The sequence below is a fragment of the Vipera berus genome (assembly GCF_964194415.1).
Source record: "Vipera berus genome assembly, chromosome: 9".
Taxonomy (NCBI): Eukaryota; Metazoa; Chordata; class Lepidosauria; order Squamata; family Viperidae; genus Vipera; species Vipera berus.
The window spans coordinates 16,548,672-16,837,029 of NC_138212.1; the positions used below are offsets into that span (position 1 = coordinate 16,548,672).

At 42.6% G+C, this 288,358-nt stretch overlaps 5 protein-coding genes across 12 annotated transcripts; 4 read left to right on the forward strand and 1 right to left on the reverse strand.

Moving 5' to 3' along the window:
- Window positions 1-14,718: 14,718 nt before the first annotated feature.
- CLSPN (claspin) lies at window positions 14,719-54,160 on the reverse strand (the record flags this gene model as incomplete). The annotated part of the gene is made up of 25 exons (XM_081334378.1): window positions 14,719-15,453; window positions 17,967-18,128; window positions 19,184-19,266; window positions 20,891-20,993; window positions 23,521-23,651; window positions 25,162-25,283; window positions 25,400-25,564; window positions 26,030-26,154; window positions 27,762-27,849; window positions 29,988-30,096; window positions 32,580-32,794; window positions 33,469-33,623; window positions 34,767-34,972; window positions 36,750-36,814; window positions 37,211-37,410; window positions 38,323-38,519; window positions 42,212-42,403; window positions 44,163-44,704; window positions 46,361-46,469; window positions 48,123-48,195; window positions 48,391-48,468; window positions 48,767-48,931; window positions 49,775-50,136; window positions 51,111-51,240; window positions 54,122-54,160. 25 exons carry the CDS (start codon window positions 54,158-54,160, stop codon window positions 15,343-15,345), a joined length of 3,927 nt encoding a protein of 1,308 aa, XP_081190504.1. The 3' UTR covers window positions 14,719-15,342.
- A 9,291-nt stretch (window positions 54,161-63,451) lies between these two features.
- Window positions 63,452-90,757, forward strand: AGO4 (argonaute RISC component 4). Of its 2 annotated transcripts, XM_081334657.1 has the most exons (18): window positions 63,452-63,892; window positions 68,829-68,994; window positions 69,241-69,361; window positions 70,152-70,333; window positions 72,053-72,189; window positions 72,285-72,419; window positions 73,300-73,387; window positions 74,644-74,791; window positions 74,870-74,989; window positions 75,346-75,474; window positions 75,691-75,824; window positions 76,698-76,882; window positions 77,105-77,264; window positions 78,051-78,366; window positions 79,687-79,821; window positions 80,671-80,772; window positions 85,184-85,383; window positions 86,376-90,757. In XM_081334657.1, the coding sequence occupies exons 1-18, from the start codon at window positions 63,874-63,876 to the stop codon at window positions 86,482-86,484; spliced, it is 2,586 nt and encodes an 861-aa protein (XP_081190783.1). In that variant the 5' UTR covers window positions 63,452-63,873; the 3' UTR covers window positions 86,485-90,757. The 2 variants fall into 2 exon arrangements, with proteins under 2 accessions (XP_081190783.1, XP_081190784.1); XM_081334658.1 differs by lacking the exons at window positions 63,452-63,892; window positions 68,829-68,994; window positions 69,241-69,361 and having other exon boundaries at window positions 70,253-70,333; window positions 72,021-72,189.
- Window positions 90,758-95,491: 4,734 nt separating this feature from the next.
- Window positions 95,492-158,668, forward strand: AGO1 (argonaute RISC component 1). 2 transcript variants are annotated; one of them, XM_081334652.1, is made up of 20 exons: window positions 95,492-95,621; window positions 130,774-130,963; window positions 133,079-133,199; window positions 134,167-134,348; window positions 134,776-134,912; window positions 136,355-136,489; window positions 137,889-138,029; window positions 140,031-140,118; window positions 140,570-140,717; window positions 142,344-142,463; window positions 144,230-144,352; window positions 145,242-145,375; window positions 146,627-146,811; window positions 147,689-147,848; window positions 148,132-148,222; window positions 148,674-148,868; window positions 151,268-151,402; window positions 152,472-152,573; window positions 154,407-154,606; window positions 156,091-158,668. In XM_081334652.1, the coding sequence occupies exons 1-20, from the start codon at window positions 95,597-95,599 to the stop codon at window positions 156,197-156,199; spliced, it is 2,721 nt and encodes a 906-aa protein (XP_081190778.1). In that variant the 5' UTR covers window positions 95,492-95,596; the 3' UTR covers window positions 156,200-158,668. The 2 variants fall into 2 exon arrangements, with proteins under 2 accessions (XP_081190778.1, XP_081190779.1); XM_081334653.1 differs by lacking the exon at window positions 137,889-138,029 and having other exon boundaries at window positions 156,091-158,667.
- Window positions 158,669-167,900: 9,232 nt separating this feature from the next.
- LOC308672068 (protein argonaute-3) lies at window positions 167,901-221,787 on the forward strand. Of its 3 annotated transcripts, XM_081334656.1 has the most exons (21): window positions 167,901-168,239; window positions 179,862-180,033; window positions 188,091-188,211; window positions 190,409-190,617; window positions 193,032-193,168; window positions 195,141-195,275; window positions 198,081-198,168; window positions 198,695-198,842; window positions 199,595-199,714; window positions 199,917-200,039; window positions 200,579-200,712; window positions 203,418-203,602; window positions 204,734-204,893; window positions 205,846-205,936; window positions 206,741-206,935; window positions 207,782-207,916; window positions 208,518-208,619; window positions 209,543-209,742; window positions 210,822-210,917; window positions 219,395-220,185; window positions 220,329-221,787. In XM_081334656.1, exons 1-20 carry the CDS (start codon window positions 168,221-168,223, stop codon window positions 219,510-219,512), a joined length of 2,688 nt encoding a protein of 895 aa, XP_081190782.1. In that variant the 5' UTR covers window positions 167,901-168,220; the 3' UTR covers window positions 219,513-220,185; window positions 220,329-221,787. The 3 variants fall into 3 exon arrangements, with proteins under 3 accessions (XP_081190782.1, XP_081190780.1, XP_081190781.1); XM_081334654.1 differs by lacking the exons at window positions 219,395-220,185; window positions 220,329-221,787 and having other exon boundaries at window positions 203,400-203,602; window positions 210,822-212,478; XM_081334655.1 differs by lacking the exons at window positions 219,395-220,185; window positions 220,329-221,787 and having other exon boundaries at window positions 210,822-212,478.
- TRAPPC3 (trafficking protein particle complex subunit 3) lies at window positions 215,409-229,952 on the forward strand. 4 transcript variants are annotated; one of them, XM_081334662.1, is made up of 6 exons: window positions 215,409-216,058; window positions 216,564-216,670; window positions 227,685-227,782; window positions 228,003-228,102; window positions 228,697-228,879; window positions 229,670-229,952. In XM_081334662.1, coding segments are annotated over exons 3-6 (405 nt in total). In that variant the 5' UTR covers window positions 215,409-216,058; window positions 216,564-216,670; window positions 227,685-227,780; the 3' UTR covers window positions 229,790-229,952. The 4 variants fall into 4 exon arrangements, with proteins under 4 accessions (XP_081190788.1, XP_081190787.1, XP_081190786.1 ...); XM_081334659.1 differs by lacking the exons at window positions 215,409-216,058; window positions 216,564-216,670 and adding exons at window positions 223,845-224,011; window positions 226,668-226,715; XM_081334661.1 differs by having other exon boundaries at window positions 215,409-216,670.
- Window positions 229,953-288,358: the final 58,406 nt, after the last annotated feature.

A 288,358-nucleotide genomic window follows, 5' to 3' on the forward strand; every position in this document is an offset into this window, starting at 1 on the left:
TAAGACTGCATAGACGGAGCTTTTCATGATTACCTGTCTTTAACCTGGCCCTTCAGGTCTTCAAGAGTGTCCCCATTGCCAGTATAACGGAACCCTCCACCTTGCTACTGACCATCCTCTTCTTTTCTTTTTCCACCTTTCCCTGCATCAGAGCTTTCTCCAGAGAGCTGGGTCTTCACATAATACGTCCAAAGAAGGATAATGTGATCCTAGCTAGAAGAGATAAGAATGCCTTCTTAAATGAACAGTGCAAAGAAATAGAAGAAAACAATAGAATAGGGAGGACCAGAGATCTTTACAAGAAAATTGGAGAGATGAAGGGAAAGTTTCATGCAAAAATGGGCATGATAAAGGACCAAAATGGCAGGGACCTAACAGAGGCAGAAGAGATTAAGAAGAGGTGGCAAAATTACAGAGAAGAACTATACAAGAATGAGCTTAATGTCCCTGATAATCACAATGAGGTGGTCACTGACCTCGAGCCAGACATCCTAGAATGTGAAGTGAAGTGGGCCTTAGAAAAGCTGAGCAACAACAAAGCTAGTGGAGGTGACAGTATTCCAGCTGAGCTATTCAAAATCTTAAAAGACGATGCAGTAAAAGTGCTACACTCATTTTGCCAACAAATTTGGAAAACTCAACAGTGGCCACAGGATTGGAAAAGATCAGTTTACATTCCAATTCCAAAGAAAGGCAGTGCCAAAGAATGTTCAAACTATTGCACCATTACACTCATTTCGCATGCTAGTAAAGTTATGCTTAAAATCCTACAAGCTAGACTTCAGCAGTATGTGGATCGAGAACTACCAGAAGTACAGGCAGGATTTCGAAGAGGCAGAGGAACTAGAGATCAAATTGCCAACATACACTGGATCATGGAGAAAGCTAGAGAAAAACATCTGCTGCTTCACTGACTATGCTAAAGCCTTTGATTGTGTGGATCATAACAAACTGTGGCAAGTCCTTAAAGAGATGGGTGTACCAGACCATCTTATTTGTCTCTTGAGAAACCTATATGTGGGCCAAGAAGCAACAGTGAGAACTGGACACGGAACCACTGATTGGTTCAAAATTGGGAAAGGAGTCCGGCAAGGCTGTATACTGTCGCCTTGCCTATTTAACCTATATGCAGAACACATCATGAGAAAGGCAGGGCTAGATGAATCAAAAGTTGGAATTAAGATTGCCGGAAGAAACATCAACAACCTAAGATATGCAGATGATACCACTCTAATGGCAGAAAGTGAAGAAGAACTAAAGAGCCTCTTGTTGCAAGTGAAGAAGGAGAGTGCAAAAGTTGGGTTGAAACTAAACATTAAGAAAACCAAGATCATGGCATCCAGCCCTCTCAATTCCTGGCAAATAGATGGGGAAGAAATGGAGGTAGTGACAGATTTTATTTTCCTGGGCTCCAAGATCACTGCAGATGGGGACTCCAGCCAAGAAATTAAAAGATGCTTGCTCCTGGGGAGGAAAGCCATGGCAAATCTAGACAACACACTAAAAAGCAGAGACATCACCCTGTCATCAAAAGTGCGTATAGTCAAGGTTATGGTCTTCCCAGTTGCAATGTATGACAGTGAAAGTTGGACCATAAAAAAGGCTGAGCGCCAAAGAATTGAGGACTTTGAACTATGGTGCTGGAGAAGACTCCTGCGAGTCCCTTGGACTGCAAGGTGATCAAACCGGTCAGTCCTAGAGGAGATCAACCCTGACTGCTCTTTAGAAGGCCAGATCCTGAAGCTAAAACTCAAATACTTTGGCCACCTAATGAGAAGGAAGGACTCACTGGAGAAGAGCCTAATGCTGGGAAAGATTGAGGGCAATAGAAGAAGGGGACGACAGAGAATGAGGTGGCTGGATGGAGTCACTGAAGCAGTAGGGGTGAGCTTAAATGGACTCCAGAAGATGGTAGAGGACAGGAAGGCCTGGAGGAACATTGTCCATAGGGTCGCGATGGGTCAGACATGACTTCGCAACTAACAACAACAATAGTCTATGTACGGTATCTGTACTAAAAGTAAGCACTCATCTGCCTTTCAGATCTTTTAGACCAGGAGTGTCAAACTGGCGGCCCATAGGCCGGATGCGTCACGTGCAGGCCATACCCACCCTGGCTCCGCTAAGGCAAAATATGTGTGATATGTCACGATACGTCACATGACGCGACCAAGATTGACACCTGTGTTTTAGACTATATTTTCTTCACCATTGTCCATTCTGACCGGGGTACTGAAGTCAGAATATATAGGCCCTGTTTTTTGACATGGAGAATTTAACATGGAGGGTTTCTATAACCTTTTCTGCTAATGCTCGTTGACGGTTCCTTTTGCTCCATAAATTTATCCAATTACTTAATGGCACAGATAGCACTGTAGCCTTGATTGAAAGCAAATGTGGCTTTTCCTCAACTCAAGCCAGATGAGATACTTCAACCACCTTGCCAAGACAGTTAACCCAAGTTCCGCTTTTGTTTTCAGGAAAAGAAACTGACAAAGGAAACCAGGTAGATCTTAGGAGGGCCTCCTGGATTGGTGAAGAAGTCCGGTTCTCGCCGTCTCCTCAAATCAGGCTTAAAAAGGCAGAGCCCCCTCAAAGTCAAACTCAATCCATGTCAAACTCAACAATATGGAAGTGATTTGTCATTATTATCTTCCAGGACATTTTTTTAACTTCTCAGCCCAGTCCATAGCTCTGGGATTTTGTGGTGGGCTCTTATTCAAGTACTAAACAGGCCTGACTCTTTAGTTTTTGTTTTTTTAGATCAGCCAAGGTTAGCTAGATGCTGCCACCTAGCTGGGCCAAATGAAGCTACAAAGAAAAATAACATGCAACTCGTTTTTGGGGAATCTGTGCACTTCATTGCTGCTCTCACCCTGAGAATGTTGCACCAGATGTTCCGGATAAGGTTTGGTGATTCCTTTTAATTAATCACAACTGTTCTCATTTGTGTTTGGTGTTCTGACTGCTGCATTTGCTGGCGGTGGAAGTGCATGGACCATGGCACCACTTCCCTAAACCAGGTGGCAAAATTCTGTCTTGGACTCTCTAATTCTTTCTACACAACCAAAAAGTCTGAACTTTATTTTGTGTATACATTTCAGCTGAAGACACCCCTCTGAACAAGTTCCAGACTCCTTAGCTACAGTATAGACTTTTAAACCATCCGTCTTTTTTCTTCTTTTCTTGGAAGCTGCATTATAGCAATATTAAAGTTGGTTCTCAAAGCTAGGAAGAGTGCCAGAAATTAACGCAAGATCTTGAATGAATTATGGCATGTGAATTGACAGCTCTCTATCTCTACTTATTTCTACCTTACAATTTTGTGGTGAACAAGTGTAGGTTTCTCATTGTGTATTAGTCACAAACGGATAAACACCAAGAAATCCAGATATTTGCTCAGCTCTAGTTTGTGGTTGGGAGTAATCAAAATGAACTAATTCAAATTTTTTAAAAAGGAGTGTTGATTCCTACCTTCTTGTCCGTTGCTGCTTGAGCTGAAATCCTCAAATGAAATAAGAGTTGGTAATGCAAATGCTATGTTCGTGCAATGCTTTCTCAGCCTGTCCTTAATGGTCTCCCTCTGGGCCAGAAATGTCTAGCAAACATGGACTCTTCCCTACCTCTAGTACAATTTCAGAGTCCAGGTTGTCTCAGACTTGCAATTATTCCTTTAACGACCATTCAAAATTACAACAGAACTGGGGAAAAAAGACTTACAACCGGTCCTCACATTTATGACTGTCACAGCTTCCCTACAATCCTGTGGTGAAAATTTGAGTGCTTGGCAATGGGTGTGTATTTATGACAGTTGCAATGTCTTGGGGTCATTTGATCATCATTTGCAATCTTCTCAGCCAGCTCCCAACAAAGTCAATGGGGGAAGCCAGATTTGCTTAACAACTGCATGGTTCATTTAAACAATTGCACTGATTTGCTTAACAACCATGGCAAAAGTCGTAATATTGGGTGTGGCTCACTTAACAACCACCTTAGAACATAAATTCTGGCCCCAATGGCGGTCGTAAGTTGAGAATTTCCTGTACTAGGTACACCTTTTACTTACCTGTTCCTCAAGGCTGCAAACTATGGATGAAACTTCCTTCTTGTTCTACTCCCCATCTTTCCTTGCTTACCTCCTCCTTCCCCACAACCTGCTCCTTTTCTCAGCTGTTATCAGGTATTCAGCTAAGGAGACAAAACAAGCAAGCAAAGAGGAACAATAATTATTTTCCATTGCTAGCGTATGTGTACCCATGTTCCCCTCCCTAATAACAAGTCCTAGCAGTCAGATTAATGCAAGATATATTTGCATTTTTGTCAAGGGTCCAGGCACACTTGCAGCCCACAAGCATCTTTCTAAAGCGCATCTGGTTCCTAAGCTTGGGTTGCTGTATGCCAGCTCTGAAGGTTGGTGGTGATATAATGCTGCTATCTAGTGGCTAAAGAGGGGAATCTCCATCTGGCCCCCATGGGAAAAGAGAGGTGTTAGTCTAGGGTAGCCCAAAACATCTGCTTGCCCTCTTTCAGTCTAACCAATGTTTTACTTTAAGGCGCAACTAGTTCATGAAAGTTTACACCTTAAAGTCCAACTTGGTTAGTCTTGGTTAACAAATTCTTGATTGTCATCTGACATTGTTTAGCAGTTGTTGCCAGGATGTGGGGCAGTCTCTGCAGGCCTTCTAACCTATTTCCACTTTCCCAAGGCTGGATCTGTGATGAATGTCCTGTTACTAATCTTAGTTCTTTTTATATGTAAATTTATTATGCTACTCTAACAAAATACATGCAACACTGCTGATGAAAGAATACAACTTCAGGAGGAGGAGGATCTGGAAAATTAATTTATAAACAGAAGCTTTATTTTTTAAGATATCTCACCTTTTATTCAGAAGCTCAAGCTCAAGGATCAGGACCGTAGATTAAGTTATAGCACAGAAGATTTATTCAAGAATCTAGTCAACTAACAGTCAGCACTAAATTAGTCCTAGATAAGGATCAATAGACTTGGATCATTTGTGGCAACGTAAGGACTCTTAAGTTGATGACATATTTAACACCACCCCCTTTTAAAAAATATCTTCTGGGTCGCTTTTAATTAATCATCTTTCTCAGATTTGTGTGTTAGCTAATGGCAGCTGGTTTTACTCCAAGGGGAAGCCATCACTGTGGCTGTTCTACAGGTAATCCTTGATTTATAAAGCCCCAAATTTCCATTGCTAGTTGTTAAGATACTTCTACTATCTTTCTGGCCACAGTTGTTAAGTGAATCACTGCAGTTCTTAAAATTAGTAACACGGTTGATAAGTGAATCTGGCTTCCCCATTGACTTTGGTTGTCAGAAGGCCATAAATGTTGACCACATGACCCTGGGACATTGCAGCTATCATAAATACATGTCAGTTGCCAAGCATCCGAATTTTGAACACGTGACATGGGGATGTTGCAACGGTCATAAGTGTGAAAGTGTCAGTGGCTTTTTAACTCCGAACAGTCACTAAACGAATGGTTGTAAGTTGAGTTGTATTCTTTCTCCAACTTAATGGACTCCTATCTATAGCTTAGAATCAACCTCTGTGCCATTAGATGAACTGTAGTCTACCAGAAGCTTATGATATAATATCTTTTTAACCTTTCAGGTGCACCAACACTTATTTTTCCAAGGCTGACTCTAATGACAGCTAGCCAAATGCTAGGTCTGCTGCCAGCTTCAGGCGAGAGTGCAGAGAAAGACATCAGCCTGTTCAATTTCAATTTGCCCTTTTAACTCCAGGCCATTTATTAAAACGCATGCACATACTGGGAGTCACAAAGGGCCCCCTTTTGACACTGCGTTAACTTTATCAAGGCTGCAGTACAGGGCAGTGATAAATTGAGCTGCCCTTCGGTCTGTCAGGGGGAGATTAATACGAAGAGCTAAATGGACTTTACATGGCTAGGAGGCCAGGCGTTCTGTAGTCATTGGAAGACTGGGATGGAGGAAGCGGTACCCTGAAGCATGGAGTTCTTCTTTGACACACAATCTTTTCCCCTGTCCCTCCAAAAGACAACTTCTGGGGCCCACCTTTCTGTGTATATTTAATGCAGTCTGGAGATGGCAAAAAAACCCAACCCTTTACTTGACTAGAAGAATAATGTATAATCACGCTCTCCTATAAATTAACCAGACATGGCTCAGGAAAGATCCAATAACGGGAGAGGCGGTACATTTTCAGATGAATCCAGTGGGGATTTTCAGAGACTTTGGGATCCAGTGAGGCAGGTCCATGTTTGAAACTCAAGAACTTTTTATTATCGAAGTAACAGGATTGCATCTAGGCCAGAGATGTCCAACCTTGGAAACTAAGACAGGTGAATTTCAACTTCCAGACGTTCCCAGCCATCCATGTTGGCTGAAGAATTCTAGGAGTCAAAAGTCCACAAGTCACAAAGTTGCCAAGGCTGGACACCCCTGATCTAGGCTCAAGAGTCTGGGAACCACAACTAATTCTAGAGGTATCACATACTCTCTCTCTCTCTCTCTCTGTGTGGATAGATAGATAGATAGATAGATAGATAGATAGATAGATAGATAGATAGATAGATAGATAGATAGATAGATAGATAGATAGATAGATATAGATAGATAGAAATAGATTAGATATAGATTGATATAGATAGATATAGATTGATAGATAGATAAGATAGATAAGATAGATTAGATAGATAGATAGATAGATAGATAGATAGATAGATAGATAGATAGATAGATAGATAGACAGATAGATATAGATATAGATATAACTGGTTTTTTGAACATTCTATTTTTTCTTGGACTTCCACTTTTCCAATCCTACCGTTTTCCTATTAGATCACTAGGTTCTGGAATTTAGAGATGAAATAGACTTTAGGCATTGTTTGCTCCTTGGAGAAAATCAGGAAATAGCCATCTGATATGATTGATTGTTACTTATATTTGTAATTTGTAATCACTGATTTACCTTCAGTGATCAGATTCACACATTATACTATCCCATGATGTTGCTTGCTTTTGGACTAGCCTGTTCGGTGAACCTAGTCCTGGTGGTTTGCAAGCAGTGATGTATGGTTTAACATGAGTAAATCTATGGCTTATTCAATTCATGGGTTTTTCGCTTATTCAGTTGTGGTTTATTCCAATCCATAGGGTGATTAATCGTGAGAATTCAGCCATGTGGGTGAGAAAAGGCAAAAACTCCTGCTAGCTAGGCATAAGACAGAAAGACTGCAGACTTATAAGGCTGCACAAATATCCAGCTCAGAGAGTCAATGGTGATTCAGTCCAGTCTTCAAAGCAGATTCCCAAGTTAGCAGAATGCAAATTAACTTGACAATCCCAGCTAAACTAATAATTTGGATCAATGTTGACCAGACATCCTCAATGGAGGTTGCTAAGGTATCTCCTGATGGGGCAAGAAGTGTGAGGGAAAGGAGCAGAGCCCCATCAGTGAGGAGCAAATGTTGCTGACACCTTAGAAAGAAGACAGCAAGGGATGGTGGATAGAAAACCATTAAAGGAGAAGCATTATTCAACAGGAAGTTGATGAAAATCAACTACTTTTCCTATTACTTGCATATTTTATCCATCACTAATTTCTGAAGAGAAAGCCTGACAAACATGACAAAAAACAGGGATTGATTTTTGTCAATGAGGGGATCAGGTTATCAGGTGCTCCATTCTGTAATTTTAAGAGTAGATATATTGAAGAATATCTTTGAACAATGGATCCAGAAGTTAATTTTAAGAGCGTCTGTCCAGTCTGATAGATTAAAGTTGTTATGGAAGAGGAACAAATTTTACCTGACAAGATTGGGACTAATCTGAATTTAAAAATGAAAGGCTACAAGAATAATGTGGAAAAAGATGCTACATTGCAGATATAAAATAAACCAGCAGTCTATACAATTAAAATGGATATACAAATAAAGCAAGAGAGTGATCTGGATAATTTTCCTATATTGGATTTACAAAAGAGGCTTGTTAAAGCTTTGAAGAATTTTGTGAGAGCACAAAGAACAAATCAAAATAAATCAAGTACTAGGACATTATTTAAAGGGACTAATGTACAACAAGATTGTTAAAAATAAGACGAAGGAGTATAAAGTTGTTCTTTTTTATCAAAGTTACAATAAATATAGGTAGTCCTCAACTTACTATGGTTCATTTAGTGACTCAAGTGATTCACTTAACAACCGTGACAGGAAAGGCAAAATAGGGCAAGGCTAACTTAACAACTGTCTCCCTTAGCATCAGAAATTTTGGGTTCAGTCAAAGACTACCTGTATTTGTTATCTCTGGTAACTTTTAATGACACCAGGATTGAAATGACTAAGTTATATGGAAGAGATGGGACTGGGAAGAAATCATTGGCTGCATTTTAAGAGCAGGCAATAAATTACTGAAATTGTTTATACTTGTTGCAATGAAGCGGGAAACTATTTATTTTTTCTTTATAATATTCTCATTTTTTTCTTTTGTTTCTATTTCCCCCCCCCGTTTGCATTAGTTTTTATCTTTTAAACCGTCACGCTTAACAAAATTACTGTATTAAAAAAATAACTAAGAGGTAATGAAAAGAGCTGGCATAGAGGGGAGCAAGCGAGCTTACTACTCCGAGAGCACGGCCAGCCCGCTTCCTCTTCTCCTCCACTCTGGAGCCATTTTTCACACTCGGAAAAGAGAGATCGCTTTTAGCCTGGGTCCATCTGGTTTCTCAAATAGCCTGTCTCTTTGATAAATAACATAAATTAAATTAGACAAGACAAATAAATAGGGTTTTTACCCCCTTTTGCTTCCCCCCTCCTCCCCTTTCCCAGCATCTACCTTCCACTCTCCCTGGATGGAAAACAAAAAGCAAATAGAATTCAGCAAATGCCTCCAGCCCGCCCCCCCCCCCCGAAAGGCCATCTCACCATTGCAAAATTTGAGGGTGGGATGATTGCAAACGTGTCTGAAATGTTAACCACTTAACACAGACCGCAGGACACCCACATACCTTTTAAGCTCTTTTTAAGTGCTGCTGACAAGGCCAACGAGTTAGCAGAAACCCAACTTTCTAGCGTTTCCAGTTCCTTACCCTGCAAGGTTGGTTTTTTTCCCCCAGCAATTCTCCATACTTGGTCATCATCTCGCTTGCTTGCTATCTCTCTGCTGTTGTAGCAAAGGTTCACTGAGAAAGGCTATATCCCAGCACAAGGAGACTGGGCCAGTCTTCCTAGGTTCCAACCCACTTAACTAACCAGCAGCTCTATGTTTAAGAGCAGTCTACCCCAAGGATTAGTTCAACACAGTGCAACTTAAATCCCGCAATGTCCCAAAGGTGCTTTTTCCAAAAGGCAACTGGACTTTGTGTGTTTTTTTTCTTTAAAAAAGTTTTTACTTCTCATCCAAGAAGCTTCTTCAATGAAAAGCAAAATCTTTTCAACGGAAACAGTAATCAAGAAAGTCCAGTTGCCTTTTGGAAAAAGCGCCTTTGGGACAACCGTGACCTGGATGATTGAAAATCTCCATAGACATTGAGTCCCACAAGCTATATCCATCCTCCAACAGTTTTGGGTACACCCTCCATAATCCTTTCCCAAGTTGATCCAAATGTATAATCAATAGTATAAGAAAACATTACTAAATGCCTGGAGAGTCATCTTCAATATTTATACCGGAATACCTTGGGGAGCACCTGCGGCCGGCGTCAACTTCCCTCCGCCCAGTACGCTCCCACAGAGAGGGCCTCCTCAGGGTGCCACCGGTCAAAGAATGTCGACTGGTGGCCCCCAGGGGGAGGGCGTTCTCTGTGGGCGCGCCTGATCTGTGGAACCATCTTCCGGTCGAGCTCCGGATGGCGCCTGACCTCCGCTCCTTCCGGCGCGATCTCAAAACCTACCTTTTCGAACAAGCTGGCCTGGCCTGATGGGATGGGGTTGGGTTTTATTAATCTGTTTTAATCTATTTTAATGTGTTTTAACTTATTCGTGGGCATTTGTTTAATCGTTTTTAATTTTTGTATCTTGTTTTTTTAATATGTATTGCCCTGTTCACCGCCCTGAGTCCTTCGGGAGAAGGGCGGTATACAAATAAAATTAATAATAATAATAATACCATTTATCTTCAATGAACTAAAACTGGACTTGGCCCTGCCTGCTTTTTCATCTTGGCATACCATTCAAAGACCAACGCACCATTTCAATCAATCAGAATAGAGCTGGAAGGGACCTTGGAGGTCTTCTAGTCCAACCCCCTGCTCAAAGCAGGAGACTATACATTTATTGGACGGCTTGCCCAGAAAGTGTCCTCTAAGGGACTACAGATTCAGCCACCTTGCCTGCACACTTCCCAAAGGCAGAAAGTTATCCTTGAGTGATCCACCAGGATTCTTGACCATTATTGCAAAGCTTAGGGATAGAGCTCCTAATATACAAGACAGTCAATAGTTAATAATGGTCATTTATTGGCATCTAAGGCCTGGGCGGCTGAGGAATTCTGGGAGTTGAAGACCACAAGTCTTAAAATTGCCAAATTTAGAGCCCTGATCCAAGGCATGCATTTATGGGTTTCTCAAACTTGGCAACTTTAAGACTAATTTAAATCTACACATTTGAAAGTTTCCAAGTTTGAAAAACACTTGATTTATATTATATACAGGGGACGCGGTGGCTCAGTGGGTTAGGACGCTGAGCTTGTCGATCAGAAAGTCAGCAGTTTGGCGGGTCGAATCCCAAGTGCTGCATAACAGAGTGAGCACCTGTTACTCGTCCCAGCTTCTGCCAACCTAGCAGTTTGAAAGCACGTAAAAATGCAAGTAGAAAAATAGGGACCACTCCGGTGTGAAGGTAACAGCGTTCCGTGCGCCTTTGGCGTCTAGTCATGCCGGCCACATGACCACAGAAACGTCCTTGGACAAGCGCTGGCTCTTCGGCTTTGAAACGGAGATGAGATGAGCACCGGCCCCTAGAGTCGGAAATGACTAGCACGCATGTGCGAGTGAACCTTTACCTTATATTATATACAATTTAGCTTGCATAAAATGTTACTTTGTTTTGGTTCAGTATCTTACCTGAGCTAGCCTTGGGGCTACATAAGCCATGTTTTCCCAGTGTGTGAATCCCACTACTAAATTGTTTAATTCTGTTTGAAGTAATTTGGTAGCTGGATTCACACATAACACACCACCACAGTGCCTTTAGGAGCTGGCTTAAATCTGTTGCCTCATTCCAGTCATATTGCTTATTCAACAAAGGTTGCTGAAGAAACCGTGGTTCTTTCATTGTATTAACCCAGTCATTATCTCTTTAGTGATCGCTTGAGATGTATAACACATTAGATAATTAAATCAGGATTCACCAAGATTGTAACACATTTCAAAGCAGTAAGTGGCACATGGGGACCGAGACCATGCATGTTAAGCCTTTTGGATGGCTCTGTTTCATAAAGACAGGTCAATTTGTGACCCTATTATTGTCTGTTGTTTCTATTGCTTAGGATGGTTTATATATGCTTATGATTGGCTGGAATTTTATCTGTCCATGCTGCGTAGGGTTGCAGCTAATAAAATGATGACACGATTACATGAACAAATGAGACTGACACCTGGAACAGACTTACTTTATCTGCAATCATTAATGCTTTTTGTCAGGAAGTCTTACCAGAGATCAAACGATGAGAGCCAATGGGCACGTGAGAGACATGCATTTCATTTTTAAGACAAGGGGGGGAAAAATGCCAAAGCACAGACTTGCATGCGAGGACCTGTCACCAACTCTGGAAGCAGCAGAGTCCAGTGAAAGCCTGCAGATGCTGTCCTGCTGTGTGAAGGCACTCTGTGTAACGTTTTATTCAACTAAACATCAGACATGTTCTTTAACATCAAGGAATGAGGGGTCCCAAGACCTCCGATTGCTTTCCTGCTACATGGGTGTCCACAGGGACAGGATCACACGAGCAACGATGGGTGTCAGATTCTCACCACCCAAATCAGCAACTTGCATGCAAGTAGCCTTCGATCACAACTGAGGCCAAAATTTCTGCTGCTAAGCAAGACAGCTGTCAAGTGAGCTTTTTTTTCCATTTTACAACCTTTCTTGCCACTTATTAAGTGAATCACTGCAGTTGTATAGTAACATGGTTGTTAAGTGAATCTGGCTTCCCCACTTACTTTGCCTGTCAGAGGGTTGCAAAAGGTGACCATGTGACACTGAGACTCTGCAGACGTCATATATATGAGTCAGTTGCCAAGCATACAAATTGTGAGCACGTGACCATCGGGAGGCTGCAATGGTTCCAAGTGTGAAAAATGGTCATAAGTCACTTTTTCCAGTGCTGCTGTGTGTTTGAACAGTCACTAAATGAACGGTTATAAGTTTGCAATAGTGGCAAATATCTGCTTATGGTTATAAGTCAAGGACCACCTGTACTTGCCTAAGATGTCATCAGTGCTTCTCAATCTCAGCAACCTTAAGACGTCTGGACTTCATCTTCCAAAATTCCCCAGGCATCGCTTGCTGTGGTTGAGAAACACTGATTTGCACAACTGTGCCCTTTTGGGCAATGACCGCACATCACAGGGGTCACTGTTTTGAGCTCCCCATGGCTTTTTATGGACACTGAGAAGGCTTCTAGTGCAAAGCTTTGCACATTACAAATATTCGGGACAAAGCGGTACAGCAGAGAGTTATTTTACGTTAGCGCACTCATTGAAATAAAATGGCATCTAATATCTGCTTTTAATTCCTTGGCCCAGATAAGGGCGCTCCTGTTTCTCAACTGCTCCTTCTGACACCTGAAAATGAAACAAAGGGAGAGAAGGGGAAGGACTGAGCACCATCCACGGCAATCCGCTTTTGTTTTAAGATTGCCACCAGCAGTGGGATCCTTGTGTAAATTATCCTAACTCTTTCCACTGCTGGCATGACAAGTCAAACAAAAGCTATTCATTTGCAGGGGAAGGGATGAGCAACTGTGTCCTCAGCTCCAGTTCAGGGCAAGAAAACAAAGAGGTGGGTGGACACCTGGTGTTTCTCAGAATAATCAGGATGCCAGGCTGAAGTTAGAAGCAATAGGTATTTCATTGGAATGAAAAGAGAAGAGTTATTTTATTTTTTATTTTATTTTTATTTTAATTCCATTTATATCCCGCCCTTCTCCGAAGACTCAGGGCGGCTTACAAGCTTAGCAGTAGCCTTCATTCTACGTATATGCCTGCTTATTAGGGCTTTCCCCCCCCAGCGGCATTATTACAAAGTCAGCTTAATTGCCCCCAACAATCTGGGTCCTCATTTTACCTACCTCGGAAGGATGGAAGGCTGAGTCAACCTTGAGCCTGGTGGGACTCGAACCTGCACTAATTGCAGGCAGCTGGTGTTACTTATGGAGGCATTAGCCCACTGCTCCACCAAGGCTCTTTATCCGAAGAAGCAGCAGATTGATGGCTAACATATGCAAGGAGAAATTCAGCTACTCCCCAGGACCCCTTCCATATTGGGCTCCTCTTCCAGGAACATCAATAGGACGGCATGCCATCTTTTCTGAAAACTCACTTCTGTAGCAAGGAATGCATCTAAATCCTTTAGTCCTCTCTTCATTTCCTCTCATGCCCCCACAAGAGAGGCAGATGTCTTTCTCGTAGGAACACACTTAAAATATATATTTTCCTCCCAACAATTTGAGGGGCCCAGAAAGTGTGGCAGTGAGGTCATAACACCAGTGGAAATGGCAGAACTTCTTTTTTGGGGATTTTTGATGATGGGGTGGAGTGTTTTAGACCAGTGTTTCTTAACCTTGAAAACTATAAGATATGTGGACTTCAACTGCCAGAATTCCCCAGCCAGCCATGCTGGCTGGGGAATTCTGGGAGTTGAAGTCCACATATCTTAAAAGTTGCTAAGGTTGAGAAACACTGTTTTAGACTATCAAAAATTTAATGTACTATTTTAACTTAACGAACAGTAGGGGGGAAAAATCACACAAAGGATTTTGCCGTGTAACCTTGGAGGATTTGTGGGTAAAAATAAGAGGGCTCAGGCAAATGCATGTTCCCCAACCCCCCCTTACCAAAATTGCAAGTGCCTGCTTTTATCCTTCGGTATGCTGATGCCGTAAAGAAATGAATTGCAGCCACAAATGGAGGGTAACATCCACCTTACTCTTAATGGGAAACAATGAATGCACTAAGGTTGGGGCATTATCCAAACTCATATTGCAGCTACCTTGTTGAAAGAAACAGATGCGGGTCTGATCAATGTCTGGATAGTTTGCTGAGGAACAAAGTTGGAGATAAACAGTACTATATCTTCAGATGATAGTTCCAAATGCATATACAGAAAAAGAATTCCATTTTCTACACATATCAAACTGCATGTATCAGCTTCCTTTGAAGTCTTTATTTCTGGCATCATTTCTTCTGCTTCTTCCCACAATTAACAAATCTGCTTATTATGAAAGCCTGACTGCAGGGCCTTGTGTGGATGTTTGTGTGTGTACAAATATGATTCATTTATTTAGTGCTTACAGAACAATTTGCAATCTGGGATCACGGCCAAGAGACTCAGGAGGAATGACCTTAGACGAATTAACACAGAGTTAAGTGACGAACCAGGCACGGTCCTGCCGAAGGAATGTCTTGGGAGGAACACCTGGAAAAAGTAGCCAGAGGTTTGCTGTATAATCCCATTTATCCTCCAGATTTCAAATGGAACATGGTTGTAAACATTTCACCCAGACTTTCTTTTCTCTCTCCATTTTTATATGCTTTAAAATGTGCATATTACATAAAGAGAATTATAATTTTAAAGAAGTGGATGCTGCTCTCCCTCTGTTTTGTTCTTGACTCAAATTCAAGATCCTTGTTTATTTATAAAAGATTAAAATGCCAGCGGGAGATGGAAGCACAGGGAACAACAACAAATATATATATACTTTCCAAAATACCGAGTGGGGAAAAAGTTATATATACATATATACACACAGCCTCCATGCTGATTTTAAAGCCCAGATAGGGAGATCGCAATGCTTCAAAGTTGGCCCCAAAATAAAACACTGTCTTAAGAACGTGACTTAGGTCGAGTAAAGTCCCAAAGAAAAAAAAAGAAATAATTAAAAAAATGAAGGCTCAATTAGTGCTGGAGTCAGTACTGTAACGAGAGAGAACAAACAAAATTATTTTTTCCTGTTTCCCAACTTATACCTGAGGTTTGGGGAGGAATAATAATGTGCCATATGTTCTACAATGTAGATATTGCTCATCCAGCATACTGTAGATTTGTGCGTTGTCTTTACAGCTCTGCAAAATCCAAAATGTGGCTGGATGAGACCATGCAAACTGGCTTTTTTTTTTACCTCTCCAAATACTGGAATATACTTCGGGTTTCTTGAACTGACGTGCTGTCAAGTCGCAGTCGTTTAGGAGAAGGCAGAGAAACAGGAGGCAGAGTTCTTCTTTTGACCTAGAAAAATGGCAAGAAGTAGTTAGTTCCAAAGATTTCTAGATCCCCAGAATCTCATTCATTCAATGAATCACTCAGTCATTGGCTACCACAAAAGAACCACCGTGTTCTTAGTTAACAGAAGGATCTTTACCTATCTTGACTCTGAGCTTTTTATTTGCCTCTAGTCAGCTGACCAACTGCTCTCTCCAGCTCTGAATAACACTACCCAAGCCTAGTCCAAAACATTAGAGAATTTCTAGAAGCCTGACAAATTAGCTATCAATTCATACATAGATACAAACAATATCTATTTACTATATAAGCGAGACAATCAACAATCCAAAAAGGGAACAAAAAGACCAAAACACCTCCCCACCAGCAATCAGCACCTGGATGAGCATAGATGAACTCCAAGATTAACATCAGAACAACCATCAAGTAAACCAGGGGTCTCCAACCCCCAGTCCGTGGACCAGTACCAGGCTGTGGCATGCCAGCAACCGGTCTGCACAAACAAGCAAAGCCCCATCTGAGAGATGCAGGCAGCACACAATACCACACACCCTCCGGTCCGCGGAAAAACCTCTCTCCACGGAACTGGTCCCCGGTGCCCAAAAGGTTGGGGACCTCTGAAGTAAACAATATTCCAATCAAGGAATTGCCAAACGAGCCAACAGGAACACCAACCCAATCAAAGAATCTCTAAGACCACCGCCACCAATTTTGTCAGAGCAAGCCACTAGAAGAGGGCTTTTCAACCTTTTCACCCATTGTACCACTTTTAGGATATGGCAACATCCGAGGACCACCAGTCGCCTAGCAAGGTGTCAAAAACTTGATGACCAAAAAGAAAAAAAAGGAAAAAAAGAGTGATGAAGTACAGGTAGTCCTCGACTTACAACAGTTCGCTTAGTGACTGTTTGAAGTTACAATGTCACTGAAAAAAGTGCCCCCCCAAGCCACAGCCGAGCAAGACACCTGCCTGCCCGCCTGGTGGCGCTCTTCCTCCTGTCCGAGGTTTTCATTGTTGTGAGCATTTCTGTTGAGGATTGGCAGCAGGGGTGGGGTGGTGTTTGGTTTTTATTCCCCCCATCTGCTGGGTGGTGTTCTGTACCAGCCTGCTACCGGCCCTGCAGAAAAGGCAGGGACAACCCCTTTACAAACGGCAAGAGGCTGGAATTACGCCTGCCAAATTTATAGCTACAAAAACAAACAAGACACGAACCAAGAAACAGGAGCTTTAAGAAACAGGAACCATCCGAGCGGTTGCCTTCAGCAAACCAGCCCTCCCAGACATTCCCCTTATATAGAGTTCAGGGCGTGGCTTCTCTCTGCCTCCTTCCGAGAAGCCCCATTGCCTTCCTCTGTTTACTCCTAATTGACTGCCTCCTGCGTTGGGCGTCCTTGAACAGGGCCAGCTGTGGGTCATCTTCATCCACGCTGTCAGGCTCACACAGCTGGGTCTCCGTGGTGACCAAGTGGGAGGGGCCTGGCTGAGGGCTCTCATCAGCAAGATCTTCAACCCCCTCAGCAAGGTCTTCAACACCCCCCTCCTCCTCCTCTGAGTCGTCCGACCCAACTGCCGAACCCACAGGCTGACCCTGAATCACAACAGGTGGTTGCAGCAAGTTTTGGTCACTTCACAACCCCGGGACACTGTGGCCGTCATAAATATGAATCAGTTGCCAAGCATCTGAATGTAAATCACAAGACCCTGGAGATGCTGCAACATTCCAGCTGATCGGCGCTTCTTCTGGGCTCAGAAGCGCCGGGATCAGCGCTGAGCTCCAGCTGGATCCTGGCACTGATCCTGACGCTTCCACTGAGCCCTGACAGCCCTGCAGCTCCACCCATCTCTCGCTCAGGCTTGTGCGATGCTACCACCAGTTCAGCTCATTCCCCTCCCCCGCTAACACTTTTCTAGGATGGTCGCGTACCACCTGCCAGGTGCCAATGTACCACAGGTGGTACCCGTACCACTGGTTGAAAAGCCCTGCACTAGAATACAAACTGAGAGAAAACCCCAGTCCTTAGTAACACTGATTATGTTACCTAGTTTGGGTAATAAAACCTCTGCAAGAAAGCCACCCAGCTCAGATAGCATCAAGAACCCCTCACTATTCAAGCCTTACAACAATGAAATAACTTTTCACTGGCTGGCTGGAGAATTCTGGAAGTTGAAGTCCACACGGGCTAAAATTGCTGAGGTTGAGAAACACTGGCCTAGAGGGAGGGAAGTGAGGAAAATGGATGGATGGATTTCACAAAGCAGGGTTAGGCAACCTTGGCTCTTTTATGACTCGTGGACTTCAGCTCCCAGAATTCCTGAGCCAGCATGGCTCAGCTTGGAAACCTCTCCCCTTTCCCCTCAGCATGGCTGGCTCAGGAATTCTGGGAGTTGAGGTCCACGAGTCATAAAAGAGCCAAGGCTGCCTACCCCTGTCATAGAGGGATGGATGGACAGATATAGAATAAATAAGAACAAAACACACGTTCAGTAACAGATTCCCTCAAATCAATCAGATTTCTACCTGGGGTTTGGCTTTCTCCATCGCGTCCTCGCTCTTAACTGGGGACAGGGTCTGGAAGACAAAGTTTCGCGAATTCCTGGGGGCATTGGGGTTGAGATCAGAGATGGCTGCCAATTTCTGCAAGACGGCTCGCGGCTGATTCAACAAGGATCCATTCTTCAGCTGTCAGGTGAAAAAAAAAAGTTATCTAGGACTTGTATTCAAGTAACACGACTGCATATCGCTTCAGCCTTCAGGAGCGTAGACAGCCCTCTTTCTCCCGTCTCACAAGCACAGTAAATAAGGAAGAGCAGCACTTCAATTAATTTCTCCCTTTCTTAATTTACGCAAGCCATAATGGAAACATGTCAGGAACACATAGGTTGTGCAGGAGTGAAAGAGGGAGCAAGTCCATTCATTCATTTAGCTTGGTTTATCTACCCCAGGGATCTCCACACTTGGCAACTTTAACACTTCTGGACTTCAACTCTCAGAATTCCTCAGCCAGCCATGCTGGCTGGGGAATTCTGGGAGTTGAAGTTCACAAGTCCTCAAATTGTCAGGTTTGGAGACCCTTGGTCTACCCTTAGGTAAAGTAAAGGTAAAGGTTCCCCCGCACATGTGTGCTAGTCATTTCCAACTCTAGGGGCCGGTGCTCATCTCTGTTTCAAAGCCGAAGAGCCAGCGTTTGTCCGAGGACGTCTCCGTGGTCATGTGGCCGGCATGACTAGACGCCAAAGGTGCACAGAACGCTGTTACCTTCCCACCGTAGTGGTCCCTATTTTTCTACTTGCATTTTTACGTGCTTTCGAACTGCTAGGTTGGCAGAAGCTGGGACGAGTAACAGGTGCTCACTCTGCTACGCGGCACTCGGGATTCGACCCGCCAAACTGCCGACCTTCTGATCGACAAGCTCAGCGTCCTAACCCACTGAGCCACTGCGTCCCTTTGGTCTACCCTACTAGCGGCAATTCTCCAAGGAGTACCTCCTAGCTGAGAGATTATGTGACTGGACAAAACAGGGTTGAACCTGGGATATTTTTCATGGGGAAGCGCAAGGCTCAGCCCCAGACAGACAAGCTTCCCCATACAATCAAGGCCATCTGTGACAGCCCAACCCCTGGAGGCAACCTGGTACCTATCAACAGAGGAAGAAAGCCCGCCTCTATTCTAAAGAAAGCTTGCTACTGGCGATATAAATTTAAACCAGGAATCGTCCATCCTCAGATAATACTAACCTGTGGTCTGCTGCCAGGCTGGAAACTTTCAAATGGATTTCTGGGTAGTGATTTAATTTCCTGAACAGTTACTGCAGAGGGTGCTAGGAGAGCAAAGGAAAGAAAAGGGAGAGAGAAAGGAAAGCTTTTCAGAAGGCAAACCAACAACAGGAAAAGTTGCATTGTCTGCTTCTTTGGCCATTCAGACAGTGTAGAAGCAGAGAGATTTCACGTGTGGGGAAGCTGCTTCCCATGTTGGCACTCACAGGTCAGTCAAGGACAACCTGGATTCGGAAACCATCCTTGACCATTTCAGACTTGCTTTGTGGACAGTATTCCATTTTTGATGGGTTTTGCCAAAACTCAGCATTTACTTACAGTTTTCAGCAAAACTGGGGCGTAGTGAACCACTGATTTTCTTTAAAACCACTGTATGTCACTTTTAAACCTCTGAATATTTTAAATGATTTAATGACTTTCGGTGGCTGTTCTTAACATTGGGGGATGGAAGCAAGGGATACAGAGAAAAGGATAATGATCTAAAATTAGTATGGATGAATCACATTTATTTGGCTGGCACACACAAAATAAGTTTTGAAATTATTTTAAAAGCTAGAAGAAAACCAACATTTCTTGTCCATCTCTCTCCCTCCCCCACCTCATGTGTGACTCAGCCTTACTAAGTTTAGATAGTTGGCCAAGAGACAGAGGAAGAGTTCAGAGTTGTTTATTCATTTTTTTAAAAAAACTACGGCACGCTTGTTAAAGTTTCCTTAATTTTGATCTGTTTCCTGGATTTCCAAGATCATCTCTTCCCCTCAATTTTTGAGCAGCCCAATGTAAAGTTCCGGTCTGTATAATTTATATTAATTTATCTATTAATAATCACCCATTTCCAAGAGATTAGGAGACAATCTCAAAATATTTTTCCCTGACAAGTGTTGATTCTGTGGAATTTCCTGACTCCAAGAATCTACTCAGCTCCTATCTTGTTATGTTTCAAGGGCACATATTGGTCTCCCCTTCAATTTTTATTTTTTTTATTAGTTATTTTATTACCACCACCACCACCACCCTTGTGTTTCAATTATTATCTTTTGTTTTGTGGTTGATGTTATAATCTGCTAGGAGTCTCTCAATTATGGCAGGTTAAAAAAAAGTCAAATCAATTGATAAAATGGCAACTGGAATATAGCAATGATATTATACAAGTGCACAACTGAAATTCGGCGATAAGGAAGATCCAGTGGCTATAAAGAGATGGATTAAGCACGTGGATTGCCCTGCCTATTTTAAAATCACAGAATATAGTCCTTCCCTGTTAAGGTGTAACTCTGTCATTCACAAGAGCCTTGGTGGAGCAGTGGGCTAATGCCTCCTTAGGTAACACCAGCTGCCTGCAATTAGTGCAGGTTCGCATCTCACCAGGCTCAAGGTTGACTCAGCCTTCCATCCTTCCGAGGTAGGTAAAATGAGGACCCAGATTGTTGGGGGCAATCAAGCTGACTTTGTAATAATGCTGCTGGGGTGTGTGTGAAAGCCCTAATAAGCAGGCATATACATAGAATGAAGGCTACTGCTAAGCTTGTAAGCCGCCCTGAGTCTTCGGAGAAGGGCGGGATATAAATAAATAAATAAATAAATAAATAAATAAATAAATAAATAAATAAATAAATAAATAAATAAATAAATAAATAAATAAATAAATAAATGAGAAAAGAAGGATACCTTTCTTTTGTAGCAACTTGTTTGTGACCTTTTTGGCCAGTCTCATGAACTGGCTATCCTCATCCACATCCTCTTCCTCTTCCTCCTCCTCTCCTTTCGTAGACTGTGAATAAGCAGAACTTTTATTAGGCAAAGTAGCAAGAAGTAAAGAAAGAGACAGAAAAAAATACTACGTTGAACAAAATGACTGTCTACTAGTCGGCACCAGTGTCTGTGGGAACAAACCCATTTTTTGGCTACCCATGAGAGAATGGCAAAACATCCCACTCTCAGACAAAACACTGTCCATCATGTTTGAATCTTATTTATGCTCTGCAGTTGTAGATTTAAACATACAGGTAGTCCTCAGCTTACAGCAGCTCATTTAGTGGCTATTCAAAGTTACAACGGCACTGAAAAAAGTGACTTATGACCATTTCTCACACTTACGACCATTGTGGTATCCCCACGGTCATGTCCTCAACATTCAGACACTCAGCAACGTACTGATGACAATTGCAGTGTCTCCAGATCGTGTGATCGCATTTGCGACCTCCTGCCGAGCAAAGTCAGTGGGGAAGACAGATTCCCTTAGCAACCTTAACAACTGCAGTGATTCACTTAACAACTGTGGCAGGAAAGGTTGTAAAATGGGGCAAAGCTGACTTAACAAATGTCTCAGAAATTTTGGGCTCAGTTGGGGTTGTAAGTCGAGGACTGCCTGTATTCACTTGTAAGACTTAAACAGCCACCCGTTTTATGTTTAATAACCTTGGGTGGCTCATTAGAACAATAACAGTGACAAAGGAACAATAAACCCAGCATCAAACAACTGTTGACACCCTCAAAATATTCCCTCATATATTAATATTCATATTTATTGGGTTCCAGTTGAGTCCCAGTGCTAGAATATATATCTCTTATATACATGGCGTCTAGTCATGCCGGCCACATGACCACGGAGACGTCCTCAGACAAGCGCTGGCTCTTCGGCTTTGAAATGGAGATGAGCACCGGCCCCTAGAGTTGGAAACGACTAGCACGCCTGTGCGGGGGAACCTTTACCTTTCACCTAAAACGGCCAGGTTGCCATTATTATTGTTTGGACAAATTATGTGAAGACTTAGTTCTATGAAGAACTCTCATTCTAGGAAAGGTGAATGTACCGTATGAGGACCAGTGATAAGTCACTGTTTTCAGGGCTACTGTATCTTTGAATGGTCGCTAAAGGAATAGTTGTAAGTTTAGGACTACTTGTAGAAGATCTAAAGACCAAGGTGAAGAGAGAGCATCCTGGACAAGGTATATCTATGTGGTTGTTATATGACTTGATGGCATATAATGAAAGAATCAACTAATCAAACAAATATTATTATTGAAATGCAGTACCTGAATACCCTTTGAATTGTATATTATCACACACACACCCCTTTTTTTGCTTTAAAAGCTATTGCTATGCAGTTGATAGATCAACTAGGCCAGTTTATTAAAGCCTTTGTGAATTCCTACAGAGATCTTACTCTACAGTGGCTGATGGAATCGTATACCTCATCAAACGTATATTTTACTAGATTATCTAGGAAATATATTAAGAAGAAGGATCTGATCATCTCACGTGGGGGCACTCTGCAGGAGAACCTTCAAACTGGCGACCATCCAGGCTAACTGGGTCTATTTTCTTAGTTCAAATCTATGTTAGTTTTCTCTCCAGACCATAAAGGAAGCTTGGCATACTACTATATCCACCAATTTACTTCCACAACAACCACCCTTGTATGGTAATTTCGCTCAGTGCCCAAATCGTTCAAAGTAACTGTAAAGTTGTTATTCTATTGTTTTATTCTATTCTATCATCTGCTAAGCTTTTGTGGCTGACTTCAGCTTGGATCTTCCCAGTTCCCAGGTCCAGCCTGAGTCTCAAAGGCTGCATTTCCCCCCTCTCTCTCAAGAACTGCATTCCTGCAGGAATAGTCAGCAAAGAGTGGGTCCCAAAAAATTTTTTAAAACAAAAATTTAGTGCCATCATTTATTTTCTCTGTTGTTGACCTCCCACTCTTGTTTCTCTCATGTGATACGACTGCTGGGGAAGAAACAGGTCCGTATGTCCCCCCCCCACACACACACTATCTTAATACTTGCTAAGAGCTTTTGGAATCAGGCTAAGAATCACATGAAATGATGCCAAGGACTATTTTGGGTTTCTAAGCCTCTGGCCTAATCTGGGGACTACAAGTAGTCCTCAGCCTATGACTACAATTGAGCCCAAAATTTATGTTTGTTTGTTTGTTTGTTTATTTATTTATTTATTTATTTATGGGATTTATATCCCGCCCTATTGTTAATTGAGTTTTGCCCCATTTTATGACCATTCCTGCCACCAGTTGTTAAATCAGTCAGAAGGTTGATAAAGTGAATCTGACTTGGCTTGTCAGAAGGTTTCAAAAAGTGATCCCATGACCTTGGGACTGTCCCAATAAATACATGCCAGTTGCCAAGCATCCAAATTTTGATGACGTAACTGTGGGGATGCTGCGAGAGTCTTAAGTGTGAAAAACGCTTTTTTTTTCAGTGCCGTTAACTTCGAAGAGTCACTAAATAAACGGCTGTAAGTTGAGGACTACCTCTGCATGAATTGTTACCATGTGCCTTACCTGTTCTCGAAACCATTGTTCCCGTTCAAAGCGCTCCTTCCTCCACTTGGCCTCTGTCTCTTCCAGGTGATTCTCATTCTCATCCCCGCTGTCAGCATCCCTGCGAAAAGCGTCTCCCTCGGGAAGGTCATCTGAGAAGAGACAGAAAAAAGGAAAATAAGGTCTTGCTCCCTAAGTCTCAATGTTCGTTTTAGGAGGAAAAAAGGGTAATTTGAGAAAAAGCATCTGGACTCAAGAGGTCCGTGACCAGGGCAAAGTGATAATTTTATTTTTTTTATTTTAATTCCATTTATATCCCGCCCTTCTCCGAAGACTCAGGGCGGCTTACAAGCTTAGCAGTAGCCTTCATTCTATGTATATGCCTGCTTATTAGGGCTTTCACACACACCCCAAACGGCATTATTACAAAGTCAGCTTATTGCCCCCAACAATCTGGGTCCTCATTTTACCTACCTCGGAAGGATGGAAGGCTGAGTCAACCTTGAGCCTGGTGGGACTCAAACCTGCACTAATTGCAGGCAGCTGGTGTTACTTAAGGAGGCATCAGCCCTCTGCTCCACCAAGGCTCATAATGGATGTAGGGTGAAAAAAGGAATACACACACAGACACACATATATAAAGAATACACACACACACACACACACACACACGTCAGGGCAGATAGGAGCTGTTAAAATGAAAATCCTTTCAAAATTTAACATTTAACTTCCTTTAGAATTTCCAGACAAAACATTAACATTATGGCAGAAGATTGAAAGCTGACCTGACTAAGGTCTGGGCATACGGAGAATATATTAAGAGTCTGACAATTGTTTAAATTATACACTTGTTCAACTTAAGAACTTTCAAAGGATAGCTGCATTAACAATGTCTTTTCCAAAACTATGTTTCAGATTTGGAAAAAAAAGGAATTAAGGAATATAAGGAATATACTAAGGAATACTACTATTCCTTAGGACAGTGTGAGAATCCAAATCAGCCATCGTAAGTTGCAGTACAGGTAGACCTCGACTTACGATCACGATGAGCCCCAAATTTCCATCGATAAGTGAGACAATTGTTAAGTGAGTTTTGCCCCAGTTTATGACCTTTCTTGCCACAACCGTTAAGTGAATCACGGCAATTGTTAAGTTAGCATGGTGAAGTGAATCTGGCTCTCCCCATTGATTTTCCTTGTCAGAAAGTCACAAAAGGTGATCATGTGACCCTGGGACACTGCAACCTTCATAAATGCAGGCCAGTTGCCAAGTGTCCGAATTTTGATCACCTGACCGTGAGGATACCGCAACAGTCATAAGTGTGAAAAACGGTCGTAAGCGACTTATTTCAGTGCTGCTGTAATTTCGAACTGTCACTAAACGAAACGTCAAGGACTCCTTTCCCTTACTCAGAAGACCTAATCAATGTGACATTAAGCTGGGCTTCTCCAAAACAGCCTTCCAGATGTGTTCAGGTCACTATTTCTAGAATTCTGGAAGCTGCAGTCCCAACACATCTGGATGGCTCTAGACTCCACGTTAAGGCTACAATTCCGTGGCCTTCTAGAGCCTTTGGGATTTCTGCAAAACCGGTGAATGCGACATGGGCATATTGGGAAGCTTCTCAAAACTTGATGAACGCCAGCACACTGCTCATCATACCTATGTTCTTCCACCGGAACTTCCTCATCCTCCCAGGACCATCGTTGTGAAGGTCCCCATCGAGAAGGTATCTCTCCTGATACAAGCGCAACTGCCGTTTATCGTCATCAAGCATCATCTTCCTGGAGAGAAAGCAGGCCAGGAAAGGGAACTTGACCTAGTTTCTATTCAGAATATCTCCACAAAAACTGAAGCCCAACCATAGATAACGTGCAGTGAGAGAGGGCCAGATACTTACCTATGGATTTTGTTTACTTGATCATGAAGTTCTCCGTCTGCTGGAAGAACCTCATCAAGAACGTCTTCTTCATACTCGTTGAGTTCCTCACCATCATATTCATCTTCACTTCCCCCTTCACTGCCTGACAGCTCAGCCTCATCCTCCATGAAATCTTGTAAATTGCTAAAGGGGTGAGGGGAGAAGAATGCAAGTTGAGTTCAAAAGGAATTAAAAGCAATATTACTACTGGGGTGAAGGAATGTAAGCAGCAAGCTGGCAAGGATTTCCAGTAGAGAATATTTTCTTTCAGTTCTGCTATTAGAAAATACTTACAAGCAACGCAAAGAGTTGCGCTGAGATTCGTAGGTGGAGAACTCATTTCTAATTCGGTAGAATATAGGAAGACAAACGGAAAGTTGGAAGCGAAGTCCAAGCTGAGATATAGTCGGGTTGCCACAATAAAGCTTTATTTGAAATATCAGTTCTGCATTCCTTCTGCATAAAGTTTAATAAGTTTCTCGGACAAGCTGTTTTTAAAAGGTTCCTTAACCTATTTTTTCCATTTAGTTTTATGCAGTTTCATTCTGCTTTAAAGAAGGATTGAAGATTAAATCGACTTTGCCAGTAAGGTTAGAAGGTGTTACTTACAATTTATTCTTCCTTCCTTCCCTTCGTTTCAGTACTTCTTCTTCATCATCATCAAATTCTAACTCATCACCCCCTTCTTCCTCCTGATCATTCTCCTCCTCCTCTTCCTCCTCGCTCTTTTCATCCTATGAATCAGAAAAAATATCAACTTCATGAATTCTTGAAGCGTGGTACCATAGTTTTTTTAATATTCTCCACTATCTCTGTTTGTTCTTTTCTTTAAGACAATTCTTTTTCCTTTGAGTTCCTCAGAGTTCCTCTAAGTTAATTTAATCATACTCCTCCTAATGGAAAACTATGATTATATTAACTGGAAGCAAAGGAAAAAAGATGTAATTTCATCACAGGTTTTGTTAGGAGGAAAAAAAAAGAGAGCAAGTGCCTGGGATTTAGCGTTACTCAGAAACACGGGAGTTATCTGTTGAAAGCTCGAAGATACCGAACAGGTAGCAGAATGTGGTAGTGGGTAGGGAAGCTTCCAATTTGCTCTTTTCCAGTACAACCAAAGGAATGATATAGTAGTAGTAGTAGTAGTAGTAGTAGTAGTAGTAGTAGTAGTAGTAATAGGCGCCTTGGGTGCAATCCCAAAACAACTGGAGCACCACTTGAACACCATTGGCATTGACAAATTCGCCATTAGTCAATTGCAAAAGGCTGCCTTACTAGGAATTGCTTGCATCCTGCGACAATATCTGTAATACCATCAAACATCCACATCTGCCTATCCCAGCTCCTTGGTAAGGACTCAATAGGTAGACAAAAATGCCAAATCATCTGAACATCTGGCTGACTGTGCGATGAATAATAATAATAATAATAATAATAATAATAATAATAATAATAATAATAATAATAATAGTTGGAAGGGACCCTTGGAGGTCATCTAGTCCCGGCCCCTGCTCAGGCAGGAAACCCTATACCATTTCAGACAAATGCCTGTTCAGTCTCTTCTTAAAAACTTCCAGTGTTGGAGCAGTCACCGCTTCTGAAGGCAGGTTGTTCCACTGGTTAATTATTCTGTCAGGAAGTTTACAGGAAGTCCTCGATTTACGATCACCATTAAATTTAATATTTCTGTGGCTTAGCAAGGCAGTTGTTAAGTGAGTTTTGCCCCATTTTACAACCTTTTTGCTACGGTTAAGCGAATCACTGCAACTGTGAAGCAAATCATGTGGTTGTTAAGGGAAACCAGCTTCCCCCATTGACTTTGCTTGTCGGAAACCAGGCCAGCCGGGAAGGTTACAAATGGGGATCGCATGACCCTGGGATAGTGCAACTGTCGTAAATACACCCCAGTTGCCAAGTGTCCAAATTCTGATCATGTGACCATGGGCGGGGGGCGGGGGAATGCTGCAATGGTTTTAAGTGTGAAAAACGGTCACAAGTCACCTTTTTTTTCCAGTGCCGTTGTACCTTTGAATGGTGGCTAAATGAATGATTGTAGGTCAAGGACTATCTCTATGCAAAATAAGAGAGAATAATGAGCATTTACTTAATATGAATTATCTTGTATTTACTGGGCATTAAAGTTGCTTAGTGCAGAATTTTACTTTGAGGATCCTGCCATTACCTTCTGTTTTGCCTGAAAATGGGTGAAAACAGGAGCATTTAAACTGACCGGCTGAACAGAATATTGTAATTGTTGCTGAATTGAGGACTGGAAACCAGGTTTGACTGGCACGCACGCTTTATGCTCCGTTTGGACGTTGCTCCAATTGTGCACAGTACTTACTTCTTCCTCACTGTCAAAAGGGTGATCGTCGGTTAAAAGCTGGAACTCCCCAAATTCCTCTTCTTCCTCTTCCTCTTCTACCTCCCTGCTTGAAAAATAGATTTTTTAAAAAAGAAAACGCAGCAGGAATGTACCTAATTGGATATGGCAGTTTAATTGCCGAATGCTTTGATTTAAGTAACCACAACAGAACATGTAGAAACAAAATTGGATGTGCTGATTTTTACTTAACATGCCCTTTAAGTTGGTATGCCACTCAATAGGAGCTCAAGGAGATATAATCTTTCATCTAAAGCATAAAAAGAGAGGGAGAAGTCCAGAATGTGGTTGCTACTACTGAAGCCCAGGTCTAATTCGGTAGAAGCCATCATGACAGACTCTCATAAGGCTGGCAGAAAATGGACAGATTCAGCAGGCAGTTCATTCTGGCCTAAAATTGTTTAGGTGTTTGTTGGTAAAACTAGCTTCTTGAAGTAGCTTTGAAATGCATAGTGTTGATTTGTTGTTGTTGTTAGTTGCGAAGTCATGTCCGACCCATTGCGACGCCACGGACAACGTTCCTCCAGGCCTTCCTGTCCTCCACCATCTTCTGGAGTCCCTTTAAGCTCACACCTACTGCTTCAGTGACTCCATCCAGCCACCTCATTCTCTGTCGTCCCCTTCTTCTCTTGCCCTCAACCTTTCCCAACATTAGGCTCTTCTCCAGCGAGTCCTTCCTTCTCATTAGGTGGCCAAAGGATTTGAGTTTCAGCTTCAGGATCTGGCCTTCTAAAGAGCAGTCAATACTGCTGATTAAAGATCCCTAATAGTCTATACCAGGGGTAAGCAACCTTGGCTCTTTTATGACTCGTGGACTTCAACTCCCAGAATTCCTGAGCCAGCATGGCTCAGCTTGGAACCTCTCCCTTTCCCCTCAGAATGTCTGGCTCAGGAATTCTGGGAGTTGAAGTCCACAAGTCATAAAGCGGCCTAGGCCAGGGGTAGGCAACCTTGGCTCTTTTATGACTCGTGGACTTCAACTCCCAGAATTCCTGAGTCAGCATGGCTCAGCTTGGAAACTCTCCCTTTCCCCTCAGCATGTCTGGCTCAGGAATTCTGGGAGTTGAAGTCCACGAGTCATAAAAGAGCCAAGGCTGCCTACCCCTGGTCTATACAATGCGTTCCCCTGACATACATTTCCCATACATAGTTCTCAAATAAAGGTAAAGATGCTTTATACCAATACAAGCAAAAATCACAGGCGACTTGAGCCAAGATCTGCCTCCCTTGAGAAGAACTGAACTGGGCAAAGGAGCTACACAATCTTGCCTACTACTCAGGGCAGAATGAGAGAGCGCATGCATACTCTGGGAGTCACAAACAAAATGACCTGTTCCAAGGCCAACATCCAGAGGTTGGCATGACAGTGATGCACAATCCTTTCATTGCTGTAAACCAGTTAAAGTGTCAGAATCCATTTATATCACATTTCATAAATGTATAGGTAGAACAATGTGCTTATTCTGGGGATTCTGCCATCTCTCCGAAAGAGGGGGGGGGGAGAGGACAGACTTTAGGCGATCTTCAAACAACAGGGAACATTTGAACTGGGGGAGGGAGGGGGAGAGACAGATCTGGATCGCATCTTCATTTACAACTAAAAAGGGAAGCAATAACCATAAAACCAAGGAGAGTTCCCTTTCCCATGGAAGGACCTGACACTTAAGCAAATGACGAGAGCCTGACCAAATGGATGAGGGGAGGGGCTGAAATGGGAATGCTTTATATAGGATTGAAATGTAACTTTGTTAGATTCCGTCTTGTATTGCCACAATCGATTCCATCCTAGTAAACATTTTCCTTTTGGACTAAACTTGCATCCAAGAGTTCTTATTTCCTAAGATGTGGATTGAGGTGGGTCCTGACATAAAGCTAATTTTCTTAATCTTCCTTCTGGTAAAAAAAAAAGATGAGCTTTAAGAAGGGGGGGGGGGGGGAAATGCTGCCCCTTGATCGTGATCTGGCCCAAGAGGAATCCAATCCTGCTAAAAAAGCTGTGATCTTCAGAGGTAAGAAAATTTCACCTGATTGGACAGATTTTTCTTCCCAATCCAAACCTGAAGCACCCGATACGTGCGTGCCTCACTAACCCGCCTCCAGTTACTTGAACTGCAGAAGCAGCTTTCATCATCCCCCTCCCGAGGACAGTTTGCAAAGCTAAATATTTTGCACGTCTCCAAGCCTTACCTCTCAGTTGGAAAGGAGCTAGGAAAGAGAGAGAGGGGTTCTGCTCCTGCTTCCTCCATCCTCCTCTTTTTCAGTTTAGCAGTGGCTGAGGACGCTTGAAGGGGAGAGTCTGAGAAATCAGAAACGAGAGGTCTAACTGCAGATCAGAACCTAGACAAACTATGCCAAATTTTGCTTCTTCACGCCATTTTAAATAGGATGGGGACAATGTTGTGCTACCCCAGAGGCAGGCAATGCCTAACCCCTGAGTAACTGTTCATGACCTCCGATTTCTCCTCTGACTATTGTATCAAACATTAGCAGCATATTTGAATGTAAGAGACCCACCAAAGATTCCGAAAAAAAAGTAAATTTCCAACTCTAGGAGATAGTGCTCTTAGCCAAGGGACCCAGTCTTCTCCAATGACTCTACCGTGGTCATGTGGCCAGTATGACTTATAAGCCAAGGTGCATGGAAGGCTGTTACCTTCCCATCAAAGTGGTACCTATTTACCTACTCGCATTTTCACGCTTGCTAGGTGGGCAGGATTTAAATAAATTTCTAAAAAAAAAAGCTAAATAGTTAAATAAGCAAAAAAAAAAAAAACACCCGTAACCCACTTTTCAGAAGAGGTAAACCCTAGCCCTCTATACATAATGTGACCCTACCCCCTTCACATTATGGTCCAATCTTCTGAAGATCTTACCCCTCCTCAAATCCCAAGGGCCTTGGCCACCAAAAAATTGCCCCCTACTAGCCTAGGTACTCTAAAAGAAACAGTTTTCACACCGAATACAGCAGAACTTTTTGAACTCAGCTCTGCGGAATCCCAGACTTCTGCAAGAATTGGATGTGGCTCCAATTGAGACTAAACTGGAATGGTGGGGAGAAGTTGGTTCAAACACAACCAGGGGTTCCAACAGCAGTATTCCGAAAGTACAAAAGAAAAGAAAGGGCTTGGGAGCTGGCATTCAGAAGCCCCACCGCCCTTCCAAGGACATTTGTGCTCATGACGACTCGCTACCTGTGTCTGAACGCCAAGTTGCAAGGTTCTCAGGTTAATGAATTTATTCAACTAACCGCTTTTGTGGGTGGGAAAACAAATGGAAAATCCTTGGCATAGGAAAAGCAAAGCAAACACTCTCAGTTCAGTCGGCTGGAAAAAAACGATGCCGACCAGTAGCCTTAAGTGCTTCCATTGTTAAGGATTCCACTTCTAAAATGGCTGATGCCCTGGAACCAGCAAAGCTTCTTGAGTACTGCATCACCCATTTGGCACCCGAGGGAAGAGCCAGTCTGACCCAAGGACCAAATATAATTTTCACACAGGGATTAGAAATGTAGAAGTCCCGTTCATTCCTTCCCTTCCCTTGCAGGTGTCCCTCCCCTGGCCTGCATTTGGGTTGACAAAAGGTGGGTGCAGGATTTAGCACCTAGCCTGGTGAAGATGAATGGAACAACTTCTTGGTTTGGAGAAGATTCTCGGAGGTTTTCTAATCCAATCCTCTGCTCAAGCAGAAGACCCTATATCAGTGATGACGGACCTTTTGGAGACCGAGTGCCCAAACTGCAACCCCAAACCCATTTATGTATGTATCATCGGGTGCCGGGTGGGAGTGGCCCATTGGGTGGGCGTGGCTGCAGTGTAATGGCAGACTGGGTGGGACTAAAAAGTTCAATCAATCAATTCCAACTTTGTGAGATCTTTTTTTTCTCCACGAGAAGTTAAAATTGATTGATTGAACCCTTTTTTTTTTCAAACAGCGGCCGAGGCCTAAAGCAAAAAGGTTTTATAAAACCCAGCTGAAGGCCTAGGACTGGGGTGATGGGGCGCGTGCCCACAGAGAGGGCTGTGTGTGCCACCTGTGGCATGCGTGGCATAGGTTCGACACCACGGCCCTATATAATTCTGGACAAATGACTGGCTAGACTGTTTTTTGAAAACCTCCAGTGATGGAGCACCCACAACTTCCCGAAGGCAAGCCGATCCGCTGATTAATTTTTCCGTTGGGAAATTTCTCCTTAGTTCTAGATTGGAGCTCTCTTTAATGACCTTCCACTCGTTACCTGCCCTGCTCTTAGCTGCTTTGGAGAATAGATTGACCCCTTTTACTCTGGAAGCCGGGGGTGTCAAACTCGCCACGTCACGTGACATGTTGCGACTTTTCCCCCCTTACTGGAGCTGGGGCGGGCGCGGCTTCTGCGAGATGCATCTGGCCTGTGGGGCCGGCAGTTTAACACCCCTGCTGTAAGCTATGTTACCCTTAAGTCTTTTTCTTTATTAGAACAAACATACTTAGTTCCTTCAATCGTTCATTGTATGGTTTAGCCTCCAGACCCCTTATCATTTTTGTTGCTCACTTTCTAGGGCAGGGGTCTCTTCAAACTTGGCCCTTTTATGATTGGTGGACTTCAACTCCCAGAATTCCTCAGCCAGCATGCCTGGCTGGGGGATTCTGGGAGTTGAAGTCCACAAGTCATAAAAGGGCCAAATTTGAAGACTCCTGTTCTAGGCTCTCAACACCTGTTTTATATTGTAGCAATCAGAATTGGATGCTTCTTAATTACAGCAACCATCCCTCCTGTGTTTTGTAGAGGAGACACCAACTCACCCTGAGATGGAAACTTTCCAGAGCACAGATTGAGCAATTCCTCCATGTCTGACTTCCTGCCACTGCCTGGGTTAGGAGAATGTTGGTTCTGCTCAGAATACAGATCAAACAATTCACCCATGTTGGCATCCATCGCATTCTCGTCCATGCTGGCCAAAGGTAGACGGCTCTTGCAGGACTGATACTTGTTCCGGTGATGGCCAACGTTCAAAAACCTGAAAGTCAAGACTGGCTTTTATAAAGACTGTTTCCCTTGAGGCTAATTCAGATAGTTTTTCCAATACAATTTGTATAAGCCACGGTTTATTAAATAGAGCACAACTGCTGGCTATACTCAAGATAAATTAGCAAACCATCAACAAATGAACACTCTAGTTTCTGAACTTGGAAATCCATATAGAAAGGTGTTTCCCAACCACAGCCATTTTAAGATGTGTGGACGTCAACTCCTAGAATTCCACAACCACCAATATTCCACAACTAGCAGTATTCTGGGAGTTGAAGTCCACACATCTTTAAACGGCCACAGCTGGGAAACACTGATATAGAATAATGTGACTCAGCGTAAGTTTCAGGGTTTTTTTAAGTCAGCCCTTTTAAGGCAGGCCAGGGGAGGAAAGTGTGCAAGGATTTCAGGAACGCTACGTCTTAATATTAAACAGGACATTAAACAGAATCTTTAAAGTCTGCCAAATTATCCCTCTGCCTTTTCTTATACTGAACAGAATCAATAGAGGATTATTTTGAGTTTATTTCTCTTTCTCAACAATTTTCTTTTAATGGTTCCTGCATAGCTTCATCATTCGCATTGGTCCATATCAGGAAGCTGGTTTCTCTGTATAATCTTGCATATTTTTTAACCTATGCTTTGTGTTGTTCTGCTACATACCCATCTGCATCAAGCAACTGACTCTGCGTGTCATCTTCTAGGGAGAACTGAAACCTCCCCGCAGTTGGAACTGGGCTTTTCTCCTCAGGTGTAACATTGTAGAGATCCTGGGAATCTTCAATGGGGAATGATGGCTCGGATGTTTTTCCTGAACTCTGTGCAGATCCAAAACAAAATAGAAATTCATGAATACAGGCCAGATCAGAAAGTAAACAGGTAAGGTGAGAGGCAGAGATCAAGAGAAGAATGGCAGAGGAAAACTGCAATTACAGGTGGTCCTCAACTTATGATCACAACTGGGACAAGAATTTCCACAGCAGCTAAGAAGGCGGTTGTTAAGTGAGCCATGCCCGATTTTACAACCTTTCTTGCTATAGCTGCTAAGTGAATCACACAGTCGTTAAATGAATCTGGCTTCCCCCACTGCCCCTACTTGTTGGAAGCTGGCTAGGAAAGTCACAAACAGCGATCACGTGACTCAAGACGCTGCAACCGTCGTGAATACATGCCAGTTGCCAAGCGCCTGAATTTTCATCACGTGACCCTCAACCGGTTGCAAGTTACTCCTTTCAGTGCCGTTTGTAATTTTGAGCAGGCATGAAATCAATGGTTGTAAGTTCAAGACTACCTGTATGTAATTAACAAAAAAAAAAGATCCATAGAATAGCAACATCTTCCCAGGTCAAAAGAATCACAGAGAACCTGTTCACAAAAATGTAGGTCTTCTTATCAAGGAAATTGCTGTGTTCAGCCCTGGACTTTTTAAATAATTTCTTAAGAGGAATGATCTCAGCTACCCTGAAAACATGGCTCTCTCAGGGCAGGGCTCAAAACGGTAAATGATGCCCAGCACTGCAGCCCAGATATCTAAATCCATTCCGTTGGGTTTATTTATTTTTGCCTGCTGACAATTGGATGATCTATGTTGTGAGGATAAGAGGAGGACACTTTTGCTGGTATTAGAGGAAGGGGTGTCAAACTGCCGGCCCATGGGCCGGATGCATCATGGAAAAACCACACCCATCCCATTGCTGGCAATGAAAAAAAAAAGTCATGATACTGTCACGACACTTCGCATGACGTTGCGGGTTTGACACCCCTGTATTAGAGGAAGGGGCAGGGAGGTGGGGGGTTCAAACCCCATCTAAAAGATGCACAACCTACTTTAGAAACTTTCTAGCACCATTTAGAACTCGCAAGGCTGCCTTGATCCTTTCGCACTGTGTGTCTTTCTACTCTTGTTAATTCCTTTAGCCCCTAACTTTAATTCTGTAAAGACTAACGCAACCATGGCTTGCCTTAGAAGCTGAGCTGATGAAGCTTGTCTTGAAGAAGCCCGGAGAAGGAGAGCGAGCCGTTCCAATGGCAGAGAAAAAGTTGCCTCCACGTCCCATTTGCTTATTACATGGCTGATAAGAGGGAATCATGGAGCCGATGAGCTCAAAGCTGCTGTTGTGGCTGTTCTCCTTTGCCAAGGTTGGCAACAAAAACGAATCTTCATCATCTAAGAGAAAGAAAGGGGCAAGGATAGAAAATACGATCAGTTTTAGAGAAATAACAGAAGTAAAGAGTTGTACTCTGCACTTTGGGGTATACTCTTTAAAGTCATTCATAAAGGAATAACCCAATCAGTGGCACCTACAGGGATTCAAAGGAAGTCTAATGAAAGAAGCACGGGTAGTCCTCAAGTTACAACCATTTGTTTAGTGACTGTCCAAAGTTACACCACCACTGAAAAAAGTGACATCTGACACTTACGACTCTCGCAGCTTGGTCATGTGAGCAAAATCTGTGCACTTGCCAACTGACATGTATTTCAGACAATAATGATCATGATGATAATGATAATGTTGGAAGGGACCTTGGAGGTCATCTAGTCCAACCCCCTGCTCAGGCAAGAAACCCTATATCATTTCAGACAAATGGCTGTCCAGTCTCTTCTTAAAAACTTCCAGTGTTGGAGCATTCACCACTTCTGGAGGCAGGTTGTTCCACTGGTTAATTGTACTAACTGTCAGGAAGTTTCTCCTTAGTTCTAGGTTGCTTCCCTCCTTGGTTAGTTTCCATCCATTGCTTCTTGTCCTGCTTTCAGGTGCTTTGGAGAATAGCTTGACTCCCTCTTCTTTGTGGCAACCCTTGAGATATTGGAAGGCTGCTATCGTGTCACCCCTCACCCTTCTCTTCATTAAACTAGACATACCCAATGTCCCAATGTCATGTGATCACCATTGTGGCCTTCCCAGCTGGCTTCCAAACAAGCAAAGTCAATGGGGGAAGCCTGATTCGCTTAACAATTGGATCAAAAATGTATAACATGGGACAAAGCTCACTTAACCACTGCCTTACTTAGCAAGGGGAATTTGAGGCTCAGCTGTGGTTGTACGTCTCGTCACATTGCCACACAAGCCCCGCCCCTTTCCCGATGGCACTGTGACATCACATTCATTCCCCAAAGGAGCAGACTTTACACAGGGACAACAGCTCTCAGCATTCTGATGAAAGAAGCAAGAGGCGACAAATTCTGCTGAACTATGGTTAATTCCCATCTTAGTGGCTTAGACGGTTGTGGGAATCCAGACTTTTTGGCTTAGTTTACCATTCAATCAGGCAAACCCATAAAACTGATTCATTCGGGTACTAGATCAATCACGTATGTGACCAGAACTATTAATGAACTAGCAGGCTAGAATTATCCAAGACAGCTTCTTAGGTTCCTAAAGTCTCCAGCACATCTCACTTGACTTATATCAACTCAGAACAGGTGAATCCTTGCAGTCACAAGCCTTTTATCTTGTGCTTTATCATGCTTCTTCGTCCTTCCATTATTTACCGGAAAACGGTTCTGTCACCAAGACCTGCCCAAGGATTAAGTCCTTCGGTTTCACAAGTGCAACTGGGTTCAGGACATGTTTTGGAGGAGGACCTTGAAGCCTGGCTGTTTAGAGAAGAGTAGCTGCTTGGTCAGATCAGCCCCTGGGTTGACTTCCCCTCTCCAAAATATAACCCCACGATTTACCCACAGTTCTACTCAAAATGACAAAAGCCCTACTAATATACTCCACACGTTATATCGTATCTTCAGGTGATTCTAAGATAGCAGTTTTATAGTTTAAGGCCCGAGGACAGGACCTTCCTCTCTTTTTTAATGGATGTGATCCACCCACCCTGAGCGACAGCTGCGAAAAGCAGAATTAAAAAGACAGTAAAGAAAAGATCTGCAATACCCGCCTTCTTCATCAGAAAAAGGGTAGAAAGAAACAACACAGGGGCAGATGTTCTACCTTGCTTCTCTGCTCTCTTGCTCAGGGCTTCATCCAGCTCAACCTTTTCACCTGCCGAGAAACATCTGCCAAAAAAAAAGCAGCCCTTTAAGGTATCAATATGATTTATCAGCATAAACATGCCATCTGCATGATTTATTTTAAACATCTCTTACTGATTAGTTTTCTCACAATTTCAACTTCTTAAAAAAAACCCGCACTGACCAATTATTCAATGCAGCAAGTTAACTTTATAAACAAAGGAAGGTGCTTAAATAAAAAGGAGTACAGAGAAAGAGTTACCCCTAGGTAACATGAGCAGCCAATAGGTTTTCTAGATAAATAAATAGGAACCCAGTTCATCGAGATGTTATGGGAAGCGCTCAACAGTTACAGAAGATATTGACAATTGGCTCTCACAAGATAGGTTTGGAGTGTACATTGAAAGCAGCTACTTTTTTTTCTGGATTTTTTCAAAGTACCCTATTTTTGAAGAATTGTCTTTAAATAGGAGCAATGTTGACTCTGTGGAGGAAGGCTTTGAAACAACACTGCAGGGCAAACCAACTCGAGCTGCTTCATCTTCATCAGCTGATTCTTTGTCCGTTTCTTTATCAGCCTCAAGACGGTGGTCCCCCAACTCTTCATGTTCCTCCTCCATCTCTCCAAGATCATCTGGGTCCTAATGGGAGACACACAGAGACAAAACTCCATAATGAGCGAAGCAGAACCACACGTAGTCCTTGACTTACAAACATCCGTTCAGTGATCGTTGGAAGTTACAGCAGTGCTGAAAAAAAGCATAACAGAATAAGATAGTTGGAAGGGACCTTGGAGGTCATCTAGTCCAAGCAGGAAGCCCTATACCATTTCAGACAAATGTCTGCCCATCAGTGGCTTATGAACCTTTTTCACACTTATGACAGTTGCAGCAACCCCATGATTCAAATTGGGATGCTTGGCAATTGGTTCGTATTTATGCCTGTTGCTGTGTCCCGTTGCTTTCTCTTTCATATGCAACCGCTGAGCAGGGCTGTGAATTGCATTGGATATAATCCTCTCATCCTCAGCTTCATCTCCTATCAACACTTACGTGAGCACTGTATAGTTGAGATACGGAACAGCCATTCTATAACTTGGCGTCCTCCAGCCACATAACCACAAATAATGGCCTGGCCAGCTTTATTAGTGGCAGAGGAGGCATTTCAGTATTGCTCAGACCAAATTTCTGTATCTTTAGATCTCTGCTTCTTGAGGGTGAATCCCTTTTTGATTAATCAGGGCATCTCTGCGTATGGACAGCAGGGATGGGTGAGGTTTCTGACTGCAAAGCTACCCAATAATTAAGCCTATAAGGCATCCCCCACACTCATTTCAGTGCTTTGCTCTGGACAGCTGAAGCCTTTAGAAGACTTCATTATTTAATTATGGCTGGAGGAGGAGGTATTTATTTCAAAGAACTTTTATCTTTGGGGCAGCAAGCCAAGAAAGAATCTCTCTTCGTCAGCATGCCAATTATCTCCGTTCCCTGGTGGATTTCTACCAACTGTGTGCAAAAACTTGCCAAAGGAGGCAAAAAGAAAAGGAAAGAGACCTCCTGATTGGCTTCTTCCTCTTCCTCCTCTTCCTCCTCCAATTCATCTGACATCTCCTCCTCCTCCTCCTCCTCCTCTTCCTCCATCACCTCCTCGTTATCCAGTTTGAACAAAGCATGCCGCTTCTGGCGTTCTTCGGTCCTGCGAAGCTTCATGGCTGCCTGCAGCTTAGCCTTCAACATCTGCAACTTTTCACCTGGGTAGTCAGGAAGACAGGTAGGTTGGATCCCCGCATTAAGGCCTGTGCAACACACCCTTTTAGTTTATGGCCCCAAGCCATCATTTCAGCAAAGCTGCACGCAACTGAGCTACAAAGCGATCATGGGAGTGCCTGAAAAGGGAAAGGCATTTCACAAACTGACTGCAACAGCCCTGAGCTTTGTTTTCCAAGGCAGTTAAATCAATCAGTCCACACCTTATGCTTCAAAGCATTCTCAGGGCAGAGTTGCTCTCCAGGCTTTAGAACAGGGGTCTTCAAACTTAGCCCTTTTATGACTTGTGGACTTCAACTCCCAGAATTCCTCAGCCAGGCACGCTGGCTGCGGAATTCTGGGAGTTGAAGCCCACAAGTCATAAAAGGGCTAAGTTTGAAGACCCCTGCTTTAGAACAAGACCCAAAGGGTTCTGTATTCTTGGGGACAAGATGACCCCTGCAATACTTACCGTATTTTCCGGCGTATAAGATGACTTTTTAACCCATGAAAATCATCTCAAAAGTTGGGGGGTCGTCTTATACGCCCAGTCGTCTTATACGCCGGAAAATCAGCGAGCCCGGGAAGGCATGCCCTCCCCTCTCACTGTGGAGGAAGCAGGGCAGGCTGGCGTCTGGCGGGAGCCGGCAGGGCAGTCCTGCGCACGCGCAGCCGGGGAGTGCGCGCGTGTGCAGGACTGCCCTGCCGACTCCTGCCCGACGCTCTTCCCTCTTGAGGCAGCATCGCTCCCCGGCTCCTAAGGAGTCCTCGGCGTATAAGACAAAAAATCTTGAAAATCATCTCAAAAGTTGGGGGGTCGTCTTATACGCCCAGTCGTCTTATACGCCGGAAAATACGATAATACTGACTAACAGAGAAAGACTTATTAAAAAACACATGTATGGCTAGTCCTTGTTTAATGACCAAACCTGGGACCAGCAATTTGGCCATTAAGTGAAGCGGTTGCTAAGTGAAACCGCAACTGTGCTTATGATCACACTTTTGGTTTTCCTTTGCTGTATGGGCCTGTGAAGGTCATAGAGGCAAGGACTGATTGTAAAATTAGTTTTTCTGAAGTTTCTATTTTTTATTAGAAATTTTCAGTATAGCAAGATGCACAAAACAAACAAGAACAAAGATAGAAAATAGGAAACGGAGGAACAAGAAAGAAATTAAAAGAAAAAAAGATGAAAAAAAATATAATTTTACCCTATGTCCTTCTTTCCATCCAGTAATGATCATCTTAAACGTTTCCCCAAAACTTTGGGTCATTTTTAATAAGGTTACTTTTTCATCACCCTCATAACAGTTGCCAAATGAGGCAGTCACTAAATAAGGACTACCTGCACTGAGACAGGCTTGAAATATTCTTTCTCTTTATTTGGAATCTGCATGTTGATGGCAAAACAGTTTTTCCTAACAGATAAATAGATTTTTAAAAAACCCTTTCTTGATGAAAGAAACAGGACTATGAAAAAACCTTTGGGTTGAAAATTTTCAAGTCAGAAAAAGATTGCGTCAAGCAGGGCTAGACTATTTCTATGGCACCGTCTATAAGCATTCAGACTCGACCAAGGCAAGTCAAGGAGACAGCCAACACTTAACAAGCCATAGCAAGGATTCTTATTCCAGTGAAGCTTTTGTAACAAGACAGAAATGATAGGGCTGACAGGCTTATTTATGTAGCCAATGCAAATGAATCAGCACCTGTTTAGACTGCATACCTGCTTCTTTGTTTATTCAAATGCCAGAATAAATCTGGCCAAGATCAGTTCAGAATTTGCTCCAGCTAAACTATTGGCTTCCTTTTATCTCACTTGGCTATTGTTATCATCTGCTCTGTGAAAAATAGCATCAAAATGAAGATCAACTCTGGCTTGCAATTTTATTTTTAAAAAAAATATATATATTGTGGGTTTTGAATTTGTGATCGTTGGTTTTACTTGCAAGCTACCGGTGACATTTGTATGAACAATTATCCCATGTTATCATTATATAAATATTGGAAGAACAGAACAGAACAGAACAGAATAGTTGGAAGGGACCTTGGAGGTCTTCTAGTCCAACCCCTTGCTCAGGCAGGAAACCCTATACCATTTCAGACAAATGGTTGTCACATCTCGATACATGATAAAAATATATATATCCAGATATCGCCATTAACATTAAAAAATGGAAATTAACAGCTTCCACAATGTCCTCATGATGCAGTTACTTGCCCCCAAATTACTAGATCACCTTTCATATGCATCGGTAAAGGACAGTCAAGTCATTAATTAAATCCATCCATATCCTTATGGTTTTTGCAATGTGTCCAACACAGCTAGAAAACACTTTTTCTGTTCAGGACAGAGAAGGGCCAAAGCTAACAAACGGTCCCTACGTACTCCAAGCAGCAGGTTGCAAAGGCTAAAAGTATAGCTCGTACCAGAATTATGAGCTGATTTCTTGATGGGATGCAGAAATGAGGTCAAGAGCGGCATGTACTTAGGCCAAGGGGCTGCAGGTGGCCGCCTCTCATAGCAGTTCATGTGATTTGATTCATCATTTGGGATTTGGCTTGTCACCTACTTAAAAATGTCCTTAAGCAGGAGTTCTAGACAATCTTATCAACATCTACCAACATTGAGATACAGCCAAAAGTAATGAATCATTCTGACGAAACAAACACATAAGACTTTGGGAAGGCTTTTTTAAAATACTGGTAGTCCTTGACTTACGACCATAATTGAGCCCCAAATTTCTGCTGCTAAGCAAGACAGTTTGGCAAGTAGGTTGTGCCCCATTTTACGACCTTGCCCCAGTTGTTAAATGAATAATTGCAGTTCCTAAGTTAGTAACACGATTGTTAAGTAACAGCCCTGGGACCCTGCAAACATCATAAACACGTGCCAGCTAACAAGCATCCACATTTTGATCACGTGAACCATGAGGATGCTGCAACGGTCATAAGTCACGTTTTTCAGCACCACTGTAAACTGGAACGGTCACTAAACAAAGGGTTGTAAATCGAGGACTACCTGTATTTTTTTTAGGATGAGATGAGCCTCCTAGAGACACTGCCCTTCTTTATGAAGGTAATTTACAATATTTGAATTCAAAGTTTAATCAAACAAAAGTCTAGTAGGCTAGTCAAAAGTGTTTCCATGTTCACCTAGGGGTCCTTCAACATTTAACTTACCAATACATATTAAATTCCTTTCTCTCAAAGGTACCCCATGTTCTAAAATAAACTGAATCTTTCTCTTTCATTTTCAATGTCAATCTATCCATTTCTGCACAATCTGATTTTTAAATTAACTCTTCCTCCGTTGGTAAATCTTCCTTTTTCCAATGTTGAGCGAATACAATTCTTGCTGCAGTTAATATATGTAAAATTAAATATATACACTCTTTCTCATAATTTCCTGCAATTATGCCTAACAAAAATAATTCTGGCTTTAGAGCATGTCCACCAAAGATGGTGCCTGGTTTTTGTATCTGACTATTCCTATGCTGGTGGCTGTGTTTGCATGACACAAATGAGTTAGACTTCACGTTTTATAACTTCCTAGACTGCACAGAGGTGAAGTCCAACTCACGCCGAAGGGAGTTTGTTTGATTCACCGATAAATGGTAGGGCTCCCTTTGTATCAAGCATCCTGGTACCAAGAGAACCAATCCTTTACATTAAACCTTGAATCTGTGCTAAGCATACCTGGTTTAGTCCGGGTTGCATCCTCTACCATCTCTGTGGCCAGCGTTACTGGTACCACGTCTGCTTTCAACTCCTCTTTGCCATCATTCGTCATTTCTTTACGAATAATATTCAAGCTCACCGTTCGTTCTGTCTTTGGTTGGGCTGTGTGAAATGCATGCTTTACAAAGCGTTCTTTCAAAGCTTCCAGTTCTACAAAATACACACACACACAAAAATATATATGCAAAAATAATTTTACTAGAATCATCTGTACGATAATTATAACTTTTTCAGTTTTTAAAAGCCAATTCAATACTGGATTTGCCCATAACTCAATTCTGCTAAGTTATCTGCTAAGTTTCTTTATATTTGTGTTGCAGATGGGTGAAAACAATTTTTTTCTCTTGAACAAATCATAAAATACCACAGATCCAACATCAAGACCCAAGATAAAAGATGCTCAAACATTTTTTTCATTTAAGAGTAATCCTGTTGTTTGAATGATACCTCAAATGTCATCCTTCACCTACTAAGGATCAAATTTATCCTAACTTCTGCAAATTAAGAACTGCCCAAGTCAATCATAATAGGAAGTGTTTGCAATAGAAAAAAATGTGGTTTTTTTTCATTTCCTTCTCGGAGTTTGTTTTAAATGTGTAAATTGGAGAAAACAGCTCTCATAACATCTTAAAATATTCTGAAATATCCTGATCATAAAATGAGTTTTGGAACTATTCCCTTGTTGGGACAATTTCTGCTGCTTGATTTTGAAAACAAACAAACAAAAACCTTCTCTTTTGCTTGACCCCAGGAAGGCAAACAACAAATGTAAGGCAGAGAAAAGAAGTAAAATCACAACTCATTGGTGGTTATTTATGAGAATTATCTCTCTGCCTTTTTAGTCGATATTTTTTCTGTTCTTGCTTTTGATTTAAATTGTATATTTAAGTTCCTCGTGTTAAAAGGAATTTATTAGAGGTAGTCCTTGAATTACAACAGCAATAGGGTCCCATAATTTCCATCACTAAACAATGCAGTCAATAAAGCAGAACCAGGCTTAGCGATGGGAATCCCCGGGCCTGGTTGCTGTCATTAAGTCAATGGCAAAGCCAGCAGGAAGTTGCAAATCCCGGATGCAGGCAGGTAAGTGGCTGTTGCTGAGGGAGGAAGTGCAACAAGGGTCAAAGAGTGTGTGTGTGTCTGTGTGCGGGGGGGGGGGGGACTTACCCCACCATCGTGTGAATTTCCCCACCAACTTGTGGCTTCCCCACTGGCTTCCTGGGGAAGCTGGCAGGGAAGAAGATCACAAATGGTGATCACATGATTGTGGGGTGCTACAACCAATCATATGTGCAAGTGGGTTGCCAAGGACCCTGACTGCAATCACTTAACCAAGGGGGCTGGGATGGCCAGAACACCAAGGACCGGCTGTAAACATTGGTTGAAATTGTTAAGGGAAGGGTCCTTGCTGCTCTCTGAGCTTGCTTATTTTCTTGCAGATGTTTCATTACCCGAACTAGAGAACAGCATCAATAGACTGAGGACGTCACCTAGTTTGGATAATGACACATCTGCAAGAAAACAACCAAGCTCAGAGTGCACCAAGGACCCCCCCTACCCCTACCCCTCTCAACCCTGAGCTACAAATATTCTCCTTTATTGGAAGTTGTAAGATGAATCAATGGTTGTCAGTCACAGACTATCTATCAGATTCTATCTATATGTGAGCTTGGTAAACTGATTCGACAAACTATGATATCATCTTTGATAAAGGATCAATTGCTGCTGCTATAATTCAGTACCAAAAAATGAAGACGCAAAGAAGAGCAGACAGTTTAGGGGGGGAAAATGCCACCCAAAATGTCTTTCCTACCTCTCAGAATAAATTGCACGGAGGGGCTTCTACACAAAGAGACTTAGCACAGCTATATACATAGCAGCAATCTAACCAGGTTCAGGGTTACCCTACCTCTGTTGGGTTCAGGTTCACCAAGGTCAATAAACGAGTCCGTGCCAGAACATAGCTTAGGCTTAATACTCAGATCCACCCCCAGCTTCCGTAGCCGATCCAATCTGGCCCTTTTTATGTTGTCACCAGGAATTTCCACCAGTGGCTCCAAGTCTTGAATGGGTTCTTGGGGTAGCACAGGCACTTCTAATGATTGCGCCTCTCTTTCTTCAACTATATCTCCTTCCAGTCTCTCCTCCAGTGGTTTGATGGACTCAGACGGGACCTCATTAAGCTCACCTTCTTTCTTAGAATTTAGATCGTCCCTAACTTCTGTTTGGAAATCATCATTCTGCTTATCTCCTTCAGAGCAATCTCCCCTCAAATGTTCCGTTTCCTCTGCAGAAGAGCTGCCGGCAGCCAAAGGATTTGCAAAACCTGAAATTGGCAGATCCAACGTTCCTGGCTGGAGAGACCGTTCTTTCCCATTGTGATGGCAGCTGACACTGGAATCCCCCGTCACGTGATCTTCTCTGAATGCGTTGGGTTGAGTTTTCATCGATCTGTTTACCAAAACAGGGATAAATCAGCAACGTCCTCCTTTCCCTTGAACTCAGTCAATTCAAAATGGGAGACAAGCAAGCCCAAGGTATACAGAGCATAAAAGAAGGGATCTATATGAAATAAATAACCATGACTTGGATTATTGCAATGTGCTTTATGGGAAGCTGACCTTGAAAACCACTCAGACGCTGCAACTGGTGCTGAATGCAGTAGCACAATTAATGTTAGTATTGTAATGAAATATGTGGATGGATCTTGTGGGAGGAGGGGAAGAGTTGCTTAACAGGGCTTAACAGTCAGACAAAGAAAGTTAGGAAGGATGCATCATAATGGATCAGAAAGTTAAAAGTGGCAAGGGGAAGTTTGTATCTTCAGATTTTCAAGGTTCTGTTCACCTAGTTTTACAATTAAGTAGATTTAGCTCGGCTAATGATGTTTCCTGTCCGGTTTACCCAGGAGGATTAACTCCATGACCTGCTCTAGTTACTTGTTCCATTCAAGGTGCTGGTTATCATTTATAAAGACCTTCATGGCATATGGAACATTTTTTTCTGAGGAACTGCTACCTCCCATAGTTTTTATCTGTCTGGCAGGGTCAGGCAGAGGTGATGCTTTCTGCAATTACATTCCCCCCACCAGACATTCATATGGTTCACATCCAAATGATATCCCAGAGATCTTTAAAAAATATAGTTGTTCTCTCAAGTTTCACGGAGGGCAATTGTGGAGCCCAATTAGTGTTTCATTTTGCGAGATATTGTTATTGAAATGCACTAGTTCCTTTTTATTGCTTTATTGTTTTAAATTGCAACTTGCTCCAGACGCATCCTCGCATCAACGCAGCCTCCAAATCCAATCCAATCTTATTAGGTTTATATTTATATTTCTGACAAAATTACACTTCATAATTTATAAAGCAGAAACACAAACTATCCACTTGTGCACAGAATTCCGAAACAAAGAAAATGTCAATCAGTTCACTGCAACACCAAATTAGTAAAACTTTCTCGCTCAGAGTAAGTAATAATTATAAATATAAGAATACTCCAAATGGGAAGATTTTCATATAAATAACACAATGATTGGGGTAACAGTTATTTTATACAGTTATTTTATATTCTGTACATAGTATGGTTTGAATAACAAACTCTTGAATTAAGGAGGAGTCAAACCCCAATAAAATATGAAAATTCAACAAGATATAAAAAATCAAGAAGAAAACATTATCACAGCACTATATAGCACATTATTTAAAAGGGACAAGGACAAACTGTGGATTCTGAATTAAAGAAATTCCTCTTCGGGTTTATCCAGTTTTGTCCAAGGAAAACAAAGAACACTGAGAAAGTTTCTCAAATTAAAAACTATCCATATTTGCTTATTTTATACAGCATTCTTGGGATGTTTTTGTTAAGCCAAAAAGCTGAGACAGGCAGCAAAACTCAATTCTTAACATTTAAAATCTTTTTCAGACATCTCTTCCATTTCTGAAATTGCAGCAAGCATATTTTCATATCCACAAAATGTAGAAATATATATATATATATATTTAGAAGCTGAATCGTGCATCCAATTGGAATGCATGCTATTCCAACAGTGTCGGCAAAGAACGGTGAAAAGTTCAAAGAATACGAATAAAAAGAAATTGGACTTACTTCAGCAAAGTCATTGCACTTCCTTGGAAAGAAGGACGAGGTTTATGCTTGAAGAATTCCTGCACACTTTTGGCCTCTGGCAGGTGATAAGGTAGTGTCATTGCAGCTTCTACCATAAAAAAAGTAGAAGAAGGAAGTCAACCCATGCAAACCATTAACTGCATTACTATCGTATCATAAGATCACTTTTAATCAAAGAAAAATGCAAGAGTACCAAAATTATGAAGCTGATTTTCAGCATAAACCAGAGAGCTCAGTAGATTACAGGCAGCCCTTGACTTACCACCTCCAGAATTTCCATTGTAAATCAGTGTGGTGATAAAGCAACTTTATGGCAGTTTTTACCACGAGCATTAAATAAATCACATGGCTGAAAACCACAAAGAGCCAAGAAAATAAATAAATGGACAAATCAATCCACATTTCAGGGAGAAATGATCGGGCTCAAATCATAGTTGGTCCTCACTCTGCAACCATTCAAAGTTTTAATGGAGCTCCAAAAAAAAACAACAACCCGGCTTTGAATGTCTGGTATCTGTTTGGCCTCAACTCCAAACGTCTGGAGGAAACCAGGCACCGCTCGTCACGTGCCCAATATCATCCCAACAGTGAATCATGGCGGGGGCAGATCATGCTGTGGGGGGACTGGGAGATGAGTCAGGGTTGAAGGAAAGCTGAATGGAGCAAAGTACAGGGATATCCTCAATGAAAACCTGTTCCACAGCACTCAGGACCTCAGCCTGGGCCCAAAGTTCACTTTCCAACATGACAACGATCCTAAGCGCACAGCCAAGACAACACAGGAGTGGCTTAGGGACAATTCTGTGAATGTCCTACCTAGAGCAAGGGTCTTCAAACCCAGAATTCCTGAACTAGCCATGCTAACTCAGGAATTCTGGGAGTTGAAGTCCACAAGTCATAAAAAAGCCAAGGTTGCCTAACCCTGGGCTAGGGAAACATTGCTTAAGCAGGGGGTCTTCAAACTTGGCCCTTTTATGACTTGTGGACTTCAACTCCCAGAATTCCTCAGATAGTGTGCCTGGCTTAGGAATTCTGGGAGTTGAAGTCCACAAGTCATAAAAGGGCCAAGTTTGAAGACCCCTGTCCTAGAGTGGACCAGCCAGAGCTGAGAGGATTTGCAAGGAAGAATTGCAGAAAATTCCCCAATCCAGGTGGGCAAAGCTCGTTGTGTCATACCCACAAAGGCTTGAGGCTGTAATTGCCGCCAAAGGTGCTTCGACAAAATACAGGGTGGAAGGTCTGAATACTTAGGCCAATGTGATATTTCAGTGTTTTCTTTTTAGTAAATTTATGACATTTCTAAAACTCTGTTTTTACTTCATCGTTAGGGGGTCCTCAGTGTAGATTAATGAGAAAAAAAAGAAAAGAATTTCAATAACGGCAGAATCAGGCTGCAGCATTAACAAAATGTACCGTATTATGTGAAGACCTAGCTGCCTTGAGAAGTCCATAACGGTGAGAAAGGCGAAAGGAAAAGAACAAACAGAATCAGTTTACAGAACTGATTCCAGCATGATGGATGCACCATTGCAAGACCAGAAGGAAGGGCCAACGTGGACATAGATTGGAGGTCTGTGGGATCGCAAAGAATCGAGTCCATCTTGATTCAATTTGATGCGTTCTCTTAGGTAACACATAGCTTGACAACGGAGAACTTTTTCGGGGCATAACTGCAGTGCTGTATGAAAATTGTCCCTGGGCTGTCTTAAAAGCATTACAGGCTCTCAGCTTTTTTATATACCTCTAACAAGTCGCTGACTCTCACTGTGTAGCTGCTTGTTTTCTTCTTTCGTCAACTTGGTTGGTTTCAGCTTCTAAACAAAGAAAGGAAAATCTTGTAATAAATAACTCTTTTAAAAGCATATTGCAAAAGACAATTAAAAATCGGACAGGCAGAAGATGGAAGATGCCTCTGCTGCCACACGACTCTCTACTGAAGTTGAACAAAAACCGGGCAGAAAATTCAGCCATGTACAAGTCAATATGGGGGGGGGGGGGAAAGTACTTACCCTTTTTCTAGATTCTTTTAAAAGCGGCCCCTCGTTTTCATCCACTACATGTTTGTAATCCTCACTCTCTAAAAATAGCTGTTTGAAACCAAAAAAGGGAATGTTAATTTTCATCTCATGCTTGAGGGACTTGATGGGATTCTATGTGAGACTATGGACAAAAAAAAAATATAAAATTACTCCAACACAGCCAATTTGCCTCTTGGTTAGAGATTCTGGGATTTTTTTTTCCTAAACAGGTTCCGCAGCCTGAAAATAATAATAATAATCGGGTCCTTGAAAAGGACTCCGGTGGATAAAAGCGCCAAATCCCCTCTAGACATCTGGCTGTGTGATGAACAACAACAACAATAATAACAACCCTGATGCAACTCACCTTCTGTTTTTTTGTTTTCACTTTCTCTGCAGGTTTTATTGACATTTCCAAATTTTCAACTTGAAAAGAAAAGTCATCCTCTTCCTCCTCCTCCATGCCATTGTCAAAGAGCTCTTTATCTGTCAGCAAACACCCACTGTCGTTAAAAGGAAAGTCTTTGGCATTCTCCTAAGAACAATGGAAATAAAATACAAGAGATTCAATTTCATAAATGCGTTTTTTTGAACCTGCCCCTGCCCTGCATAAAATGAACTGCAACACCTGTAATTCCTAGCTTCACATCTTTCAGATCTGTTAAATTAAAGTCCTCAAAGAGTTATGTTAGAACCCAGTACTAGAAAATAGGTTGGGGAAGCCAGCATGACAGAAAATACCACAAACCTTTATAAAAGGTTACACTGGCACAATGAATCATTCCACACCTCCCCATCAGATGTTTTATATAGAGCCAAACAAATTAAACAACCTGGCCACTCATGTGAGGACACCCCTAATCCATCCAAATCTCAGTCTCTTTTCAATCATTTATCACGCCCTACGTCACAGTGGATTACAAGCAGTGGGTTTTGTGAGATCAATTACATATGCTGAACTGGGAAGACTGTGTTAAAGTGACTCGTGTTTTTCATGTTTCGATGTGCAGTCTTTGCAGTTGTTACTTTTGTAAATGGGGGCGGGAACATCTGCATAAGCCATCAACCCTCTTGCAAAGAATAAAGTAGGAGGAATTTAGAACAGGGGTCTGCAACCTTGACCACTTTAAGACTTGTGGACTTCAGTTCCCAGAATTCCTCAGCCAGCTACGCTGAAGTCCACAAGTCTTAAAATGGTCAAGGTTGGAGATCCCCGATTTAGAACACAGGCAAAGCGTTTCTGTGCCATAAGCAAGACAAATTGTTAAATGGATGCTCATCCTTTGCATCAGTTCGGTCTGGTGTGCTCTGGGTCGTGTTACATGCTACGAAACGATGCTACGGTACTCGGCCATTTTCTTACTTCCCATCATACCTTTTGTTCTTGCGGCTTTTCCTTCTTTCTTGCTTGCCTTGTGGTCTTCCTCTTCTTCTCTTCCTTCCTCTTCCTTTTCCTTGAGCTGCTCTTTTCTTTAATTTCTTTCCCGTTCAAGCTCTCCTCGTCCCTCTCAGGAAGTTGAGGCAACAGGTTCTCAGCATCGCTGTCGTCACTGTTCACCCCAGCCTTGTCTTTCTTGCCCTTTACAGCCAGCCGATTATATCTTTCCTTGGGGCTTTCCACATGGCTGGGTGCAGCCTTGAGTTTCTCAGGGACACCCTCTTCTCCTTCACTATTGCTGTCAGCGAGCACCCTCCTGCATTTGACTCTCTTACGTGTGCAGATCTCTTCGTCCGAATCTGCCCCAAACACACACGACACAAGGCTCACTTATCACGCAGCGCCATCCTTTTGTTTAACCCTAGTTTGCCATTTCACACAACCCACTAAACCGTAATAAAGCTGGCATATTTATTTTATATTTCATACGTCTCAACTGCCAATCTTCCTCAGGGAGGGGCTCTGGGCACTGTACAATTTAATCAAAATAATAAAACATGACAAACTGAATAATTTAAGATTAAAGATTTTTAAAAAGGTAAAACATGATAAAATTGAAAAAGGCGGAGAATTCCAAGATGGGGAGACGAGGAGTTGTTAATACAAGTGTGTGTGTGGGGGGGAGAGGGAGATGTCATGGAGCCCAGCAGCTCCATAGTTGTGTGGACCCCTGTATCCTCCATGCAAGGTTACACAGCCAAGTTCTGACCCCTTTGCAGAAGGCCAAGGGATCAGGGGATTTCCTCACCTCCGAGGGCAAGATGTTCCACAAAGCAGGGGCAGCAGCAGAAAAGGCCCTCTTCCTAGATCCAGTCAGTCAAATTTCTTTGACTGACGGGGTCTGTAGCATACCTTCTTCACAGACTGACTACAGTTATTTTATCTAGAGGTTACAGAAGAATTAACAACTCCCATATAAAAAGAACCACTTAAACTTTGTCAGGTGGCAAAAATACATGGTGGCCTGCCCTGAGAAAAAATACGTTCTCACACACAAACAATATTATGTAACATTAGATTATCAAACTAAATTGAAACAATATTCTTGTGCAGCGGTCCCCAACCTTTGCGGCTTGGCGATTTGGCTGCAGGGGAGAGAACTGGGCTGCGTGGGTGGTGAGCCGGCGTGCAGCTTGACTCATGCAAGCGGTGGACCGGTGCGCACGCACACCGGCCCACCGCTTGCGCAAGTTGAACTCACGTCAACTGGTTGTGAATATGCCATGGCCCGGTAGTGGCCGTTCTAGTGAAATTGTACCCAAAAGATACAGACCTCCTTCGTCAACAGATGCAACTCCCTTGCTTATCTGGGACCAGAAGCTCATTTCACAGCTGCCTTGACCGCTGTCTGAATCACTGTCAGAAGTATCTTGAGTTTTCACATCCTGGGCATCCAAATGGAACTACAGTTCAGGAACATTGGTAAGTATGAAAATATAGGTAAAGGTAAAGGTAAAGGTTCCCCCGCACATGCGTGCTAGTCGTTTCCGACTCTAGGGGCCGGTGCTCATCTCCGTTTCAAAGCCGAAGAGCCAGCGCTTGTCCGAGGACATCTCCGTGGTCATGTGGCCGGCATGACTAGACGCCAAAGGCGCACGGAACGCTGTTACCTTCCCACCGGAGCGGTCCCTATTTTTCTACTTGCATTTTTACGTGCTTTCGAACTGCTAGGTTGGCAGAAGCTGGGACGAGTAACAGGCGCTCACTCTGCTACGCGGCACTCGGGATTCGACCCGCCAAACTGCCGACCTTCCGATCGACAAGCTCAGCGTCCTAACCCACTGAGCCACCGCGTCCCTAACATGAAAAGATAAGCACATGTAATATCCAGCATGCACCAGGGATTTAAAAACGAAGGCAAATACGCCATTATTCATTTCTTGTCAGACTCAAGTTCACATTATTCCATTGGGCATCACTACTCTACACTTTCCAAATGAAGCTACAAGACCCGATTACCCAAGACTAAGTTTGCTATATTATCAGATTCATTTCAGATTTCAAATTGACTCCAGAAACCTCTGCCTCAGTTATAAAACTGTACTGAAATGTGATTGCAACTCTACATTGCAAAATTCAAAGGCAAGGTTCACATACATCGTGCAGAATCTTAATGTCATTTGTTTCTGAAAACCAAATCACTGTAGCTTATTCACTAAATCATTGCTAAATGAAAGGCTTAGTAACTGTTGTAAACTTTAGCAGTTAGCATCTACAGAGCTCATGGCTCATTAACAAAAGGAGAGTCAATTAGCTTTATTCTTCATTATTTGTGAGAGGGCCATTCAAATATTTTTCACTACGATATCGTCCAAGAACAAGATTTAGAAACTTACAGTCATCTAGTGCAGAGGTCCCCAACCTTGGCAAGTTTAAGACTTGTGGACTTCAACTTCAACAATTGTTGAAGGAAAAGTCTTGATCAGTAAATTGCACTAAGTTGTTCTATGCTTAACCATGACGTTTGACTAACCTAAATTGGATTCACATACTACAGTAAACCATGAAACATGGTTTACATACCAGTGACACAGTATGCTAACAAAAATAAAATATAAAAACCCAGTCTATTGTTTGGGGACTGAACCAACATCTATAGCATTTATATTCTCTGGACATTGTTTAATGGCAGCTGTCAAACCAGTGTAAGGGTTGGATTTATTTAAAATTATATTCTATCAGTATTGGAACTTGAAACGCCCTACCTTTGCTTTGAAATATAGAAATTTGGTGCATAAAATACATCTGTGTAAAAAACAGATTAAAATGTCAACAATTCTAATTGAATTTTGTGTATGCTCCAGCACGTGTGGACCGTTCTTTTTTTAAAAAAGGAGAAAAATCAGTTCCATTCATTCATTGCATTACTGTAATCCAAAGCAACATTACAGAACCCCAAAAGAAGTTTGGCAAATTTCAGGCCCAGATCCCTACATCTTCCAAAATCTCAGTGTCACCACAAGATTCATCGCAGGCTAGGTTAAGCCAAAGCCTCAAAGAGCTTAGATTTATATAAAAGCAATTTCGAAAGTCTCCATGCTGATCACCTTCCCCCACTGATGATCCAACAGAGGAAAGATAAAAGAACGTTACCAATGTCACTATGAAATCTTTTTGGGGAAAGTGGGACATAAACGAAGCCAGCATTTCCAGTCCCTACTATCTATCAGAGGGACCATTCTCACGGATCATGCTGGCTAATACTTTCTTCAACCCTGATTCACTTACTAAGCCTTAGTTAGTCTTTGCAGCTAGGATGCCTAAACCTGCCTTCCAATTCGCCATTGCTAATTCACCCCTCCTGCTAAGCCAACGTTTTCCCGATTTTGTCCAGTATAACTTGTGAATCTGGCTCTTGAAAAATGCCTTTTTTCCCAACACGTAAACACACACACACACACACACACACACACACACCTTCATCCCCGTTTTCTCCAACCCGGCACGCAGGAGACCAGGTTTATCAAAAAGCCTAGAAATCAGGGGTCTTCCAACTTGGCCCTTTTATGACTTGTGGACTTCAACTCCCAGAATTCCTCTGGGAGTTGAAGTCCACAAGTCATAAAAGGGCCAAGTTGGAAGACCCCTGTCCTAGATGGCATGGCCGAGTTGGGGCTCTGCTGCTGAGACCAGGTTTATCAAAAAGCCTAGAAATCAGGGGTCTTCAAACTTGGCCCTTATATGACTTGTGGACTTCAACTCCCAGAATTCCTCTGGGAGTTGAAGTCCACAAGTCATAAAAGGGCCAAGTTTGAAGACCCCTGGCCTAGATGGCATGGCCGAGTTGGGGCTCTGCTGCTGAGACCAGGTTTATCAAAAAGCCTAGAAATCAGGGGTCTTCAAACTTGGCCCTTTTATGACTTGTGGACTTCAACTCCCAGAATTCCTCAGCCAGCAAAGCTGGCTGAGGAATTCTGGGAGTTGAAGTCCACAAGTCATAAAAGGGCCAAGTTTGAAGACCCCTGGCCTAGATGGCATGGCCGAGTTGGGGCTCTGCTGCCGCCTAGGGGCCGTCTGGGGGGCTGCCCTAACCGCGGGACCCATCTATGCGCAGCACGTGCAGCCCGGCGACTTTAGAAAACACCAGGATGGCCAGAATACCTAAACGGGGCGCCCTTGGCATGCCGGGATATCGAAGCGCAGGCGCAGTGCACGCCGGGAGCCGTAGTCCTGGGTCTCTGAAGAGCCTTACGAGGGAAGACGCCCGACAGCCGAGGCAGCTTCTCCTCCGACGGTTAACAGATAGCTCGTCCCAGCCCCGCGCCTGACACAGGCCAGACTCACCTCTTTCTCCTTCTCCATCGCCGCCGCCGCCGCCGCCATGATATCGGCCTCCCGCGTCGGCTAAGCTGAGCGGCAGGACCCCGGAAAGCGCCAAAAACTCCGGCTGCGTTTGAGTCTTCGCGCTCTTGCTCGGCGCTTGGCTCCGCCCCTCCACCCCCAGCCAGTCACAGCTGGCCTCCGGCCTTATGGAGCCGCCCCTTTTAGTTCCCATTGGTCGACAGCTTGAGCCGGCGATTCTCCGGACCAATGGTCAAACCGTGTTTCCTATAAGGAACCGCCCTCGTGGAGGAGTTTCTTGGATTCGTAGGACTACAGGAGTACAATGAAGGCGTCTTCGTCGTTTTTTTAAATCTTTTGAGGCATAAGAAAAACGTTTTAACTTTTTTTTTCTCCTCTTGATAAAAGAACTATATTATGTTAAGCCCGGCTACTGTGCCATCGCATCCAAGTGGAGAAGGAAAAGTAATGCAAAATCCGTATTTTTCCTCTTCGAAAGGTTATGGCAATTCTCCTATATGTTACCCCCGCACTCTAGGGTCCGGTGCTCATCTCCGTTTCAAAGCCGAAGAGCCAGGGCTTGTCCGAGGACGTCTCCGGGGTCATGTGGCCGGCATGACTAGACGCCAAAGGCACACGGAACGCTGTTCCCTTCCCACCGGAGTGGTCCCTATTTTTCTACTTGCATTTTTACGTGCTTTCGAACTGCTAGGTTGGCAGGAGCTGGGACGAGTAACAGGCGCTCGCTCTGTTGCGCAACACTCTGTATTCGACCTGTCAACTTGCTGGCCTTCTGATTGACAAGCTCAGCGTCCTAACCCACTAAGCCACTGCGTCCCTTGTAAGTCTCCTATAGGGCAGTGCTTTTCAACCTTGGAAAGTACAGGATGTGTGGACCTCAATTCCCAAAATTCCGCAGCATGCCGGAGCTGGCTGGGGAGTTCTGGGAGGTTAAATCCACATATCTTAAACTTGTCAAGATTGAAAGACGTTGCTAAAGAACATCCAAAACTGCGAAGGACTCTGAATTTGGTCTCTGTGTTCATCTACCTTCAGCAAGATGTCTCCACTAATGCTAGAATGGGTAAAATAAAAAATGGAACATAATTGCCTAGTTATATTGTAAAATGGACAGCTGTGGGCACACCCTTGCTAGCTTAATTTTCAAATACAATGTTATTGATCTTTTATGTGCCTCAAACTGGACTATTAGATCCAGCTAGTCCCATACCTTCGGTAAGTATAAATGTTTTTTCCACTTATAAAAAATCCTCTTACTATACTCCCCAGCAGCTTCATTTTTCCCCCCAGGTCCTTTGCTGGAATACAAATATTGCCCCTGCTTTTCCTATTCATTGACTAGGATATTTTACTGCACTCTCCTGCTTTGGGTTAATGCATTAGCAGAAATATGTGGTATTTCTGTGAGGGATGAGAAAGTCCTCAGCTATCAAATGTGCTTATCCCCATTGTTCTATGGCAGTGTTTTTCAATCTTTGCAATTATAAGATGTGTCACTGGGGAATTCTACAGATTGAAATCTATACATCTTAAAGTTGCCAAGGTTGAGAAACACTGTTCTAAGGGATGGGGAAGGAAGGCAAATGTATGCATATACACACACCTGCACATATACGTACATTTTAAAGATTAATTCTTTAACAGCTTATGTGTTGCAGTATACACTGTCAAAATGTACATACAAAAAGGAGACATTCTTCATGACTTTGTTAGTATATTGTGTTCAGTATACACTGTCAATACATGTCTCCTTTTTGTATGCACCTTTCCAGTGTTTCTTCTACAAGTGTGAATAATAAAAGTATTATATACCAATAATCATGTGAATAATTACAACAGATCAGAAACCACATAAAATGCCTTGTCTAACACATACTAATAACATTTTATTCTAAATAAGCATGGAAAATGGGGAGAAAGGAGTAAAAAGAATGATCATATGACATTTCCACAGATGCTCTTTGAATCCCTCCATACTTTTCTGTTCTCATCCATCTTGACAATTATCTGATTTATTTCTGGCTCAACCACAGGATATAAAAATCAACACCTTATTAATAAAAGCGTCGAGAGAAGCAGGCCAGCAAACTTTCCACAAAGGAGAAATCCATCCTTTGAATATAAAATGCTCCCTTCCAGTAGCCAACTATTTAGCTTCTAAAGATGGAAGCAACATCACGTACAGATGTCTGTAATCATCTTGATCATATACAAGTTGTCCTCAACTTACAACTATAAGACCAGGATCTCTATTGCTAAGCAAGGCGGTTAAGTGAATTCCACCCAATTTTATGACATTTTGCCACAGTTGTTAAGCAAATCACTGTTCAGTGAATCATGCAGTTTAGTTAAAACACATTTAGCTTCCCCAGTTGATTCTGCTTGTCAAAAGCCAGTTAGGAAGGTCGTAAATGGCAATCACATGACCAAAGGATGCTGCAAGTGTCGTAAGTACAGGATAATTGCCCAGTGCCCAAATTTTGATCACATGACCATGGGGATGCTGCAACTGTCATGAGAAAAACATAGCTGACTTTTTTCAGTGCTATTGTAACTTCAAGCAGTCACCATATGAATGACTATAAGTTCTTCCTTGTCTAGATCAAACCTTAAACTGCCAGAATGAAGCCACTGTCTTGGCTTTGTTGCTGACCAAAAATAAGTCATTATCGGTATGCTTTTGGTAGTAGCCAACATAGCAGCAGATGGGCTGACTCGTGTCTCTCCTCCACATTCATACAGCATGTTGTTATCTGCTAATACAGGAGTCCCCATCCTTCGGGCTGCAGCCCAATACCGGGCCGTGGCCTGGTCAAAACTGGGCAACGTGAGCAGCTGGCAGTTGCATGCGCATGCAGCTCAACTTGCGTGAGTGGCGGGACAGCACACTTTAGAACACTGGCTTACCCCTTACACAGCCTGGTTCTCCTCTCCCTTCCCCCACCAAGCTGCCAAGGTGTAAAGGCTGGGGTCTGCAGTGGTAACAGCCTCCATCTGAGCATATTGGTTTTACAATTAGGCACTCCAACCCTCAACCTATTCAGGGTCCTCTAACTAGTAAAATGGAGGTCAGATCTTTCAGCCATATCCTCCTTTAATGTTGTTCCTTGCTCGGTGGCCTCCTTCCTCCATCTTTTAATTCAGTTTTGTTCATGTGTACCATCAAGAACATTTGTTCTTGCCATAAAGCTATTCTTAGATTGGAGTTGGTGGTCTTGGGGCATACGTCTATATATGAAAGTCAATCTGAGTGTCCAGCCTAATTATTATCTCAATATGTAGAATGGAATAGGAGACAAAACAGGGAGCAAAATTTCTCCTTTTCTCTGTCTTGCTTTGAGTTTCTTTGTTGCTCATTTCCAGACTTAGTCTAGGGCAGGGGTAGGCAACCTTGGCTCTTTTATGACCTGTGGACTTCAATACCCAGAATTCCTGAACCAGTCATGCTAACTCAGGAATTCTGGGAGTTGAAGTCCTCAAGTCATTAAAAAAAGCCAAGGTTGCCTACCCCTGGGCTAAGGAAACATTGCTTAAGCCAGGGGTCTTCAAACTTGGCCCTTTATGATTTGTGGACTTCAGCTCCCAACATTCCTCACCCTGGCTGAGGAATTCTGGGAATTGAAGTCCACAAGTCATAAAAGGGCCAAGTTTGAAGACCCCTGCCTTAAGGCAAGAGAGCAAAGGGAAGTAAGCAGAGAAGTGGGGTTTGCTCCCTTCCACCATGTTCTTCATCGCATGGGTGCACATCATAAGACTAAGACTGCATGGAACCATTCCCTTGACTCTTCTAAAAGTTGCCACCAAATTATAATTTTGAACTTGATAGAAAGAAAAAATATAAAAAGATTCAGGACAATCCTGAAGTTTTATTTACTTTAAGTTAAATCTTATTTTAGCCCTGACTCTAGTCAGTGGCCCTATTTATGATTTTACAAGTTGTGTGCACTAAATCAATTACTGTTTATTCAATAAATCATGATGAAACTAACTATGGCTGAGCACAATATGCTAACAAAGTCATAAAGAATAATCCATCCAACCTCTGATTTATTTACAGACAGGACAGGCATACTAAGTTTTCCCCTAAGTCTGACTATAGATCAAAGCAACTAGGAAATGATTTTTTTTCTAAATAAAACTTTAGAATGTACACTTTCAAGTGGCTTTCTCTCGGGAGAAATGTGGAAGTTGCCAAGAGATTTTGTAGTTAAATATATAAGAGAATATACAAAAGAAAGCATTCTATAGATCCTGCTTGAAAAATACTTTATTTATTGGAATATACATGTCATATTCGGTTTGTCAGCAAAGGCAAATTAGATGTGATATTATTAAGTTTTTCTACAGAAGCCAACAACTTGTCTTTGCTTGCTTAAGAGCTGACAGCACTATTCTTCAGAAAAGGAAAGAAAAAATTTATCTGCTTAAAAGCAAATATTTGATTAGCATTCTTTGTCTGGGCACTCTTCAGATATTTTGGAACTACAACTCCCAGAATTTATAATCAGTAAATCTGCATTAGAGGAAAATAGAAAGAGAAGATAGATGATATCTATCTTGTTACATCAGATTTATTCTGCATTCTAAGGTCTTATAAGGACAGAAAATGCACATATCATGTGAAGTACTAGTACCACTTTATAAAACCCTAGTAAGACCACACTTCGAATACTGCAGCCAATTTTGGTCACCATATCACAAAAAAGATGTTGAGTGTCTGGAAAAAATTCAGAGAAGAGCAATGAAGATCATCAAAGGGCTGGAGACCAAAACGTATGAAGAACGGCTACGGAACTTGGGATTGGCCAGTCTAAAGAAAAGAAGAAATAGGGGAGACATGATAGCAGTGTTTTAGTATCTGAGGGGCTGCCACAAAGAAGAGGGGGGCAGGTTGTTCACCAGAGCACCAGAGGGAAGGACGAGAAACAATGGTTGGAAGCTGATCAAAGAGAGAAGCAACCTGGAATTAAGGAGAAAATTCCTGACAGTGAGGACAATCAACCAGTGGAACAGCTTCCCACCAGAAATCGTGGGCGCTCCATCGCTGGAAGTTTTTAAAAAGAGACTGGACAATCACCTGTCTGAGATGGTATAGGTCCTCCTGCTTGAGCAGGGGGCTGGTCTAGAACAGTGTTTCCCAACCTTAGGAACTTGAAGATGCGTGGACTTCAACTCCCAGAATTCCCCAGCCAGCTGGGGAATTCTGGGAGTTGAAGTCCACGCATCTTCAAGTTCCTAAGGTTGGGAAACGCTGGTCTAGAAGACCTCCAAGGTCCCTTTCAGCTCTATTCTTGTCAGAATCCATTAGTATTTCATTTCTAACTATCTCCTCTGAGCTAACCCCAAATCTCATCTCCCCCTGGATTCTGCCATTCCCAAGGGGGAGAGGGAACAGGCATGGGGCTTTATGGCTTTCACTTCCTCCCTTAAATGTAACCTTTGTTTATTCCGCCTGCCTGCTACCCATCACAATATAATCAATTGCATTCTCACTAGGCACTCCCTCTCATCTTACAGGAAACTAGAAAAGGGGGTGGAAAAGGGAGGAATGAAACTCTCCTGGAATCTGGTTTGTTTCTCCGAATGAAGTGTGAGGGGGGGTGGAAATGATCCTGCTGCAAACGGACTGTTATCTCTCCTCTCCCACAATGGGCTTACCACCTGGAGGTTTGCTGATCCGGAACTGACTGAATGAACTGTGGGGTGGGGTTTGCTTGGGGACACTTTAAAAATATCAATCTGTGACGGGATTCCTCAGATCCTGTCTATTATGCCTGCTATCTCCTATTTCTTAGTAAAAGTCCCTGCTTGGAAAATCTTGTCTCCAAGAGGCCTGCTTTCTTAAGATGTGGGTTGAGGTGGGTTCTGACAATTCTATTGTATTATTGTATTACACAAATGTCTTTTCTTTGTGAACTGTCTACAAATATGGTTTCTCTTGTGTTTTCTCTGATAACAGTGCCTAATCCACAGTGACAGGAATGTGGTACAAAAAACAAATTGAAGGTTTTAATTCTCTCCTGGGCAGGAAGCTCTACTGCACTGCAAGTAACAGAACACCAATATATTGTCTTTTCCAAATTATATTTTGTGGCACATATTATAGCCACTTCATATCCGCAAGAGCCTCCATGTCATGCTGAGCCAACAATAAACAATTCACATTTGTTATGTCTCATTCAAGGTGGTGTATACTGTATAGCATTTAATGCTGTTTCCCCAAAACAACTGTGAGGAAGGCTGACTTGAGAGTGTGACTGCCCCAGCTTCCTTCCATAGTGGAGGATGGACTGGAACTTCTATCTTACTGCTCCTAATTCAGCACTTCATTCCTATACCACACATTTGACTTGGCATTGTTCATACAACTATTTTTTTAGTGACTGTTCGAAATTACAACAGCACTGAAAAAAATAACCGGTTGTTGTACATATGACTGTCATAGCATCCCCAGTCATGTGATCAAAATTCAGGGGCTTGGCGACCAACATGTATTGCACCATCCCAGAGTTGCATGATCACCATTTGCGATCTTCACAGCCAGTTTCTTAATAAGCAAAGCCAATGGGGGAAGCCACATTTACTTAATGTCTATGTGGTTCGCTTAACTGCAGTGATTCACTTAAGGCAAAAAATGATGTAAAATCGGGCATGAACCACTTAATCACTTTGCTTAAGAAAGGAAATTCTGATCCTAATTGTGATCAAAAGTAGAGGACTACCTGTATATGATCGAGACTGATACGATCATTAAGTTTCAATGTATCCTATTTGTTACCAGTTTATCAAAAAAGATGAAGTATTACATATAATCCAGAGCTATTTAGAATAAATGATGATAAATAGCTCCATTCACTTTAATGGAATCCAATATCCAGAAAGCACAATTGTGGTTGGGCAAAGATCCTGGCATGAGAAAAAAGGAGAATTCCCAAGTGCCAGGAGGAATATTTTGGGACTCCTCCCTGTTTTAATTTCAGTGATTGCTCTGCTTTGTGTGTCAAAAACTTTGGCATGTAATAGCATCCACAGGATTAGTAATCATTCATCAAAAACATTCCAAAAGCTTAAAAGTTAAATATGTAATATTGTGCTAGAGTTTTGTATAATTATTGTTAGGATTGTTTTGTGTAGTTTGACATCAAAAGAAAAGAGATCTTACGTTGGACTGCATACCTTGCAAATATTAGGTGCCATTGTTTATTAAATCTCAAGCCTTATTTGATGATCCAAGGGTGAATTGTCAAGAGAGGGAAAACTATAAAACGTTTGGCGAGGGTAAGCTAGGATGGACCTTATTAGTGTAAGAATTGGACCCCCTCATGGAGATATAAAAATTAGGCAATACTCCAATCTAGAGCGGGCAAAGGTGCTCCAGCTCTGAATACAGCTAATCCTCCATTTACAACCATCCATCTAGTAACTGTTCAAAGTTACAACTGCAGTAGAAAAAGTGACTTACAACTGGTCCTCGCACTTATGACCATTGCAGGATCCTCTGGCTCAGTCAAAATTTAAGCGCTTGGCAACCAGCATATATTTACAATAGTTTGTGACCTTCCCAGCCACCTTCCAGCAAGCAAAGTCAATGGGGGAAACTGGATTTGCTTAATGACCACATGATTCACTTAAGATTTGCAGATGACTGGGGCTTTTCAAGAAAAGATTGGACAACCATTTGTCTGGGAAAGAATCCTGCCTTGGGCACGGGGTTGGACTAGAAGACCTTCTAGGTCCCTTCCAGCACTTGTTGTTGTTAGCTGCGAAGTCGTGTCCAACTCATTGCGACCCTATGGACAACGTTCCTCCAGGCCTTCCTGTCCTCCACCATCTTCTGGAGTCCCTTTAAGCTCACGCCTACTGCTTCAGTGACTCCATCCAGCCACCTCATTCTCTGTCATCCCCTTCTTCTCTTGCCCTCAATCTTTCCCAGCATGAGGCTCTTCTCCAGTGAGTCCTTCCTTCTCATTAGGTGGCCAAAGTATTTGAGTTTTAGCTTCAGGATCTGGCCTTCTAAAGAGCAGTCAGGGTTGATCTCCTCTAGGACTGACCGGTTTGATCGCCTTGCAGTCCAAGGGACTCCCAGGAGTCTTCTCCAGCACCATAGTTCAAAGTCCTCAATTCTTTGGCGCTCAGCCTTTCTTATGGTCCAGCTTTCACAGCCATACATTGCAACTGGGAAGACCATAGCCTTGACTATATGCACTTTTGTTGAACAGGGTGATGTCTCTGCTTTTTAGTGTGCTGTCTAGATTTGCCATGGCTTTCCTCCCCAGGAGCAAGCGTCTTTTAATTTCTTGGCTGCAGTCCCCATCTGCAGTGATCTTGGAGGAAAATAAAATCTGTCACTAGCTCCATTTCTTCCCCATCTATTTGCCAGGAATTGAGAGGGCCGGATGCTATGATCTTGGTTTTCTTAATGTTAAGTTTCAACCCAACTTTTGCATTCTCCTTCTTCACCCGCAACAAGAGGCTCTTTAGTTCCTCTTCACTTTCTGCCATTAGAGTGGGTTTACACTATAATGGAGTTAAAATGGCCAAACATGGGAGGCAAAGGATCAAGACCAGGGGTCTTCAGACCTGGCCCTTTTATGACTTGTGGACTTCAACTCCCAGAATTCCTCAGCCAGGCATGTTGGCTGAGGAATTCTGGGACTTGAAGTCCACAAGTCATAAAAGGGCCAAGTTTGAAGACCCTTGATCAAGACGCACAAGGGAAGGAGGTGGGGAGTTGAAGCCCTCCCCCAACAGCTGGGGAATTCTGGAAGTTGAAGTGCACCCACCTCGGCTAGGGAATTCTGGGAACCCAAATCCACCCATCTTAACATTGCCAAACACTGGCGTTAAGTCCATCCATAAACCTTTCAGTTTTAGCCTGCCGGAATGGGCGAGCGCTTCGCGGGGTCGCCGGTTTTTCTGCTCGGGAGAGGCCATCGCTTCTGTGGGTGGGAGGGAGGAAAGGAGGAATAAAAGAAGGCAGCGCGAAGGCGTCCATGAGGAAGCGCGCGCACCCCTGCACACCCCCCCCGCCCCCGAGACGAAGCGGCCGGCGCGCGCCCGCGGACCGCTCGCCCGCCTCTCCTTTTCCTCGTCACGCGGGGCCGAAGAGGAGGAGGAGGAGGAGGAGGAGGAAGGGGCGGGGCTGACGCGCGCCCGAGTTGACAGGCTTACCAGCTTTGCCTGCGTCCGGGCGCGCGCGCGCGCGCGCTGGGTGCGGGAGAGGTGGGGGGGGGGACGGTGGCGAGGTGAAGCAGGCGCAGGCGCGCGCAGGCGCAGCTGCAAGGGGGGGCCCGAGCTCGAGGCAGCCGTGGCCGGGGGTGCACCGCGCTCAGGCGACGCACGCGCGTTGGGAGTTTGGCTCCCGCTCGGCCGCCTCTTCCTCGCTCGCTCTCGGGGCTGAGGCGCGCGCGTGCAGGCGAGCGTGTGAGGCGGACGGAGGAGGAGGAGGAGGAGGAAGAGGAGCCGCCGCAGCAATCGCCGCCGACGGTCCTGTCGGAATCGAGCGAAGGAGGGCGGCCGGCCGGGCGGGCGGGCGGGCTGGTTCCGCCGCGGCCGCGAGTTGTGTGTGACGCGGGACGCTCCTCTCCGTCCCCGCTTCCCTCACAGCCGACCCTCCCCCCGAAGCCAATATTCCCGAAATCAAGAGATACGCGGCGGCGGCGGCGGCGGCTGGAGCCGCGGGGCCCGTGGCGGCGGCGGCGGCCGGAGGGGACCGCGGCGAGGCCGCCGCCGCCATGGAGGCTCTGGGGCCAGGTGAGAGGCCTGCAGGTGTGTGTGGGGGGCGGGGCAGGCTCCTCGGGCGGGAGCTCCCGAGTTGGGCCCTTTTCTTCGCCTTTTCTTTGCGGGTGAGGCTCGAGGGGCGTCGGGTATCCTTCCCGTCGAGCCCCGGAGGAGAGAAAGGCGGGTTTCCCTTCCCTCTCCTTCCAGGGAAAGGAGAAGGAAAACCCGCCAGCAGGTGCTGTGGGCTCGGGGCTCTCCGGGCGCGTTGCCTCTGCTCTCCCCGAGGCCATGTGGCCCTCCTTCACAAAGGAGTTCCCCTCGGTTTGCTGCCTTCCGGGCGGCTGAATACCGGCCAGTGTTTGTAAACACACAGCACGTGATGTCTTCAGGAGCTGCTGAAAATCTGGCTTGCCTTCTGGGAAGGTTGGAGCAGCACTTGCCCCAGCCTGCCGCCCTTTAAAAACTTCAAAACCACGACAACTATCATTTGTGGTCCAGGCCGAAGAGAGAGCCCGTAATTTAGTGTAATCCAGAGTGGGCGATGTGGTGATTCCAAGGACTGCAAGGTGCCGTGTGGATGTAGCGGACAAAGGAAACGTTTCTTCACCTATTTTGTTACTTCGTGGCTTGAGTGAAACCTGGTTTTTAAAAAAACACAGTTGCCAGGGTTTGCACAAGATGCTAAACTGGAAGTCGTGAAGTTTTATGGGACCTGCTTGCTAAGCCCAAGACAGACAAACCACTTAATAGCCTAGGACAGGGGTAGGCAACCTCGGCTCTTTTATGACTCCTGGACTTCAACTCCCAGAATTCTTGAGCCAGCCATGCTGGCTCAGGAATTCTGGGAGTTCAAGTCCAGGAGTCATAAAAGAGCCGAGGTTGCCTACCCCTGGCCTAGGATGATGTGTGAACTGGGTCTCTGCTTGGATTATTTAGAGGGGGTGGGTGGGGAATAGCATAGTGCTATGACCTGACTTTTGTAGAACAGGCTGCCTTGTGCTTTAGTGATTTTCTAATCTGCTTTTTGTTACCTTTAGGAATTTTTAATGGAACACCAAGAAAAAAGGAACATGTTTTGAGAATATAGAGGCTTACTTTATTTTGTTCAGTTATTTATGCTTTAACTTTCCCCCCTATTTTCCAAGAGATAATATTTCAAGTAGTATTGAAGGGGATATAATATCTTTGGTTATGCCCGTATTGCAATACTTGTTAAAAGAACTAAAAAGTAAAAATGACCACAAATTCCAGAAAATTCTGATTCGTGGTTAGAATAAGAAGTTGCAGAAATGTATGGTAAGAGTGCAGTAGTTTTTAAATATAACACTTGTTGTGACTCTAAGGTTAGGTACAATAAGTGCAAATATATGTGTGTATATAAATTACATCGGTGGTGATACTTGTGTACAACATGCTAATCATTAAATATAACAAATCACACTGGCTTGTGGCCACTTAGTTTGGCTTAGCCATTGTTATTTTTTAGCATGTCATAAACAGATTCTGGGTTCAGTGGTTCTAATGTCTAGGGTTATCATCTCATTCTGAGATGATTTTGCTTGAATAAATGCTCAGGTTCTGACCTTAATATCTGTAATTTTGTAAAGGCTCATTGAGAGTAAGTTATACATTTTTGTTTCTTGCTCCTGGTCAGAGCAGGAATTAGAGCTTCTGTGGTAACTGGAGAATATTTGGAGATAAGCTTATTATTATAGCTGATCCTTTTTCTTCTTTTCATTCGCACCCCATCTTCCTTGAAACTCTTGAAGCTCCCACACAATTATTCTGCTAACTAATGTGTTTGAGATCTAAATCTTAAGCAAAGACCAGAGGGTGTGGCTCTGGCAGTGAAAGGTAGGGAGTGGTGGTCTATGTGGGTTTCTTATTTGGGAGTGCCAAGATTCTTTGAGGAAGTAAGACAGCAGCTGCAAAAGCCCTTCTGGTCTTGTGCCAGACTTTGTAGCCTAGCTAGGGTTCTGCAGTTCTTTCACCTATTCCTTTTAAATGCCAGGTAGATTTCTGGTTATTATTCTCGGTTCTATCTTTCTAGAAATGGGATAGATGAAGTGAAAACTTTATTTGATATGTTTGGAATAATACCCAGCCACTTGGGAGCTGTTTCCCATTACTACATCACTGATGACAGTGGTATTTTGACCAGTCCCAAAAAACCTAAGCAGAATCAAACCTGGTTGGTATTTGGTTGAGGGGATTGCAAAGAAAATTGGGGGTTGTAGAGTGGGAAATTCTTTTAAAAAAACAAAAACCTATCAAGAAGACAGTGACAAACTGCTTTCTTATTATTAAATCGTGAAGCATCCATGTAGACCCTAGCTTGATTTGAAGATGACTTTACTTACAGGAATAAATAGCAATACACTTACTTGCCTTTACCCTTTTCCAAGAAATAGTTTTCCTTAAGTATTATATTTATATTTTGAATTGAAATTATCCCTAGGGCTAATAGTCTCCCTAGCTCACAGGTCTGCAACCCGCGGCTCCAGAGCCGCATGCAGCTCTTTCAGCCAACTCCTGCGGCTCCCAGTCCTCTGCCATGTGCAGTCCAATAAAAAAAAAAGTGGGACTAAAAAAGTTCAACCAATCAATTCAAATATGCAGAGTAGGTGCATAGTTCGCCTTGGCTCCACTCTTCAGTCAAACCCTGTTCTGTGCATGCGCGCATGTACGCACATGCGCACCCATTTTTTGCGGCTCCCAGTTTTTTCTTTTGTGAGGGAACCAGTTCCGAGTGGCTCTTTCACTGTTTCAGGTTGCTGACCCCTGGACTAGCTAGTGGTGGAAATAGTTTTGATTGTGATATTTCTGGAAAATTTCAATTTTTATGTCAAAGCTTCTCAATAGACATGGCAGTTAAACTTTTGCAGTGAATGGCAAGAGTATATGCTGCCAGCATGGTCTCCCAAAGCATCAAGGTCATGCACTGCCCAGCTAAAGCAAGCAGGCTTTTATATCAGGTAGCAGTAATAGAGACAGGTGATCACTTCAGTGGCAGTGGCAAAGGCATCGTTTTGTACTGTGTGGGAAAGAGTAATGGTAAATGGCTCCTGTATTTTACCAAGAAAACATAGAATACTTTAAAACAATTTACCGGTAGTTGTAAATACTATTTTAGTAGTTTTGGACACAAATATTGCAGCACATCATCTGCAGCCCCCATATGGGTTTTATTGCAAATGTATTTAATACGTTTGAGTTTGAAGAGGTTTCTAATAAGGTTTGTTTGACATTCAGAACTCACTGAGCAGCAAGAAAAATTACTACATATGATAGACGTATTTTTTATAAGGAAACAAAGGGAACAATCACTTGTTCAGCAACTGTTTAAACTTAAGATAGTGCTGACTTGAACAAAATGGTACTTATGACAGATTCCTCAAAGTTCTGGCCATCAGCGCATCCCCATGATCATGTGATCACAAGCCAGGCATTCAGTGACCAGCTCACAATCATGATGTTGCAGTGTCTTGCAATCACATCATCACAATTTTCAACTGTCACTGCCAGCTTCCAACAAGCAAACTCAGTAGGGACATCAGCGGGAAATCACAGTGATCCTATGATGTTGCAGTATTCAATGACAGCAACTGGAAATGCTGTCGTTAATCTGAATCCATGATGTCATGCTTTATGTGATAGAAATTTCAGTCCTAATTGCCATCATTAACTAAGAACTACCTATATTTGACAAAATTTGTTCCAGGAATGGCACCTCTATTGTGACAATCGTTACAGGATATGGATGTCAAAATATTAAGATACGTATTAAGAATAGAAAGAGTTGATAAGTGTACCTGTATGAAAATATTATGATTTGACAAAACCTGTAGCAGTGTGAGTGGGTACTAGAGCATCTGGTTTAGATGTGGTATTTCTACAAGAACGATTTTGTGTGATGTGCATTTAAAGCGAGGAATAAAACTTGGCAAAATTAGCAATTACTGATTACTAATCTTGGAAAAAATATAAATTAGGAGTAGTTAAAGCAGCGGTCTCCAACCTTTCTGGTTTTGCAGATTAGCATGGGGGGGTTATGCATTATTTTGGTTTTATATATTATTGTGAATTGCCCAGAGTTCTGGTTTTAATATGGGTGGATGTGCAAATTTTATAAGTAAATTTTGCAATTGTAAGTCTTTTCAACAAATGGAATCTTTGCAGAGATCGTAACAGACAATAGATCTCAATTTAATTTTTAAGAAGACATTGGACCACCATTTGTCTGAAATAGTATAGGGTTTCCTGCCTAAGCCAAGGGTTGGATTAGAAGACCTCCAAGGTCCCTTCCAGATTCTATTCTATAGAGAATGTTAAAAAATCAAAAAAGGGAATGTTAGAAAAATCAAAGCTGGACAAAGCTGTTGTGGCTTAAAGAGAGAACCATTAAGCTCTTAGATCTATGCAGATATTGAAGGTACAGTTTATTAAAGAAGGTGAAGGACTTGAGGAAACACCAAAAATCTTATGCTATTTCATCTGAGATACAGAAGGAAAAAGAAACAGCAAGATACCATTGCAGAAAAAAACAACAGCAGTAGAGTTTCAAAAAAAAAGCTACTAATGATATCAAAGGGTAATGTTCGGCAACCAGTGTCGTATGGGGATATTTTTATCTTGGGGAATAAAAGATGGGAGACACTAGGAATAAATAATCTCTATTTGTGAATAGAATATAATGAGTCAACAAAAAGCTAGCTGTGGGTATATCAATGGCTGTCTTGTAACCTGTAAGCTATCTGTTAACTTCATCTGTATATTAGATTTGTCTGTCTTAATATTTTCTATGTTGTAACCAACCTAATAGGATGTATTGAAGCTTCTTCCTGGGTATGTAAATGCAAACTACTTCAAAATGGGATATGACCTAAATCTGATTTAGAATTGTTCAAATGTTTGGAACACTACAATTTTAGTATAGGCTCACGTATCAAACATGCTTCTATTTTTCCAGGGCCACCAGCCACTCTTTTCCAGCCGCCGCGTCGGCCTGGCCTGGGAACAGTTGGAAAACCAATTCGCCTCTTAGCCAATCATTTCCAAGTACAGATTCCTAAAATTGATGTTTATCATTATGATGTGGATATCAAACCAGAAAAACGTCCCCGGAGAGTGAATAGGTAAGATGACTTTTATAGTTTCAAGTCTAATTTTAATGGTTCTCTGACTGCTGACAGTTGGTAGAGTTCTAAATAAAATAATACATTGGGCATACGTGGATCATTCCTCAGCAACAGAACTGATGACAATCTCATAAGGTAGAGACCATTTGTATTTGAACTAATTCATATTTTGAAAATCAAATCAAGAACCTTAAGCTCTTATACCGTTAAATTGTTTTCATTTCAATTTATGCCACTTTCCAGGGAGGTAGTAGATACTATGGTGAGACACTTCAAGATGCAAATATTTGGGGATCGACAGCCTGGCTATGATGGCAAAAGAAATATGTATACTGCGCATCCTCTGCCTATTGGAAGGGACAGGGTAAGTCATTCCAGTAATAGCCTTCAGAGTTTAACTTAGTGATTCAATGCCATCTTTCCTAAGAATGAAGTTCTTTTCAAATAATGAAGTTATCAAAATAGAAGTTTTAGATCTGAAAAAGTCATCGCTAAGCTGCAATTCCCAGCTTTTGCAGAAAGTATGTCCAATGCTAAGAGAAACTGAGAATTGTACATTTGCGACACCTGCAGGGTCAGTGATATCCTGACTGTTTTAAAGCAATGCCATGTAAAGAATAGCAATGTTCGGAAATGCCCAGCTAGGCAGAAAAGAGGACTTAAGTAGGGAATTAGCCTTGAATCATTGGTCAGCTGCAAGAGATCCATGTCTCCCCCAACTCCATAGCACTTTGTCTATCTGCTATCTATAATAAAATAGCTAGTTTGAAATATGCATGTGTGGATCTGGTTGCTTGCACCTGACAAACTGTGATAAACTGGATCCTTCGTGTTGCTTTGAACCTATTAAATAGCATTCAGTATTTTTTGCTTTTTCATGCCCGAATTGCAGTGTCCTACATTAAATGAAGCATATGGATTTGTTTTAAAGTGCATGAGAACTATCTTTGAACTATAGCTTATTTTTATTCTAGGGAGGAATGATCTGGGACTTTGATGGGTATCTGCTGTAGCCAAGTAATAATGAGATTAAACTGAATTCAGTCAAGGATCAGTGGGAAACAAGTTGAGCTCATGAAGAGTTTCAATTTCAACAGATGATCTGTACAGTTAAGAGAGATTTGCACAGTTAATCCTCACTGTTGTGTCTTCAGGTGGATATGGAGGTCACGCTCCCTGGCGAAGGGAAGGACCAGACCTTTAAAGTGTCAGTTCAGTGGGTGTCTGTAGTCAGCCTTCAGTTGCTTCTGGAAGCTTTGGCAGGACATCTGAACGAAGTCCCAGAAGACTCTGTGCAGGCACTAGATGTTATCACACGGCATCTTCCCTCTATGAGGTGAGTATCATTCATTTTTCTTGGGGTATAGTTTTCTTAGCAGATGTTGGTTGAATCTTTTGTGCATTTTGTGGCCCATTGCGACTCTTGTGGTGTTCCTCCCCTTCAGAACTGAAGTGTAATCGCAAGGAATATACAGTTTTTCTAAGGGATATATTTATTTTCTGCTCTCATTAAATGTTTTTGTTTTTCTCATCTATTTTTCACTTGGAATATAGGAAAGGTATGGAACAGCAGTCACTTTTTAAAATAACATTTGAATAAAGAGTCAAATTAACTTTCTAAATACAGTTTAAATAAATTGTAACTCTCTTTTCAATCACAGTTTAGGGTATTCTAACTCTTGCAGCAAGCAAGACAATTTATACTTTACAAACTAACTTTTTTGTTTGATGCCTTCAAGTCAGTGTTGACTCTTCAGTTTTTTTGGCAAGATTTTGGAAATGATTTGCCTTTGCTTTCTTCCTAGCACTGAGAATGATTGGCCCAAGGCTACTGATGCTTGCCTTCCATGGCAATTAATATATATTCCAAAATTTGTTGAAGGATTTCCTTAGTCTCCTTAGTGACTTTTGCTTAGATTATTTTACACACACCATAAATCCTTCTCTATCTCTGAAGTTTTAAACTAAAAGGTGGCACTTTATGTTACCATTTTCTGAATGATAGTTCTAATATCCATTCAATACACATGTGCTTTAACTTAAACTGATGAAGATGATGAAGACTATCGTCTTGCCAAAAGTGCTGTGATGGAATATCTTGGTCCAGAACAAATTGTTCTAAAAATGATCCAACCCTGAAATTGACTGTTCCATGATAGAAGTATTTGCTGGAACATTTTGTGCCTCCATAGTACTGAAATAACACTCTTTACAGGTAAAACTAGAGTTTGAATAGAGTAGAGGCAGGAAAATGCAGTTAATCCTGACCACCTTGTTTGCTAGTGATAGTTACTTTATCAATAGGCATTCACTACGACCTTAGTTTTTGAATTTATATAACCAAAACATCTACACAGAAAACTTAGTAAAAGTGGAATAACGTGCAGAGGTTTTAAGTAACAAAACGAGTGGAGAAAAATGAAATCTTATGATACGTAGGCAGAAACTATTAGCCCTGAATAATCTTAATGGGTGCACTATACCAACTGTGTGTTGGCAGGGGAGAAAAACAGGCTAAGTGAAATGGAGTGTCTTGAAAGAAGCCAACTGTTGGGCATACACCAGGGGTGTCAAACTCAATTTCATTGAGGGCCGCATCAGCATTGCGGTTGCCCTCAAGGGGCCGGGTGGGTATGGCCTACTGGGTGGGCGTGGCTAGAGCGCGTATGGCCTACTGGGTGGGTGTGGCCAGCTCTACATCGTTCGCATCAAGGGTGCCTTTGGGGGCCTGGGCAAGAGTGGGACAGATCTGAGGGTCTCTGGCAGAAGGAGGGTCTCTGGGCCAGGGCCAAGGCAGTGGGGGCCGTTCCCTCACTGTTTCCAGGATGGCTTCGCGGGCCACATGAAACCACTTTGCGGGCCGGATCTGGCCCCCGGGCCTTGTGTTTGACACGTCTGGCATACACTATCTCATAGTATTTTGTTACAGTTCCCACTTGTCTGATTTTTTAAAATATTTGTAATATTTTGTACGGAATACCTCAAATCCTCCTAATTTGTAACTTGTAAATTTGTAAATTCAGAGAAATCTGAATAGACTCTGCCATTCCACCAGGTACACTCCCGTGGGGCGTTCCTTCTTCTCTCCCCCTGAAGGATACTATCACCCGCTGGGAGGAGGTCGGGAGGTCTGGTTTGGCTTCCATCAGTCTGTCAGACCCGCCATGTGGAACATGATGCTCAATATAGATGGTATGGAAGAAATCTGTTTGCTTAAATTATCCTAAATCTCTCCTACGACTCTCTTCTCAGTATTCCGCCTCCTCTTTTTTTTTTAATTATTTTAGTATCGGCAACTGCTTTCTACCGTGCTCAGCCTATTATTGAATTCATGTGCGAGGTCCTGGATATTCAAAACATCAATGAACAAACAAAACCCCTTACGGATTCCCAGCGTGTTAAATTTACCAAAGAAATCAGAGGTAATACTTGTAAGATCGTAAGTTATCAGGTATGTCAAATTTTGGTGAACAAAAAAAACTTGGATTTCTGAAAATTTTGCAGTATGCTTCCACCCTTAGAAAATTATAAGTTGGGCTGGTTTGGATGGTGTTCAGAGCGAACATTTTTAGCAACTGCTAGAGTCTCTTCATCTCCCAATATCACACATTTAAAAATAAAAAAAGACAAGCTTGTGGTTGTACAGATGGATGTTTTGTCATTGTGTGGATATATCTCTGACATCCCCCGTTTGTCTTTTAGAAAAACAATATTTTGTTTTTCTTTGCTGCAGAAAATATGAGGGATGGCAATTATAGCTCAGAGCCAGCTCTGTACCTTTTAATTTGTTGTTTTCTAGCCTTGCCAATGTGTTCAATATTAGCAAAATAATTAACAGTATTCAACAAAATAAAACAAAAATATTCAATATTCAACAAAAAAGTAAAAAATTCAGAATATTTAACGGGCAAGTTGTTCAAACCTCACTACAATGTCAAAATCCGAATTAACTACTTCCCCCAAATTTCTGACTACAGTATTATGACACATTTCTGTAGTATTTTCACTGGACAAATTCTTTTTATTTTATTTTATGTTATGAGATTCTTTTTTCCCCCCATGAGCTTGTGGATGAATAGATTTTGGAAGGAACTGTTTAATTTGGGTTGATTTTTATTGTATCCACTCTGAGAATTTTAATTTGAACAATCCAGACATAGTGGATTTGCAACATCTAAATAGAAAATAAATGTAGTCCTGGAGAGCCCAGTAGTTTGATTTTATCTTTGATCCTTCTCAATGTATCATATTGGCGTTTGCTTATTTGTGTATGTGTGTCTTTGTGTTTCACTGGATTTATAGGTTTAAAAGTGGAAGTTACTCACTGTGGTCAGATGAAAAGAAAATACAGAGTTTGCAATGTTACTAGACGACCTGCAAGCCATCAAACGTATGTATGCCCAAGGCTTTTTTTTTTTTAAACAATCTTGAAAAGTCTTTGTTTCTACTATGAAAAAGCATTTTATAAACTGAAGGTCTCACACAACTAAATATTTCATAAGCTACATATTTCGGAATTCTACAAAAATAACAAACTCTCTCGCCATTCAGCGTAGGGCCAAAAGAGGGACTTGTGCCTTGGCAGTATGTCCGTGAAGATTCTCAGTCATCCAGGTAGAGTTGTCTAGAAGTTGAGTCCTGGCAACCGGGTTTCTTTTGTTACTGGCTTGAAACATTTCACTGCTTATCCAAGCAGACAGACTGAAAAAAAGTACTTGGATAAGCAGTGAAACATCAGACCAAAAAGAAAAGAAGTCCAGTTGCCAGGACTCAACTTCCAGATGACTTGTGCTTTCTGTTGGTGTCGCTTTGCGATGGAAATTCAGTCCCAATTACCATGGTTAAGTGACGCCTCCCTGTATTTCCATAATTATTTTTTTTTTAAATTTTAATTCCATTTATATCCCGCCCTTCTCCGAAGACTCAGGGCGGCTTACAAGCTTAGCAGTAGCCTTCATTCTATGTATATGCCTGCTTATTAGGGCTTTCACACACACACCCTGAAGCGGCATTATTACAAAGTCAGCTTATTGCCCCCAACAATCTGGGTCCTCATTTTACCTACCTCAGAAGGATGGAAGGCTGAGTCAACCTTGAGCCTGGTGGGACTCGAACCTGCACTAATTGCAGGCAGCTGGTGTTACTTAAGGAGGCATTAGCCCACTGCTCCACCAAGGCTCTTATGTACAGTGATGGAGAAAATTTGATATGTGGCAGCCATGCATGCTTCTTCAGATGAGAGAACCTACACATAAGCCTCCTGATATCACCACACAGGCATTTAGCAATGATATGGGACTACGTAGTCCTTCATCTTACATGCGTATTTCTACTATAGCCTCTTTTAATTTTAACTTTTAGTTGGACCGACATTATGCATTTTTTTTCTCATGCTGTTCCTGTGAATTGAAATTCTAAATCTGAATTTTAAAATTAGGATGCTAAGATCCCTTCAATGGGGCCTGATAACATATATTTGGAGTTCTCCCTTCCCAATCATACCACCGATGCATCTCTGATTATTTTCAATTTTTTATTAATTTCAGAATAGTTGAGAATCCAAAATAGTTGTCCATCTTCTTATATCATAGGCAAACCTCTTTCTTGTGAAATGAATATATATTTAATTTATATTTCTGCTTACAGGTTCCCTCTGCAGTTGGAAAATGGGCAAGCTATGGAGTGTACAGTAGCTCAGTATTTTAAGCAGAAGTACAGTCTGCAGCTGAAATATCCCCATCTTCCATGCCTCCAAGTAGGGCAAGAGCAGAAACATACATATCTACCCCTTGAGGTAAACACCTAGGTGGTTCTATTCCTCAGTTCAGTTCTGCTGCACAGGCTTGTTCACCCTGTATCTTTTTCATTCTAGGTATGTAATATAGTTGCAGGACAGCGTTGTATTAAGAAGCTAACAGACAATCAGACATCAACTATGATCAAAGCAACAGCACGATCTGCACCTGACAGGCAGGAGGAAATTAGCAGACTTGTGAGTAACTGCTTTAATATCATAAAAATAAGATGGAGTAAAATGGTGGCTGGAAGATGCTTATCACTATAAGATCTTTTCTTGCATGAACTTTGCAAACCTGTTTCCTGTGACCCAAGATTTATGAGGTTATGACACACCCAGAATGTGGTATAGCCAGGGCATAGAAGATGGGATAATAAACCCCACCCCTCCATCCTTTTGGAACAGTTCACATAATTCACAGATAACTACAATGAAAAATAGCAGCAACTAAGGAACAAACAGTGGACTGCCGATCGAGCTACACTTACTCAAATGAAATATTCACAAGAGCTGTTGTGTCTATATTTAAGAAATGTTCTCTGAATCTCCAGGTCAAGAGTAACAGTATGGTTGGTGGACCTGATCCATATCTGAAGGAGTTTGGTATTGTTGTCCATAATGAAATGACAGAACTGACAGGCAGAGTATTACCTGCACCCATGCTGCAGTATGGAGGTAGGGTAAGTACTTCATAATGTTCACCCAATCTAGATTACACAACAGACCTCATGTAAGGGCTAATGCGTACTTTTAATCCTGTAGACTCACTATTGGCAGCTGATTAAAATTTGAGGCTGAAAATGTAATGGACCATGGAAACAGAGTAGAAAGGGTTTGCCTGTGCATTAGTTTATACGCTTGTCAAAGAACAGCAGTTTGTGTTTGATTTTCCTTAGAACAAGACTGTTGCTACACCAAATCAGGGTGTCTGGGATATGAGAGGAAAACAGTTCTATGCTGGTATTGAAATTAAAGTGTGGGCTGTTGCCTGCTTTGCACCTCAGAAACAATGTCGGGAAGATTTGTTGAAGTAAGTAGTTTCTTTTTTTTAGAAGAAGATTATGTTTATTTGATTAAAGTGATGTTTGGAAAGCTTTGAGTGGTGCACCTTTAAAAGAGGTTAAATATTGGTATCAACAAAGCATCTACTTTTCTTCACTTTCTGCTTTCCCCAATCTGATATCTTCAAGACCTGGAATCTTTTTAATTTATTTATTTTTTATTTGATTATGTACATCCTGCCTTCATTATTTTTACAAATGACTCAAGGTGGTGAACACATCCAACACACTTTTCTCCTCTTTTCCCGACAACAACAACAACCCTGTGAGGTGAGTTGGACTCCAAGAAGATCCAATATCATCTTTGTTATAAGCATAATTCTCAGCCAACATTATTGAAGCCTAATGCAATGGAAAGTAATTAACAACATTTTAATTTGGGATTATCAATAGAACTTGCTTACCGTAATCAGAAATTTCAGAATGAGAACCTAAAAAGTGCACACATACCTGGGAAATCACAGATTGCCTTATCCAGTATTAATACTTACAGCCCAGAGTAATTGGTTGTCCTCATTTTCTGATATCCAGAGTTATATTAACAGTATTCAAGGATGTTTAGTCTAACCCTGTTTATTTCAAACCTAGCAACTTTAAAATATATGGACTTCAGTTCCCAGAATTTCACAGTCGTGCTGGCTGAGAAATTCTGGGAGTTGAAGTCCGCTCGACTTAAAGTTGCCAAGATTCAAAAATACTGAGCTAGCTTAATGATTGAGAGATCTGTTTTCTAAGAATCAATCCAATTCTTTTATAAAAATCATTTCAGGCAGATAAAAGGGATCACCTTCACAAAGTTAGGCTTGTGCCAGTACTATCTATGGCTTATTCTGTGTTTCTAGGAGTTTTACTGATCAGCTGCGCAAGATCTCTAAGGACGCGGGGATGCCAATCCAGGGCCAGCCGTGCTTCTGTAAATATGCACAAGGGGCAGACAGTGTGGAGCCCATGTTCAAACATTTGAAATTGACTTATGTGGGGCTGCAGCTAATTGTAGTGATTCTTCCAGGAAAGACACCTGTCTACGGTAAGAAAGAGACCATTTGACAAATACATAATATAATTATTGTAATGAAAGAATGCACAATTACATTCTGGTGCTTTTGTTTTGTAATAATAACTCTTTAAAATAAAAAAGGATATTTGCCTAAGTCATCAGCTCAAGATGCTGGAATGGGATGGGAGTAGGGATCGGATGGAGCATTTAAAAAGTCTTCCGGGTTCTAAAAAGCCAACTTCTTCTTTGCAGCCGAAGTTAAACGAGTTGGGGATACTCTCCTGGGCATGGCCACCCAGTGTGTTCAGGTGAAGAATGTGGTGAAAACGTCTCCCCAGACTCTGTCCAATCTTTGCCTGAAGATCAATGCAAAACTTGGTGGAATAAACAATGTCCTTGTACCACATCAAAGGTCAGCTTCACCCTTGGGTATCCTTCATAAAAAGCACATGGCTGAGTTTTATTGAGAAGCAGAATGATGAAAACGCTCAAAATGAAAATACTCACATTGAGAATTTTGTCATTTACCTAATTTAAATTGCCCTAAAGTTTTCTTTAGTTATAGAAATATAACACTAGAAATATAGTTATAGAAACATATGATGCATTTAAAACTTATCTCTAAATAGTTTTTTTTTAGTTCACATGTTTACTTCCACTATAATGCCTTGTACTAGATAAAGAGTTGTCCATATACAATGGTCTCCACATTAGAAAGTGGGGCTATATGAGAGTCCAGTGTAGGATTTCCATTTGTCCCTATAGTCCTTGAGATTTTATCTTTCTTTTCGTAATTATTGTTTTATACTAATACATTCTTCAGATTGCTTGTTGACTGGGCTGACCTGAATTTTTTTATTCAAGGCAGGGACAAACGGTCATTGAATTCTCCTTTTCACCCCAAGGCAAAGTAGGGATTAATTGAGGATTAACGTTAATTGTTTGATGCAACAGGGAGCCACACAGTGACATCGGGGTATATTTATTGTTTGCCTTCTATATGTTAACTATGAAAGAGGTAGAATATTGAATTGTGTGATATAAAAATAAGCACTAAACGTCTCGGCACTAAGGTACAACTGAAAAACATGTAGGAAAAAAAATGGATAATTAGAACAGCATAGAACAATTTTTTTAAATGATTTGGTTTTTTTTTTGCTGGTTCCTAATTAAAATGCCTTTCTTTTCAATTTCCCAGGCCCTCGGTATTCCAGCAACCCGTTATTTTTCTGGGAGCAGATGTCACTCACCCGCCTGCTGGAGATGGGAAGAAACCTTCCATTGCTGCTGTAGTCGGAAGCATGGATGGCCACCCCAGCCGCTACTGCGCTACTGTGCGAGTGCAAACATCCCGCCAAGAGACGTCCCAAGAACTGCTGTACAGTCAGGAAGTGATTCAGGACCTGACCAATATGGTGCGAGAACTGCTGATCCAGTTTTACAAGTCCACTCGCTTCAAGCCCACACGCATCATTTACTATAGAGGAGGAGTATCCGAAGGGCAAATGAAACAGGTATTGGTCTTACTCTAGTAATTCATACTCTGAACTGGGCTCCCTTAGGAAGTCCATCCCTTTTTTTAAAAAAAATCCCATTTATATCCCGCCCTTCTCCGAAGACTCAGGGCGGCTTACAATCTAAGAAGCACAAATCAATGTGCTTAGCAATAGCCTTCATTCTATGTATATGCCTGCTTATTAGGGCTTTCGCCCCCCCACCCCTAAGCGGCATTATTACAAAGTCAGCTTATTGCCCCCAACAATCTGGGTCCTCATTTTACCTACCTGGGAAGGATGGAAGGCTGAGTCAACCTTGAGCCTGGTGGGACGCGAACCTGCACTAATTGCAGGCACCTGGTGTTACTTAAGGAGGCATTAGCCCACTGCTCCACCAAGGCTCACTCCTTTGCCTGCCAGCCTGAAAAGAGGTTTATGCCAAGAATGCACTCAACACAAACATTTAATCGTCCAGTTCGAAACTCTTCTTGAGATACCTGCGTGCATCACTTATTAGCTCCATTGCTGAAGTACAGCTGCACAGAAAACTGACAAGGGTTGCAAACACTTAAGATTATCCTAATAACAATAACATGTCTAAAACCATTGAATTTTAGATGATCTGATAAACTGTTGCTGTATTAATCCTTAAAGAGTGGCTTTGGTGTGGATCCTAGTACTGCCAGTGATTGACTGCATTTGGGGTGCTCCTATTTACGGCCCTTTGCAGACTCCTGTGGAAACTTGGCCGTGCTATATGATGTTTTGGCTGAAAGACAGCATTTGCTTCCAGTTTCTGGCAAAAAAAAGCTCCCTGGTGAACAATGGGTTTGCTTAATGACTGTGGTGTTTGCTTAATAATCATGGTGTTCACCGAACAACTGCCACAAAAAAGGTAAAATTGGGCACAGTCACATGATGACTGGCTTAACGACCATCACAATTTATGGCCATAATTGTGGGCTCAGTTACAGTAAGTCAAGGACTACCTGTATGCTGGAAAAGCAGATAGGTTGTCTCTTTATCCAAACCAGCTGAATGTTATATGTCAGTGATGCATCCCAATCCTAAATTAAATTAATATCTAATCATTAGCATATAGCACTACGTACACAAGCAGTTTTCTTAAATGTACCTGTCTATTTCCTTCCTGACAAGTTTGCAAAGTCATATTTTACTTTGAAAGTTGTCATGAACTTACTTGATATATTCAGCAACCAGAACCTGGCTTGGATTCATACCTATTCTTACTTAATAGTACAGCGGCTTCAGTGGGACTTCGTGAATTGCCTTGTGCAGCCCAGATCAGCAGCTGATTTCAACTTTTAACACTTCTAGGTAGCTTGGCCTGAGCTTATTGCAATCCGGAAGGCCTGTATCAGTTTAGAAGAAGACTACAGACCAGGAATCACCTACATTGTCGTGCAGAAAAGGCATCACACAAGACTCTTTTGTGCAGACAAAACTGAACGGGTAGGTGACTACAGAGGGAAAGCCATCCTATTAAATTCTGCAGCTTTCAGGAGATGCCAGATGGATTTTCTTAGAAATGTGCCTGGTGGGGTAAGGGTGGTGCAAATGAATTTTTATATGGCTAGATACTGATGGGGCGTTTTGGTGGTGGTAGGGAATAAGTTTACACATTTTGCATCAACAAAAAAGTATAATAATTCAGCATTGATTCTAAACGGACACATGTAATACAGCTACAAGAAGCTAAAGTCTAGCTGAAAACTTGGAGGAGGCATATTTGTAGGCATCCCTCAGCACTCTAATGATTCCTAAGAGAATGAAATGTGCGGGATCCAGGTAAGTCAGGTCCATTTCATTTCATCCTGCTTATTATTGGGAGAAGTTTCAGTTCAAAGTATTTCAAGTTTGACACTCTACTTCAAGTTGCAAGAGCTGTTCCAACCGTAAGCTAATATTTCAAATTTAAATTTAAAAATATTTTGTGCATTTCCTTTTGTCGAGCCATGCATGCTTCTCCTTGCTGCCCATTTCTTTCCCTAAATACCAAATGGCTACAGGGCAATTGCACTTGGATAATGTGAAAATTTGCTCAGTTGGATGTTGCTTTAAGTTTATCTGAACCTAGCTGACTTCAGGCAAAGCTGAAGAGTTTCATTTTTAGAGGAAACTGTTCAGTTGCTCGTTGGAGTCTTGATCCTTAATCTTTAGTAGCAGGGTAGTGGTAAGGTTCAAGTGTGCTACACAGATTTATTTATTTACTCAGTCAAATAAAATATAATGATGAATTCTGCTTGTTTTGTTGACATGGATGCTGTTTATGAAGCATTATGGCTGTGTTGTCTACAATAGGTGGGGAAAAGTGGAAATGTTCCGGCAGGTACTACCGTGGATAGCACCATCACCCACCCATCTGAATTTGACTTTTACCTCTGTAGCCATGCAGGAATCCAGGTAATCATCATATACTGTAGACGGCAGTTGCTCTGTAGCATTTCGCGGTTCGTGCACGGGTGAAACCGGCTTTGTGTCAATGAAAGGTTAACCTTGATATTAAAATGTGCATAGAACAACAATTTTAATTTAATTTAATTTAATAACATTTATATACCGCCCTTCTCCCTGAGGACTCAGGGCGGTTCACAGGGCAGAATAAAATAGCGAATACAAACATTAAAATAAGATTAAACAAATTGCCCTAGTTAAAAACAATATAAATACAACACTAAAAACCCCCAGAAAAGTTAAAAAACGAAAAATAAAATAACCCCAACACTCCCCCTCAGGCTAGGCCGGCTTGTACAAACAGAAATGTCTTGAGATCGCGACGAAAGGAGCGAAGATCGGGCGCCATCCGGAGCTCAACCGGTAGCTGATTCCACAGCTCCGGAGCGCCCACAGAGAAGGATCTCCCCCTGGGGGCCACCAATCGGCATTCTCTGATCGGTGGCACCCTGAGGAGGCCCTCTCTGTGGGAACGCACAGGGCGCAGGGAGCTTGATGCCGGCAGCAGATGTTCCCTGAGGTACTCCGGCCCCATGCCATGGAGTGCTTTAAATACCGTTACCAGTACCTTGAATCTCACCCGGAAGACAACTGGCAACCAATGCAGCTCACGGAGCAGAGGCGTAACGTGGGAGTATCGGGAGGCTCCCAACACCACTCTCGCGGCTGCATTCTGTACCAGTTGGAGCTTCCGAGTAGTCCTCAAGGGCAGCCCCATGTAGAGAGCGTTGCAGTAGTCCAGACGAGAGGACACGAGCGCATGAGTGACCGTGCATAAATCGTCCCGGCTAAGATAGGGCCGCAACTGACGCACCAGGCGAACCTGTGCGAAGGCCCCCCTAGTCACGGCTCCTATATGGTCTTCCAAAGTGAGCCGTGAATCTAGGAGGACCCCCAAGTTGCGAGCCCTATCTACGGGGGGTAATAGTTCACCCCCCATAACTAGAGGTGGAATGTCCGAATAAACCCGGGACGAAGGTATGCAAAGCCACTCAGTCTTGTCGGGGTTGAGTTGGAGTCTGTTCCTCCCCATCCAGACCCGAACCGCCTCCAGGCAACGGGACATCACGTTGAGGGCATCACTGGGGTGGTTTGGGGTCGAAAAGAAAAGTTGGGTATCATCAGCGTACTGATGATACCCAACTCCAAAGCCACGAATGATCTCACCCAGCGGCTTCATGTAGATGTTGAACAGGAGAGGCGAGAGGACCGACCCCTGAGGAACTCCACAAATGAGAGACCTCGCGGTCGACCTCTGCCCCCCTGCCAACACCGACTGCGAACGTCCCAAGAGATAGGAGGAGAACCACTGTAAAACTGTGCCTCCCACTCCCAATCCCCTGAGACGCCGCAGCAAGATACCATGGTCGATGGTATCGAAAGCCGCCGAGAGGTCTAATAGGACTAGGACAGAGGAATGCCCCCTGTCCCGAGCCCTCCAGAGATCATTCACCAGCGCGACCAATGCCGTCTCCGTGCTGTACCCGGGCCTGAAACCCGATTGGTACGGGTCTAGATAATCCGCTTCATCCAGGACCAAAGGGAGCTGATGCGCCACCACACTCTCAACAACCTTCGCAAGAAAGCGAAGGTTGGAGACAGGACGAAAGTTGTTCAATACAGCCGGGTCCAGGACAGGCTTCTTGAGGAGAGGCCTCACCACCGCCTCCTTCAAGACGGCGGGGAAGATACCCTCACTCAAAGAGGCCGATATAACTGCCTGGAACCAGCTGCGTGTCCTCTCCCGGGCTGCATAAACCAGCCAGGAAGGGCACGGGTCCAGTAAACATGTGGTGGCGCTCAGCCTCCCCATGATCCTGTCCACTTCCTCCGGAGTTACAGAATCAAACTCCTCCCAGATGGTATCGACAAGACCACCCGTGTCCTGATCGTCAGACTCTGCCCAGTCAGAGTCCAAACCGGTCCGAATCCGAGCGATTTTGTCCGACAGATGTTGGTTAAACTCCTCGGCACGTCCCTGCAAGGGATCCTCCCTCACCTCCTGATTTAGGAGGGAGCGAGTCACCCTAAACAGGGCGGCCGGGCGATTATCTGCGGACGCAATAAGGGTGGCGAAGTGGTTAGACCTCGCCTCCCTAATTGCAGCGAGATAAGACCTAATATAGGCTCTTAGTCGCAATCGGTCGGGTTCAGATCGGGTGGACCTCCAACCGCTCTCTAGGCCCCGTCTCCGACGCTTCATCTCCCGGAGCTCCGCAGAAAACCATGGAGCCCGACGGGATCTGCACCGGGTCAGGGGCCGCAAGGGTACAACTCGGTCAAGGGCCTCAGTGGCCGTCCTTTCCCAGGCCTCCACTAGGGTCTCGGCCGAGCTGTGAGTGAGGGAGGCAGGTGGGGACCCCAGCGCCGCCTGGAACCTTTGGGGATCCATTAAGCGTCTGGGGCGGTACCATTTGAGTGGTTCCAAACACCCACGGCGGGGGGTGGCAAAACGGAAGACCAGCCGCAGGAGATGATGATCGGTCCATGACAGGGGCATAATAATTGGAGAGCCCCCACCAAGATCATCTAACCACCGTCCAGACAAGAAAACAAGGTCAAGGGTGTGGCCTCCTTCATGAGTCGGTCCCGTAATTACTTGCGTCAGGTCCATGGCCGCCATGGAAGCCATGAACTCCCGAGCTAACTCAGATGATCCTCCCAGCGATGGTAGGTTGAAGTCCCCCAAAACTATAAGTTTCGGGAACTCAACCACCAGCCCCGAGAGGACATCAAGCAGCTCAGGCAGGGCTGCTGCTGCGTGACTAGGCGAAAGGTACACCAGCAGCAAGCCCAACTGCGCACCAGGGCCGCATCTCAAAAAGAGAGACTCACACCCGACTGTCTGGGGAACGGTGGCCTCCCGCGGACACAAGGTCTCCCTCACAACAACAGCCACTCCCCCACCCCTACCCTGAGCCCGAGGCCGGTGCAGCACCCGGAAACCTGGTGGGCAAAGATCAACCAGAGGAACACCGCCCTCTGGGCCCAACCAGGTCTCCGAGATGCAAGCCAGGTCAGCCTGCTCACCCTCGACCAAGTCTCGAACGAGAGGAGCCTTATTAACGACCGACCTGGCATTCAAATACACCAGCCGGAGCTCAGGAGGCTGCACATCCTCACTCCCGGGACCTCGGGGCGGAACCAGAGGGTCGGAGTGCCTCACCGCTTGTAAGCAGCGGAGAGGCCTTCCCTGAGACCGATACGGCCCTCTGTTCCTACACCTGCTGCCATTCCCTATCGTCGTGGGAATAGGCAATCCCACGACTGGCCCTGGAGCCCCAGAAGCAGCCAACCCCCGCTCCTCCCCATCGCGATCAGCCTCAGCACTAGCCTGAACAACGGTAGATGGACTGCCCCCCTCGTCCAAACAACCAAGAAAAGAACCCTCCCTCCTCCCTAACCCCCAAAAAAATTTTGACAAAAAACAAATCAAAGACCTCCTGTTGGGTCTACGTCGGAGGTCCGTAACCGTGCCCGGCCATCTCTCAGGATCCCAATAAATGGGACCTTCCTCGAGATTATACTCGGCCGGAAAGGCGGGCCGCCTCCAGGAGGGGGGAGCACCCCTGAGGGCGAGCAAGTCTGTAGAGGAGTACCTCAAACAAGGCATAAAGCAGTCCAGATATAGGCAGTCCATAATCAATTGATTTAAGGAGGAACCAAACAGAGAGCAAGTAGATGTCCCGAGCCTCCACCCAGCCACTGCCACTCAGCTGGGTGTCCCCCAAGATAGGCCAACCACCGCCCTCTCACGACAGTTGGAAAGCCTATACCAGGGGGGAATAGTCCGAAATATCCATCCTGGGTACAGCATGTCCCCTAGAGCTCTCACCTCTAGGGGCAGCAGATGTAAGTTCAGGCCACCCTCTCACTGTGGCCAGTACCCAGGGAACTCTGAATCCTTTGGGGCCGATATGTGAATGGCAATAGAGAACAGTCCAAGGCAATGGCCTTAAGCAGATGTAGTTTGGCCCTGAAAAGTCAATGAGGCGTTTTATTCTGCATTAATGAACAGCCTTCACCCCCTAGGTCAGGGGTAGGCAACCTTGGCTCTTTTATGACTCATGGACTTCAACTCCCAGAATTCCTGAGGCAGCTGACTCAGGAATTCTGGGAGTAGAAGTCCATGAGTCATAAAAGAGCCGAGGTTGCCTACCCCTGCCCTAGGTTGAAGAAGCTGCTCTTTTGTTCCTCTTGCACAGAAACTCTGTAACTTGGGGGGGGGAGAAAGGAGACCTTCCTGGAGAAGAAAAAGAAGAGGCTTCTTCATTCCGAGGCTACTGCCTACCTCATGCGCGGTATGTCTTGTCTTGAAAGAATTTCAGGGGTGGATTGACTAGCCTTTATCTGATTTCAGGGAACCAGCCGTCCGTCTCACTATCAAGTCTTGTGGGATGACAACTGTTTCACCGCAGATGAATTGCAGCTACTGACATACCAGCTGTGTCACACTTACGTTCGATGCACGCGGTCTGTCTCCATCCCTGCGCCTGCATATTATGCTAGGCTAGTGGCATTTAGAGCAAGATACCACCTTGTAGACAAAGACCATGACAGGTGAGCAAACCTTGGAGAAGAACCTTCAGGGTTTAGAGTGCATCCTGGGTAAGTGGTAAATCATATCCAGGCCTGCCCTTCCTTTCTGGAGTTGATCTAAAGGCAAAGCTCCTTCCCCTGGTAACAGTTTGAATTTCAGAGGGAAGTTAAATATTTTTGGTGGCATTAGTTGCTGATTGAGGCACAGGCAGTATTTTATTGAACAACTTGCAACATTCCTGCCTTCTACAGTAATTGTGGATTCCATTTAATGTGGCAGTACGTTGGCTAGAATAATTAAGACTATCTGTCTATCAACATAATCAACTACCAAAAAAAATAAAAGACCTTGAAGTTGCAATAGCAAAGCTTGTTAGTTTTGCTAAGCCATTATGCTAAACTACTTCAAACTTCTACTCTCCCGATGTTTCGGATATTTCAGAAGAAACTATAGTTTAGAGATTAGATCCCTGCGTCACACACAAGAGGTAGGGTTTATTTTTAACCTCGTTTATACAGGTAGTCCTTGACTTGGGACCATAATGGAGTCTGCCCATCACGATCGCAAGTCGTGACAGTTGTAAAATGGTCAGTCCCGTCTCCAATTTTACAACCGTTTTTGGGGCAGTCACTAAAGGGCTTTTTTTTCCCCAAAAAGGAAGGCAAATGTTTGTTTTCAGCAAAACTAGTCAAATATGACCATGGGATGCTACAGCCGGCCATATATATGGCCTAGTTGCCCAGTACCCAAAATTCACGTGACTGGGGGCAACCATCGGAACTTCGAATCTGGGTCATAAATAGCCCCAAGATACTTCTGTTTTAACTTCAAACAGTCATCAGTCAGGGGTTACCAGTATATTGTAACATGAATAGAAACTACCTCTGCCCAGTACTTAAAAGTGGCTTTTCACACGGAAACAGTGGCAACCTGCAAAGGGTGGAGAGTGGTTGAGGAGCATCGTCTTTCTGGGTTGGGATTATGTGTTAAATCCTTCTAACTTCTTTTTCAGTGCTGAAGGCAGCCACGTGTCAGGACAAAGCAATGGCCGTGACCCTCAAGCACTAGCCAAGGCAGTGCAAATCCACCACGACACTCAGCACACTATGTATTTTGCCTGATAGGACTCTGCAGCCACGTGGCAGGAGTGGCCTAGTTGGTCAGGCCACCAACCATCCATAGTCAGGGCTCGTTTTTAATGCAGGCTGCCCTCCACCAGCAGTTTGGGACAGTTGCACTGAATTGATTCCTGCAGCTAACATCTTGTGCAGGCACAATTGAGCCATTTTTATTTTATTCCTTTCCGCAAACAGAAATTTCATAAATGGTCTTTGCATTGAACTGAATTTTTACCTCAAAACGCAAAAGGCTGATCCTCTTAAAAAACTTTTTTAAAGGACTTGGCACGAAAGGTTTTTATTGAAATATTTTGCTAATCAGTTAAATCAATTTACGTTACCACTTCATCCCATGTTAAGCTTGTCAAGAAGATTAATTCCTTCTGGGCTTTGATATACTGCTTAGTGAGTTTCCAGATACGGCAAAACAGGATTCCACTGTTTTTTTCTGTCTGGAGCCATATAGACTTGATCAATGAATTTTTGGTGTAAGACACCCTTCAAGAAACATTAATTTTCAGAGGTATGGCTGTTCTGTTTTTTAATTTTTTGCTTTGTCAAATTTTGCTAGTTCCCTTTTTGTAAATCTCTGCAGTCCTGGGCTGCAAAGCAATTGCACTATAATTCAGCTTGGTGGTACTTCTGTGAATGCGTAATGTTAGCAGAGAAAAACCCTTTTTGGCAGCTCTAATACAGTTGTTGTTGTTATTATTATTATTATTATTATGGTTACAACTGCCATCTTTTGATTCAAAATGCTGAACTACTTCCCCTTCTAAAAATAGGTAACCAGGTTCTAAACAATTAGTTGTAGTATTTTTCAAACATCACAAAAAGTGCCCATTTTATGCTGCTATGTTTGACAAATTGAAGTCATTTTTAATACTCTTTTTCATAGAAGGTTTTAACTTTGGCAATAATTTTTTTTAAATAACCTGGCAGTAGCTTTTCTAGTCAGAATCCATTCTTGGGTAGATTGACTTATCTTTGCTGAAGAAAAAATTAATTACTAAAAATGGATCAGAAGAGGCTCCCTTCATGCTTTTTACAAATGATTATTTTTAACTGTTTTATAGTCACCATTGGTCTGTCTACCCCTTTTTATAAGCTTGGAAAGTGGGTGTTGTGTATCAGAAAAAGGCTTTGCCAATTTGTACAGTTGTGTATAGTGTGACAGTAGCAATCAAAGACTTTTACCAGCAATTTAAATCCTGTTTCCTTTGATGATTTAGGTTTCTTGCATGTACAGCGACACTCAGTAGCATGTGTGAAGTGTGAAGTGTAATGTTGATCTTGAACCTTTTCTATTAGGATTCTTATTTTGCTCGATTCTCTTCCACTGAAATGTGTTAATACCAAAATTAGGATGGGAGGGGGTTGTGCAGACAATAATAGTGTTGTGTTGAGACTAGCTTGTGAGTGTTAGCACACAATGCTTTAAATTACTAGTTTTTGACTGAGTTGATATGGCCACCTCTGTGGAAGACTGGGATTTGGCCAATAACTGCACTCTGGTCTTTTAATTGAAGGGTGGTGTCACATAGTCATGTGACCTTGTGAGTTTTCAAATCCGGACTTACAAGTTGACAATATGATACACCATTTAGATCAGGGGTGTCAAACTGCCGGCCCGTGGGCCAAGATGCATCATAGCGAAACCGTGCCCACCCCATTGCCGGCAATGGCGAAAAAGCCACAATACGTCGCGGCACGTGACGTTGCGAGTTTGACACCCTTGATTTAGATTGTCCTTCAGTCAGTTGAAATAGAGCTTCTAGTAACTTGGAAAATACACATTTCCAAGAACATTATTCAGTTGTGTCAGAGTACACTGAAGTTAGTCTTCAAAAAAAAAAAGTTTTATATGCTTCTTCCAGAGCTGTCTGTGTGTGTGTGAGTGTGAGTGTGAGTGAGTGAGTGACTGCGGGAAAGGGCATATGCAGTGTTTGTCCCCATTCAGAAAAAGAAGTGAAGCAACTTAGTTCTGACATCCAGAACTGAGATACTAGATTGCTTAAATATAGGTAAGGGTTTGTTTTTTCCTTGAGAATACCTCACTTGGATAATCAATATCAGGACACACAGGGAGGGAGAGTGGCCACTTGCTTTAGTTCGTCGTCTGCTTTTCTTTTCACGTTCAGGGAGGAAATGCAAGAATTTAACTCCTGCTGACCCAAACAAACGGAGATCTGAGGCACCTTGACAAGAGTGTAAGCACCTGTTTTTTAGAGTGTAGCATTTTTTTATTGCACTAGGTAAGGACATGGTTTGAGAGAGAGAGAGAGAGAGAGAGAGAGAGAAAGAAAAAAAAAGAAAAATGGATATCTACACCACCTGGATACACCAGTAGCTGCCCTGGCATCTAGTACAGGTGGAGAAAAGGGATATATGTACCCACCTGTCTACAGGTGAGATCTCCTTTCAAATGCCCGCCAGGCAACATGAAAAAAAAAGGCTTTCCAAAAAGTTTGTATACCATCAGCAACAAAAAGCTGCTTTTGCTCCCACGTCCAGATCAAAATTGGGAAGTAGGGCTAGAGGAGGAGTTAAACCTCTTATCCTATCATTTGCCACAAAAGCAGATTTTGGGAACGAGGCGGGATTCCCCCCTCACCACCCAAATAATAACAAAAAAGAGCGATTGGATGAAAACAGGCATTTTAAAAGGCTCAGTTAATCTTAGTTGAGCCCAAACTGTGAAAACAGGAAGCTAAGTGAGTCTGGGAAGAGTTTTCTGATTGGCTTATTAGGAAATAAGGCTGTATAAGCTATATGAAATAGTTGTGTTTTTTGAAAATTTCTATCATAGGAAAAAAAAGGTTTTGATCATATTGTTCTTGTGTATTACAGCCCACAACCCACAGTGGTCTTTTGAAGTCATCTGTATTTCAGAGTCATACCTAAGCAGGATTCTTTTTTTTACTGAATTATTATCAATGAATTTTATCATCCCAAAAATGTTGTTGAGAAAACTTTCTTGCCAACCTTTGCACTTTCTTGGAATTTTTCATGATTTCCCCCCCCCTCTTCCTTCTTGTCTCTGTTGGAAAATTTTCCTGTGCAAAAAAAAAATATGTTCAGTCATCTCTTATTTGCTGAACAGTCCAGTGATGTCATTTTGGTATGTTTCAGATCTGAAAAATTCTGTCAAAGCAGATGAAAGATCTTCAAACTAATAAAGAGAAGGTCTTGTTGATCTTTGGGAGACCTTTTTGACTCATTGGGACTGCTGCTTCCCCCCTGGGATGAACTGAATGGTTATGCATGTGTCAATCAATGGGAAGATGTGCATTTTCTAGCTATAGTTAAGGTTTTAGGGTTTAGTTTGGTTGGGGTTTTTAATATTTCCTTTCAGCCAGTCTTCTCCAACTGTGTCGTCTTTGGTTGTTTTGGGCTACAACTTCTAGAATTTCAACTTGGTTGAAGACTCTTGGTTTATATTAAGCCTGCTGGCTCCCCTTTTTTTTTGGGCTGTTATGTCATGGCAGATTTTCAAATGTAGCAAATTTGAACTGTGGGCTGGAGGGGAATGGGCTAAATTGGGCTGTATTTCTTGGTGTTTATAATCAAATGTGGTTCCTTCTGTAAGTCTTCTGCCTTTTTTTTTTTTTGAGCACTTTTATTCCAAAGAGGCTCTAAAAAAGGTTTTGCTCTGTAACAGAGTCTTGCTTACTTCTGTGACTTGGGGGCATTTTAAGAAGGGCATCCAAGGAGACTTCAACATCAGATGCAGAAGATGTTCCGTGTTTCTAGGATCCCGGGAAGCCTTTTTTTTTTCCTCCCTACAGCCCTAATATCAAGAATCTGTGTGTGACGAGGTTAGGGTATGGCTCTCCTTACGACAGGCCACCTAACCTCCAATCAGTTCTTCCCACTCCCGTCAAGAAAACGACTTTTGTTGATAATGCTGTGGGTCCTTTCCCCTTTCTTGCTCGATAGCAAGGCAGTTCCTCTGTTTTCATTTTTGTAAAACAGAGTCCTGAGGGCATTGCATCAATACTGCTTCAACTGCAAGGTTTTTTTTCCCTTGTGCAAATTGAGGAAAGATCGTACGTGAATATCACTTAAGGGTTTCTTTATACCTTGCTATTGACACTTTCGTGATATTTCTATGTCTAGAGCCTGGACTTTGTACGTAAAACTTGTTGGCCTATTGTTCATTTTCGACTTCCGATGTATTTTTCTTTTTTTTTCGTTTGTTTGTTTCTATATTGTTAGACTTGTAATGTTATAAATTGTATTTTATTAAATTGGACTGGATGTATGTCTATAGCAATACGAGGTACTTTTTCTTTAAAAGAAACTCTGGGACGGGTAGGTTAACAGTACTTCCCTCCCCCATTGCGATATGCTGGCTGTGTATAATTGCAATGTGTTGTTTTTTTTTCCATTTTTTAGCCTGCAGGGATTTTGTGTTCATGTGTCCAAAAAAATAAAGGCATTTGTTGCCAAATGTTTTTTCTTCGGTGTGCAATAAAAAAAGCTTGTCTTTTATTTTTATTCTAAAACCAGTGTGCTACTGATAAGATTCATGATAGAAACAAGTGGCATGAAATGGAATTTTAAATAATATTATTTGGATGCCTTCTGGCTGTAAAATAATGATTGAGAAGTTGTAATTTAGAATATTTAAGAACCGAGGGACATATTGGGTAAGAAGCAAAGAATGTTGCTAAATATAAAGTAAACATACTTATGGCAGAAACCTTGACTTTGATGGCATTTGAATCAATGGTAAGGTAAGGGGATAATTTTTTTGTTATGGCTAACCTCAGCTATGTGACCTTGGCAGTCAAAGTAGATTCTAAGCAGAATTTACTCAGAAAAGGAATTGCAATAACCAGCATATTAATCCCTTCTCTTAGTTCATGAAGTACATGTACACAATTCTAATTGTCCCATATTCAACTGGAAAATAAATTTATTTGTATTATATTTTACATTCACATATTACATCTCTCTAGAGGAGAAAATTTACCTTAGGCAAGATAAGGCCAAGAAAAACCTTAGAATTGCAGATAAAAATGAGTAAGAATTAAAATATATAATAATATCAACAGAAATCGACAACCAGTCTGATGGGGAAGGGACGGAGTACCATGATCTTTTAAATGTGCTTTAAAAAGATTCTTTTGCCCCTCCTCCTAGTAATACCGGTGTTAAGTTTTAAACTAATCATAATGAGAAATTGCAGTAGCTTGATAGCACACAAAATGAAATCCTCCTTTACTCAATGCAAAATTATATATAGTACCACATTCTCACCCAAACCTGTTTTTTTCCAGCCAAGATTTATTTGTGACTACACCTGTTGGTGTTACTTACCCATTTTTGGCATTTACGCTATGTAAAATTAATTCAAAGATTACAAAAAGTCAGGATGGCAGCGTTGATGCATGTTCAAAGTCATGTTGTTTTTAAATGTGACTTAAAGCATATAGAACAGAGCAGGGTGTCAGTGGGCACGTGACTTTTTTTCCCCCCTACTGAAAAACCCTCTGGGCACCCAACAAGTCACGGTAACCCTCTCCCTCTGGAAGAACTTATCTCTCTTTTAAAATATGTTTTACTGATTTTTAATATTCAGCTTAATATTTAAACATTGTGTTGTCTGGGTTAGTGTTTAAAAAACTTAACAATTTCTATAATTTTATAGTCCATATAATAGCTTTACTAGATTTCCAATAATATTCTTTCTTGCCAACCTTAACATAATACAGTTTTTATTTAAATAAATGACAATTAAATATAGACATTTTTCTCATGTTTCTGCAAATAATAACCATCAATATAAAGCTTATTTCATTGATCATCTTGATTGCCTTGTCATAAATCCTGTTTTACATTCTTATTTAAATTTGTTTTCCCCACAATATTCAAAACATACTTACTGGTTAAGATTTTATCAAAATTAGTTAGACTTAAGTATTTAAGATTAGTTTAAGAGGGCTGAACCCCTCAAGTAATATAGTACACCGCCTTCTTTTGTGTTTGGGTTTTTGACATGAGAACTATAAAAATGTTGGGATGGTTTATATAAAAGAAATGTTTTCTCTGTTTTGTCTTTTTCCCCCCTCTTATTTTTCTTTGAGATATGAGAAATGTAAAAGTGTGATGGCTTGTATGAAAAAAAATGGAAGACCTTATCTCTTGAGTTGAGGTGCGTCCCAACATGATGAAGATGACCAGCCTTGTCCTGTTCAAGAGAGACTTTGTACTTTTTTTTACAGCATCTATGGGCTTAGTTGTAGGGGCTAACATCTTTGTTTCTCATATTGATTCTACAGATAGATTTTATGATTTCCTCCATGTTGCTTTCCTGATGTTGCAAGCTCCCTAGTGCATAGAGATGACCAAAAAACAAATGTTCTGTCAACAGTCTAAATCAGCTGCCTAATTAAAGCTAGCCCAGAGTCACTGAGAGGTGGGCAGCATAACATATTTGATTAACAAACAAACTTATGTGCCAGCAATGTTTCCAACGTGGAAACTCGCTCCAAGAAATGCCTGGTACTGTACAGTACAGGAGAAGCTGGGGTGACTTCCTTGTCATTCCCTCAGATCTTCATTAAGGGGTGCCAGCGATGGATTCCTTTGTTGGCAACAGGAATGGGGGGGGGCGGGGAAGAAGGAGGAAGTCCAGGGAATCTGGTTGCCTCAGTGGTGAAATAACCAGATCTCTCTTGCAGCTGTTAAGGATTCCTGCAGTGTGGGGCAAAACCACTAGTAGGACTGTAGTGGGGCCCAACAAAGCAAAAAAGGTGAAGGATTAGAGTTTGAAACTAGGTGTTTTGAAATAAGCTCACTGGATCAGAATAAAAATGGATTACCCTCCACCCTCTTGTGCTTTGAAAGGACCAAAGAACTCACTAAAATTAGAGATGTAGAAAACGGGGAAAAATGCCTTTACTACCTAGGGTTGAATGAAGCTGTAGGGGTTAACACTTCCTTTTTGATCACCTCCTGGGTCATCCTTTAAGTATTATCTGCCTACAGGTATTCTCACGACCCTTTGCTTAGTGACCATTTGAAGTTGCAACGGGTTTTAAAAAAGTGATTTATGCCCTTGGACTTTTGACTACTGCAGCATCCCCGTGGTCAGTTGATCTAAATTTGGGCTTTTGGCAACCAGCATGTATTTACAATGGTTGCAGTGTCCTGGGGTCATGCAATCAATCACCTTCTCCCTTGGCTTTCGACAAGCACAGCCATAGGGCAGGGCTCTTCAAACTTGGCCCTTTTATGAGTTGGCTGAGGAATTCTGGGAGTTGAAGTCCACAAGTCAAAAGGGCCAAGTTTGAAGAAGCCTGCCATAGGGGGAAGCCAGATTTGCTTAACAAGTATGGTTTGCATAACAATTGTAGTGATTCATTTAACATCCACGGCAAAAAATGGACATGACTCACATCAACAAGCTTAGCAAGGGAAATTCTGGTCCCAGTTGTGACTATAAGTAGAAAAATGTCTATATCCTAACTTGTATGAACACAGCACTGTATGAACCTCTACATTATTGGGATGTCCAGAGAACAATCTCTTTAGCTTCAAAACAATCTCTAGATGGCTGGTTGACTGATTATTTATTAGAAGTCAGTGTCAGCTTTTAGAATAGTGTTTCTCAAGCTTGGCAACTTTAAGATGGGTGGACTTCAGCTCATTGTGAAGTTGGTCCACATGCTGGTTGGGGAAATCTTGAAATCCAGCCATCTTAAAGTTGCCAAGTTTGAAAAACATTGGTTCGGAAGGAAGGAATTGCAAAACAAATCATGAATTGTTAAGAGCAAAAGGGTAAAGAATAAGTAAGAGGGAGCCGATGCAATCCTCAACCAGGAAGACAGGTGAGAAAATTAAAAACGAGACACAATATGGACTGAGACACAATATGGACTGACGAGAGGGGAAGCAATGTCTGCTTCGGAGAACAGAAGGGAGCAGAAAGGAAGATGGTGTAAACCCATGTTTTTCAAACCCACCCCAAAATTCCTTCCCAGAGTCAAATTTGAAGCGCTGCATAGCCCAAGAGAGCGTTTTTTTTCAACTTCGGCAACCTTAAGATGGGTAGACCATCTCCCAGAATTCCCCAATCACCTTGCGAATTCTCCAGGAATTCTGGGAGTTGAAGTGGCTGAGGTTAGAAAAAACGTTTGGGTAAGCTCATTTGGAATGGAATGGAATAGAGCTGGAAGGGACCTTGGAGGTCTTCTAGTCCAGCCTGCTCGAGCAGCAGAACCTATATCATCTCAGACAGGTGAATGTCTAGTCCAGGGGTCGGCAACCTCGGCTCTTTTATGACTCGTGGACTTCAACTCCCAGAATTCCTGAGCCAGCATAGCTGGCTCAGGAATTCTGGGAGTTGAAGTCCACGAGTCATAAAAGAGCCGAGGTTGCCTACCCCTGGTCTAGTCTCTTCTTAAAAATCTCTAGTGATGGAGCGCCCACAATTTCTGGTGGCAAGCTGTTCCACCGGTTAATTGTCCTCACTGTCGGGAAGTTTCTCCTTAATTCCAGGTTGCTTCTCTGTTTGGTCAGTTTCCAACTCTCGTTTCTCATCCTTCCATCTGGTGCTTTGGTGAACAACCTGGCCCCCTCTGCCTTATGGCAGTCCCTCAGATACTGGAACACTGCTATCATGTCTCCCCTATTTCTTCTTTTCCTTACTAACCAGACCCAAAATTTCTTCGCCTCACCATGGCTTCCGATTCCCCAATTTCTGCCCGAGGCTGCTCCCTCCCCAAAGGACAGAGGGAGGCTGGCGGCATCCGCTCCCGGTTCTGTGCACCTTGTGCACCGCATGCTTTCCTGGCGCCCTTGGGGACAGGAGCGTCCCGCTGGCCTCGGAAGTGTCGGCTCTTTCGAGACTTCCCCTCGTTTCCTACCTCTTTGCTGATCTTCTCGCCTCCTCCCCGCCCCTCCCTCCTTTCCCAGCCTGCGGCGGCGCTGGTTGGATGGGCTGCTGCGCAGGCGCAATCCCGGCATCCCGGGCTGGTCCCGAGCAGAGGCTGCGGCTGCAGCGGCGCCCGAGTCCCGGTGCGCGCTTGGACGCGGTGGTTCGCCCCTCTGCCGCGCGCCCCCTCCCCTCTCCCCGGTCCGGCGGGGCGCCGCCCGCGTGGATGGGATGGAAGCGGGTCCCTCGGGAGCAGGTACCCCGCAAGGAGCCCGGGAAGGGCCGGCCAGCGCAGAGGGGGAGCGTGCAGCGGCAGGCGGCGGCGGGGTGGGGGGGATGCAATCGCTCAGGGGCGCTACGGGAGCCCGTGCAAAGATGGGGGGCCGAGGGGGGGGCTCTCCGAAGGAGCAAGAGCAACGCCGGGATTTTGCAAAGGGCAGGGGGGGGTCTCCGGGCTTTGGAAGCCAGGAGGAGGCTGGGGGGGGGGCGCGAGGGGCGCGGGCCAGGGTTGCGGAGGGCGCCAGGTGGGTCGAAGAACAATGGAGGCGAAATCGGTGGGGTGGGGTGGGGTGAAAGAGTTTTCGGGGCTCGGGGGAGCCAGTGCAACGCTGGGGAGGGGGCTGGAGGCGAGGCGAGGCCTGAGCTGGGCGTGAGGAGGGGGCCCAGGTTTGGAGGGGGAGCCTCCTAAGTTCTGGGGGGCTGGGCGGGGGGCTTTCGGCGAGCCAAGGAGGGAAGGGGCTGGAGGGCAGGGGAGGCCTGCCAAGAGGAAGGGGAGGCCACCTGAACCTTGCAAAGGGGGCTTACAGAGTGCCGGGAGGGGGGAAGATGCTCTGGGGCCGCGGGGCTCTCTCGAAAACTCTGAACTTGAATTTGAGGGGGGAAGCCCTCTGAGGGAAAGGGGGGGGGTGTTTGAGACTGGCTGAGATTGTGGATAACAGGGGGACTCGCCGGAAGGACGATGGGCTGAATAAACAAGTGCTGTGCAGAGACAAAATTTGGGGCAGCGGGGGAAAGTGGGGAGACATTGAGATGAATCGGAAAAGATGGGGAGGGAGCAGGAATCAGAAATGTGGGTGGGGGGAGTCGTTTTAGTGGAAAGGCTGGGGGAAGTGAGAGGGGGGCTCACCTTTTGCCTTTGGGAGAAGAGACTCTTGAAACATTAGATTTGTGGGGGTGGGAAGAGTAGTACCGGGTATGCAAGGAGACAAGATTTATGGGGCCACAGCTGTTTTTTGGAAGCGGGGTGCAACTCAGGCAACCATACAGCAGACTGGGGACAAGCTTGGATGAGGAGAATAAGTCTTGGCTGGTATGTGTGTGTGAGTACACAACCCTTAAGCAGGACACCTTGTTACTCATCGGTCCTTCTGGGTAGTGGAATGAAATAGAATCCCCCCCCCCCTCGTTCTTGAGGGGGAAATCCCAAGGAGTTGTGACTCGCTTCACACATCCCACCAGAATGTGGCATCTCTTCACCACCATCTTTGCACGGGACACCACGGCCACCCCTGGCTCTGGGTGACCCTTGCCAGGTCCCTTCTTGCCTCCCATCTGCCATAGGTTATGAGGACCAGGATCCTAAGCTAAATGGACTTGGCATTCAACAGAACCCAACGGAGGCTCCAAGCTAGAATGAAATTTATTGTGGGATCCGTTAACATGGAGGATGAACCCAGCCAGCTGTAGCTCCGAACCCTGTCTTAGTTAGCAGCCTGTGCAGCGTTTTGAGTTTAGTGTGTTATAGGGATCCGCCTAATCAATGTACAGCCTCGTAAGTGAGGGCACCACTTTCACTGAAATTGACATCCCCATGGGGAATTCTCTGAAAGTTTTGGGGACCATCAGATTGGGAAGCCCTGAGAATGTTGCTTCCAGAACTTCAGCAAGCACATGGTGGACCCTAGTTTTCAAGGAGAGAACCAAAGTGGTTAAGTGAGAAGACAAGAGACTGACTCACCTTTGGAGGCTCTTTCTGGATGGAGGAAGAAATAGATGTTTGAAAGGTCAATGGAAGGAGGCACCATGGTTCCTTGCAGGCTTGCTGGAGAAATATCAAAGATGCTTCTCTGCCCAACTTGCATCAGGGCTGTGACACGGGTCTGAAAGGGGTATGCAGATGGGCAAAGGTTCCTGTTAAGACAAGAGCAGCTGAGGCGGGGGGGGGGGCTGCTTCTCCTCCTCCTCTCCCCGTCCCCCCAGTAGTAGAGCAAAGGGCTTTGCAACTCTCATTATAAGGGGAGTGTGAGTAAATCTAACAGAAAGTAATTGGGATGGAAAGCAATTGTGACTTAAAAGTGGGGAGAGGTAAAACGGGAGATACAGGACAGGAGCTGGGCGCGAGCACTGGGGTTTTTCTTTCTTCCTCTTTGTTTGCCCGAGCAGTGACTGGTGTTGTAGGAGTATTTCTTTTTATCGCCTCTGAAATAAACGGAACCAGCGTCCTTCAGATTTCCTTTAAAGAAACTCTGCCCTCAGCATTTCCAAGCTGGTGAGGAAAAGATGAGCACGTGTGCTTTCTGAAACTTTCTCAGAAGAGGATTTTTAATTGTTGTTTTAATTGTCTATGGAAATTCTCAACCATCCAGGTTAATATGGTTGCCCCAAAGGTGCTTTTCCAGAAGGCAACTGGACTTTTTTGGGGTTTTTTCCCCTTTTGAAAACGTTTCATTTCTCATCCAAGAATCTTCTTCAGTTCTTCAGAAAAGCACCTTCGGGTTAATTGTCAGTAGTTCAACCTACGGCTTTTAGGCTCTTAGTGGAATTGCTATATGGGGGTGGTGGGCGGTTTTGAGAGATTTGTGAGAAATTTGCAGAGGACTTTGTGATTGTCTTCACCAGAGGCCAATTGGGATGGTGTCTGTGGGAGTCATGCATTGCTACTTTAGGTCATAATACTAGCTGCTTGGTTCTGCCTCAGTGTGGTATGTAATGGCCACTCTGGTGGTTGTAGCCTATTGTGAGAACTTTACCAGTTTAGATTTATAAACTTATTTATGGCTTAAAGCAGAGGTCTCCAACCTTGGCAAACTTTAAGACTTGTGGACTTCAATTCCCAGAATTCCTCAATTCTGGGAATTGAAGTCCACAAGTCTTAAAGTTGCCAAGGTTGGACACCCCTGGCTTAGAGTGCTATTTGTGAGCCTTGGCCAGTGGTGCCTTAGAAAGCAAATCATGGTGAAAGTGAAGCAAAGGACGCTATCCGTTGTGGTTTCCAAATGTGGTTTTCAGCTTAGTGTAATGGGTGAACTAGGCCATTCTTAACAACTCTTGCTTTTGAAAGTTTTCAGCTGCTCAGCAAATTGTGTAAATGTGTCTTACATTTCAAGCACAAACAATAGTATTGGGGTACCTTAAGATTAATGGGGTCCATGTTTTGTACTTCTGCATTATATACGATGGTTTGGTTACACGGATTAAAGTTGTGTGTGCACTTAGCTGTTGGTACTTTACATGTTGTAAAGGTAACTGATTATGCCTCATGCAATAAACTATTCTCAAGCCAAGAATGGTTTGGAATCGGCTGTGGCCGGATGCCTTCCCCAAAGTGTTGGTTACAGTACCCAGTATTTCCTGTTGCTACTAGCCAGTCTTGCTGGGGAGGATGGGAGATGTTATGTAAGGTACATGGAAGGCAGGAGAGTTAAGAGTAACGTATGTCAGACTCTGAATCTTTACAGTATTACAACTTCCTAAATTGAATGTGTGTACCATCCCTTCAGGAGTAAAATGCCTGGCTTCATTGGGATTAGCATGGAGCAAGAAATAAATACATCACTTTTAATAATGTCATTGTAATCTCGCTATCACAAGCATTGTAAAACTTTGTGGCATTGCGGTTGTCTATTTTGGTTTGTGTAAACAATGCCTGAAGTGGGGTTGACATTGCTCCCGCTGTGCATAGCCAAATCTGGGTAGACTTTTTTTATTTTAAAGCCACGCTTCCCTCAATCTAAGTTGCTTCAGACACCCCAGCCTTGAATCACAGTTTGAGAATCCCTGGTAAATGTGGAATAGAATCACATTTCTTTCAGGTTTGTAGTGAAGCTACAACTAGGGATATGTAGAACTTTTGGGAAAAATCATGATATGTTACTTTTTGCAGACTGACTAGTCCAGTAGTTAGTCCTCATCTTACGATCACAATTGACTTCAAATTTTATGTTTGTAAGTGAGACATTTGTTAAGTTAGCTTTGCCCCATTTTATGACCTTTCTTGCCCCAGTTCTTAAGTGAATCACTGCAGTTGTTTAATAACCCTGATATTAAGTGAATCTCATTTGTCCGTAGACTTTGCTTATCAGTAAAACCCTGGAAACTCCAACCGTCAAAAATATGAGTCAGTTGCCAAGGTGGCTGGATTTTGACCACGTGACCCTGGGGATGCTGCAATAGATGCATGTGTGAAAAATGGTCACTAGTCATTTTTTCCAGTGCTGTTGTAACTTTGAACAGCCACTAAACGAACGGTTGTAAGTCAAGGACTATCCATATACTTCAAAATGTATTTTAGAGACTGGTAAGAAAAGATACTTTATTAAGATCATTCCCTGACTTCATTCAATTTGATGCTTATTTTCAGGGAAGAAGGATATAGAACAGGGGTCTTCAAACTTGGCCCTTTTATGACTTGTGGACTTCAACTCCCAGAATTCCTCATCCAGGCATGCTGGCTGAGGAATTCTGGGAGTTGAAGTCCACAAGTCATAAAAGGGTCAAGTTTGAAGACCCCTGATATAGAAGCTACCGTACGTCGACTTTCCAGAGTTTTAACTACTGGAGGTAAAGGAGCTGGTAGTCACTTGGTATACTCTAGTGCAGGGGTCTTCAAACTTGGCCCTTTTATGAGTTGTGGACTTCAACTCCCAGAATTTTGTCAAGGAGAGAAGCAACCTAGAACTAAGGAGAAACTTCCTGACAGTTAGAACAATTAACCAGTGGAACAACCTGCCTCCAGAAGTGGTGAATGCTCCAACACTGGAAGTTTTTAAGAAGAGACTGGACAGCCATTTGTCTGAAATGGTATAGGCTTTCCTGCCTGAGTAGGGGGTTGGACTAGATGACCTCCAAGGTCCCTTCCAACTTTATTATTATTAGTCATAAAGTTGCCAAGGTTGAGGACCCCTGGTCTAGTGATTAAGATGCTGGGCTTTAAGCAGAGAGTCTGCAAGTTCTAGTCCTCCCTTAGGTACTAAAGCTGGCTGGGTACGTTTGGCCCAGTCCCGCTCTCCTGACAGAAGGTGGGAGCATTGCATACACTGCCTTAGGTTGTACAATGCACTTAGAGCACATTGGCAACAACTGGAACAGAATTTCTGTTGCTAAGCATGGTGGTTGATAGGTGACTCCTGCTCAACTTTTTTTGCATGGTTGGTAAGCGAATCACTGCATGGGTTAAGTCAGACATGTCAAACTCGAGACATCATGTGACATCGCACAACGTATTGGGATGGTTTTGCCATTGCAATGCCCCCATTGCAATGGGTTGGGTACGGCTTCCGCATGACGCATCCAGCCCGTGGGCTGGCAGTTTGACACCCCTGGGCTAAGTGAATCAAATGGCCGTTAAGCGAATCCAGCTCTCCCCCCCCCCTGGTGATTTTGCTTGTCAGAAGCCAGTGGGAAAGTCCCAAATGGTGATCACCTCACCCAGGGATTCTGCAACTGTCTTAAATACATGCCAATTGCCAAACATCCAATTGTTGATATGCGACTGGGGATTCTGAGGCATTTGTAAGTATAAGGACAGGCTTATTTCACTGCCGTTGTAACTCTGAAGGGTTAGTTGGGGATGACCTGTATACTCAGGTTGTAAATCTAATAAGTAAATAAACTCTGGTTAGAACTGTTGATCCAACTGAACAATTCAGCTCAATTTAGAATCTTGGATTTGATTTTCCGGTATAGGATGGAAGTAAAATCGAGATGCCTCCAAAGTCTTTTCCAAAGGGAGGAATGGACTCAAGAGGTCTGAATGATCCCTCTGGATCAGATAGGCCAGTTGATTGCATCGAAGCTTCATGCAGCCCCAATATGTAGTTCAGGATCCTTTTCCACCTTGGCTCTTGGCAAATTTTCCAAGGCAGAAAAAAGGCATTGCATCAGCACGATGGTATTTTAGGACCAGGGGAATCTGCTTTATCTCCCACAGTGTTGCTGGAGAGGCCCATACCAGCTTCCCCTGACATGGTGCCATCTAGATCAGTGGAATTTAATTTCCATAGCTTCCCATTCTATCCTGCAAACTGTAGATAGTGGAAGTTAAAGTCCAATGAATCTGGAGGGCATCGGGCTTTTCACTACTGTCTTAAAAATGTGTTTTAAGGATTAGTATGAAGATAGATGATTTAGTAAACTTGTCTTCAGTTCACCGCACCACAAGGCTATAGTTGTTCAACCTCCCGTCTGTATGCAGATTTGTCACTGTCTCGAATGAGGCCAATCACTGTTGTATCATCTGCAAACTTCAGTACTTTAACAGGGGGATCCTTTGAGACGCAGCCGTTGGTATAGAGAGAGAAGAGAAGTGGAGAGAGCACACAGCCCTGGGGGTGCCCTGTGCGAATTGTACAGGTATCTGATGTGATTTTACCTAGTTTCACCTGCTGCTTCCTGTCTGTTAGAAAACTTACGATCCACTTACAAGGGTGGTCAGGCACGGCTGGCTGAATCAGTTTAGTTAGAAGAATATCTGGAAGGACGGTAAAGAATGCTGAGCTGAAGTCTACACAAAGGACCCTTGCGTAGGTCCTTGGAGATTCAAGATGTTGTAGGATGTAGTGCAGAGCCATATTAACAGCATCATCTGCTGATCTATTTGCTGGGTAGGCAAATTGCCAGGGGATCTAAAAGTGGTGGGTCTGTGACGGTTTTCAGGTGGGCCAGCACTAGCCTTTCCAAGGTTTTCATGACTCTGGATGTCAGAGAAACCGGTCTGTAGTCATCCAGCTCCTTGATGGAGGCTTTCTTTGGCACTGGGGTGATAGTAGATAGTAGAGTGTTTGAAGCAAGAAGTAACATTTTATGTCAGCTGGGCAAACTCTACTTTCTGACCTGATAACTGATCTATGAAAGTCATGGATGCAGGAATGACATACAATTCTTTGATTCAAAACACCAGGTGGAAAATGGGTGCAATTGCAATAAGATTAACAATGTGTAAAAACATGTAGTCCTCGACTTAAGACCACATTTCAGACCAGGATTTCTGTCGTTAAGCGCATCACTGCATTTGTGAAGTGAATCATGCGGTCATTAAGTGAATTTGGCTTCCCCCTATTGACTTTGCTTGTCAGAAGCTGCCTGGGAAAGTGATCCTGTGATCCCAGGAATGGCGATCACATGACCCCTGGACGCTGCAACCGCTGTAAATACATGCCAGTTGCCAAGCACACAAATGTGATCATATGTACGTGGAGCTGCTGCATTGGTTGTAAGTGTGAGGACTGGCCGTAAGTCCCTTTTTTCAGTGCCGTGGTCACTTTGATCGGTCACTAAATGAATGGTTGTAAGTCAAGGACAATCTCTAGATGCAAAAGTTAAAGTTTGTCTAAAAATAGAAGAAAAACAACCATGGCAACTTTAAGAAGAAAAACAAAATAAAATATCAGGCAGATCTAAAGCCTTGGTGGAGCAGTGGGCTAATGCCTCCTTAAGTAACACCAGCTGCCTGCAATTAGTGCAGGTTCGAGTCCCACCAGGCTCAAGGTTGACTCAGCCTTCCATCCTTCCGAGGTAGGTAAAATGAGGACCCAGATTGTTGGGGGCAATTAAGCTGACTTTGTAATAATGCCGCTTGGGTGTGTGTGTGTGTGTGAAAGCCCTAATAAGCAGGCATTTACATAGAATGAAGGCTACTGCTAAGCTTGTAAGCCGCCCTGAGTCTTCGGAGAAGGGCGGGATATAAATGGAATTAAAATAAATAAAAATAAATAAAGATCTCAGGGCTACTACCACTGAGAAGACCCTCCTGGGAACTGTTGCACTGTGAGATGCTGGCGTTGTGTATGCAACTCCTTGCGAGCTCCTTCCTTATCTGTGAAAAGGTCCAACAGTAGGCAATCAAAAGAAAATAAACCCTAATATTTGAAGATATCCTGCGATAAAGGTGGGAAAAGGGTCAGTGGCTGAAATTCTTGTGGCCCTATCTCTTTTGATTCAAGAGATCCTGTGATTTATTTATTGGTTCATTTAATTTGTATCCCAACTTTATTATTTTTACCTGTAACTCAAAGTGACGATTCTATCCAACACATCTTCCTCCTCCTAACTTCCCCACAACTACAACCCTGTGAGGTGGGTTGGGTTGAGAGAGAGAGAGAGAGAGAGAGTGACTGGCTCAAAGTCACCCCACTGTCTTTCATGGCTAAGGCGGGACTTGAACTCATAGTCTCCTGGTTTCTAGCCTGGTGCCTTAACCGCTGGACCAAAGCTTTCAGTTTTAGGGTCAAACCAAAGAGCTGTAGCACTGGTTGCTTTGTGAAGGTGCTGATGATAGTTTACAATCCCTTAGTGGCTTCTGACTACGTACCTAAAAGATGATATCTCCCAACATTTTCCAACCTGGTGAGACCCAGCTTGTGGCTGTACAGTGGGTTCATCCCGTTTTCAAAATCTCCATTCAGCCTACGGAGGAACCAAAGGTTCAGTTAAGGATCCTGAACGCTCTTTAATGATAAACCTCTGTGGAGTAGAGTGCTTTGAAGGGTTATTAGAGCATAGACTAAGTCTGCTTATCTCAGTTCAGGATAGGTCACCAAAGGCTATCTATTCCTCTAGTGCACTGCTAGCTGGGGAATTCTGGGAGTTGAAGTCCTCAAGTCTTAAAGTTGCCAAGTTTGGGTCTAAGGGTAAGGGTATGTGAGTTTCTTGGATGAGATTACTTGTTATTCAACCCAACTACTATATAAGAGACTCTTCAAGGGAAGGCTTTCAATCTTCTGAAAAGATTGAATCTTTGTTCGAATTCTACTTTCCTAGGAGAAAAATGTTGATTTGATTTTTAGGCGGTGAGAATATTGGCTTTGAAGAAGGAATTTAATTTTAAAAGCACATGGGGCAGGAATTCGTTTAACCCCCAAAATTTGAATCTTTTTAACACTTCTTGAGAATTGTACCTAGTTGTTTATTCAGACTCTAGGGAAGAATTTGCACAACTCATTAAGGTAACCTGATTTACTTGGGTTTTGCTTAGCCTAGTGTGTGAATGGAGGTGTTTTGATTTGCAAACCATCATTGCAAACCATGAAGGCTATTGCTAAGCACATTGGTTTGTGCTTAAATTGTAAGCCGCCCTGAGTCTTCGGAGAAGGGCGGGATATAAATGGGATTAAAATAAAATAAAAAATAAAAAAATAAAAAAATTCAAGATTTGTGATATATTTATAGTTTTTATATTCCACTTGGAAGGTTGAGAGTTCAATCCTAGATAGCAGATATTTCTCTCCTAGGGTGCGAAGAAAAAATATCTGTGAACTCCGCGTGATGTCAGCCATCTGGCTAGTAAATAGCTCAGCTCCATCCAATCACCTCGACTCTAACCCAAATTAAGGGATTACGGGGTCAAAAAAAAGAAAGAAATTCCATCTTTTTGTTTGGGGTTCAAAGATTAAGCACGTGGAGTTATTTTATCCCCAATCCCTAGTGATAAAGGTTTTGCTAAGAAGAAATCATTGGCCCATGGTTATGGGAACTTAATTTGATTTTTTCCTAGTCCATATTCAATACTTTACATTGTGTTGGTTCTCCAAGTGTTTTGTATGAAGCTTTATTTGCAAGTTAGTCTCATCAGTAACGTCAGTGCAATACCGATGATGTTACCTAGGCTGGTAATGAAATGTCTGCAAGAAAACCACCAAGCTCAGAGAGCAGCTAAGATCTCACAAAATGGAAAGAATCAGGAGAGGCTTTCCCTTTAGAAAAAAACTAATTCTTGCTTTCTGAGACAAACCAGAATCATTAATCAGGGTTTGTTTTTGGCTTTAGAGTAGACTGTGGCTTGCGTTTAGTTTGAACAAACTGTTGCTGACAGAGTCATAGCTGGTTTAACTGCTCTTCCTGGCCAATGTGCTTTTTCCCTAGTATATTTGGATTTGCAAGGATTCTTGTGGTTTCTTATATCCGAAATGTCAAATAATATAACATTATAATTTTGAACAAAAACAAATTAAAAATGCATCTAAAAATAAACAGTCCCCATTGCTTAAAAACAAAAACTGTAAATTACAATTCAGGATGCAGATCAGAATTGATGTGAATAAAAATGTCTTTGCTTGCTGGTGAAAAGCCAGCTGTGCAATTAGCTTGCTCACCCTTGGTCAAGAATTCCAAGGGAGGTACATAGCAACCACCACCAGCCCCCCCTTTTTTTTTCTTGTATTCACCTTAGGTACTCCTAGCTTGATGGTGATGTAGAGCAGGGTTTTCCAGCCTTGGCAACGTTAAGGTGTGTGGACTGCCACGTTGGCTGTGGAATTCTGGGAACCGAAGTGCACATATCTTAATGGTGCTGCAGTTGGGAAACCCTGGGGTAGTGAAAGTTTTCCCCTGAAGATAAAACCTAGGATAGAATAGAGCTGGAAGGGACCTCGGAGGTCATCTAGTCCAACCCCCTGCTCCAGCAGGAGACCCTAAACCATTCTAGACAAGTGACTGTCCAGTCTCTTCTTAAAAATCTCCAGTGATGGAGCACCCACGATTTCTGAAGGCAAACTGTCCCAGTGGTTAATTGTTCTCACTGTTAGGAAGTTTCTCCTTAATTCCAGGTTGCTTCTCTCCTTGATTAGTTTCCATCCATCGTTTCTTGCCTTGCCTTCTGGTGCTTTGGAAAATAAGTTGACCCCCCTCTTCTTTGTGGCAGCCCCTCAAATACTGGAATACTGCTATCATGTCACCTCTTTTCTCTAGACTAGCCATATGGAAGATTGCTTCATATGGGAAACTGATCTTTTAAATATGCGGGTCCAAAATAATGTACATTGACTGTAGATTTGATCCTCCAAAAATGGTGATTTTCAGAAAATGCACCGGAAGGCAGATGACATTAAAAATATTTCTTTTTTAAAAAACAAGTTTTATTGGTTTTTCAGTTAAAATCTATATATTTAGAAAGCATCATGATGACTGGGTAATCACAGTAATAGAGTTTTCAGTACATAATTCAGGTTACATTATCAAAACATCCTTCTCAATTTCCCTTAACATTTCATACCACCAGTTTAAACTAATAAATTTCTAGAAGTAGCATGGTCAGTTGAAAAATTTGTCAATTCAATTTCATTGAGATATATCTGTCCTGTTATTAAAGTTTACCTAATTTTAATTTTAATATTATTCACATTTAGCCTTTAACATCCCAAATAATATTCACAACCCAAATTTCCCTTATTTCATTACAGCAAAAACTATAGTATCTAACATGTACACAGTGGCTGAGTAGCTATGTTCTACCTAATAAATATCATCTGTTTCACATCCTAATACATCACACGTTACTGACAGGACCACAGCCTATGTTTATCAATCTAGAACTATACACAACCAGATTCTGTTTTAAATTTTAGCTAATTCTTAATTCTTGAGTAGAATAATCAAACGTTAAAAATATTTCTGATCATCCTCGCATGAACTAGAACTTTTCCAAACAGATTCCTAGAGATCAGTTTCATAAGCAGGCTTTAGGCACTGTTGCATTATATCTACTTTCCAAGCTTAGGGGTTCTGCAGGATATGGTTAAGAAAAAAAAAGTCAAGATGGCAGCCACAATGGTGTAATCAAAGCTCCACAAAGCACCTAAAAACAAAAGCCATGCTCCAAACACATTGTTGCACTGCTGTAAATGTTTTTGATCATAGCCCGCATGCGCTCCTTCTTCCAAGGATCAGAAAGGTGGGTTGTTCTTGTTGTTTTTTCCTTTTAAAGCAGCATTCTGAACATGTTGTTTTACCTTCCCATCACTTGGAACTTCCTGGTCGGTGAGGATGGGACTTGTAATCCAGCAGAAGTGAAGCACTGGCTTGAACACGGCTTGGCTAGAGAGTTGCTGAGACCTTAGTAAACTGGCTTTAGATTCCTGCTTAGGAAAAGAACTCGATGAGTGAGTTTATCACTAAAACCCTACTTCTCGGGGAGATTATTTCACCCAGCGTAGAAGGAAAGAAATCCCCGTGGAGGATAAGGCTATTAATAGCTACAGTACTAGACTTAGGAGCTATATTTTGCCCTGCGTATCCTAGACAGTGTGCTTCTGAATGCCCATTGCTCCAAAGTGCAATTTTCATTCATTTCTTTGTGAGTTAATTTCTCTGAGGCCGCCAGCTGCCTTCCCTGGAAACCATGATGGTCTGGGCAGGGGAAAGATGAGATATATTTTAAAATGTTCAAATGCTTCTCATCCTCTTTGTGCCTGGTTAGTTGAGATTTACCTGAATTTTCAGCTGCTTCATTCACTTGCCTCATTAAAAGCCCATGATTTTTCTTTCCAGCAGCCATTCAAATCCACATCTTGTTGATCTGACCAGTTGTTTGCTTTTAATCATTTCACATGTGGTTATTGTTTGGTTTCCTTTTAACACTTTTTAAGCACTGATGGTGGAAAAAGCTGCTCTTGCTGGTTATCCTGCTACAGTATATTGGGGGGGGGGTAATTTAACTAAAGAGAAACGCTCCCCCATTTGCAGTTGGCCTCTTTCCCCCCAATAAAATGATTATTTTGAACAAAATTCCTGCGTTATCTAGTTTCAGGACATCAGAGTATGGAAAAATGGGTCCTTGGAGGTCTTTTAGTCCAAGCTATCCCGTTCTGGACAAATGGCTAGTTCAGTGTTTTTCAACCACTGTTCCGCGGCACACTAGTGTGCCGTGGGAAAAATTGAAAAGTAATTATAAAATACTTTCTTTGTGTTTATTTGATTCCTATTCAAGAGAATTACTTTATATATAGTCAATATAGGCACAGAGTTAAATTTTTTAACATTTTCTAATGGTGGAGTGCCTTGTGATTTTTTTCATGAAACAAGTGTGCCTTTGCCCAAAAAAGGTTGAAAAACACTGGGCTAGTTTATTAGCTAAAACCTGTTTACAATGGAGAACGTGTAGACTTCAGAGGAACTCATAGAAACAGGTGCCCGAGACAGGCACCAAAGTTGGTTCTGTATGGAAGCTGCTTCTCTCAAAATATGTTTCGAAGTCAGCGGGTTCCTGAAATCTCACCTCACCTCTCTCTCTCTGCAGGATAATGTGTGGGTGCGCGCGTGTGTCTGTCTCTCTATGTGTTACAGCTCTTTCTCTCTCTCTGCAGGATAACGTGTGGGTGCTTGCGTGTGTCTGTCTGTGTGTTTAAAAAAATGGGATTCTGTCCTTGAACACACACGTGCAAGAGCTAGAAATATTCCCAGCTGCTTGCCATTCCTGGGGAATTGGTTTTTTTTTTGCAGGGCTGGGCATGAGATGTGCAGCCCCATCCTGCGGGACTGTTTTGTGTTTGGTTTTTTGGTGATGGGAAACTTGGCCTTTGTGTGAGGTTTGGCGGAGCAGATTGAGGCTCTCATGTGATTAACGGCATGTGTTAGCTGTGGGCTAGTTCTTTTTTTTTTCTTTCCCCTTTTCCTTTGGGACCCCTACGTTTTGCCCTCCCCCTTCACATAATTTATTGTAACAGCAGGACAGTGTGTGGGAGAGCTGGCTTGGACGGGGAGGAGAGGGCTCCTTTCAAAAAGCCCACCGTGAATAGAGTCTCATTCTGGTGTCTGGAGGCATCCATGCATCCCCCCCCCTCCCTCTTTCTCTTCTCCCCACTCTGGATTCTGCTGGGGGGGGGGCGCGGCGGGGGAGGGGAATCGCAGGATCTAAATAGAGGTGTTGGTTCCATGTCTTCCTTCATGTGTCTCTCTGTGGGTCAGGAAGAGATGTAGATCTAGACCTGGCTGACAGGTGTTGAGGACAAATCCCCAAGGTTTTTTTTTTTTTCTCTCTCCCCAAGGCAACTGGACTTTCTTGGGGTTTTTTTTTGTTTTTTTTGTTTTTTTTGCTTTGAATACATTTTGCTTCTCATCCAAGAAGCTTCTTCAGTTCATGGATTGGATGAGAAGCCAAACATTTTCAAAGAAAAAAAAAAACCCCAAGAAAGTCCAGTTGCCTTTTGGAAAGAAAAAAAAAAGCAGCATCTTTGGGACAATCATGACCTGGATGATTGAGAATCTCCGTAGAGGATGTTGAGGGAAAGGCATGGAAGGAGGCACCGGGTTCAACCCTCGCGTCTGCATCTCCCGTTCCTGGGCCCGGCCCCTCTTGAGTGGGAAGTTAGAATTGGCGTCTCCCTCTGAATGGGAAAAAAGAAATCCCAGGTCCTTCTGTGGTGGCTGCTTTGCACATCCATTATGTGGCAGCAGAAAAGGCCCCCCCCCAAGGCCCTCCCTCCCCCATTTCCCCTCCTTTGAGGCTCATCCATTTGCATGACAAAGTGGGGACTTAGGGTGACTTTGAGGTGGGGGCTGGTGGGCGTGCGGGTATCCAGGCAGAACAGGAAAGGGGGAGTGGGGTGGAGGAAGGTTCCCTGAGATGGGGGGCACTGACCAGCTTGGATTTGTAAACCGGTCTTAACAGAAAGGCTCTTGTCTCTTATGTTAAATCATAACCCTGTTTACTGTCTGTGGCTAACCCTGTGAATCAAGCTGATGTAGTTTGCAAGCTTAGGGCAACATTGCTCAGCCTTAGGAACCTTTAGATGTGTGGTCTTCGCCTCTCAGAATTCTGGGAGTTGAAGTCCACACATCTCAACTTTCCTGAAGTTGGGAAACATTGGTTTGGGGGTGTGCGTGTGTGTGTGTGTGTCATTATTTTTATTCAACAAACCATGGTTTCCAAAATGTTGTCTTTCCATAATAGATAAAATCAGTTGGGTCCATGACTCAGTGAAACTACAACCTTGAGCTTTGTGGCCCAAGTCCTCACCAGGTCAGCTTCTGCTTACTTTCCAAGCCCACAGAAGATGGAGACTATGGATTTGTTGATGGGATTGGCTTGTAGTTGTTCAGTAAATCATAATTAATCCAACTCAGTGTGGCATTTTGTATAAACCCAACCAGTGCTTGTATCCACAAGCTTCTTTGGGGCCAACTGCCAATTTCTCTAATGTCCTTTGGATCCTTCATTATGGCTGCCCAGTTTACAGACTGACTACTGAGGCCTGGAGGAAACGGAAGGAAGGCTGGACAACAGAAGGACACTACACAAAATATGCCAGTGCTGGTGCCGCGTTGTTGTCATCTTACTCTTATTCCAAGACTTTTCTGCCTCTCTAGAGTTGGATCTTGAGCTGATTGGCTGAGCATACTTCTCTGCTTTATGAATCTTTAAGAAAGCCAATGGCCCTTTGCTTAATGTTGTGAAGTAGGAACAGTGTGTTCTGGTTCTAGCGTGTGAAGCACAGAGTTGGTGAGTGATAATGTGGAATTCATTATCTTTTTTTTTTAATCGCAGAGGCTTTACTGTATTTTTCCCAATAGATGACCCACTGAGAGTCTCTTGATTGTGGTAGAATATCATTCAAATACCATAAATGAGGGGGGGGGGAAATCATTGGAATGGGTGAGATTTAAAATTTTTGACAGCCAGCAAAGATTTCCCTGGACTTTTAACTTCAAAATTTGATTGTCCCTACTTTCCTTGATGGTTGAGAACACGCTGCAAGTTTTTAAAAATGGCATTTTAATCTTTGACCCGAAAATCCTTCCATACAAGGTGGAATATCTTGACTTTACAGGAAGTGGGGAAGCCAGTAATCATCTTGATCTTCTTTACTGCCTGTTTTCAAGAATTTGTCATATTTCTGTAATAAATCTAGACTTGGTCTCTTAAGAATCCATTGCTAGTTCTCCCTCTGAAATCTAATCTTCCTTGGAGCTCTCTCCATCACTGACACTTGATTTTCTGACCCCTTCCCTCCATGGATCACGTTCTACATATATTCTAGAAGACAATGCTGCCTATTTTACAAGGATGGGATTTAACTGCCCAAGAAACTTTCCCTATGTATGTCCATGGAGATTCACAATCATCCAAGTCATGGTTGTCCCAAAGGTGCTTTTTCAAAAGGCAACTGGACTTTGTTTTATCCTTGAAGATGTTTTGCTTCTCATCCAGGAAGCTTCTTCAGTTCTGACTGAAAGGTGGAGGGAATCCTTCCATCCTCCACCATTCAGTCAGTACTGAAGAAGCTTCTTGGTTGAGAAGCGAAATGTCTTCAAGGAAAAAAAACAACCCAAGTCCAGTTGCCTTTTGAAAAAAACCACTTTTGGGATTTTTCCTTGTAGTTTTTGAAGCAGCATGTCCTGAAAAATTTCATCAGTAGAGATTTCATGACTTGAGTAGGTAAAACCTTCAGCCTCCATCCTTCTCCTCCTCCTGTATGAAGCCAATCTCAGTCACACCACGTGTGCGTAATGCGTTCATTTGTGTGTCTTGTGTTTTTGGTCCTAGAAGGAGAGTTTGACTTCATAGGTTGTTTTCTGTATGTAGGAATTGTAATAATCTGGCCTTGTAAGACTGTGTTACATATAGGTATTCCTTTCCAATCACTTCAGGAAATAAAAGCTGAATAACAATATCTGAATGCTTTTCTTAACTGTTTTATGTATTTTTCAAAATAGAAAATGTTTTACGCTCATTCCTTTCCCTTTTTTCTAAAGAAAAAAAAAACCCCAGAGATGGAAAGGGTGATGATTGAAAAACTCCTTACCCACTTCCAATTTTTTTTTATTTTTGTTTGGCTTCACATCTCTAAGGATGAGCACAATCCATGAAACCAGGCAATGCTGGCTTATTCAGCAAACTATGCTTCAGTAAATGACTAACCCAACTCACTAAACTGGAGAATACTACAGCACATGAACTGGCTAGTAAATCCTTTAGTACAGACTCTTGAATAAAATCCATATTAATGGAAAGAACTCTTGAATGATTGATCGATTGATTGATTGATTTTTATGCCACCCCCCTGCAGGAATTCAAGACAGTTTATATGGGAATATCCCCTCATTTTTTATCCACCACCACAATCTTGTGGGGCAGGATGGAGGCAGAGGGGTGTGTGGCTTTGCTAAGCATCAAGTATCTTGTTAATTGAGAAGTGTGGAGGGAGAAGCCTTGGGTTGAAATGCATGAACCCTGATCTATAAACGGGAGGAGGCAGCCAGCCATTGTATGTGGCTTGAGTCTTGTCTGCAATCAAGGTTTTATTCCAGATGAGCTGTGTTGGGTTCTTGATTGACTGTGAGCTTAGATGCAAATACTTCATTGCAAGTAGACCTTGACTTTTGACCAGTTGCTTAGCAATCATTGGACGTTAGATCCTAACTGGAATTACAGACCAGTTCCAAAATTCCAACAGGTGCCTGGCCTGTCACCTGGTTGCACTTCGGGCACTTGGCTTGATGGCTTCACTTAGGGCCATTTGCAGTATCCCACAGTCACATGACCCTGTTTCAGGATGGCTTTGCCAGAATCTACTTCTGGTTTGTGGTGAAACTGTGCCATAGCAAACCCAGGGTTTGCTTAATGACCATAGTGTTCGCTTAACAACTGCCACAAAACAAAGGTTGTAATATCAACCAATCTATAATTGTCATGACTGTAAGGGGCAAAGCTCCGTTACTTAGAAGGTTCAGGACTGCTGAACATCATCACTGCATAGCATGGACCAAAAACTCAACAATTCAGCCCCGAGCCACCGATGTTTGCCCCTGTGGTGTCTGAGCTGTGCCTGGGAGCCTTCAGCTAAATCATGCTAGGCTGCTTAAGTGTCTGGAGATTTGTGATTTACTGCTAGGGCCTGGTTGGGGAAGCTTGATAGATGGGCTGGGCTGAGGAATAGAGGCTGCCACCAAGTCACTTGGTGAGCTTTGCAGACTCAAGATGGATCTGAACTTGAACCTGCCTCGTCAGTGCTTTGTCCGCCAGCCCAGAGAGGGAAGGTGCTGAAGTTGGATAGGGGATTATGCGATTGCAGCTTACTATCCATTCAAATCTAGTTTAATGAAGAGAAGGATGAGGGGTGACATGCTAGCAGTCTTCCAATATCTCAGGGGCTGCCACAAAGAAGAGGGAGTCAAGCTATTCTCCAAAGCCCCTGAAGGCAGAAACTCAATTCCCTCCTTTGTCCAAGGTCCAGATAAAACCTTAATTTAGTTGCTACATCGCTCTCCTCTTGGCTTAGCACCTGTCCAGGTGGGCTGGAAGGATGATTACAAAGATCAGAAAAATCCTCCCCAACACACACCCACACCCACACAAACACACTCAGTCCTAAGGCGTGGGAAAGTAAGAAGGAGCTGGAGTATGGATCTCTGGCAAGGTGCCCAATTTGTAATTTAATCCCTCTAGTCATCCTTTCCTTGCCTATGGCACAGCTGTAATTCTTGCCCCCCCCCATTTCTTGTGTCCCTGATGGACACCCCTTTGGGCCCTGCATTGATTCCTTGACTTGATTAATTAATCTTTCAGGAGAAAGCCTGTCTGAATGCTCCTGTTTAATCGGCCATTTGTGTGGGGGTCTCGACAACCCCCTTAACCCTGAGAGCAGCTTCTCCTTGCTCCTCCTCTGCGTCTCACACCCACTGAAACATCCAGACCTGTCCAAGCTCAGATTTATTTTGCAAGAGAGCAGCCCGGCTAATCCCCCAACTCGTGCAGCAGGAGGGGGGGGAGGGGGACGAGAAGAGAAGATGCATTGAAAAGGCTGAGCCCGCCGGCCATCTATGGGAGTTTGGTCCCCATTGTGAGTCTCTCGTCTGCAGCTGCGTCTTGTCCATTCATCCCTGCCCGGCCAGTGTGGGCTCTGACGCGACGGGAGCTCACCCCGACCGTGTTCTCAGCCTGGCTGGGTGAGCCCAGAAGAGGCCCTACTGTGTTTGGCTCAGAGCTTCTCCAGGCAAGCCTGCAGAAATGCATGCCCACCATCTTATGCCTTTGTTCCCCTGCCAGTCCCGGAACAAAGTCCCCTGCTCAGCCCCATGGGATTGGTGGTGGAGGAGGGCAGCCTCGCTCGAAGCCAAGGGAAGAGCTTTTGAAACGAGAGAGAACCTTTTGTTTTATGGAGGGACTTCACCCGTCTTGTCTGCTGCAGATGAAGAAATTGTCTGGATTATTCTCAATCCTTTCCTTTCTTTGGGCCAATCGAGAGTCCCGCTGAAGCAGACATTCGAAGATGGCCCTTATTTTAAGCTTCTGCCCCAGTGCAACCAATTTTACTTTTCCTTCCCTATTCCTGCCCACAGACCCACTGTTTTTCCTTGAGTTTCAAGGCAAAAGGAACATCCCAACAGAATGAAGGAGAGGGAAAAAATATCCCCCTTTTTTTTCTTTGTTTCCCACTGTGGATAAAATCTGGTAAAGATTGTAGGGAGAGAAGAATCCTTTGTAATCTGGTATCAGGAATGTATCCTCTCCAAAGCCACTTTGGAAAACAAATGCAGACAAATTGATATGCACCTTCTCGGTTGGATATCTGCTCCAAATTACAGGTTGGGCTTAAAAATGCCTTTTCTGAAATCAGCAGGAAACCTGGTTCTCTTTTATGTTCTTTAAAGGCTTCGTGCAGGCAGTCCTTGACCTTTTAAACCACAACTGGGACCACAATTTCCATTGCTAAGCAAGGCAAAAGTGAGTTGTGCCCAAGTTTACAGCTTTTTCCCCCCAGCATGGTTGTTAAGCAAATCACTGCAGTCATTAAGTGAATTATGTGTCTTTAAGCAAACCCTGCTTCCCCCCACTGACTTTGTTTTTTGAAAGCCGGCTAGGAAGGTCACAAATGGTGATCACATGAGCCCAGGACGCTGCATCTGTCCTAAATACATGCTGGCTGCCTGGATTTTGATCACCTGACTGGAGATGCCGTAAAGGTTGTTGGTGCAAGGATTGGTCGTAAGTTACTTGTTTCAGTGCCCATTCCAACTTTCAATGGTCGCTAAGTGAATGGCTGTAAGTTGAGGACTCCCTGTTCTTCATCTTATTTGCCTATATATATATATATATATATATATATATATATATATATATATATATATATATATGTATATGTATATGTATATGTATATGTATATGTATATGTATATGTATATGTATATGTATACACACACACACACAAGCATCTGTATGCTGCCTGTTTTCTAGATTCTAGGCAGCTCACAATCACAATTCCACCTATTCATCTATTGCAGGGGTAGGCAACCTTGGCTCTTTTAGGACTCGTGGACTTCAACTCTGGCTGGCTCAGGAATTCTGGGAGTTGAAGTCCACAAGTCCTAAAAGAGCCAAGGTTGCCTACCCCTGATTATTCTATCCTATTCATCCATGTGACACTGGTTCATTACCTTATCGGCTAAGCTTTGATAATATTGCAAGCACACTGCGGAAGAAGACCTTTTCACTGCCTTCCTAAATTAGACTAGAGAAGGCGGCAAGGAAAAGTTTTCCATGTTAGAGGACTTTGAGTGGAGGCCATCTGAATAGCCCCCACCTCTAACTTCCTAGGGACGCGGTGGCTCAGTGGGTTAGGACGCTGAGCTTGTCGATCAGAAGGTCGGCAGTTTGGCAGGTCGAATCCCGAGTGCCGCATAACAGAGTGAGCGCCTGTTACTCGTCCCAGCTTCTGCCAACCTAGCAGTTTGAAAGCACGTAAAAATGCAAGTAGAAAAATAGGGACCACCACGGTGGGAAGGTAACAGCATTCTGTGCGCCTTTGGCGTCTAGTCATGCTGGCCACATGACCACGGAGACGTCCTCGGACAAGCGCTGGTTCTACGGCTTTGAAACAGAGATGAGCACCGGCCCCTAGATTTGGAAAGGACTAGCACGCATGTGCGGGGGAACCTTTACCTTTACCTTTTACCTAACTTCCTAAGGGATGGGAACCTCCCGGTGTGCCATATTCTCAACTTCAGCTATTCCAAGAAGACTGGACTTCAAGTCCTAAAATCCCCAGCCAGCATGAGGAAAAACCTGTTTTAATGTATGCATAAGTATGCAAAATAAATATTTTTTCCCCACATTTGGGGTTCCAGGTAACACTCCACATTCTCTGTTCCCAGGTTATCCAACTGCTGCTGAGTTTTGCTTTCAGTGTTAGTCAGACTGCAGACAGTTGGAGAATAGAAGACGGGATTTAATTGTTCCCTGTGCCAAAGATCTAATTGTTCCATGCGCCAGTGATTTCTCAATTGTGATTTGTTTCCAAGCACTTTCTGTAAGTGGGCAGGGGGCTTATAGAGCAGGGGGGGGAGAAGATGCTCAGACAGCTCTCACATACAGTTTTTTTCCCCCAACTCAATCCTGCTGGATATTGAACTGGGAGAGCAGACGCCCAGGAAAATGGGAATGCACCATCAGCTCAAAAATGGAACATTTTGTTTGTCTGCACTTCCAATCAAAACCTTGGTTAAAAAGATGGTGAATGATACAAAAGGACACCTTTCTGAGATCCTGGAGAGTTAGAATGTGCTGGAATTTCTGAGTTTGGTTTTGTTTGAAGGTTGACATATAATGAGAAGCCAGGCATCGCGATGTATAAACCAGGGGTCCTCAACCTTGGCAATTTTAAGACTTGTGGACTTCAACTCCCAGAATTCCTCAGCCAGTAAAGCTGGCTGAGGAATTCTGGGAGTTGAAGTCCACAAGTCTTAAAAGTTGCCAAGGTTGAGGATCCCTGATATAAACCCTAGTTTGTTATGTCAATGGAAGACTCAACCATCCAGGCCAAAAGTATCCAAAAAGGTTAAATCATGGCAACTCAACTAAAGCTTATTAATCTGAGATATTTTGTTACTCATCCAAGTAACTTCATCAATCAGTTTGTGAGCTTGGTGTGTTTATGGCTTTGCATAGTAAGTAGTTGTGGCTTAGCCAGAGAGCTATGATTTAAAAAAAATGATTTAGTAGGAAGCTAAGTGTAGATCCTGTGTCTGAATCAGACATATCTCCACGTTTGTAAAAAATAATAATAATGTTGAATCTGAAGGTATAGCATTTTACTGAAAATTGATCTTAGGAGAACTTCCTCCTTCAGCAGGGATGTCTTTCATTCCCCAATAAGCAATAACCCACCCTCCCCAGGGCTGTAATTAACTGCTAGGAGATGATCTGATGTAGTGGAGGAAATTAGCCTGTGGAGATAAACATCTGTCTTACTTGTCAAGCAGCTCTGTCACATGCATTTCCATCCTTGAAGCTTTGTCTTTGGCCTTCTTGGGTTCATGGAAAAATCTCTACCATCTGCCTTGACTCAAAAGGTAGGCCCTCTTCCTTGAAGACCACAGTATTAGACAACACAGTATCAACAGGAGAATCCTTCGTGTTTTGGGGTTCTGTAACCTCCAAGGACTTGAAATGGATACTTAACTTCAGAACCATCATTAAAAAGGCACAACAAAGAATGTTCTTCCTGCATCAACTTAGAAAGTTCAGACTGCCCAAAGAGCTGTTTATACAGTTCTACAAGAGGAATTATTGCAGGGATCCTCAAACTTGGCCACTTTTTTAAAGACTTATGGACTTCAGCACCAAGAATTCCCCAGCCAGTTTGGTACAACAACCAAACAGGACAGGTACAGATTTCAGTGAATAGTTAGGACTGCAGAAAAAATAATTGCAACCAACCTGCCTTCCATTGAGGACCTGTATATTGCACGGGTCAGAAGGAGGGCTGAGAAAATATCTACAGACCCTCACATCTTGGACACAAACTGTTTCAACTCCTCCCCTTGGGACACCGCTACAGCAGGGGTCCCCAACCGCCAGTCTGTGGACCGATACCGGGCTGCGGCATGCCAGCAACCAGTCCGCACAAATAAGCAAAGCCCCATTCGCGGGATGCAGGCAGCACACAAAACCACTCCCCCTCCGGTCCGCGGAAAAACCTTTCTCCATGTAACCGGTCCCTGGTGCCCAAAAGGTTGGGAACCTCTTTGCTACAGGGCATTGCATGCCAAAACAACTGGACACAGAGATAGTTTTTTCCCACAGTACTGTCTTACATATATTTACCCATGTAGTATGGCTGTATTGCTATTATCCTTCTCATCTTTTCTACTACCTTCTCTCACTGGCATCATTATGATTATTATTACTCTGTTGATTTGCATGTACACTGAGCTTCTGCAGCGGAGACAAATCCCTTGCGTTTCTAATCCCACTTGGCCAAATAAAGTATTCTTGTTATTGGAGGAGGACCTTTTTTTGGAGGATAACTTTGAAGACATTGCATCCTACCTGCTTCTGATCAGAATATAAGAATTTAGTCTTGTCTACTCCATCTAGTTCAGCAGTCTGTTCTCCAGCCAGTTGCACAAAGAGGTCCATTAGTCTCCCAGCAGATGGCCTTCAGAGGCAGTCCCACCGACACCAAGGTTAATAGGGTAGCTACTGATTCCTATGAACATGAATTTGAGCAAACTCTGGGAGAAAGTGGAGGACGGGGCCCCCTGACATGCTATGGTCCGCGGGGTCGTGACAAGTCAGGCACAACTTTAGTGACAACAAAATTGATCTCCGTGACTTCCATGAATCGGTCCAAACTTTTTTGAAGCTGATTATACCACTAGGCAGCACCACATCTCGTAGTAAATGACGATATTGCAATCCTTATATTTTGGGGTCTTTGGTGCTCTCTGAGCTTGGCTGTTTTCTTGCAGACATTTCATTACCTAACTAGGCATCATCATCATCATCATCGGCACTGATTATGTTGGGAAATGCTTGCAAGGAAACAACCAAGCTTAGAGAGTACCAGGGATTCCACAGTTCAACCCTGAGCTGCAAATATTCTCTTCTATTGGAACTATTATAGTGCGAAGACTAGCAAATTGCAGCTCCAGGGTCACAAGGATTTCTCAAAGTCTTTGGGGTCTGCAGGTTTCCTTCCCCCAAAATTCCTGAACATTATAAGTTCATTGGAATAGAAATAATCTAAGCAATAAATATGGGATCTGTAGCTTAATTAGCTTTCAAGTAAATTAAATCATTTTGATAAGTTAAAGACCACAGGCTCCAAATGTACACAAAACTACATTCAGAAATGGAAACAAATGTATTAAAAAAAATAGCAAGTATTCAGTTACAATTCAGATTTTGGAAATTGCTTGTTTTTCCAATGGACTTCCAGCAATAAAGAGAGAGAGAGGTTTGTGTACCAAATCTGGTTTTGCTTATTAATTTCAGTGTATGATTTATTTCTCTTCGCTGCATGTTTCCATAGCAGAATACTAGACATCTGCGTGTTTTTCAGAGTTCCTAAAATTCAGTTTTTTTGTAAAAATATTTGGTTTTGCCATTCACGACAATCTGTGTGGTCCATAAGATTTGACAGTTTCTAAAAGTTATTGCTGGGAAGGGCCCCTAAAATGGCAATTTTGGAAGCCAATCAGATTCCCATAGAGGACATTGTTTACTTTCCCTGGCTGTTGTGCCTCTGGGTCCCATGGACTTGGTGGAGAATAGTCCCTGGCATGACCCTCAAAGGCTTTAATGAGTGACAACACTGCTAGGGTGGTTTGATGTTTCCAACATTTCTGCCCTTTTTGTTCCTCCCCCTCCCTCCCCCATAGGAACTGAATTGTGTGGAAGGAAAATTTTACCCTGCAGTGTCCCCACACAGTATTGTAGCTATCCAGTATTCCATGTGCCCCGTAGCTTGTGCGAAGAGAATTCTTTGACATTCTCCAAGCATCGCTCCCTGGAAATGAGGTCAGAGACCATTTCAGGTGATGTGGCGTTGCGTGCGTTTGCCAGCCGTGCGCTAGGTTAGTGCTGGCATTGTTGCTCGATTCGTCAGGGCTGTTAGTTCCTGCCGAACCTCTACAGCTACTGAATCCGAGAAGAGATGTAAATGAGTAGCATCAACCAGAAAGCTTGCCTGGGATTGTCAAAACGGCCATTGGAAGGGTCTGTTTTGACCATTGTTCAAAAGCAGCGTACATTTTTCTGCAGTAGGTGACAGAAGGAAGATCGCATCTTAAAGCTTGCTCAAATGACCTACCGCTGAAATCTGCAGTTGTCTACACAGAAGCAGGTCATCTCCAGAAGCTGTGCCCATGATTGGAGGTTTAGTGGGAAAATCAGGCCTGGTCACATTTGCCTTTGGCAAGAGCCCAAAAGAAACCTTGTTTGCTAATGAGGGTGAAGGTGGAAAATCAGAGCTGGCCAGCAAAAAGAGCTCAAAAGCTTCCCGCTTAAAAGCTACATCTCCCTGGCCAATAAAAATCTGGCCATTTTCTGTGGAATGTCCTTAAAACTCTATTACTCTTTGGAAGGGAGCAGGAAAATAGTCAGTAAACACTTCCAGAACATTACAGCCAGTAGGATATGGTGATTAAGATGTTGAACTGGGAGTGAGGAGACCCAGATTCTGGTCCCCCTTCACCCATGGAAGGTTTCTTGGGGATTTGTGGGCAGAGAAACTTATCCCCAAGAAACCTTCTAGGCCAAGTACCAGTATGAGGTAGTGATGAAAGTGCTGGACTGTGAGTGGGGAAACTCAGATTTATGTCTGCCTTCAGCTGTGGAAGCTTACCATCCCTTCCTCTCAGTTCAGCCTACTTCACAATGTGGTTGTTGTGAGGGAGGAAACAGGACTTGTATTATGTTTGGATACAAACGCATGCTGGAGATCTTACGGCAGAGTTCTCCAAACTTGGTCGCTTTAAGACTTGTGCTGTGCTGGCTGAGGAATTCTGGGAGTTGAAGTCCACAAATCTTAAAGCGGCCAAGTTTGAAGACCCCTGTCTTAGGGCGTTGATGTGCAAGCAATCTCTGATCTCTACAAAAGTCTGCATTATTGCTTTCTCCTACATTTTGCCACCTATGAATGTTATCCTTGGACGGTTGGGTCACCTGATAATGCCAGTGATCCAAAGGAAAATAAACGTTACAACTTCTTAGGAGAATCGTGGCAAATGATTGATTAGAGAATCAGGACACAGTCCTGTACCTGTTTCTCTGGAAACAAGTCTCATTGTCTTCAGCAGAAGTGTCTTCTGCATAACAACATAGATCATAGTGTGTTGTTGGCTTGGTTTTGCTTTAGAGTGTTGGTTGCACCTAATTGTTGTACAGATAGTTCTCAACATATGATCACAACTGAGTCCAAAATTTCTGTTGCTAAGCAAGAGAGTTGTTAAGTAAATTTTGCCCCCTTTTGCCCACAGTTGTTAAGTGAATCACTGCAGTTGTTTAATTAGTAACACTATTGTTAAGTGAAACTGGCTTCCCCATTCACTTTGTTTGTCAGGACTCTGCAAACATCATAAATATAAGTCAGTTGCCAAGTGTCTGAATTTTGATCACTTGACCATGGGGATGCTACGGTCAAATGTGAAAAATGGTCATAAGTCACTTTTTTCAGTGCCGTTGTAACTTTAATCAGTCACTAAATGAACTGTTGTAAGTGAAGGACTACCTGTAGTTTCTAAGCCATACTTGGTGGCTTTAGTGCAGGGGTGTCAAACTCAATTTCATTGAGGGCCACATCAGCATTGTGGTTGCCCTCGAGGGGGGCTGGGTGGGTATGGCCAGGGTGGGCGTGGCCTACTGGGTGGGCGTGGCTAGAGTCCGTATGGCCTACTGGGTGGGCGTGGCCAGCTCTACATCATTGGCATCAAGGGTGCCTATGGGGGCCTGGGCAGGAGTGGGACAGATCTGAGGGTCTCTGGCAGAAGGAGGGTCTCTGGGCCAGGGCCAAGGCAGTGGGGGCCGTTCCCTCACTGTTTCCAGGATGGCTTCAGGGGCCACATGAAACCACTTCGCGGGCCGGATCTGGCCCCCGGGCCTTGTGTTTGACATGTCTGCTTTAGGGTGTCATGTGAACTGCAAAGGTGATTTTTTTTTGGAGGGGGGAAATCAACTGGTATTCAATGACTTCACAAACGTGTCGGGAAGCCAGAATTTAATAATCTTGCAAACTTCAGATTTACTAGAAGTTAAATTTTGGAATCCCCAGCCTGCATGGCATTGGCTAGGAATTCTGGAGGTTAGAGTCCCAACATGCTTTGTAAAAGCTCTTGGAGTGTCCACACTAAGTTCCTTTTCTCTTGGTATTAACCTTAGCTGAATGTCTTCCTTCCCAAGTTCACAAGGCAGCATCCTCTGAAGAAGATAGATGACAATCATTATGGTTTCTCACTTCCAGCATCCTATCAAACCATGACTAGCAATGTCTCCTCCAGCCATGGGCATCTGTTCCTAACCACAATAATGCCAATTGTGATATCTCAAGCCAAATCTTTCCTCTTTGCAATGCAATTTCAAAGGAATGGAATTTGCATTGTGATGCATGTTTTGTCACTTTACCGTATCTTTTCTTGCCTTTCTGTGGATGTTTGTGCTTCAAAGCATAATTTCTGACTGAAGTTTGTGTTTCAAAGCATAATTTCCATTTTCCAGTTGAGGGCCAAACGCCAGACTGTATAATTCATCTTCCAATAGAAGAGAATATTGTAGTTCAGAGTTGAACTGGGAGGTCCTTGGTGCTCACTGATCTTGGTTGTTTTCTTGCAGATGTTTCATTTCCCAACTGCTAGCTAACATCATCAGTGCTGCGTTGATGATGTTACTTAGTTGAGTAATGAAAGGTCTGCAAGAAATCAGCCCAGCTCCATGAGCACCAAGGGACCCCACAATTCACCTTCCATACTCAACGTGTAACATCCGCAGTCTTATTTCTGTTTCATCAAAGGAGGTGGCCATTTTGGTTTGTTCCTTACCTGCAGCCCACTTCTAAAGGATACACAATTAAGATTTATGTCATACAACAATCTGTCTTTGCTGACCTGTGCTTTAATTTATTTTTAAAATGTCAGCCTTAGAATAAAAAACAAACAGCCCATTGCTAAATAAATCCCCCCCCCTTGCAGAAGCTGCCTCTTTCTGCCTGGCCTCCCATTCTCTCTGTGTTGGGCCATCCTTGCTAAAGCTTGTAAATCACTTTTGATCCTTGGAGAAGCAATGCAGTGTGGGGTGAGGGGAGACAGGAAGAAAAGGTGGGGCAGGCTGGCCTCTGGATGACCTTGGATGGGAATGCATTTCTCATTCAATCCACTGGGGAATCCAATGGGAAGGTGGGAAGCTCATGCTCATGATTAGGAAGAATCCATTATGGTCTGAAATTGCCTGTCGATAATCAGAGCCCATAAGAGGCAGCAATTGTTCCTTCCAAGCTCACCTCCTGGAAGGGAGGGAGGGAGGAAGATGGAGGGAAGGAAGGAAAAAGACGAGGGAAAAGTGAAGGAAGGAAGACAAGAGGACAAGGAAGGAGGAAGGAAGGACAAAGGGAAGACAAGATGAAGGGAAGGAAGGAAAAAAGACAGGAAAGGGAAAAGGGAAGGAAGGAAGAGAAGAAAGGGAAGACGAGGAAGGAATGAAGGAAGAAAGGGAAAAAGGGAGGGAGGGGAGGAAGAAGGAAAGCTTAAGTTATGAAGCCATAAAATTGTTGGTTAGCTTGGGCTTAATCCCTGTTTAAATGCAGCTGCTGAGATAAAAAACAAAAACATGTTTGATGGTGTAGCATGCCTCTCAACCATGGCAGCTTTAAGATGAGTGGACTTCAGCTCCCAGAATTCCCCAGCTAACCTTGTCATCTGGGGAGTTCTGGGAGTTGAAGTCAAACAACATCTTAAAGCCAAGTCAGTTGTGGCATTGTCAGAAAACCATCATTACGTGCAGTCTATAAACTGGTCGGCATATATATCAGGCCATTTCCAGCTTCAGGTTGAATTTGCGACAAGATCCCACCCGGGTTAAATGCAACATATGTAAAAGAAATGCCGGGTTTGGATTGCGCACTCAACGCCCGCCTTCTTGACTTTTTTTTTTGACTGACCATAGGTGGAACAGCCACATTAATAATGCTTTTTTTTACACATTTAACAATGTTCCTTCTGACAGAAAGGAGGAAAATTGGAATGTAGTAGATTAAAACTCTTATTTGTTAGATACCTTCTTGCAGAGCATGTAGAATAAAACTAAAACCCTTTCCCTTCCCCACCACTTCCATTCCCCTTCCCTCTTCCTTCCCCTTCCTTTCAGTAGCACTGAAGCAGCCACAAACAACTTCCCCAAATTTCATTCCCTCGGGAATTATGGGGCCTGGATTTTGGACACATTCCTTAAATTAGCCCTTTGGAGGTGCCTTGATTTGGTAAAATTGTCACCTTATGATGCACTGTCTTGTCCAGTTCAAGTCATGCCACAAGAGTTTTAGTAGTATATAGATAGTGGCACTTTAATGCCTACGTGTTTGATGGAGGAACCTGAAAAAACAGTTTTATATCAGAATCTGTCATATTTATGTTCCTTATTTATAGGTATAGGCCAGGGGTCAGCAACCTGAAACAGTGAAAGAGCCACTCGGAACCAATTCCCTCACAAAAGGAAAAACTGGGAGCCGCAAAAAATATGTGTGCATGCGCGTAGATGCGCGCATGCGCAGAACAGGGTTTGACTGAAGAGTGGAGCCAAGGCGAGATATGCACCTACCCTGCATATTTGAATTGATTGGTTGAACTTTTTTAGTCCCACTTTTTTTTTTTTTGGACTGCACGTGGCAGAGGACCGGGAGCCGCAAGAGATGGCTGAAAGAGCCGCACGCGGCTCCAGAGCCACGGGTTGCAGACCTGTGGTATAGGCATATACATAGAATGAAGGCTACTGCTAAGCTTGTAAGCCGCCCTGAGTCTTCGGAGAAGGGCGGGATATAAATGGAATTAAAATAAATAAAATAAATAGCTCAAATCGTCAGCCTGCATTCCTAATATTCTTGCCTCCTATTTTTTTCCCCCCACACTGGCAACCCTATAAAATAGATTAGGCCGAGAAAGTGTGACAGGTAACTTCTCTGACTGAGTGAGGACTAGGACTTAGTCCTCTGGTTTCTGGCCTTAATCACTTCATCATACTGAGTCTAACATGAGCCAGGTTTTTCTGTATCCAAGTCCTTTCCTAACATCTGGGTCTAGACAGTCCCAACATCTGGGTCTCCCAAATCTCCGTTCTCTCTACTTTCATTAGGAGCTTTGCAACTTTTCAGGATGAATTTAGGTCTCTGGACTGAATGAACAAGTTTGCAGCGTTTGGAATCCCAGTCTTGAAATGTTCTTTGCTTGAGATCTTTCCTTCTCTTTTGATTTAGCGTAGCACATTTTTCTTGGGAGTTTGTTTATTGTTATAGTTGCTGTTCTCTTCCATCCATTGTGTCTTTTCCCTTCATTTGTGCTGAGCATTCATTCTTCAGTCTTCTGGACTCTTTAAGTGTGCATGTTTTACAGGCCAACAAGGTGCATGCATTATATCTTTCATAGCACCACATATGAATTTGACAGCCCTAAAAATAGCCTCTGAGAAGCCTGTCCTTATAACTCAGCTTTTCTCCTGCTTCTTCCTTAGCAGAAACCATGTGTTTAAAGTTTGGCTATTGTTTGGCAGGATAGTCAGAGGCCCCAGGAACAGGGACACGGTAGGAGAATGTCTTTTCCTAGTCAAGAGCCATCCGGCAGAACAGTCTAGCTGAGGAAGTTCATAACAATGGAGCAGAATTGGCTTTAAAAGCAATTATGTTCAGCCTTTTTTTCTGGAAAACTTCCCTTTTGCCCTGGGCTCACTGGAATTCTTAACTTTGGATTCACTTGACCGTCCTGCCACTATGCCGTCTCTTTGATCTGGGTTTCTTTTGAAATTGAGTAAAATCATGCAGTTGTATTTTATAGCTTATGCTGGGAAAAATAAGAATCAATGCAGATATTCAGGCTAAAAGATCAGGTAGAGTTTTGTTAACTGCTTGCTAGCCTGGTCCCAGCTTAACATTGGAAAAAACAGAGCTATGATTTTGGACAGGTTCAAAATGTGTGGTGTGTTGAACTAGCAAAAGAGGTCAATAGATGCACTTGGGTTTCAATTAGATCAGGGATGTGGCTCAGGAATTCTGGGAGTTGAAGTCCACGAGTCCTAAAAGAGCCAAGGTTGCCTGCCCCTGAATTAGATCAAGTAAAAGCCAATACAGGTAGTCCTTGACGTACGACCATAATTGAGCCCAAAATTTCTGTTGCTAAGTGAGACATTTGTTAAGTGAGGTTTACCCCTTTTTCCGACCTTTCCTGCCACAGTTGTTAAGTGAATCACTGCAGTTGTTAAGTTGCTAATACAATTGTTAAGTGAATCTGGATTCCCCATTGACTTTGTCAGAAGGTCACAAAAGATGATCACATCACACACACACACATGCACACGCAGGCACGCACACACACAGGTGAGTCAGTTGCAAAGCATCTGAATTTTGATCACGTGACTATTTATTTATTTATTTAATTATATTTTTATACCGCCCTTCTCCCGAAGGACTCAGGGCGGTGTACAGGGCAATAAATATAAAAAAGCAGAATACAAAAATTAAAAAACGATTAAATATTTAGCCCAGTTTAAAACAGTATTGGGAATGCTGCAACGGTCGTAAGTGTGAAAAACAGTCATAACTCACTTTTTTCAGTGCTGTTGTAACTTTGAACAGCCAGTAAATGAACTGTTGTACTGTTTTTACGTATGTAGGTAGTTCTCAGCTTAAGGACACAATTCGGTCCAGCATTTCAGTTGCTAAACAAGGCGATTGTTAAGTGAATCATGCCTGATTTTTTTTTGCCACGGTTGTTAAGCAAATCATTACATTTTTTAAGTGAATCACACTCAGATTTAGAGCATTTGGCTTTTCTCATTAACTTTGCTTCTTGGAAGCCAGCTGGGAAAGTCGCAAGTGGTGATCACAAAGCCCTGGGATTCTGCAACTCTCGTAAATGCATGTTAGCTGCCAATTGCCTAAATTTTGGTCACCTAACTGTGGGGATGCTGCAGCAGCCCTAAGCACAAGGACAAGTTATTAGTCCATTTTCAGTGCCATTGTAACTTGGAACGATCGCTAAATCGATGACTATAAGTCGAGGACTACCAGTATCTGATCTGAGAGTGTAAAAGAAGCTGGGAAATGATAGCTCTCCTCCACTGGCTGAATATACGAATATGTGTAGGAACATTAAGGCAAAAAATAACGTTCAACTTTGTGATCCTTTTATAAAACAGGCATGCATCTTCTTGTATAGATGGATGATGTAAAATTAATAATTTAGTTAAACGTAGTCTTAAAATACCTTAAAAAACGGCTTATAGGACTTCGGCAGGAGTGTTTTTCCAATTTCCTCAGGAGTTCAGGCGCTCCTTAGTTAACGACCACCCATTCAGCAAGTGTTCAAATTTATCATCGTTGAATGAGTGATAGCCTCTCTCCCCAAAAGTAAGGCCTACCCTGAAAATAAGCCCTAGCTTGATGGGGGGCGCGCTCATATAAGCCTTATCCCAAAAATAAGCCCTAGTTTTGGGGCGAGGCACACCTACAAATCAAGCTAGGGTGGGGGTGGAGGGTGGATCTGCCCCACGCGCTCCGCACCTGCTTACCTTGCAGCCAGGCCTCTCCTCGCTGGCCCACTTCTTCTCTGGCATCTTCTACAGCCAGGCTTGCATTTCATAGTCAGGCCTTTCCAAGAAGGCCACTGCAGCCGAGAATTGAGCTATGGATTCAATCCATAGCTCGGTTCTGCAAGAGATCTGCAGCCGAGGACTGAGCTGCGGATTGAATCCATAGCTCGGTACTCGGCTGCAGAGGGCTTCTGGAAAGGCCTGACTGCAAAATGCAGGCCAGAATGCAGCTGCAGAATGAAGCTGCTCCTTCAGTCAGAAGAAGTGGACCTGCTGGGTGGGGCTGTCAGTGCCAGAGGTGAGTATAAAAGACCCCCCCCCCAAAAAAAAAAGACCTGGTGCCTCTTTTGGAGGCAAAACAAAATTAAGACCCGTTCTTATTTTCGGGGAAACACGCTAGTTACTACTGTTTTTTGGAGTTCTAGGTATCCCAGCTTCCATGTGGTCATGCAATCATGATTTGAGTGCTTGGCAACTAGCCCCACAATCATGTGATTGCCATTGGCCACCTTCCAACAGCTTCTAAGATTCATTGCTCAAGCCTATATACAAGAATCTAGTCAACCAAAGTTCGGTACTAAATTGGTGCCAGATAAGGGTGAATGGAATGTTTGTGGGAACATAAAGATTCCAGACTGATGACTCATTTAACTCTGCCTGCTCTTTTCATACAACTTTCCCCCCAAAGGCTACGCTACTAAAATGTTACGTTGAGTAACATTTCTCTGGGAGTTTGCAGGCAGTTTGAAGGCTGATGTTGAAAGGTGTAGGTTTGTTTATTATTAACATACTCTTTGAGGATTAGTGGTAGGAAGGAAATAATATTTCCTTTCTTTCTTTAGCACGACAGCTGTGGTTTCTTTTTTAACGTGTGTTTCAAAAAAAATACAGTAGAGATCAACAAGGATCTGAAGAAGTTACCAAATCTGTTATGAAAATGAACAGAAAGGAGCTACTTTCACCTTGCATTAAATAGGCGCTCCAAATCAAGATGACCTACACTGGGCAGTCCTTCAGGTGTGGTTGATTTACAATTCCTAACTCCCTCAACATTGGTGAAACATTCAGCAACATCTGGAAAGCATAGTTGGTCTACATTTAACCCACACTGAAGGTTTAGAGCAGGGGTAGGCAACCTTGGCTCTTTTATGACTCGTGGACTTCAACTCCCAGAATTCCTGAGCCAACTGGCTCAGGAATTCTGGGAGTTGAGGTCCACGAGTCATAAAAGGGCCAAGGTTGCCTACCCCTGGTTTAGAGTAACAGGTAGTCTTTGATTTATGAATACAGTTGTGACCAGAATTTCTGTTGTTAAGCAAGGCAGTTGGTAAATGAGTCGTGCCCACTTTTACAGCTTTTTTTTTTGGCCAGAGTTGTCAAGCAAATCATTGCAGTTGTTAAGTGAATCACGTGGTCATTTAGAGAATCTGGCTTCCCCCATTGACTTTGCTTGCTGGATGTTAGCTGGGAAGGTTGTAATGATAATCACATGATTCTGGGATGCTACAATTGTTGTAAATAAGTATCAGTTGCCAAGCACCCAAACTTTGATCATGTGACTATGGAAATGCTGATTTGGTTGTAAGTGTGAGGACTGGTTGTAAGTCACTTTTGTTCAGTGCCATTGTAACCTTGAACTGAAAACAAATGATTTTAAGTCAAGGACTATATATAGAGTTCCCCATTTCTATCCAGGGGGATTGGATTGAAGCTAAAACCTTTGTATGCAAAACAACATTTGCAATGGAGGTAGAGTTTCTTTTCACATCTGTCTTATCCACGGGTAACTTAAAACTAATCCAGTTTTCTGAGTCATGCAATACACTCAATTATAAACTAATTACATCGGTCTAGTTTGCTTTTGAAAAAAAAACAAGAAGCTAAAATGTGATTTGAACGCTGCTTGTCTTACAAGCTTGATTCTCCCCCCCCCCCTCGATGTCGTGGCAAGGACAAGACATGGCTGAAAAATAAAAAGGAATTATGTAATTTTCTCCCCAAACGCTTTATAAGAGAATCAATATGGGATGGCATTTATTTTCAATAAATGTGGAGGAAAAGCCATGAGAAAAATGGGGTTGACAAAAGGTTAACATAAAGGCTTTGGGGTTACATCCAAGTATAATCATGTATTTTGATTTGTGTTGTGCCATTCTGATACCTCTGGAGTTCTTGTAGACCAGGGTGAGGTGGGGTAGGGAGAAACTCTGATGCAGACATAGAAGGGTGATTGGGGGGGGGGGAACACCTTTTCCCTACTGAAACGTGGTACATTGAATGCTCTAGAACAGGGGTGTCAAACTCAATTTCATTGAGGGCCGCATCAGCATTGCGGTTGCCCTCAAGGGGCCGGGTGGGTGTGGCCAGGGTGGGCATGGCCTACTGGGTGGGCGTGGCTAGACTGCGTATGGCCTACTGGGTGGGCGTGGCCAGCTCTACATCGTTCGCATCAAGGGTGCCTATGGGGGCCTGGGCAGGAGTGGGACAGATCTGAGGGTCTCTGGCAGAAGGAGGGTCTCTGGGCCAGGGCCAAGACAGTGGGGGCCGTTCCCTCACTGTTTCCAGGATGGCTTCGCGGGCCACATGAAACCACTTCACAGGCCGGCTCCGGCTCCCGGGCCTTGTGTTTGACATGTCTGCTCTAGAACAGGAATGTCCAACCTGGGCAACTCGAAGACTTCTGGACTTCAATTCCCAGAATTCCACAGTCAGCCATTCTGGAAGTTGAAGTCCACAAGTCTTCAAGTTGCCAAAGTTGCCAAATGCTGGGTGGGGAATTCTACAAGTCTTAAATTGCCGAGGTTGGACACCTGTTGTCTGGACGCTCTAGATGTTTGCTGGTTTCTCACATCTCTCTTATCTCTCTCCATGTCCCTTTCTTTCTTTCCTCCACTTCTCATTTTTCTTTCTTTAGCAGTTGCTGCAGGCACTTACCTGCCACCCCTCCAGCAGGTATTTCAAGCTCCTCGTCGGCCTGGGATAGGAACTGTTGGGAAGCCCATCAAGCTCTTGGCCAACTATTTTGAGGTGGACATTCCTAAAATCGATGTCTATCACTATGAAGTTGACATCAAGCCGGACAAGTGTCCACGCAGAGTCAACAGGTAAGGCAAGTATTAGCATTTAGCCATTTCTTCTTCCCTCCAGCCCTCACTGGGGGGAAAAAAAGCACACTTCAGGTGAACATGTTCCTCATGTTCTAGAGTAGGGGTGTTCAATCTAGGCAACTTTAAGACTTGTGGACTTCAATTTGGAGAATTCTGGAAACTGAAGTCCACAGGTCTTAAATGTCTATGGAGATTCTCAGTCATCCAGGTCATGGTTGTCCCAAAGGTGCTTTTTCAAAAGCAACTGGACTTGCTTGTTTTGCTTGAAGAACTGAAGAAGCTTTTTGGATGAGATGCAAAATGTCTTCAAGCAAAACAAGAAAGTCCGGTTATCTTTTGGAGAAGCGTCTTTGAGATACAGGTCTCAAAGTTGCCAAGGTTGGACTCCCCTGTTCTAGAGGAAGAACCTGTGGGCTGGGAGGGGATAGGTAGAGAAAAAGGCATGTAGAGCCATCTCTTCCTGTCTGTTGCCAAGTTTTGAGAAATCCCATTTTTTTGGCTGAGCTGTTTCAGCCTACCTGGTTGTTTGGCCCTGTTCAGCTTTGCTGTGACTGGAACTGCTGTTCTTGCTTAGGTTGGCTGGGAGTAAGATGAAATTTTTTGATGCCCCTTTTCCCATTAGGCAGGGTGTTTTATGTCCCTTCTCCTCCCTCATCATCTCTGGTCATGCCTTGGTGGCTCAGGAGAAAACAGAGCCTTGATCTTCATCTCCGGTCAGTTTACAGCAGCTGGGTGGAGTTGGCTGTGGTCCCAGGCTTTTAAAATAGCTGCTCTTAGACAGCTGGGCTGCCATTTAAATACCCTTCTTCCTGTAGTTTTAAAGTTGGGAGGGTCACAGTTGCAAGGGGAGCTTGTGCAAAAGTATGAAGCTACTCACAGCTTTCCAAAGTCTTAGAAAGTTGGAAGGGCCATGGATGTCTTTGATGCCAAGTCTCTTCTCATTGCAAGACTCTACAGCAGGTCCTTGACTTAGGACTGTAATTGAGCCCAAAATTATGGTCATAAGATGTTACGATTGTAAGTTGAGGCATTGTGTCACCAGATTTGAAATAACTTTTTTTTTTACAAAGGTCATTAAGTAAACTCCGCAGGCATTAAGTGAATATATTTTCCCCAATGGATGTTTTTTCCCCTTTTTTGTTGTTGCAAGTAAACACGGGAAACTGGCAAAAACATTGCAAATTGCGCACAACATCACAAATTGTGCACAAATTGTAAAGGTGAGCCAATGGGCCAGTTGTCAGGTGGTTCAAAATGCAATCAAGTGAACGTGTACAGCTGCTGTAACTCTGAAAATGGGTCATAAGTAATTTTGGGGATGTTCATCACAATTTGGAATGGTCATTAAGTGATCGGTCATAAGTTGGGTCAAAAAAAGGCAACTGGGCAACTGCAATTGCATCAGGTAAATTGCATATCCTTCTTTGTTTTTTTGATACCCCCTGTGCTGAAAAAACAGTTTCCCAACCCAATATAATCCAATTTACTATATTAAATATATTTGACTGCGATTGTATTACACACTGGTCGATGGTGCAGACTTTATAAATTCAGTGTGCTTGTGTTTGTGTTTGGCCTAGCCTCGGGTTAGGCAACCTTGGCTCTTTTATGACTCGTGGACTTCAACTCCCAGAATTCCTGAGCCAGCCATGCTGGCGCAGGAATTCTGGGAGTTGAAGTCCACAAGTCATAAAAGAGCCAAGGTTGCCTACCTCTGGAGCCAGTTCACGCACAACAGGCAATTGTGTTAAGCCTGCTTTAGATCAAAGCTCTTAAGTTTCTCCCCTGCAACCAATGACTTGAGAAATAGGGATTTTACCTTCGGCTCTCAGTTCTAATCATTTTAACTGGGGTTTTATTTTCAGGGATAATTTAATCTTTTAATTCTCTTTTAACTTTGTATTTTATACTGATGTGTTTTTAAAATGCCCTGTAAACCGCCCTGAGTCCTTCGGGAAAGGGCGGTATATAAATCTAATAAAATCTAAAATCTAAATCTAAATTTTAGCTTCCTAGCAGAATTATACTTAAGTCCGTCTTTCTAGCTTCTCCTTTTTCTTTCCTCCTCTCCCTGTCCGATGTCTGTCTGTTGCTTTTTTTTTATTTTTGCAGGGAGGTTGTGGAATATATGGTACAACACTTCAAACCTCAGATCTTTGGAGACCGGAAACCGGTGTACGATGGAAAGAAGAACATCTACACCGTTACAGCTCTGCCTATTGGAAACGAAAGGGTAAGAAAAGAAAAAACAAAGGCAGACCCCTTTCAGATGCAGAATAGGTTGTCTAATGGTACAAGACGTTCTGAATGTACTAGAGCAGAGATCCCCAACCTTGGCCACTTTACGACTTGTGGACTTCAACTCCCAGAATTCCTCAGCTAGCCAGTGGCCAAGGTTGAGGACCCCTGTACTAGAGCTACTTGGAACTCAACGTTATTCTGGTGTGGTCAGAACACTTCTATAAGTTATGAATTCAAAATGTTTTCCATTAGGGGGGAAAAAGAGGATGGAACAACCCTTAGTGTTCCTGTTCTGAAAAGCAAAAAATATTTGCACATGTGAGGTTCCGGTCAGGATGATATTATTATTATTATTTTATTATTATTATTATTATTATTATTATTATTATTATTATTATTATTATTATTATTATTATTATTATTATTATTACTATTATTATTATTATTATTATTATTATTATTATTATTATTATTATTATTATTATTATTATTTATATTAGACTTATATACCGCCCTTCTCCCGTAGGACCCGGGGCGGTTCACAAGGCAATTAAAACAACATTACAATACAAAACTTAATAACAATTAAAATAGATTAAATTTTCCTTAATTAAAATCTAAAACCCCTATAACTCTGATTAAAAACCCAATTACAATAAGTTAAAAAATTAAAATCATAGTTAAGATGTTAAACCAGGAAGAGATTGACCCAGCCAGCCATGGAAACTCAACTCTTAAGACTGCTCATTCTCAGACCAACTTACCTCACAGGATGATTGTTTGCAGTACATGGCTGCGATTCAGAATGAACAGATTTTTGGTTTTGTCAAGAGAGTTCTAGGTTTAAAATTTGGATTGTTCCAGGAATATGCAAAGCAGGTGACAGCACGTTACATTTTTGGATTAAGGGAAGGAAACCAAAATTCAAGAGTTCGTCTTGTTTCTTTGGTCCATTGCAGGTTGATTTTGAGGTGACAATTCCAGGGGAAGGCAAAGACCGAATATTTAAGGTCTCCATTAAATGGATGGCCATTGTGAGCTGGCGGATGCTCCATGAAGCTCTAGTGAGTGGGCAAATCCCTGTTCCTTTGGAATCTGTCCAGGCCCTTGATGTCGCCATGAGACACCTGGCTTCCATGAGGTAAAATCTAGTTCTTTGATATGTTTGAAAAATGAATACCAAGAAGGTACTCGTAACTAGCTTGAGACATGTCTCACTTCCCTTCAGTAATCCATTGATCTAACATCCCTCTTACGTAGTAATTTGGGGTGGGGGGGGGAGACAAAGATCAAGAACCTCTTCATAAGATCATTTCCAGGAATTTTTAGGGGAGGAAAGGACAAAATAAGAGTTCTCACATATACATTTCACTGAAATGTGATAAAACCACCTGTATTATATAAATGTTTCAGTAATTTCTAGGTATGGAGGCAGGATCTGGGCTTTGCATCTTCTTAGAAGAAGGATGAGAATGATATGGATACTGTTGTGCCTCAATTGAAATCAAAGTCGTTGTGAGCCTTCATGAGCTGGTAACATGTTTCCTTGTTTCTAATGATATTCCCAGGTACACTCCAGTGGGGCGTTCCTTCTTCTCTCCCCCTGAAGGATACTATCACCCGCTGGGAGGGGGCCGGGAGGTCTGGTTTGGCTTCCATCAATCTGTCAGACCTGCCATGTGGAAGATGATGCTCAATATAGACGGTAACCATACTTACACATCTCTGTTTGAAGGCATACCTACAGGTAGTCCTCAGCTTATGACCACCATTGAGCCCAGCATTTATGTTGCTAAGTGAGAAATTTGTTCAGTTTGAGTTTTGCCCCATTTTACCACTCTTCTTGCCCCATTTGTTAAGCGAATCACTGCAGTTGTTAAATTAGTAACGTGACTGTTAAATGAATCTGGCTTCCCCATTGACTTGGCTTGTCGGACGGTCTCAAAAGAGGATCACATGACTCTGGGACACTGCGGCCGTCACAAATACGAGTCAGTTGTCAAGCATGCAAACGTAAGTCACGTGACCCTGGGGATGCTGCAATGGTCATAAGTGTGAAAAATGGTCATAGGTCATTATTTTCACTGCCGTTGTAACTTTGAACGGTCACTCAATGAACTGTTGTAAGTCGAGGACTACCTGTATCAATAAGAGTCTTGTGAGAAGCTCAGAGTTCTGTACAACCTTCCCACATTTAATGTGGTCCAGATGTGTTATTCAATCTCAGTAATTTTAACATGTGTGAACTTCATCCTGGGGAATTTCTAGGGAATGCTAATAGTTGAAGTCCACACATCTTAAAGCTGCTGAGGTTAAGAATAACTCTTAGACGTCCATTTCCATAATTCCCAATGAGCGAAATTCAACACATCTGGGTAATGTTGGATGAGAGGATGCTCCAATGCTCCTTCCCTCTCATATTTCAGGTTGTATTGCGATGTTTTATCTTGATAATCTCAATGCAGAGTTGTTTGACAGCTTGTGAAAGGTCTCGCTAAAAACCTTTGGGAGGAATTTCTGAAAAGACCAGAGGAAAAAACATTCAATTAAACAACTTCAGTAACATTTCGTGTTCTTTGGAAGGCTCGTAATGCTTTTAATATGCATTTTAGAGTGCTTCAGGGGTAAAGTTCTTGCTTTTGATCTGCTAATCAAGTTATGTGTGTGTTACAATCCCACGAGAGCAAAAAAAAAAACCTGCTTAAAGAGAATGTCATCCCTTATTTTTTGGGGAAAAAAAGATTTTTGTAGAACTGGTAGTTAAAAACAGATAAGAGATCCTGATGAATTCTAGAAGATATCGTTGATTAATTTGTCTAGAAGTTAAAGAGTAGGCTTTGGTTCCATAGCCATTAAGATTACAGAAGAATAAATTATACATCTGTTACTAAAAGGCATAATTAAAAATGTTGAGTGACTAGAGGAAGAACTTTCATTGGGAGCATCTTGTTGGTATTAAGAATTTGAAAAGGTGTAGCAAGAGAATTAAGGAGCTTAATTCTTATAAGGTGTTTGGATAGGAATTATAAAATTGTAGATACGCTGCAAAAGCCAAGAGTAGTTTGTCTGGTTAGTTTGAACAAGGGTTTTTAAACGGTTGCGAGAAATGATACTGTTGTGATTCACTTAACACCTTTCTCTGCTTAGTGTCCGCCACGGCGTTCTACAAGGCTCAACCTGTGATTGAATTCATGTGTGAAGTCCTGGACATCCGGAACATTGATGAGCAGCCAAAACCTTTGACTGATTCTCAGCGGGTTCGGTTCACAAAGGAAATCAAAGGTAAATAATAAAGTCAGGGAATTTTAACGAAAACCGCAGAGACTTGGCCAGGCAGCGGCCAGGAATCAGGACTGATTTGAATGCACCACCACCAACAAAAATTGGAGACTGATAAAGCCTTCCAGCTGAGATTTCTGCTCAGCGTTTTCTTAAGCTTGTACAAAACTTGAACTATTGCGTGCAGGTAGTCCTTGACTTATGACCAGTTAAAGTTATGACTTACCTGGAAAAAAGGAATGATGACCCAGTTCTAGAAGTTGTGACAGTCCCTCCCTCCACACAGACACTTGAATGCACTTCAGGCATCTGCAACACAGCTGCATTTGCAGCCTTTTGCTGTGTCCCACAGTCATGTGATCAAAAAAAGGTCATAAAGTCGGGTTGATCATGTGAGCGGCTCGATTTATGACCATCACAACATAAGACCATAATGGGCAAGCTCCTTCAGGGTCATATGTTGAGGACTACCTGTGGTGGGAGGAACAGAAGGAGGAAAAGAGTGAGAACAAAATTGCTTCTGATTCTTAGCCCCGTGGCGAGATCTTTCAAAAGAATAGCTGGGATCTGGGGAAGACCACAGCTTTTCCTTTGCAAAGGAGGGGGTGAGTAATTCTTGGAACCTCACCCAAGATTTACACCAGGTTTTCCTCTTATATATAGGCATAGTTTTAGTACAGCAGTGGAGTTCTTCCAAGCTGTTGCCTTTCTTCCTTCCCACTTAAGCAATGGAAGCTTAAACATTTTAGCAGTGGGTAGATGGGGGAAGAAATTAGCACGAGCAATAGCACGTAGACTATATAATACCCCATAGGGCTTTATAGCAGGGGCCCCCAACCCCTCATCTGTGGACGGGCACCGGGCCACGGCATACCAGCAACCAGGCCGCGCAAACAAGTGAAGCCCATCCACTGGATGTAGGCAGCACACGAAATCACGCCCCCTCTGGTCCGTGGAAAAATCTTTCTCCACAGAACTGGTCCCTGGAGCCCAAAACGTTGGGGGCCTCTGCTTTATAGCACTCTCTAAATGGTTTACAAATGATAGCATGTTACCCCCAACAATTAAGTCCCCATTTTACTGACCTTGGAAGGATGGAAGGCTGAGTCAACCTTGAGCCCTTGTCAGGATCAAACTCTAGGCTGCGGGCAGAGTTTGCCTGCAGTACTCCATTCTAACCACTGCGCCACCAGGACTCAGATTATGCAGGTATCTGCTTGAATGGAAAGGCTTCTGTGTGAAAATAAGTGAGCAGAGGTAGATAGTACAGAATTATACCGTGTTTTCCCGAAAATAAGACCGGGCCTTATACAGTTTTTTTTTTTGGGGGGGGGGGGGGGAAACCAAAAGACCCATTAGGTCTTATTTTCAGGGGATGTCTTATGTCTCCCATGTACAACAGGTGGCGAGCGCGTGGGGGCGGGGCGGGACGACGTTCGGTACAAACAGTGGGGCGTGGCCTGCGCATGGGGTGGAGACGCAGAGCTTCGAAGTGCGGTGGCGATTGGGCCAACCTCGGAGCGTGGGGGCGGACCTACTACCGGTATGAGAGAGTTTGGGGGGGCGTGTGCCCTTCCTGTGCCAGGCCAGCCCCTGCAGTCCTGGGGCGGCCGTGCTGGGCGGCGGCGGAAAGGGCACCGAGGCGGGTGTGGCCAGGCTGACACTCCTCTGGGCGGAGTGGGGGGTCTTTGAGTCGGGGATGCTGGAGGGCTGCCATTCCTGGCCCGGCCTGCCCAAGAGGTGAGCGGGGAGGCAGCAGCCCAGGGCCAAAGCACTGGCGGAGCCCCGGAGCTTTGAGGAGGATGCTGAAGCGAGTGAGCATCCTGCCTGCAGTGCCTGTGCCGGCTACCCCTTTTCCACCAGAGCTGGAATGCCACTGCATTTCAGTAGATGCTGGCCTTACCCTCTGGTGGGCCTGGGCAGCTGCTGGAGAGAAATGGGCCTGTTTCAGCGCCTGGAGCCCTTGAGGGGGGGTTGCCTTTGCCACCTGCTTTCCAGCTCCGTTGCATTTCTCTGCCGCCGTGGAACTGGAGAGCTTGGTGCACCACTGTGCAGCTCCCCTCCCTTCCCCAAACATTCCTTCACTAGCCTGCTTTCCAGCTCCGCCATTTTTTTCTGCCACCGTGCTCCGTTTCCAAACACCCCATAGGCGCCCAAATACTTTTCACCCGGACGGAGAAATGAGGGAGACTGGAATCTTCGTCTGCTTGCAAATGGGGCGGTTGGAAACGGAGCGAATCCCTCAGTTTCCAACCGCCCCACTTGCAAGCAGATGAACGTTCCAGTCTCCCTCTGGGTGAAAAGTGTGCGGTGTGTCCAGATTGCCTGCCTCTCCCCCCCCCCCCCCACCTCTGTTTCCGCGTTGGACTTGCCTGCCCTGCTCCAAGGGGCCGGTGGGCTGCAGCAGCTGCCAGACACCGTTGGCACCTGTGCGTTCGCCGCCGCTTGTGCTGGCCACGCCTACCCCCCAGGCTTATTTTTGGGGTAGGGCTTATATTAGGCCCACCCCCCAAAATCAGGGCTAGGGTTCATTTTTCGGGGTGGGTCTTATTTTCGAGAAAACACAGTATGTATGAAAAAATTATGCCACAGACATTCCCTGTTCCACCCACCCACCACCATCACTTGCCTATCAACCAGAAATGTAGGCGTGTTCCTGATTACCTTTATTTTTTTCTTGTCCACCAATTTGTGTTCCATCTCTTTCTTTTAAACTGACATGAAGAGTACTGGCGCTGAACTAAATTAAAAATTAAGATTAAGTTGCATCTAAGTCTGCAAGGCTTTCTTATCGTGTGTCTGATCCTGTGGAACCGACAGCGTTCAGAAAGCTTGTGGCACATTCCTATAGTTTTTTCCACAAGCATACTTTCTTGGAAAGGATCATTGGAGACTGAGATACCTCTGTTCCCCCCCCCCAAGATAAGCGTGTTAGGAGTTGGAACTGTGTATTTTTTAAAAAAAACCTGATATTTATTTGGGAGATTTATTTACTTTCTCAGTCCAAAATGAACTTTATGGGGAATGTATTATCATTTCTTTATAGTGAAATGATTCATGAGCAACATGAATTCCAGAATAAGCATTTTTAAAAAAATCTGTATACAGATTGTAAAATAAGCAAGTATGAAAAGATTTTTTAATATCTAATTATATCAACTGATGGACTCTAACAACTTTCTGTTAACTTTGCTGTCATAATCCAATTTTAATGCATGTAGTAATAATTGCCATTAGGTATTGAGGCAAACATGTTGAATATAAATATGATTAAGAAATCATTCTTTTGTGAGGTATTCTAATACAAGAAAAACTTGTAATTTCAGAGTTTCATGCAAGAATGGATCTCTGAATAGAACAGGTATTTGTAATTGTTGACATCAGAACCCCACAACTTCTATTCATTAAATACTCCCTGGATTGTAATTTTAATGGAGAATCTTATGTGCTAAATAGATTAATTAAAATAGAGTGAAGGAAAGGGGTAGCTTTGAATGGAACTAAAACTACAATTCTTTCTAAATTTAATCTTCTCTTTCACTAGGTTTGAAAGTGGAAGTTACTCACTGTGGACAAATGAAGAGGAAGTACCGCGTCTGTAATGTCACTCGGCGTCCAGCTAGTCACCAAACGTAAGACAGGAGCAGTTGAATGAAGAAACATATACAGTTAGTCCTTGTTTAGTGACCACAGTTGGGACCGTCAGGTCAATTGTTAAACAACACAAAACCACAACTGTGCTTATAATCTTCCTTTAGCTTTGCTCTGCTTTACAGTCCGGTGAAGGTCATAAATGCAGGTGTTGGTTGCAAAGTTACTTTTTAATCACCCTCATAACTGCGAGTGGTCGCTGTCTGAGGCACTTGTATAACGAGGATTACCTGTATCAGAACAGGAACTCTGCCTTTCGCATTCGTGTAAAGGCAAATACAAAAGGGCAAGCTTGTGGTTTGATCCCATAATACAGATGATGCCCTTTAGATGTCCTGGTGGGTCTCTCCGGAGGCCTCGGAGCCGGGAAGATGAATCTCTCTTCGTGTCAGGGCATTGGCATGCTAAGGGCGTCTCGTTCTGCTTGCACAGGTTCCCCCTGCAGCTGGAGAGTGGACAGACTGTGGAATGCACTGTTGCGCAATACTTCAAACAGAAGTACAACCTGCAGCTGAAGTATCCCCACCTGCCCTGTCTTCAGGTCGGCCAAGAGCAAAAGCACACCTATCTGCCTCTCGAGGTAAAAGCCTCTGCGTGGGATTGGGGTGGTGGTGGTGGGGTAGCTCTGGACAGGGAGCGTTGGGGACAGTCCCCGCAAAGGACGTGCTGATGTAGTCGCACTCTGTTCTTTGCTCTGACCCTTTTCAGTTTCATGGGATGGAAATGTAGTCCAGATTCCCAGCAGGGGGGGGGAGGGGCTGCATTCCAGAGGACCAAGAGAGAGCAAAGTTTAGAGAGTTGGTTGGGAGGAAGAGGCTCAAGGCAGCTCCTCCTTAGACGTTCTCAGAATCTACCTTTAGCGATGCAAGCAGTTGCTTCAGTTTGGCAAGATTTCTGCCTATAGGGATTGTTCTCTGTGCAGCCATATGGTCACTAAACACTGGTACACACACACACACACACACACACACACACACACACACACGTGTGTGTGTGTGTGTTAAGTATTTTAGAATACCTTGCTAGACCCCAAACACGGGACATATCAGTCTCCCTTTAATTCTTTGTTATCAATTTTAAAAAAATTTACACACACACACACACACACACACACACACGTATAAAATTTGGATTGCTAACAAAGATTTCTCCCATATTTGGGTCAATAGGGTGCATCAAAAATACTCAAGATACACACACACACATATGTAGTCCTCAACTCACAACCGTTTAGTGACTGTTCAAAGTTACAATAGTACTAAAAAAATGACTTACGACCATTTTTCACACTTATGATGTCGTCATGTGATCAAAATTCACAGGCTTGGCAACTGACTCATATTTATGACAGTTGCAGTGTCCCAGAGTCATGTAATTTGTGAGCTTCCAACAAGCAAAGTCAATGGGAAAGCCAGATTCACTGAACAACCATGTTACTAATTTAATAATTTAACAGTTGCAGTGGCAAGAAAAGTCATAAGCTGGGGCAAAACTCACTTAAGAAATTTCTCACTTAGCAATGTGAATTCTGGGCTCAATTGTGGTTGTAAGTTGTACATGTATATAAATACACATACGTGTTAGTTTGGAAGTAGTAAATAAGATACATAGCAAGGAAGATGAATGAAATATAGAAGATGAAAGTATAATAATAATTGACTGAAGTACAAGTGGATAAATAAATCAGAATCTTCTATTAGTATTTTTGTTGCTGCAGTTGATCCTGTCAAAGTAACTTGTGTAGGAGGGTGATGCTTTCTGGAACTAGATAATACTAAGCCATCATGTGATATATTGGATTTTGGCTTAGCGTGTGTGAATCCAATCTTCGTGGTTTGTAAATCCTAATTTGTAGCTTGAGGGTACTGTGTGGGCTTGAGGAACACTAGCACATCCAGCAAAGTAAAACTAAGCAAATCAACTCTGAATGTGATACGCTGTCCCAACTAGTTTTGTTTTACTCAAACCAGGGTTTGGCAAATCAGGACGATGCACAAAACATGAAATCGTCATTGTTTTCATCCCCTTTTGAGTTCAAGGAAAGGTGGTAGTTTTAAAGCAGGGGTCTTCAAACTTGGCCCTTTTACGACTTGGGGACTTCAACTCCCAGAATTCCGCAGAAGTCCACAAGTCCTAAAAGGGGCAAGTTTGAAGACCCCTGCTTTAAATGAATACCTGGCTCTTTCTTCCTTGCCCATTTCCCCAGGTGTGTAACATTGTAGCTGGCCAGCGGTGCATCAAAAAATTGACGGACAATCAGACGTCTACCATGATCAAAGCTACAGCACGATCCGCTCCAGACAGGCAAGAAGAAATTAGCCGGTTGGTAAGTAGCTCTTGTGAGGGACGCGGTGGCTCAGTGGGTTAGGACGCTGAGCTTGTCAATCAGAAGGTCGGCAGTTTGGTGGGTCGAATCCCGAGTGCCACATAACAGAGTGAGCGCCTGTTACTCGTCCCAGCTTCTGCCAACCTAGCAGTTTGAAAGCACGTAAAAATGCAAGTAGAAAAATAGGGACCACTACGGTGGGAAGGTAACAGCCTTCTGTGCGCCTTTGGCGTCTAGTCATGCCGGCCACATGACCACAGAGATGTCCTCGGACAAGCGCTGGCTCTTCGGCTTGGAAATGGAGATGAGCACCGGCCCCTAGAGTTGGAAACGACTAGCACACATGTGCGGGGGAAACTTTACCTTTACTTTAAGTAGCTCTTCCTTTTGTGGGAATGATGCCAGCGTGAGAGGGGACCTTCTTTGTGCCAGTATGAGGGTGTAAGAAGCTCAGAGCACCGTGCTGTTGTAACGTAGAAGGAAGAGAGTGCAGGAGTTTAATTCTTGGCTCTGGCTAATAACATACCAGCTGTGTACAGTCCAGCGTACAAGCGTTCCTCACTTTACAACCATTCATTTAACTGCTACTGTGCTGCTGAAAATATGACTTATTACTAGTCCTCACACTTAAAATTGTTGCAGTGTCCCTGCAGTCATGTGATCAGATTTCAGGTGCTTGGCTACCAGCATAGATTTACAACCATTGTAGCACGTGATCCTCACTTGTTACCGCCCCAGGGGCTTCCGACAAGGAAAATTGATGGGGGGGGGGGGGGAGAAGCCGGATTCACTTAACGGCTGCACTATTCACGTAACAATCATGTGATTTGCTTAATAAGTGCAGCAAAAAAGGTTGTAAAATCAAGCACAGCTCACTTAACAAACACATCACTTAGTGATGGAAGTTTCAGTCCCAATTGTCGTAAGTTGAGGACTTGCCTGCATTCTGTCTCAGCTTCAGCCTTTCTTTTGTAGGGTTTAGTATTAATGCAGGGGCTACAAGGGTGATAATATAATGTGTTGGGTAGGAGAAGAAAGAGATGATCCTTTGGATGCTTATAACCATATATGGATAACATGTTGGGTCCTCAGTTGAGGATGTTGGCTGTGTTACCCAAGGTTGAGGGAGGTTATTGTTCAATAAGATGTCTTCAGTTTTCCAGCAGGTCCACTCTAATTGCCTAGCCTTAGTTATAGTCTTCAACAACGTCTTGCAGAAGTGTTGAGACATCTGAGAATTAGATCATGTGGAGCAGAGGTGGGGAACTGTGGCCCCTATGTCTTGTGGACTTCAAATCCCAGAATTCCTAAGTTAGCATGGCTGTCTCAGGAATACTGGGAGTTGAAATCCATAAGTCGAAAGGGCCATAGATCTAGAGGACGCCCATTTCAGCAAGGCTGATTTAAATAACCCAAGAGTCTAGGACAGGACTCTTCAAACTTGGCCCTTTTATGACTGGTGGACTTCAACTCCCAGAATTCCTCAGCCAGCATGCCTAGCTGAGGAATTCTGGGAGTTGAAGTCCACCAGTCCTAAAAGGGCCAGGTTTGAAGAGCCCTGGTCTAGGAATTAGCCATCTCTTGCCCTATCCCCTAGAGCAGTGTTTCTCAAAACTGGCAACTTTAGGATGAGTGGCCTACAATTCCCAGAATTCTGGGCTGGCTGGGGAATTCTGAGAGTTGAAGTGCACCCACCTTAAAGTTGCTAAATACTGCCCTAGAGAGACTAGCTTGTTTGAAAACTTTAGCCTCCCTTTGTCTTGCAGATGAAAAATGCCAGTTATAACCTGGACCCATACATACAGGAATTTGGCATCAAAGTGAAAGATGACATGACCGAAGTGACTGGGCGGGTCTTGCCAGCCCCGATTTTACAATATGGAGGCCGGGTGAGTAGTAAAGAACTTCTGGGCTGCTTTTAGTCACAAGCACTATTGAGGCGTGAGATGTGCATACATTTGTTAACTCATATCAATCCATCCTTCAGAAACTGGAGTAGCACGTGGCTTTCTGAGTATCTTAGCTGTGATCTTACAAAAAAGAGGGGAAAGAAATTTCTGTTTCTCTAGAAGCAGTTTTTTTTAAAGGATAAAATCCATGCAAACTTTTTCTGCAATAAATCAAAGAATCATAGATCTGGAAGAAACTTGGGCCGTGGGAGCCTTGAGCCGTTCAGAACTGAGCCGCGGAAATGGCGGTCAAGTATGTGCTTATCCCCACTTGCACGAGCAGGGGGCCAGCGCATGCTCCATTTGTACAAGCAGCGGGTGTGCACCCCCGCTGCTTGCATAAATGGGGCTGCGCACACGCTTGCCTGCCGCTCACATGGAACCATCTCCTCCCCCCTGCTGGTCCGCAAAGCCAGAAAAATTGGGGACTCTCTTTAGTCCACCTCTCTTAGTCAAGGCAGAAGTCTTATACTATCCCAGTCAAATGCTTGTCCAGTTTATTTTTGAAAACCTTGCTAATGGAACGCCCACAACCACAGAAGGCAAGTTATCCCTCCCCACACAACCCAAAATCCGGATCTTTGAGGTATGGATTTTGTCAGGCACAAAGGAATAGGACCACACGATAAGCTGCAGATTTTTTTCTCAAGCCTAGACGCAAGAATCTAGTCAACTAACTAAACTGGGGTTAGGTAAGATTCAGTGGGATTCAAGGGGGCTGGACATGGATCATTATGGCAACATAATGACTCTAGGCTGATTGCTCTCTTGATGCCGCCACAGGCTCTGCCCCTTCTTCTCCTACAGGGTTTTTTTTCCCCTCCCACAGAATCGTGCCATCGCCACGCCCAATCAGGGGGTCTGGGATATGCGAGGGAAGCAGTTCTACAATGGGATCGAGATCAAAGTGTGGGCCATCGCGTGCTTTGCCCCTCAGAAGCAGTGCAGAGAAGAAGTGCTGAAGTAAGTGAGTGGAGCACATGGGAGGGCAGAAGAAATGAAAGAGCCCCTAGAACAGGGGTAGGCAACCTTGGCTCTTTTATGACTGGTGGACTTCAACTCCCAGAATTCCTGAGTCAGCATGGCTGGTTCAGGAATTCTGGGTATTGAAGTCCACAAGTCATAAAAGAGCCAAGGTTGCCTACCCTTGTCCTAGAAGGACCAGAAAGAGTTGTCAGCATAAGCCAGGCCTGGAACACCCCCTGTTTTGAAAAGCTGGGCAGATACTGCTAGTCGGAAGAGGCAGGTTGAAGCAGCATAAAAAGGTGGCTTGATTCATTGCAAAGGTGTCAACCATGACAGAGTATCTAGAGGCAATTTACTGTAACTCTCCAACCTCCCTTGCTGCCCATTGTCTTTCCCAGCATGTCAAAACAAAATAGTAATTGCAATAGAAGACAATATTTGTAACTGAGGGTTGAACTGTAGGGTCCTTGAGGCTCTCTGAGTTTGGCTGTTTTCTTATTACCTAACTAGGTTACAGCATCAGTGCTGATTATGTAACCTAGGAGGGTAGTGAAACATCTGCAAGAAAACAAGCTCCGAGAGCACCAAGGACCCCACAAACAATAATTCCTTTGTGACAGCTTTGGGAAAAATTACAGTTCTTGCTGGAATGTCAAATGTTGCAAAATGACTGGGTTCTTACATGGGATGTCCAGGATTCCAGATAAAACAATTGTAAAATTAAACGTTTGTTGATTTCCATTTTCCTTTTTTGAGATTTAAAAGACATTCCCTAGGCACGGTGTGCAAAAGCTTACACTTTGCTTATACACAGAAGATTCCAGGTTGAAACTGTAGGTTCTCCAAATAAGGATCTGTCTCTGGTTGGATTAGATCATGTTCAGCTGAATAGAGAATGATTTGCTGGGAACAAGGTTATTTTCTGCCTTTCCTGAAAGAGAGAGAGAATTCACAAAGTATAGGAATATTAATGTAATACTTTTCTACTTTTCTTCCATTCTGGCCCCATTCCTAAGGCTTAGTGTTTCTCAACCTTTGCAAGTTTAAGACATGTGAACTTCAACTCCTGGGCTGGAGAATTCTGGGATTTGAAGTTCACACTTCTTAAACTTTTTAGTTATACCAAATAGCAACTGCTAGCCATTTCTATAGCAATAACCCAAGCTGCTTCCTTCTGAGTGGTGGCATATCAATTGTGAAAAATTCATCTGCCCTTTTCTGATCTGGCTTTCTGTTTTCTTTGGATAGGAACTTCACGGACCAACTGCGCAAAATTTCTAAGGATGCGGGGATGCCAATCCAGGGCCAGCCTTGCTTCTGTAAATACGCACAAGGTGCTGACAGCGTGGAGCCCATGTTCCGACATCTCAAAAACACATATTCAGGACTCCAGCTCATCATCGTCATTCTCCCGGGGAAGACACCGGTGTATGGTATGTCATCAGAATGGGTGTCAGGAAGAGCATTTGAGAAGTGTAGTCTTTATTTGCTACCTACCTCAGGAGTAGGCAACGTTGGCTCTTTTATGACTTGTGGACTTCCAACTCCCAGAATTCCTGAGCCAGAGTCATGAAAGAGCCAAGGTTGCCTACCCCTGGTAGTGTTTCGGAGTGCATCAGTCTTCCCCAACCCGTTTTAGTCCTCTGGCACAAGGCAAGATGGGGAGTTGTAGTCCCATCATGGGGGAAGGTAGATGTTAACCATGTTCCCCAACCTTGGAAACTTACAGATAGCGGACTTTAATATCCAGCATTTCCCAGCTCCCCTTGCCCTTGATGAGGATTCTGGGAATTAGCCCATTCTCCGGAAATAGTCAAGGATGCTTCACATTAAGCCAGTATTTCTCAGTCTTGACGACTTTAAGATAAAAGCTCATCATCAGATTCTTCATCATTTCTGAAAAAGTCTGGAGCTCTTCCAGTCCAGACTTAGCATCAAGCAGAAGGGAGCGAAGGGAATCGCCTAAAAACAGTGTTTTTCAACCTTGGCAACTGTAAGATGTGTGGACTTCCAAAACTCCCAGAATTCCACAGCCAGCTTGCTTTAGCTTGCTGGCTATGAAATTCTGGGAGCCGAAGTCCACACATCTTAAAGTTGCCACGGTTGAGAAACACTGCACTAATCTAACCAACCTTGTAGTTTTGACATGTTTGGAAAGCTCAAGAACTCTCTGTTCCTTGTGGGACTTGGATTTTATTCTCCACTGTGCTAATTGAGGTCTTCCTAAAGGCATCTGTGTGGGCTAAACAGGAATCCTCCTTTGGTGAAGGCCACTCTCTGCATCTCTGATGCTCTGTTCTTTCCCTGCAGCGGAGGTGAAGCGTGTAGGGGACACTCTTCTGGGCATGGCCACTCAGTGTGTGCAGGTCAAAAATGTGGTGAAGACTTCCCCCCAGACTCTTTCCAACCTCTGTCTCAAGATCAACGTTAAACTTGGTGGAATTAACAATATCTTGGTGCCCCATCAGCGGTACGTATTGCTCGGGGACGAAAGGAGACCACCTTCTTTGTACTTCGGTGGTGTTCTGTCTTCGTCTTTGGAGCCCGAGGAAAAACCCCAAGTCCTTTGTGAAACTGATCACGGACTCCTGAACTGGTCATAAGCAGGCCTTTTCAGTGCTTTGTTACTTGGAATGGTCGCCAAACAAATGGTTGTCCGTCGAAAACTACCCGTATAATCTCTACTCTCAGTCATCTGTGAGCCATCTTTGGCAGTCCTTTGTGTTAAAACGCCTGCTTCATGTTGCTCCTAGATCTGCCGTTTTTCAGCAGCCAGTTATTTTCCTGGGAGCTGATGTGACTCATCCTCCAGCTGGTGATGGAAAGAAGCCCTCCATAACAGCTGTAAGTTGGCTTTTCCCAAGTGGCGGTCATGAACAAAGCAAAGATAGCTCAGCTTTGGAATTCTGGTGGAAATGGGGTCTCAGCAGAAGACCTCGTTTTAGGAGTCTCCTCCCCTCCCCTCTCCTCCCCTCCCCTCTCCTCTCCTCCCACCAAACCCCACCCCACCCCAAAATAAAAATTATTAAGACTGTTAAAGCAAGGGTGGGACCTCATGTGTCCCTAATGTCCTCCTCCTAATCTCCATCTTTAGTATATAGGCAATCACAATGTAGTCAATACTCCATGTTTCAGCATGGTTTGTCAATGCTTTATATAAAACAGTGCTTTCCCCCTCCTCCTAAACTCCCCTTCCCAAAAATGCTGTATAAAGCTTTGAGAACCGCCTAACATCTGTTGCCTCCCATTTTCACTGTGAGCAAGTTAACAGACGTTGCCTCTTGGTTGACTGCAGGTGGTGGGCAGCATGGATGCCCACCCAAGCCGCTACTGTGCCACGGTCCGAGTACAGCGGCCACGCCAGGAAATCATTGAAGACCTTTCCTACATGGTTCGAGAACTCCTCATCCAGTTCTACAAGTCCACACGCTTCAAACCAACACGCATTATCTTCTACCGGGATGGTGTGCCGGAGGGACAATTGCCACAGGTAAGGAAGACTTCTCCTTGCTGCCACTTCTGGAGGATCAGGTGCTGCACAGGACGACGAATTTTGTCTACGGAGATTCAGTCAACCAGGTCATAAGTTATCCCAAAGGTGCTTTTTTTCAGGAGGCAACTGGACTTTCTTGTTTTTCTCTGAAGTTTGTGACCTTCCAACAAGCAAAGTCAATGGGAAAGCCAGATTCACTGAACAACCATGTTACTAATTTAATAATTTAACAGTTGCAGTGGCAATTTAACAATTGCAGTGGCAAGAAAAGTCATAAGCTGGGGCAAAACTCACTTAAGAAATTTCTCACTTAGCAATGTGAATTCTGGGCTCAATTGTGGTTGTAAGTTGTACATGTATATAAATACACATACCTGTCAGTTTGGAAGTAGTAAATAAGATACATAGCAAGGAAGATGAATGAAATATAGAAGATGAAAGTATAATAATAATTGACTGAAGTACAAGTGGATAAATAAACCAGAATCTTCTATTAGTATTTTTGTTGCTGCAGTTGATCCTGTCAAAGTAACTTGTGTAGGAGGGTGATGCTTTCTGGAACTAGATAATACTAAGCCATCATGTGATATATTGGATTTTGGCTTAACACGTGTGAATCCAATCTGAAGTTGTTTCACTTTTCATCCAAGAAGCTTCTTCAGCTCTGGAAGGATTTATACTCCTTGCATTCTCACAATGACCGGCTGTCTGCAAGGAGTATAAATCCTTCCATTCCCAACCATCCAGTCAGAGCTGAAGAAGCATCTTGGATGAGAAGCAAAATGTCTTCAAAGAAAAACAAGAAAGTCCAGTTGCCTCTTGAAAAAAAGCACCTCTGGCATAAAGAGGAGTTTAGCTCTCTGGTCCACCTTGGATTGGTAGACATACTTCCCTTCTTTAGCACAACTTCCAAACTCTTATGGTGCAGCTGCAGGTAGACCTCAACTGAGACCCAACTGAGTCCAAAATTTATTAATTGGTTCAGTGAGTTTTGCCCCATTTTGCAACTTTTCTCCCCGCCTTTGTTAAATGAATCACTGCAGTTCTTAAATTAGTAGCACGGTTATTAAGTGAACCAGGTTCCCCCATTGACTCTGCTTGTCGGCGGTTTGCAAAAGGGGACCACATGACTCTGGGGCACCATGACTGTCACAAGTGTGAGTCAGTTGCCAAGCATCCGAATGTAAATCAGGTGACCCTGGGGATGCTGCAGTGGTCAGAAGTGTGAAAAATGGTCAGAAGCCGCTTTTTTTCAGTGCTGTTGTAACTTTGAATGGACACTAAGTGAATTGTTATAAGTCAAAGACTACTTGTACAAGTAATCCTCCATTTACGACCTCAGTTGGGCCCAGAATTTCTGTTACTAAGCAAGGCAGTTAATGTTGTGATTCCTCACCAGCAGTGGATCCGGCAGCTGAGTCTGAGGAATCAGGTGAGGAGGAGGGGCCTGGAGTGACATTAGAGGAAGGCTCCGAGGAGTTCCAAGACTTACAGTTGGACGAGGAGCCTGGCCCCTCTACTCACACTCAGGCTGAGACACAGCTATACTGGGAGCCTGAGTTGGACAGTGATGAAGCACATTTGGGACAAATCCAGGATGCACGAAAGCGCCGGCAAGAGAAGCGAGTAGGACAGAGGAATACAATGGGCGGCTCTAAAGGCAAAGGAGAAGGCATTAGGAAGCCACACCTTGGCTGAATAATAAAAGGGAAGGTGTGGGAGGTGCTGGTTGCCAAAGGCAGCCGTTCATGTTGAGGATTGAGTTTCTGTGGACTGTGTTTGTTTGCCTTGGACATTGACTCAGGTCTGTGAAGAATAAAAGGGGTCAGTTTTTTCTTGCGGTTCCTGCCTGCTTGTTGGAAAAGGGGTTTCTCCTTGTGAGCATAACAAGGACTCACGTAGGCTGGGACAGAACAGTTAAGTGGATTTTATGATCTGTTTGCCCCGGTTGTTAAGCAAATCACTACTGTTGTGAAGTGAATCTGCGGTAGCAAATCCAGCTTCCCCCGTTGACTTTTTTGCAATTGTCCTAAAAAACACATGAGTTGCCAAGTACCTGAATTTTGACCATGTAACTCTGGGGAGGTTGGAAAGGTCATCAGTGCAAGGACTTTTTTTTTCAAAGCTGTTGTAACTTCCAACGGTCACAACTTACAACTGGTTGTAAGTTGAAGATCCACAATCATGTTATAGCTGGATCTTCCTAATTTCTAATCTTCAGTGAACAACTTCTGGACCACCAGGAGCTGCACAAGTTGCCAAGGCTGGACAGTCCTACTCCATACAATCTCTCTATATCCTTTTGGGGGGTGGGCGGGTACAAAAGAATACTCAAGTTGGGCTTCTCATGGTCTCCTCTACTCATTGTGTAAGTATTATTTTCCTTCCTTCCTTAGATCCTTCATTATGAACTTCTGGCCATCCGAGATGCCTGCATTAAACTGGAGAAGGATTACCAGCCGGGCATCACTTACATTGTGGTTCAGAAAAGACACCACACTCGCCTCTTCTGTGCAGACAAAAATGAGAGGGTGAGGCTCACAAATGAGCACGGTGTGTGTGTGTGTGTAGAGATTAATTGGGTTTTTGCCTTGTCGTTTTATTTCTGAAAACTGCCGGTGTCCCCTGAGTGAGTTGGTAGCTGTATAAATTTTCTACATAAATAAATAAAATTCTGCAGTTCAAAGGCTGCTTAGACAGCTTACCCTGCCTTGAGCATCAAGACTTGCCTTCAACTCTTTTCAAAGTTTAAATCGGTGGTGCTAAAACATGTTTGTGTATGTGTGAGATTAGTGTGTGTCCTGGCTATCATGGAGCCATGTGCTTGTTTGTGATTGGACTGGTGCTGTGCTTGGGTAGAACCACAGAGTCTCTCTGTCGAGCAGTGAAATGATTTGAGCCCAGGAAAGGAACTAATTCGGTCAGATAGGTTAAGAAACACTGATTTAGATAAAGCTGAAGTTGCAGGATCACAGATGTAAAAGCTGTGAGAAAGCCTTACCCCCACCCCCCACCTCACCCCCCAAACCATGCATTATGATAGATAAACCACATGCCCATACAGGTAGTCCTTGACTTACGACCGCAACCGAGCCCCAAATTAACAACTTCAAGACAGTTCTTAAGTGAGTTTTGCCCCATTTTTCTTGCCACAGTTGTTGGGAGAATCACTGCAGTTGTTAAGTTCGTAACACGGTTGTTAAAAGTGAATCTGGCTTCCCCACTGACTTTACTTGTCAGAAAGTCACAAAAGGTGAGGACATGACCCCAGGACAGCGCAGGTGTCATAACTATGAGTCAATTGCCAAGCGTCCAAATTTTGATCACATGACCATGGGGTATGTGCGTGCTGCTGCTGCAATGGTTGTAAGTATGAAAACCATCATAAGTGCCGTTGTGACTTCAAATGGTCACTAAATGAATGGTTGTAATTCGAGGACTCCCTGTAACTCAAACTGCAGTGCAAAATTGTACAGTTAAAAGTCCTGGCAATTTTTTATGGAAACCTGGTCACACTTTGTTTGGTATCCTTTGCTTTTTCTATTGTGTTTAACTTTATTTTCTTTCTCTCTCTCTCTCTCTCTCTCTCCCTTTTTGCAGATTGGCAAAAGTGGGAACATACCAGCAGGAACTACAGTTGATACGAACATTACTCACCCCTTTGAGTTTGACTTCTACCTGTGCAGTCATGCCGGCATTCAGGTACTTGTTTTTAGCGGCTTCCTGGCAGGGAGGGGTAAGGCAGCCTCCTTCCGGATGGAGTAGACTTCACTTCCCAGCATTCCCTGCTCTGGCTGCAAATCCTAGGGATGGAAGGCCACAATTTTGGGGGGGGGAGGGGAGCAGCCGAACTGAATTAGTGAATGAAACAAATCAACCATAATCTCAAGAAGACATTTCAGACTGCCACCGATCCTCTGAGGGGTTCAGATAGTCCTTGATTTACGACCATTTGTTTTAGCAATTGTTCCAAGTTAATGATAGCGCTGAAAAAAGTGACGATTGGTCCTCGCATTTAGGACTATTACAGCATCTTTATGGTCATGTGATTGTGATCCAGGCACTTGGCAACCAAGCATGTGTTTACCATGATTTCAGCATCGCAGGTGGCCATTTGCAACCTTCCATCAAGAAAAGTCGGTGTGTGGGAGGGGGGGAACCTGGTTTCACTTAACGACCGTGATTTGCTTAACTCTGGCAAAAAAAATCATAAAATTGGGTGCGGTCACATGATGAATCCCTTAATGACTTCATCACTTAGCAATGGAAATTCCAGTCTCAGCTGAGGAGTCTTTGTAGGAGCAGAATTTGTATCATCTGGAAGACAAGATCTGGAAATCAGAAGATCTTTGCTGTGGTAAGGAAGAGCAACAGCCACAGCAGCCAAAATCTTGTCCAAGGATCAAAACACAGAGCCAATCCCAGAGGCTGGAAAGAGCAAGCACAGAGAGCAATTCCAAGTTGGATCAAGCCGAAGCATTCCCGAGATTCACCGGATTCACTGTCGCACAGCTAGTTCCATCCTTTTTTGCATATGCCAGGGCTAGGCAACCTTGGCTCTTTTATGACTCGTGGACTTCAACTCCCAGAATTCCTGAGCCAGCATGGCTCAGTCTGGAAACCTCTCCCTTTCCCCTCAGCATGGCTGGCTCAGGAATTCTGGGAGTTGAAGTCCACGAGTCATAAAAGAGCAAAGGTTGCCTACCTTGGTGGAGCAGTGGGCTAATGCCTCCTTAAGTAACACCAGCTGCCTGCAGTTAGTGCAGGTTCGAGTCCCACCAGGCTCAAGGTTGACTCAGCCTTCCATCCTTCCGAGGTAGGTAAAATGAGGACCCAGATTGTTGGGGGCAATTAAGCTGACTTTGTAATAATGCTGCTTGGGGTGTGTGTGAAAGCCCTAATAAGCAGGCATATACATAGAATGAAGGCTACTGCTAAGTTTGTAAGCCGCCCTGAGTCTTCGGAGAAGGGCGGGATATAAATGGAATAAAAAAATAATAATACCCCTGGTATATGCACACAACATCACCACAACTGAACCCAAGGTAGAATGTGTGTTGCAGGAACCCATGGTGCTTTTGTCATTTGCTCCCTCTTGCTTCCAACCCCTGCAGCCGATCCCTCTAGGGCCCATCTTCCAACTAACCCTTTACCCCAAAAGGGCACTTGCAGTTCTTAAGTGAGTAACATGGTTGTTACGGGAATCTGGCTTCCCCATTGAATTTGCTAGTCGGAAGGTTGCAAAAAATGGTCAGATGACACTGCAACCGACATAAATATAAGTCAGATATGCCAAGTGTCTGAATTGTAATCACGTGACCATGGGGACACTGCAATGGTAGTAAGTGTGAAAAAAGGCCCTAAGTCACTTTTTTCAATCCATTGTAACTTCCAGCGGTCATTAAATGAACTGCTGTAAGTCGAGAACTACCTGTATATATATTTCTGTCCTTCAACACCACCTAAGCATCCTTTCATTGTTGTGCTGGTAATGTTTCTCGACTCTTTCATTCCATTTCCTTCCTTCTCCTCTAGGGTACGAGCAGACCCTCCCATTACTACGTGCTTTGGGATGATAACCGGTTCACAGCAGATGAGCTTCAAATTCTTACCTACCAGCTTTGCCACACCTACGTTCGTTGTACCCGCTCTGTTTCTATCCCAGCACCAGCATACTATGCCCGATTGGTGGCCTTCCGGGCACGATATCACCTTGTCGACAAAGAGCATGACAGGTGAGTACCGTAGCTCAGGTGTCTCCAACCCCTGGTTCGTGGCCCAGTACCGGGCCGCAGCATGCCAGCAACCAGGCCGCACAAACAAGCAAAGCCCCATCTGTGGGATGCAGGCAGCACACAAAACCACAACACCTCCGGTCCACGGAAAAACCTCTCTCCACGGAACTGGTCCCAGGTGCCCAAAAGGTTGCGGACCTCTGCCGTAGCTTGGACCTTCCACCATCCCCCACGAAGATGCTTCTTGCAGAGTCCAATGTCCACCACTGGATGGAGCTAGTGAGTTAGAGGTTGTGTTCCTGGTGTTCTTGGAGTTGGGTTATTTTCTTGAAGAAAATGTCATTACCAGTACACTGATAACATTACTCAGCCCGGTAACAAAAAGTTGTCAAACAATATTGCCTCTTCTTTAGAGAAGAGACAGGTATGGCAGCTAAATCGTGGCTTGGAAGTTGTTATTTACATTGGGGGGAGGGGAGGGTGCATGAGTGGGAAATTATTAAGTATCTCTGGAAAGAAATTATATTAACAGTACGGGTAGTCCTCGACTTATGATCACAATTGAGCCCCAAATCTCTGTTGCTAAGTGAGACGTTTGTTAAGTGAGTTTTGCTCCATTATACGACCTTCCTTGCCACTCTTGTTAAGCGAGAGTGCAGTTGTTAAGCTAGTAACACGGTTGTTAAGTGAAACTGGCTTCCCCATTGATTTTGCTTGTCAGAAGGTCGCAAAAAGGGGATCGCATGACCCTGGGACACTGTGACCGTCATAAATATGAATCAGTTGCCAAGCATCCATACATAAATCACATGACCCTGGGGATGCTGCAACGGTCATGAAAAATGGTCATAGGCCACTTTTTTCGGTGTCGTTGTAACTTCAAACAATCATTAAGTGAACTGTTGTACGTCGAGGACCACCTATATTTTCTCTTAATCAAAGATAGGCCTCCTCTCCGCTCACAGAATTGTTCAGCCCTCCCTCCCAATTCTCCAGCCTGTTGTCCAAAGGCGGAAAGCCACCTCCAGCCTGGAAAAGTTTTTGTCCCCCTAGTTTGTCTCCAGCACCCTTTTAGACTTTCGGAGGAGGAAAAGAACAAACTTTTTATTTAACACAGGTGTGCAGTTTGTCTAGAGCGGAGCTCCCCAACCTTGGCCCCTTTATGACTTGTGGACTTCAACTCCCAGAATTCCTCAGCCAGCCTTGCTGGCTGAGGAATTCTGGGAGTTGAAGTCCACAAGTCATAAAGGGGCCAAGGTTGGGGAACCCTGGTCTACAGCAGTGTTTCCCAACTATGGCAACTTTTAAGATGCTGGCTGGGGAATTCTGGGAGTTGAAGTCTTAAAAGTTCCTTGGAATAAAGCTTTGCCATTTTGGCTGACAGTGATTTCCCTGCCAAGAACAATCTGCCATCCTCATCCCTTTTGCGTTCTAATTAATGCTCTTGTTTCATCCCCCATTCCTTTCCCTCTTGCCCCTTTTAGCGGAGAAGGCAGTCACATCTCTGGCCAGAGCAACGGCCGAGACCCTCAAGCTCTCGCCAAGGCTGTGCAAGTTCATCAGGACACTTTACGTACCATGTACTTTGCTTGAAAGCCCAACATTTTTACCTCACTCCAGAAAGCTTTCCGATTTGTAGGAGCCATAGAAAGAAAAGAAAAGAGAAAGAAAAGAAAGAAAGAAAAAGAAAGAAAGAAAGAAGGAAGGAAGCAAAAGAAAGAGAAAGAAGAAAGAAATGAAGCATTGGAGCACCTTGTGGTTATCCAATGGGGAGATCACTGCAGGCCGCGGACAAAACATTTCTAGGAAACCACCCGTGTTTTCCAGGGTCAGTGCAGGAGAACTGCTTAACTGGATGGACACACCTTTGTAGTATTAAAACGAGAGACTTTCTGTTTTTCAGGCTTTCCAGTTATCTGACCAAACAAATGCAAAATATTGAACCCGAGGGAAGGAATCTGTCTTTCAGTTTAAAAAAACAAACAAACAGGTTTTCATCACTGGGATGGTGGGCAGGAGAGACAGGAGACACAATAGTAGACTTCTGACTGTGAAATAAGAAGAATTCCATTTCTTTAACGCCCCAATCAAAGTGCTGTTTCTTATTGGTTCAGGGTGGGGTGGAGGGGAGGGACTTGTAGAGCCTTAAAACAGATGACTAGATTTTATAAAAACTAATATTTTAGGATACAAAATGCTTTAATTGGCGAAGAAGAAAAGAAGCCAGTAGTTTATAGATGAATTTTAACACACTTACCCCTCCTCCACAGAAGAAAAGAAATGAATTTTTCTCCCCTTTCTGTTTAATAATGGTGTAAGGTACCCGCAGCACTTAACCACAAAAGGAAATTTGTCTTCCGTCTGTTTAAAAAGTGAGTTGGCTGCCACCCTTTTAATGCGGCATAAACACACTGTGGGCGAGTGCCTTACTACAATGCTGCAAAACGTTGACATTTTTTTTCACCCTTCAAACTGAAAAGAAAACAAAAGGAAAGGAAATCCAACCAATGCTCTTGATTTGACTTGGTGTGGTCCAGATCTCTAGCTTGAAAGTGTCTGGGTTCGGGGTTTTGTTGCTGTTCACCAAGCATACCATTTCGTGTTAGCTCGCAGCCTTGTGGTGGATTAAAATTCTGTGCACTTTTATCCTGACATAGAAATTTGGAGAACTGCTGATGATAAAACCTGCTTTTTTTTGAAAAAAAAATATGATGAATTGCAATGGATTGAATTGCTTTTGATGTATTTTTTGTGTGGTGATTTCCCCCCCCTCCTTTTTAATTTAAAGAACGCTGCGTTTCTGATGAACAGGGTGTGTGTAAAAGGAAGAAAGTTTTTGTCTGCCCTGCAAGCACAAAAAAAAGAACTCTGCTATCAATTCACGTCCTGATTTTTTTAATATATGGATGAAATTTTTTATTATCAAGTATTTTTATACGATGCCGAGTCTATTGCCAAAACTTACACTCAAATTCTCAGTGTTTACATCATCTTCCTCCTTTAATCTCTCCACGTTTGGGAATATTTTTACAGCTCACCAAGTAGACTGCTTGGTCACCACAAAAACTCAAATTGGAATTATATCAAGAAGATTTACAGGTGGCTGAGTTTCCCCGGGAATGGCCCAGCCACTTCAGAATCCTTGTGCTGTATAGTGAAGGAATTACGGTTTCATCTATTGCAGTTGTGTAACTCCAATGTCTCCCAAGCCTTCTGCTGATTTTCTATCTAGCATGACAGGGAAGGTGGACCTAAACCAAGCCTGCTTCTCCAGCTTGCTTTGAGATCAGAACATTAAAACGCACTTTGCTATTGTCTATAGAAATGGGAAATGGCTCCTGATTTTCTAGGGATAAAACAAACCAGTCCTTCTACCCATGGCTGAGAATGCCTGTTTTCCTTCCTGCAAGAAACATCTTGAATAGGAAAGATAGGAAATATCCTGGCCTGTGCTGACCCTTTGCAATCTGATTTTGGCTGTTTTAGCTCAGAAGGAAGCCTGTTGCCGTGAGTTGTCTCCAAATCGTATTGTCGCTTCAGAGTTTTATCTTTGAATGCCAAAGGGAGCTTTCAACATCAGCCACAGCATCAGATCCCATCTCTGCCATAGAGCTGTACAACTCTCTTGTAGTTTTTGTCACACACCCCTGCCCTTTGTGGGGTGAGACTTGTGGACTGTGTGCTTCCAACTTCAAGTTCAGTGTTAGATTTCTTCTCTTTTTTTTAGGCCTTATCTCTTCTCCCTCCCTCCACCCCCCCCACCACCCCGCCTTCCCCCACTTCACCACATCCCACAGGGCAGAATGTGAACCCATCCGAAAGCTATGCAAACCAACAGGCCACTCAGAACAGAACCCAGTTGGGTGCTTTGCAGTTTGATTGTGAGTTTGTATTCTTTAACCACAATGCTAACAACTGCTGTGGGAATGCACCAGCCTGACAGTGGAGGTGGAAACTTCTGACATGGTGCTGTATCTCAGATGGCCTCTGAGCAACTTGTCTGTTGCTCTACTTAATGTGGATGGAGCTGGTTGATCTTTCAAACATGAATAATGTAGATTGTGGGTTCAGTTTTCCTTCCTTCCTTCCTTCCTTCCTTCCTTCCTTCCTCCCTCCCTCCCTCCCTCCCTCCCTCCCTTCCTTCCTCCCTCATCCATCCACCATCCCTCCCCCTCATCCATCCAAGTCCTTCCTTCCTTCCTTCCTTCCTTCCTTCCTTCCTTCCTTCCTTCCTTCCTTCCTTCCTTCCTTCCTTCCTCCCTCCCTCCCTCCCTCCCTCCCTTCCTTCCTCCCTCATCCATCCACCATCCCTCCCCCTCATCCATCCAAGTCCTTCCTTCCTTCCTTCCTTCCTTCCTTCCTTCCTTCCTTCCTTCCTTCCTTCCTTCCTTCCTTCCTTCCTTCCTTCCTCTTAGCTGCTTTGAATTCTCCAAGGTTGGCATTGTTTTGCCCCGGGCACCTGCTCTCGAACTGAAGCATCAAGATCGAAAGCCAACATTGCTTAACCAAGTGCCTGCACGGCGAACTCACCTACCAGCCTTCATCCAGTCCCTTGTCTGTGATTATTGCTTGCCTGTCCCCTTCTCAGCTTTTGCGTGAAAAGGCATTTACAAAACAAAACCAGAATAACATTTTGAGTTTTTCTTGGTGTCTCTTCGCCCCATCTGCCTCCTTCTGCCTGGAGTAGGTTCTCATTTCCGACACCAGCACTGAGACTGTGACAGTAAAGTATTTTTGAGCAAGAATAAATGACTTGGGCATTTGCAGAACGGGGAGCATGGGGGGGAAAAGAGAATCCGAAAGAAACTTGGAGCTTTGACAAAACCACAACAGCCAACACTTTAAAACCAACACCAAACCTCCAGGACTTGAATTGTTACCAGTGGACCCCCTTTTCATTTTTTTTGCACTCCACAGTTAGGTTGCTGCTTTTAATGGAGGGGTCTGTGGCATGATTAAGGGGATGTAAATGGCAAGCGCTTTCCTCATCCAACCCAACCCCACTTCCTCACCTCCCCCCACCTGGTGCATGCAGAGTTTTCACAAAGTGCCGTAAATAATGTGTAATTGCTGCAACCTCTTTGAAACCATATTTTCTAAGTTTGGGGCAATTTCCCCTCCTCTTTTCTTTTTTTTTCATTTTGATGTTTTAAGAACTGGGCTAACCACCCCTGCATGTGCTACGTAACACAAGCTACCTATTGCATTCCTGCTTCGCTTGGGCAAAACCTTCTTCTGCCTTTTGGAGGCAGAAGTGCACCTGAGAGTGCACCCCAAAGAGGAAACGGTTCTCTGCTTCAGCTTCTCCCTCCGTCACTAAGTGTGGCTGTTGCTGCTGTCGTTGCACAATGCACGGGTGTTTTGTGAGATCTGCAAAACAATAATAATAATAATAATAAAAACCTGTTTCGGGATATTTTGCCTTGCACCTTAACCTGTATTCCTTGTGATATGCCTTCCCCCCCACCCTCCTTCTGTGGTTGGAAACGTTGCTGATTTCCCACAGGTTGTGTGGATGAGGGACGGGGAGGGGGGCGGGCGTGAATGCACCATACAAATGTAGCTGTCGATTGTTGGATTTTGTGATGATTGTTTTTACTTTTGCCTGCACTGCTGCTTGTTCCGAAGGACTGCTTAGATCTGAACAAAGGAAAAGGGAGTGGGCAGATAAGGTTCCAAAAAGCAAGAAGAAATGTAAAATAAGGCCCGATAGAAGATTGGAATCCAGTGGTTTGAGCGGTGGGCCCTGCTCCCACATTCGAAGCTGGCATCGCAAGGACCTGGATTCAGAACTAGCCTGAATTCCTTCATCCTGGATGTTTACAGTAAAGATGGTGTATCTCAAGCATTAGGTCAGTATTTCTCAACCTCGGCAGCTTGAAGAGCTGGCTGGGGAATTCTGGGAGATTAAGTCCGTATCTCTTCAAGTTGCCGAGGCTGAGAAACACTGATCTAGTTTTGTGATAGTGGTAAATATCTGTAGCTCGGGTGTAGGAGGAGGGTGGAGATGCGTTCTCTTGAGCTTATGGGTTGGTTTCTGAAAGTTTCGTTGCCAGGATAGGTAACATCTTAAGCGGAATTTCGGAAAGGTCGGTGTTCTTCTGCTTAAAAGGGCTTTGTGTGTGGTTCCATCACATTTCCACCTACTGACCACCCAAAGCCCTTCTAAGTAGAAGAACATCAACACTGACATTCCCTAAACTCCGCTGAAGATGTTACCTAGCCTGGTAACGAAATGTTCGGAAACCAACTCCCACGGGCGGAGAACGCACCTCCACCTAGGTGTTGCTGGATTCCAACGTACATCATCTCAACCCCATTATCTACGCTGGGTGGGGATTATCAGAGTTGGAAGCCAGCAACACCTGGAAAGCGAGAAGTTCCCCCCATTCCCGACCTAAGGAAAAATTCACTTGAGAAGTTGTAAATGGAAGCATGGGTGGTTTTTGTTTTTTTAATTTGGTGGTTGCTTCAGAACCTTCCCCAGTACTTTTGCGTTCTGGTCAAAATATCCGTAATTGGATGCAAATGCCTTTCTGAGCTCTTGTTCTACAACTTTAAACGGTGCCAGGAGCTTTTGTCTGAAAGAGCAGTCCCCCCCCAATCTGTTGAAAATTGTACAAAATGTTGTTTTTTTCCCTCCTAAAGACTGTTCTCAAAAGAAAAGTTACTGATGCTTTCTTTTTTTTTTTGCTTCTTTGTTTTCTCCTTATCGTTTTGGGACCAACGAAACAAACCACTGACCATAAAAAGCTGACGTTGTAGAAAAGATGCAACTTCCAGTATTTTTTTTTCCTTCTCTCCCTCCCTCCTTTTTATTCAAGTGTTAAAAAGCATCTTGGCAGCCCAGTGCAAACTTGTTGTGCTGGTTCTATCTTGTGAGAGCCACGCAGCAGAACAGCAATAATAATAATAATAATAAAGAAACAAAACCCGTATCACACATGCGCATGTAATTTTGCACTTCTAAATAATTGTGAAAGTTTTAAACCGATGGCAATTCTAGTCTATGTTCAAAACAGTTTTTTTTAACCTGTTACAAGGAAGCGTGGATGTGTAAATACAGAATGTTCACAAAACACATCTGTCTGTGTAGCTTTGATTTGTGTGTGTGTTTGTGTTTATTTGAAATTGAGCGTTGCATGTTCTGTTTTATTCACTGGGTTTAAACTATTGCTGCATAACCTTGATTGACAGTAGTAAACTGGGCTTTATTTGATTTTTTTAATAATAATAATAATAATAATAATAATAATAATAATAATAATAATAATAGCATATCTTTCTATAACCATCATAAATTCAACAATAAGGGGGTGAAACAGGACATAACAAAGGGAGGAAACAATACTATATTGTTAGTTTTATTTTGTTTTATTTTGTTTTAACTTTCTTCTAGGACAGTTATTCCATCCTAGTGCCTTTTAGCTATGCTAGGATTGCAATTGGCAGAAGCTTTGTGCTGGCTGGGAGTTGTAGTCTCATGGTACATGAGGTGCAGCTGCTTGGTGGCAATTGGTTCAGGACAGCATGGCTGGCTCAGGAATTGTGGGAATTGAAGTCCACAAGTCATAAAGGGGCCACAGTTGCGCACCCCTGGTCTAGTATATCAAAGAATATTTCTGCTCAGTCTATTCTTTGGGTGTCTATGTGTGACCTTTGCATCAGGTGTTTTCAAATGACCTTGTTCTCTTTGGAATGTCTGTAAATTATGCTCTGTATTAAGCAGGTGCTGCCCTGACCAAGGACTTTTAGAGAATGAAAAACAATTTTTTTGACTCTCTTGCAATCCTGAAAATTGAAGCCATTTATAAAATTCATGTATTCAAAGAGAGCTGTATTCTTTAATCCAGCTCCTCTGGTAGTCAGATGGGGTGTAGTATAAATCAAGAGGCCAATAACTCTATGAACTATAACACTGTAGATCAGAAAGGAGTTGCAAGATAGGCTTTGTTGAGTTACTAGTATTGTCTCAATCCACTTGACCAGGCATTCTGGGAGTTGAAGTCCACAAGTCATAAAAGGGCCAAGTTTGAAGACCCCTGTTTTAGAATGATTGCAACCCAGAGAAGAGAAAATGGGTTAGTACTGTAAAGTTTCGTTATTTTCAGTGAAAAATCTTCCATTCCCTTCCTCCTTCCTTCCTTATTTGATCCTTCTCAGAAAATCTGTTTTCTCCGAAACACATCATGCTCCATTGAGCAAATACAAGAAAACAATCTAAATAGAAGAGATGCAGCATATGGACATTTTAAACATTAAGATAGCATAAAAAACCCCATGATGTAATATTCTGAAAAGCAATAAAAGGGTTTTAAGACTTGATATCAAACTTTTAAGGTAGGTCAAATCAAGAAAGAAAGATTGCAGGATTCCAAGAATATTATTTTATTGTTGTACAGCATTGTTCCTTCACCTCAGCAATTTAAAAATGCGTCCCAGACAGATGACTATCTTAGTTGAGAGTATATCCAATTTTTCATGCCCCGTACTTACCCATAAGAAGCTTTTTCAAAAATTCTGTTGGGATTTTCCTGAAACTTAAAATCTTATTATTTTGGGTCATGCACTCTGGATAAAACACAATAGGACTTTTTGCGTTCTTGTTTGATGCCTTTTCAAGTATTTCAAGAATGCTATCATTTTTTTTCTAAAGGCTAACATTCCTATTTCCTTGCATCACCGCTCCTAGTGCCTGGTTTCTAGGCCCTGATCATGTAATTTCCCCCTTCTCAATCTGTTCCAATTTCTCTGAATAGTTGCTCTTAAAATACAGTGCTCAGAAGGGAGGGTAGTACAGCAGTCTGATCAAAGCAGAATAAAATGGAACTCACAACTCCTGTAATTTAGACATTGTCCTTTCTGCTAATGCTAATTAATGTTAAATAGAAAAAACACTCTAGTTTTGCACCCACTCTTACTCATAGTTGGTAACCCAATATTACTCCAAGGAATAGCAACCCCTTACAAAACAATCAGAAGATTCAGGAGGAAATTTGACAAGCTAGAAGATTGGGCAAAAACCAGCAAGGTGAATTTTCAGGAGTATGATATTCTCCTTGGTAGTTCCCTAATCAATACTCTAATAAGGGAACCACCAAGGAGAAGACCATACAAGAGCATACAAGTTTAGTTGTTAAAGCAGTAGGATAGAAACCAGGAGTCTGTGAGTTCAAGACCTGCCTTAGGGATGAAAGCTAGTTGGCTGACTTTGGGCAGTGAGAACAATCCGTGGAACAACTTGCCTTCAGAAGTTAATGCTCCAACACTGCAAGTTTTTAAGAAGAGATTGATCAATCATTTGTCTGAAATGGTATAGGGCAGGGGTCTGGCTGGGGAATTCTGGGAGTTGAAGTCCACAGGTCATAAAAGGGCCAAGTTTGAAGACCCCTGGTATAGGGTTTCCTGCCTGAGCAGGGGGTTGGACTAGAAGACCTCCATGGCCTAGCCCAGCACAGCACAGCCCACTTCACAGGGTTGTTGTGGAGAAAATAGGAGGAGGAAGGTATTTTAGATATGTTACTGAGTTATTTGTAGAAATAATAAAGGTGGCGTATAAATAATAAGGGACGCGGTGGCTCAGTGAGTTAGGACGCTGAGCTTGTTGATCAGAAGGTCGGCAGTTTGGCGGGTCGAATCCCGAGTGCCGCGTAACAGAGTGAGCGCCTGTTACTCGTCCCAGCTTCTGCCAACCTAGCAGTTCGAAAGCACGTAAAAATGCAAGTAGAAAAATAGGGACCGCTACGGTGGGAAGGTAACAGTGTTCCGTGCGCCTTTGGCGTCTAGTCATGCCGGCCACATGACCACGGAGACGTCCTCGGACAAGCGCTGGCTCTTCGGCTTTGAAACGGAGATGAGCACTGGCCCCTAGAGTCGGAAACGACTAGCACGCATGTGCGGAGGAACCTTTACCTTTTATAAATAATAAACTACTCCTCCCCAAAATTGGCATATAAACAGAGAGCAAACCCCACACTGACTTGCACTGATGATGTTACCTACTGTAGCTGAGTATTTATTTATTTATTTATTCACATTTATATACCGCCCTATTCCCTGAGGACTCAGGGCGGTTTACAGGAAATTAAAAAATCCACCATACAAAAGTTAAAAAACCAAATTAAAAAATATTAAATTGACCCTGTATACTTAAAACCCCAATTAAAATTTCTCCTCAGCCTGGGCCCGAGAGCTCAAAGAGCCAGGTCTTCAGGCCCCGGCGGAATGATCGGAGGTCGGGGGCAGTCCTCAGCTCCACCGGCAGCTGGTTCCAGAGGGCAGGCGCTCCCACTGAGAAGGCCCTATCCCTGGGTGTCACCCGCCGGCAATCTCTCACCGGCGGCACCCTGAGCAGACCCTCCCTGTGGGAGCGCACTGGGCGAAGGGCGTTTGATGCCGGCAGCAGGTGTTCCCTCAAATAGCCCGGACCCAGGCCATGTAGGGCTTTATAGGTAATAACCAGCACCTTGAATTTCACCCGGAGGGCAACCGGAAGCCAATGCAGCTCACGGAGTAGAGGTGTTACATGGGAGTATCGGGAGACCCCCATTACAACTCGCGCGGCCGCATTCTGCACCAGTTGAAGCCTCCGAGTGGTCTTCAAGGGCAGCCCCATGTAGAGAGCGTTACAGTAGTCCAGACGGGAGGTAACAAGCGCATGAGTAACTGTGCGTAGGGCGTCTCGGTCCAGATAGGGACGCAACTGGCGCACCAGGCGAACCTGTGCAAAAGCCCCCCTGGTCACGGCTCCTATGTGGTCTTCAAAATTGAGCCGTGAGTCCAGGAGGACGCCCAAGTTGCGAGCCCTATCAACGGGGGGTAACACCTCACCCCCCATCGTTAGAGGTGGAATAAGTTGGTTAACCCGAGATGCCGATATGCACAGCCACTCAGTCTTGGCGGGATTGAGACGAAGCCTGTTTCTCCCCATCCAGACCTGAACCGCCTCCAGGCACCGGGACATCACGGAGAGGGCATCGCTGGGTTGGTTCGGGGTGGAAAGAAAAAGTTGGGTATCATCAGCGTACTGGTGATACCCCACCCCGAAACCACGAATGATCTCGCCCAGCGGCTTCATATAGATGTTGAACAGGAGAGGCGAGAGGACCGACCCCTGAGGAACTCCACAAATGAGAGACCTCGGGGCGGATCTCTGCCCTCCTGTCAACACCGACTGCGAGCGGCCCTGGAGGTAGGAGGAGAACCACCGTAGAACGGTGCCTCCCACTCCCAACCCCCTGAGACGCCGCAGCAGGATACCATGGTCGATGGTATCGAAAGCCGCTGAGAGATCTAATAGGACCAGGACAGAGGAGCAACCCCTGTCCCTAGCCCTCCAGAGATCATTCACCAGCGCGACCAATGCCGTCTCCGTGCTGTGTCCGGGCCTGAAGCCCGATTGGTACGGGTCCAGATAATCAGTTTCCTCCAGGAACAGAGGGAGCTGATGCGCCACCACACTCTCAACAACCTTCGCCAGAAAGCGAAGGTTGGAGACTGGACGATAGTTGTTTAAAACAGCCGGGTCCAAAGCAGGCTTCTTGAGAAGGGGCCTCACCACCGCCTCCTTCAAGGCGGCAGGGAAGACACCCTCCTTCAAAGAAGCAGTTATTACTGCATGGAACCAGCCTCGTGTTCCCTCCCGAGCCGCATAAGCTAGCCAGGAGGGGCACGGATCCAACAAACAGGTGGTGGTGCTCAGTCTCCCCATGATCCTGTCCACATCATCAGGGGAAACAGGGTCGAACTCAGTCCAGATAACATGCTCAAGACCGCCTGATTCCTCCACGTCAGACTCTGCCCAGTCAGAGTCCAGACCGGTCCGGATCCGAGCGATTTTGTCCGCCAGATGATGACTAAACTCCTCGGCTCGTCCCTGCAAGGGATCCTCTCTCACCTCCTGGTTAAGGAGGGAGCGAGTCACCCTAAACAGGGCGGCCGGGCGATTATCTGCGGACGCGATAAGGGCGGCAAAGTAGTTAGACTTCGCCGTCCTTATCGCCGCAAGATAAGAGTAATGAAACATCTGCAAGGAAACAACCAAGTCAGAGAGGAAGAACTCAATGATATAAATTGTTAAAAGAATACCATCCAGGGGATGCTGTTTTTTGTTAAAAAATGGGTTTTTCATGAAGAATATGTTAATAATGGGTTTAATAATGTTTTTATTTTTACACCAGTATTCTATGAATGCATCAATTTTAATTTCTAATATGGTAAATATCAAATGCAACCTATACAAAAAATGGGAAGGGGTCCAGGGAGGAAAAAGTTTAAGAAACACCAAAATGGCACCTCCAAAACTTCTCCAGCGTTTCCATTCTCTGATTCAGTGGTATCTTCTTTAACACTGAAACAAAATACACCTGTGCACTTCATTTTTGCTTCCTAAAGCTTTAGATTTGTCTCTTAATTAATTTTATTCTGAGGCTTTCAGCCCATTTCTTTTTCCAAAATTGCTTTGATATTTCCAACTTCCAGAGTTAAATCTCTCCTCTCTTTTCACTTAATCTGCAGATTTGATCAGTATTCCCATGCCCATCCTAGTCACTGATCTTACAAAAAAAACAACAACCCCGAATTGAGGTTGGAAGGGATGGTACAGCAAACTGCTGTACATTTGGTTCGTGCAATGTGTTAAATTGGCTTGTTCCATCCAGCTATGGTGAGAAAAGAGAAGCAATTCCGTTTGTACAATTCAAATTCTCGCAGAGACAGCTAGGATTAAAGAAGCAAATGTTAGTTAAAACCACTGCTCATTTAACTTTTGGTATTGCTGGTCATTAGTTATTGCCTGGCCTTAGATTCGAACTCGCAACTCTCAACCACTGGATCACTCGCCAACAAAATGATAAAAAAAGAGCCCGCTTCATGCTCCTTTGCGAGAAGCCCCGCCTCTTCGTCGCTCTTGGAGGAGCGGCCCAGCAACAGACTCGCGCGTGCGTAGTGAGCTAAGCGAGCGAAGCGCGAACTTGCGCGGGAGGAAGGAATTATAGAGAGCAGAAGTCTGAGGTCGAGGAGGGACTTCCGGCGGCCGGAACCGAAGTTAAAATACGCATGCGTGCTACTCGGTTTTTGTGAGGCGTATAGAGTAGTAGAACGTCCCCTCTTCCCTTCCCCCTTCCCCCACCCTCGCAGGCCCGCAGGAAGGCTGAAGAGCAGCTGCTAACCAAAGAGTCGAGAAGGGAGGGGTTTCCGGAACGAGCGGGGGAAAGAGTGCGGTGGCGCATGCGCGCCCCCTCAAACGCCGAAGACCGCTCTCCTCAGAGCTGGGCTCCTTCGGGTCCCTCAGTCGGTCAGCGGCGGAGCAGCGGGCGAGCTGGGCTGCGGGCGGCCACGCAATTTCCGCCTGCTTGGCCACCTCCGGAGCCCGCAGCTGAACGAAAGGCCGGATTGGGCTGAGGCAGGAACAGCAGCAGCAGCAGCAGCGCAAGAAGAAAGGGCGACCCGACTTCGGGCTGCGAGGCAGAGGAGGAAAAAAATCCGCCGTCTCCACCGCCGCCCCCTCAGGCCCGGCCGGTCCGGACCGGGACGGCGCGAACTGAGCAGGAGGAAGAACCGGAGCGCTGCCCTCCCCCCCCCGCATCCGACAGAGCGGCCGCGCCGAGTCCATGAATGGAAATCGGCAGCGCAGGTGAGGCCGGAGGGGTTGCCTGGGGCGGGGGCCTTCGGACCCGGAGAGGAGATGAGGAGGCCTCATTGCTCCCCGGAAAGCGCAAGAGGCCCCTTGTGGACCCCCCCTGGCTTCTCCTAGGTCAGGGTTAGGCAACCTCGGCTCTTTTAGGACTCGTGGACTTCAACTCCCAGAATTCCTGAGCCAGCTTGGCTGGCTCAGGAATTCTGGGAGTTGAAGTCCACGAGTCCTAAAAGAGCCGAGGTTGCCTACCCCTGTCCTAGGATTATTAGCCTTCGTGTCTCGGCTGCTCCTTCAGAATGGAGGCAGAATCGATACCGACCACCAAAAAGGACTGTCCAAAAGATCTGCAAATGACTTGGGAGAGTCCAAAGGGGGTCAAGTGAACGGCTGGGGGTTAATGAGGGGTCGATATAAGGGATCGTCAATATTCTCATGAGAACAAGGGGTCACTAAGGGGTCGAAAATAGGAAGGAGCATTTGGTGCGTTTGCTTCCTTGTGTTATTTTTATGGTGGGTTTATAAATAAATGACGAGGGTCTGATTGTTTTAGGGTCTCCGCTACCTAGTCTTGCAGGTGAGGTGCCTGGTGTTGGGGCAGAGTTACCCAGGGTCGGATAGACAGCTGCCGGCGAGAATGGCCTTGGAAGTGTCTTTATTAATTACTACTGTTAATAATAGTACTATTAAAGTCGTATTTATTAAATTATTTTCATATGGGGGTCAATAAGCAATCTGAAACTCTATGAAGGGGTTGAAGAGTTGAAGCAGTCCTGACTTCCCAAGCTGGTGCCGTCCAGCTGTCTGATGCTAAATGCTCCCCAGTCCCACAATCCTTGACTGTGCTGGCTGAGAGTTATGGGAATAGCAGTATGGCCTTCCCCCGCTTCTGGAGGACATAGGTGGGGGAAGGAGCTAAAATGAGAGAGTGGATGAGTAGACTTTGAGGATATAGGGCAATGGGAATTGTGCATAACAGTTGAGAAGGGGGTGGAGTTTCATGCTTACATTTGGACTGGGAGAAAAGGTGACCGTTCAGGCTTTGTGGGGCAGTCCTTACCTGTTAAAGGAACATTGTATTGCCGTGAAATAGATGACTGCTGTACATCTCCTTTTTATTAAATGGCAAGTTCCATTAACTATGGACCTGCAGACTAGGGACTGAAAGGAGGTGATCAGGGTTTTCTTGTGCTTTGGAAGTAGATTGGTACAGGGCATTGTTTTTCAACCTTGCAACTTAAAAGTGGGCAATAGAGTTCAACTCCCAGAATCCTCCTCCAGTATAGTGTTGAAAAGCACTAGTATACCCAAACACCAATCACCAAGTCTTGACATGTGTTAGCTCGTCATCATTTCAGTAGCATGAAGATGAGGTATTTTTGTGGCCGTGAGGATCCCTGGATATAGTAATGGTGAGGGGCACTTAGTGTCTTACCATTATTCTAAGGATGAGAACTGAAATATTTATAGAAGAAACAGTCTTTGTGTTCTGAAAACGATACTTTAATATATGCTACAGCTTCTTATAGCCTGTCACCTGAAATAAAAGATTGCATAAGATGGTTGATTCATTGGGAGAAACCTACTTATTCCCCCTGAAAATTGCATTTTCTGTTACACATTGGCAGGCATAGGTATTGGTCAACCTAGTGTAGTACATTTAAATATCAATACTATACTAAATACAAAGGTTGCTGAAATTCTGTGGAATCATAAAAGCTAATTTCACTTAACTGAAATAAGCTGGAGAAATTTGCTTAAATGCTTTAGGTATGATTGCTCAAAATTTAGGAATAGTTTGATTAGCCAACTTGAGAGATTTTGAAATGAGAATAAATCTGTTCTCTTTCTGATTCTTAAACTTGCTTAGAAATAATATACCTATTATTGGATAGCTAGAACTACTTGACTTTTGATTGAGTTTTGAAGACCTTATAAATTTCAATGTATAATGGAATAAATGAAAATGATGGCAACTGATTTCTTCAGTTGTCACTTTAAATCAGTTGTTTAATGAAGAGACAGCAGCTTTCTTTTTAAGTTATCAACGTGACTGCTGACATAGTTGCACAAAAACTGAAACTTCGTAGTTATTCCTGCAATTACAAATCTTTGGTACTATTTAAATCGCATAGTCCAGATTAGTTACTAGCAACATTGACTAATAGAGGAAATATTTAGATTTTCAATTGTGATCATCAGTCACATCATTTGTTTTCAATTCATGATCTTGATCATGGATTTCAGTGTTATCCTTTTCTGCAATGATAGATGGATTTTTAATATTTGTTCATTCACAGCAACTAAACTATTTTGAAGTTAATTATCCTTATGATATGATACATATTTAGTGTGACTATTGGCAGCTAACTGGGAGTCACACTTTGAAAAATGTGACACTGCACGACCTCGTTCAACCCATTAATCCATAAACAATACTTTACAAGCAGCAGTAAGCCAAAACCAACAATCCATATTATAATGTAGCATAGCAAATTGTGTGGATCAGGCCACAGTCTACTGTATTGAGTAGCCACTGATATCATCCTGGAGCTGGGCTCGGCAACCTTAAACACTCAAAGAGCCACTTGGACCCGTTTCCCAGAGGGGGAAAAAACACTGGGAGCCGCAAAATGCGAGGGGGTGGAGGGGAGCTTTAATTGAAGCGTTTAATTAAAAAAGAAATAGAGGCTGCTGTGCATGAGTGTTCTCTCTCTCTCTCCCTCCCCCCCCCCTCTCTCCGATCTTCTGTTCACCTGGCAAGCTGGCTTCACATTCTTATTGGGCTGGCTCTCCTGCCCTGCTTTCTGCTGCTTCCTGTGGAGATGCAGCAAAGGCAGGAGTCCTGCCCAATAAGCTTGTCAGCTTCTCGGAGAACAGTTGAGAGAGAGAGGGAGAGGGAGAGAGAGAGAGAGAGAGAGAGAGAGAGAGAGACGCAAGTGCCTCTCTGATTCTGTCTCTCTTTCTCTCTGCAAATGGTGGAGGATGACTGGGAGAGGCAGAAGAAGGCTGAAAGAGCTGCATGTGGCTCCAGAGCCACGGGTTGCCGACCTGTGTCCTAGAGGAATAACCTTTGCAGTATATATGTTGGATTTTTGTTTTCATACTTTAGGACATTGCTGGGCCACATCCAGAATTTGATGTTTAACTTCCTAACTGGATTTGTGTCTTTCTTTCCTTCCTTCCTTCCTTCCTTCCTTCCTTCCTTCCTTCCTTCCTTCCTTCCTTCCTTCCTTCCGGCACATGGAGAGTCGAAATAGTGCTAGAGCCCTCTTCATCCTCTTCCAAAATGTAAAAATATAACTATAAATATAATTAAGATTAATCAACTATGTAGTTTTATATCTGTACAACTGGTATTATGGACATATATAAATCTATATAAAATAGTGAAATATATAGTCATCAATATAAATGTCTAAAACACTATAAAAACAGTAAAATCTATAGGTATTTCAAAGGTGAATTTTAATACTGTGTCTGTAAAACTATGTTGCAAAAATTTAGGTGGAACATAGATGCGTCCAGAAGTGTAGAGACTGAAACCTAAAATAACCAAGAAAAATAAAAGAGTGATGGACCTTGCCTAATCATACTAATGGCTCCAGTGCTCATGAGTATGAATTATGGCAAATGGGTGTAAATGTTAGTAAAACATGCTTAATATATGTTGAAAAACAATAGAAATTGTTTAATGTTATTGGGATTGTGACTCTGTATCTTGGTGAGTTTCTTGGGCTGCTTAACTAAGCAACCCTTAACACAGCAACCTTCCTGTGACTAGAAAAAAAACACAGTATTATGATTTTATATACATAAATAGTTACAAGGGATTTTCTATCCAAATTTCCTTTATGCAGAAGTTTTCACCATTTCTTTCAAATCCTCATTAGCTGCTATTATTACTGTTCAATTCTCAGAGACTGCTGGGGCAAGTCCCCGTAATTTCTTGGCAAGGTATTTCAAAAGTGGTTTGCATTGCTGCCTCCTAGGGCTGAAAGAAAGTGGCTGGTCTGCAGTCACCCAGCTGGCTTTGTGCCCAAGGCAGGACTAGAACTCACAGTCTCCCAGTTTCTAGCTGATGCCTTAATCACTGCACCAAACTGGTACTCGGCTAGTATTATAGCCTTTAATGCTCCCAGTAAATCCACAAAAGTTGCACTCTAAAATAGGTTGGCACCTATATTGACATAGTATATTTTAAACGTCTCAGCATTGGTTCAAGCTTAATGTTAAGCTGTAAATGGATCTGGTTTACTAATACTCACATGACTTGTCCACTATGATTAATCATGGTTTTTCAGTTAATCCAGGTTCAACAATACACAAACAAGTTGTATTTGCATAACACAGTTAAATGTAATTTCCTAGTTTATGGCTCAGTGTTTGGATTCCAAACAGCCACTGAATAGAGGATCCTCTATAAAATTAGTACTGAAGATAATTAAGAATGACTGATAATGTGTAGTAGTTCTCAGATGAATCTTTGCTTATTTCAAAATAGCTTCTACAAGCTCCTTGCTAGGTACAAGAGAGTTTTCAAACACCAAAGATAATGTTTTGATTTCTTACCTTCTGTCCATCACGTATACAAAAACTCTTGTTTGCAGAAACTAATATCTGAAAATGAACTTACATCTGTTCTGGGGAAATGGTTGGTAAAGTTATGATAATGGAGTTTCCCTCTCCTCCCCCATATTTTCCTTGGTTACTGGATTGTGTTTCTGTGCATTTGAGGCTATGATTAAATGCCATATGAACACAGGTAAAATTTGATCACACTGAAGTGTGAATTTGAGTCTTTTGGACCTTAAATAAGGAGGAGTCTGAATAAGATAAAGCCACTAAAGGATTCAAGTCTAAGCAGTATTCACTGTGCTTATGAATACAACTGTTATTGGAATAGTTTGCAAAACAAGGCTCTGTATTTAACTTTCTGGGGAATTTTATGACTCACTAATATAATTACTCATGTATGTTAATAGTGCATTTTAAAGTAATTTAGTTGGTAGCCTAATAAGGTTTAGAGAAAGGTGTTTTTGGAAAAGATGTATATAAGAGAGATGAAGAAGCACAACAATCAAACAAGAAGCAAGATAGATTTAAGAGGAGTTTAACATCTTCTTTTGCCTAAGTAACTCTGTTAAGTAATTTTCTTATTTCTGAGCCTGCATTATTTCTGGGTCAAAAATTAGCTTCCTGAAATATTACTGTAAACAATTCAATGTTTTGGCAAGGGAGATATAGTGGCACAGAATGATGAAATCTGTTGTTCAGGCTTTATATATTAAAAAGTAAATATACTGTATACATTATACCTAGGGAAAAAGAACTATAATGTTTGTATCTGTCAGTATATCATTGTCTTCTCTCTTTAGAACATTTTTATCTTTCTGTTGGAGTGTTGTTGCGAAAACTTTCCTCCTTAGTGGCTGCTGTTAAATGGAACAAAAGTGTTATTATTCAGATCTATTCTTATAACCCTGGGATATGCCTGAGGTCTATATTTTCTTCTCTTGATTAATCTGTATTTATGATCTCCAACATGAGTGGCTACACTCATCACATTAAGCCATAATGTTTCTTTTTGGTTTAATATGTTCTGGGAATTCAATTACCAGTATAGATTTTAATCCATGGTTAATGACTTAGTCTGTTTGACCTTTTTTAAATTAAAGATTTTAAATACTATAGTATTTAGTAAAGTATAGTAAATAGTAAAAGTAAATAACTCATCACCTCTCATAAAGCTACAAACACCTATTTCTTCTCCCCATAACCCATCCCTTCTACATGAAAAATCATAAATCATCAATTTTTCAACCCCTAGTATCAGTAATTTGTAAAGGGGTTTATATTCCTTTCTTTTACTTCAGATGTCTTTTTCGCATCACAAAGATTCCCAAGTCATAGGCCTCTTTAGTGTAAAGTCATTAGTGTAAAATCTTGGTTTGTCTTTTGTGTTTCCTTTTTGATTTTCAAAGCGTTAACAAACTTCTTTTGTATCTCTAGTAAAAACTCCTTATCAGGATCCTTTTCTTGGCTCTTCTCTATCTTGTATCCCACATTTTTTTTCTTGTCTTATTTATTTCCAATTGAATGCCTTGTCTATTTTGTAACCCCACTTTTTTAAAATGCGTATTTCTGATTCCATTATTTCTGAATTAAGCAAACATTATTTGTTAGCATCTTTTAGACATAATCTGTTCACAGAAGCATGCCAGAAACCAGGCCACGCAAACAAGCGAAGCCCCATCGACAGGATGCAGGCAGCACACAAAACCACGCCCCCTCCGGTCCACAGAAAAACCTTTCCACAGACCTGGTCCCTGGGGCCCAAAAGGTTGGGGGCCATTGCTCTAGTTTGCCTTCTGAAACAAGAATGTGTGGATAGATAGATAGATAGATGATAGATAGATAGATAGATAGATAGATAGATAGATAGATAGATAGATAGATAGATATAGTTTAATTATAGGTTATACAATTACATTACTGTAGTAATAAATGTAGTTTCTCCTCAATAAATATAATGCTCTACATGATAGTATGAGCAGTAGGGCCACAAAGTAATTTTTCTAATGGGATTGGTTTTAGATTTTTTTTAAAATCCTGCCTTCATTATTTTCCCCAAAATGTGAATTGTCACTCATATAAATTGAACTTGTGAGTCATTTGGCCTCTTGTGATCCTGTTTCTGCTTGTTTAACAAGCTGAGTAATTTTCAGGTTCCTGCTACTATACCTTTATATCCAGCTTTTCTTCCATGGTGAAAGAGTGTTATTACAAATGTTATCCAAGCATTGCTTAGTTCATGCAGATAGAAAAAACAAGATGAAAGCTGCCTTCTATATTTCTGTTCTGTTGTGTGTATAGCATGAATTCTTTGTTAATTGTCATTTTGCAGCTTAACCATATCTGAAAGATGGTTAGGCTATAAAATATGTCCTAGGTATTCAGCACCCTCACCTACATACAGATCAGCTTATATTATTTAGGGTAATAATGGTAATAGAGCACAGTAGTGATCAAGGAGCATTAGGTTTGGCATATCTAAAACAAAGGAATGATGTAGCAAATGAATATGCTTGAACAAATAAACCATACTACATGTTAGAAAAGGGAGTGGAGCTGAGTGTTGCTTATTAGCTTGATATTTTTTTAAAAAAAATCACGGGTTTGATGAATATAGTTGGTGCAGTTACAGTGGCTTATAAATTGTCTTGTAAGTTGACAAAAATAATGATTGCATAACCTAACTTTTTTTCTCCCACACATTGTTTGCTTTTGTAGAGTGTCTAGTTAGCCAAATGACTTGTGTGCTGGCATGCTTAGCCAAATAAGTTAAAAACATAGTGGCTGCACAGTTTAACAGTATGTTAAACTTCATTAATTTTGATTGTCTTTTGTTTTTGTTGGCGTGGCATGTTGAACCCAGTCTCATTATTTTCTGGTTCTGTGGATAATATGATTTCAGAAAATTAGAAAACTCAACCAGAGTGCCATCCAAAGAATGATTTCTGACTTGTTGCTGTTAAACTAGCCTGGGGTTGTTAACCAGTGTTTATCCTGTTGTAATATTCCTAGATGATTTTGGAAAGACAAACCAGGACCCTTGTTTAAAGTGGTACACTAATCAAATAATTCTAGCTCTCTTTGCTGACTGGGAAATTCTGGGAGTTGGAAGTCCACAAGTCTTAAAATTGCCAAGGTTGAAAAACACTGCACTGTAATTAATATTCATTGGGACAACTTCCAGGAAAATATGTGCCGGGGTATAGCTGCAGCCCCTGAATCTCATATAGTGAGAGAACCAGATTCATTGTCACCATGATAAAAAAAAATGTTGAGACTCTAGAAAGAGTGCAGAGAAGAGCAACAAAGAAGATAAGGGATGTATGTGTAGGCTAACCCGTATAAACAGTGGAAACGAGACATGTCTACTCTACCAAAGAGAAAGCCTGGGGGCTGATATGATAGCAGTCTTCCAGTACTTGAGGGACTGTCACAGGGAAGAGGAGACCAAGCTATACTCCAAAGCACCAGAGAGCAGAATAAGAAGTATTGAGTGGAAGATCATTAAAGAAAGATCCAACCTAGAACTAAGAAATTTTCTGACAGTGAGAACAGTTAGTGGAACGGCTTATCCCCAGAAGTTGTGAGCACTCCATCTCTGGAGGTTTTTAAGAAAAGATTGGAGAGCAATTTGTCCTGAAAGGTTTAGGGTCTCCTGTTTGAGCAGTGGGTCAGACTAGAAGACCTCCAAGGTCCCTTTCTGACTCTGTTACTGTGTATTCTGTTCTTTAATAGTTTCTGTAGAAAAAGGTTGTATTTAGCATAACTCATCTCTTTACTAGTATGCTTTACGTCAGCGGTGTCAAACTGCCGGCCTGCGGGCCGAATGGGTCATGCCAAAACCGTGCCCACCCCATTGCCGGCAATGGGAAAAAAAGTCCCGATACATCGTGACATTGCGAGTTTGACACCCCTGCTCTACATTGTAATTTATTGTCATAGGTGAAACATACACCATTGCCATACAAAGGAATTGCTTTTTATATTGAACATTCATTTCTACTTTGAGGGATTTTTATGTATTTTGTCCTGTTATTTTCATACTTCAATTTTGGATGGCTAAAATCGGAACAAACTATGTTTAGCATGAATGTTCTCTTATTAGAGGATTGTACTCTTTGAAATGATTTGAAAGAATTGTGTTGGAGCTTAATATCTTAATAGCTTAATATCTCCCTGATACTAATTAAAGCAGCTGTATGTTTTCTAGGTTCAAATGGAAAAACTCCCAGGCTGTTTTAATTAGGAGCTGAAAAATGCTGTGCTCAAACTTCCAAAGTATTTTTCCCAAATCATTTCAAAGAGCAGTATTTCAATGTTTTGTAAATACAGGTGTAGACTTAACAAAGACAATGTTTGTCTGAGTTGATACTTTTCTTCCAATTAGAACTATTTAAAGTTCTGGTAGTTTAAATTGCTACATTAATAAATATCTATAGAGTAGATTACAAGAACTCATATCGTAAAACCATTTTCTTAAATGACATGATGTTGGTTTTATCTGTTAACCTCTTGTGATTATTAGAATTTTCTGAAAGCTCTGTGAATATATTGCAGTATAGCCTTTGAAACCATGGACAGTACACCCTTTACAATGAATTTACGTTACTGCTTTTTACCATGCATCAGTAATATTAATAGCTGAAACCAATAAGTTGGAATATGTGCAAGTTCTATTATGTGTAGGCGTATGAAAGTGGTGGTTATGGTTGATTGTGTTGCGTCTACAAATGATGACATTTGTCTTATGAATCATTCCAAGAACCGCAGAGTAATGTATAACTCTTCTTTTAATTTCTTTCTTTCTTTATTTTTCTTTTCATTAATGACTGGCAGATAGTGGGAATGAAAATGTCACTATCAGATGCAAATGATCTTTATAAGAAGCATAGCTCCAACACTGGACACGACAGAGAAAATTGAGAGTGTTGATTGTGGATAGTGAAAATATCTTGGGAGATAAATTCCTGGTGTGTCCAATCATAATTGGCCAATTCTTCTTTTTTGCGGATGGGTATTGCTTTTGCACTTGTGGTTGCACAGTTGTGCTTGAAAAATATTTGTGCTGGCAAAACAAATACAAATTGGATTAAGTTAGTTGCTAGTAGGACTGGGACCTAGTAGGACTGGGACTGGGAGTCTAAACATTTTCAGTTAACTACTTTGGAAAATTATGTGGATCACATCATGGTTATAAAATAGGGTAAGGGAGGCTAATTAATCTTCCTATTCTAATAAAGGCAGCTGTATGTCCTCTAGCACAGAGGTCCCCAACCTATGGTCCACGTCCTGGTACTGGGTCGCAGCCTGTTGGTGACCGGGCCCCAGGAATAGCTGGCGAGCCCTGCCCCACTTGCGCTAGCACCACTGCGCGGGCAATAGCGGCCCTATTTGTGCATGTGTGTAGGCGCTAGCACCGCCATCAGCATCACGCAGGTGCTGGTGGTCTGTTCGTGCATGCACATGTGCGCCAGCGTGTGGACGTCAGTCTGCACACCATGGGTGCAAGCATCCCATTTACCCATGCGCACGCATGCTAGTGCAGCCAGTGTGCGTGTGCCTGTTTGTGCCTGTTTGTACGGGCTGCACGTGTGTGCACATTTCCCTGCAGCTCCCTTTCCCTCCGGGTTGCCAAGCTGGAAAAGCTGGGAAACTGCTCTAGCACAACGGTCCCCAACCTTTCCAGTTCTGTGGACTGGCAGTGGTGGTGGTGGCAGTGGCAGGTGGGAGGGGATGGCTTCGTGCACATGTACACCGGTTATGCAAATGGAGCTTCCCATGCGTGCCCACCGCTTGTCCGGCCCAGTTCCTAATGGGCCACGGACCAGTAATGGAGACCCCTGCTTTAGCAGCAATCAGTTCTTAGTACTTGAGAATTGAAACTGCCAACCTCTCATTTATGTACCGCTGTACATGTATTTCTGCTATTTTATTTATAAATTCAGTAGAATTATAAAAATCCATCAACCACAGATTAGGGCAGAAGATATCTGAAATTAGCATTTGAATGTCTAAGCTTCAGATCTAAGGACAGATTTGGGGAAACATAGAGACTGATAAGGGAAAAGCTGTGCTTTTATAAACTTGAGATAAGTATGCCCAGAATTTTGATGGATTAGGAGAGAAGGACTATAAAAGCTGTTTTATATGGTTATAAGATTTAAATTCAATATTTTTTATTAGGTATAAAGGATATTATTTCGTATGCATGGAAATGGCTGGACTGAAAATTATAAGCAACAAAATGAATTCACATCAGAATTAATTCAAGATATGGCTAATTAGAGAGGAATAAAACAGTATAGATGGTCCTCAACTTACAACCATGCATTTAGTGACCATATAAAGTTACAACAGCATTGAAAAAAGTTACTTATGACTGTTTTTCACACAAGCGTCGCAGCATCCCCATGGTCACATGATCAGAATTTAGATGCTTGGCAACTGGCATGTATTTATGATGGTTACAGTGTCCTGTAGTCATGTAATCACCTTTTGCAAACTTCTGATAAGCAAAGTGAATGGGGAAGCCAGATTCGCTTAAAAGACTTGTTACTAAATTAATAACTGTGGTGATTTACTTAACAGCTCTAACAAGAAAGGTTGTAAAATTGGATAAAACTCACTTGACAACTGCCTTCCTTAGCAACATAAATTTTGGGTCCAATTGTGGTCGTAGGTTGAGAACTACCTCTAATATAAAAGAAGGGGAAAAATTCCCTTGAATCCAGTTTGATTAATGCTTTTTTAATGTCAACAATGCCTTGTTTCAGGATGATGTTTTTTTTAAAAAACTTTCCAGTTTAATCTACAGCTTGGAATTTTCTGATGATCTTCCATTTACTACTAACCAGTTCTAACTGCTTAGCATTTAGGAAATCACCCAAGATTAGGGGGGCGGTTTCTATCTGTTGCAGATGGAAATTAGTGCAATATTTGTGCAAATGTATTGGGAGTAATTCTGAATGTTTCTTCTAGCAGTTGCACCAATATCACTAAAACAGGTTCAGCATCCATCTCTAAGTTTTATCCTTGTTTTATTTGCAGGAACCGTTGGGGCTCAGCCCCTACTCATGGTGCCCCGACGACCTGGCTATGGCACCATGGGGAAACCTATTAAACTGCTGGCCAACTGCTTCCAAGTTGAAATCCCAAAGATTGACGTCTACCTCTATGAGGTGGATATTAAGCCAGATAAGTGTCCTAGGAGAGTGAACAGGTAAGCTGTAATGGGTAATGTTATTTTAGCTTACTAATATTGATTAGCTGATGAAGTGAGATGCTTTAGTAAGTAGAGCTTATCAGCACTCGTTTGATGATAGTGTTTTTATGTGTTTTTTTTAAAAAAAATAGCTGATGCGGAGAACATATTTTTTATTCTTGGATTGAGGAGTAAATTTATAACTTGAACATACATTGTTTTACATAGACACCCACATACCGGAAAGGAATTAAAATTCATTTGAAAAAATGGCATATGTCTTTAGCATTGACAGAGCAAGTAGAATGTGGCAAAAGTGAGTAACATCTTTGTTTTTAAGAGTCATTACCACTTTAAGTAATTTGGGAATAAGTAGAATTCAAAATGAAATTAAACACTTTTGAAAGTTAACATTCATCATGAATCTGGTTTAGTCTCTATATAGAACACTTTTTTTGTACTGAAATTATACCGTGGGCTTCTAAGAAATGCCATGTTTTCACAGTAGTGCTATTAGAGCAACATGGATTTTTTTTTTTAAAACAAAATTTGCTTTACTGGATGATTTTTATTTCTTGGTAGGATAGTAAACTTCAGTGTCATGGCTTAGTAAAAAATGCTTGTTAATGTATTAATCAGAATACAAATAGTCAACCACTTGCGGATTAGATTTGAATAGGCTGAAAACCCTGCTGGATCAGATCCAAGGTATATCTAAACTGGCATTCTGTTTCCACAGTGGTCAAAGAGATGCCTCTGAGAAGCCCAGAACATAAGAGAATAATAACCTCAAAACCTTATTTTTCAGCAACTGGCTTTGAGAGGCAAATTACCACCGTTACTAGCAATACTATCATGATCTTGATTAAAGATCATGAACTGCTTTGTATCCAGTGAAACTATCCAAATTGGTAGGTGTTACAGGAGTCCTATAATAGCAGTTTTCAGTGCTCAACAGTATACAGTTAAAAAAATATCCGTCTTCAGTCAACTACCATTGTGCAACTTATTCTATTTTATACAAGAACTTTCCATTCACTTTCACCATGCCATCCATGTTATATACATTATTCCAACTTGACTATTTTCTGTACCAAAGAAAATCAAAACGCAGGAATTGTTCCAACCATTTAGACATTTTTGTTGTTTGTTTCTGCATCTTCTGCAATCTTACAGTTTCATTTTAAGTAGCACAATGTCCCATAACCAATTCTAGTTCTAGATTTATATTTTATTAAATGCTTCATTAGAACTGGAAACTGGAAACATGGGTAACTTTTTACATGTATTAAAGGTTTTGAACCCATAGGTAAGAACTCTGTCTTTTGATCTGTAAATAGGTAATTAAACTCTAGTTTGATTTCAAGAAAAAGTAGAATTTTGAAGTCCCTTGAATGGAAATGTTTTAATACCAGACGTGTATCTTGTTCTTCCTATTGAGGGATCATGTAATTTATCCACTAGGCAAGTAATTTAGCTTGGGTAAACTAAAAAGAATTCAAACTGGTTTTGGTTTCTACAATATCCATAAGATGTGAAATCATGGTCTTGCAGCTGACTGATTTCATACTTGCTGAGGAGTTTCATCAGCTATTGTTTATATACTATGCAGTAAGTATCCTTGGCTAGATATTCCTTAATGCTTCCTTTATTTTTGCTGTAAGATTGATCTGTGTTGTTTAAACACTCATCTTTAGAAGATAATGAAAATATGTGTTTTGCGACTTCAGTGAATTTGGTGTGTCAAAGAAAAATTGATAGAATTGGGTTTAGATCCTGTGATCTTAGTCCATTGAGGCCTGTTAATTTTAAGGAATGGTGTTATATAATTATTACAAAGAATATAATTTTAGTTGTAAGATACATGTACAGGTGAAACTCAAAAAATTAGAATATCGTGCAAAAGTTCATTTATTTCAGTAATTTATTTATTTATTTTATTTATTTAGATTTATATACTGCCCTTTCCCGAAGGACTCAGGGCGGTTTACAGGATATTTAAAAGAAAATCAATACAAAAGCTAAAAACAATTAAAAAAGATTACATCATTCCCTGAGAAAAAATAAAAACTCCAGTTAAAGTTAAAAAATTCTCAGCCTGGGCCAGAGAGCTCGAAGAGCCAGGTCTTCAGGTCCCGGCGGAATGAACGGAGGTCAGGGGCAGTCCTACGCTCCGCGGGCAGCTGGTTCCAAAGGGCAGGCGCGCCCACTGAGAAGGCCCTACCCCTGGGTGTTACCCGCCGGCAATCTTTAACTGGCGGCACCCTGAGAAGACCCTCCCTGTGGGAGCGCACTGGACGAAGGGAGCTTGATGCTGGCAGCAGGTGTTCCCTCAGATATCCCGGACCCTCGCCATTTAGGGCTTTATAGGTCATCACCAGCACCTTGAATCTCACCCGAAGGGCAACCGGAAGGCAATGCAGCTCGCGGAGTAGAGGTGTTACATGGGAGTATCGGGAAACCCCCATCACAACTCGCACAGCCGCATTCTGCACCAGCTGAAGCCTCCGAGTGGTCCTCAAGGACAGCCCCATGTAGAGAGCATTGCAGTAGTCTAAACGGGAGGTCACGAGCGCATGAGTGACTGTGCGTAGGGCATCTCGGTCCAGATAGGGTCGCAACTGGCGCACCAGGCGAACCTGGGCAAAAGCCCCCCTGGTCACGGCTCCTATGTGATCTTCAAAATTGAGCCGTGAATCCAGGAGGACGCCCAAGTTGCGAGCCCTATCAACGGGGGGTAACACCTCAGCCCCCCATTGTTAGAGATGGAATAATCTGGTTGACCCGAGATGCCGGTATGCACAGCCACTCAGGATTGAGACGAAGCCTGTTTCTCCCCATCCAGACCCGGACCGCTTCCAGGCAACGGGACATCACGGCGAGGGCATCGCTGGGTTGGTTCGGGGTGGAGAAAAAAAGTTGGGTATCATCAGCATACTGATGATACCCCACCCCGAAACCACGAATGATCTCGCCCAGTGGCTTCATATAGATGTTGAACAGTAGGGGCGAGAGAACCGACCCCTGAGGAACTCCACAAACGAGAGGCCTCGGGGTGGATCTCTGCCCTCCCGTCAACACCGACTGCGAGTGGCCCAGGAGATAGGAGGAGAACCACCGCAAAACAGTGCCTCCCACTCCCAACCCCCTGAGACGCCGCAGTAGGATACCATGGTCGATGGTATCGAAAGCCGCTGAGAGATCTAATAGGACTAGGACAGAGGAACAACCCCTGTCCCGAGCCCGCCAGAGATCATTCACCAGCGCGACCAATGCTGTCTCCGTGCTGTGCCCAGGCCTGAAACCCGATTGGTACGGGTCCAGATAATCAGTTTCATCCAGGAACAGAGGAAGCTGATGCGCCACCACACTCTCAACAACCTTCGCCAGAAAGCGAAGGTTGGAGACCGGACAATAGTTATTTAAAACAGCCGGGTCCAGGGCAGGCTTCTTGAGGAAGGGTTTCACCACCGCCTCCTTCAAGGAGGCGGGGAAGACACCCTCCTTCAAGGAAGCAGTTATTACTGCCTGGAACCAGGCTCGTGTCTCCTCCCGAGCCGCATAAACCAGCCAGGAGGGGCACGGGTCCAACAAACAGGTGGTGGAGCTCAGCCTCCTCATCATCCTGTCCACATCATCAGGGGAAACAGGATCGAACTCAGTCCAGATGACATGCTCAAGACCGTCCGATTCCTCCACGTCAGACTCTGCCCAGTCAGAGTCCAAACCGGCCCGGATCTGAGCGATTTTGTCCGTCAGATGATGATTAAATTCCTCGGCCCGCCCCCGCAAGGGATCCTCCCTCACCTCCTGGTTAAGAAGGGAGCGAGTCACCCTAAACAGGGCGGCCGGGCGATTATCTGCGGACGCGATGAGGGCAGCGAAGTAATTAGCCTTCGCCGTCCTCATCGCCGCAAGATAAGACCTTATAAAGATTCTTAACTGCAATCGGTCAGATTCGGATCAGGTGGATCTCCAACAGCTCTCTAGACCCCGTCTCCGACGCTTCATCTCCCGGAGCTCCACAGAAAACCATGGAGCCCAACGGGATCTGCGCCGGGTCAGGGGTCGCAAGGGTACAACACAGTCGAGTGCCTCAGCGGCCGCCCTATCCCAGACATCACCCAAGGCATCAACTGGGCTGTGAGTGAGGGCGATGGGTATAGACCCAAGCGCCATCTGGAACCGTTCCGGGTCCATTAGGCGCCTGGGGCGGAACCACCTGGTCGGTTCCGCAGCCCAGCAGCGGGGGGTAGCATAACGGAAGTAATGCAAATTAAAAGGGGAAACTAATATATGAGATAGATTTATTACAGGCAAAGCAAGATAGTTCAAGCCGTGATTTGTCATAATTGTGATGATTATGGCTTACAGCTCATGAAAACCCCAAATCCACAATCTCAGAAAATTAGAATATTGTGAAAAGGTGCAATATTCTAGGCTCAAAGTGTCCCACTCTAATCAGCTAATTAAGGCATAACACCTGCAAAGGGTTCCTGAGCCTTTAAATGGTCTCTGTCTGGTTCAGTAGGAATCACAATCATGGGGAAGATTGCTGACCTGACAGTTGCGCAGAAAACCATCATTGACACCCTCCATAAGGAGGGATAAGCCTCAAAAGGTAATTGCAAAAGAAGTTGGATGTTCCCCAAGTGCTGTATCAAAGCACATTAATAGAAAGTTATGTGGAAGGGAAAAGTGTGGAAGAAAAAGGTGCACAAGCAGCAGGGATGACCGCAGCCTGGAGAGGATTGTCAGGAAAAGGCCATTCAAAAGTTTTGGGGACTTTCACAAGGAGTGGACTGAGGCTGGAGTCAGTGCATCAAGAGCCACCACACACAGACGGATCCTGGACATGGGCTTCAAATGTCGTATTCCTCTTGTCAAGCCGCTCCTGAACAACAAACAACGTCAGAAGCGTCTTACCTGGGCTAAAGAAAAACAGACCTGGTCTGTTGCTCAGTGGTCCAAAGTCCTCTTTTCTGATGAGAGCAACTTTTGCATCTCATTTGGAAAGCAAGGACCCAGAGTCTGGAGGAAGAATGGAGAGGCACACACTGCAAGATGCTTGAAGTCCAGTGTGAAGTTTCCACAGTCTGTGTTGATTTGGGAAGCCATGTCATCTGCTGGTGTTGGTCCACTGTGCTTCATTAAGTCCAGGGTCAACACAGCCGTCTACCAGGAGATTTTGGAGCACTTCATGCTTCCTTCCGCAGACAAGCTTTATGGGGATGCTGACTTCATTTTCCAGCAGGACTTGGCAACTGTCCACACTGCCAAAAGCACCAAAACCTGCTTCAATGACCATGGGATTACTGTGCTTGATTGGCCAGCAAACTCGCCTGACCTGAACCCCAGAGAGAATCTATGGGGCATTGCCAAGAGAAAGATGAGAGACATGAGACCGAACAATGCAGAAGAGCTGAAGGCCGCTATTGAAGCATCCTGGTCTTCCATAACACCTCAGCAGTGCCACAGGCTGATAGCTTCCATGCCACGCCGCATTGAGGCAGTAACTGCTGCAAAAGGGGCCCAAACCAAGTACTGAGTACATATGCATGCTTATACTTTTCAGAGGTCCGATATTGTTCTATGTACACTCCTTGTTTTATTGATTGCATGTAATATTCTAATTTTCTGAGATTGTGGATTTGTGGTTTTCATGAGCTGTACGCCATAATCATCACAATTATGACAAATCACAGCTTGAACTATCTTGTTTTGCATGTAATGAGTCTATCTCATATATTAGTTTCCCCTTTTAAGTTGCATTACTGAAATAAATGAACTTTTGCACGATATTCTAATTTTTCGAGTTTCACCTGTATAGATAAGTAACATTTTAAAACTTTATATAAAAGGGCTCTGTGCAACATTAAGGTTTATGCTCTATGTATTCTATATTTATACTGTTAGTTTTATATTCACTTTCTATTCAAGACTGACCTCTCTCCCTCCATTTTTTCCACCACAGCTCTTGCGATTATACAAGAGATTAATTATTTGTTTACCGTATCTTGAGGTTTCAAGGTGAATAACATTAAATACAAAAGTGTTTGCTGTTCCATAATGACTTAGAATATTAACCTTTCAAATGCTGTAGACCAGTTATCTGTCATCAATACCTTAGAACCTGGAGAGATTCAGAGAGCACTTAATCTCAAGTGATCTTGAAAAACAGTACAGTAATTACAAAAGTCAGCATGAATCCATCACAAAACAATCTACCTGTGTGTTAGGGAAAAATTATCACAGTAAGGGTTCAGTTGTAGAACCAATTACCAAGATTGTTGGTGAGCTTCTTCTGGATAGTTTTCTGATAGGTATGCTTTAATTTGAATTCTTGCTGTGAGCTAGAGGTTGGATTTTCCTCCTCTGTAATTCTATAAACTACTGAGAAATCATACTTTGCATGACTTAGTGTCAATAACTGAAAACATTCAAGGAATGGCATCTCTGGCGAACTTCGATGAAGCTGCAGGCTTGAGTGAAAAAGGCAGGATGTACAAAAGTATGAGGACCAACAGAACTTTCTCTAGCTTAGAGGTTTAAATCCAATTTTCCATTGCTGGAGTGAAAGTAGCATTAAATATCTTTTTAAACCTGCTTTGTTAACTTCAAAATTACCGTTTTTCAAAGATGCTTCAGAAGCATCAAATGGTCCACATTGCTATAATCTAACTGAATAGAATCCACTGCAAGTGTTTTGCTTGTATTAACACCTTCATTAACTTCCAGTTTGTTTCAAATGCCAAATGGCAGATCTGTTTTTATAAAAAGCCATTTGCTTTTCAAGCTTTATAAGATAACTTTTCTAAAGAAAATGACATGTTGGCTATATATTTTAAAAAATTGATATATGGGTTTTTAGGTCATTGTCAGAGAAAGAGTATTATCAATTCAGAGCTGACAGGAGATGATGTTCATCACTGCCTTTCAAGGATGGCAAAGGAGACTGCCATTCCTTTATAACAGGGATCTCCAAACTTGGCAACTTGTGGGCTTCAACTCCCAAAAATCCCCAGCCACAAGTCTTAAAGTTGCCAAGTTTGGAGACTCCTGCTTTATAGTAGCTATTAAATCTCCGAAGACAAAATAGCATGGGCTCCATAAATGATGTGGCAGAACAGGAGTCTCCTAGAATCATTTTGAAGTAGTTAATAACCAAGTATGAGTGGAGACTGAGTCATATCACCTAATCCTAAAATGCAGCGGTTGATATAAATCTCCTGAAAAGATGAACAGGCCTCCTACTTCTCTTATATGTCTATTCATGATGTGGTCTACCACCAAAGACCAATTACTTCTGATCTCTCCCCTCCCCCATGTGATACAAAAGTAGATTGAAGTGGGATCAAAATACTAGATTTATCTAGCGGTTGGGACTGCTTTGTTCTGGTGTGTTAAATGCACTAGACTAGTCAATAAAATTCACAGCATTAAAATTGCCTTTCCTTCTGACAGGTTATTTCAAAATTATTTTAAATATTTATTTTAAAAATCTAAACTCTTTTTAAAATTGATTTTTCTTAAAAAAAATCAATATCTAATAATCTCTAATCTGAAAGCTATACCAGGGATACAAAGCACAAAACAGCAGTTTTAATGTGGTAGGGAAGGAATAAATGATCGGATCAGGGTAAAGATAGTTTCTAATCTACCGACCCTGAAAAAAATATGTTTGTGTTTTAGAGGAAGCCAGACAGCTGAAGTAATAAGAAAAGATTATGTAAATAAGCAGCTTTGCATAAAGGAATTCGAAATTAGAAAGCACAGAGATAAGATATGGCTTGTCTAGTATTTAAACACACGCTACAAATTATTTTTATTTATTATTTTTACTGTATTTCGTCTTTTCAAACTAAAAAGCTATGTAGGGGTACTGAGAATATACCTGTAAGCTTTTTCCATTTCCCTTGTGTGGTGATTAGATTGTTTTATTGTTAATGATGTAGTACAACTTCATTCTCATTAATAATTATATTTAATGTAATGAGCTTCTTTTATTTATTCTCTCTGAATGCCGTGCAATTTAAATGTGCAAATATACTTTTTTCCCTCTTTAATTTTCCTAGGGAGGTAGTAGATTCAATGGTGCAGCATTTTAAAGTGACAATATTTGGTGACCGTAGACCAGTTTACGATGGTAAAAGAAGCCTTTATACAGCCAATCCACTCCCTGTAGCAACAACTGGGGTAAGATAGTTATATGGTTTCCTTATTTGTGACAGATCTAAAGCTATAAGAAATTGCTTCAGTGTTGTTTTCAATTGTTTGCTATATATTTCAGTTACTATACATGGGGAATTTATTCATTTATTTAATTTGACATTGGTGGTATATGTGATATAATTTGACTGACAACTAGCAATTTCAGCCACCAGTTTCAGCAAATTGATAGTTTACAGTAAAAGCATAAAAAAACAGGGTAAGGGATGTCTATGGGGTGTCAAACTGGTGGCCTGTGGGCCAGATGCACCATGTGCAGGCTACGGCCACCCCGGCTCTGCAAAGGCAAAAAACATTGTGATACATCACGACATGTCAAGAAGCTTCTTCAGCATTGACTGAATGGTGGGGAATGGAAGGATTTATACTCTTTGCAGATGGCTGATCATTTGCATTCTTTCTGAGGGTTGTTGAAGCCACTTGGAGGTTTATCTGTGTCCTCAGGGTCACCTGAGTAGTGCAAATGTGTGTGGAGCCTTCTGGATTATGCAAAGAAACATAATAGAGAAAGAAAGTAAGAGGGGGGGAGGAAGGGAGAGAAAGAAAAAGAAAAAGAGAAAGAAAGAAAATAATACACAGGGCTTTACTAGCACTTAACAATCTTTCTCTGGATACTGAGAGAGACAGCTGAAGGATTTGAGATTAGAGGAGAGGCAGACATAATGGGACTGCCGAACAGATGCAGTTGGCGGATTGAAGGGAGGCCCAGCCAATCTCAATGTATACATGGTTGTACTTTGACAATAAAGGTTCATTCATTGTCAGCATCAGCATCGTGTATAAGGCATAGAGCAGACAAGGTCAGGCCCAAGCCCAAAGACAACAGACAGAAATCCAATCAAGTCCAATCCTTTATTTGCTTGCACCTAATGGACAGAATCTTGCGAGACTAAAGCTATAACCTTCTAACCTACTAGATGTATCCAGAGTGATTCTAGGATGTGGCTACCCCAGACTTCTTTTTTCCTTCCCCATCCAGCTGAAGACTTCACAGTCTTTTATTTTGGGCTTTTCTCTGGAATGTGCTGCCCCCTCCCTGGGGATGCTTATCTGTGGCCACAATTGTCCCCTGTCCACTTGTCCAGGTGCACATTCCCTCACTGGGCAGTATAGTGTAAAAATGTTTGATTTGAAGAGCCCCAGATTCTAATTCATCTTCAACCAGAGAAGTTCACTAGGTGAATTCGGCCACTTACGTTTTGTCGGCCCAACCGGTCTCATAGACCCGTTGTTCTGGGGAAAATAAGGAAGTACACAACCCGATTGAACTCCTGTTAAAAGGTAGGATCCAAATGAAAGAAATAAATGTATGTTGGACAGACTCGAAGTGTCGTACATTAAAAATTCACTATGAGTAGTTAAAATGCAAACGGTATAAAAATGAAATGATCCTGTGGGAAAGCAGATAGAAAGCAATTTCAGCCATTTCCTCATCAGTCACCCCTTGGTGAAATCACAAAACACTAATCCGTGGCTTGTTCAGGAAGGCAGGTTTTCAGTGTCTTTTCTGAATGCCACAAGGAAGGGTCACCCAGACCTCTTGGAGAATGATATTCCAGAGGCAGAAGTATCCACAAAGTTAACTACTATGGGTAGTGTGCAATAAAACACTGTTAAAAATATAAATGACTATCAGAAACAATTACATTAATTAAACTTTAATAAACCTAAATTAAGCTGCTGGAGATATCACAGTTCTACCTTGCTTAAACCTATACCATCTTTTCAACATTTGCCATAGTAAATGAGGTTACCTTTTTGTAAGGATAGATTGTGGATTTCAAGTTCAATGATGTGCAGATACAGATACATTTGAATTTGTTTGCGTCAAATATGTTGATTTTACCATTGAAAAGAGGGAATCCTTTGTTGTAATAGGATCCCGGATTCCTATCTAAGGCTCAGCATGGTGTTTTAAATATTTCCTTTCCATATTTGAATTTAACTTGTTGCCGTTTCCTTGTCTTCAATATAATTGTCTGGAATTTTTTTTCTCTGAATAGCCATACGTTTAACAGTTAGGGAATTAAAGCTGCTTTAAATCCTGTAGTTGAAATTGATTAGCAAAGAAATGGAAGTAAAATTTATAAGCCAATCTCTTGACTTTTCACACTGAGCTTGACCCTTTTTTTAACTTCCTCTTCCATGGTTTTTCTCCCAATAGGTTGATTTGGATGTAACATTGCCAGGAGAAGGTGGCAAAGACCGTCCCTTCAAGGTATCCATAAAATTTGTTTCCCGGGTAAGCTGGCACCTGTTGCATGAAGTTCTGACTGGACGAACCTTACCTGAGCCTCTGGAATTGGACAAGCCAATCAGCACTAACCCTGTTCATGCTGTTGATGTGGTGCTACGACATTTACCCTCCATGAAGTAGGTTTCCTGCTGTGCTCTGTGCTATTTATTTCTATAGTTAATGGTTTTTTTAGGAGTTTTGCTTTTAGACTTGCTTGCAAGGGTTTGGGGTGCATTAGTGAAATCCTTGAAAGTTTCTCAGTTGTGTTTGTTGTGCAGATTAGTTCCTGGAGAAATGAATAGGAAAATTCTTGAATAATTGAAAAGTTTTTCCACATTAAGTGAAGATCAAGGGCAATGGGAAACTTGTGAATTTGATAAGTGACAGACAATAAAACAAAGTGACAGACACTAAGGCAGGAGCAATGCCAGCTGTGTTGCTTGTCTTGTGTATTAGGTCTTAGCTTGAAATTACAAAATCTCTGTTTTTAAAGCAATTTTATATGAAGATCTATTTTCAGGAACTGGCTGTTTATATTGGGAATTGGTCTTTGAAAGTTGAAAATTTGAACATTTATATACCTGTTTAACTTCAGTGCCTTCAAGGTTCAGTGTTCTACATACCTGGTTTTCACAACCTCAACATTCCCTTCCCCAAAAAAGGAGACAAACCCTTGTAGGTGGGGAATATTGAGGGAAAAGTAAAACTCCAGACTGAATGGTATTGGGGAAAGTGAGGTGTGAAACGCTCTTTTTAAAAAAATCTGTGATGAATTCTTCAGATAATTCAAGAAAACTATTTTTTCTTAGAATGTTCTCTTTCTCAGTTTTGAAGAAAAAAAAGATAATAAATACCAGGTAATAAATCAAACCCTTTGTGTGGAGCCCTTCAACAGATTGAAGGTGCTAAATCCAGCTATTTTTCATTCCTGATTAATAATTAATTCTATTTGTATTAGATTTCAGCTGTTATAATTCCTAGTACAACAATAGAGCATCAGTCTATGGACAGCTCTATCAGAAGATCTTGTCTAAAAGTGATTTTCTGTTTGCAAACTCGAAATGAGATCCTACAGTTAGCAAACCCTTTTAATTTAAGTGACAATTTTGAAGGGCTTCCTTTTGCTTTACAGGTAGTTCTCAACTTAAGATCACAATTGGGACTGGAACTTCTGTCCTAGGTCAGTGTGGTGATAAAGCAAGTCAATATGACCAGTCCCAAATTTATGATCTTTTTCACTATGGTCATTAAATGAATCACCCAGTCATTAAGTTAATCTGTCTTCCCCAGTTGACTTTGCATGTCGCAAGCCAGGGACAGGTGTAGAGAATCAGGACCATTCATAAGGTTGCAGCATAGATGATTTATTGATACCTATGCACAAGAACATAGGCACCTAATGGTGCTCAGTAACGGTCAATGGAATTCAGGAGAGACTGGACTTGAATCTCTTGTGGCAATACAAGCACTCTCAACTGATGATGTGTTTAACTCTTCCCCCCCCCAAAGATCTTCCTGCTCTTCTACAGCCAGCTGGGAAGGTCACAAGTGGCAATCATGTGACCCTGGGATGCTGTAATTGTTGTAAATGCAAGCCAATTTACAAAGCACACAGATCATGATGACATGACCGTGGGGATGCTGCAGCAGCCGTAGGTGCAAGAACTAGTGTTAAGGGACATTTCTCAGCATCTTTGTAAGTTTGAATGGTTGATAAAGGAATGGTTATAAGTGAAGGGCTGCAGGTAGCCCTCAACTTGGAAAAAAAAAAGGTAAAGTTTTCTCCTGTCTAGTTGTGTCTGATTCTAGGGGGCGGTGCTCATCTCCATTTGCAAGCTGAGGAAGCCAGTGTTGTCCAAAGATGGTTTGGTGACCATGTGGCCAGCATGACTGTATGCTGAGGCACATGGCATGCTGTTACTTTCCCACCGAAGTGGTACCTCTTTATCTACTCACATTTGCATGCTTTCAAACTGCTAGGCTGACAGGAACAGGAGCTCACCCTCTCATGTGGTACTTGGGTCTCAAACTGCCAACCTTTGGGTTGAGAAGCCCAGCATCTTAACCGTTAAGCCACTGTGCCCCTAACTAACCATTCGTCTAATGATGTTTGGAACTTACAGTGGTCTTGGAAAAAGTAACTTATGACCCATCCTAGAAGTTACCATTCTGGCACCATCCCTGCAATCATACATCAAAAACTGTAGTAAAAGTGAGCATGACTCACTTAAAATTGCATTGCTTGGTGGTCATATCCCAATTGTGGTCATAACTCAAGAACTACCTGTATTCTCTTTATTTTTTATTATTGTCTATTGTTTTATTATTATTATGAGCCACCAGGCATTCATGTAGTTAAGGGGTGTCAAACTGCCGGCCCACGGGCCGGACGCATCACCAGCAAACTGCGTCCACCCCATTGCTGGCAATGGGGAGAAAGTTCCGATACGTCGCGCGACGTCATGTGACGTCGCAAGTTTGACATGTCTCATGTAGTTTATGATGACCTGTGAAATAGATCAATTAAAAACTTGGTTCCTTCCCTACATAGGTATACACCTGTAGGCCGTTCCTTTTTTTCGGCTCCTGAAGGCTATGATCATCCATTGGGAGGTGGCAGGGAAGTCTGGTTTGGATTTCACCAGTCTGTTCGACCAGCAATGTGGAAAATGATGCTAAATATTGATGGTAACCACAAATTCTGTTTGAGAAATGGCAGGTGGGGGGGATTTATAAAAAATTGATGTTTTGTATGGATATGAAAATGAATTTAGGCAGGCTTAAACGAAAAGGCCTTCTGTTTTACAAATCTCAGTTTTCTTTTATAAATTTCCCATGCTGGTTTGGGAATTCTGGGATGGAAGTCCACATATCTTCAAGTTGCCAAGGTTGAGAAACGTGGAATTAGGGCAACAAAATAAATATTATTTTGTTCTGTTAGGAATAACAGGTGTGCCTTTGTCCAAAGAAATTGTAAATGGAGGTAGGAAAGATAAGAATTTATGTTGCAATTCTGAAGCATATTTTCATGCTTGAACCTCAGATTTGCTTGATTATTTTCCTCTAATTAACCCATGGAAGAATAAACTGCATCTACACTTCAATAATGTAGATTTTTATTCAGATTCTCTTGCTTGTACTTTGGCCATGTTGGTGCCAGGCAAGATCCCAGCAGGAATTCTAGACCGCTCACCAGGCTGGCATCGGGATGTTTTGGCTCCTGGTGGTTCTGTTTCTGTGATATATGACACCTAAACTATAGGCAGATCATTTAAAAGAGTATTACGCTTTCTAATAAAGTAGTTCTTTCTCTCCGGTTCTCTCAGACCAGCACAAAGGCTAATTAGTTTTTAAGTTGCTCTCTCCAGACAAAAACTTTTGCCATTACTCCAAAATTTAAAATTCCTATGGAAATGTTTTTTATTGATTGGTTGTGTTTATGTTTACCCTCACCAGCAAAATTCCAGATTAAATTAATTCTGTTTATTTAGAAATTTTCTGGACCTAAAAACTTCTTTAAAAAAAAAGATTTCCAGATCATAAAGTGAATATTAGGTCCGATAAAAACAAAAGACATTTGAATCAGTTGAAGAATATTGAAAAGCAAAAAGAAATTCAGGCATCCTGAAATACAGGTGGTCCTTGACTTATGACCAGTTTCTTAGCGACAAGTTATGATGGACCCTCCAAAAACTATTTATCATCCAATTTCAAAGTTATGACGAACACATACAGACGCATCCTTGCAGCCAAGTGATTGCAGTTTGGGGCGCTCGGCAGTTCACTTGCCATTATAGTCATTTGCAGCATCCTGGTTATGTGAATGCAATTTTTGATGTCTTTTGCCAGTTTCTGGCCTATACTTTTGGTTTCTGGCAAAACCTGCCCATTGGGTAAAATGGATTCATAAAATGGATGTCTGCTGTGTTCACTTAATGACCACTGCAAAAAATGTCATAAAATTGGGTCTGGTCTTGTGACTTGCTTAACAATCAGAGTGACTTGGGACCAGGTTTAATTACAGTCTTAAATTGAGGACTACCTGTATGTTAAAATTGCTTTGGTCCAAAAACTGGAGCTGGAAAGAATGCAGTGTGTACAGTCAAACATTGGAGTTGATAAGAGAACGAGGAATCTGCTTAGTACCAGAAAGGTCAGTATTTATTCATGACATATTCATGTGCCACTCTAGATACAAGTCAGGTTTTCTACTTGGTGATTATGTCAGCGAAGGAAACTGTTCAGGTGGCATATGCATCTTGTTTATAATTCTCTCACAGCCAAACATATGGAAAAATTCCCAGATTTGCCCTATCTGATGTCATGTTTTCAACCTCATCTTGTCTCAATACCAGCCTCTGAATCAGAATAAATTAGAGGAGAAACAAAAAAACTCCTGGGCATTGTAGGAGGAAAGCTGTGTTAGTCTGTCAGAAGGAGTCTGATAGCACCATTTCTAACTAACAGATTTTATGAAGGAGCTTTTGTGAACTGCAACTCACTTTTAATAAAATGTGTTAATCAGAAAAGGCGTTAGCAGTCTGCTTCTAAAAAATCCCTGGGATGAAATGTAGCCCCTCCAGTTGATGAGATCCTTTATCTTAGATAGAGATTGTATGACAGCTTTGAAGACCATTTATTTCCTTAATTTTTTTTCTAGTTTCTGCCACTGCCTTCTACAAAGCACAACCTGTAATTCAGTTCATGTGTGAAGTTCTTGATATCCACAACATTGATGAACAGCCACGACCTCTGACTGATTCTCACCGTGTAAAATTCACCAAAGAGATAAAGGGTGAGTAAAAAATTAAATAATGTAGCACTTATCCACGCCACGCTAATCTTATTGCTTTAGGAGGTGCTTGCTTAGATCTCAGACCTCCTCATTAATCAAAAGCGTATAATGGGGACATTATCCTTGGTGCCACATAGTGACTTATTAGCATGGCATCCGTGTGATGGGCAATGGATTTGTATTCTTGAAAATGTATCATCTCCCAGTAAATAATGAAAGGATTTTTTCCAGCTGTCTGGACTGTAGAGATTTCAGTCTGCGTGGCCAGAAAGGCTCCATTGCCAGAATTGTGTGCTACGTCTTTATCTCTTGCTTTCTAGCCACACTGTGGATCATCTCTGATTGATTTTAACTACTGTATTCTTTCAGCTGCCATAGTGCAGCTTCCTGACAAAACTAGGTTGGTTATATGCCAGCCAAACAGTCACATTACAAATGTAAGACAAGTACTATTTGAAGACATAGGGAGCATCCAGATTATAGTTAACCTTCAAATAGTACTGTTTGAGATATTTCTACTCGTTTCATTTGCTACTTACTTCAGTCAGCTATCAAAACATTTGTCTTGCGTGGTATATAGGTTGTCCTCGACTTACAATTGATCTCTTTAACAGTTCCACAACTCCAGCGCCACCCCTTCTGGGGTCACGTGACTGTATTTTGGGCATTTGGCAACTGGCCCGTGTTCATGGCTGTTTGGAGCATCCCATGGTCATAGGATCACAATTTATGACAGTTTTGCTAGAAACTAGCATTTACTTCTACTTTTTGGCCCAGCCCCTAGTGAACAATGAGTTTGTTTAACAACTGCCAGGTTCGCTTAACAACCATCACAAAAAAAAAGTTGTAAAATCAAATTGGTCATGTGATAACCGGCTTTACAATCATCATGACTTAGAACTGTAATTGTCAGGCTTATTTACGATCCTAACCTGAGGATTACCTGAGAGATCCAGAGTCAGATCCCATATCAGCCATGGAAGCACATTGGATGACTCTGGCGAAGTTATTCCACTCAGGCCCACCAACTTTATTGCAGATTGTTGTGAAAAAATGGGGAGTGGGAGTATTATCTATGCCATCTTGAGCTGGACAAAAGGCAAGAAGTACCAGTAAATAAATTAAAACATTGCCGTATTGGAATTGGAAGAAAGACATCCCTTTGTGAGGACATGTTTTGTGTGTACCTGAAGCTACTTTGGCTACCGTATTTTAAATCAAAGGATGCATATGCATATTTTAAATTAGCAGTAGTGAAAAGTATTACTCTTTATCCAGAGATGGTAAAGTGAGACATGTTCTTTTGGTACTTGTCACTGCTTCAGACAAAGCAGGTTTGCCGATAAGCCTCCATTTCAGTTCTAATTATCAGTGCTGTGCAGTGGCATTCAGAGCAGCAGCTGTAGTTCCTTTGTGGCAAGCATCAGCAGTGTTTTTCCTGGGCAGTGTGCCACAGTGTAATCTTGCATGAAGAGGGATGAAAAAAAAAGAAAAGAAATAAAAGGCCCAAAATGTTGCAAGTCCAGAGAAATGTTATATTTTTGATAATGCATCCCTCTTTCCAAGGTCTTGCATCATCTTACTTGAAATCTTTATAATTTATAATTGAATTTCTATACCACCCTTCTCCCTTCTCTTGCAAAAGTGTAGCCATTTTATAGATATGTGTCCAGTTGGCTGGTGTGGATGCTGTCTGGGCCAATTCTGCTCTATGAGAAGAGGAAACACAAATATGGATTCTTAGATTTGGATCATATTTGCTGTTTCATTTCCTTTTAGCATTCACAGGCTATGGCTTCCTTCCACACTGGAAATGGACAGACTTTTGAAAAGGAAGGAAGTCATTGTTCTCTGCAATGTGTTCACTCACTCATACTCATTTTAATTAAAAATTAAATGAATGTCCACAAAAAGGTTTTGATACTACTGGAATTGGAAAAAAAGACACCTCTTAATGAAACATGGTTATCTCCCAAAAGTTGTATTCCTTGCATAAAGGAGATAACAGGATGCCTGTGTTTGTCTTGATATTTTTGGATTTTTAGAGCTTTATTTTCCCAGATATGGCAAGCAGCATTAACAGGAAAAAATGCCTCCAGGTGTTGTCTGTGTTCTTTGTGGTGGGAGAAAGAAAATGCCATTTGCTGACATAAAAATCAACTTGTCTTCTTAACCTGCTGGGTTTTCCTAGATATCAGAGCTTTTAACTGGGCCAGTGTTTGGAAAAATTCAAGCTAACACATTAACATTCATTAGTTTTTGGATTTAGCATGCTTAGAAAAGATACATTTCATTTGCTATTGATCAGGCTAACTGTCCCCCCCTTTTTTGTAAACCCTGGGGCCCTCCAAAATTGGGCCATTGAAATTTAGTAGAAACCACCAATTAGTGGCATTTATTTCTAATAAGAATAACAATAATGTGTTAATCCTTCTGATTAACACGTCAGTCATCACAGCGTTAACATAGCAATCTCATAAAATTGAGAGAAAAGAGGAAGAACCATCATTCTATTTTATTTTGGTGACATCAGTGCTTGGGGCTGAAAAAATATACAAAAGGGAAATTTTTAAAAAGCAAACAAAGCACAATTGTAAAATATCACCCAGTCCTGTTTTGTGGGAAGGTTTAGGAGCCACAAATCTGTGGGATTATATTAGGAATGTCTAACCATTCTTCTTTCTTCAATGGTATATGTAGAAATTATAGCAAATCTTATGCAAGGGATGAATAAGTTCTGTTACAAAACATCTTGTGCCTGTATAAGCATTCTCTGACGTTAGTATTTTCTCTCTTTTCATCCAGGTCTGAAGGTTGAAGTGACTCATTGTGGAACGATGAGGCGGAAATACCGCGTCTGTAATGTTACACGGAGACCTGCTAGTCATCAGACGTAAGTGCATGGCTAAACTACACAGTTAACATACGTGGCTACAATATACTATACAGGTCATTCTTGATTTACAACCCCAACTGGGACCAGAATTTTGGTTGCTAAACAATGTTAAGCAAATGCTCGTGACTAAATCCAATTTTGTGACCATTTTTACCATGGTCGTTAAGTGAATCTTTGTGGGCATTAAGCAAATCACGTCGTTAATTGATTTCACTTGTCAAAAGCTGGCTGGGAAGCTGACATCATGATCACGTGATTGCAAGATGCTGCAACTATTGTAAATGTTAGCCAATTGCAAAGCACCCAGATTGTGATCATGTGACTCTACTGGTGGTGCTACAGTCTTAAATGTTGAGAATGGGTCGTAACTTAAGTCACTTTTTCCCAAGACTGTTGTAACTTCGATTCATCATTAAATGTACAGTTGTAGTTCAAGGACTACCTGCATATAGCATGGGAGGAAAAAGATCCATGGATCCACAGACCTGTGCAAATTAACTATTATTTCAATTCTACTTGCCAGATTTCCATTGCAGTTAGAAAACGGTCAGACTGTGGAGAGAACAGTAGCACAGTATTTCAGAGAAAAGTACAACCTACAGCTGAAATATCCTCATCTTCCTTGTCTACAAGTGGGACAGGAGCAGAAACACACCTATCTGCCTCTTGAAGTAATGTATTTGATACCACAATCCCTCAAACATTTGAAGACCCCAGAACCTTTCATTTGCAGATTTGAAAATGTTATTATTTTTTAAAAAAATAATGCATACATTCTGTATATGTGAGCTTTCCTGTGAACTAAAGATAACCATGAGTCTAAAGCACTCTTTGCTCATGAAACTTTATATTCTAATGTATTTGTTAGGTTTATAAGGAGTCACTATTCTTTGGGCCCAATGTCAAGTTAAAAAACACTGGCTGTAGAAGCTTAATTACTTAATTTCGTTGTGAGTTACACGATGACAATAAAGACAATATTCTTTCAGGATTTTTTTAAGTATAGTAGTATCTCACCACTTAAAAGACCTGAAAAAGACCAAGCTAGGGATTAAATCATCCTGAAGCAAATCTATATGGTTCCTAAGGATTGATCCAGGCCTGATGGCACTTAAATCAGTTAAGCAATACTATCCAGCCAATTCACAAAAGTATGATTGATGTACGTAGAAAATGCTTCTCAAACCTGGGTGCCCTTCAGTTCCTAGACTTCTCAGTCAAGATCTTCGTATTCCCTGGGAAATTCTGGCCGTGAAGCATACATACGCAGGATGCCATTGGACAGGATTATTATAGCAGGTTATTTTGGTGGAAGTGGACTTTCCCCCGGTATATAAGAAACATATGGCATGCTATTCACAATTGTATAGCTCCATCGTTTGTTCATTGGTTATCATAAGATTAACACGTGATATTTTTGCAGGTTTGTAACATCGTGGCAGGCCAGCGATGTATTAAGAAGCTTACAGACAATCAAACGTCAACGATGATAAAAGCAACAGCCAGATCTGCACCTGACAGACAAGAAGAAATCAGCAGACTGGTCAGTTTGCCTTTGAATTAGAAAAATAGATAAAGCCGGCCGGAGGGGTCATTGAGGATCCAGTGTGCTTGTCCCCATTTGTCTCCTCACATCCCAAATGTCTCCTCTCTTTTTTAATCGTATCAGTTTATTATTGTACAAGTACTGAAGTCAGCCACTGTAGAGTTATTATCACTTAGCTGTTGTCCCCTCTTTATTTCAGGTGCGAAGTGCAAATTATGATGCTGACCCATTTGTTCAGGAATTCCAGTTTAAAGTGCGTGATGAGATGGCTCATGTGACGGGGCGAGTGCTCCCAGCTCCGATGTTGCAGTATGGAGGGCGGGTAAGAAACTCTTCTCTGGATTTATTCTCATATAATTGGGTTTGTAGCTTTGGACTAAGGGACGTGGTGGCTTAGTGGGTTAGGACACAGCTTGTCGACCAGATGGTCGGCAGTTTGGTGGGTCGAATCCTGAGTGCCGCGTAGCAGAGTGAGCGCCTGTTACTCGTCCCAGCTTCTGCCAACCTAGCAGTTTGAAAGCACGTAAAAATGTAGAAAGTAGAAAAATAGGGACCACTACGGTGGGAAGGTAACAGCGTTCCGTGCGCCTTTGGCGTCTAGTCATGCCGGCCACATGACCATGGAGACGTCCTCGGACAAGCGCTGGCTCTTCGGCTTTGAAACGGAGATGAGCACCAGCCCCTAGATTCGGAAATGACTAGCACGCATGTGCGGGGGAACCTTTACCTTTAGGTTTGGACTGTCTTGGTTTTTTATTTCATTTCTCTAGTCCCTGTCTTAAGTTTATGCATCTGTGGCATGACATCTAGTGCTCATTGTGTAAACTGCAAGTATACTGATATTTCTGTTTATTCCTTTAGAATCGAACAGTGGCAACACCAAGCCATGGTGTATGGGATATGCGTGGGAAACAGTTTCATACAGGTGTGGAAATCAAGATGTGGGCCATTGCTTGCTTTGCAACACAGAGGCAGTGTCGTGAAGAAATACTAAAGTAAGTCTATTGTTCAAGCTATGAGTTGCTTCCCGCAGGCCTTAAATTGATGAATTTTGATACCATGGCTACATTACAGATTCTCTGCTTTTGGGTTTATCCTTGATCTCTGAAAATACTTTGCTGTTCAGAGAAAAATGATTGATTATGTGGCATTGAGTTGTGGTTGATTTCTAGCAGCCACATATATAGATTTTTTTTTCCATGATGATCTGTCCCTAACCTCAGGGGTCCCCAAACACTGGTCCATGGACCAGCACCAGGCTGCGGCATGCCAGAAATGGGGCTGCACAAACAAGCGATGGTCCATCCGCGGGATACAGGCAGCTGCAGAAAAACCTCTCTCCACAGAACTGGTCCCTGGTGCCAAAAAGGTTGGGGGCCACTGCCTGACCTGATCTTTCAGCTCTTCCAACAGTGCATTCATTGTGCTGTAACTGGGTCTATTCACTTTGCTGGTGCTCATCCTTTTCTGTTTCCTTCCACCTTTTCCAGAGATGTATTGTGTTCAAAGTAAGAGAATTTGGCCCGTCTTTGAGGTCAAATAAGAACTCTGATTTGTTTAATGAACCATCAGTTTGTTTTCTTGGCTGACCATGATATTCTCAGGAATCTTCCAACACTAGCATTCAAAAGAGTCGATGGTATTTCTAGTTTTCTTTGATACTCTGTCAAATGCTAGTCTGTGGCATATTTCTTGATATTTTTTTTGGGTTCCTATACTGTTGATGGTTGCTCCTAAGTGGCAGAAACTGTCAATCACTTCAGTAATCTTTACTGCCAATTCTTTGGCTGCTTATTGTACCTGTGTTCTTTAGTTTGGTCTTTATGTGTAATTTTACTCCCATTTCTTTTATTGTGCTGCTTTACTTTTATGACTAGATTTTTTTAGTATTTTTGTCTACCAGAGTAGTCACATCAACATAGTGCAGGTTATTGGTGTTTCTTTAGACAGTTTTTGAACCACGGTCATCCTCTTCCTATCCAATTTCCCTTAACTTACATATTCAGCATATACTGCAGGTTGAATAAATAAGGGGAAGGTATACAGCCCTGCATCTCACTCCTTTGCCAATCTGGAGCTACTCTGTTTCGCCAAGTGCAATCTATACTGCGGATTCTTGAACTATATATAGGTTTTGCTTAAGGACAATGAGATATTCTAGGACTCCCATTTTTCTAAGCACATTCCACTGCTTGACATGATTAATAAAACCAAAGGTTTTTCTATAATTAATGAAGTACATTCCGACTTCTTATTGTTTTATTTGGCTTTCTCAATTACCCACTGTGCATCGGAAATGTCTCATGTTCTTTCACTTTTTCTAAAATGACTTGAACATCTGATATCACTTTTGTGTGTGTGTGTGTGTGTGTGTGTGTGTGTGTGTGTGTAGGGCTCTAATCGGCATTGGATGATCCTAAGCGTTGTTTTGCTAGTCTGTGCAATGAAAGAAATTGTACAATAGTTTGCACAATCTATTAAGACACACTGTTTTGGTACTGGAATGTAAATTGGCCACTTTTAGTCTCCAGATTTACTGGCATAGCTTGCTTAGAAGCTTCTAGTACTGGAGATACTTATAAACAGGAAACATCTTCTATCTTATCTTGAATGTTGACACGTCTCCTGTTCATAATTTCAGTATATTCCTTCTGACTCCTTCAGCATATCCATTTAAGGTCTGGAATCTCTTTTTGATTTCAGAGACATTTTGGAAATCTTTCCTTGTTTTTCCATGTCTGTTTCCATTTTCAGTGTTTTTACAGATGTTATTGCTTCTCATCTTTTTAACAGCTCTCTCAAACCCTTTATTAAGTCCCCCCCCCCCTAAATTTTTAATCTTTCTGGCTTGACTTTTCTACTTGGCAATTTCTGCGGTTCATTCTGACATTCAGTTTGCTGACTTCTGTTTCTCCGTCTTTGGCAATCTCTTTTCGCATTCGTCCATAACAATTTCCTTCAGTTCATTCCTCAGTTTATCTGGTTTTCTCTCGAGGTTTGGGAATCCAAAGCATCCTCCTTGAAAATGGTGGGTATATGCTCAAAATCCCATTGAGTTAACTGGTTGATTTTCTTCTTCTTTAGCTTAATTTGGAACTTGACCATGAGCGGTTCATGATCTGTTCCATAGCTAGGACCTGGCCATGTCTTTGATCCTATAACTGAGCTCCTCCACCTCTTTTTAGCAATAATATAGTCGATTTGATTTCTGTGTTCTCCAGTTGATGATGTCCGTGTGTAGAGATACCATTTAGGTTCTTTTGAAAATAGTGTTAGCTGTGAAGCATCCATTGGAGTTGAGGAAATTGATATCAGTCTCCTGTGGCCTTTCAGTTTCCTAAACCATATAATCTGACTACATTTTCCTTCTTAATAATTTCAACTCTCATTCCGGACTCTAATAAAAAAACCAAATGGAATATTATTATATAATTATAAGTAATACTATTCTTGTTATTCAAAAGTACATTGAGTGGTTAATACTCGCCTGTGATTATCATCTTTGGCTTCAAAACTTGCTGAAACTCATTCTCATTAATAATGATAACAGCCTTCAGCTCTGGTTATCACTCTCTGTACACTAAATAAATGACCCATTAACCCTCATTTTTAGAGAAAAGGGGAACAAATATGAATGACCTCTATGTATGTTGATGCTGGTATACTTACTCCTTTCATCCAGTGTTTATTTGTCCCCAAGGGGTTTTACAGATCAGCTGCGCAAAATTTCTAAGGATGCGGGGATGCCAATCCAGGGCCAGCCTTGCTTCTGTAAATACGCACAAGGTGCTGACAGCGTGGAGCCCATGTTCCGACATCTCAAAAACACATATTCAGGACTCCAGCTCATCATCGTCATTCTGCCGGGGAAGACACCAGTGTACGGTAAATAAATATCCAAACGTTTTGTATGAGTTCTGCTTGTTTTAAATTGCCTTGAGAAGATTTGAGAACAAAAGTAAATAATCTTAGAATAGTAGATTCTGTAAGAAGCTAGGGTTGAGGGTAACAATGGAAATGCAAGCTTTTCATGATTCTTGTTACATGATGGGAACTGAGAAGAGAATAGGCTTTGGGGTAAAAATTTTCAGAAGGTCAGCGAAATAAACCACTTGTTTGGAAGATACTTCTGTGAGAAAGACTTTGCACCATGTGGGATAAAGTAAAACTTTCTGCTAGGTTTTGTTCTTTGCATCATCCAATTCTACTCTCTAATATAAATGTTAAAGCTTTCTCAGATAATAATTGGCAACGTTTCCTTAATGTTTTCAGAGAATATTGTGTGGATAAATGATAACAGCAAGGAAAAAGCAACAATGGGAATAAATGTTTGAAAGTAGCCTGTGTTTTCAAGACTTTGTTTATATGAAGGGCTTCTTCTGAAGACCTCTGGCTTTGAGAGCTTTGAATATTTTTATGAGGGCTAGAGGGGGGGACTGGTTGGGAATTTTCTTCTTCTATTGATCTCCTCATTAAACTAACCCTTGCTTGGTTTTGTTTCATCTTACTCCTCAAAACCTGTAAGAAAGATTAATCCTGACAAAATGCATAGCAGTAGAGGCAGAACTTGACTAGTCTTTCGTCCCTGCCATTTTTGTCTCAAGATTATTTGGACTTTTCTTTTGTTTTTCAGAAAGGGATTGTGCTGTTTAAACTGAGAGAGTTGGTCTGCTTTTTCATTTAGATCAGGGGGTGTCCAACCATGGCAACTTTTAAGATTTGTGAACTTCAACTCCCAGAATTCCCTAGCCAGGCTAGGGAATGGGGAACTCTGGGAGTTGAAGTTCATTGGTCTTAAAATTGCCAAGGTTAGACACCCCTGATTTAGATCGAGACCCATGATTGAAAGGAAGATAATATAAACTGTGATTCAGCCCATCTGGAGGACATCAGCTGGGAAAGGTTAATGCTGACTGGCCATGATTTTCAGTAAGCAGATACAGTACTGCAATGTTAGATTTTAGAACCATTCCTTAGAACTTGGAAGATTCTTCACATTAATGCTTGTTTTTTTAGCGGAGGTGAAACGTGTGGGGGACACACTTCTGGGGATGGCTACACAGTGTGTTCAGGTCAAGAATGTCATAAAAACGTCTCCTCAGACCCTCTCAAACTTGTGCCTAAAGATTAATGTAAAATTGGGAGGAATCAACAACATCCTTGTACCTCATCAACGGTAAGAATCCTTTCTTAATGTGTCATAGAATTCGAATTGCCATGTTTTGATGTGGCAAGCATACACGTTTTATGTATGCAATAAATACCGCTGTGACGCTTGGTTACTTTAGTAGTCAAAATCACGTTGGTTGCTTTGAAGTCTTTTTTGATGATCAAGTAGGAATTTTTTAAAATGGTACAGGTAGTCCTTAATTTATGCCCGTAATGGAGCTTGCCCATAAGGTTGTGATGGTTGTAGAATGGGTCACTCGAGTGACCAGTCTAATTTTTCGACCATCTTTGGAGTGGTTGTTAAATGAATATGGTGATCTTAAAGCAAGCATGGCGATCATGAAATGAGCCCATTGTTCATTAGGGGGTGTTTTAGCCGAAAACTGTAAGTAAATGCTGGTTTTCAGGCAAAAGCATCATAAAACGCAGTCATATGACTTTGGGATGCTGCAAATGGTTGTAAATGCCGACCAGTTGCTGAGTGCCTGATGGTCACATGACCATGATGTCAGCGATGGCGATCGAAACTTCAGAACCAGGTCATAAATACCCTGGAGGGTCCGTTATATCTTTGAATGATTGCTAAGCAACTTTTCATAAGTAGAAAACTGCCTGCATGCTGCTAATAAATTCTGATTGCAAATCTGAGAAGATGCACATTCAGGCAAGGAATGAATACTGTTCTTTGGTGTTTACTTTAGCACAATGGGCATTCTCTAGAATAGCAGATTATGTTCTTTGTTTCACAAGTAAATTTAGTGTGTGTGTGTGTGTGTGTTTTTCAAAGAAACTAAATTCTGTAATATGCAGTAATTAGCCATGAGATTTGTTACATTCCTGGCTACACACCAGGAGCATCTGCCTTTTTTTCCTTTCGAATGTGAGGTGCATATAATCCAGGGCCTGCTGTCCATCGCTTAGATATTAATCCTATGGTTGATTTGTCCCTTTTTTAAAAGACCTTCTGTGTTCCAACAACCAGTGATCTTCTTGGGAGCAGATGTTACTCATCCACCTGCTGGGGATGGAAAGAAGCCTTCCATTGCTGCTGTAAGCTATTTTTTTTATAGTTCTCTCTCTCTCTTCCTTTCCCCCTCCCCGAAGAATGAATGAGAAATCTGAGGAACTTGGATTGAGACAGAATGAATCTGTTTTGTAGTTTGATTGCTTTAAACCCGTTCTTTGTGTCTCATGGGTTTATCAGCCATTCTTTCTGCTTAACTTTTCATTGTGTGCAGATTAAAACTGTCTCTGGTAAAGGTGGATGATTTTTGAGGGTTACTTGTAGTTTCTACACACCTGGATTTTGTGAATCATTGTAGTTAACTTTGCTGTCCATTTATCTTATTAAGGAAGAGAAGAAATATACCAAAATAGGCAGGCATTTGTTATCTGATGTTAAAGCATGTGGTAGGTGTGTAATTCTCCCCCCAAATAATTCTGATAGATAAATATTTAGATAAATAAAAATACTCTTATTTTGAAAATAAAACAAGTAAGATGCTAGATTAAGACTGGAAAGTCCCAGATTCAAGCTCATTTTGAGCCTTAAAAGCTCACTTATTGACTTGAGCCAGTTCCTGTGACTTCATCCTATGTCTCTCACAATTGTTGCAAGGATAAACTTGTGTGGGGGTGTATGCTAATTATAAGAGAAGATCAATTCAAAACCTAACAAAACATTCTAAAAAAAACCCCCAAATTTAATTGACAAGTGTAAGCAACAACCATATGAAATATTATATACTTATTAACTAAGCAGCCATAGAACAGTTGGTATTAAAGAAAGGACATTTGAAACATGGCCCCTATGGAATCCTCATTTATTGTCATGTATCCCTGTTTCACTGTTAGGTTGTAGGTAGCATGGATGCACATCCAAGCAGGTACTGTGCCACAGTGAGAGTCCAGAAACCCCGCCAAGAGATCATCCAAGACTTGGCCTCCATGGTTAGAGAACTTCTCATCCAGTTCTACAAATCAACACGGTTCAAACCCACACGAATCATCTTCTATCGTGACGGAGTTTCAGAAGGACAGTTTCGACAGGTCTTAATTTATATCACACTTGCATCCTGCGTAGTTAGCTGGGTATTTCAAACCAACTAACAATAACATTCAAACACTTGTTCAATGGGAGAGAGCCAAGGAACTTAAGTTTTGCTTTCATAACAAGAAAAAAAAATCATAATGAGCTCTTAAACATTTATGAAGACCCTTACTGATGATGACCAAATACCAGAATAAACATATTGTAAGCATCATTGCCACAAGAAGGTCTTTAAAATCTGTCAAGAAGGGCATTGGTTGAATGATTCCTGTGTAATCCACTACGGCCATTGTGGAATAGGGCTGGTTCTTCCATTGATCATTGATCACTTTCCGTGCCCCCAACTTTAGGAACTTCCTTTTGAACATATTTGCCATTTGGTTTGCTGTAAATGTTTGGATTGAGTTCAGGTTCAAGTCCCACTTGAGCATGAATTTCACTGGGTGGCTTCAGATCTGTCACTATCCTTTAACCCAACATACTTCACAGGGATGAAGTGGAGACCATGTATGCCCTTTGCTCATGGGGGAAAAAGGTGGGATAAACATGTAGACATGATAATATGCAGAAAAGTTTAAAAACTTCCAGTTGTAACACAGACAGCTTAGTCCTACCTTCTTCTTTCTGTTGCCTAGTCCAGTGTTTTTCAAGCTTGGCAACTTTAAGATGGGTGTTGAAGTCCACCCATCCTAAAGTTGCCAAGCTTGAATAATAGTGCCGTAGAATTTTGTTGAGGCTGAACAAGTATAAATATTGTGTGTTTGTTTGTCAGAACAGAAATGTGATTTATCTTTCCATGCTTATCTCTTTTCGAGTAAGCTAAGCCTTTTATTCCTCCTCTGTAGGTGTTGTATTATGAGCTGCTGGCAATTAGAGAGGCTTGTATCAGCTTGGAAAAAGACTATCAGCCTGGCATAACATACATCGTGGTTCAGAAGAGGCATCATACAAGGCTGTTTTGTGCTGATAGGACAGAAAGGGTAAGACTTGTCCCATTTCCAAGCAGCTTTTTTCCAAACAAGAATTGTAGTCGTCATTCTTAGTACAGATATAGAATCTTTGTAGCATTTCATACTGGTTGCCATTCTTTCAACAGTTCTTTGAAGTAGATAATTGCTCTTACCATATATCCTGGGGGGGGGGGGAATCCCAGAACTGTAATAATGACTTGAGTAAGATTCCTGACAGAGGCTTCCTGATTAGGTTCTGTTAAAAGGTTTTAGCCCCTCATCTTCAAGTTGTCTTTCCTCAATCTGTATTGGATTGCAGGTCTCCAAATTGCAAACTAATATTGGCTAAAGGTGGCTCAGATACCTGTGGATGTAGCTTAAGTTCTTTGGTTTGTATGATTAACTTATAAATAGCATTGAGTTAGCTTAAAGTTTAATCAAGTGATCACTTTTTTTAATGAAATGTGCATAAAAACTGACTGGCAGTTGCTACATGGAAGGCATAATGCTTCTCAAGATATTTTTGCAAGGTAGGCATTAGAATCTTGGAATATGTAAATATACACAGGTGGGCTTTTTTTGTTTTTAAAAACACCTTTTTAATTTAAAATTGAATTTAATTATATTCTAGGTTGGAAGAAGCGGAAACATCCCTGCTGGAACAACAGTAGATACGGATATCACACATCCTTACGAATTTGATTTTTATCTCTGTAGCCATGCAGGAATACAGGTGAGAAACGAAGCATTCGGTTCTTGGACCAACACTTCTAGTCATGCCTATCCAAATTTGGTGTCACAGAGTGGATGAGAACAAAATCATATTTGTCCAGTTTTTGACTGACAAAACTTGAATCAGCAAAGACTGACCTAAAGTGAAATTACTATTTTATCATTCAATTATTTCTGCAAATACGTACTTGTTGGTTATAATAAGCATTAAAACCTTGATTTGCTATTAAGCAGAAGCTTTCTCTTGTCCAGGGTGATGATCTCTAATGGAATCTATTCTCTAGTAATCCTGAGAAAAAAGATGTAGTCACTTGAACATAACACATTTATTTCTATCCAGTTGTCTTGAGTTGTACTTAAATGGTTATTCCGAAATCACAGATAGAGTAAACTCTTTTGTATATCTTAGGGATGCCGATAGCTTTTTGAACAGCATTCCGTGGCGTATAGTCATGCTGGACACATGACCACGGAAATGTCTTCAGACAACGTTGGCTCCTTTCGACTAAGAAACGGAGATGAACACCATCCCCTAAAGTCAGAAATGACTACACAGGGGAAACCTTTACCTTTAGATAGTTTTTGAGTCCTCTTTTAAGTTCCAACATATAAGAAGAGACCCAGACTGTATCAGGGCAGCTAAAATATATCATGAGAGCCCCTTCTCAGATGGCTTGGAATCATTTAATTGCCATGCCTGTCCTAATAAATTCAAAAAACAGTTGCACTTCTGGAATGTTACCGAGCAGTGTACCTCAACCGTGACAACTTTAAGATGTCTGGACATCAACTCTGCTGGCTGGGGAGTTGAAGTCCACTCATCTTAAAGTTGCTGAGATTGAGAAACATAGGTTATAGAAATATGATGTCAAAAATTAATGAATTGAACTACTGGAAGTACCGTCATTTATTTTTCTCTCTTAGGGTACCAGCCGCCCCTCACACTATCATGTCTTGTGGGATGACAATTGTTTTACTGCAGATGAACTTCAGCTGCTAACTTACCAGCTCTGCCACACCTATGTGCGCTGCACACGATCTGTGTCTATACCTGCACCAGCTTATTATGCTCACCTGGTAGCATTCAGAGCACGATACCACCTTGTGGACAAAGAACATGACAGGTGAGAATGACTGCTTGTGTTGCTCCCTCAACTAGCTGACTACCTAAAAGCCAACGTTTGGTTCTGTTTTCCAAAATTTTCTTAGCAACATTGGCTTTTAAAAAGTATTTCTTGGGATAGAAGTAGCTCAGCTTCATTGCACATTCTTTTAGTTGGGTTCTGTGGGCTTTGGGAAATCAGTTCTGAAACAAGAGATTATGTCTTCCATATAGCAGTGTTTCCCAACCTTGGCAACTTTAAGATGGGTGGACTTCAACTCCCAGAAGTCCCCAGCTAGCATAGGGCATTCCACAGTTTGCCTGTGAAGAATCCCTCACAGTCTTTCCTCTATTACACGAGTTTTCCTGACAAGATATGTGGATTAAAGGAGACTGAGATGGCCAACATAGCAGACTCTTACTGTGAAAATAATTTCAGATTCCATCTGGCTTTTTTGAAACAGCCTGTTCTTGTTTCCCTTGAAATATTTCACTGCTGCCCCAGCCTTGAAGTCAGGAATATTTAAAGGGCATTTCAAGATTAGAATGCTTTTGTAAAGTTTGCACATTATAAGTTCAGAACAGTTGGTTTTAAGCTTCAGATACTTCAAACATGAGACACTTTGCACAGGTTTGCAACCTACTTAAAAAAACTCATTGTGTACGTATGTGCCTGTAAGGAGGAACTGCTCATTCAGAACCCCATGTTACATATCAACAGTATTATATGAAAAGTTTTCCCACCATGTCTGCCAAGAGCCACCTTAAATACAGATTTCGATAAACATTTATATATAGCCTAAGGGATTATTTAGAACTCTGGTTCTAGGGATTTATTTTGCATTGTTAACCTACCCAGCAACGATTCTATAATTGAAATGCCACCTTTGACGTCTTGTGGGGAAGTTAAAATGGATATTGGGTAAAAATGTTCCTTCTGTTGGCGAATGGATGTGAAGTCTGTTTGACACAATCCTGGAGATCTTTGACTTCAGAGGTTGACCATTTAGAAGCCCAAGAAGAAAGGAGAGCAGAACTGGTGCCTTGCAGTTCCTTGGGCATTTGTTCATCCTCTCTTCCCTTCTTCTCCTCTTCCTACAGTGCTGAAGGAAGCCACGTTTCTGGACAGAGCAATGGAAGAGATCCACAAGCCCTCGCTAAGGCTGTACAGATTCACCAAGACACCTTACGCACCATGTACTTTGCTTAGCTATATATATATATATATATATATAAAATAGAGATGATAGAGATATAAAAAGGAGATGGAACCTATTCACGAAAGAAAGAACTGCAGAATTGAGTCACATACAGTGTATGTTTCCAGAGCAATCGGTGAATGGGGGAGGGATCACCTCTGCCTTGCTGAAGCTGATTTCTGTTTTTGTGGGGACGGGGAGCAGGCCTTATCCTTGTCCCGAGGCAAGGAAGATTGTTTACTTCACCAAGAACACGCCACTTATTATGCAATACGAAACCAGCCAACTGCTTTCAGAGCAGCTTCCTATGGGAAGTGCTGCTGTCGTCATCTTTTCCTTTGTGCATTTGGGTCTCTGTGTTTCTTTTTTTCGGGGGGGGGGAGGGGGGAGGAGTCAGAGTCTAATCCTTTTTATGCCTTTACCTCAAGTTGCTCAGCAGCACAACTCTTTCTGCAAAAAAAAAAAACAAAAAAAAAAGAAACCCCACAACAACACAAAGGGTATTAGAATTTACAGGAGCAATGCAAGTGATGTTGAGGTGGGAGTGGGTGGGTGGGTGTGCAAAAGTGTTTTTATCTGTTGTACCCTCGCGGGTTGCGTACGGCTTCCCCTCCGTGGTTGTCTGTGCTTGAATGCGAGCAGAACCAGTGTTAATTTGGGTGAACGGCCCCATCACAATTGTGGGGAAGAGTGTGTGCACTTGCAGTTAATACTTCCCTGTGTAGTTTAGCCAACTGCTGCCTTTCATGTCTGTCTGCGTGTAGCTTGGGAGTCGCACCACTCAATTTGCTTTCTATCATGAAAAAAAATTCATCATGTACTTTCCCCCCAGAAGTACTGATGCAGCCTGGCCAGATTAATGATGTTGTTGCTTTCTACTGATCCAGACGTTCCAGCTAATTTTCCCTCTTGTGTGTTGTGCCTGTATCTTCCAAGCTTCTTGCAACATCGTATTTCCCTTCATTTCGCAGGGTGGCACATCGTGCTGAAGTAGAGAGTTATTTTTGTTGTTGTGTGTTTTTTTTAAAAAAAGAGACAGATTAGTTGAGTCGCTTCCTCTCACTTTAATGTGACCGCGCATATCTGTATGTGTACTTTTTTCCCCCTCTTTTATATTTATTGGACAAATAATGCTTTAATTTAAGTGGATGTGTTGGCAACCTGGGGTTTTATGTTTAGAGGCGTAACTGTTTTGTTTAAAGAACTGACAGCCTGTTTTTGCTACGTTTTTAGTGCAATAAGTCGTTAAAGGAAAAATAATAATAATGTGTCCTTTTTTGCTGCAGCAGCATTTTACATCTTTCATGATGGAAAAGTGGACATACCTGCGCTTTTAAACAAACAAAATTAGCCTCAATTTTGAAAGGAAAGCCTTATAATAGGGGATATTTTTTTTTTATCAAAAAGGCAAGCTCCTTCATGCTGCTCTTCGTCTCCGGTGTTTAATGCTGCCTTGTAACCCAGGACCTGTTTGCGGAATCTTTATTTTATGACTATTTTTTCCTCTACAGCAAAGCCTTTTACAGAAGTCTTAACTCTTGTCCCAGTGAAATCAGGCCAAGCCTAAAATGCAGGTGGGTGGGTGGGAGTCTTAAGAAGCTATTTTTTGATTGTTTAGGCTTTTTGTTTTGAAATTGAGAGCGCTATTTTGTTTGGTGGGATGCATTTTAGAAATGAGGTCACTAAATGTGAATCTGGTAGGTGGGCCTCTCTCTATTTCATTCCACTTGATAGCTGAAGCAAAGTATTTTATTGTCAGAGGTGAACATTTTGACTCAATGGCAGGGTTTGGGAAAACATTTTGCACTTTGTAAACACGTGAACTGCATTTTTGTCTGTTTTATTTGCACTGGTTTTTACATCTGCAGCGATACGTACTGCAGATGATTCAATTGGGCATTGTCGAATAACCCAGCCCTGCTGAAACAAACCACGCACTCTCCACGTGAAAACCATTTGACTGGTTGACGTATGTTTACTTACCTCCGTGTTGCGTTTAAAAGAGCCCACTCTTTGCCAACCTTTTGTACGGGGAGCTGGTTAATCTGAGTCCATTTTGCTCCCCCAACCCTTTTCCTTTATCCTTCTGCCATGTTTTACAGGATGGGTTTGTTGGATTTCTCTAGGATGGTGTTTCAAAGTGCATTACCACACCTGGTGGCCTAGCAGAGAAAAGGGCGCAATTTGAATGCACTTGAAATCACTTTGGTTGGGGAAGCAGCTTGCTTGGCTTACAAGTGAACTGCAGGCCTCAAAAGTGTCCTAGCTGAGGATATGTTAATATACTGCACCTACCTTTGCATTCCCAGCATGACTGCAGGGAGTTCAGCACCGGGAAGAACCTATGAAGTTCAGGCTATGGGAGATTCCTTCACATTTGCCTATCATCCCTTTGCCCAAAGAAAACACGCCCCATTTATCAATCTAGGCTGTCCAACCTCACTGGAGCTCAATGCAAGTTTTGTAGTACCAATAGAAGATAATATTTGGAGCTCAGGGTTCAAATGCCGGGTCCTTGATGCCCTTTCTGAGCTTGGTTGTTTCCTTGCAGACATTTCATAACTCAGCTAGGTCACATCTAGTTCCCTCCCTCTCTAGCACTGATCATTTTACCTAGCTGGGTCATGAAACGTCTGCAAGGAAACAACCAAGCTCAGAGAGCACCAAGGAACCCACAGTTTTATGCTTCTGGGTGAACGTATGGTAAAGTGATAGCATGTTTTCATAAATGCTTACATTGACCTTTTTTTTCTGTTTTAGAGATTGCTACTCTAGTGGGAATTCATGCCCCAAACAATTTTCCAAGTTAGCTTTTTAGAAGCACTTTAAAAAGCTTATTTTGGACACTGAGTTTTGCTTCCTTTAAAAAAAAAAGTTCTTCACATCTGGATGCAGTATGATAGGTATTTCTTATTCTGTTCCTGCTGTTAAGCAAATTAGTTTGCAAACCTTGCCTGTCAGTTTCCTCCTTCCTGCCAAGTCAAAGGCCATTGGGAAAGCATCTTTTCAATTCATGTAGAGTGCTAAAGCAGTGAAATGGTTTTCATGCGGAAGGGGTCTACTAATTTAAGAACCAAACCTGGCAACATCAGAGTTGTGAAACTTATCTTTGTAAAGTGCCGATAAACATTTTTAATACAATATCAATGTATTGGCATTGGGTGCCACACTTCTTACAATACTATAGCTGCTATATTTATTTAAATGGAAGTGGACAATGACTGCACGAGGCCAGAGAAGCAGGAATTCAAGCTTGTGTTTAAGATGTGAGATTCTGATTTTCTGTTTTCTAATGGTATAATATAACAAGGGGTGCTGTTTTAACCAAGATTATGAAACAGACAGATATTATTCTTTTGTTTTTAAAAGACTTAAGATATTTTTTTGATGTTGCAATGGAGCTGGGTGGGTGGGTGGGGAATAAATGGTACCTCATCTGTGGTGGCAGTTTCCAGTATATTTTTCACAGGAGTATATGGACTTATTTTTGTACATGTTCTTAGTTTTAAAAGCTTTCTTGAATTTTAATGTGCTTTCATGGAAATCTTAGCCTATAGAGTCTTAAAGCTGCCTGCTCAACCTGTGTACAACTGGGAGCGTATGGGTAAGTGTCTTCTACATCCACTTTGGCTTTCTTTTTAGTATGCATATTTTTGCCGAAAATGGTGGCTCTAGAACCCTGTGGATCCTTCCTGTATATGCAAGTGCCTCTGTCTCCTGTCCTCTCCCCAAACCCAACCCAGATACTTGAGAAGGAAGATCCACCAAGAAAATATAGTTAAAAAAAAATATGCTCTAGGGGACAGGGGTTTTCTCTCTGTGCCATAAGTCTGTCGGTCATGCACCGTCTCCACTTATTCCAGCTTAGCTGCATGAAAAAGGATCTTTTCTTCCTTTCTTCTGATGACTAAAAGGTCAGAAGCAGAAAGGGAAACCAAGGAGATCACATCAGCCAAGCATGATATTACCTAAACATGAGTGATGTGTACTACCAAAAGACATGCATCCTAAAGCTCCATTCTGTAGGATCTTTGGGAGATGGAACTTGAGATAAATAGGTGTCTGTGTGAAGTTGAGTGATTTTTTTATTTATTTTTTAAACATAGATGAATAATGCTACTAATAGCCAGGGGCACCTGTATCAGCTGGTTTGGGTGGTCTGTGCCCAAACTGAAGCATGCATATTTCAGTTGTTTTAGTTTCTGCACATAGCAAGATGGGGCTATTTTTGTTTGAGCCTCCCAGAGTTGCATTTTAAGATGGGCAGCCTTCCTAAGGGATTAAATGAAATGTGGACTAAAACGGGGCTGATCCAGGCAGAAATGTGTGTGAGAGGGAAGAACAGGAAAAGCCCAGCTCATTTAGCAGAATGGTGAGGGGGGAGGCATTGAAAGATTGGGTGGCAGTTCAGGCCAGTAAAATAGGCCATTCTAGACAGAGCCCGCAATGGAGAGATTCGGGGTGGGTGGGTGGGGGGACACAGGGAGGGGATGGGGATGGGAGATCTTGCGCTGGGACCTGCTGAGGGACCAAGTACAGGAGGGAACAATGCACACCAGCTGCGCTCTACCTGCCCTGTCTAGATTTCATTTCATCCCAAACCCAGAATAATCCAAGTGTTTTGGGATTTGGTTCTGTTGACTGTGGCTGACCTGAAATGGTTGGGCAAAACTCGCAGAATGTGTTGGTTTATTCTAGGCTTGAAACAAAATGTGTTTTTTTTCCATTTCATGCACCTAAAGTCTATTTTATAAGCCTTTTAGATTGCATCTCAAGACAGTTTCCTGCAAAAATGCATTAAAATTAAAAATGAAGCTGTTTCAAGATGTTCTTTGTCTTTATTTTGTATGTCCCTATTCTGTGGATCATCCCTGTGGATCTGTTTGGTTTCCAGAGGATGTTTGAGGACTTCCTCAGGGACCTGGGAAGCAGCTATGCTAACCTGGGGGTACTATTCTGTCAACCTCTAGAACAAGGCGTTAGCAGGGATCTTTGATGGGATTGTGCCTCAACTTCTCTGCTGATCTAGTAGGTTTCTCTGAAATGTTGAGGAGCTCTGGGAGATGAAGCAGCAGAAGAGATGCCTGGAACAATACTGAAAAGCAATGAAGAGCAGTTATGAGTCAACATGGCTATCAGGTCAGGTTCAAACCTATAGCATAGTTATACTCTGTGCTTCTCAAATCTGTGGTTTTCTTCCAGCAATCTTAATTTAAGGCTTCCTGGACCTTTTAAGGGAAAAATGGGCTGGACGATCAGTTAGTAGGCTGCTATGATGAATTTGCAAGGCATCTGGAAGGTAAAATCACATTTTCTCAAAGTTGATGTCAGCTGGCCGTATCCAGTAGTAAGTTATTTGGGACCAGTTCAGCCCTGTTGATCCCAAAGAAGTGGATTAATTCCTCTGTGATATCACTTGTGGACTGGATTCATTTGGTGAAAGCTACCAGGGAAATACCAGGTCTGAGTAAAGGCTAGTTCATCCTTGGGAGAAGAGCACCATTGCCTCTTCAAAGGAAGTGGCATTACCCTCTGTTGCAAGGATACATTCACTTCCACCTCTCCTTGAAAAGCCATTATTTGACCCAGCTATTTGTATAACTATTGGTGGGAATCCAATGTTCTTTTCTTTGTTTTTGTCCAGGGGATGAGGCAGAGGGCAGTTAATGGAACAGAGACTGCTCTGATTGTTCCTGATGATCTGTGGTGATACTGGGATAGGGGAGTGCAACATCACAATCTCATTTGAAGGTTAGGAGTAGGGGGCACTGTATTATATACTTCTGGCTGGCTCAGTTGGTTTGGAGGCTTAGTATTCAGGCCCTAAGCCGCAGGGAACCGTGGGTCATCCATCAATACTGGGTGAAATATCAATACTTACAATATATTTACCCACATTGCTGTTGAGATTCTGTCTTGGTCCCTGGATGGTATTAAGATCTGAATGGAGAGAAATCCCAGCAAAACCAACAGCTTCTGGAAGTAGTGAGTAGCAAAACAGGGTAGCAGGTTCTTAGTTTGGGTGGTCCCTTGGATTCAGGACGGAGGTACAAAAACTATCCATATGGTGTAGTAACAACAACTTGCACCTAAACATCGGCAAGACGAAAGAGATGGTGTTAGACTTCCGGAGAAAAAAGGAGGAACCTGCCCCACTTTACATCGGAGAGGACTGTGTGGAGAGAGTTTTCTCCTTTAAATTTCTGGGAGTCTACCTCTGTGAAGATCTGATCTGGAAAGTTAGCACAACCCAGGTGGCTAGAAAGGCCCAACAGAGGCTTCACTTTCTTAGGGTCTTGCGGAAGAACAGGGTAGAACAACAGCTAATGACCCTCTTTTACCGGTCTACTATAGAGAGCGTCCTCTCGTATGGTATTGTGGTTTGGTATACTGGTCTGACAGCCGCGGACAGGAAAGTATTACAGAGGGTAGTGAGCACAGCACAAGACATTGTGGGCTGTCCCCTGACACCACTGGATGACATCGCCAGGGCTCATTGCCTTGGAAGAGTGAGGAAAATTCTCAGGGATGACTCACACCCTGGACGGTATCTCTACTCTCCTACCATCGGGTAGGAGATATAGGAGTATAGCCAGCCGTACCAACAGGCTGAAAAACAGCTTTTATCCATGGGCTGTTAGGCTTTTGAATGGGATATAATCTCTGTGAACTTATGCAGAATTGACTTGGGAGGCCAGTGTGTGGTGTAGTAGGTTCACATGGTGTGGTAGGATGGAGGGTTTGTTGTCACTGTGTGTTGGGGGGAGGGAGCATGGGGAGAGGCTCAGCTAATCTCAATGTACACATGTTGTACTTTGACAATAAAGGCTTATTATTATTTATTATTACTCAAGGAGCAGTTGGAAGCCATGGCCAGAGGGCTGTTGCATAGCTTCATTTTATGTGTTAGTTGCAACTGTATCTGGTCACTCAGGCCCTTGTCACTTCATGTTTGGAGTATTGGAGCTACCTGTGGTTCCCCTTGAAGACCATCCACATTGAGGAAATCCGGGTAATAATAGGCACAGCTTGGTTTGCCGATGTCAGCCTTTACTGCAGGAGCTGCCCTGGTTAGCTCTCAGCTTCCAGATGCAATTCAAGATGCCGGTTATCTTTATGGTCCTTTATTATGTCTTAGGAACTGGCCATACAGTTTTTAAACTGCCTACTCAGCATAGAATCTTGTCTGTCCAATAAGATCCAGGATTTACTAGTTCTTACTAGGAGTAGTCAACATAAAAGGCATCCTGAAGACAAGCTTTCTTGAGCAGGGGCAGGTTTCCTTAAGAGTAGCTTATCTTTGGAGATAAGAACAGCCCTATTCCTATTAATATTCCAAGGAGTGGTGATGTCTGGTTCTGAAGGAGCCACAGGGGTGGCCTGGAATGTTGTCTTGTCCCAAGGATATAGTGCCAGCTTGTGGAAGTTGGGTGAAGACTCTGCTCTCTTTTGCGTTTTTTTAAATGAAATACATGGAGGAAATGTATGCTGCTTAGTGACTGTTTGATTGGAGCAATATAAATCCCTAGGTAATAAATATACAGGTCATCGTCTTACAACCATTCATTTAGCAACTGTTCAAAGTTACAATGCCACTGAAAAAACAGCACTGAAAAAGTGACTTATGACTGGTCCTGGCACTTAAAATTGTCTTGGCATTTCCATGATCACATGATCAAACTTCGGGCACTTGGCAACCGGCATGTATTTATGATATTTGCAGTGTCCAAGAGTCATATGAACATAGTTTGTGATCTTCCCAGCTGACCTCTGACAAGCAAAGTCAATGGGAGAGACTGGATTTGCTTAACAGCGGTGTGGTTCACTTAACGACTGCCTTGCTTTGCAGTTGAAATTCTGGTCCCAATTGTGGTTATAAGTTGACAACAACTTGTATTCTTTGTGTTTAGGGATGAGGCATTGGATAAGCTTTTAATCTCCTTGTAACCTTGTGGAAACCGCTTTTTTTGATTATTGTGTTGTCTGATTTTTCCACAAGTTGCTTTAGAAATTCATTTTGTGCGTGCATCGATGGGAAAGCTGTTTTTCTAATCTGTGTAAACCCAGTTCAAACCCCAAGCACTCATCATCTTCAGTTTTCCAGATATGGCACTTTAAATTGACATTGATAATAGGGCTAGCTGTTTGTATGCAGGATGAGTCAGGGCAGGACCAATCCTGCCAAAACTTCTTCCTATCCATAGGCAGTTAGCACATGCGTGTTTGCTGGATTGATGCAGATAATGGCTGGTCTGCATAAAAATTGCAAGTCAAGCACTAGGCACAAGTTACTTTTTAGATATGCAATGTGTACTTAACCCGTAAACGTTTCTGCCAAGTTGGACAAATAGCTCCTTGGACTGCTTGCAGATATACTAATACATATTTATCAATAATGCTTAAAGATGAAATGCCACCATCAGACAAAAATGAAACGGGGATAACACAGGGGCCTCTGTTATCACTTCTCCATAGATATGCTGAGGTCTTGGTTTTGCTGATAATATTGAAGTTAGAACTCAGTAACCAGTGGGAATCTGAGAAGCAGACAACCGAGGCTTACAGATGGAGCGGGAGAGCTTTGGAAAAGTAAACTAAAGAGCCACTTCTACAGGAGGTTAAAAAAATAAAAAGGTTGACAGAAAGGAAATGTCTACCTGGTGTACTGCTAGTGCAGGGGTAGGCAACCTTGGCTCTTTTATGACTCGTGGACTTCAACTCCCAGAATTCCTGAGCCAGCATGGCTCAGCTTAGAAACCTCTCCCTTTCCCCTCAGCGTGGCTGGCTCAGGAATTCTGGGAGTTGAAGTCCACGAGTCATAAAAGAGCCAAGGTTGCCTACCCCTGTGCTACTTCATATCCATATGAAAACTATGTCTGAATTACCTCTGGCCCGTAGATCACTCCAAGACCTGTTTCCTTGCAGGATAGTTCTGCCATGAAGTGGTAGGTTTATTGAAAGCAAAACAGTCCTCAAAGTGCCTTTTTAGAAGATGGTGCTGTAGATGGTTTTTGTTGTTGTTCCCAAAGTTGTTTGGGGGGTGGGTAGGGGTTTGGGGGGCTGGGGTGGGGCGCGGAATCAAAATGTTCGGTGAAAACATGCCAAGTTCTTCATAATATCCCTTGTGGTGCTTGACACTACATGGCGTTTTCCCTTAAACCAGGACCAAATAACCATGGGCCATAATAATGTTTGGGAAAAGGAATGGTACTGTTAGATGATTAAAACTCCACTGTGTGGATTATACTTTAGATACTTTAGGATAGGTCAGGGGTAGGCAGCCTCGGCTCTTTTATGACTCGTGGACTTCAACTCCCAGAATTCCTGAGCCAGCCATGCTGGCTCAGGAATTCTGGGAGTTGATGTCCACGAGTCATAAAAGAGCCGAGGTTGCCTACCCCTGGGATAGGTTAATTCAAAATACTGTAAGCTCTGAAAGGTCACTTCAAAGGTCATCAAGAGTGAAATTGGGGGTAAGCAAGATACACTCCTGAAGTTTTGTGTACCTCAAAGCGGGTAAAATTTTGAAAATTCCAGCTTTTAGTTTTTTTTTAAATTATTCTAACGATTGCAGTAGCAGATGTAATGGCAAAAATATTTGCCTTTTCGTGCTGAGTATGCCTATTAACCCTGAGACATTATCTCTTTTTTTACTTTTCCTATACTGTTTACTTTTGAGGTTTCTATTAGCGAGGAGGTAATTAATACCGTGCATCTCAGTAGCAGTGTAGTTCTGCGGAAATAATCGTTAACAGCATTGTGTTCACACTCTAAAAGTTACTTGTAAATGCCTCAAAATCAAACCAAACCAGTAACAATCTTGATATCAGGAGCATATTTTTCAAGAAAAATCTTGACTTCTATTTTGTTTAGATTATTGGTTATTAATGTTGTGTGTTTATGCTGTATTTTTTTGCCGGAAATTTAGCTAGGCTGGGGGTTGGTCTTGTTGAAATTGCCCTTTTATAAATCAGGATTGTTTGGGCAGGCGACCAGGGCAAAGAAAAATGTATTCTAAGTCCATGTAATATCAATCTTCGGCATTCTGGGACACCTTTGTATTCAGCCATCATTGTTAAGATGAGACAGATTCTGTCAGTGCAACACTGAATTGTAAAAGAGACCAATTAACTCTTTGGGCCATTGTCAAATGCTTAAGCATAGCAAAATAGAAAACTTCTGGATTTCTGGTGAAGCAGCCTACTTTTATGATTATGCCACTGTTTAGCAAGAGTAAATGTGGCCTGCAAATATATCTACCCACTGCTCAGCCATGTTTCTCCATGCCCATAATGCCAATTTTCTCCCTCCTAGGGAAAAATGGACCCAGCTCCACTAGTTGTTTTTTTCTTCCAGAGTCATGAAAGCTTTGAACTATTGCAAGTATCATTTTGGCCTGTTGCCTTAATCCACATGTGTGTTGCCCATTACTTTCTGCTATTTTGTAATTTTTTTTGAATAACCTTATGTAAAAACAATGTATTAATAATAAATTGTTCAGTATGCACTGTGATGTCTGAGTTCAGAGTAATTCGACTCATATTGTTGTGAATGGGTCAGTTACTATACTTTCTCAATGATCACTCATAGTTGGGTATTTAATAGCAGGTAGGATATGGTTTTATATTAAATGAACGTAAGCGTTTCTGATCACAATATCCAAAGGACCAAAATGCTAACACACATTACTCGGTGATGAGATGGTGAAGTCCAAACTTTTTATAAAGATGTTGAAATAATGTATTATTAAATCAAGTTGACAGAAGAGGGTGATTTCGCAATATTAGAATTCTAAATGTGCAGTGTCTATTTGAGTGATGAACTCATGTCAAAATAAGGTTGCAACCCAATAAATTTTAATACATTCACATTTAGTCAATTCTGTATGTTTAAAAAATAATTTCTGAAGCATGGAGCTTTTTTTCCTGGTTTTAGTTGATGCTCTCGTGTTGAGTCATTCTTTTTGCAATCATTACATTATTACAAGCATTACACTTGAAAAGGATATCTAAACCTGTATTCTAATTGGGGATATTTTGAATTAACTTGCAGCTGTTGGCCTTCCAGTTGTTGCTGGACTACAGCTTCCAACATTCCTCACAAACTGCAGCTGGTGAATACTTGAAGAAGAAAATTAATGCCAAGCCTTTATCCCTAACTGATCTTTTGTAAGTGACAGAAAAAAGAGAGATAAAATTCATCTTATCTGGAAAGGTTCCTTTGGAGGGTGATGCTTTTCTAGAATGGTGGAGAAGCATCTGGCTTTAAGGTGTAGAAAAATAGACTAGCCATCCTCTCTTCTAGTTGCTTAAAGCAAAATTGGCTTCTTCCTGTATTTCCAGACCTTATACTTGCTATTGTCTGTATCTTGCGTAGATATTTAAGACTTTTTTCCCAGAATTTCACCACACTTTGAAATTTGAGTCTTGCTTATAAAACTCCGGCACCCAAGTTGGCCTAGAGCTGGAAAGAGACATGCAATGTTTCTTTTTTTTTCACCACTATCCCAAGAACTTCAGGCAAAGCACAATGCATTTTATTGAGGATGAAACCTTTATAAAGCGTACAGAAACAAAAGATACATACACTCAATATATATGTGATGAGTCAAAAAGCAACAAATCAAATAATAAAGAGACATTTATTAGATTTGAGAAAAGACAACTTTAAAATATGTTGCACCCTCTACTTTCCCACCTGGATTTGTTTCTTAATACTTGCAACTTTATTCAAGGGCTTCTGACTATAGCCCTGTTGTTTGATTGTTCCTGAGAGGGCTGGTTTTTGAACATGAAAGGAATTTGTTTTGGTTCACAGGAAAAACATGGTTTCCTAAACTTCAAACGTGGCATCGATGCCATGCTAAAAATGCTGATATCACTTTTGTTAAAATGCTAAGAATGAAGCCTAAAATTCCATATAACATGGAGAACTGAAGATAAGTAAAAATGGAGGCATTTTTCTACTTGGGAATTCATAACTGGTAATATTCCAATTTGCCTTCTGGAAGGAAACCAGTGATTGCAAACTTATCTATCCACACATATGAACATAAGAAAAACAGACATCTCCATATCTTGGATACTAATCAGATCCACATCTTCTTTACTTTCAGCAGTGGTCATGCATTAGGCAATTATGATGGACCTTTTTAGACATCTGTGAACAGTGGTGTCCTTACGGGGTGGTCAAAACTCGCAAGATGGCACTCACTAGCAAGCAGGGGTGTCCAACCTTGGCACCTTTTGGATGTGTGAACTTCCAACTTCCAGAATTCCCAGCCTGGTTGGGGAATTCTGAGAGTTGAAGTCCACAAGTTGCCAAGTTTGAACACTCCTGAACTAGTGTATAGCTGAAGTCCCCCCATCCCACCCCACACGCCAGTGTGCAAGTCCATTCTAATATTCAAAAGGACATCATCTTTGTTAACTTTTCCTATATACTTTAACCACAAATTAAACATCGTGGGAAGAGCCCGTTTCCCAACATTTCGCTATCTGCAGGGTAAGTCACAAACTTTTTGACCTAAAAAGAGTTCAAAAACACTGACAACAAACATTTCCGCTCAGCCATCAATGCTTTGGAAACAATATTGCCAATTCCCCTGCTCGCATACCATTTCTGAAAGATAATTATTCAAATAGATTAACAATTTAAACACTTTTACGGTTAATAAAACAGACTTAGATTTTAGGAGAGCAGCTAAATAATGACACCTGCTGGGGCACAAGGAATATCTAGATCTCACCGATGGGGACCCCGAAACTTGAGAGTCCCTGCTGCCTTGGGATAAGCTCGCGCGAGCATGCTGGGAATTGTAGTCTCGTTGCCGGAAGCCCGCGCAGGCGTAGTCAACAACCCGCCTTCCGCCTCACTCTCGCGCAGACTCCCGGCATCCTTCGCAGACTAAGCTTACCTGTCTCCAGCTGCATGCTGGGAGTCGTAGTCCTGCCCTGAGGAAAGCGACAAGGCGAAGGCAGGGCTGCTTCCTTCTCCCGGAGCTCCTCTTCCCGGCCGGGCGAAAGGCTCGGAAGCGGCAGCGGCAAAATGGCACGTCAGGGCAGCCGAGGAGGCGCCGAGAGCAAGAAAATGGTAATGGCCGCTGTCGGGGCCTGGGGAGAAAGTTGGGGGGCTGCCCCGACGAAGGAAGGCGGGCGTTGGGAGTTTGCCTGGCGGGCCTTGAAGGAGGGGAAGTGCTATGTGTGTAATGGCCACCGTGAATAAATGCTGTACATCAGGGTTTCCCTGCTAATGTCGGTGCCTTTGCCGACCCGTGAAAAAAAGGTGGTGGGGATGAGCCCGGAGGGTCCTAAAAAAGTGAGGACGGGACCTTAATTAGCTAAATAGAGAAAGGTCTATCTGGTCAAAAGAAGAAATATCAAGCATGAAGTCGTCATATCGTCTTATATGTTGTATTATGTATTACTAGAGTTAATAATAGTGCGCTGTATGATGTTATGATATTGCTTATATATAACAATATTGTCATATATTATTATAAACATCCATATAGGATTGACTTATGTGTTCCATTAAATATTAATGTGTAGTTACAAACATGTAATATTGTCCTGCATGATATTTTTTATTTTTTATTTTTTATTTTAATTCCATTTATATCCCGCCCTTCTCCGAAGACTCAGGGCGGCTTACAAGCTTAGCATTGTCATTGTCATTATCATTGTCCTTTGTATTATTATCCTATTATACTGTTACAAACATGTAATAATAATATTACATTTTGTATTTTCCCTCTTGATCCTGTATGCGTTTTCTTATTTATGGAATTGGGGTCCCTTTCCTGTTTTTAATTCTAATTACAGTTATTTTCATTATCAGTTATAAGACTGTATACCTTTGCACATCTAGGTAATTAGGGAATTTTAATGATTAATTTTATTATTTATTATGTCCTTTCTCTCAATCTCAACAACTCTCTGTCTCTCACAAAAAATTAGCAAACAAATTACAATAAAATCAAACCAAAAATTACACTAGGAAACCTAGTGACTTGATGATATAGTTAGAAATGCTGATTAAAGTAATAGGCAAGTTTCCCTAACATTTCTGGTGCACAAGATCATTTCCATAAATAGTGAAAAGATGAACAGTCTGTATGGTTCTGAAATACTTTTAAAATTATAAAATATGCTTTTTTGTAATTATAAAATAAAAACAATAACCAGATATACCAAATCTGAAAGACAATGTTGGCAGGATGTACGACTGCCTAAAACGTTTCTTAAAAATAAAGTCAGAACTGAATGTGCCTCCCAAGAGTTACTTGGAATGCCCCTGTTTATTTTTTAATCATATTTATAGGCAGCTAAATCCCTAAGGACTCTAGACTGTTTGCAAGAGACAATATGCAAGGAACAATAAGCATGAACACATAGAATACAATAAAATTAAGCAAACCAAACTAATCAAACCAAGATGAAGTCAAGTGTCAAATGCCATCTGGATCAGGGGGCAAAAGAGTGATCGAAATGCTTGAGATGTGGCAGCTTCCCATATCAAAAAACTGCAATATTTAGGAATTTTTAACGTACTTTAGAACGAAGACAAATCGAGGTAGACATAATGTAAATGATAAATTTTTTTTGCTTGGTGTAGCAATTGTAGACCAAGATATGTTTTTCTATTATCCTAGAAAGTAGTAGGCCATGGAATAACAGGTTTAACTTACAGGAAGGTAGATTGCAATTGAATGCAGTGAAGAACTTTCTTGACAGAACAGTTTCACCATGGAACCAATAATGTTGCACAAAAGGGAGCTTCTCCTTGTTGGATATGTTCAGACCCAGATCAAATGTTTTAATTTGGATTCCTGTAACGAACAAACTATCAGTAGCCTAAATGGCAGGTTTGAGTCTATGCCACCATTTGATTTTTTGCTCCAGAACAGTGAACCTTTGTGAACATTAAACATAATTTCTCTCTTTTTAATAGCTATGGATAGGCAAACTGTTCAGAAATGAACTGTTAGCTATTGAGCATTCTCCATTCTGTCATGTACTGTTTTTTCCATCTGCCTTGTCAATGGGTTATTAAAATATTTGTTACTAACCCCTCCTTTATTTTTGTCTTGTCTTCTCTGCAATCATCAGCTAGGTTACAGGAATCTTTGGGCACCCTCTCCAAGCTTTCTAATTCTACAAAGCAACTTTATGTAGCTTTACAATTCTAATTCTATAAAGCAGCTTTGGCCAGTCTGGCCTCTACTATTAACCTTCAACTCTCTGTATCCTCTGATGGCTATGGTGCCTCTGGATCCATTTGATACCAGAATTCCAAGCCGTAGCTTACAGAGGATCTTGCTTCCCCCCCTCCCCCCCACTATAATAAAAGCAGTATTGTGGTGCAAGCTCTACCACTGTGGGATATAGTGGCATATGCAAAAAAAAAAGGGTGAATGAGGCTTCTGCCATGCACTACTTTTCTCAGCCGGAATCCCCTTGTGCTGCCTTGGTGGATGCCATTGGTTGCAAAATATCTAAACCAGGCAAAACACAACCACTCAGAAAAAGAGGTGTTGACTGTTGGATTGCTGCCCTCAATATTGCTACTCTATAGAAATAGCATCATGTTGAATGAACCATAACTTCATATATGACTTGACGCACTCTTTCTTGTGTTTTGGCTTGGTATGACCATGTGAGAATGTGGTGTGGTTTTTATTGTCTCACTAAACTCTGATGTCTTTTTTTTTCTCCCTTTCTGCTTGCCTGCCGCTTTCATTCTGTAGTATTGGTATTTGCCATTCATTTCACCTTCTGCATCTATGCATCTCATGGTAGGTTTTAGGTTTCTTAATCTGAAAACTAGACATTTCTGCTGTATAAAATGAGATTTTAATGAAGTCTTAAGCAGGGTGTACTAACTAATGTACACAGCTGGCCCTTTATGTACCTCAACATTTCCAGCTCTTAATAGGAAGGCATTTGTGTAGTCAAGAACTGATGGATTGGTTATGCTCTTCAAGTTTAGAGATGGGGGGGAAGATACAGCAAGTATTTTTTCTTCTTTGTTTGTTGATGGTGTCTACGTTTCTGCTGAAAGTTGATTAGCTTTGTGGTTCCTTTGAGTTTTCAAGTGTAATATTATTGAAACAATGAAAGTCAAGAAAAAAAGTCCTCTTATACAGGTTGGACACTTGGAATCTGTCGGTTTTTTTTTGTTTTTTGTTTTGGTCAGTGACCATGTTCATCTTGAAAGCAAGGACTTCAATTTTGTGAAATTGTTTGCTCTGAAAAGTTCCACTGATGCAATGTTTGAGCCAAATTATTGATTAGGTCTGGCCACAGGGAGCATGTGACTCCGTTGTTCCAGTAGCTTAATTGTCTCTTCTGTAGAAATGCCCCTGATGTGCCAAATTCTATCCTCCCTCAAGCAAGTATTGATTAATGAACACAGGAGCAGTTATTACGCCAAGAATATTAGGGATTGGTTTAGAATGTGTGGGCTGTCTCTTGGTAGCCAACTTCAAGCCATAGCAGAATCGCAGATGCTAAGGAAAAGCAAAAGTCTCCCCATTTTCTATTTCTTCTTCGTTTGTTTAGGACAGAGTTGTTTTATTTATTCTTCTCACCCTCGTTCAAAACCTATGGCCCCTGCAAAATTCATACTCTTCGGTATTCTGGTAAAGCAGGTGTTCGTGTCCATTTTTTCTTGTGACAGACTAAGCTGTGCCTGGATCAGCCCCTAACTATTTGCACCCTTCTTTTTGTATGGTATATGCTAAAAATGTTGTGAATTTGTCTAGAGCTCGGAGCTCTTCACTTTGACGTATGGGGCTTTGGTCACTCAGCTGTGTAAGGACTACGAGAATGATGAAGATGTCAACAAGCAGCTTGACAAAATGTAAGTAACAAAGAGGGTGTTCTCAGGTTAGAGATGTCAGAAGCCCCTTTTCTGTGGGTTGTCCGCGTGCAGAATAAATCTAGTTTCCCCCAATCCTTGAAGTTGGGAAAACAAGTGAGCATGGCTTTCATTTCTAAAGCCTCCCGAGTGTTTCTCCTCAGTCTAATCCGCTCCGTGGGATCACAGTTTCACGGTGTCTTGCTTTTGGCTGCTTTAATAGGGGCTACAACATAGGTGTTCGACTCGTGGAAGACTTTCTAGCACGATCCAATGTTGGGAGATGTCATGATTTTCGAGAAACGGCAGATGTAATTGCAAAGGTGATGCCTCTTTTTGACTGTTTGGCTTTATTTCTGCATGCTTGTTGTTTCCTAGTGTTGGTGATAAATCATCTTAGATTTTCTTGAACTTATAACTATGTACTATGAACACAGTTTTCTCTGCACAAAACAAATTTCACTCCAGTCTTGTTTTCAGCCGTTTTCTGGAATTGTCTCTATCTTTAAATAAAACAGAAGTGAAACAATAATAATAAACTAAAAGTGTTTTTTATTATCAAAGCTGGATGTCTTTTTTTTTACTAAGAAGCTAAGTAAGATCAGATAATTTTGTAACAGGAAAAAAATCAGAAAAGCTTTTCTCCTATTTAAAAATGTAAGGCAATGTCCTAAATGTTACCACTGTTTTCAGAAGAGGAAGGCATCAGACATAATAATGCAGAGATTACTTATCGAAATCAGTATTTTCTTGTCTAATCTGGTGTGTGGAAAAGAATTTACTTAAGTATGTTACATTGAGGAATTGCTGGGGTTTGTTTTGTGGTCATTTGCTCGTTGATGTGTAAAAAATGGTAGCTTACTAAATCTTTCACACTTTGAACCTAGCTCTTCTCTCATATCTGTTTCACTTGATAGGTAGCATTTAAAATGTACTTGGGTATCACGCCAAGCATCACAAACTGGAGTCCGGCAGGTGACGAATTCTCTCTTATCTTGGAAAACAATCCACTGGTGGATTTTGTGGAATTACCCGACAACCATTCCTCTCTTATTTACTCTAACCTCTTATGTGGGGTGCTACGGGGAGCCCTGGAAATGGTGAGAACAAGGGGAAGTCCAGTTGAACCAAAAGCTCTGGGTGGCTGCTTTTAATGGAATGCATAACTACGAGACTATATGTTTTCTGCATCCTCTGAAAAGTTCAAAATAAATTGTGGGAATTAAGTACATGGGTTTATGTTAACGAAAAGTATCAGCAGTGTGTTAAAGTAATGGGTAGTATTCATTTGGTAATATTAGATTTCTGTTAGGGCTGTGAGTCTGAGAACATCAATTGAATCAATTTAAATATTTTCTTACTGTAACTTTTCCATTTAAAAAAAATTCTGTAAAATTTCCTCCATATATGCAGGTGCGCTTTTGTTAATAAAAAGGATGGTTTGCAGGCTGTTACCCTGTAGCATTGTGAAGGCTGAAATAGCGTTCTCATTTCTTAGGACTCGAGTACTGGGGGTCAGCTCTGTGTACTGTATTTATGGGACATCTCTTTTAAGGATTCTAAGTGTTTCACAGTCAAAGCCTACAGTATCAATGAGGGTGACTGGAAGCTTTTCGTCATACGTCCTAAGAACAGTTTGTGATAATGAACTCCATCAAGGGGTTTCCAAAACCCCCAATGCAAAAGGGGAAAAAAAACATATCACTTGCAAGACAGGAAGGTCGATAAAGGCAGTGCAGTAAAGGCTATAAAGTGGGAGAAGGATGACTTTTCACAAATAATGGGACGTATCTTGGCATGAATACCTGTCCTCTTCAAAGGGGTTTGACACTTTAGGGAGCTGTTGTAGGTAAATATCTCAAAAGTGTGGACTTTCCTCTCTCATCATAGGTACAGATGGCTGTGGATGTCAGATTTCTCCTGGACACCTTGAAAGGGGATGGAGTCACAGAAATAAGGATGAAATTTATCAAGCGGATCGAAGACAATCTCCCGGTTGGAGAGGAGTGAGTCTTGAGCAGCCTTCATACTGGATTGGAAGGGATGAAGTAACTGAACCTGAGCTTTATTAGCATATAGTACCCTGCGTACTTTGAGACACTGACTGGTTAAGACGTCGTTTGAATTATTCTGTTTTATTTCCACCGATTTCTATTAAAAGCTTTTGTAGGAAGTAGAACACTTTTCATATTCACCAGAAACACAAGGCACCCTTTCCTTGTTACCACGCTTAGCTCCACGCAAAAATACAGGATATTAAAAAACTGTAATTTTGAGCATTGGAATAATTCTAGATGCCACTTTTGTTCTGCAGCAGGTGAAGAAATCCAGCATTGTGACCACTGCTTTTGTTGTTCAGTTTTTCTTCAGGGGGAAGCCATTCCTGATAGCACAGGAATTCATTATATGATTTGAAAGAATTGAGAGCTCCTAGTGGATTTGGACTTGTTCTTTTAGTTTTGCCATTCAACCAAACACTTAAATTTATGTTGAAACAAGAGTCGGATCCATTTTGACAGTCCTGATGGAAGTGTGTCATTAAAACTCCACAGAATCCCAGTTGGTTGGCCATTCCCAGTTTCGTCTTTTGTCTTCCTAGTTGGTTGGCCGAAATAGTTTTAATGAACCGATGATGTAGGGCTGAAGTTTCAAATGTTTATATAATGTCAGAAAAATGATACTCGCTCTGAGTTCCTCTTCTTTACCACATCTTTGGCTTCAGTAACTTAATTGAAGAGATGTTCAAACCAGCTTGTTTTCTAAAAGTTTTAGGCAAAGCGCCTTTCAAAATTGTTGCCGTTAGGCATCCATACTGAGAGGATAGAGGGGGTCATAGCCTGTTTCGTGTGCATTCAGGTTTTTCTTAAGAAACAAGGGCCCTCAAGATTGCAGAAAGAAGGGTGTAAGCCGCCTCGTGTGGTAGACTGATCAATGTACCAAATGCTGAATGATCGATAGGAATTTGAAGAGTATCTTAGGGAAGCTTAACAGGGAACGTTCACTGAGTTTGTCATCATGTGCGTTTTATATGAGGGTCTAAGCTTCCTATTGGGTAGAACAGCCATTGTTGCATTTCGGGGACAAATCTGTACTAAACGGCAGAAAACGTTTGAATGGAGGACCCCGTGGAGAATGCATGCATTAAACATAGAAATACCTGCCACGCATGGAAGAGGCACCAGAGGCTTCTACTGACCTCTGTCCTCTTTTAAAAAAATAATGGAATCCATTATCCCACGCAGATGTTGGTGAAAAGATTGCAGTGCTTCATCCGTTAGAGAAATTAATTGGTGGTTGGGAGACTTTATGATTTATTTGTGTGGGCATCAACTGAACGGCATTTTAAAAGTTGGCAAAGGGAGCTGTAATTATCCAATGACTTGGTCTTGTAAATAACGCTCTGGGTAATGTACGCAGCGGGAGAACGAAATGGCTTACCTAATGGCAAGAAAACGAAAACCAAACAGTTGCTTTCCCAAGACGGTGGGGCCATTTTTAAGGATATCTTGGATCACAATTTCCCAGCGCTTTTCTGTCATTTTTCTCAGTTGCAAAGAAAGTCCTATGATGTCGAGCCCCGAGTTTTGTCAGCTTTGTAGAAGTGTGGAGGCAATAGAGAAGCATGATGTTATTTATTTTTATTTTTTTAATATGTCATGAAGGACGAAAAATTGAGTGTTCCTGTTTCGGAGTCAGTCATTCTGATCGTCGGAGGAGTCTAGCACTGAGAGAAGCATTTTTGTTCCTTTTTGTGATATTTTCAATAGTTTTAAAAAATTACATTGCTCTATTGCTGATTGGTAAATATTGATTAGTTAGATGCAGTTTACACCTTTTTATTTGTATATGGGGGTATATCTTATGCGTTCCATTTTTGAAGGTATTGTTTTGAAGCTCTTACATTAAAGAAACTCTTAACGACTTTTTTAGCTGTCCCACGGTTGAATTAAGTTATATGGGGAGTAGACTCGTAGTTAATTTTTATTAAATTTTATCCTACTTTCCCCTAAGTGAATGTCCTCTCTTTTTCAACACTTCTGCAACACAGATTTTTGATTGATTGATTGTGTTTCTATGGACATGTATCTCACAAGGAGTGACTGGATGGTGTACCGCAACCAAATAAAATAAGTATATAAAAATAATCATTATAAAAATACAAATCAATCATTGTTAAAAAATATTATTAAAAATTAAAATATACAACCACAGAACATGGAGAGAGTAAATATATCAACCAAAGTAGTAGAACCATCCTAGAACATTACAGGTTCCACAGCCTGCTGACATAACAGATCTTGAGGATCTTCCAGAATGTTAAGAGGGATGGAGCTAACCCAGGGGTAGGCAGCCTTGGCTCTTGGACTTCAACTCCCAGAATTCCTGAGCAGCTGTGGTCATAAATGGGCCATAGTTGCCCACCTCTGCTCTGTCTAGCTGGTATCTGCTGCATGCCTTCTCTGCCCGATAACGAAGCTGCGTTAAAGCCCTTACCACAACTGCTACCTACTCTTTGAGGCCCACCAGCTGGTGCACCAGGTCTGTCTGGGGCAGTGCAATCCCATCCAGCACGAAAAATTGAATAATCCTAGAAGCAGTAGTCTCCAAAACCCAAAGCCAGTCAGTCTTAGCATGGTTCAGCTGAAGCCGGTTGTTCCCTCTCCAGACCCTCATAGCCTCCAGGCCACAGGATAAGACATTCATGGCATCACTTAATTTGCTAGGGTCCTTGTTATGTAATTGGGTGTCATCAATGCCCTGATGACACCTCACCCCATGGCAACAGATGGATTCACCCAGCTGCCTCATAGAGATGTTACAAAGGAGAGGAGAGCACCAAACCCTGTGCCACACCATAAAGTAGGGGCCAAGAGCAGGACCTCCCCTCTCCAACCCCCACCGACTGGAATCAACGCCAGAGAAAGGCGAATCAGCACACCCCCATATCGTCTTGAGCCGATTTATGGACAGCCAATCTATGGATTCTGTGGTCAGTGGTATCGAAAACCACCAAGAGGCAAGGATCGACACACATTCTGCTCACAACAGAGTTCTTCCAAAAGTACAATGAATGCTGTTTTGTCTCATAGCTATGGCTGACTCCTGGCTGAACAAATTCCAGATAATCCTTTTTCAGCCAAGGTCTCACCCATCTACCTTCTCAGCCAGATGAAAGCCCCCAAGACCATAAGTCTGGGGAATTCCACTGCCAACTCAGAAATGGAGCTCAAGCAGGGAGGTTGTGTGTGGATAATAATAATTTCAAGAGTCCAACTTGAACAAGGTCTCACATCCGGCAACCTGCAGAGAGTGCCCTTGAAAAGACATAAGAGATTGGCTGGATGACGATCATCACACTTGCACTCCTACCTTGGATTCTTGGATGATGCCATATCCGAAAGGAGCCGGGCGCTTCTCTGAAAAGGGCCACCACAGCCACCTTTCTGGATCCAGCCAGGTTTTAGCAATGCATGGTGGGCTGGCCCTCTCACAAATGATTTGACTGCACACAAAGGAACCTGTCAGAATCCATTTATATCACATTTCATAAATGTATGGTTAGAATACTGGGCCTATCTTATTTTTATTTTATTTTAATCCCATTTATATCCCGCCCTTCTCCGAAGACTCAGGGCGGCTTACAATCTAAGCACAAATCAAATGTGCTTAGCAATAGCCTTCATTCTATGTATATGCCTGCTTATTAGGGCTTTCGTCCCCCCACAAGCGGCATTATTACAAAGTCAGCTTATTGCCCCCAACAATCTCGGTCCTCATCTTGCCTACCTCGGAAGGATGGAAGGCTGAGTCAACCTTGAGCCTGGTGGGACTCGAACCTGCACTAATTGCAGGCAGCTGGTGTTACTTAAGGAGGCATCTTAGGGATTCTGCCATCTCTAAGGTGGGGGGGGGGGGAGAGGATGTTTATTCAGATTGCCGTAGGCTGTTTTCAAAGACCAGGAAAGCTTTTGATCTGGGGGGAACAGAGGGGGGTAGAGAGATCTGGTTCGTATCTCCATTTGAAACTGAAAGGAAGACAATAACAATAAAACACGAAGTTTTCCCTTTCCCACGAAAGGGCCTGACACCTAAGTAATTGATGTGAGCCTGACCAAATGGACTCGAGGGGGGGGTGGGGTTGAAACGGGAATGCTTTATATAGTATTGAAATGTAACTCAATGTCAGATCCTGTCTTGTATTGCCACAACCGATCTCATCCTAGTAAACTTTTCCTTTTAGACAAACTTGGACCCAGGAGTTCTTATTTCCTAAGATGTGAATTGGGGTGGGTCCTGACAGTAGACGGGATCTGACATTGAGTTACATTTCAATACTATATAAAGCATTCCCGTAATAAAGGTGTTACAGACTGACCTGCCATTTAAAAGCAGCAGCAGGAAACCAGGAGCCCTGAAGTTCTGCTGATTGGGTTCAAGGACTGCACAAGGACCTGGGGGAGGGGTTGAGAAACAATGACCAAAGTCAGAGAACTAAGACAAGGTATTTAATTATTCTACAAGTTTTGGATTGTGTTACTCAGGTTTTGTCCTGCAATCGTTTCATACAAGTGGAAGGCCTGTGCTAGTTATCTCAAAGGTTGGTCAGTTGTACCACACCATTCAGTTGCTTCTAATACTTGGGACTACAAAAAACACAAACATGATTTGCCAAGTGAATTCATTCTTATGGTAAGTGGTGGCAGAATTCTTTCATTATGTGATATCTCTAATTAGCTGCTACCCACACCATGGAAGTTTTACTTTTTCAAAAACTGCTAACGGTAGAAATGCGAATGCATTATTTGTATGGTACCTGTCATTCTGTGGTACTCCCCTTTATGCAATTTAAAATTTAAGATGCATTAAAAATTAAGAGATACAAATCTTGAAATCGTAAATAATGGAGTGATAACGTTGGGTTGATGTTACTTGCCAAGGTGAATAAAAATTTTTTCAGTGCTATTATTCTAAGCCTAATCCCCACTAAGAAGGTCATGTCCATTCAATTAATATTAAATTGTCCCTGGTGTTAACTGTAAACCTTTTAGGCTGGTTTTACTATCTTTGAGAGGAATAGAAAGAGAGCTCGTTGGCACGGTTATACAAATGGATGTCTTGTTTCCTGTATTCTTGTTTTATACTTCTGTAGATTCCAGTTTTTAGCAGGGGAATCTAGAAACCTAAAACCTGGATTGTGTCAGGACAGCAAAAACATCTCCATAAAACAGATTCACCCCTCCCTTCACTTGTCTCAATTAACAAAAAAAAAATCAGTGTGTGTTTCTAATTTGGATAATTTCTTTTCCAAGTTAAAACTTCTAACTGCTGATGCTTGGTGACATTTAAACGGTGTAGTGTTAGGAATTTATTTTATGTTCTCACAGTTACGCATCTAACTTGAGCTTTCCAGAACTGATCTCTGTTGCCTTTGTAGATCCCCCATAGAAAATGTATTTTGTAAAGCGATTTAGCTTGAAGATGGATCTCTCCTGTACTTTCTATGAAACATCATGTGATGTCTTATATAGGGTGCTTTCTTTATTGTAATTAATATTTTGTGGTAGCAGTGAGTTGAGTTTCTTCTCTGGGCTTTCAGCTAGCAGTTGAAGACATTTCCTTAATAATGATGGATAGCTAAACTTTTTATGGCTGATGCTATTAGTAACCAAATTTGTTCCATCTGTGTAGACTGGAGGGACTCTGTGTTTGCCCAAAGATAGAGACAGAAGTCTGAGCTTTGTAGCTTATTGAGAAGAAGGAGAGGTGAATATATTCTATTTATTTTTGAGTGATTGATGCTGCTTTAAAATTGAACACCCAGTTGGGGACCTGTCTGCTTTCCCATGCTCGACTTTTAATGAATTATCAAGTCAACTGTTTACAGAAAACCTCCCTGCATCATCTCTGATCTTCTCAACATTTCTCTGTAGAATTTCCTATCATTTAGAAGTGAAACATTTCGGTGGAATGAACCCTGATCCAAATGGCTCCCCCTGGTCCTAAATAGATATATTGCTCGAAAAGGATTGCATATTTTTATTCCTTGGGAGTTTGGGCCAAGGAAGGAATCTTGCCATCCTCTTATTGGCAAACTGGAGAAGCAGAAAGCTATTTTAGAACAGGGTAAAACCTCACACAATGGCTTCCCAAACATCCAATTTGCCTAGAACTTGACCCCAACTTCAGAATCTTACACTTATATCTTATCGGTGATGAAACACTCGTAATTAATTTTAATGTCACTGTGTGTCTATGAACGAATCAAATTTATTAAGCAAGATGCATGGAAGAGCCAGTTTTGTAAAGGGACAGAAAGCAATCTTGGTGAACCTGGAAGTTGAGTCATGGCAATTGGACTTTTTTCCCCTCCCATTTTGGTTTTGGGGGGGGGGGGGAAGGCAAATAAGCAGCAAAACAAGTCAAGCCAAAAAGAAAACTCCAGTTGCCATGACTCAGCTTCCAGACAACTCTACCTGAATGACTGAGAATCTTCATCGACAATCTTGGGGAATGTTGTGAACTAACAAAAGGAGAAGGAGGTCTAAATTGTGCAACCAAGTCTTTGTGGTATGGTCAACTCAGTAATAGGTTGGAAAAGAGCAGTTTTGGAACCAACGCATTGATCTGTCTTTCTTACATTGGCCTTGCTTTGAAAACTGTCAAACTTGTCTCTCACACACATACCAAAGGGGGAATCTCAAAAAAAGATTCTTGCTGCTGCTTAACTTGGATTTCTGCAGCGTTTAGGCACCAGCATTTTTTTTAAATCCCACTGCCATGGGTTATTCAAGGTAACGCCATATAGGGGAAGAGAGGGACTTTGTTTTAAATGCAAAACAAATATAATTGGGGAAGGGAGGCAGAGTTGGGCTCTGGATAGGAGGAGCAGACAGCAGGATTTATTGCTCTGGTGGGGATCTTGTTAAAAGGATAGAAAGCAGCTGCTCAGTTCCTCAATTCCTCCACCAGCATCATTGCTTCCCTGGCAAGGCTGCTGCCATTGCTGCTGTTGAAATTCCAACATTCAAAGATGGCAAAAACAAACAAACAACCCATCGCCTTTTTATTTTGCCTCCTTTGTGAAAGTTGAAAACTGGGAGGAACAGCCATATTCTGGCACAGAAAATGCAATTTAACTTGCACACCCAATGCCGGTGCTTGTTCAAGTCAATCCTTCCCAGGCGTTTTTAACAGATTTCCTCCTTTGAGGCAGAAAATGAAAAAGCTTGCACTTGACACTAATTCATTGTGGGTGCAATTGATTAGTAAATACTTCCACCCAGTTTCCTCTGGGGTGGAGTGCTGCTAAGGAAGAGCTGCCTTCCACCTGAATACATGTAGTTCTTGACTTACCACCATTCGTTTAGCGATTGTTCAAAGTTATAACGGCATTGAAAAAATTGACTTACGGTGGTTTTTCACACTTATGACGTTTGCAACATCCCTGTTGTCATGTGATCAAAATTCAGAGGCTTGGCAACTGACTCATATTTACTACGACAGTTGCAGTGTCCCAGGGTCACGTAATCCTGTTTTGTGACCTTCTAACAACTGTGGCAAGAAAGGTCGTAAAATGGGGGAAAACTCACTAACAAATGTCTCACTTAGCAACAGAAATTTTGGGCTCAGTTGTGGTCATAAGTCAAGGACTACTGAATCACTTGTGTGGAAAAGGACCGGTTCTGATTTTGTCTCTGCCTTGTTGCTGGCTTCTTGAGCTGGCTGCCAGGAATGGTTGCTGATGCTAAAATACAACTCCCATTATTCCCCACCAGGAACCGTGCAGGATGGATCATGGCTTCACGCATAGAAAAAGTTTGGGGGTTTATCCAGACTTCTTCCTTTCAAATAGTCAGGTAGGAAATCATGAGAGATTGTATCTCTGGCAGGATTGTTTGAAGACGAAAACAATAATTTGATTTACCAGCATTCATTTAGCAATCATTTGAAGTTTCAGCAACAGTGAAAAAAAAGTAACAACTGGTCCTCGCACTTACGACTGTCACAGCATCCCCATATTTTACAGGATCCAAATGTGAGAACTTGGCAACTGGTTTGCATTTATGACAGTTGCAGTGTCCCAGGGTCATGTCATCACCTTTTGCAATCTTCCCAGCCAGCTTCTAACAAAGTTTGCTTAATGACCGTGTGACTCACTTAACAACTGATTTGTTGAATAATCATGCCAAAATTGGATCATAAAATTGGACGCAGGTCACTTAACAGCCAACAAAAATTCTGGTCCCAATTGTAGTCATAAGTCAAAGACTACCTTTGATGTCTTTTTTAATTGTTGTCTTACAAGTCCCATAGCACCGAGTGGTTGGACAAGCCAGTGTAGGAGCATTGGTTCAAAACCTCTGGAGTAAACGGGTTGCTTGGTTCTGGGTTAAAAGAATATATTTATTTATTTATTTTATTTAATTAGTTTTCTATACCGCCCTATTCCCGAAGGACTCAGGGCGGTTTACAGGGCAGCGTATAAAAGACAATATAAAAAGATAATGTAAAATTAAAATGAATTAAATTAATTAAAGCCCAACAATTAAAACAATATTAAAAAGCTAAAACCCCTTCAGTCCAGGCCTGATAGATCGAAAAGCCAGGTTTACATGCCCTCCCTAGGTATCTTTGATTGGATGTAACCAGTAGCTGTTTAAAATTCCCCAAAAGTGGTTAGACCTAAATGCTTTAAGATAGAACAGGGGTCTTCAAACTTGGCTGAGGAATTCTGGGAGTTGAAGTCCACAAGTCATAAAAGGGCCAAGGTTGAAGACCCCTGAGATAGAACATAGAATAATAGGGTTGGGAGGGGCCTTGGAGGTCTTCCTAGTCCAACCTCCTGCTCAAGCAGGAGACTCTAGACTAGGAGTCTGCAACATTGACAACTTTTAAGACTTGTGGACTTCAGCTTCCAGAATTCCTCAGCCAGCTATGCTAGCTGAGGAATTCTGGGAGCTGAAGTCCACAAGTCTTAAAGTTGTCAAGATTGCAGACCCCTGCCCTAGACCATGCCATACAAATAATTGTCCAGTCCTGTCTTGAAAACCTCTAGTGGTGGAGTTATGCTAGCTGAGGAATTCTGGGAGCTGAAGTCCACAAGTCTTAAAGTTGTCAAGAATGCAGACCCCTGCCCTAGACCATGCCATACAAATAATTGTCCAGTCCTGTCTTGAAAACCTCTAGTGGTAGAGCTATGGTGGCTGAAGAATTCTGGGAGTTGAAGTCCACACATCTTCAAATTGCCAAGGGTGAGAAACACTGGCCGGTGATACCTTTCATCCATACTTTAAAAACAAATTGCTTTTTACCACAAGATATCTGTTACCCCTGCATTTGTGCCAAGAAACAGGGCTGACCTGAAATATTTATTGATCTTGGCAGAACCGGAGTTAGACCCTAACCAACTGTTGAAGTAAGAGCCAGAATTCTGCTCCATTTGAGATATTGAGGCACACGAGATAGATATCCTGCAAGGACATTTCTCAGACCTGGCATTAAAAATACTACTAAAATAAAAGTATCTGGCTAATAACTGGCATTCAGGTCATTCAAACTCTGCCAAATGGTAGCAGTGGGTTGTCATTTGGGCATCTCTTTATTAAATAACCTTACTGAGTTTTTGCTGCCTGCAAGCTTTTGCACTGAAAATAATTTTCTCTTGTTCCAAAAAGTTCACGGCTTACATATATTTATTGGAACATTAGGGGGTGCCCTTACAACGTCTGCCTGTGCAGCAGATAAAGTGAATAATTTAACTGTCCAGTTAGAAGAATCTTGTCTGTAATAGAAGTCCTTGTGTTCAGTATTGTGTGAGCACCTAGAAGCTTTCAAAGTAGGCCAGTTTCAAAATAGGATGGCCAGGAGCATCACTCATAAAGCCCAAAGTACTGCAAGACATACTTTTTGTCAGGCTTTTCAATGTTGCTGGGGCTCAGATTATTCTGAATTAACCAGGCCTACTTGAGTTAAGGACTGAGGATGGCTGGGCAGCGAGGAGGAGTTAAAAGGGTTTAAATTAGACTTTTCTTCCACATTTCTTTTATCTACCATTTTTTGGACAAAATATATTTTTTCAGTAGATGAGAACACTGTTAGCCTTAACAAGGTTCAGGTGTTCCTGGACATACAAGCATTCATTTAGTGACCAGTCAAAGTTACGACGACACTGAAAAAGGTGACTTGGGACCGTTTTTTCACACTTAACGACCATCGCAGCATCCCCACGGTCACGTAGTCAAAATTCAGACACTTGACTCCTATTTATGACGGCGGCAGTCTCCTGGGGTCATGTGAACTCCTTTTGTGACCTTCTGACAAGCAAAGTCGATGGGGAAGCCGGATTCACTTAACAACTGTCACACAAAATGTTGTAAAACAGGGTGCAGCTCACTTAACTGTTTGGCTTCGCAGTGGAAATTTTGGGCTCCGTTGTGATGGTACGTTGAGTACCTACCTGTAGTCCAGATAGGAAACATGACCAGATGAGCTAATTTTATTTTGTTGTAAGGAAACTGGGGGGGGGGGGTCTTCTGAGATGTTTGCCAGGCTCACACTCCTTCCGTGGGCTAAACTGCCTCTTGTCCCACCGACCGTCCCCTTGCTGTGCCTCTATTCCTTGTCTGCCAAGGTCATTCCCATGTACCATCACAGATACCAAATCCCAGCCCCACGGATTTCAGCTGAGACGGAAATGGGGTGAGTTGAGAACTCTAGTCCTTCTTTCAAAAACGCCTTCATTTCACAGGAAAAAAAGTATTGTGTCAGTGCCCCTTTCCACCAAAACCCTAACACAGGCTTGGGAGCTAATTTTCCACTCTGGGGATGGTTGGTTTCACATGTTATGCTAAGCCATAATGTAGCTGGTTTGCTTTTAGCATGTGGGAATACAGTCAGTAAGTCAGCTTTCTCCAGCCCTGGCATTCCACCGACAGTATCCAGAATTCCCTACGAGCAATGCTTGGGAGGGGAAACCCACACAGGAAGATGCCCAGTTTGGGGGAGGGCTGCCGAAAGGATATTAGTCAAACCTTGGCTTAATGTAATGTGTGAAACCCTACCAATGGACAAAAGTACTTAAGAAATACTGCTTTAAACGTAGAAAGCTAGATGGACATGAAGCGGAAAGTCCATTAGTTTTTTTTCTTCACTATAAAGAAGCTCAAAGCAAGATAATTGTACCACCTTAGCTGCCTTCCCTACCCTGGTGCTCTCTGGAAGAGGTAGACCAGGGGTCCCCAACCACCGGTTTTTGGACCAGTACCATACATGGGATGCAGTAGCACACAAAACCATGCACTCTCCGGTCCGCGGAAAAACCTCTCTCCACGGAACCGGTCCCTGGTGCCCAAACGGTTGGGGACCTCTGAGTTAGACTACCCTGAGAGTTGCTGCGGGCACTACTGATTGTCCCTATATAGGTACCATAGTCTTTGAGTTACGACCATTTGCTTAGCAATTGTTCAAAGTTAGAACAGCACTGAAAAAAAGTAAGTTACATGCTCCTCACATTTATGACCATTACAGCACCCTCATGACCGGAGTGCTTGGCAACCAGCATCGATTTATAACGGCTGTGGCATTTTGGGATCACATGATCTCCATTGGGTTGATCATGTGACCAATGGCACTGGAAAAAAACACAACTTATGACCGTTTTCCTCACTGGTTTCTGACAAACCAAATCAATGGGGACCCTGGATTCGCTTAACAACCCTGTGACTCGCTTGACAACTGCAGTGATTTGCTTAACAGCTGGAAAAAAAGTCATACAACTCACTTAGCAACTTAGCAATGGCAGTTCTGGTCCTGGTTCTGGTGATAAGTCAGGGACTTCCTTCACTGGGAAAAAACTTTTGGTTCGTAGACTTTCCCCTATACCAGGGGTGGGGAACCTCGGCTCTTTGATGACTCGTGGACTTCAACTCCCAGAATTCCTGAGCTAGCACGGCTCAGCTTGGAAACCTCTCCCTTTCCCCTCCGCATGGCTTGGCTCAGGAATTCTGGGAGTTGAAGTCCACGAGTCATAAAAGAGCCAAGGTTCCCTACCCCTGCCTTATATGTTCTGATGCTGAACTTTCTCCTCCCTGAGCCGAGGCTTCAGATGAACCGACAGTTGGGCTACCTGAGCCAGAAAGCTCCCTCAAAGCTTTCCAGAAAATCTTCTGCATCGCTCCCGTGGGATGGAGCGATAAAGCTTTTTCTGGCCAGTGGTTTGGCTGTGCTTCGGCACCACCTCCTAAATCAGCAGCCCTGCTTCCTTTTGGCTGCTTGGCTGCTTGGCGGGGTTCCCGCTGCCTTATCAGACCCGACAAGGAAAGCTCGCTCTGATTGGGACGGGGAAAGCACGAAAGGGCCAGCAGCACCTCCCTGCGCTCAGCTCCTCCTGAAGCTGCCCAGGCCTCGACGGAGTCCACGGGGTCTGTGCTGTGATGAAGTTGGTCATTGTAGGTAGTCTTCGACGCAGTGACCATTCGTTTAGTAACCGTTCAGCACTGGAAAAAAGTGACTTAGGACCGTTTCTCTCACATGACCGTTGCAGCATCCCCACAATCACCTGATCAAAATTCAGCCGCTTGGCCACTGGCACGTATTGACGACGGTCGCGCTGTCCTGGGGTCATGTGATCACCCTTTGCGACCTTCTGACCAGCAAAGTCAACAGGGAAGCCAGATTCACTTAAGAACCGGGTTATTAATAGCTGCAGTGATTCACTTAACCTCTCTGTCAAGAAAGGTCAAAACGGGCTTAACAACTGTCTTGCTTAGCCATGTAAAATTTGGGCTCAATTGTGGTCGTAAGTGGAGGATTGCTTGCAGTCGTCTATTTCTTGGTGGCCCAAAACTTCAAAAGGGAGGATGGTCAGCAGAACATGAACATCCATCTATCCAGGCCTCTGCGTAAAACACTTCCCATTGCACTGGGATGGTTATAAATGCAACAAACGGAAAACTTTTCCTGTTTTTCCCCTGCTTTTTCTGGCACTTCCCTGGAAAAACTATCTGTATATAACTTTTTTTTTAAAATTCTATTTATATCCTGCCCTTCTCCGAAGACTCAGGGCGGCTTACAAGCTTAGCAGTAGCCTTCATTCTATGTATATGCCTGCTTATTAGGGCTTTCACCCCCCCCCCCAAGCGGCATTATTACAAAGTCAGCTTATTGCCCCCAACAATCTGGGTCCTCATTTTACCTACCTGGGAAGGATGGAAGGCTGAGTCAACCTTGAGCCTGGTGGGACTCGAACCTGCACTAATTGCAGGCAGCTGGTGTTACTTAAGGAGGCATTAGCCCACTGCTCCACCAAGGCTCAACTGCTAGTCCATGTGGACTTTCTCAGTCATGTGACCAGTGGTGGGATTCAAATAGGTGAACAACCGGTTCTCTGTGTGGATGCCGCTTGCGGAAGTCCGTTCTGGGTCTGGGCAACCAAAAAATTAGCTACCGGTTCTGCCGAAGTGGTGCGAACGGCTGAATCCCACCACTGCATGTGACTGTGATTTATTATGTTTTTGCCGGTCTTTACTTTTGGTTTCCAGAGCTACAACTGGAGAAGAGTTGTGGGGATTTCTGGTTGTGTTAACACAACACACTAAGCCGAAAGCACACTGGTTACATTTTAGCTCAGTTTCATTAGTTTAAGTTTATATATTTTGATTGAATATCAGTTTTATCATGGGACAACTCGCCAAAAGATACCGTTTACATTGTATGTAGGGTATACACAGGTTCATAGTAAAATTTGCTTGGTTTGTTTGTTTATTATCAGATTTATATCCCTGCCTTGGTTAGCATTTGGCTGAAACACCAAGAAATCCCAGAGCTGTAGGCTTGGCTAGGAAATTCAAAGACAATCCCCCCAAAAGTCAACTGCAAGCTACTTGTAAGCCAAATCTGCAACAAGGAGATGTCCATAAAGTTGTCAGGAGTTCAGCCTGACTGTTGTTGCCAAAAATTCACAAGAGCCCAGTGAACCAGCTGCTATTAGCCTTGGTATCAGCAAAGGTTGCAAGAAAGGTTAACCAATTATACAGGCTGTTTGATGGCTACTTGGCACCGTTGGGAGCAATGCCTTCCCCTAACTTGCAGTCCTTCTCCCTAGACAAACATACATCAGAATCAGAATAGAGCTGGAAGGGACCTTGGAGGTCTTCTAGTCCAACCCCTTGCTCAAGCAGGAGACCCTATATCATTTCAGACAAGTGGCTGTCCAGTCTCTTCTTAAAACTTCCAGCGATGAAGCACCCACAACTTCTGAAGGCAAGCCGTTCCACTGCTTAATTGTCCTCACTGTTACCAGTAGGAAGTTTCTCCTTAATTCCAGGTTGCTTCTCTCCTTGATTAATTTCCATCTGTTGTTTCTTGCCTTGCCTTCTGGTGCTTTGGAAAATAAATTGACCCCCCTCCTCCTTGTGGCAGCTTCTCAAATACTGGAATACTGCCATCATGTCCCCCACCCCCCCAGTCCTTCTTTTCTCTAGACTGACCATTCCCAAATCCTGCCATCGTTCTTCATATGCTTTAGTCTCCAGGCCTTTAATCATCTTAGTTGCTCTTCTCTGCATTTTTTTCACAAAGTCTCAACATTTTTTTTTGTAACGTGGTGACCAAAACTGGATGCAGTATTCCATTGCATCAGACTTGGACAGAATTGCAAGGGAAGGTGATTTGGACAGGAGACGAATTTGTGAATTTCAATAAGAATTCCATTCTCTTTCAGCTGTAAATGAAGGCCAGGTCTACGAGAGCAGAGAGGGAGTGTTTCACAGACTTACAAAGTTCAAAACAATTGCCAACATGTTTTTTCTTTTCTTTTCATGGTGCTAATCCATGATTTGTTTAACCATTGTTTATTAAAAGATGACTGGTTGCTTTTCAGACATGTTAAATTGCAAACTGTGTTTCAGTTGTCCATTCTGGATGTACAGTTGGAAGCAAGTCTCAGAGGTGTTATTTTTTTATTTATTACATTTTATTTATTAAATCCACTTGCCTCCCATCTCACTATGAAGTGATTCTAGGCAGCTTACAATATTAAAAAGAATACAACAATACAACAGAGCTTTCTGAATGTTAACAGAGCTTTCTAAAAATTTGAAGAGCCCTGTGTCTCCCCTCTAGATCAACAACTCCCATAAAAAACAAAATGGAAGCTGAACTGCTATCAAATAAACAAGCAAAGCTTCTTTTCCCCCTTTCCTTTGGGAATAATCAATCTTTTATTATGGTCACAAACCAGAATTAAAAAATAAAGCATTGAAATAAAACAAATCAAAACTGCACAAGATAGTGTATTACACATAGTGGTGACATCATCAATGGGCAGCCAAAGTCTTCCCTAATTTTTGCAGACAGTATAACAAAATTTAGCTTTGTTCAAAGACACCATATCACAGTGACCTTACAGTAACAGCTATCGTACATAAGAGATTAGAATTTCCGGACTCTTTTACCAAGTAATGTGTTATAAAATGGGACTGTGAATCCTTATAAATGGTACAATATAACAGAATAGGAATTGTGGTTTCAATGACTCCTTGTATACAGGAAAACACAGTCTCAGCTCATATGGGATATTTTTGTATCAGCTCTTCAGAACTGCTGTAGAAAGAGACAATTGGGAATAATAAGCCCAATTAGTCCCAAAGGTGCTTTTTTCACGAGCCAACTGGACTTTCTTGTTTTTCGTTGAAAATGTTTCACTTCTCATCCAAGAAGCTTCTTCAGCTTTGAAGCTTGGATGAGAAGCAAAACATTTTCAAAGAAAAACAAGAAAGTCTCGTGAAAAAAATCATCTTTGGGACAACCATGACCTGGATGACTGAGAATCACCAGAGATAAGCCCAATTAGTACACAGGCAAAGGTGAGCTACTGAAGAATATGTCAACAATAGTAGGGTCCTTCAATTTATGAGATTTCAAGCTGATGGGGCCTTACTGTCGCAAGCTCCCCTGGTTGATATTTCTATTTGCAAACTAAGTCTGCTGCCAGCATCAGAGCAAGATCAAGAGCAATGAAAGAACGATGTCTCCAAACATTGATCTGCTAAAATGGAATAGAATAAGAATAAGAATAAGAAGAATAGAATAGAATAGAATAGAATAGAATAGAATAGAACAGAATAGAGTTCTTTATTTGGCCAACTGTTATTAGACACGCAAGGAATTTGTCTTGGGTGCAGAAGCTCTCAGTATACATGCAAAGCAACAGAGAATAGTAATAATAATGTCAAATCCAGTTTGAACATGTGATGAACCATAGTAACAATAACAAGAACAATAAAAGGGGGAAGTAAAGAAGGTAATAAAAAGGACAAATAATACTACAGCCACACTATATGAGTTAATATACATAGACATTAGAACTGTGAGAATTAGGAGTTCAGCAGAGTGATGGCATAAGGGAAGCTTTCTTCTAACTTTGTGTTTACACCCTTCTCTCATGGGAAACAGGATTTGCTATAAATCATTGCCAACACACCAACACACACACACACACACACTCTCCTGCCTTCTGGGGCTTAAGGGAAACCTGCCAGCTTTCCCTGTTTGTTCCCATCCTTTGGTATTCTTTACTTGTGGGTCAAAACCAGCCCGTGGAAGAGGAATATAAGCATCCCAAAGCACATTAAGCAAATTAAATGTCTCTTCTGACAAGTAGCTTTATGGCAGACGAGGGAGCCTGTGCCCAGAATTCGGCTCTCGGAGCAGAGCTAAATGATCCCATGTGCTCTTGATCAGAAACAAATGGCAAAAGGCATGATGCCTCCACCGCAGAGCCCTGGCAAGCCTCATGGCTGGGATGCTAGGACAACTTATAAGATCCCTGGACTTCAGCTCCCAGCGTGATGACTGGGGGATTCTGGGAGTTGAAGTCCATGCATCTTAAAGTTGCCACGGTTGAGGACCGCTGATTTAGACTTTCTATCTGTCCCTCTTTCCAAGGGCTTCAAAACAGATCCCCAAATCTAAGTCTTATAGCCAAAGCTTAACAGCAGACAAATCTCGCTACATCCCTATGACCTTGTCTAAGTGTGCCACCTTCTTCCATGATGGTATAAGGCCTCTTTTCCTAATTCATTATGACAGTGACATATTTCAAGAAGAATAAGGCAACTCTACTTTCTTGGTTGTTTCCTTTGAAAACGTTTTGCTTCTCATCCAAGAAGCTTCTTCAGTTCTAAGGGAGTGTTAGGCTCATATGTTAGAATTGAAGAAGCTTCTTGGATGAGAAGCAAAACATTTTCAACCAAAAAGCAAGGAAGGCCAGTTGCCTTTTGGAAAAACACCTTCGGGACACCGTGACCTGGATGATTTAGAATCTCCATAGGCATCCATTCAACGTCTGTATACCTTAGCTTTCTCCCTCCATCCGTCTCTTTCACTTCCCAGAATTCCCAAGCTTCCTTTGGCAGAACATTCTTGGATTAAGCAAGAAAAGGGGAAAAAGCTGAAGTGACTCCTACGGGAAAAAAAAATAACTCGGGACTCCACACTGCTGTCTCCGCTGTTGCACCTGTACATGTTCACTGACAAAATACGCCATTCATCTTCTGCTGAAAAGAGCCGGCTTGTATCACACAGATTGTATTAATTGAGTTGTGCACTTAGACCTCTAGTCAAAAGTCTGACTGAGTCTAACTGAGAACCATCAGGGCTCAGGTTTCTGACAGTGCAATGAATCAGGTGGAATTCCTGCCAAAGGTGGAAGAGCTTGCCGTAAAACAAAGACCTTGCTAGTTGTGCCTCTTCCTGTTAGATGTGGCATTGGATCAGCTGAATAACACAAAACAAGCAAAAAGTTTGAAACACCTCAAAGATTAGGCAGTGCGTATGTGGGGTAGGTTTGCATGGGAAGCTGAGCCCCTATCTCCTCCTAAGTCTCGAAATTGATGCTGTGGCAAGCATCGGTTTTCCATAGTGATAATCTGATTTTTTTCCCCCAAGATGTTCTGGGGGGCTTGTTTAATCTTATTCATTTCTTTGTTCACCACAGCTCTGAGCATTGAGCCCTGGACTCAATCCAAGCACACTTTCCTTTTCTCCAGAACTAAAAAGTATTTTGATGAGCAAATAAGGGAAGCAGCTCTGGAAATCGGAGTTTGAACAACCCACACCCCACCCCAGTGGCATTACCACAAAACTTTGGCCATCGACACTGGAGAAGCTTCCTCTAAGGCAGGGGTTCCCAACTCGGGGTGTGAGATGATATTCCAGCGGGTGCCAAAACTTGGGTTTTCAAAATTATAGTGTATATACATAATTTGTTGCCGTTATTTTGAACTTTTTTAAGGGGTGTGAGAATATATCAGAAGCGTTCTAGGCGCGCAGGATATAGAAAAGGTTGGGAACTGCTGCTCTAAGGAAAAATGTTATTATGAGCAAAATAATGTATTCATGGATAAATGCATTCACATTTACACCTAGGGAAAAAGAGAAGACAAAACCATCTAATGTGTGCAATTTGCTTAAACTAACAGGAGCTCCCTTCTATTGTGATATTATTCTACATTGTAGGGCTAAGAAGAAAATTTATCTATTTCTCATTCAAGTTCCAAGCTACCCAATTCTGCATTTTTGAACCAAAGAGCACACTGGGACAGATTGTCCTTTAACATCTGTGCTCCTCTGGATTTCACCATGCCCTTTGTCAGTCAAAGTAATCATGCATTTTAGGGGAAAAGTCTGCACAAAAAAGTTTGCACCGTCATAAAAATAATACAGAAAAAGAGGTTACCGCCTGCAAACGCTGCACATTTAGGCCAGATGGCTAACAAGTATGCCAAAATACAAATTTGTGCACAAAAAATTATAGTGCAAGAAAAAGAAGCAGTGTTTTCCATTTTAAATCTCAAAATACATATTTAATTTTTCTTTGTTACATATTTAAATTCACACTTTTTTAAAAAATGAAACCATATAATGATTTTATGGGAAAACGGACTGCTCATTTTCCTTTTTGCTATAAATGCAAAACCAAGATTTCTGTTCTGAAGCAGCTTTAAAAATGTTGCATTTCTTCCCAGATTTTCCGAGGGTTTTATTACTGGTAAGAGCGGAGGGGGCCAAAAGAGACAGCAAGCTGACAGCTCTAGGCCCACAGAGAATTTTTTAAAAAATCTTGCTTAGTTAGCCTAATAACCTTAATTTTTCCTGTGTACAATAAATACAGAAATATATCACAAATGCATTCTAGCTGAAGCTGGTTCAGCAATGTCTGAGCAAGTTGCTCTTAGCATAGAATGAATGTACCTCACGGCATTGGGGATTTTGTGGATGTATCAGTGAGTGGAAATCTTGCAAGAACTTTGGACAAAGGAAAGAAACACGTACCAGATAGGTGGAAGATGGAGACGCAATTTGGGATGGTGGTTAAGGTGTCAGGCTAGAAGCCAGGTAGGTGGAAGATGGAGAGGCAATTTGGGGTGGTGGTTAAGGTGTCAGGCTAGAAACTGGAGGATTGTGAGTTCTAGTGAGCCTTAGTACAAAGCCAGCTGGGGCCCAGTCCCTTTCTCTCAGCCCTAAGAAGGAGACAATGGCAAACCATTTCTGGTAAACCTTGCCAAGAAAACTGCAGAGACTAGTCCCAACAATCACCAGGAGTCAATGCTGTTTTGAAGGAGGAGGAGGAGTAAAAGGGGAGAGGGAGATTGAGGAGATGAGAAGGGAGGGGGAAGAGATGAAGGAGGAAGAAAGGAAGGAAGGAAGGAAGAGGACGAGGGAGGATGACAAAGAGGAGTAGTAGTAGTTGCATATTGACTTTTATTTATGGACCACTCCATTTCAGCTGACTCAATGCAGTTTATAAAGCAACAAAAAACAAAACTGCAGCATTCGTCACCTTACATAAAATCACACAGAATTACAAAAGGGAGCCCAGACCCACTTTTTGTAACAAAATCTTGTCAGAACCTTAATCAATGATTTTAATACAGTGTTTTTCAAACTTGGCAACTTTAGGGTATGTGAGTTTCATCTCCCAGAATTCTGAAACTTCAGAATTCTGGGAGCTGCAAACCACACAAACTTTCCAGTTTGAAAAACCCTGTTTTAACCCACATTGCAAGACCCTCAAGCTTCTTGAGATGGTTTTAAAGGGGAGGGGGATACCAAAATTGAGAATTAATTGGGCCACAAAGCCTGCTCCTTTGGTTTGAGAGAAAGACCAGCTTAAGAGGAGTTTACTCAGAAGGAATTCATGCAAGCACCTGCAGAAAGGTTGTTGAGTTATTTATTAAATTTATTTGCCACCTGTCTTGCCTTGGGGCTACTCTAGGAAACTTGCAATAATAAAAAGGAAGAAAATGAAAGGAGTGTAAGCAGAGCAGAAGTAAAATAATAGAACAATAAAATGAATAATGAAACAGCAACACAATGAAAATACATTAATATTATAACCAAAAAGATGGGTGGGTGGGGAGCAGACAGCAAGGAGGCAACTGCCTTCAACCCAGCAGTTATGGTTCACAGATCTTAGGTGCACTTATTCCCAATTTCTGTTATTATGTCTGATGTCACTTTTTCCTTGCTTGTTCAATAACCTAGTTGTGACCTAGATAAGGCACTTGGACAGTTTCAAAAGTTTAGAATGCAGCTCTCATAATTCTGAGATCTTGATGGCCATCTGGTTGTGGATGACAAGAGTTGCAACCCAGAACATGGAGACCACCAGTTTATCAGGCTGGATGTACAATATCCTGTGTGGTTAGAAGCACCTTCTTTGTGCTTGACCCCCAACACTCCTATTCAACAGGGAAGGCGGTGTTGACTTCATAGTAGATTGATCTGCCCAGGCATTGTTGAAAACAGGATGCTAGGCTAAATGGAGATTCAGTTGGATCAGCTCTGATGCATTGGCAACATCTAGAGGTTCAATGATCTGTGGGAAGAAAAATCAATGTCCTGGTCTCACCCATAGCAGGAAGGAAGTGGCAGATGCAATGAGTTAGTAAGGCCGGGCAGAGGAATATGTTTGCAAGCGCCAAAGGTGTGGTTGGGCAGGTGTTTCTGTTAGCCATTGACCTTTTCATGTTAGGGATCTGATGAAGGCTTTCTGACTTTTTTTATCTCTCAACTTTGGTTACTTGAAAAATGCCCACAATGCAGGTCTTCCATTCTTCCAGCAATGAGGAAGTTTTCATAAATATATGGATTTATTTAATAATTACAGTATGTAGATTCAACAAAATGTTACAGAGCTCAGTTTGATGAATTGATTCACCACTTATATTCCATTTTTCTACATGGATAAAGATAAAGATAAAGGTTTCCCTTGTCCAGTTGTGTCCAACTTTACGGGGTGGTGCTGATCTCCATTTCTTAGCTAAAAGAGCCAACGTTCTCCGATGACTTTTCCATGGTCATGTGGCCAGCATGACATCATTCCACAGCACAGAGCATGTGATCAAGAATGGAACACTTATCTTCCCACCGAAGTGGTACCTGTTTATCTACTCGCATCTGCATGCTTTCGAACTGCTAGGAGGGCAGGAGCTGGAGCAACTAATGGGAGCTTGCTCCATCATATGGCACTTGGGTCTTGAACCTGGTCTGTCAGCTCAGCTGACAAGTTCAGCTTCTTAACCACTGAGCCATTATTCCCCCTCTACTTGGCTACTATGAATCATTTATTAATAAAGGTTTGATGCTTATATTAACAACAGATAAGATCTCAAATCTGTTGACACAATAGCTTTGTTCATTTAACAAGCAAAAAAGCCTGCAGACCATATTATGGACCATCAGTTTCATAAAGTTACAGGTTCACATGTAACTCAAACCAGAATGAGTGGATTCATACATGGTACTAATCTAAACCAGGCAAAGCATTTGAAAAATTTAGTGCAACCAAACTAAACTAAACTAAACTTCAAACTTGACAACTTTAAGATGGATGGACTTCAAATCCCAATATTCCCTTCTCCATAAAAATACTCCTGCTGTAAGCTGTGAGTAGAAATGCTTGTTGTCCATGTTGAAGCCATTGAATTCTCTTCCTTGTCCTTCCTAATCATTTCTCCTCCTCCTCCAGAAATTCAGAAACTATATGGCAGACACTCCACATCCACGCATCATCATTGTTTTATTGTAAACGAAACATAAACACACGAATCAAACTCTGCATGTGGTGTGTGTATATTTCTATATGTCATCTCTAGGAGTTAAATCAATAAATAATAATAATAATAATAATAATAATAATAATAATAATAATAATAATAATAATAATAATAATAATAATAATATAAAGTTGGAAGGGACCTTGGAGGTCATCTAGTCCAACCCCTTGCTCAGGCAGGAAACCCTATACCAATTCAGGCAAATGGCTGTCCAGTCTCTTCTTAAAAACCTCCAGTGTTGGAGCATTCACCACTTCTGGAGGCAGGTTGTCCCACTGGTTAATTGTTCTAACTGTCAGGAAGTTTCTCCTTAGTTCTAGGTTGCTTCTCTCCTTGACTAGTTTCCATCCATTGCTTCTTGTCCTGCTTTCAGGTGCTTTGGAGAATAGCTTGACTCCCTCTTCTTTGTGGCAGCCCTTGAGATATTGGAACACTGCTATCATGTCACCCCTCACCCTTCTCTTCATTAAACTACACATACCCTATTCCAGCAACCGTTCCCTATATGTTTTAGCCTCCAGCCCCCTAATCATCTTGGTTGCTCTTCTCTGTACCCTTTCTAGAGTCTCGACATCTTTTTTACATCGTGGTGACCAAAACTGGATGCAGTATTCCAGGTGTGGCCTTACCAAAGCATTGTAAAGTGGTATTAGTACTTCACTTGATCTTGATTCTATCCCTCTGTTAATGCAGCCTAGCACTGTGTTGGCTTTTTTGGCAGCTGCAGCACACTGCTGGCTCATATTGAAGTGATTGTCCACTAGGACTCCAAGATCCCTCTCACAGTTACTACTATTGAGCAAGGTACCACCTATACTATACCTGTGCATTTGATTTTTCCTGCCTAAATGTAGAACCTTACTTTTTTCACAATTGAATTTCATTTTCTTAGATAGTGCCCAGTGTTCGAGTCTGTCCAGATCCTTCTGTATCTTAAGCCTATCTTCTGGAGTATTGGCTATTCCTGCCAGCTTGGTGTCATCTGCAAATTTGATGAGTTCCCCATCTATCCCCTCATCCAAATCGTTAATGAAGATGTTGAAGAGCACTGGGCCCAGAACAGAGCCCTGGGGCACCCCACTACACACTTCCTTCAGCCTCTTCCTTCTGCCTTTCAAATCAGTGGACTTTTGACTGTTCATCTCCCAGCCTTGAGATTAGGTGATACCTGGAGAATGTCAACAAAAATGCTTCTGTCTACAATGAGCCATGCTTATTCCTTTGCTGGCTTCATTGCTGGAGCTATTCTGCACTCACTTGGCTGTATTGAATAGAGCAAAACAAACTCCAGCTTTGAAAGGAAACCAGAGATTCTTGGCTCTAACAGAAGAACAAGCGGGCTGTCAGTCCAGACATGTTTAGTTTACAAGGAAATGTCTTACTGGCTCTGTGCTTAAAATGTTATCCTTATCAAGCTGGCCCCTGAAGTAGGAAATGTTGCTTCAGCCCTTCCCTTTCTTAATTGCTGCAATGTCGACAGACACTTCCTTCCTGTTTGAAGGCCTGGCCGCCTCCAGCCAAAGTATTTCAAGATAAAATGTCAGGCTGAGCACAGGCTCTGGCAGTGTTGCTGTTTGAAAGCCACAATCTAGAATGAGACACAACAGCAAAAGCCACTGTGCCCTCCCTGGATATCCGCCCTACTCTTTGGGCCACCCACTTTTCTTGTTTGGATTCTTTAAAGTCAAAGATAAGAATGAAGTAGGAAGTTGGCATCCTGCAAAGCAAATGCTGAATCTCTAGAACGACCTTTATTTCCAAAAAAGACCTGAAAACAAACTAAAAACAGTAGCCTGTAACTCCCAGCAGCTTGAAAGCTGTGTAGTATTTGAGGGCCAGGTTTCAAAAATGCACAGGGACCGGATCCATCCTCTGGAGAAGGTTCAGAGGCTGCCAAGGAAGAAATGGGTATCTGAAGTAACTTCAAAGTTAATGATCTGCAGCTCCCCAAAAGTGGGGAAAAAAAAGAATATAACCCCTATTCCAGGGGTAGGCAACCTCGGCTCTTTTATGACTCATGGCCTTCAACTCCCAGAATTCCTGAGTCAGCATAGCTGACTCAAGAATTCTGGGAGTTGAAGGCCATGAGTCATAAAAGAGCCGAGGTTGCCTACCCGTGCCCAATTCTAAGATAAACTGGTTGGTTACTGCTGGTCTTTGACTTGCAACCATAATGGAGCCTGTCCATCATGGTCATAAGCTGTGACGGTCATCACAATGATTTCAGAGTCTTGTTAAACAAGCCAGTGTTTTGCTAAGGGCAACCAGTGTTTTGCTGAAATCTGGATGTAAGTGCTGGTTTTCAGGAAAACTGTCATAAAACCTGGTCATGTGACTGCAGGACACTGCAAATGGCTGTACATGCAGCCAGGTTGCCCAATGCCCAAAGTTCAATCACATGACTACTGGGGGGGCGGGGCTGTTGACCATTGAAATTTGGAATCCAGGTTGCAAGTAGCCCCAAGATAGCTCTGTTGTCATTTTGAAAGCTTGGGAACTACCTGTATGTAACATCGATTTGTTTTTGACTGTTGTCTCACAGGTGTATTTTCTCTGTAACAATCTGTCCCTAACCTGGTCTTTCCGATGGTGCATCCTTCACCACTGTAATTGACCCCATCCACCTTGCTGCTGATCATCCTCTTCTCTTTCCTTCTGCCTTTCTCAGCACTGGAGCCTCCTCCAGAGAGCTGGGGCTTCGCGTAAGAGTAAATAGGTTATTTCAAAACTGGGGCTCTCAGGATTATTGCACAAGAATTTGGGGGCACGTGTGTTTAATGCCCCAAAATTTCTTCCTTGGATCTGCTGCAGGAGTCACCAAGTGAACATCTGCATGATGTTTGTTAGGTCAACTGTGTCAGCGCGGCCAGTTTTTGAAAGTTTATAGGAATTGGAAGAATTTTAGTAATCTTACCTCACAGAATCTTTTGGAAATACATATTGTTTCCTGATGTCAGTGGTATTTGCAGACGTCTGGCTGAATTCAGCGGGACCCATTCCTAAGTAATGTACATTTCCACGGGATTGTAATGAATGGCAGATCATGAAAGATCAAGTGTCGTGGCTCCCATTTTACACGTAAGGAACAGTCCCCTGATTAACCGGGGTTTAACCCCTGCTCTCAGATACACCAGCTTTTACTTCTACAAGACATATCACGTACTGCTGTTTAACCGGAAGGAAATTATTGAAATTTCTCTGTTTGATTGTTGTGAACTGCCCAGAGTTGTTGGCGGCACACACATTTAATCCATTATTATGAAACTTTCCCTGTGTGAAACTTGGATAATCAGCTGCAAGGCCTTTTCTGATTTTTTTTCTTCTCTCTCTCTCATTTTTCTTCTCCTCGGAGGGAAGCTCAGCCTAATTGCTTCCATAGAAAAGGATCAGGCTGGCCTTTTGTTCTTTCATCTTCCCTACATCCCTGAGGGAGCTTGGTTGAGTTTCTGGCAAACGCAAAGCGCTCAATCACTGTTTATCCAGGGACCCAATTGGGTGGAAAGGGAGGGAGCTCCAGACGAAAACATCCAGTAGTTTTGGCAAAAACGCCTTCCAGTATGTCAAACAATGAAGGGATTGGAAAGGTTGCCTTTTGCTTGCAGCCAGCTCCCTCCTGGTTAACCGTACACACATAGCTTTCTTCCCCTGGGAAGTGGTGGGTATAAAGGACCTTCTGGGAAGACTTCCCCTCTGTGTTCAAATGGGTGGAGGGTGGATCCTTTTCCTGAATCACAGAGTTTTGCAAAAACAAGCTTTGAGAAACCCAGGGCAAAGGCCGCCTGCCCATGGGCAGTCAAGGGTATGATCCTGTAGTGTAGGAGAAGGGATGGGAGAGGCTGGGGGAGGGAGTGAAAAGGGGGATCAGCCTAGAAGACAATTAAGCCACAAGAGAATTAAGTCCAACCCTCCCTTGAATGCTGTTGACCTGGTCTTTCGCACTTGTTAGATCCCTTCTTACTGCTGCATTGTTGGCAACAGTTTGAGGCAGAGGCCCCCAACCTTTTGGGCACCAGGGACCGTGTAATGTAGTGGCCTTAATTGCTGTAATCGGTTGAATGATTGCTTAATAGCTGTATTGTTGAAACCCAGACTGTTCGTCTCCAGGACTGTTAACTGTGTTTTTGCGCGGGAATTGTTACTTTAATTCTATTGGTTGCCGCCTAGAGGTGATCCGTGTATATATAGCTGTTAAGCAGCCATTAGGGCTGCTTCTGTTGTTACTCAATAAACTAGCTGCTGTTTCACCGCTCTACCTCGTCAATGCCTAACCGAACCGAATACATAACAGACCAGTTCCATGGAGAAAGTTTTTTCCACAGACCGGAGAGTGCATGGTTTTGTGTGCTGCCTGCATCCTTCAGATTGTTGTGATTCAGTGTCAGCCTGTGCTCCCAGCAGCTGAGTCCGATGAATCTGAGGAGGAGGAGAAGGGGTTTGGAGAGCCTTTGGTGTCGGAGGGAGGTTCTGATGCACTTCAAGACTCTCAGCCTGGCCCCTCCAGTCATGTTCCTCATGAGGCCCAGCTGCGTGAGCATGAGGTGTCGGACTTAGAAGAGTCACAGCTGAATCTGTTCAGAGACGCTAGAAGTAGAAGGCAATCCAGCAGAGCAGAGCAGAGAAAATCAATGAGGCAATTCAGTGAGAGGAGGAGAAGGCAGTGAGAAACCATGCCACTGATAATAAAAGGGGAAGGTATGGGGGGGCCGGTTGCTGAAGGCAACCGTTTGAAGACATTCTGAGAGAGTCCTGGTCTGTTCTTGTTACTTCTGTTTAACTCTTATTTGATATTTTGATTCATTTATTCTATTGCTTTTTTGTTTGAACTGTAAATAAATTTGGGTTGGGTTTTTCCAGCCTATTGACTGTAAAAAGGAAAAAGGGGTTGTCCCTGATACACAAACAGGGCCGGTCGTAGGCTGGAACAGAACACAGATGGGGCTCTGCTTGTTTGTGCAGACCCGTTGCTGGCATGCCACTGCCCAGTACTGGTCGACAGACCGGGGGTTGGGACCCCTGGTTTAAGGCATAGCCCCCCTATAATAGCATTCTTCCAATAAATGATGGGCTATGACAGAGAAGCTGGCATTGATTTATTCTCCAAAACACCTGAGGGTAGGATAAGAACCAATGGGTAGAAGCAGGTCTGAAGGAGCTCCAACCTGGAAATAAAGAGGATTTTCCTTTCACTGAGAACTTTTAAGCAGTGGAACAGCTTATCTCACATCGTTGGAGGTTTTCAAGAAAAGATTGGGCAACTCTCCACTCCCCCACCCACCCGACACCGGTCTGCAAAGCCGGAAACATTGGGGAACTCTGGATTAGAAGACCTCCCAAGGTCCCTTCCAGCCATATGATTCTATGAGATTTTACCTTTAGAGCAGGCGTCCTCAACCTTGGCAACGTTAAGACTTGTGGACTTCAAGCTGGCTGAGGAATTCTGGGAGTTGAAGTCCACAAGTCTTAAAGTTGCCAAGGTTGAGGACCCCTGCTTTAGAGAACATGCAGAGGATGGGTTGATAATTTAGTCCTGTTTCCTTTTCACTGAAAAACCTGCTGCAGTCTGCAATGAGTGGGAAGAAGGTGAGAAATAAATATTAAAAGCATTAAATAATTTGCCCTGCTCTTTACCCTTTTCCCACCCAGTTTAACACTCGAACTTGCCAAACACAACTGTCTCCCGCTCTCTCTAAAGTTTAGCTTGGTTAATCTATCCATTCAGCCACGTAGCCACTCTGATGTCCAATCTCAGAGGCTGAGCAACACATGAAATATTATCCAAGGCTGGCTGAAAATCAAATCAATAAATCTAAGTGTCTCAGCCAAAATTGAAGCATGCATGGGCAGATCTGATTAGTAATAGGAATACAGTAATATTACAATGAAAACAAGGGATGATACTAGGAATAAAATGGGGGGGACAATCTCCACCATATCATTCTATTGTGAGGGTCTTAATTTTAAAACATTAATCCAATTTTAGACTGAAGCAGTGGTTTTTATGACTATGCTCAAAGTGATGGGAAGCTGAAATTTGGTATCACAGGGAGAGAAGACTATGGGAGTTGACCCCCCCCGAAGGGCTATAAGTGGTCCATATCTTCATGTTGTCCACACAGAAGAAGGAATGAAAGTGTCAAATATCCCTCGATCAATATTAGAATAACAGAATAAGAGTTGGAAGGACCTTGGAGATCTTCTCGTCCAACCCCTGCTCAAGCTAGAGATCCTATACCAGAGGTCCCCAATCTTTTGGGCACCAGGGACCAGTTCCGTGGTGAGAGGTTTTTCCATGGACCAGAGGGTGCATGGTTTTGTGTGCTCCCTGCATCCCACGGATGGGGCTTTGCTTGTTTGTGCGGACCAGTTGCTGGCATGCCACGGCCTGGTACCGGTCCATGGACCGGGGGTTGGGGACCCCTGCCCTATACCACAATTAGAAGGGTTACAGACAATCCTCGAGTTACGATGGTAATGGAACCTGCCCATCACGGTCATAACTCATGACGGTTGTAAATCAGGTCACCTACATGACTGACCTGATTTTAAGAACTTTTTTTGCAGCAGTAGTTAAGTCATTAAGTAAACCAATGGTTTGCCATGCGGGCAGTTTGGTCGAAAATGAACGCCGGTTTTTGGCAAAAATGTCATAAAATATGCTGATGTAACAGCTCTAAATATGGCCATGTGGCTGGGTGCCCAAAATAAGATCACGTAACTGTGGGCTGGGGGCAACCATCAGGATTTTGAATCAAGCAAGATCCATTGTGATTTTGAACAGTCACTAAGAAATCAGATGTAAGTTGAGGCTATCTAGCCAGAGGTTTAAGTATCTAGCTCTTAATAAAATAGTTTTATTGCAAATCCTAGAAAAAATGTTACTATGAAAAAAACAACAGGCCCAAAAGTGGACCAGACCTTTGGCTTCCAACCTTGCCTGTTCTGGCTCTTCTTTCCAGGATGGTGAAACTGGTTGACATTATCCTCCCGGAAGTAGCTAATGATAAGATAGATAAGATAACCTTTATTGTAACTTTTTTCTGTTTGCACACTGGCACACATTAAAAAAATGAAATTCTGATGCCTGGTCTCAAAAGAAGTCTATCTATCTATACCCATACACATACATGCACACACATATACATATGCTTTATATACATACATACTTACACACATACACACACACACAAATACACATATAGCAATAACAATAGCACTTAGACTTATATACCGCTTCACAATGCTTTACAGCCCTAAGTGGTTTACAGATTCACCTTATTGCCCCCAACAATCTGGGTCCTCATTTTAACGACCTTGGAAGGGTGGAAGGCTGAGTCAACCTTGAGCCGGTGTGAACTGAACTGCCGGCAGCTGGCAGTCAGCAGAAGTAGCCTGCAGTACTGCATTCTAACCACTGCACCACCATAGCCCTATATATTAATCACAGTCCATTTTGAATGCAGAGTAGAAAAAAGAGTCCTGAGAGTTAACAAGGTTGATATTGTAAGGTACAAAGCTATTACAACAGGAGTCCCCAGCCTGTGGGCTGCAGCCCATTAGTGGGCTGTGAGGAGTTTGCAACCTGACCACGGAAATAGCCGGTGAGTACAAGCAGCGGGTGAGCGCGTGTGCGTGTGCTCCATTTAAAAGAGCTCCATTTAGAAGAGCGGCAGGTGTACATGCACATTGCTTGCGGAAATGGAGCTGTGTGTGTCCTTGTTGGCCACTCATGCAGAACCATCCCCTCTTCCCCCCCTCACCACCTCCACCCCCCACCCCCACCCCCGGTCTGCAAAGCTGGAAACATTGGGGAACTCTGTATTACAGAATCTAGTAATTGCTCTGTTTCTGATACCACTATGTCTCCTCCCAGAAATGTTTGTCCAGTTTGAGCCAGAGGCCTGTTTTGGGACAGGAATGACCCTGGCTGCTGTTTAATGACCTTCTGTTCTTCGACAGATGTGAGGTTGGCAAAAGCATCAGCTCATGATTTAGGGTGTGTCTTTTGTAGACAAAGTGGAATGCTTTATGATAAGGCAACTGTTTCTCTGGGTCCTTTAGCTTTCATTGAGTCTGTTGGGGACGAGTTATCCAAAATCAATAACGTTCCATTGGGCATCCGACCATTTCCCGTGGAACAAATATGAAATATTTGTCCCATTTCTGCCTTCACTGAGAACATGTCCAATCTTGATATTTTTGCTGGAATCTTTCTAGGCTGATCTTTATCCGTTTAATACCCCATTAATCCAGAAAGCATTCCGAGCATTATTCTCACACATTGTTTCCAATGCAACCGGCATTAAGAATTATGGGTCATGGAGAGTTGGGTGAACCCCCCAAAATTCCTTCACATATTTCTTCTCCAGCTTACTTTGATGGCCACGTTGCTCTCTGCAGTATTTTGAATTCTTCTGTTTCAATTGGAAAACAACTTTAAGATAAAGTTTTGTCTTAAAAACAAGTGTCAATGTGTACATGTGTAATATCTGGTTCAAACATCTATTTAAAATAAACAGACTATGCTAACTATATTAAAACCATAAGAAAAACTCCTGGAACTGTGCTCTTGTCATATTCTATGAAAAAGTTATCAAGTAAGTGGAGAACAGCAAGTGAAATGAAAAACTAAAATAAGCTGAATGCAGTTCCAGTTAATACGGTATTTGAGCATCCTCTAAATCATAAACAATACTGCTTATCTGTTATTTTCCTTTAATGTAATCTTATTCTAATGGATGGGAATATTTGTCTAGTCTGTGAAAATGTCCAAGCCCAACTGAATTAAACAGATGTTTTTAATATATGATTGCTTTTGTAATATACACCTTCCTCAGCTTTATTTTGATTAGAGGCATGGTTTTTCTTTTTTTTTCTTCTCTTTTTTTAGTAAATAAAATACTTGCCGCTTTTATAATTTAAGCTTCCCAAACTTGGTGCCCTTCAGACATGATGGATTTTAGTATTCATAATTCATAGTCAATGTAACTCTCAAAGATAAAAGAGCGAGATCGTTAGTAAAATATTACTCATCCGAGTAGTACAATTTTTCCTTCTGGAAGTACTAGATACAGCATGTTAGAATGAATTATTTATAGCAAATCATTTGTAACGATTAATTCATAAATCTTCAGAACACTGGAATAGTCAGGTCAATAACATAACAAAGATATGTTATTGCACACTGTGTTTTTATTATTTATTTATTACTTTAGGAATCACATTTATGGGGACACCCGTCTCACGGAAAGTGACTCTGTTTTGGTGTGCCCGGGTTTGCCTTACTGAGGATTTTATTTGCGTAATGCTTTGGAAACATCTGGTGTTTGTGCCTTCTAAAAGAATCTTAGTACAAGTAGTCCTCAACTTACAACAGTTCAAAAGTTGCATGACCGTTTTTCATACTTACAACCATTGCAGCATCTCCATGGTCACATGATCAACATTCAGGTGCCTGGCAACTGACTCATATTTAGGACGGTTGTATTGTCTGGGGATCATATGATCCTCTTTTGCAACTTTCTGATAAGCAAAGTCAATGGGGGGAGCCAGATTCACTGAACAACTGTGTTACTAAGTTAAAAATTGCACTGATTCACTTAACAACTGTGGCAAGAAAGGTTGTAAAATGGGGCACAACAATTGTCTTGTTCAGCGATGGAAATTTTGGACTCGGTTGTGGTCATAAGTTGAGGACTTCTTCTAGAAGATTCATTAACCAACAGGTCCACCGTCAAGAATGCCTCCCTAATTCATTGAACTATAAGAAAGAGGAAGAAATATTGCAAAATTAGACATGCAGGATTCTGTTATTATAGCCAATCTCAACAACGGTTGTTCTAGTCTTCTGGTCTGGTGGAGGTGATTTCCCGCTTTCCAACATGCTTGCCCTGCTCACCAAATTAAACCAAAATACTGTATTTGCACAAGACACTAACCAAGTAGACCGAAGAAGTTAAGCCACAAGAAAACTGACCCGCTTTAGCATGTGATGTAAAGACAAACATTAGGTCTGTAACTGACCTGACTAAGCCATTTTTAGAGGAAGCCACATAACTTCCTTTAAAAAAATCAGGCCACTGGGACTGCTTTTAGTAATGAAAACAGTGGATTAGATCAGTGGCTTGTGTTTGTACAGTGGGCTCAACCACAATAAACCAAGGTTAAAACAAATCAATTTTAGCATATTGTGCAAATGGGTTTATAACTAACCCAGCTGAGACTGTGTGGACCTAAATAGAAGTTGGCCAGCAAAATGTTGCTCATTTCTACTTTAGATCATACGGAAGGGGGATTTCTCGTTTTTTAAAGGCTTAACATTCAGTTATGATTCTATCCTTTACCCTCCTTTCCTCCATTTTCTTCCCTATCATGTGTTTCTATCTACAAGTAAATTGTTAATGAAAACAACCCCAGAGTGTTTATTCTGTTGAACACGCTGGAGAGAGGAAACTTCTTTCCTCCCGCCCTCCTCCTTCCTGGCAATTACGCTGAAGTGGGGAAAATACACTCGGAAGCAAATTGCTCATCTCCCCCATCTTATGTTCGAGCCTCCCTGATGCCCACTTCTGGCAAATTCTTGTCAAAAAGGAAATAAACCAGGTTTGCTGACAATAATCACAATGCTGGAATTTCAGCCTGATGCACGCAGATCTGTCTGTTCTTCTTTAAACTGCCAGAATGAAGCCACCTTCTTTTGGCCTTGTCCTTGGCCAAAAATAAGTCATTTTTGGTACGTTTCTGGTAGTAACCAACATACCAGCAGATGGGCTGGGCTCTGTGTCCCTCTGAATTCACATAGTGTCTTGTCCACTAAGAGCCTCCCCTTGAGCGTATTGGCTTTACATTGGGGCATTCCAACTCTCAACCTATTCAGGGTCCTCCAAGTAGTATAAAGGTGGTCAGATCCTTCTGCCATATCCTCTTGTAATGTTATTCCTTGCTTGGTGGTCTCCTTTCTCATCTTTTAATTCAATTTTATTCTTGATTGGTCTGTCTGTCAGTCTGTCTGTCTGTCTATTATTTCAGTAAAAAAGGAATACATGAGTAAAATACAAAATATAGACTGTAAAATCTGAAATCTTAACAGGGAGATTACAAACATATATCTAAGTTGCAAATCTAATTTTTTTTTTATTTCATTTGTCGCAGCCAGGAAATCAGTGAAATCTCTATTATAGGTTCTCTTTTGAAACTCTGTCACTGTGTGTTGGGTAGTTTATGTTTTGGCCCCATAGTCACAATTTGGTGATGGTATTTTGTCCCACTTATAAAGGCATTTTGCGCATCTACTATGACCAGTGCGGATTTGGTTCAATGTTGCCCGTTTTGCAGGGACTGGCCAAATCCAGGGCCTTTTTCCCCCCAAGATGCAGGGAAAATCCAACATTGTACACGCAGAAACCCAAAGAAATCTGAAACTCCTAAGACTGTGATGCCCTGTCCCTGCCTTCCTCCAGAAATTGCCCAAATAGGAGTGCTAAGGAAGGACAGAGAGTGTCCATCTTCCTTGTTTGCGGGGCTAAATCAATCACAACACAGTGTAGTCAAAACAGGACGGAGAGAATTGCAACTGGAATAATTTCAGCAGCAACAGGGGAATTAGACCTCCAACTCCTTTGGCTATTCCCCCCCCCCCAAATTAGACAGGTGGAATTCAGTTATTTTTCTCTGGCAATTTAGATAATTTGGAGAAAGGCCTCACTGAAGATAGAGCCTCCCCTTTTCACACAGAGGTCCAGAGTTAAATCCAGCTGTTTCTAAAACAGCTGGGAAAGAGATTGCAGGGGACCCACCTCTTTTCTAAAGACTTTAGAGGCACAACTAGACTGGATGGGGGCATTTTATTTGAGGGCATTTTATTTGCTATCATGGAGGCCCTGAGTACATGAGATTGTTGACTGTCCTCAATTTCTGGTGCCTTTGTTATCTCCTCCACTCATCCCTCTTTTCTCTGAGTTCCTTTCATACCTTCAACATCTCCCCTCTTTTATTGTTCAGGACACTTTCTCTCTGGCTGCCTATCAGCGACTACCTTTTGGAGAAGAAGAATTTTAGTAGAAAAAGAAGGTATATATCAGGGCATCTCTCTACTAACGCTGCTTTGAAACAAAGTTGGTGATAGTTGTGTGTTTTGAGGTTCTGCCACAGCGACCTCCTTCTCCCTTGCAGAGTCCGTAAAATAATAAGGAATGTCAAATGGAGCCTTTGCTACCGATTTACTAGTTTCTCTGTGTTTGTCAGTTCAATCACTTCTTCACTCCTCAGACTGAAGTAGAAAAAAAACTAGTCGCCCCATCAACTAGTCAGTTTCAATTCTCCCATCCTACAGGAGCTGGCCTCACAATTATGACAGCCTCTCTAGGGCAATTTTTACCTTGGTGTCTGTACTTGTGCTGATGTGTCACTTTCAATCCCTGTCTTCTTCCCCTGTGAAGGAGCAGACCTATTGCTCCACAGCTATGCAGTTTAAGTTTTCCTGCTCTGCAGGGATGACCTGGTTGTGTAATTCTGATGGGGTCTGCCTCCTTGTTTCCACCCTAAAGTCTCTCCTACTCATTTCACATTATTTTATCTTGGGGGATGCTCCAAATCAGCTGAGGTGGGAGGGCAGCCTAGAAAAGGTAGGCAGACTCCCCAGTCACACCCTCCGGGTTCCTGTTGAGGATCGCGATAGGCTTTTCGCCTCCCCTTGTTCTGCCTGCAATCTGCTAAAACGGACTGACTAAGTGGCATGGACACTCATCAGTCAGGATCACCCCATTCAGCAAAGGCTTGGAATCAGTGTGAAAGGCAGGAAAGGGATTAATCATGGGGACAGCCAATTGTAAGCCAGATTGTCAAGTTTCAGGGAAATCAGGAGCTCCAGGCAGGTCAAATGGGTATAAAGATTTATTGCAAGCTTCAAGCTCTCTAAAAGAATCTGAAGTACTAAGGTCAAGGCAATTTGGCAGCAGACAAGGAATTCAAGGTGGCCTGGAGGCTGGACTTAGATCTCTTATGGGCTGGAAGCAGTGGTGGGATCCAGCCGGTTCACCCCAGAACCGGTAGCTAATTTTTGTCGCCCAGGCCCAGAATGGACTTCCAGAAGTGGCATCCACACAGAGAACTGGTTGTTCACATATTTGAATCCCGCCACGGACTCGAAGGGACCCCTAACTGGTGAGATGTTTGATCCTTCCCTCGGGCTCAGCCTGATCATCTCCCAATGCTGAATTCAAGGGATAGTGAATAGCACTGATTTGTAGTAAAGAAAGGTCTATCGACACCACATTTAGTGTTGTGGCTAACGGTCATTGGAAAGCTTGAACCAGGGCTTGGAAAACGGTTAGGAAGGGCTAAATAGCAAGACTAAACATTATCAAGATGGAGTTGCTATTTCATCCATAGACACCTGTGGAATTCAATAACCTTGGCAGCAATGGTTGTTCTAACGAGGTTGTTGTCGCCTTAAAGGAGTTGACTGGTGACTTAGGGATCCTCTTGGATCCCACAACTCTTGCTTTAATTGGATGTGGAAGCTATCGTCAGAGGCCCCTCTGCCCAGCTCCATCTGTTGCACCAGTTCTAATTTTTTTCTGCCTTAGGATGTTCTCACTGAACTAGCTCAAACTTGACTATCATAGACTTGAGCTACTATGATATGTTCTTTGACTAGCTGCCTTTGGTGGTGGTTAGACCTTTTGGAGTCAATTATGTTGCTGCAGGATAACATCATCTTTCTAGCAAGCACTACCTTTCAGATACTGGTTATTTAAAGGCTTATATACAAGTCATCTTCGACTTGCGGTTGGTTGCTTGGTGTTGTGACTCAGGGCCAGCCTGTGGGTCCGGCAGCCGGCTCAGATGTCTCGGATGACTCAGATGAGGGGGAGGAGGAGGGTGTGGAAGACGAACTGGCTGATGATGGCTTGGAGGCTTCGCAGAGCCCCCAGCCAGGGCCCTCTTCTCAGCTGCGCGAGCCCGATAGTGCGGAGGATGATGACCCACAGCTGGCCCTGTTCAAGGACGCCCGACGCAGGAGGCAGTCGAGCAGGAACAAGCAGAGAAAGGCTGCGGGTCTCCTCGGAAGGAGGCACAGGGAGGCCACGCCCTGAACTCTAAATAAAAGGAGTGTTTGGGGAAGGGCTGGTTGCTGAAAGCAACCGTTCTGTTTGAGGATCAAAGTTCCGGTTTCTTGTTTCTTGTTCTGTTGTTTTGCTTGTGGATTAAACTTGGCAGACGCTTTCCAGCCTCAGACGCTCTCCAGTCTCTACTGTTTGAACAGGGGTTTGCCTTTCTGCAAGGCCGGTAGCAGGCTGGTTCAGAACACTTGGTGATCATTCAAAGTTACAACAGACCTGCCTGGGAAGATACTTACAACCCAGATTCAAAGTTACGACAGTCATCCATCCATGACAACAGCTTGCGTGCTTGGCAACCAGGCTGCCTTTATAGCCATTTGCAGCATCCTGTGGTCAGTCAAGTGAGCATTGCTTCACTTAATAACCGTAATGTTTGTTTAATGGCCACCTCAACACAGGATGTAAAAAAAAAAGCCTTTATGACTGTAATGTCTTATGACCGTAATGGGCAGTAATGGGTTAACACAGGCTACATCAGATACTCCTATGCCAAAACTGCCCATCTGATGTGGGCATCTTGAGAGGGTCTGCTGAAAAATTTTCTCTCCTAAATATGGGCCCCCTGGACTAAAAATGTGTTTCCCATGAAGGTATACTTCACCCCTTCTTTCCTTGAATTTCATAAGGCTTCATAAATAGTCTTATTCTATCTTGCCTTTGGCCTCACTTGACTGATTGTGGGTATTCACCTTAATATGCCCGATTAATTTATCGTAGGAATTGTATGGTTGTTCATGTTCTTTTGTATTCTGCCCAGAGACTCACCTAGGAGAGCAATCTAGAGATATCGTAGATCATAAATTAAGTGTAGAGCACAGGCCACCCACCGGGCAGCCTTCAGATCAACCAAAATAGCATTTGCTTTTGTCACGTGTTTTTATATTGCTTAAGTCACCTTTGGCGCGAGGGAGCTAATGTGGGAAGGAAATCAAGGATACAACAGAGGACACCAACATAATAATGCCTCAGTGCAGCAGTGAAACTGAAATCTGGAAAGTGCTTTTAAAAGCTATCTTACTTCCCCTAAGTGGAAATTAATTATCTCTAAATCATCCCAGACAAGACGTTTTTTCAGATTTATTTTTAACAATAGGGATTCAGCCAGATTGATGGTAATTTATTCCACAGCACAATTATTCCTATACATTTCCCCTTTGCTCAAATGCATGTGTACTCAGACAAAGCACACACATCTTATGCAGGCTGCATCTTTCCATCAAATTTGCAAGCCAAATAAATAAAAATGAAAAAGAATATTTCGTGTCAAAAAGCATTTGGGGAGGGGAGGGAAAAGACTGTCCTTTGAGGGTACATAAAGGTCTACATCCCCTCTCCAAACTGGGTGAAGCCAGGCAATGTGTTGGGGGGGGGTGACTTTAAAAATTATGTAATTTATATTTAGTGTATAACAAAACCATTGGAATTTAAGAATTGTGCTAGTTTAGAATCCAGGTAGAGCAATATGGCTTGAAAACTTCTCAGAATTTTTATCCTGTTGGGAAAGAGATTGCCGTCTTCTTATCTTATTCTTCAGATGTTTGAGGATTTATTTCAGATTTCTCTCAATAAAGCGTTTTGAGTGCTGGAAATGGCACAAGCTGCTGAAACCCAGACCAAAAAGAAGCAGGACCACAGACAGGTACGAACCCCCCCCCTAATTTTGGTCTCCTTGATGGCCTTAAAAGTGCGCGCCCGCACACACACACACACACACACACAGAGAGAGAGAGAGAGAGAGAGAGAGAGAGAGAGAGAGAGAGAGAGAGAGAGAGTTAAAATAACAAATCACCTTTAAATTGATTTAAAGTGATTTTATCCTGGTCATTTATATACAGCTAAATTTCTTGTGTTACTTAAACAAACGTTCCCCTTTTCTCCAAAATCTTTGCCCCAAGGCCTTACTTATTCTGTTTGTTTCACAATTTGCAGTGAAATTTGCACTTAACAACTGTCACAGCATTCTCACAGTCGTGTGACCAAAATTCCGGCACTTGGCAACCAGCAGGTTATTTACAATGGTTGCAGCGTCTCAGGATCGTGTGATCGCCATTTGAGATCTTCCAGCTGGCTGCCAACAAACCAAGTCTATGGGGAAAGCCAGATTTGCTTAATGACTGTGTGATTCACTTAACAACTGCAGCAATTCACTTAACCACTGTGGTAACAGAGGTTGTAAAATCAGGCATGACTCACCTAACAACCGTTTTGCTTAACCACAGAAATTCTGGTCCCAGTTGTCGTCGTATTTCTACAGCAATCTGTAGTTATGGATAGAATAGAATAAGAGAATTGGAAGAGATCTAGTCCAACCCCCTGCTCAGGCAGGAAACCCTACACCATTTCAGATAAATAGTTGTCCAATCTCTCCTTAAAAACTTCCAGTGTTGGAGCATTCACTGCTTCTGAAGGCAAGCTGTTCCACTGGTTAATTGTCCTCACTGTCAGGAAGTTTCTCCTTAGTTCCAGGTTGCTTCTCTCTTTGGTTAGTTTCCATCCGTTGCTTCTTGTCCTGTCTTCAGGTGTTTTGGAGAAGAGATTGACCCCTCTCTTCTTTCTGGCAGTCCCTTAGATTAGAGGTCCCCAACCTTTTGGTCACCAGGGACTGGTTATGTGGAGAGAGATTTTTCCGCGGACTGGAGGGTGTGTAGTTTTGTGTGCTGCCTGCATCTCATGGGGCTTTGCTTGTTTGTGTGGCCCGGTTGCTGACATGCCATGGCCTGGAACTCGGCCACAGACTGGGGGTTGGGGACCCCTGCCTTAGATACTGGAACACTGCTACCATGTCACCCCTCGTCCTTCTCTTCATTAAACTAGACATACCCAATTCCAGCAACCGTTGTTTATATGTTTTAGACTCCAGTCCCCTGATCATTTTTGTTACTCTTCTCTGCACTCTTTCTAATCTAGACTCTCAACATCTTATCATAAAAACAAATGTTCTGCACAAAAGGCTTACTTGGTTTTTTTTTTTAAAAGCAATCTGCAACCAAATACAGCTACTCAATATAAAATCTTAATAGCTGCTTTCCTTTGCTACTTCAGCTCCTAGTGACCTCTTCTGGCTGGGGAATTCTGGGAACTAGATTTGGAGGTCTCCAGGTTGCCAAAAGCTCTTTGGCCCCAGCATTGCATTAAAATCCCTGTGTTCCAGCCTGGCTATAATGATTCCTTCAATCTCCCACAGTAGTTGGGTTAATGAGCTGATTGCCGACCGGAATTCCTTTTCCCTTTTTCCACGGGAAGACCCTCTTTGCTTGCTCTCACGCCATGCCCCAAACTCTCTGTGCAGGGAACGCCTCCTTCCACCCAAGGCTTCCTTCTTCTACCCCAAATACAGGAGGGTGTGTGTGTGCTAACCTCAGCTTTTGAGAAATGCTTCCCTCCCTTGCCTCTCTGTGGAGAGACCACCAGCGCTGAGTGATTAAATGGTTGTTGTTTCTTCCATTACTCAGCTTCCTGAATTATGGGGTGTAAGGCTCCACGATTGGGAATCATTATGGGTTGAGGCAGAGGGGTGAGGAAGATGGGGAACAAAAAGAGGCTTGAAAGTTTCAGAGGCCTTTGAGGGTTCTTTCGAAGACGCTCAGGCTGCAGCCGAATTTACTTACTCTTCTACTTCTACTCGCTCTTTCTAAAGCTGCCCAACTTCTCAATAACTCCTGGCGACAAACAAAAATGGAAACCAAAGAAACAGAAGAACAGCAGGCAACAGAGAAGGAAGATGGTCAACCCGGTGGAACAGGCATCAGTCCTCATAAAGAGAGCCCATAACCCACTCTGTCCCAAAGCCTGAAGAGTTAGCTCTTCCAGAGTCAAGAGTAGAATTCAGGCTGGCCAAATATCTAGGGAGAACCGTTCTAGACAATGCCATTTCATGGGACTGCTTCCTGAGGTTGGATCTTGGAGATCTTCCTATCCAATCCCCATGGCAGGAGATCTATACCATTCTGAACAAAGTCCTGTCCTTGAAAACCACCAGTGATGAAGCATCCACAACTTCTGAAGGCAATTTATTCCATTGATTAATTGTTCTCACTGTCAGGAAATTTCTCCTCAGTTTTAGATTGGAGCTTTTTTTAATGATCTTCTACCTGTTATTTCTTGCTTTGCCCTCAGGTGCCTTGGAGAATAAATTGACTCCCTGTTCTCTGTGACGGCCCCTAAAGTACTGGAACTCTGCCTAGAAGATCATGGGTGTCAAACCCAAGCATATCATGTGATGTATGATGACGTATCATGAGTTTTTTGCCTTTGTGGAGCTGGGCTGGGCGTGGCCTGCACGTGATGCATCCAGCCCGCTGGCCGCCAGTTTGACACCCCTGGCCTAGCTAGACCCAGAGTATGCCAGCCCACTCTGTCTGATTGTGTATGATGGGCAGAAACAATGGGACAGGGGCAGAACTCAAATAATTAGGTTTTATGTCATTTGGGAATTAAAAGGTGATGCTGCACCCAGAAGCTTACCAGTGTGGAAGCAAAATGCAGGACCCACAGCAAAGAATAGAATAGAATAGAATAGAATAGAATAGAATAGAATAGAATAGAATAGAATAGAATAGAATAGAATAGAATAGAATAGAATAGAATATCTTTATTGTCATTCTGTAACTCACAACGAAATTAAGTGCTGTCCACAGTGTACACTACACACAAGTAAAAAACCACAAATAAAAACATACATTATATACATACATCCTTCACATTCTATTCACCATTGCGCTGCCCCTAATATTGCACTTCAGTGTTGCACTATACTGTGGTATTTAATAAGGTTACAGCTCTGGGATAAAAACTATTTTTCAGCCTATTTGTCTTTGTTTTTATTATCCTGTATCGTCTGTCAGATGGTAATAGTTCAAAAAAAGAATGTCTGGGATGAGTCTTTAAGAATATTTTGAGCTTTCCTAAGATAACGGGAACTGTACAGTTCGTCCATGGGGAAGAGGAGAGGGCAGCCAATAATCCTCTGGGCGATAGTAATGACCCTCTGGAGCGCTTTAATCAAGGCTCGCTGCAGTGTTTATTAAAACAGTATGTATTGGGGAGGGGGTTGTCTTCCTACAAGTATAGTGAGACACCTCTGCAGGTGAAGAGATGCACTTCTACTTTGCATTTCAGGACAAAGGGGGAAATGATGTGGGCATACATATGCATCAGCAATACATATTCATACGTGAGGATCTCAGGCGACTTCTTGCCCTCCTGCTCTTCAGAAGAGTGAGTGAAAAAAGAAGCATTTGACTTCTTGAGATTCAAGGGTTGCAATGGGAATGTTCTGATAAAAACTGGCAATGGGTCTCTGTGAACTAGAGGTTGCAAGGTCACGTTCTTTATGTCTCAATTTGTCTTAAACTGTTCCATTCATCTGAAAATTAATTTTCCCCACAGCCAGTACAGTTCAGGAAGCAAAGGAATCAAGTGGGCATATTGTGGCATGCCCAGAAGAGCCCACATTGCTGCATTCTAGATCAATTGAAGCTTTTGAGAGGTTTTCAAGGGTAGCCTTGGATCCAAAGGATTCATGTGCTTATAGCCCCTTGGATTTGCTATGATTGTCTAGGTCCCCACAGCATCCAGAGATTGAGACAATACCTGGACAGCATCACTCAGTTAGCAGGAGTCAAGATGTATAATTCGGCATCATCAATGTATTGAGGATACTTGACCCCATGCTAGCAGATGACTTTACCCCAGTTACCTCATGTACAAACTCAATAGTTGGGCCAAGAGTATTGAGCCTGTGATACCCCTCAGGTCAAGAGTTTTGGACTCCAGCTTTCCCTTATTGTCAACATAGACTGGAATTTTAATCACAGAGGAGAATCACGGTACCATGTCCTCCTCCTCTCCCCCCCACCCCTACAGTTTGGTCCAGACGGATACTATGAAAGAATGCTGTGAGATCAAGACTGGCTACCTCAGAGGTCATCAACAGATACTATCACTACTATCTGAAGAAGGTCCAGCTAATCCAGGGGTCTTCAAACTTGGTCCTTTTATGACTTGTGGACTTTAGCTCCCAGAATTCCTCAGCCACTACTCAGCTGGCTGAGGAATTCTGGAGCTGAAGTCTACAAGTCATATAAGGACCAAGTTTGAAGACCCCCCGAGCTAATCCATTTCACTCATTGCGCTCCGAAGGTTCAACCTAACCATCTTCTCAACAACCTTCCTTTAAAAAAGGAGACTAGGTGAAAGTTAGGACTGTTGGGTCCCATAATGGTTTCCTGAGAAGCAGCACTATATCTCTTTCACAAATGATGAAAATCCCCCTCTCTCTCACAGAGGAAGACAACATCACATAGACCCAACCACATGCCACCTCTATAATCAATCTTAAAATTTTAAATGTTCCAATTTGGCTGGTTCAATAACTATAGCAGTTCCTCCTCTGGATAAATCCATTGCTTTCCTTTTTTGAGCAGCTGGAGCCAACTGTATATTGTAAGCTGAAACCAGAGCCAGGCTTTATGAGTTATTACAGTTTAAATTCCCCAGTAATCAGATGCAAAGAAACGGAAAGTGAAACCTGAAGATGATGCCAATAAATTCTCAACATCAACCAAATCTCTGACACTCTTGCAAGGAGATGGAAATGTTAACAATTTTCTCCCTTCAGTCTGCAGATCAGCAATCCAGAAAATATCAACCGCCCTTCAAAAAAGTAAATTAAAAAAAAATCAGAACAGCAGAAAAATCACAGGCTCATCATTATTTCTCCGTTTGCTTCTCAAGAGGGGTGTTTTTCCGCCATGTGTAAATCTAAGTACCTTCTACTAAATGGGATATCTGGTCATCAATCTAGATCAGGGGTCTTCAGACTTGGCCCTTTTATGACTTATGGACTTCAACTCCCAGAATTCTTCAGCCAGCATGCCTGGTTGAAGAATTCTGGGAGTTGGGAGTCTACAAGTCATAAAAGGGCCAAGTTTGAAGACCCCTGATCTAGATGTATCTTCTCCAGCTTTGTGTTTTCAAGATACGAAGACCTTGATAGCACCTATCCTTACTGCATTGCTTCTCAACTGTGGCAACTTTTAAGATGTGTGGATTTCAACTCCCAGAATCCCCCAGAATGCTGGCTGGGGAACTCTGGGAGTTGAAGTCCACTTATCTTAAACTTTCCAAGGTTGAGAAACAGTGCTCTACGTACTGTACACAGGTAATCCTCAATTTACAATCATTCATTTAGCAATCATTTGAAGTTACAAGGACACTGAAAAGAGAGACTTATGTCTGCTCCTTGCACTTAACAAACATTGCAGTATCCCCACAGTCATGTGATCACAATTTGGGCACTTGGCAACCTGCATGCAGTTACAATGGTTCAAACTACCTAGGATCGTGTGGTTACTATTTTTGACTTGGTCACTAAGCAAATCTGGCTTCCAACAAGCAAGGTCAATAGGGGAAAGCCAGATTTGCTTAATGCCCATGTCATTCATTTAACAACTTTACGGTGATTGGCTTAACAACCATGACAAAATAGGTGGTAAAATTAGGTGTGATTCACTTAACAACTATCTTGTTTAGTAACAGAAATTTGGGTCTCAGCTGTGGTCATAAATCAAGGACTACCTATAGTTGTTCAGACTGTAGAAGTGGCAGTCTTATCGATGAATTCTAGGAACTGCTATGCATTTGGAAGGCTTCAACAAAGGGCTTGCATGTGTACCCGGTTTTTCATTGTTCCATCCCTTCTTCAGTAACTTGCAGTTCTGTGTCTTCTTATGCTTCGATTAAATCCAAGAGATATATAGCATGAAACTCTTCCTTGGAGTTTTTTCCAGATTAGGAACAGCTGTGAAACAATGCAAAGAAATGTAACAGATGAAAAAAATACAGGTGCACCTCTTTTATTAATTTGCGAGAGTAGAGGAAACTCAAAAACAAGGTTCAAAGAATCTTGCAAGCATCTGGAGAATGAAGCAAAGGAGGATCCCCAAAGCCTCTTTAGCTGTGGGTGAAAATGTTTGTGGAAGCAGAAGACCGTATGGCTCAGAATTGAGACTGGTAAGTCTGTTGTGCTTATAATTTTCATGTTTACTTCAGGGTCTCACAAAGTGAACCAGCACAGCTGTATCACATTTTACAGGGGCAATACTTTGCAGAGCATGGCAAGTCATTATAAAAAGTTGGTCTCCATCACTGAGGAGGCCATGGCAAAAGACCCTGCCCATCGGGAACTTTGAGAGACACAATCCAGCAACAGGAAAACTATTTTGTCCTCATCAACCTCACGGAATTTTGATTGCACAGATTAATGTAAGAACTCAGCAAACAGAGCAAATCTACAAATTGGATCGTAGGTTGAGTTCACACAACACCCTAAACCCAAGTTAGATTACACAATTGTGTTTGCATCATGTGCTCTGCTCAATCAAACCCATTATGTCTAAATAGATCGGATCTAGTTCACCCAACGTACTAAGACAATGATTTCTCTGTTTCTCAAAGATTTGTCATAAACCTCTGACAACAAACTGGTTCCATATAATACTTGGCCTTCATCCATTTGGGGAAGACAAAAGGTAGAAGCCTTTTTTGAGAAATTTTGTTCTTCTTTCATGCCTAGATCAAACTTTAAACTGCCAGAATGAAGCTACCTTCTTGGCTTTGTCTTGGCGAAAACTAAGGCAAAACTAAGTTTCTGGTAGTAGCTGACATACCAGCAGATTGGCCAGGCTTTGTGCCTCTCCAGTGTGTTGCTATTCACTAAGAGCCTCCACTTGAGCATATTGGTAGTTCACTTAGGCATTCCAGCCTATTCTGGGTCTTCCAAATAGTATAAAGGAGGTGAGATTCTTCAGCCATATCCCCCTTTAATGCTATTCCTTGCTCAGTGGTCTCCTTCCTCCATCTTTTAATTAAATTCTGTTCTTGTGTACCCTCAAGAATGTTTATTCTTTCCATAAAGAGAAACTTTGTTGAGAAACCTCCACTGTTCTTATTCATGTGGACTTGTCTCTTCTTCCTCTTGGGACTAGTGTCATCGTTAGGGTTGAACATTGGCTGTAAATCCAGAAGTCTTCAATTGATTCAATGACTGTTTTGATTTCCAGATTCATTCATTCATTCATTCATTCATTCATTCATTCATTCATTCATTCATTCATTCATTCATTCAGCAAAGATACCATTGGGGAAGAGGAGGAGGATGAATCCCCAGAAACAGGGAACCAGGGTGTCAGAAAGTGAAACCAGAAATCTATTGCTTTCTGCTTCTCAAAAGAAGCACTGTTTTGCATCTCTGGTATGTTTTCAAGTCCCTTTAAGCTATTACAACCATACACATGTTATGATGACATACAAATGCTGCCTGTTATTACTTTTAAAAGGCTTTATTTCCCCCAGGAACCCCTCTAATAACAGAAAACCAGACAGAAAATAAATCGGGCAGGGCATGATGTCCACACTTTTAAAAGTTGCCAAAATTGGGAACGCCTGTTCTACAAAGATGGATGGAAAGGTTTGCAACCCACCAGTGGGGAGAATTTTATATTTCAGGGTGCCACCAAGAGAAACCTATGGAATTCACACATGTTTCTGAACCCCTTGTTCTGTACAGTCTAGAGCTCTCTCTTTGAAACATACCTAAATGTTAGAATGCTCTTTTAGAGGTCATTTTTGAGCTTTGAACAGGGCCCAAACTTTAAACATCACCCCCTTGGGATGTCCTCAGTCCCTGAAAGATTAGGGTCCTTTGAACCTGTAGTAACCCAATCTTCATCCCCAGGTGTGGCTGTCTCTGGTCCAGAAAATGTTGTTTGATGTCCATTATTGTTCTTCTTATCATCGCCCATTTTGGAAATCTTTTTTTTTTAGTAACGTGATCTGGTATGGTATGGAGGAGCTGAAAAGATTCCGGGGATTTTTTTGCAATTAAAATGTAAGGTTGTATTTATTTCAGCAGATAAAGATTAGCCGAGTTTTTAAAAGGAAGGAAAATAAATAAATATGACCTCCCCTTCCAAGCAACAGAATCAAAATCCCAAACTCAACCCATGAGAGATTTTCCTTTTTATTTTTTTCCTTGTCAAAGGAAAATCTAACATTTCTGTAGGAACAGTTTTACATGCAGAAGGCAGATGCAGGTTCACTTAGGTAAATGAATAAATATACAATAGGGTATGTGCACATTTTAGCCAATGTAATGAAATAATAACTCCTCTCCTTCCAAACCATCTTAACCTGGCACACCTCTGTCTTAATGGAAGAATTTGAAGATGTAATTGGTTATTTTGATGGCTGTTCGTTCATCTTGTTAAACAAGCTTAAGTGGTAAGAGGCATCAGAAACTGAACGCTAGTAAAGTGAGGGGGTGAGACTTTAGAGTAGTGAGCTGCTTCTCCATCTACAGGTGAAACTTGAAAAATTAGAATATTGTGCAAAAGTTCATTTATTTCAGTAATGCAACTTAAAAGGGGAAACTAAGATATGAAATAGACTCATTACATGCAAAGCAAGATAGTTCAAGCTGTGATTTGTCATAATTGTGATGATTATGGCGTACAGCTCATGAAAACCCCAAATCCACAATCTCAGAAAATTAGAATATTACATGCAATCAATAAAACAAGGAGTGTACATAGAACAATATCGGACCTCTGAAAAGTATAAGCATGCATATGTACTCAGTACTTGGTTTGGGCCCCTTTTGCAGCAGTTACTGCCTCAATGCGGCGTGGCATGGAAGCTATCAGCCTGTGGCACTGCTGAGGTGTTATGGAAGAGCAGGATGCTTCAATAGCGGCCTTCAGCTCTTCTGCATTGTTCGGTCTCATGTCTCTCATCTTTCTCTTGGCAATGCCCCATAGATTCTCTATGGAGTTCAGGTCAGGCGAGTTTGCTGGCCAATCAAGCACAGTAATCCCACAGTCATTGAACCAGGTTTTGGTGCTTTTGGCAGTGTGGGCAGGTGCCAAGTCCTGCTGGAAAATGAAGTCAGCATCTCCATAAAGCTCTTCTGCGGAAGGAAGCATGAAGCGCTCCAAAATTTCCTGGTAGACAGCTGTGTTGACCCTGGACTTAATGAAGCACAGTGGACCAACACCAGCAGATGACATGGCTCCCCAAATCAACACAGACTGTGGAAACTTCACACTGGACTTCAAGCATCTTGCAGTGTGTGCCTCTCCATTCTTCTTCCAGACTCTGGGTCCTTGGTTTCCAAATGAGATGCAAAAGTTGCTCTCATCAGAAAAGAGGACTTTGGACCACTGAGCAACAGACCAGGTCTGTTTTTCTTTAGCCCAGGGAAGACGCTTCTGACGTTGTTTGTTGTTCAGGAGCGGCTTGACAAGAGGAATACGACATTTGAAGCCCATGTCCAGGATCCGTCTGTGTGTGGTGGCTCTTGATGCACTGACTCCAGCCTCAGTCCACTCCTTGTGAAAGTCCCCAACACTTTTGAATGGCCTTTTCCTGACAATCCTCTCCAGGCTGCGGTCATCCCTGCTGCTTGTGCACCTTTTTCTTCCACACTTTTCCCTTCCACATAACTTTCTATTAATGTGCTTTGATACAGCACTTGGGGAACATCCAACTTCTTTTGCAATTACCTTTTGAGGCTTTCCCTCCTTATGGAGGGTGTCAATGATGGTTTTCTGCGCAACTGTCAGGTCAGCAGTCTTCCCCATGATTGTGATTCCTACTGAACCAGACTGAGAGACCATTTAAAGGCTCAGGAACCCTTTGCAGGTGTTATGGCTTAATTAGCTGATTAGAGTGGGACACTTTGAGCCTAGAATATTGCACCTTTTCACAATATTCTAATTTTCTGAGATTGTGGATTTGGGGTTTTCATGAGCTGTAAGCCATAATCATCACAATTATGACAAATCACGGCTTGAACTATCTTGCTTTGCCTGTAATGAGTCTATCTCATATATTAGTTTCCCCTTTTAAGTTGCATTACTGAAATAAATGAACTTTTGCATGATATTCTAATTTTTCGAGTTTCACCTGTATTCTCCAAAGCAGCCAAAGGCAGGACAAGAAGCAACCTAGAACTAAGGAGAAATTTTCTGTCAGTAAGAACACTTAATCAGTGGAACGATTTGCCTTCAGAAATTGTGGGTCTGCCATTATTGCAGGTTTTTAAAGAAGTGATTGGACAACCATCTGTCTGAAATGGTACTACAGGGTCTCCTGCTTGAGCAGGGGGCTGGACTAGAAGACCCCCAAGGTCCCTTCCAACTCTGTTATTCTGTAGTTTATTCTGTATTCGGGGGCAATTCAAGAACGGAGAAATGTGAATCTGATCAAAAGGAAGTTTTTTATTTTTTATTTTAATCCCATTTATATCCCGCCCTTCTCCGAAGAATCAGGGCGGCTTACAATCTAAGCACAAATCAAATGTGCTTAGCAATAGCCTTCATTCTATGTATATGCCTGCTTATTAGGGCTTTCCCACCCCCCCCAAGTGGCATTATTACAAAGTCAGCTTATTGCCCCCAACAATCTGGGTCCTCATTTTACCTACCTCGGAAGGATGGAAGGCTGAGTCAACCTTGAGCCTGGTGGGACTCGAACCTGCACTAATTGCAGGCAGCTGGTGTTACTTAAGGAGGCATTAGCCCACTGCTCCACCAAGGCTCCACCAAGTGGGCAGCTCCACCCACCTCTCCAACTTTAATGTAATATCTTGTACATTCCCCGTAGTGCAAACTCTTGAGCAGGAGATGGGGAACAGAAGGAAGGCCCAAGGGAGATTTCAGCATGCAGATCAATCCATCCATCCATCCATCCATCCATCCATCCATCCATCCATCCATCCATCAACCAACAATAAAAAGCAGACTGGGAATGACTCCAAAAAGAATGCTTTAGGCAAGGATCCCAGCAGGATAGGGTGAAAAAAGTCAAGACAGCAGGTATGGCAGCATCACTGAAGCCACACAAGCCTTTGATCTGCATCAATAGACATAAGCACAGATGGAATTTTGACGGTACCCTGATTTTTCTGACCCCTACAAACATCCAGGGCTTTAGGATAGTTCATCCAGATATTTGGTGCTGAGACTCCCATCTGCAAAATCTTTGCTCCATATTTAATCCCGTAACATTAGACAAGTGGATCTCTCCGACCAAGCCGTTTAGTAGATTTGTAAATATGGATGTTCAAAGGCTTCCAGAAAATTTTAGCAGGGCATGAAAATGAGGTTCAAGTCTTGAAAAGATCAAATCAGGAAAGCATGGACCTCTCACATGTCTCTTTTAGCTCTTCTCTGGGCTCTTAATTTCCCCCACCATTTTTCCACATGGCTGGCTTGTGGTTTATTGCTGAGAAAATGTGATTTTCCTGCCGCAGAATGAGATACTTGGAGGTTCAAAGGCAGCTGCTGGGGAACTGAGCTATCACCGCCTTGTCCTTTGCTTGGGCTCAGGTTGATCACTATTAGTTAGATCAGACAGGATCTTGGGGTGATCTAAATGGGTTCCCCACTGTCAAAATCTGGAACCAGGTCTGGCCATTTCACCCAAGATGTTGTATTATGGAAATGCCTATGCTCAGCAAAATGGAACAAGCCACAATTCTCGCTACTTAATGCAGAATCCATTTTGGAACAAATCTCTCTAATGCTGGTATCTGGTTATGAAACTTGACCTCAAGACGTTCTTTTTCCATCAGGCTGACCTGGATTGATGATGGGTTTTTAAAAGTCTTAATTTTAACTGTATAATTAATATTTGGGGCTGTTATTTAATTTTTTTAAACTTTTGTACTGTTGGTTTTTATTGTTGTTAGCCGCCCTGAGTCCTCTGGGAGATAGGGCGGCATATAAGTCCCATAAATAAATAAATAAATAAATAAATAAATAAAAATAAAGTCCTGTACTTTCTCTGGGAAGGAGAGAAGGAAATGTATTCTCGGGCGTAGAGAGGACATATATGGAAAATAGGTGATTCAGATAGTCCTCAATTTAAGACCACAGTGGAGCCCAGAATTTTGCTTGTAGGACATGACAATTATAAGTTGAGGCACCTGTTTTACAATGGTCATAAAAGCAAGTGACAACAATTAAGCGACCTCGTGATCACTAAGTGAATTCAGCATATCCAATGGGTGGCCCATCTTCTGGTAGAAGATGGCAAAAAAAGTCATAAATCATGGTCATGTGACTATGGGATGCTGTAACCAGTTACAAATGCAAACTGGTCGCCAATCCCCCAAAATGTGATCACCAGACCACAGTGTTGATGCAGCATTTGTAACTTTGAGGATGGCTCTGTCATGACTTAGAAGGGTTATCAAGTGACTGTAAGTCAAGGACTCCCTGTAATCAAAACCATAAGGATCCTTGGAGGCATCTTAAACACAAGGGTACTTCTCAGTCTCAACAACTTTAAGATTTCACAACTTCATGGTTTTCACGGTCTTTACAAGTCCAGAGGCCTGTGCTATTTCTGTCATTTCAACATAGGAATCTAAACCATTAGACTGGTTATCGGCCCAATTATTAGATTCCTGATTAACAATCCCTCTAAAACAGGGGTGTCAGGTTTTGGCAACTTTAAGACCTGTGGGCTTCACCTCCCAGAATTTCCCAGCCAGCATTTTAAAGTTGCTGAAAAACAACTTTAAACAGTGACCTACATGGAAGTGAAAAAATTTCTCTATACATCTCTATATAAAGTCTGATTTTGATTCTCAATAAAACCCAATGAATGAAGGAATGAATGAAGGCACACACACAGTCCTAATATGGTTTCTTTGGTTCAATCTAAAGTGATATCTGAACCCATCCTTGGTGACTTGTAAATCATAGATTATGATTTCCTATGTTATATAAACCTAGTCAGTCAGGTTTCTTGATCATCCATAATTAAGCAAGCTATGGCTTAACGTGATGCATAAACGTAGACAGTGACTTTCTGAAATTAATCCAGAAAGCTTTGTCATGGAGCAGAAGACTGGATCCTGTTGCCCCGAGTGCAAACCGGTCACAACGAACACTCCATCCAGACAGCCAGGTGATTCTTCCGTTCACATGAAGACGCTTCAAAACGGTGACTTTGCATTTGGCTGGTGTCCTTGTCCTTTGATGCTGCAACAGAGCACAAAAATTTTTTACCCTTCAGTTGCTCTGTTTTGAGTGCTGGAACCCGCTGAGGATGGCCTGGAGTACCCTCAGTTAATCTTCTTTGTTGCTCTTGAGCACCAGTTCTAAACTTCTGTCTCTCATTCACACACACACACACACACACACACACACACACACACTGTCCTTCTTCCAAATGAACACAAGGGAGTTCATCAGGGCTGAAACCACATCAGAAAGGCAGCGAGCGACCCAGTCTGGAGCACATGGGGCTCCTTGCAGCTGAGTGCCAAGAGAGGAGACTGGTTGAGCGGAGTTAATCCAGAGTTGCTGTGTGCACATGGTTGGCTGGTGTGTCTCTGTACAAATCTGTACCAGCTCATTCTTCAATGGCTGGATGTGTCCTAGGAAAAGCATCCTTCCTTTGCAGATTTAGCCAGCTGGAGGTTTTGCAAAGGAAAAGTTATCCCAATGGAAACAGGATATGAGGCTGAAGCCAAGCACTCTAGTCAGTGGCCAAGTGGGTTTAGAAGGCTGGACGTACTTAAGGATGAAGAGGTAATGAGGAACGGAGTGCCAGACTCAAGCAATTTTGAAGAAGAGAGATGAGTGTGTTTCATGTCTTGGGCAGCAGGCCAGATGGGAGCCACCATTTTAAATTTCCCCCTCCTGCCATTCTTTGATAAAGTTTAAAGTTCACTGTTGAGGGATAACCTTCCCCAACCTGGTGCTCTCAAACAGATGAAGATTGAAATATCCAGAATTTCTAGCAAGCAAAGCCCAAGGAATTCTGGGAATTCAGTCCCAACATCAAATTGCAAAGGTTGATGGTGGCCATACGGTCACATTAATGGCTTACTGAGGACATCTCGAGAATCTTCAAGCTGGTTACCCAGTTCTTCTGTTATCTAGGTATTGTTTTATGAAGGATCATGATCTTAAGAAAGAGACCTGAGAAACAACCATGTCCTTGGTCATCATCTTCATCCACATCAGTTATGGTGATTATGCTGTCTTGGAATTATGGGAACATTTCTGGAATGTGCCAAGTTGGTAAAGGTGTGTTTGGAAGGACCAAATCTGGTGGACCAATAACACGTTTGTGACATGTCTAAACTGAAGAGCTGCTTCCCATTATTTCACTGCTGCCTTGCTTGGTAAATCTCAGCAGTTTCCAGAATGAATTTGGATCAGTATTTCTCAACCTTGCCAACTTTAAGATGGCTAGACATCAACTCCCAGAATCCACCAGCCATCAGGAGGGATTCTGGGAGCTTAAATTCACCCATCTTAAAGTTGCCAAGGTCGAGAGAGATTGCTTTAGAGGGAACATCACTGCAGTGTGCATATTGTATCTGTGATTGTGTGTGAAGGAGGACATATTTGTGTGGTTGGTGTGCAAATGGTCATATTTAGAAAAATTACAGCAATTGTGCAGCAATCAATCCATTTCGGGGGCTCCATTGACTCCTTTGCATTTTTGAGGGTGCAAATGAAATCTGATGATCCCAGCAGGGAGGGCTTCGCTGTTGAAGTCACAGTGGCTAAGTCCTGGTCCTGGGAAGCCGAGCCAAGCAACAGCAGATAAAACATGCCTGTGGATGGGTTTGGAAGTAAAATTTCTGGCCCCAAAGCAAATTCTTCCCAAGATGCTTGAAGGATGAGAGTTTTCCTCAGTAAATTGTTGGTTTGCACTGGTTGCTTCATATCAGGCAGTGTTCTAGAATCTTAAGAATTATTGGGTATTATTTTCACTGCAAACCACAAACTAAAGCAAGATACAGCAGCACAATTGGCAAAGATCTTTGGGAGGAACTGAAGCCAAAACCTGGTTCCTAGGCCCAGGATATTTGCAGGACCGTCTGCTGCCGGGAACGACTTCCCATCGCCCAGTGTGCTCACACAGAGAGGGCCTCCTCAGGGTGCCGTCGGCTAGACAATGTCGGCTGGCGACCCCCAGGGGGAGGGCCTTCTCTGTGGGAGCGCCAGCCCTGTGGAACCAACTCCCCCTTGAGCTCCAGATGGCCCCGGATCTCCGGTCCTTTCGCCGCGACCTCAAAACTTTCCTTTTTCATCAGGCTGACCTGGACTGATGACGGGTTTTTAAAATGTTTTAATTTTTAATTGTTTAGTTAATTTATTTTGGGGCTGTTTATTTAATTTCTTTTAACTTTTGTATTGTAGCTTTTATTGTTGTTAGCCGCCCTGAGTCCTTCGGGAGATAGGGCGGCATAGAAGTCCCAAAAATAAATAAATAAATAAATAAATAAATAAATAAATAAATAAATAAATAAATAAATAAATAAACGTGTTTTGAGAATGCGCTGCTATTTATTTTTATTTATCAGATTTATAGGGCTGCCCATCTCACAGAAAGTGACTCCGGGTGGCGTATAATAACCCAGGAAAAATAATAAATAAGACGACCACTCATTAAAACCATTATATAGTATTTATTGAAAAGAATTAAACATTATTCAGTAACAGCAAAACACAAGAAAGGAGAATAATACAGTGGTAGAATAATAGTCTATTAAGTAAGACCTTAAAGTTATGAAGGTAGCATGAGTCAGTGTGTGATACATGCACATGGACTGCAGTGTATGCCTCCCAGCATACACAAAGGACAGCACAGCAGGAGGCTGATGGTGCAGATCAGCAGAGGGGTTGGACAGCTCTGGGCGATAACTGCTCACTCAGGATAAGCCTAAAGAGTTAAGCTGTTGACAGCCCCAGGCATGGTCAGCCTGGTGGGAAGCCAGGATCTACACCCATTGTCACCTGCACTGGCAGGAAGCCCAGGTTGAACTGATTGGATGCCATCCACCTGGGCAGGTACAAATAGACACCAGGCTTCCCTGTTTCCCCAGTTCGTTCTGTTCAGAATAAACTCATCTTTACCCCAGCTCTGTGTCCGTCTCTATGTGAAGCACGCGACTTTACATGGACTGTGGGCTTCTTGGTTCTTTCTGAACTTGGTTGCTTTTTTGCAAACGCTTCATTACTCAAATATGTAGCATCTGGCATTGATGATGTTACCTAATTGGGTAATGAAATGTCTGCAAGAAAACAGCTATGCTCAGAGAGCACCAAGGACCCCCTCGGTTCAATCCTGAGTTACAAATATTTTCTTCTATGGATATGGATTATGATTTTCCAGTGGAGCGTCCTTTGCTAAGGATCACGCATCTTCTCTCATTGGAAGAGCAGAAGAAACTCCTAGTTCTGCTTGGATCCATTAACCAACTCCTGGTTATAGTGTTTGGTTGATCAGGGTTTCCCCAGGATATAATGACAGAACAGCAGGGGAAGTGTGGGGTTTTACTGTTTACAGGAGTCTATTTGAAAGCCTCTTTCATCTACCAGCTTGGTGGAAATCTCCATATCATTGGAAGACATCTGTACTGTGTGCCAAAAATATCGCAATGATGGCCACAAAACCATGCAATCAAAGCTTCGCTTTTTAAAATTCCTCGCCTTTATGCTAAATTACATTCAAATCATGGTCCTCCTGACTATGGCAGGAAAGGCACAAATAAAAGAATAATTGAATTTATTTTTTAACTGTCAGGGCTGTAAGTGCTTTTTAGAGGTCTGGTTATACAGTACTCTATAACAGCATTTCTCAAACTCAGCAGCTTTAAGAAAGGTGTATTTCAATTCCCAGACTCTCCCACTGAGCACATTGCCTGGGGGATTCTGGGAGTTGAAGTCCAGACGTCTTAAAGCTGCTGGAATGGAAAAACGCTGGTATGTAGTATAATAGCAGTGTATGGCACTGTTTGGGGTGTGTGTGTGTGTGTGTGTGTGTGTGTGTGTGTATGTGTTTGGTGCAGTTATGTATGCTGGTTACCCCGCTCTCCCCACCATGTGGACTCTAAGGTATGTTTTAAACTCTCCTTTGAAGCACAGCTGCATGAAATATGGCTTGCCCAGAGACAATCTATTCATTGCCTTTATTTATTGGTCTTTTAAAACATATACAGTATATACTTGGGAATCCAAAGGAGGCTTTGGGTTAAGAGCTGCTGCGTCTGGATTTTGAGCTCCTCAAAACCTGGAGTTAATTAGCATCAAGGTTGGAAAAGCGCTTGTATGCCGCTCCTTTTCTTTCTGTGCATTGATGCTAGGACAAGCTTTGAGACAAGGGGCCAGGGGAGCAGCATAACCGTAACAGCCGAAGGGAAGCCTTGGGGAAAAAAAATGTTCCCATCACCTCGGAGAAAACAAAACCACCCTGAGGATTGGAGTCAGCAAAAAATGGGAGGTTTTGACCTTTTCCTGCCTAGGAAAAGGTGGGGGGGACTCTATTTACAAGGGGGTGACTCTGTTAGGATCCTGAGAATACGTCTTCCAAATCCTTGTGCTCCCTTTTCAAATTCAGGGCAGATTATCCTGCCCTGTCCATCTTATCCTATCCTAGAAGTGTATTTATTTTATTTTTTATTTTAATTCCATTTATATCCCGCCCTTCTCCGAAGACTCAGGGCGGCTTACAAGCTTAGCATCACTTTGCTGTCCATCACGTATCCAACGATCGATGCAGCCAAGGAATGTTCTCTGCTGCAGTCAAAACTTCCTGCCCTGATCTGCAGAGAGAGACTGTGTACCCTTCAAAGATCAGAGGTGTTTTTTTGACATATAGCCATATGTTTGATGACAGTTCAAAGTTATAATGGCCCAGAAAAAAGTGGCTCTTATGATTGTTTTTTGCACGTAACAACTATTGCAGCATCCCCATGATTACGTGATCAAAATTCATTAAGCAAAGTCAGTGGGGGAAGCCAGGCTCACATAACAATCGCATGATTCACTTAACAACTGAAGTGATTCACTGAACAGGTCATAAAACCAGGTATGACTCACTGAACAACCGCCTTGCTTAACAAGAAACATTTTAGAGCCTTGGTGGAGCAGTGGGCTAATGCCTCCTTAAGTAACACCAGCTGCCTGCAATTAGTGCAGGTTCGAGTCCCACCAGGCTCAAGGTTGACTCAGCCTTCCATCCTTCCCAGGTAGGTAAAATGAGGACCCAGATTGTTGGGGGCAATTAAGCTGACTTTGTAATAATGCCGCTTGGGGTGTGTGTGAAAGCCCTAATAAGCAGGCATATACATAGAATGAAGGCTACTGCTAAGCTTGTAAGCCGCCCTGAGTCTTCGGAGAAGGGCGGGATATAAATGGAATTAAAATATAAATAAATAAATAAATAAATAAATAAATAAATAAATAAATAAATAAATAAATAAATAAATAAATAAATAAATAAATAAAATAGTCCCAACTGCGGTCACAAGTCAAGGACTACCTGTATTGGAGTGCACAACACATGCACGTTACCTCTTGGTATCTTGGATGGTGCAGAGGGCACCTCCCATCCTCCTCTGTGACCACATTACCAAAAAGATGTTGAGACTTTGGAAAAAGTGCAGAGAAGAGCAACTAAGATGATTAAAGGCCTGGAGACTAAAGCATATGAAGAACGATGGCAGGATTTGGGAATGGTCAGTCTAGAGAAAAGAAGGACTGGGGGGGTGGGGGACATGATGGCAGTATTCCAGTATTTGAGAAGCTGCCACAAGGAGGAGGGGGGTCAATTTATTTTCCAAAGCACCAGAAGGCAAGGCAAGAAACAACAGATGGAAATTAATCAAGGAGAGAAGCAACCTGGAATTAAGGAGAAACTTCCTACTGGTAACAGTGAGGACAATTAAGCAGTGGAACGGCTTGCCTTCAGAAGTTGTGGGTGCTTCATCGCTGGAAGTTTTAAGAAGAGACTGGACAGCCACTTGTCTGAAATGATATAGGGTCTCCTGCTTGAGCAAGGGGTTGGACTAGAAGACCTCCAAGGTCCCTTCCAGCTCTATTCTGATTCTGATGTATGTTTGTCTAGGGAGAAGGACTGCAAGTTAGGGGAAGGCATTGCTCCCAACGGTGCCAAGTAGCCATCAAACAGCCTGTATAATTGGTTAACCTTTCTTGCAACCTTTGCTGATACCAAGGCTAATAGCAGCTGGTTCACTGGGCTCTTGTGAATTTTTAGCAACAACAGTCAGGCTGAACTCCTGACAACTTTATGGACATCTCCTTGTTGCAGATTTGGCTTACAAGTAGCTTGCAGTTGACTTTTGGGGGGATTGTCTTTGAATTTCCTAGCCAAGCCTACAGTTCTGGGATTTCTTGGTGTTTCAGCCAAATGCTAACCAAGGCAGGGATATAAATCTGATAATAAACAAACAAACCAAGCAAATTTTACTATGAACCTGTGTATACCCTACATACAATGTAAACGGTATCTTTTGGCGAGTTGTCCCATGATAAAACTGATATTCCATCAAAATATATAAACTTAAACTAATGAAACTGATCTAAAACTGAGGCTGGACTAGAAGACCTCCAAGGTCCCTTCCAAGGTCTATTCTGATTAAGTCCTGACCTCAAAGTTTTGCTAAGGTTTTACTTCTCTTCTTTTCAGCCTGGTTCAGCCTTTACCGCCCTTTGCGTGCAAAGAAGGAAGTGGGTGTGTGTGTGTGTGCTTCCCCCCCCCCCCGGGCTCCTTACCATCTGTGCAAACATGCAGCTAGTGAATTCTCCCAGCAAACACGCGCATCCCTGGGCAAACCTTAGGCTGGAAAGCAGGTCTCACCGATCCCCTGCTGTAGTGGCTGCTGTGGCCTCGTAAATCATCCCGGCCTCCTCCTGGGCTCCCTTGAGTATACAATCCCTGACCGCAAGCAACCCGAAGGACTCTCAGCTTCTGCTATTGTAGCCTATGATGGTGAGGGAGGGCCCTTTTGGCCCAGCGGAGATAAATTATAAACAGAAAAGCACTTTTTAAAAGATAGGATTCTACACATGGCAGAGTAGACAGCCCAGAATCTTTCTTCAATTCAATCAGAATAGAGTTGGAAGGGACCTTGGAGGTCTTCTAGTCCAACCCCCTGCTCAAGCAGGGGAACCTATACCAGGGGGTAGGCAACCTTGGCTCTTTTATGACTTGTGGACTTCAACTCCCAGAATTCCTGAGCCAGCCATGCTGAGGGAAAAGAGAGAAGTTTCCAAGCTGAGCTATGCTGGCTCAGGAATTCTGGGAGTTGAAGTCCATGAGTCATAAAAGAGCCAAGGTTGCCTACCCCTGCCCTATACCATTTCAGACAGATGGCTGTCCAGCCTTTTCTTAAAAGCCTCCAGTGATGAACCACCTACAATTTCTGGAGGCAAGCTGTTCCACTGGTTAATTGTTCTCACTGTTGGGAAGTTTCTCCTTAATTCCAGGTTGCTTTTCTCCTTGAGTAG

Coding starts and splice junctions, on each gene's coding strand:
- AGO1 (XM_081334652.1), top strand. CDS start 95,597: ATGGAAGCGGGTCCCTCGGGAGCAG. Junction 147,849..148,131: donor ATCTTGGTGCCCCATCAGCG/GTACGTATTGCT, acceptor TGTTGCTCCTAG/ATCTGCCGTTTTTCAGCAGC. Junction 151,403..152,471: donor GTGCAGACAAAAATGAGAGG/GTGAGGCTCACA, acceptor CCCTTTTTGCAG/ATTGGCAAAAGTGGGAACAT.
- LOC308672068 (XM_081334656.1), top strand. Junction 204,894..205,845: donor ATCCTTGTACCTCATCAACG/GTAAGAATCCTT, acceptor CTTTTTTAAAAG/ACCTTCTGTGTTCCAACAAC. Junction 208,620..209,542: donor GTAGCCATGCAGGAATACAG/GTGAGAAACGAA, acceptor TTTCTCTCTTAG/GGTACCAGCCGCCCCTCACA.
- TRAPPC3 (XM_081334659.1), top strand. CDS start 223,967: ATGGCACGTCAGGGCAGCCGAGGAGGCGCCGAGAGCAAGAAAATG. Junction 224,012..226,667: donor GCGCCGAGAGCAAGAAAATG/GTAATGGCCGCT, acceptor TTCATTCTGTAG/TATTGGTATTTGCCATTCAT. Junction 227,783..228,002: donor AACAAGCAGCTTGACAAAAT/GTAAGTAACAAA, acceptor CTGCTTTAATAG/GGGCTACAACATAGGTGTTC.
- AGO4 (XM_081334657.1), top strand. Junction 70,334..72,052: donor CGGCATCTTCCCTCTATGAG/GTGAGTATCATT, acceptor CCATTCCACCAG/GTACACTCCCGTGGGGCGTT. Junction 85,384..86,375: donor GTAGACAAAGACCATGACAG/GTGAGCAAACCT, acceptor CTTCTTTTTCAG/TGCTGAAGGCAGCCACGTGT.